This window comes from Typopeltis vanoorti, chromosome 22 (genome assembly GCF_054136105.1).
Source record: "Typopeltis vanoorti isolate ZY-2024b chromosome 22, IOZ_Tvanoo_1.0, whole genome shotgun sequence".
NCBI lineage: Eukaryota > Metazoa > Arthropoda > Arachnida > Uropygi > Thelyphonidae > Typopeltis > Typopeltis vanoorti.
The window spans coordinates 2,181,823-2,470,180 of NC_143570.1; the positions used below are offsets into that span (position 1 = coordinate 2,181,823).

General features: G+C 35.9%; 3 protein-coding genes across 3 annotated transcripts; 1 reads left to right on the forward strand and 2 right to left on the reverse strand.

Moving 5' to 3' along the window:
• Positions 1-13,427: 13,427 nt before the first annotated feature.
• Positions 13,428-177,480, reverse strand: LOC150094105 (switch-associated protein 70-like). Its single transcript, XM_090411885.1, has 8 exons — positions 177,260-177,480; positions 152,011-152,568; positions 113,655-113,801; positions 97,583-97,697; positions 76,886-77,043; positions 46,493-46,638; positions 29,765-29,963; positions 13,428-16,751 (listed from the first exon to the last, which is right to left on the reverse strand). Exons 1-8 carry the CDS (start codon positions 177,356-177,358, stop codon positions 16,539-16,541), a joined length of 1,635 nt encoding a protein of 544 aa, XP_090268011.1. The 5' UTR covers positions 177,359-177,480; the 3' UTR covers positions 13,428-16,538.
• A 17,040-nt stretch (positions 177,481-194,520) lies between these two features.
• Srp19 (signal recognition particle 19) lies at positions 194,521-195,552 on the forward strand. Its single transcript, XM_090412227.1, has one exon. The coding sequence runs from the start codon at positions 194,573-194,575 to the stop codon at positions 195,014-195,016; it is 444 nt and encodes a 147-aa protein (XP_090268353.1). The 5' UTR covers positions 194,521-194,572; the 3' UTR covers positions 195,017-195,552.
• A 46,340-nt stretch (positions 195,553-241,892) lies between these two features.
• On the reverse strand, positions 241,893-266,866 carry Plekhm1 (Pleckstrin homology and RUN domain containing M1). Its single transcript, XM_090412405.1, has 2 exons — positions 265,468-266,866; positions 241,893-242,759 (listed from the first exon to the last, which is right to left on the reverse strand). The coding sequence occupies exons 1-2, from the start codon at positions 266,773-266,775 to the stop codon at positions 241,893-241,895; spliced, it is 2,175 nt and encodes a 724-aa protein (XP_090268531.1). The 5' UTR covers positions 266,776-266,866.
• Positions 266,867-288,358: the final 21,492 nt, after the last annotated feature.

Below are 288,358 nucleotides of genomic sequence, written 5' to 3' on the forward strand. Positions count from 1 at the left end.
GCTTGTTTCAATTAGCAGTTTTTCAAAGTAATTACTCCATACTTCAAGGATATCTTTTTCTCCCATTTTTATGTCACCTTTATCATCTCTAACTCCTTTTACAGCACTTTTTCCTCCATTCCTAAGCTTCTTCACAACAACCTCCAGAATATTTTGCCACCTTCTTGATATTTATTTTCTATATTTTTGCCAAAGTCCTCCCATGACTTTTGTTTAGCTAGTTTTACACAGTGTTTGGCATTCTTGCATTTGTCTCAGTATTCTCTAAGAGCACAAGTTGACTTATTTGACAGGAACTTTTGATATGCTTTCTTCTTGTAGCAAGACTTATACGTTGGTTAGACATAACTGGTAATTAGTTTATGGAATTAACAACGCATATAAAGTATATTAATTAAAGGTAACTTTAATGAATAACTTCTATATTTCGGCAATGTCACATTGCCATCTTCAGGAACATAAAGATATGGTATGTGCACTCAGGACCTAACACAAAGCAAATGAGGAAGAAAGCAAGAAACTAATATTGTTCCTAAAGTCCTAATGGTGCCCTCTTGCGGACTAATTTGGTAGTCATGGCAGTTGGGATGAAGTTCTCATAATGAAAGTCTCCCAAATTTGGGGCAGTTTCATGCACCCAAATTTGTTGAGGTTAGGAACGTTTTTTAGAGCTGCTGAAGATTCTTTCGTATTTAAACTTGCTGCGATGAATTAATTTTGTTTTCTTCCAACGAATTTTATGGTGGGTATCTAAGGCATGGTCTGCCAGCCCAGAGCGGCTGTACTGGTGAAACCGGATGTAGTCTTGGTGTTCTGAAATCCTGATATTTGTTGTTCTGCCTGTTTGGCCAAAGTAGGACAATTTGCAGCTGCAAGGGACCTGGTATATACCAGGCAGGTCTAGGGGAAGTGGTTGGTCTTTGGTGGAGCGGATAAGGGATGCCAACTTTTTATATGGTCTGTAACAGGAAGTAAGGTCATATTTTTTGAGGATATTGGTTATTTTCTCAGAGGTGCCCTGGATGTAGGGGATGGTGATAAACTTGGTGTAATCTTTATTGTGGAGGGGGGGTTGTGGTTTACAAGTTTTAGTATTTTTTGGGGTTATAGCCATTGGCTAAGAAAGTGTTGAGGATGTGGTTTAGTTCAATAGTCAGGGCCTTGTCATCTGAGCAGATTAATTTTGCCCTGTTATATAGTGTTTTTATCACCCCATATTGTTTTGAGGGGGGGGGGGGATAGCTGGTGAATGTATCTGCCAGTGTGGGTGGGTTTTCTGTAAACAGAGAAAACCAAAGATCCATCAAGCTGGCGGGTGATTAAAGTGTCTAGGAAGGGGAGGGTGTTGTTTTCCTCTTTTTCTAAGGTGAACTGGACTCTGGGGTGTTGGTTGTTTAAGTGTGCTAGGAAGGAGTGGAGTGTGTCTGAGCCATGTAGCAAACGCATCATCCACATAACGAAGCCAAATAGTGGGTTTTTGTGGGGCGGAGTTTAAGGCTTTCTCTTCAAATGTCTCCATAAAGAAATTGGCCAAGGGTGAGGAAAGTGGTGAACCCATGGCTGTCCCCTCTGTTTGTAGAACTTTCCTTGCCAAACGAAATAGCCTGAGTTCATTGTGAACTGAAATAGGGCTGAGATATCGGGAGCAAACTTGGCTTGGATGAGCTCCAGGGTTTCTTTGAGTGGGACATTAGTGAATAGGGAGGAGACGTCAAAACTGACCATTATGTCAGTGTGTTGGAGTGTGAGGTTTTCTATACTGGCTTTAAAGTGGGTTGAGTTTTTTATGTGTGATGGTGTGTTGCCAGTGTAGTGTGTGAGCGTTTTGGCTAAATGTTTGGCTAATTTATATGTGGGGGAATCAATGCCATCCACTATGGGACGCAATGGCACATTTTGTTCATGTATTTTTGGGAGTCCATATAATCAGGGGGGGGGTCTAGAGTTATAAGGTTTAAGTTTGTTGGTGACTTCCACAGGCCAAGAAGTGACTTTCTTAAGGAGTCTGTGGATAGTTCTAATCTGAGAGCTGGTAAGTAGTACGGTCTAGTACTAAAGAATTTAGCTTACCTTTATAGTCTTTTTGATTGAGTACCACAGTGGCACTTCCCTTATCATTTTGGTGATTACTATTTTTTTGTTGTTTTTCAATTCTTGTAGGGCTGTATATTCGTTTTTGTATAAGTTGGATTTTGGAGGTTTGGCTTTAGTAAGAACACCGACTACATCCAGTCTTACGTTGTTGGCGATATGGTTAGGCAGGTTGCGAATTCCACGCTCTATTTGGAACATGATTTCTTCAGCAGGTATCCTTTTAGGAGCTAAGGCGAAATTATGACCACGTGAAAGTGCGGTGAGTGCTTCAGGCTTTAAAACTGCCGACGAAAGGTTGACTACAGTGTTGAGTGGTGGCTGGGGTATGGAAGAAGTCTTTGTCAGGTTTTCGTATTTTTTCACGTGCCGATGCGCATGAGATGTCATGAAGTATAGACCATAGATCAAGGCCAAGTGTATTCAAAAGCTCTTCCTCTAGCACCCGTAAGGTTTTGTTTTCATCGGCAAGGAGAACGCACGTTGCGGTAATTTGTTCTCTTAATTGTCCTACTTTGGCCAAACAGGCAGAACAACAAATATCAGGATTTCAGAACACCAAGACTACATCCGGTTTCACCAGTACAGCCGCTCTGGGCTGGCAGACCATGCCTTAGATACCCACCATAAAATTCGTTGGAAGAAAACAAAATTAATTCATCGCAGGAAGTTTAAACACGAAAGATTATTCAAAGAATCTTCAGCAGCTCTAAAAAACGTTCCTAACCTCAACAAATTTGGGTGCATGAAACTGCCCCAAATTTGGGAGACTTTCATTATGAGAACTTCAGCCCAACTGCCAAGACTACCAAATTAGCCCGCAAGAGGGCACCATTAGTTCTTTAGGAACAATATTAGTTTCTTGCTTTGTGTTAGTTCCTGAGTGCACATACCATATCTTTATGTTCCTGAAGATGGCAATGTGACGTTGCCGAAATATAGAAGTTATTCATTAAAGTTACCTTTAAGTAATATAAAGTATATGCGTTGTTAATTCCGTAAACTAATTACCAGCTTTCTTCTTTTCCTTCACTGCCTCTTTAACTTCCTGTGTCCACCACAGAGTTCTGATTTTTTTATCCTTGCACACAACCTCACCACATGCCTCTCTGGCAGAATCAATCAATGTTTTCTTCAGAGTTTGCCACTGAATCTCCAAGGTTTCATTCTTGTTCTCAAACTCTTTCATTTTTTCTTCAATAATCTTTGTGTATTTTAGTCTACAGTTCACATCCGAGAGTTGTTCAACTTTTATTCGCTTTAAAACTTTCATACATGTTATTCTTTTCAATATGAAATTCAACTTTATCCTGTTCAAGACTAAATAGTGATCACTTCCAATTTCAAATCCTCTGCACACTCTGGTGTCCTGCACCAGGGAGAAAACATCACTATCAACAATAACATAGTCAATGAGACTTTTCTTATTCCTTGCCTTTTCTCTCTATGTGAATTTGTGCACATTTTTATGTTGGAACATGATGTTAGTAATAACCAGTCCATGTCCTGAGTAAAAAGCCAACAGATATTTGCCATTATTATTAGCTTTGCTCTTTTCTCCAAATTTTCCCAAAATATTTTTGTATGTCTCACAATCATTTCCTACTCTGCTATTTAGATCCCCAACAAGGACCAACTTTTCCTTTCTCATTGTGTCAGTTGCTTTTTCTAAAGCCTCAAAAAATTCCTCCACTTCTACCTTAGTAGAACCTTCTGTGGGACCATAGGCACAAATAAGTCTCATTGTCCAGTTCCCACATTACTTGAGACTGACTGCCATTCAAGAAGATTAGCCTCATATTTTGTGTTGAATACTATGTCTACTCCTCCTTTTCCTTGATTATGCCTGAATATAACATTTTTTATTTATTGCTCAGAAAGATCTCACCAGTTTTGGTCTTTTTTGTTTCAGTCACCCCTATTATGTCGATCTGGTACTTATCTAATTCCTCAGCTAGCTCCATTTCTTTGCTATTCGGACTTCTTACGTTGATAGTACCGATCTTTAACTCTGGTGATGCTGAGTTGCGGTTTGTTTTCAGATTTGTTCCCATAGCTGACTTTTCGCTGTTCTCCCTGGTTTCCTGGCAAAAACAATGGGGGCCTTGTTTAACTGGGCGACGGCCCAGCCGGCATGAAATTTTGTCATGTTGTACCATCATTTTTTATTTTGGTTTAATCAATAAGAATATAATTTGGTCGGCTAAATCCCAAATTGCCAGCCCATCCTCGTTCGTTCAGTATACAAGTAGATACCCAACAGGGCGCACCACAAGAAGGTGAGGATTGGACAGTAGGTCAGAAGCCCTGGTCGGTTCTCTGCATTCCTTTAAAGGCTGTGTGGAGATTAATTTCAAAATGGGAAATTGAACCTTGACTTATTTTTGCCTGAAGTCCCAACGAAGGAGAAAAAAAATAAAGTAACTTGCAAGTCATACAGAGGGCAGTTCATATAAAGAAAAATTAAGTGCTAGGTCTTGTGGAAACCTCAACAGCAGAGCAATAGATTCTGTCTGAGACACAAACTGATCATTACTGAAAAAGAAAGCAGCAAAAAAGGTATCTCAGATCATGAAGGCAACATAAAAATTAAAGGATATTATGATGTGTCACATGCAAACTTGTTTCCTCATACTTGGGTAAAGCATAAAAGCAAAATTAAAGTATCCCTGTTTAAGGCCTTGTGGAGTTCAATCCTATGTACAATGCAGAAGTGGATATCTCGGAGGAAAGAAAAAATGGTAGTTCCAAAATTCACCACTAGGGGTGCTGTATGATGTACCAAATGTAGATGTAATTTTTCTGTTTATAAGGAGAAAAGCAACATGCATAAATGACCCATTTTTATTCATGGTCTGTGCTGTTTAATGTGCTGCCCTTCCTGGTATGCCACAGACTGCATCCTTTGCACAGTGTATTCAACAGCAGATGTTGCACATACACACACGTTGCATTATGCAGTCTTTCAGTACTGGCAGGTTATCAGGATAATCCCGATAAATCCTGTTGTTGTTATTGAGAAATCCCCTGAACAAGAAGTCACAGGAAGGGTCAAGACCAGATGAACAAGGCCGCTATGCAGTGGATAATGTATGGATCAACAGACATGTGGATAGGCCTCATCTTGTATGAAAATGATTGAATTCATGCAGGGGCACTGCTGTAGCTATGTCACAACAAATCTTTATCATATTGTAATACCTCTCAGCAGCAACCGAGCAGGTCACAGGACCTGACTGGCAAATGTCTTCAAAGAAGAATAGTCCAATGATAAATGAAACTGTAAACCCACACCAGACAGTAACTTTGGGTGAATGCAAATTTTGCATAGCCCATACCTGGCGATTTTGGGTATTCACAGATCCATTCAGGTGAAAGTGAGCCACATCTCCCCACAAAATTATCCATGGCTACTCAGCATCCAATTCCACTCAAACAAGGAATGTTAAAAGCGAATATCAGTTGATTTTCAAAGTCCTGCAGGCACAACTCCTGTGTCAGGGTTATCTTGAATGGGTAGAAATGCAGAATCTTCTGTGGAATTTTCCAGACAGTTGTATAAGGCACATCCATGTCTTGATACAGCATGTGCACTGCCAGAACCAACACTGTTATTCACTGCATGCTTCACAATAGCAGTAGCAACTTTATTCACTTCCGCACTGTTTGTGACCTCTGCTAGGTCTAACTCCCAATGATCCTGTTTCCTCAAAACAACTAATCATTTGTTGCAAAGCACATTGAAATAATAGCTTCAGCAGCAACACTGCAATTGTACAGCCTCATGAGCAAAGCACATTAGAGCAAGGTTAGTGCCATCACTGTAGGTATTAACCAGAATGAAGAGAAAAATCTTGTCCATCTTTTTAAACCCTCCTGGTATCTGCCAAGTTGTATGATATGCAAATTCCATGTATTTAGTGTTTGCTTACTTTTTTTTTTCCTTCAGGTGCAAACTGTTTGCTTATGCTTGGATAAAGGATTAAACCAAGAATATAATTTCTTGGCATCTTTAATTTATAGTAATAACCAAGTGGAAAAACTTCCAACAACTATCTCTGGTCCAGAGTATTTTAATAATAAGGTGTGATTTTTTTGGATACTTGTATGTGGAAATATGACTTTGGCATTACTTCATCCTCTGGTGAAAGGGTTTGGGTCCCACTGATGAGACCTCAATAAAGAATAAAACTGGTCTGGGTAGTGCATAGCATGCCCTTTCATTATGCATAGCATTTTACATCTGAAAGGGGTGTGCTTTACATTATGGGATACTAAGGCAAGTGATGTGAAGTCATATCTTATATATATATATATATACACACACACACGAGTTGTCCTGAAAATACTTCAGGCGCAAACTTTATTTGCTTACACTTGGATAAAGGATTAAGCCAGGAATATAATTTCTCGGCATCTTTAATTTATACCAAACCTGAAGATAAACTTTTTTTTTCCATTTGTTTATAGGATTTTATTTTGGATTTTTCAATTTCTGCATTTAAATCTGTTAATATCAATCACTTTTATGTATCTTATGCTTTGTTAATTTTCATAGAATTCAATGCTATAATTTTCTCTTCCTTCTTCTGCAGCACATATTATTGTTAAATAGCTTGTTTATTTTTAATCTGACTGATTATTCCTAATAGATTTATGAAGCCAAATCAGATAATGCCTGCCTGTGCTGGTTGATCTCTACCAACTCCACTATATATTATATTAAAGTTCTCAGTTTTCACCATTCCTTTGTTTCAATAATTATTGCTAGTTTAACTAGCATGCAAGAGAATAGCACTCTAGTTTACAATATTCATTATATTTTGTCATTTCCATTTTTGGTATGCTGCATCTATGCCAAGGTGATTTCCAAAGGGTCAATCTGAATGTTCTTTACTGGCTTGAAAGTAAGATACATTGCCAGGCTAATAACCATGTTTGGTTATTAGCCATTACCCTGGCAATGGGTAGTTCAGTGGTAAAGTTGATACCTGAAGAAAGGCAAGTATTCCTCAAGGAATTCTTCCAAATTTAACCCTGGGAGAAATAGGGTATATGTGGTTGGCATTTCCTCCACCTCAAGATGTTATGCTTGCATATTGGCAATACTCTGTCACAATAACTCATGCTACAAGACATCAAGGTTGACTGAGAGCGACTATGCTTTGTTCACCTTCGACCCTTATGAAAATCATGTACCACCTAAATGCATTCATAAATATCCATGCCATAGCCTTAGGGTAGAAGGAAAGAGAAGATACTATCCAAATTTTGAAAACATTAATTTAGTATAAGTGATAAAGATTCTGTAGAAACTATCAGGTAACCAAAAAACGTTCATGCGGTCTTTGGTAGAGTTCACTGCAACGACTTATTTTGAAGTGGTTTGCAGAGTGCATTTTATGTACCCAGTGAATTGGTGCATTCTAACTTAGTGTATACTCTTTTTCTGTGATTTTGAACCCTTTTAAAATGCGAGTTGAATCTGGTGTAATTCGAGCTTGTTTGCTTTACAAATTTTAACTTGGTTCGAAGGCTTCAGAAACATCCCATAAGATGTGCGATTCAAAAATTCAAAATGATGCAGTAGTAGAACTTACTGCACAGAAATGGTTTAAAAAATTTGTTTCTGGTGATGATTCACTTGAAGATGCACCACATTCAGGAAGACCCTCCATTATTGAAAATGAAGAATTACATGTCACTGTTGAAAATAATTCCACATTAACATGTTAAGAACTTTCAAAAATGTTTAACATGAGTGGTGAAACAATTTGTTTATTTGTTCTTCACTTCTTTCATGTCATAAGAACGAGCTGTGTTTTGGATTATTTGGTCACTGATGTTGAGAAATGGATCTTGTATTCTAACAGGAAGTGAACTTATCATTGGTTTTCACCAAACAATCCAGTACCATACACTTTAAATGCACTGCTTCATCCCCAGGAAACTATGCTTTGTGTGCAGTGGACTGGAGCCGGTATTGTCCACTACGGATTTCTCGCTGCAAGCCAAACAATTAGATGAGATCTACTCGAGTGTGTGCAGGATGCGTTACTTCAGAAACAGCTATTCTTACAGGACAATACAAAACCTCATACTGCAAAACTTAGCAGTGAGAAGATTTGTGCTTTAGGATGGGAGATACTCCTTCATCCTCCAAACGATTATCACCTTTTTTTTTGGCACTAGACAATCACACGTGAAAGACAATTCTGCAATAAAACAGACATTGAAGCAGAGGTTGCTAGGTTTATTACTTAAAGACAAAACATTTTATAAAAGCCAAATTTACAAATAATATCTTGTTGGGAAAGAGTTGTAGATTGTGAAGGTGCTTATTTTAATGAATAAAACATTTTATGAAAATTTCTGCAGTTTAACTTTTATTATGAAAAACCACACAAACGTTAAGTACCTTATACAGTCAACTCTCACTATAGTGAACTTGCAGGAACCAGAATCTTGTTATGATAAATTTTCTTTATACCAGAGCTGATGTTATGGGACTTCTCAGTATGAGAAACATTCTAAAAATAATTTCCACATAGTGCTTGAAATGTAAGTGGCCTTGAAAAGATATCTAGACTTGTTTTGTTTATTCATCCCTCTACTACAGTTTAGTATATATATATATAGGGGGTGTGCATAATCAAGGTTGTATTTCTCATGTTATTGCACACACAATCGTTGAATTTTTTACGTGTCAAATATAAAACAGTACACAGTAATCAAATTTTTGATGCATAAAAAATTGAATGCTATTGATAATCACCATCACCACCATTTACAAGGTGGTTGTGCTGAAGCCGATGTAAATATGATTACTGTACATCGCTGGGTATAAAGAATATGAAACAGCAATGGAGTTTACATTAATAACAGATTACTACAGCTGATGATTTCCATAGCAAACTCAATAGTTAATAAGTCACAGATCACTAGCAGTGAAACTAAATATCGAAACCAATAAAATCTAATTTGAAGTTTGAACATCTACAATACAGCCCCCAACTTGGCTCTATCAGACTTCGGTTTAAGAAATAGACGACATCTCAAAGTAACCATTTTAAAAATGATGAATAGGTAAAATCAGAGATGAGAAAATGGTTCCAAAAATAACTTGAAGAGTTTTACTATGGTGGCTTTAAAAAATTCATGTGGTTGAAAAAAATGTATTGGAAGAGAGAGAGAGAGATTATATTGAGAAATAGTGTATGGAAATGAGAGATTCAAAGTAACTTTTTTTTTTTCACTGAAAATATCTTTCAGGTGGGGAAGTATCACAGTGAAGCCATGACTTTTTTTTTGGAAGGACTCAGTTTGTTCTAGTGTGATGACTATATAGAGATTTTAGAAAACTTCATTTAAAATAAAAGTATATATATCTCATCCAAGTATATATAAAAACCTGTTGCAGCATGTATCTGGTTTGGTATGATGACAAGTTGTTAAACTGTTAGAATCTACAGAACATGACAAATAAGAGAAACATAAGGGATTTGTATTAAGTATGATTCTCACTGTAGCTAACTCTACCCTACAAACTAATGAAAGTCTTTTGCTGACACTCCATACCTACAATGCTATTCCAAAGGAAATAATTCCTTTCATGTTGGAGGTTTAATGGAATATTTACAGCACTAGGAAAGGATAAAAAAAAAAACTAATTTTAATGCTTCTAATATTTCATCTCAATCACTGAGATGATATACATATTGGAAGCATTAAAATTAGTATTTTATCCTTTCGTAGTGCTATAAATATTCCATTATACCTCCATCAAGATGTTCTCCCAGCACTTAAGCCTTAACACATGGAAATAACTACCTATGCAAGAAATGTTTGATTTTGATTAAAAGGATACGAAATACAATGATTTCCATAAGCAAGTCAACCAATAAAATCTAATTTGAAGTTTGAACATTTACAATATAGCCCCCAACTTGACTCTATCAGACACCTGATTCGAATTTGTCTTCAACTAGACAAAAACAGAAAAGATAATGGCCTGACTCCTATCTGCAAACATTCCAACCAGTGGCACACCCAGAGGGGGGCCAAGGGGGCCCTGGCCTCCCCACAAAGAAAAAGAGAAAAAAACACTAGAAAATTTTTCAAAAATCTTTTCCTAATTAATAAAATTCATTTTTTTTAAATTTATGTTGTGTCTTTTATTTCTACACTACTTATGAATTAGCGATCATTGCAGATGCTCGGTCATAGGTCGTGTGCGATGCGTAGTGTGTAATCTCAAATCGTCTACTACAGTGCTTCCCAAACTTCTGGATGTCAGGGCCCCCTTTGCAAAAATTAAAATATTTCACAGCCCCCCCCCCCCCCTCGAAAAAAAATCGTAATAGAGAGATATAATATTTAATGTATTTATATTCAATACAAAACATGCACAGCGAATATTGCAAAAATCAAATGCAAATATGTATTACGCCTCTTACCGTTTGGTTCTGAAGACAATGCGGGCTGTTCTGGTAAAATATGAAATACTGTCTTTTTTTTTTTTTTTAGTCTGTTTCTGATTGTTCGTGGGATTTTTTTTTTAAATTTTTTTTATCAGCCACTTATCCATCTCAGGGTTAAATTTGTTAATGTAAAATAGATCAAATAATATCACCAATACTGGCACACCACAGATTGATAACATGAAATTAATGAATATTACCTGAATGAGGGAATCCCCGGACCAGGAACATTTTTTTCTTTTGTGACTTTTCTCCCTTTACGGTAATTAAGCTTAACACAAAACAGACAGCAAAGGCAGGTTATTAAAACGTGCATATGATTGGTGCGGTATTAACAAAAGATCGCGCAACCAAAATATAAAAGCATAGCTGACAATTGAGTTGAAATATTAACTCTCTTCAACCGAATTCCATATGTGAAACTGCCATAACATGTACGTACGTATGTGTGTGTATATATATATATATACATTACTTAGTTTTAACACTTTTACGAATTTTAACATGTTCGGTTGAATTTTATTGCTGCCTTGGGAAATCGAACTCGCACACATCTAATTAATAACAATAGTTTTTAGTTAGATGCTGTGTTTGCCCATGCAACATATGGTTTTGTTTCTGTATGAGGGGACATGTGATTCATTAATTAGTGTTTTTATCCCAGTTGTCTCTAATTGCACTATTTGTTGAGAAATATATTACACATACTCCTCATACCTTATTCACTGGCATAATAAAAGTACTTGTTTTGATTGCCTCTGCAGTATAGTGGCTGCTAGGGAGGGGTGTTGTTTACCACTGCAAGCGAGTTACTATCTCCCCACATGAACTTGTTTAAGCTTTTTTTCATGTGTGAAGTACATGCGAAACTTTTATTGGTAACAGAAAACTAGCTCGGATGACAGTGATAATATAAAACTTTTTGATATGTATATAAAATCAATATCAACAGTCCCTGATTTCGAATGCGTGATGAAAGGGACAGGAAGATTTGGAGCTTCCCTGGAGAGCATTCGAAGTAAATACAATTAACCACTTCTTTGAAATGAAACATATGAATAAGCAATATTTACTAATATTCATTAAGCGCCGAAATACGCAGAAAGCAAAGTTTGTGAACCAACACCAACGTGTGAATTTTTCCATTAAAATATAAAAAATAACAAAAAAGAAATAATAAAAGTTAAATATGTTTCTTTTAAAATAAAAAAAAAATCTACTTAGTCTTAAAAAGTTTTAAATTTGTTTTCATTATTTCACGCCCCCCCCCTCAAAAAAACCTACGGCCCACAGTTTGGGAAACGCTGGTCTACTACTCCACTCCCCCCCAAAATTAAACCTTGAGTGCACTACTGATTCCAACGATACAATAAACAAAACTTAGGAGTTTTATACATCATAAGAATAGTGAACAGTGAATAGAGCTCAGCTGCATGTACTGTCAGCTAAACTGATAAGACTCAGCCATGAACAAAATGAAAATCACTGACAACCAATTTACTTCAAAAACACAGCACAGACTTCATTAGTACTGTTGGAATTTAAGACTATGCTGAAATTCCTCTCTGCCTGAGTTGAACAATCTAGAAGAGAAGAATATTTCAATGTATACATACAATAGATGCCACACCAGTGTCTTCAACCATGAAAGATACTAACATTCTTGAATGATTCATGGATGAAATGACAAAGCTCACAAATTACTGTGTGGATCCCATTAAGGGTAAACTGCACTTTTGCTATTTACCTCTCAGGATGCAATTCTTTTTCTAATTCTTTCTTCATGGTTTGCATGTGTAAATGGAATCACAGAAATATTTAAATAAGTGTTTAGCATTTGGTATGATAACCACCACTGATGATAAATTGACAGCTGCAAATACAGTCAATTCACAGAGACCACAAGAAGTTTGATAATGGTGAATTTCCTTTAGAATATTTTACTGAAGTATTATACCTACAGGACAAATATAGAGTCAAAACACTTCAATCTGAACATAAGATATCAAAATAGAGGATATTTGTATCCAACCATACAAATAAATTTAAAGCTTCCAGAGAGCTTATAAAATATAACCTTTGGAATCTGACTTGACTTAGTTTGCACTACTTAAAAGACGAGCTCTTCAAGTTTCTATATTTGGCTATAAAATGATGATTAGATCCATAATATCCTCTATTTAAATATTGTACCTACAGGACTTTGGCTGAGTTTTTTTTTTTTTATTATTATTATTACAGCTTGTTACGATGATGTTTGTTGCAGTGAGAGCTGACTATTTTCGATAGGTTGCAAAATTTTTACTTCTTAGTTTACTTATTACTTCTTATGCAAGTATTCATGCTATTACTTGAAAAACTCTTGCAGCAGAATCTGGTGGTAAGGCTTGTACAATGGCTGTTCATACTGTTATTTTTAATAAGGATATTATAATGTAGAATATATATTTAATTAGAATAATTTAATTAATACTTTTGATATTTTTAACAAAGTCAAATTGGCATTGTCAGGAAGCAGTGGACAAGAACACCAAACCAGCCCCACAAGGCATTATTTAGGATTTCTAGTCTAAGTTTGGTTGCCTTGCTTGGCATCCATTGTAGTGCTGCTTACACATATCAGTCTATCGTATAGCAGAAGAAAAGAGTTTAAAGGTTAATAGTTATCTGATTTAAAAGGTACAGATTTCATTTATATTTCAAGTTTAAAATTCATCTGAGATTACCGACTAAAAGAGAATCATGAATGATGGACTACTTTGTCTGAATGAATGAATGAATAAAATAAATTCTTGCTAGCAACACTGGTAATTCTGAATATTATTCCAAATCCTTCCTATAAAAAAAAATGCTTTAATGAAACTATGCCACTGCACTACAATTATGCTAAATTACATTCTTTGCTAAGTCATCTGAAAATTTCAAAAAACATGAGATTATTACACCATCACATCTACAGAGTATCAAAATACATACAGTTCATATGCTGTGTGGCTACTACATGTCACTGTTTCAGTCATTACCTATTAATTATATAATTATCTGTAACTCATTCTGATGTGGTCAAGAGGAAAGAATACAGATTTTTTTTTTTTTAACGTTCATCTTATGGAATTCAACTGAAGCAAAGAAACTCATTTATGAAAAAAAAAAAAAAGTGCAACTGTCAGTATCAAATTTCACAATTAAGATGCGAGAATACTACTAAGAACAGTGTTGGGGGGATGAGCTAAATACTAAGAAGAAAAAATCAAATTATGGCAAATGATAAAACTGGAAATTTTAAATTTTTCTTCATTTAAATCTCTTATACATTAAAAGAGATACAAGAGAGTGGAAACAACCATCTCCTAAGAAATAAAATTGTTCTCTCATACTTCCACAAATACATTTCAATAGATGCCATACTGAAAATTTTCAGAACATTGTACAAATTCGACACACAGTATATTCTCAAAAGTATTTGGCTGTTCCCTGTGAAAAGAGGAAAGAATGGTGTTATTTCTGTAATTCAGTACACCAACACAACCCAAGGTTGCAAAGCAAGTATTATATCCTGTCTGATAATTGCATGTGCTCTCTGACTGCTCTACCATATGCAAACCAAAGAATGATGACAATTTGTATGTATTTAAAGGACAAGGCACTCAAGTATACAATGTTATCAAAAACCGCAAGACAAAAGAGTTGCAACTTAAGAAATGAGCTATCTCTACAAGATTCCAATCATAAAATTAGAATCTCACAGATGAAAGTTGGAAACTTATAATAAATTAGTATTGTGGGTTGGATAATATGGCATCTCTGCTCTAAAGAGATGCTCTTTTTCACTTCTCCAGTAATGGATAATTCATTTATCAATCACCTAAAGATGTTTATAAATATCCAAGGATGGGATTTGAATCCAAAACCCATTTTTAGCAAAGCAACAGTTCTATCCACTTAGCTCACCCATGTTGGCAAATAATTATTACCTGACACATGAGATGTTAACAGTGTTATCCATAAATGCATTTGTTATACATAAGAGTTGCACAGCCTTGGTTTTCCTGATATAGTTCATAATCCCACACTATTTGGAGCAGCAAGTGGCAATCAATGCTCAACTTAGGCACAATGAAAACAAGTTCAATGGAGTGATAAGCACTTTCAGGTCTGAAAGTTGTTTACAAATGTAGACTGTCTGGAAAATTCATCCTACCAAACAGTAAAATTAATGTTATGAAAGCCGTCACAGTGTCAATCTTCTTTTCAGAGTTCATTAACAATATGATGAAAACCCTTATTACCTTATTGCATACTAATATTTTGAATTCCATATAACCTTACATTCTGACAATGTCATTTCAAAGACCTGTATCAGCCACTTGATCTGAAAGTTCCAGAACAGCCTGGATGTTACAGAATCCTAATATGAATCTGCAGAACACTTAAGAATGCTCATGCTGAACCACACCAAACCAAAGTGAGTATGAACCATTTCAACATTTTGTAATGGTGACTATACTGAAGGAGAGAAGGCATCAAGCTCACCCAAAGTAATCTTACTTTGGGTCAACTTTAATAATCCCTATTAATTTAATAGAGATTATTAAAATTCATATTCTTCAGGCATTAGTGGTATTCAAATACTTCTGAGAATATAATGTAAATACATGAAACTTTTTTATGAAACATAATACCAAAATGATCTATTTAGCTTTTAAAATATTTCTAACACTTTTCTTTACATTTAGAGCCTGTGTAGCTCAGTGGATGTGGCGTTTGCCAACCATGGCGCTTGGCCGCACGAAGGAAGACTTGGTTTCAAGTCTAGTCGGCGACTAGAGGAAATTTTTCTAAGCCTTTTTTCGACCGGTTCCCGAGTTAGTCGATCTCTGGCACGGGCAAGCAGGTTTTTCCTCCCAGAAACTCGGGTTTTTCGTCCTGTAAACTCAAGAAAATTGACCGTAGAACCCACATCATTTCAGACATTAAATATATTGTGTTAGGGTTAGGGACCACGAGATGGCGGCACATTTGAGCCGTCTCTCTTCACTGAGTACCACTTAATTAGTGATAGCCTTGGGCCATCTATCTCTGATTGGTACCAGTGGAGATTGAACTGCCCACTCAGTCTCCAAAAGTTAGATAGGGCTAAATGGCCTCGCCTACTCCCCGTATACGGGAATAAAAAGGCGTTAGCTGATTTTTTTTTTTTTTTTTTTTTTTTTTCCCTTTACATTTTGTTTGTGTTATCCATATTATGTAAATTCATCAGACAAATCTAAATTTTTAGACTTCCCTTGTCTATTTAAATTATGTTTTAAAATAAAACAGGTTATAAAATATTTTCAACCTGCTTTAACATAAAAGTAAAAATGTTCGTTTTCATTTTTATATGTTTTAAAAATCTTCAATGGCACAGTGCATTAATACAAAAAACAAAAGATGTATTTTTCTTTTAATGTGTAAAAATATATAAAAAATAACTTGACATATAAATTCTGTTCATCACATAATATCCTTGTAAAAATTAGATAAAAAGTTCAATCTTGTAGAAAGAAACCATATATGGCATTTCTATATGCAAAGAACTGATACCATGCAAAAGCATGTTTTTTAAATTACAAAAATTTTAAAAATATATATACATATACATAAATACATTCATTATAAAAAATATGGTGCCATACCAAAATACTTTTTAACAATTAAAAATTGCACTTAGCAAATTGTCATAATAAAAATCACTTAGCCATTAAACTAAGTTATGCATCTAATATTGGTTTTAATTTTAAAAAAAAGGTATGGGTGGATTTATGAGCATGTTCTAATTTGAAAAATATATTCACAACAATCGCTTTTATGATAAATCTGTTTGATTTACAGATTCCATTGAGCAGGTTTTTATTGGCTGTCAAAAAAGATCCATCTGTTCATCAATTACTGTATAGCAAAAACTCAAACTACTTCCTGCTGTTGTCCTCAAACTGCTTCCTCCTCTTCTTCTGAATATGAAATATTGACATGATGCATATGACTTTTTTCATCATCTAATGGCAGTGGAACTACCCAGTGTCCTGATTTTATATGAGAACTAAGATCTGCCGATAAAGTTCTTTGTAATGGCCTTCCTTGAAGTTTTGTCTCCAAAGTTTTACTGGCATGTTCTGCCACAGTTAACATTTTTTTAGTTTTCTGTAAGAAAGAGTATACTTAATTTTAAAAAAATATATTCTTTTAAATTTAAAAATATGATATTGACATAAGTCATTTACATTATTATAGCCATGCATAGCAGAAGAAAATAGACTACAATGAATGAATTACAACAAAAAGAGTTCAATACTTTGAGGTTATCCATATTGATTATATTAACAACTACAATTAGTTTATTCATACCAGTGCAGTATGAAAAAAAATCAATGATTTTTTTTAAAGCACCAGGTGCAATGATGACAACTGTTTTGTTCAAAATTTTTATTCCAGTTTCTCAGAAACAATGTAATCCTGGTTAACATATAAATTAACTTTATTACTTCATTAAAAACTAATATTTTGCTCTAAGTATTCTAGAGCATCTTCAGCTTTAAAAGGGTCACATGCATTTAAGCATAAAGAACATGCAAATTATGAATTATGAAGAACATGCAAGATGTCTTGAAATCACATGTAAAAAATTCAGCAATATATTCTGGAGATCTTTCATAAAAAATATTTACAGAAAGACATCCATCTATTATACATTAAACAGTTTTGAAACTACAGCCATTTCATTTTTTTTAAATCCAAATAATCCTTTGATTTTTTTTATGTGAATGTTTTTTTAATACATTTTAGCTGGAAAAACTTTTATTGGGATTATATTGATCAAGTGTATATAATAAACAACTAAGTTATACCAACTAGTTTCACCAACTAAGTCTGTTGGCATCTTCAGGGTACATAACTGATGTAAGGCACTAAAAAGTAAAAAACTGTTACAAACTAAAATCAACCGATTCCAATTATATTAAACAAAGAACAGAGCGCGTACAATACATTCATAGAGCGTGGATGATCGCACTTGTTATTTAGGAACGTTCTATAGTTGGTACTATAATTCAGTTCTGGCGAGTGGAAGGATCTGATAAGGGTCTTCCAGATCACGGCAAGATTAGTCCTTGGTTCCTGTTAAGGTTTTGTGTACAGCGGGCAACTGTTGTGGCCTCCTTAAAAATTCGGGAGCGGAAGTCCTCCTCCATGTAAGGAATTATGCTTCTATCCCACTCTCTGGTATGGTTCGTTCTTGAGAAATGAAACGCTAACCCAGATTTTTCTTTTCTGTTATTATTGACATCACTTATATGTTCTTTTTGCCTAATTTCAAGGCTCCTTGAAGTTTGGCCGATGTAATTCAAGCCGCACGAGCATGGTATGTTATAAACTCCAGCATATTTGGAGAAAGGATGGCTATCTTTTGGAGATCTTAAGAATTGTCTAATTGTTTCTGTGGGTTTAAAGGCCACTCTTGTTTTATGTGGTCTAATTTGCAATGGGTAGCCCCCTCTCTCCATCTTGTGCTGATCTCTTTATGGAGGATTTTGAAAGTAAAATACTGAAGATGCCAGACTTAGTTGGTGAAACTAGTTGGTATAACTTAGTTGTTTATTATATACACTTGATCAATATAATCCCAATAAAAGTTTTTTCAGAGCTTTTTGGTCAAGAAAATTAAACGTTTTTTAACATTTCAATAGCTGACAATCATGAAATATTCTGTTAAACTTAAGAGAAAGTAAACGGCTTCTCACCTATTGGTTACCAACAAACTCTGCTATTCACAGCAAAATACTTTTCAAGTGCTGTCAACTGAAAACATTGTAGAATTGTAGAATATTACTGAAAATTCTCTTCAGTAATAACTTGAAGGAAAAACACAAAGTACATTTTCACTTATCCTATGAAACTGCATGTGCTGTAATTTAGCAGTGTGCATGTATAAATTATTACTGGAAACTTTGTAATATAAGAACTGATCAAACTGTTCAATGTGTAAATTGATACTTGTAAACCAGCTGAAGAATTATTGAAATATTTTGGACTCAAAGAATTAACATTAAGAACAATTTTTAAAAGATGTGCGTGCAATGGATTTTCAGAGTAGGTAAACTTCAATGTTCTGTTAAGTACAAGCGCTATTTAGAAAAAAGATTATTTAGAAGTAAATTTAAATTTGTAGATTAGACAAATCATTGCAGGCAATACCGTTACACTTTCTATTTAACATACAAGAATTCAGAATTAATGACTAGGCTTAAGTTTGTTTTTAATCTGATATTATCATCATCATATCCCCTCTTTTTCTCCTATCAACCAACTTCTGCAATCCACACACCTTCAGTCTATTCTCATAGGGAACATTCCACAGGCCACTCACCTCTGAATCCTCTCCACTACTTCCTCATCCCCAAGAAATCCAGGGGACCAGACTTGAACACAGTAATCCAGATGTGGGCATATCAAGGCTTTATAAAGAGGAATTACAACTTCCTTATCTCTGCTTGTTAATGTGTTCTTCAATAGCCAAATAATTATATTAAAATTATAATTTTTAAAATGCAGAATCAAAGCCAGTATGCATTAAGAGTAAGATAAACATTTACTATAGAACTGATGAATACATGCCTTGTTTCTGGAGAATACCTGATTGTGTGTAGGAGCAGTTTTTATTTTTTTTTAATTGCAACGAATACAGTGTTGTATTGATAACTAATAATAAAGGAATTGACAGCATACACTAGAAATATAAATTAAAAACAAATTTAATAAATACTTTCCGATATTTCGGCAACGTCACATTGCCATCTTCTTGGGAACTTAAAATAAAGAACAGGTGCATGCAAGTGCTACCTAACAGCAAATGAGAAACGAAGCAAGGAAGCTACCGTTTTCCTCAAGTCCTGATGGTGCCCCCTGGCTGGCTATATTGGTAGTGTTGGATCCTACTTCGTCTTAATCTGTACCTTGGATCCGACATGTTATTTATTATGATGTTCTTAACCTAAAAATAGTTGCTAGTTGGTTTCTAATTCAAATATAGAGAAAATTTATATTTAAGACTGCGCCACTCTATATCTGAATTAGTTCAAGAATTGAAGAAAAATCAACCCTCAACTATTTCTCCTTAATATATATACTGGCCGAGTATATTTGACTTACTTAATTTACCCACTTTGGTTCGAATATTTTATGAATGGTGCAGTAAAAGAGATTCAGGCAAAATACATCTTTTGATTAACAAAAACAAACATTTAATATAAACTATATAACACACATAAATTCTACTTCTAATTTAAACAATAAAAACAAGTTAAACATTAAACCAAGTCAATTACATTAGTTCAACCTTCCAAGCCTTCACATACACTTTCTCAGCTTCTGAGTTATAAAGTTCCTACACACATATAAATATAATAGAACTTCCTATCTAATCAGTTTTCACACACTTCTCAGTCATGCTATAAGTTCAAAATATTGCAGGCACTAATAGTTGAAAATATCTCTCTAACAATTCTTAACTTCAACTCTCAATCACGAAGAGTTTCCACAGTTGAGGTTAGGTTAAGCGTAGCGTAATTAACACTCAATTCTTCAAGCATTGAAATAATACACTAAGATAGTCCTTACCGGAAATAGTTCCTAGTACATCAAATACGTTGTGAGCAAACTTTTAAATTATTTTTATTTCACTTAAGAACACATCTACAAGACTTATCCACAGTTATAATTAAAACACTATCAATTGCGCTTCAGAAATCCAGACATCGACTGCAGGGTACTTCAACTATCCTTGTTACCACTCATAAACTAATTAAAACACTGTGCGGTTCTCCTTAGGGCAAATCGGAAATAAGCCACAATTCTAGACCAACTGGGTTTATTCAGAATTCTTACTTGAACGTCCAGCTTTTTATATTATCCAATTACAGCATCAATTTCCCTTTTATTATTACTGCTGGCTTCACTTTCAGCTAACTATAAAATTCACTTTGTCCTTGTTCACTTATAAAAATTATCCTCTTAACTCCTGCCCTTAAGAACCTTTCATTTACTTCTACTTCTCTAGTTTATGCCCTTGGAGTATAACATGTCTGTTCCACTCGCGTTCGTTTATTTCATGCGTTTCCATGACAACAAATAAACGTAAACATTTTCGCTAACGTTACATAAGGTTATACCACTACATTCAGTTATTACATAATGTTAAACTTTCACAAACAAGAATAAATAGAATATTTGCATTTCAATAAATGCGTAGTTAAATTACAAATACAAGTTCTTATAATATTGACATAACAATAAATAAAATAGCTTAATAATACTTAATACAGAATCTTATTACTATTAACACATATCTTTGATTAAACAATTAAATATTAGACATAATTAAGGTAATTACATGATATCAAATTATAATTTAAGTTATTTACATTAAATAATATTTACAAATGTAGCCTTTGTGATGGAAGATCATGTTGGATTCTGAAGCAAATAATAATTACTCTAATATCTACATAATCAGAATCCAACAGTAGTTATTGGCCTTTGGGCTGAAGCTCTTCTGATATATGTTTCCCAATATTGGGAAATAACTACCAATATAGTTATTTCCTAATACTGGGAAATTTCCCAATATTGGGAAATAACTATATTGATAGTTATTTCCCAATATTAGGAAACATATCCAGAACTCCCCTGAGTTCTGGACTGGTAGGCCTGTTCTTGAATTCTGATGACGTGAATTTTTAAGACTCTAAAGGAGGGGGGGGGATCCGCCCCTGGCACATGCGTCTCCCAATCCCCAGAGTTCCGGACTGGTGTGCCGGTTCTCCTTGAATTCTGATGACTCAAATTTTGAAGACACGACACTCAGGGTAGCCCCTGAGTTTCAAAACGTTTCAAAAAACGTGACATAAAAAAGCTTATCATTATATATATATATATATATATATATATATATATATATATATATATATATATATATATATATATATATAGGGTAGATTTGTTTTCAAATTCATCATCTTCACTAAAAGTAGTGAAATGGCAAACTTAATATGGAAATATAGAAAACAGATTAGCAACTAGTGGGGATAGAGTTAAAGAATTGGAATGACAGAGAAATTAGTCAATGTGCCAAATTGGCAGTATATAAGATAGCATTTAAACAAATTTTTAAAAATGCATCTGCAGAAGGTGGGTTAGAAACAAAACATTTCATCAAAGAAATTTGATCAGATGTTTCTCCCCTATTTGGTAAGGGTTCACTTAACCAGAATGGGAGAAAAATGGCTTGCAAAACAAATATTTGACAAATAAGAGTATGTATAGAGTATGACAAATAAGAGGATGTAATTTTTTTCATGTAGTACTGTCATATCCTGTACACCCCTTGAGGGTACATGGCAGGAATTTGATGATGATGATGACAAATAAGAGCAGCTGAAGACCACAATTTGGATGGATCAAAGCAATTAGTAGTGCTTTAAAAGACTGATTTATATAATATAATATAAGACTGAAATGACAATATTAGAGATCTGATAATTAATGGATTCATTTCTTGTTGACAGGATTATGTGTTGAACATAATTCATAACTTATTTTTGTGGTATTACAACACCAAAACAAGCACAAAATTATAAAAGGATATTTATTAACTAGCTTGTATTTCACAGTGGATTTCAAACCAGCGTCTGTAAAGCAAAACAGGTTACAGTTTACAAATACCAAAGAATATATAATGAATAAATTCATTATATATTCTATATATAATGAATGAATATACTAAAGAAACTGGCTCTGCCTACTAAAGACAACCCACAAGAATTCTATCGATATGCTGCAAGTAAAAAAAATAATGAATATGAAAGAATAACTCTTCTAAATCCAGATAAGGCCAAGTTTTAGCAACTTGACCTCTATTGCATTCTATAACAATGTTACCATCAAACTAGAAAGGGGAATGGATACACCATGATACTTTTGGATTTTGCTAAGGCTTTTGACAAGAATACAGCATGGTAGACTGTTGCATAAATCAGAGAAAATGGGTTTGGGTTATACAATATTAGCATGGATAAGAGGATGGCTGACTGACAGATATCAGAAAGTGGTATACGGGGGATATGAGTCTACAAGGTTTAAGGTAACAAGTGGTGTACCACAAGGATCAGTGCTTGGTCCACTGTTATTCAATCTGTACATTAATGATATTGGGAAGGATTTGACAAGTGACATACAGCTATTTGCAAAGATAGGTAGGGTAATCAGGAATGCTGCTAATATGCAGTCTTTGCAGAATGATTTAAATAGGCTGGAATTGTGGGCATGGGAAAACGGGTGTCAGTTCAATGTCAATAAATGTAAAGTCATTCACTTCAGCATGATTAGATATCCAATGTCATATTATATTGGTGCAATTATGCTTGAAGAAACTGATGAGGCTAGGGATCTTGGAATGTTAATAGATAGGAAATTGAATTTCAGGAACCATGTGGCAAAGATTGCAAATACAACTCAAAAGATAATTGCAATGCTGAAACAAACGTTCACATGTAAAAATAAGGATGTTATTTTGCCTCTCTATAGAGCAAGTCCAAGTGAGGTCTTGATAAGACCTCAGTTGGACTATTGTGTGCAAGTCTGGTCTCCTGGTTTCCATTGTGATTCTGATATATTGGAGAGAAAGCACAAAGGAGAGTGTTAAAAATAATATCAGGATTGTAGAATACTGATTATGAAGACGGGTTGAGAATTTGTAGACTGCAGACACTAGCAAACAGGAGAAAGAGGAGTGATATGATTGAGACTTACAAACTTCTAAAAGGGTCATACAGGATTTCAATTGATGGAATTTTTCAATTTATAGAGGGTGGGGAAAGGACGAGATGGCATCCTTGGAAGCTGGGAATGAAGGCTGCCAAGAAGGGTGTGAGGGCTAGATTTTTCTCTCAGAGAATAGTGCTTGATTGGAATGGATTACCTTTGGATGTTGTGAGTGCAAGCAGTGTGTAGTATGTGGCCTCCTTCGATGAGTCTCTGACTCCCTGGAGGTCTCTCTTAATAATAATAATAATAATATGAGAAACAATTCAAAATTTAATGGGAAAAAAGATCAGAAAGTCCTAATCTGGCACCCTCAAATGTATACCAGTTATTACAGTATTACAATTATGTAGCAGTTAATCTTAAGATACCCATCTCCCAAATTTTTTGCATATTAATGCAGCCATACTTTGGTTTTCTTCCATGTCCAAAGTGTAGTTTTCTAGTCCAGACACACCATAATAATGGTAGGAAATGTATTTATGTTCTCCAACGCGGATGTTTGAATTTTTCTGTCTGTTCATAGTAGGCCAATACACAGTAACAGGGAACTTTGTACACTCCAGGATGTGCTAGAGCAAGGTTTCCCAAAGTTTTTTTCCTGCGGTCCGGTTATTTTAATACTTCGTCTCGTGACCCATTAAAAGTTTTATGGCCAATAGGTAAAATAAAACAGATTTGAATGTTCATAGAGTTTTCAATTATTATTATTATAATAAAGAAGCATTTACTCTTACAAAAATATAAAGAAAGTAAACTAAAGCCAAGTAATTTATTAATGAGAAGTGTGATGCTGTTGTTTGTTAAAAACACTGGTTTTTCTAAAAAACCAGTGTTGAAAAGCTTGTTTCACAACCTATGTGAAACAAGCTTTTCAACACTGGTTTTTTAGAAATTTTATCAAAGGCATTAGAAATTTTATCGCTTTTTCTGCTAAAACTGGGTACTCCTGACGGAAAGACAGCCAAAAATCCATCAGTGGTATTGTGTTGAAGATGTCTTTGAGTGCCATATCACACGACAGTTCAATTATAGATTCAATATCTGAATCCGGCAATTCTGTCTCAGATTCTGCATTCACTATAAAAGGGTTCCTTATCCATGCTTTGTTGCTGTTGATTGGGGGGAAATATTCCTTCAGACTTGCTTGCAGTCCTGAAATCTCATCTGGCATGGAACTCATATTATACTCTTTTTGTAATTCTGTTAGCTTTGTAAAAGATTTGTAATTCCCTGCTTCTGCATAAGTTTTTTTGTTGCAGCTTCCACCTTCTCTTGCACTTTAAATACAGTTACATTGCTAACTTGTAACGTCAGATTTAAATTATTCAAAAAATCAAAAATGTCACAAAGGTGACATTTTTGATTTTTTGTCACCTTGATTAGCCAATTGACATCATGAAAACTGTCTTTGAATTAAATATTACATCCCTAGCCATTGGGAAATGTTGGTCTAAGAACATTAAAACTTGATCCATCATTTCAATAAGTCTTCTTAAAACATTCCCTCTTGACAGCCATCGCACCTCGCAGTGTAAAAGAAGATGTTCATGTTCACTCCCCATTTCTTTGCACAATGCAGAGAATATTCTTGAATTCAATGAACGATATTTTATAAAGTTTATAAATTGTACACACTCTTGCATAGCTGCATTTAAAAGCAATGGAAGAGAAACGAAAATGCTGGGAAGACTTCAGACATACTTTAGAACAAAAGTTTAAAGGAAATCAAAAACTCTTCTATAATGTTTTAAGAAGAATGAGGTCAGAGAAAGAATGTCAGATAAAATTTATTAAAAATAAGGATGGAAAGTTACAAATCCTGAAGACATCACAGAAAGGTGGAAACAGTACTACCAGGAATTATTGGAAGATGCAAGACATGGAAAAAGTAGAACTCTAAGAACAAGACATGCAAGCAAAATAGAAGATCAAAGAGAGGAAATTCAGGAAAATGAACTGTTAGCAGCAATAAGTAAAATAAAACTGGGCAAATCACTAGGCCATAACTAAATAACACCAGAAATGGTATAGAATTTAGGAAAGAAAGCCATAAAATTTCTTTTACATCTATTCAACGTCATACTGAAAAAGAAAATTATTCTCATAGCCTAGGAAGTAACAAAATAATCCCTATATTTAAGAAAGGGGGTAACCATAAATGTGACGAGGGATTTCGCTTTTAAGCATTCCAGGAAAACTGTATACCTGTATTTTAGAAGAGAGACTTAGGAACCAAATAGAGGATACACTGGACGAAATGCAATATGGCTTTCGAGAAAATAAAAGCACACAGGATTTAATCTTCACTCTTAGACAAATATCAGAGAAAACATTGGAATATGGAAAAGAACTACATGCATGTTTTAAAGATTTCAAAAAGGTCTTTGATCGAGTTCCCAGACATTTAATATGGCAAACATTAAAGAAAAAACAAGGTACAAGATAACTTAATAGTGGTCATACACAGCCTCTACAAAAGTAATAAAAATTATGTAAGAATCTGTAATAATAAATCAAAAGAATCTGAAACAAATGTACGAGTGAGGCAAGGCTATATCCTCAGTCCTCTTCTTTTCATTATAATAATGGATGAAATTTTAAAGGCATGCCAAACAAAAACAAAAAGTTCCACCTAGGATTCTAGCAAATACAGCTGAAGATTTGCAGTACAAAGTTAACATTTGGTATGAAGAAACAAAGAAAAAGAATATGACCATAGATATAAATAAAACTAAAACAATCATCATATTTAGAAACCAATCAAAACACATAATAGAAATAGAGAACAATCAAATGGAACAAGTTCACTCCTTTAACCCCCCAACCGGCCATGATGTCTATAGACATCCAGCTAAATCTGGTTACGATTCTGTAACACCCATTGAATAATATGGTTAAAAAATGCAATTTGGTCTCACTCTTTCATCCACCTTGGCCAGTAAGGAGGTTAAATACTTGGGATCATACGTATAAGAAGATGGTAGACTAGACACAGAAATTAACTACAGGATAACTGTGTGAACAAAGCTATTCTATGCAATGAAAAGCCCATTTCTAGATAAGAAAGAGGTTACCCAGAATACCAAAATGGCAGCGTTCCATTAACATACAGTTGCAAATCGCAAATAAACTACGAACAATTGAAATGAAATATCTCAGGAAAGTGGTACAAAAAACAAGATTAAACCGAATAAGAAATCAAACTATAAGAGACCATCTTCAAGTTATACCTCTGAACCAATTCATAACACAAGCAAATGAGGTGGTTTGAACATCTTATTTGAATGGAAGAAGGAAGAGTAACAAAAACTGTATATTAAAGCCAGTAAATAGGAAAACGAAACATAGGCAAGCCCAGGAAAGGTTGGTAAAAGGAAATTCAAGAAAAATTGGAAAGGAACAAGCCTTGGATAGAATGCCATGAAAATCTCGACGCTTAAAAGCACAAGAGATCGTAGATGAAGAAGAAACTTTCTTGAATGCAATAGTGAAGTTATGATCTTGACTGAAAGTGTTAGCAGCTTCTTCTGCAGGTGCTTGTGAGATAAATTTATAATCACGCAATCATAACAAAGTTGCAGTTGGAGTGTAGTATGTTGGAGGATTTCAAATTTCTTTAAGTGACTGCTTTTAAACTCTTGTGAATTCTTTTTTGGCTGACAGTCCACAATTTAGGATTTAAAACATTAAACAGTTCTTCGTGTAAACTGCTACAGTGCTGTTTAATTTGGTAAGCTTTATGTGGATACCAGCAATTTGCTCATATATGAGTGCTAAAGTCACCCATCAATAAATATAATGTGCCTTTGCTGAATGAAACTTTTCCTTGAATAAAGCAGGAATTATATTAGCATCCTGGTATCATTTGAGGAAGACAAGCTTGTTTAGTTGGCTAGCCAAATTTAGTTTCAAATTATCAAATTGTTGCACTTTAAGTATACAATATTATCTCTGTGGAAGATCATCAATCTAGTTGATAGGCTTAGGTGTTGGACATTAGTCAACTTATTTTAATGGTATTACAGCATCAAAACAAAACACTAAATTATAAAAGGATGTGTTAACTAGCGTATATTTCTGTACATTATGGGAGATACTGGGATAGAAATGCTGGCAGCTTGCTCCACCTTTGCTACGAGTTACCTGGTATTGTACTACTTACCCAGGTAAGATCGTACAACACTATATTCAGTTCTGAAGATATTTTCAGGCACAAACTTTGTTTGCTCTCACTGGGATAAAGGATTAAACTAAATTTATCATATCATAGTGTATATTTCAGTGGATTTAAAACCATCATCCTCAGATCAAAACAATTTTACAGATTACACACAACAATGAGTAAGGAAAACAATTCAAACAGTAACAGATAAAAAATTCAAAGTCCACATTTGGCACCCTCCAAGATTGTAAAAAAAAAAAAAAGTTATTACAGTTGTGCAGAAATTTATCATAAGACAACTGTCTCCCAAATTTTTGGGAGATTAATGCAGCCATACTTGTTAATGTCAGGAGAATGCCTCATAGCCATTGCTGACTAAAAACAGTCTCTCTGATGTATAACAAATTCTATACAGCACATTGTTGAAAGGTTTTTCACTTGGTTATACTATACATTAAAGATGCTAAGAAATTATATTGTGGTTCCATCCTTCATCCAAGTGTAATCAAACTTGGATAAAGTGTAACCACACTCCAAGACTAGACTACTTGTATATAGAGTCTAATGACCTCACATCAATTGCCTTAGTATCCCATAATTATTATTATTAAGGTCTCCAAGGAGTCAAAAGACTCATCGCAGAAGATCCTTCCTAGGAAACACAAGTTTATCAAGACTCATCGTGGGAGGTCCCTCCTAGGAAACACAAAGTCTATCATACCACTTCTTAAACCCATTGACTGTTCTCGCGCTCGCCACTCTATCAGGCAATGCTCCACAGTTCAACCACCCTCTATGCAAAGAAACCACTCCTCACCCTCTTGCTCACAGTTTCCTTTCGTAACTTCCAGAGATGGCCCCTTGTCATCACTCCTTCCCACTTCAACCAAGCGAAAGAACTCCCCAGTGTCAACCTTGTAACCACCTCTCAACATTTTAAAAGTCTCAATCATATCACTTCTCCTTCTATCTGCCAAACTCTGCAGTCCACACTCCCTCAGCCAATACTCATAACTAACATTGTACAGTCCTGAAACTGTCTTTGTTATCTGCCTCTATACCCTTTCCACAGTTAATTTATCTCCTTCAAATCCTTGGGACCAAATCTGAGAACAATAGTCTGAGTGTAGTCTGATCAGGGTCTTATACAACGGAATGATAATTCTTTTATCTCTGCAGGTCAGCATCCTTCTTATTATTGCAGCAATCCTCTGTGTTACCTTCACCACCTTTGCAATATGTCCCTTGAATTTCAGGTTTCTATCAATCATCAACCCCAGATCTCGTCTCCCTACTTCCTCCAGCATATCTCCTCCAATAGAGTATGCAGCGTCCCATCAATGTGTCCCAAAACTCAAGACCTTACAGTTTGCTGCATTAAACCGATACCCCCATTCATTTGCCCATCTGTCTAGCTTATTCAAATCCTCTTGCATGACTACCACATCTGCACTATTACTAATAACCCTTCCCAGCTTCACATCATCCATAAACAACTGAATATCCATATCCCCCTTCAATCCACTGACAATGTCATTGATCTAAAGATTAAACAATATAAGCAATAAATGAGACAGGAAAGGTTAGCAGAAGTGTTTTTTGCTAAAATGGCAGGAAAAAAGACTAAGATCTAGATGGAATGATACAGTAAGTGCCTTAGATGACCAAAATATAATATCTGACAATATTAAAGTCCTGACAGATAGGTGAATCTGGAGGAAATTGTTGATAAGAAGTAAGGATGTAAACTGTAGGCACCATCACATCCTGTATATATATCAGAAATTTAATAATGATAACATACCTTTTTTTTTAAAGTTTAATCATAACTATGAATTAAACCATTTTCATAAACTTTTCATTGACCATTTTTATTCTTGTTTTATTCTTATCCTAGAATACATTACTGATTTTTTTATTTTTTTTACAAATAATTTTGAAACATCCTATATATAAATTTTAAAATCCCTTTTATTGCCATAGTAGATCATTATGTTGGGCTACGTTTTATTTTCAGTTACAGTGAAATTCTTAGATATAAAATAAAAACAGCAGCAAGTGAAAATGTCCAGAAGTACTTTTATACACATGTACTTTTTATAATATAAAAAAGTATGTCTATAATTTGAAAAATAATAAAGGAAGTCAATTGGCAGAAATCATATAGGATATTTACCTCCAGAGTACCATGCAAGCAATACTTCTCCTTTTCTAATGTTGCTAATCTATCTGTTAAGTCTTCCATTTCCATTTCCCGTTCCTTCTGCCAAAGTTCTAATTGCTCTCTTTGCCTTCTTTCTTGACTTAATTTAGCAGCCTGCTCTTCTTGAAACCTTTCCAGTTCTTCTCGGCGTTCCCATTCTTCTGCAAGCATTCTGTCAGTACAGGAAACATTTTTAAAACCTCCCATGAAAATAAACTTTAAAAAATTTTCGAATTTAATTCTGTAGCAAAACTGGATCATGTTAATTATGCTCAAAGATTTGCAAGTACAGTTGAGTTTGTTATATGAAAGTTATTAACCATCATATAGCAAACTCATAACACCAAAAAAAAAAAATAGTTTGTTATAATGGAAAGCACATTTAGCATGGCATTTGCTAACAGTGCTTTTAGTGTAGCAAAGATGCTATAGAATTTTTGTTCACTATAACAAACTTTCAGCAGTCTGTTATACTGAGTGAATTTACTATATACACTGTCTTCATCATATTTATATATATCTATATTATTAAGTGCTTAAGGGTCAAAGCTGTATAACTGAGAGGAGACCTCCACATAGCCTTTAAAGGAATGCAGAGAACCGACCAGGGCTTCTGACCTAATGTCCAATCCTCACCTTCTCATGGTGCACCCTGTTGGGTATCTACTTTGATAATGAACGAACGAGGATGGGCTGGCAATTTGGGATTTAGCCAACCAAATTGTATTCTTATTGGTTAAACCAAAATAAAAAAAATGATGGTACAACATGACAAAATTTCATGCCGGCTGGGACGTCGCCCGGTTAAACAAGGATCCCATTGTTTTCGCCAGAGAACCAGGGCGAACAGCGAAAAGTCAGCTACTGGAACAAATCTGAAAACAAACCCCAACTCAACATCACTAGAGTTAAAGATCGGTACTATCAACATAAGAAGCCTGAATGGCAAAGAAATGGAGCTAGCTGAGGAATTAGATAAGTACCAGATCGACATAATAAGAGTGACTGAAACAAAAAAGACCAAAACCGGTGAAATCTTTCTGAGCAATAAATACAAAATGTTATATTCAGGCAATGACAATCAAGGAAAAGAAGGAGTATCCATAGTATTCAACACAAAATACGAGGCTAATCTTCTTGAATGGCAGTCAGTCTCTCAAGTAGAGTAATGTGGGCAAATATGAGAATGGGGAACTGGACAATGAGACTTATTTGTGCCTATGGTCCCACGGAAGATTCTACTATGGTAGAAGTGGAGGAATTTTTTGACGCTTTAGAAAAAGCAACTGACACAATGAAAAAGGAAAAGTTGGTCCTTGTTGGGGATCTAAATAGCAGAGTAGGAAATGATTGTGAGACATACAAAAATATTTTAGGAAAATTTGGAGAAAAGAGCAAAGCTAATAATAATGGCAAATACCTGTTGGATTTCTGCTCAGGACATGGACTAGTTATTACTAACACCATGTTCCAACATAAAAATGTGCACAAATTCACATGGAGAGAAGAGGCTAGGAATAAGAAAAGTCTCATTGACTATGTTATTGTTGATAGTGATGTTTACTCCCTGGTGCAAGACACCAGAGTGTACAGAGGATTTGAAATTGGAAGTGATCACTATTTAGTCTTGAGCAGGATAAAATTGAATTTCATATTGAAAAGAATAACATGTAAGAAAGTTTTAAAGAGAATAAAAGTTGAGCAGCTCTCAGATGTGAACTGTAGACCAAAATACAGAAAGATTATTGAAAAGAAAATGAAAGAGTTTGAGAACAGGAATCAAACCTTGGAGATTCAGTGGCAAACTCTGAAGAAAACACTGATTGATTCTGCCAGAGAGGCATGTGGTGAGGTTGTGTGCAAAGATAAAAAAATCAGAACTCCCTGGTGGACACAGGAAGTTAAAGAGGCAGTGAAGGAAAAGAAGAAAGCATATCAAAAATTCCTGGCAAATAAGTAAGCTTTTACTCTTACAGAATACAGAGACAAATGTAAGAAAGCTAAACAGTGGTGTAAAACTAGCTAAACAAAAATCATCGGAGGACTTTGGCAAGAATACAGAAAATAAATATCAAGAAGGTGACAAAATATTCTGGAGGTTGTTGAAGAAGCTTAGGAATGGAGGAAAGATGCTGTATGAAAGGTGAAGTATGGAGTAATTACTTTGAAAAACAGCTAAATGAAACAAGAAGTGATGACAGCACAGTGATAAAAAACACTGACCAGACATGCAGTCAGGAATACATATCCAAAGTTGAAGTAGAAAAAAGCCATCAAAGGCTTGAAATGTGGAAAGGAAGCAGGAGTAGATGATATTCGACCAGAAATGCTGAAGTATGGTGGTATAAAAGTATTACAGCGGCTGCACTTCATAGTTCAGAAAGCCTGGACAGAGGTACGAATTCCCGATGATTGGAGTAGCTCTCATAGTACCCATATATAAAAAGGGAAATAAAACTGAATGTGAGAATTACAGAGGTATTTCCCTTCTGAGTGTTTCTGGCAAGATCTATGCAAGTATACTTGAGAAACGATTGAGAAGAATTGTGGAAGAAAAGCTTGGTGAAGAACAAGCTGGATTCAGGCCAAACAGAGGCTGTCAGGATCAGATCTTCACTTTACGACAATATGGGAATATAACAAAGATCTGTATTTAAGTTTTGTCGATTTGGAAAAGGCATATGACAAGGTGCCAAGAGAGAAGCTATTCAAAACGCTGCAGTTATATGGTGTCAATGGGGAATTATATCAAGCAATACTTAGTCTTTATTTGAGTTGTGAGTCAGCAGTTAGAATTGAAGGAAGTACAGGAAGATGGTTTAATGTTAAATCTGGTGTGAGACAAGGTTGTACATTATCCCCTCTGTTATTCATTATCTATATGTATCACATTATGAAGGAAAGTGGTATTAAACCTGATATCAAAATTGGAGATGTTAATGTCAGTTCTTTGCTTTATGCGGATGATGTTATACTTCTAAATAAATCTGCTACAGGTCTGCAAGATTCTCTGACTAAATTGAATAGCTGTTGTAATAGATATGGTATGAAGGTCAGCAATAAAAAGACAAAGACAATGAAAATAGTCAGAATCATTGTAAATGTCAACTGTGTTGTGAATGGAGAACCTTTGGAACAAGTAAAACATTTCAGCTACTTAGGTACGATTTTTAGTGAAGATGTTAAATTAAATATAGAAATAGACAACAGAATCAGCAAATGTGGTATGGTGGGAAGTCAATTGAATAAATTCATATGGAATAAGAGAGAAATTTGTCAGAACACTAAATTAGTTGTATACAAGACAGTGTTCAAACCAGTTTTAACTTATGGATCTGAGAGCTGGGTCAGAAGTAAAACACTTGACCAAAGACTAGAGACCACAGATATGAGAGTCCTGAGAAAGATTAGAGGCGTGAACAGATGGGTACAATGGCAATATCATATTATAAAAACGAGGATATTAGGAAAGAACTTGATATTGTCAGCATCCAGGAATGCGTTAGCAAATCTAATCTCAGGTGGTATGGTCACCTAAACAGAATGGGCGAGGAAAGATTAGCAAAACAAGTGTTCTCTGCCAGGTTGGCAGGAAAACGACCCAGAGGAAGACCAAGATATAGGTGGATTGATACGGTACAAAGTACCTTAGACAATAGAAATATAAGATCTGATAATGTTGGAGTCTTGACAAGCAACAGACTGATTTGGAGGAAAATTGTAGATAGGAAGTTAGTAATGATGTAAATTTTTCATGTAGTACTGTCATATCCTGTACACCCATTGAGGGTACATTGCAGGAATTTGATGATGATGATGAGGTTCTATATAAGAAACATACAAGAGATTATGATGATACTACATGAAAAGTTTACATTATAAATAACTACTTATCAACAAACTTTACTCCCAATTAATCTGTCAGACTGCCAATATTATCAGATCTTATATTTCAGTCTTCTAAGGCATCCTGACATGAAACATCTATTTTGTTCACCTTTCCTTTCTCCATTCTGCTCAAGTGAGCATACCAACTGAGATTAGCTCTGCTCGTATTCATGAATGTTAACAAGTTTCTTCCTAATATGTTCATTTTTAATATGGTTCTGCTGTTGATGGTATCTATTTATGCTGCCAATTTTTCTCACAACTCGGATCTAATGTCTGTAATCTCTTTAGTCTTTGATCAGTTGTTTTATATCTAACCCAAGTATCAGAACCATAAGTTAAAAGTAGTTTGCATACTGTACAATTTTTTTTTTTTTTTAAATGCAGAACCCACCCATGAGAGTTTGATCAACTTATAGTATTAGTACCATGGATGAGTAATAAGGAACTTATTTACATTTGGTTTGAAAAGCTGTGGGGTTATATTCCTTGGGAAACACAAGTGGTGGAAGACTGTTCCAGAGGGCAGCAGTGGAAGGGTAAATGAAGAGGAAAAATTTGTTCTGTGGGTTTGGAGTTGAACTGTGAGAGGATGCTGGTTAGCTGCTGCATGCATTTGGACAGATTTGCAAGAGGGTGGGAGAATTATTGATGTCGATTCTGATGAACAGCAGCAATAAAAGTATTTATAGAAGATGCAGGCTGCAGAGACTGAACAACTGTGCGAGGAGAGGAGTTGTTAATCTAACTCTGTTTTCTGTATAGAATCCAGTTTTCGTGAAGCTCTTAGGGGCATCACCCCAGATATGAGAGCAGTATTCAATGGTCAGAAGGATTTGTGATTTGTATAGGGTTAAGAGGTTAAGTAATGCCTCAAGCAAAAAAGAAAGCCTAATTCTTTTTGGTTGCAGAGGAGGCAATAGTTGTGATATGTTTGTGCCAAAGGTTAGAGTTATTCCAAGAAGGTGAATCTTATCTTGAATAGAAATTTGAGTATTGTCAAGGGTAAGTTGGAAGAACAGGGTTCTTTTTTTGTGGGAAATAATGCAGAGCCATGTTTAGCTGGCATTGAAATTGATAATGTTATCCAAAACCCATTGATGAATGCTCTGAAGATCAGAACTTAAGGTAGTAAAGATTAGATTTATGGAAGTTGTGGTGATTTGTGCTTTGAAGGTTTTGTCAAACAAAAAGGAGTGTAATGTGCTGTCATCAGCAAAACTGTGTACTGGATTAACAGTCAGCTGGAGTAGATTGTTTATGTACAAAAGGAAGAGAGTGGGTGATTTATCTACACAACTAATGCTGGGGTCCCACAAGGGACCCCAGCATTAGTTGTATAGATAAAAGATAAAGGGCCATCCACCATCACCTCAAAGTGAGCATCCAGCCATCAAAGTGAGGAAAGCCTGAATGATGGGAATTTTCTTAACAAACCTTTGTGTTAAACTTGGTCAAAAGCCCTGTAAATATCAACAGCAATAACTTGAGATTCGCCAAACTTTCCAAGGTATTTGTCCAGAGATGGGTGATGTAGTTTAGTAGATCCCCCTGTTGATCGACAGTGACTGAATCCATATTATCAGTCATTTATTAGATGGGAGTCTTCAAGGTAGTGTAGGAGTTGGCCATTGATGGTTCTTTCCATTACTTCAGAAAGAACTGAGGTGAGAGAAATTGGACAGTAATAAGGTAAGGATTTGTTAAGAATAGATTGTATATGGGCTAGTTTCCAGACTGCAGGATAAATACTGGTGGAATAAGAAAGTGTCAATAGGCAACATAAAGTGGGAGTCAGCTCTAGGACACAGACCTGTAGAACAATTAGAGGGATGCCATCAGAGCTGGGAGATTTTTTGGTATCCAGTTTGAGCAAAATTTTTCTCATCTCTTTCTGGTGAAAGGTCAAACACAGCATTGGGTGCTGGGTGTCCGGAATGGTTCGGGAACATTTACCATGATGAGCTATGCAAGAGTCGGAGGCAAAGTAGGAGGCCAGAAGATTGGCTTTTTCTGTGGGTGATGATGCAATAGTACCATCTGGGTGTAACAGTGGTGGGAGCAGTGTTTGAAAGAAGTTACGGTTGATAGCTTTTGCTAGAGTCCAGAAAGGGTGGGTGGAGCAGGGAATAAATGTTTCTGTGCCAATGAATATTATTTCAGTGATTCTTTCTGCACATAGGTTTTGTTCAGGGGACCAGAAACAGTAATCTGACCAAGGAAATGAGGAACAGAAGTTGTAAAGATCATCCCATTTTTTGGCTTTCTGGTAATGCTTGACAATGCATGAATGCGAGTGTTTGTAGTGTATGTGTTGCTTCATGGGGAAGAAGTCTGCACCACACTGTGGTCTGAGCTGCCTAGAGGGCAGACAACATTCACAGCATACTTAGAAGGGCCACTAGTGAGAGAGAGAGAGATCCAGGAAGTTTGGGAAGTGGTTGGAAATGTCTGGTATTGTTGCTAGTGTTGTGGACATCGAAGTTCCCAAGGAAGATGACTTCACCTTGTTTGGAGAGTTGGACTGGAGAAAAATCAACATATAAGGAAAAGTGATCGAAGAGTCCAGGGTGGTTGTTGGCATTAGGAGAGCAGTAGAGATAGCATGAGAATTTGGTAGAAAGGAGCAGTGGGAGTTTTAGCCAAAGGAGGTCAAAATTGGAAGATTCCAGGTTGGATACTCTCTGGCATGGTATATTGGAGCGAACATATGCACAGACCCCACCTCTAAGGTGAAAGGAGTTAAAGTGTGTGCAGTTGAGAAAGCAGAGATGGGTAGTGTTTGAGAAGGTTGAGATTTGAGTTTCTGTCAGGAAGAGTATGTGAGGTTTTGCAAACTGAAGGTGGAAGTGAACATCGTTAAACTCAGAACTATATTTGTGAAATGGATCAGGAAGGTTCTGTGAAGTTTGTTTTTTACCACATGGGTCCCACACACTTCCGATGTGTGTTTGGGATCAGGTTTTCGCACTGATTGTTTACAGAGTTTTATTTTCTCGTTGGTATCCCTTCTTTGTAATTGACTGTCCATGTTTGTTCTCTACTTAGACACACTTCTCTTCAACTTCTTCGGGCTTTTTTGCACACATAGGTCGGATCTGGCTGGGCTCATACATGTGATGCAGGGCCAGTTCCTTCCAACTTGCTGTTCACAGCTAATATGAATGCCAATTGGCTTGTTGGTGTACTGGAGGTCACTTTCATTAAGCACAGGAAGTTTGTTCCATCTCTCCATGTAATCATGGGCTCAAAACAATGACACCTGACAATTTTCTTGAGGTCAAAATTGCATTGTTCAGTTAGCCTGCAAATGTAGTCATTTGCATCAGTTTCCAACTGGAAGTTTAACATGATGACATTGTACTTCTCATTTTCTGCCTCAGTCGTGTCTTTAACTAATGAAGCAATGAGATTGCAAAGCTTGCTGACATCGTCTGCAGTAAGCACATTAGCTTTGAGACACTGATCGTGGATTACTTCAGGCTTTTTTTCGATTGTGTCAATTTTCTGGGAGAAGGTTTTATCAAGCATGATAAGGTGATGTTCAAGGCTATCCATGTGCTTGCCAAAGTTATGGAGTTGTTTAATGTTGGGAAGGCACAGGGGACAGAAAAATGGCTGGCTGCGGATGCTTAGGAGTTTTAGTGCCAGTTCTTCGATTTTGGTACAACTGGCACGAGTTCACTGGCAACAAAAATTGCAAAGTAAACTCTTTTTCTTTTTCATAACGTCCAGTTTACAGCTTCAGCATTTTAAAGCTTCGAGAGTTCTATCAGTGACAGTGAGACTCATAGCGCTTTGTCATTGCTCTGTTTTGTTGCTACCATCTTTGCTTTGTACTGCAGGCATGGCTCCATGTTGGCTACTAATGCTTGCTATGGCCGATATTGAAGTACAGAACAAAACATTTTTTTTGAAATGCTTGGAGTACTAGTTTAGTGACCTTCAGTCCTTTGATAATTATTGCTGTACTTTCTTTTGGGGAAGAAGAAGATTAAGTGAAATCATTTTTGAAATGTTATATTAAAAAGAGCACAATTTCCAAGTATACTCTAGTGTTTTGGTTAATTTCTCTCTTATTCCATAGAAATCTATTCATTTATTTAAAGTCTCCACCATACCAGCTTTGCTTATTCTATTATTTCCATTATGCTTGCCATCTTCCCTAAAAATTTTTGTCCAAATATCCAAAATATTTCACTTGTTCTACAGGTTCTCCATTGAAAATGCACTTGAAGTTTTCCAGGTCCCTGCCTCTTTTCATATTTTTGGTTTATTTATTGCTAATTTTCATGGCATATTTGTTACAGATGCTATTCTATTCAGTTAACGAATCCTGAAGACTTGCACTGGATTTCTTTGAGCACAACATTATCTACATCACACAAAGGACAAGGATGGATATCTCCAATTCTATTATCTAGTTTAATACCAATTACTGTCGAAATATGATTCAAATAGATGACAAGTAAGAGCAGAGATAGAGTGTACTCCTGTCTTTCTTATGGCATATTTTACATCAAACCACCTTTCCATATGTCCTTGAATTCTAACTGCTGATTTATAACTTAAATAAGATTATGTATTAAAAGTTTTCTGTTAGCAGTTCGTTGTATGCTTTTTTATCTCCCAGTTCTATAAAACTTAAATACAGATACTTATTATCTTATTAAAGTGAAATGGCCTGAACCTAGCTTGTTCTTCTCCAAGTTTCTCTTTCACAATTTTAATTAGCCTTTTATCAAGAATGCGTGCATAAATCTTACCTGGAACATGCAGTATTATTTCCCATTTTATAGATGGAAAATATAATCTCTGCTTCAATCATCCAAAATACAACCTCCTCATCAGGCTTTCTGAATTATGAAGTGCAGCTGCCATAAAACTTTTATATCTCCATATTTAAACATTTCTAGTTGAATATCATCTACTCCAGCTGCCTTTCCACATTTCAGGCTGTTGATAGCTTTTTTACTTCAAGTGTTGAAAAGTACTCTGGATACATTCCTCTTGAATATTTTCTAGCATTGTATCAGTCCTTGATCCATCTGAGAATCTTTTAATCATTCTACATATCCAGAATATCTTCAGATATCTTTAGCTTGTTTTTATGTCACCTTTTATCATCTGATTCCTGTTATAATACTCTTTCCTCTATTTCAAAGCTTTTCAATAGACTTCAGAACATTTTGCCACATTCTTGACAATTATCTTCTATATTCTTGCTAGTCTTCTCATGACCTGTGATTAACTGCTTTTACAAATAGCTTACGTCTCTTACATTTTTCTATGTATTCTCTTAGGACATTTACTGACTTACTTTCTAGCACCTTTCGATGTGCTTCCTTCTTTTTTCATGCCTTCCTCTGTAAATTTTACATCCACTATTTTTACATGATTTTTCGATTCTTGCAAACAATTTTCCCACAATTTTCCTAGCTAAGTCAATGTTTTCTTAAGAGTGCCAGTAAATCTGCAAGATTTGATTCTTGTTGTCCAGATCTCACTTTTTCTTGTGAATAATTTGTTGACTACAGCTTCTCTGTAAATACTGCCCAACTTTAATTCTTTTCAAAACTTTCTTATATATTATTCTTTTCAATATGATATTCATTTTTATCTTGCTTAAAACTTAGTGATACTCATTTCCAATTTCAAATCTCAAACTGTTGTATGCTGATTCAGTAGTAGGATATTATTATTATTATTAATGCACAAGCACCTCCATGGAGTCATAAGATTCAACGTGGGAGACCCAAACTATCAACACAATATCTATCATACCTCTCCTTGAAACCATTAACAGACAAAGCCCTAACAAGTGATCCAGGCAACCCATTCAACTCAAAAGATAATTGCAATGCCGAAATGAACTTTGACATGTAAAGATAAGGATGTCATTTTGCCTCTTTACAAGGCCTGGATAAGACCTCACTTAGACTATTGTGTGCAGGTCTGGTCTCCTGGTTTCATTGTAATTCTGATACAGTGGAAAGAGTGCAAAGGAGAGTGTTAAAAATTATATCAGGATTGTGAAGACAGATTGAGAATTTGTAGACTGCAGACACTAGCAAACAGGAGAAAGAGAGATGATATGATTGATTTAAATTTCTGAAAGGGTCATACATGACTTAGTTGATGGAATTTTTCATTTTATGGAGGATGGGAAAAGGACAAGAGGACATCCTTGGAAGCTGAGAAAGAATGCTGCCAAGAAGGGAGTGAGATCTAGACTTCTCCCTCATAGAGTGGTGTGTGCAATTGGAACAGATTGCCATTGGATGTCATGTGTTAAAGCAGTGTGAATAAATTCAAGAACAAGCATGACAGCTGGTGCTCGTAGTATGTAGCCTCCCTCGATGAGTCCCTGACTCCCTACAAGATCAGGAAAATACGGAGGATGTGGAAGCTTTTCCCAGCCAAGTTCTTCAATCTTGGTATAGGTGATTCTTGCACTATGACAGCATGCATTATCATGGTGGAAAAACAACACCCTTTTGATTGACCAGAGAACGCCTTTTCTTTCAGTTTTCATTCAATTGATCAAGTTGTTCATAGCATACTTCAGCTGTGATTGTTTGGTTTTGTAGCAAGAGTTCAAAGTGTATAATTCCAGCCTTATCCCACCAGGCATTAAACAAAATCTTCTGAAGGTGAAGGTCTTGTTTTGGCTGAAATTTAGCCTGTTCCCCCTGAATGAACCCACTGCTTTGGTGCTTAACATTCTTGTAAAGTATCCACTTTTCATCATCAGTAACTACATGACTCAAAAACGAAGATTGAACGACTTGAGAATGAAGAGCAGCACAGATTTTGATGCGCTCTCTTCGATTGTTGTTCAGTTCATGAGGAACTTGCCCTTGCTGAGTTTAGACACTATTCCAAGTTCTTGCAAATGGCGATGGATGATCGATGACGATGAATTAAGATCTTTTGAATTAAGATCTAAATCTTCAACAGTTGCATTGGCATTTCTTGCAATATCAGCTTCCAGCATATCATTAATCAAGAGAGAAAGACACCCAGAGCAAGGGGAGTCTTTCAAGCTCAAGTCCTCGTCGAAATTTTTGGAACCATCGCTGGCACTTTTGCACATTCAAAACATTATCACCATACACATCTTGCACATTTTTTTTACAGTGTTAGCAGCATTGTTGCCTTTTTTGAACTCAAAGCATGATGTGCTCTTGGTGACCACCATAATAATAAAGGGTTATTTAAACAATAACTTATGCATGATGTTCTTGCAAGGTGGAATTCCTTAAAATGAGGTTGCCTCAGATTAGCAGTAGTTATAACACTTTAAAAATTCATGGTTTGACAAGCTGAGACACATTTGAACTAGTACAGTATAAAAAATGACATTACTTTTGGGATGACCCAATAGACAAGTGTGACCAACCCATCATAAAGCCATGCTGCTCTTCTGAGTATCATATTCTTATCCACTCATTCCTGAATTATCTTTTTTGATCAACTTTTCCAGTATTTTTACCGCCATTCCTGAAATAATGATTTGTCTACAATTTGCTACTACAAACTTAGATACCCTTTATGCAAAAGAATTATTCTGCCCTCCTTCCACTCTCTTGGGACTTGCCAGAGCTGAAACGTAAACAGCCTAGTCAAAGTCATTGCCAGTTTCCCTGCAAATTCTCTTAAAACACGAGCCGTCATCCCATCCAATCCTACAGCGGTATTTGCATTCAGATTCTGCAATATGTTAAGTACCTCCAATTCATCAACCTCTGTTTTCAAATCAGTTGTCACCTCTGCCATAACACAATATCTTCAATACTGGATGACATACTTTTGTAAAATGGTCACCCAATAGATCAACAATTTCGTCTATCTCTGTTACCTCGCTATCAACTGCACTCATCAATGTTGTCCTTCCATAGTCATTCTTCCTCCTAGTTGCCATAAAGCTAAAAAAAACTCTTTGGGATTTCCTTTTGCCTGCTTGACTAATTTCTTCTCATAATCTAATTTTGCCTTCCTTACCATGCTGGTCACCTGATATACCCTCCACAGTTTTTTTTATTATTTTTTTTTTGCAGCTCATACTTAATGATACCACACATCCAACTCCTGCCTGATTTACCCTCCTGACCATGGTATACAGTGCAATAATTCTGCCTACAGATATCCCCCAATGCACTGTGAACATCATGCTCTTGCAGATCTTTATGCTATGATACAGCTTCAAGCTGCCTCCTAAGTGTACCATAATAATCTGCCTTGCAGTTCCATATATATCCTTTCTTAACTGGAATTTCCACATGCTTTGCTACCTCCCAAATCAAGATCACATGTTCACTTTCCCTAATTACAGGCACTGTAGCCACCTCAGTTATGGACAGGTCTTCTGTTCCTATAACAAGATCCAACACTCATACCATGAGTCCTCACAATCATATTCTGCTTCAAGTAATTATCTGTCAGTAAGTGTATAAATTTCATTTCCTTCCATGTGATCTTTCCTCCTCCCAATTCAATGTCACCGAAGTTGAAGTCAGCCATAATAATTACTCAACTTGCACTCATTATACTAATCTACTGATGCACATCTTCTACTGGCCTATAGCAGCAACCTATATTATATAGTACTCTTCACTCAACCAGGATGAGTGAAGAGTACTATCGTAAGCAAAGCTGTGGATAAGATTAGTGGTGTTTGCAAGTAGGTCATTTATGAACATGAGAGTAGGTGATAGAATAGAGCCTTGAGGCATTCCAGCAATGATGTTAAAGTTCGAAGAGAAGGAGCCATCTACCATGGCTTGCAGAGAACGACCAGGGAGAAAGCTAGCTATCCAATTACAGAGGGTGGCAGGGAGACCAAAGGATGGCTATTTGTGAAGCATGCCATGATACCACACACGGTCAAAGGCTTTGGAAATGTCAAGGGCGAGAGCACAAGTTTCTCTGAACCTTTCCATGGTCCGGTAGTGAGTGATGTAACCTATGAGGTCAGCTGTGAATCTTGAATGGTGAAATCCATACTGGTAGTCACTGATTAATTGGTGGACATCTAAATAGTGGAGAAGTTGGCTATTGATGATTTTCTCCATTATTTTGGAGAGGACTGAGGTGATGGCAATTGGTTGGTAGTTTGATGGTAGACTTCTATCATTATTTTTAGGAATAGGATGGATAGGAAATTGCCTCCATGCAATGGGATAAGTACTAGATATGTATAATAGACTGTAGAGATGATGCAGGATGGGTGTTAATTCTGGTGCACAATGTTTAAGAACAAATGAAGAGATGCCATCAGGACCAGAAGATTTAAGTATCCAAGTTTTTTAGTAGTTTCCTGATTTCTTTTTTTTTGTTGAAAAACAAAAGGAGGCATACGGTGCTTGGATTCCAGTATGTTAGAACGTGATTTCCCTTGGACATCGATGTAGGAATTTGAGGAAAAGAGTGAGGTCAGGAGGTCAGCTTTATTTATGGGTAAAGTAACAGTGGTGCCATCAAGATAAGAGAGAGGGGTTGAAGTGCAGGAGAGCACAAGTTGTATACAACAGCCTTAGCGAGGGACCAGAAGGCATGGCTTCCATTTGAACAGGAGCCAAATTTTCAGGAGGCTTAGAAAGCAGATGAGGATTATGCCTTGAATAATTTCTGTAACTCGTTCACAGCGGGTGTTACAGTTAGACGAGCAGAAACAGTAGTCAGACCAAGAAAAGGAGAAGTAGAAATTCGGAGGTCAATCCCAGGCGACTCCTTTGTAGTGCCAGAGAATGCAAGGTTGGGAGTGGTTGGGGAAGGAGCGTTCTATGAGAGGAGAGACATACAAGATTGTGGTCAGAGTTGTCAAGAAGAGAGGTGACCTCTATAGTGTATCTGGAAGGAGAGCTGGTCAAAAAGAGATCCAGAGTATTTGGAGAGTGAAGCTGGTTATCAGGAATTCGAGTAGATAGATGTACGATTTGTGACAGGTTGTTACTTATAGCAAAGACTTCTTAGCGTGTATTGATTCATTAGCTATCATCACTCTCCTTCTCAGTTCACCTCTATCATAACATGGCAACAGACATACAAACTTCATCCTCTCATTTTTGTTTTTCTCTTTTTCCAGTAACTTTTTCACATCCTCCCTTATACAATACTTCTCACCTCTCAGGTCATTGGTTCAAGCTAAAACAATCAATTTTTTCATCTTCCCTTTCTGCATTCTGGCGGCATTACTAATATTAATTTTTGCATTAAAGAAACAAGATTTTGTAGTGCTTTTGTGAACTCATCACAGAATCGCCATAAACAATTTTCTGCTTATGCTCTTTCTCTTGTTTATTCTTACTGTTTTCTTTTTTGGATTCAGACCCCTTGCTTTTTTCTGTTCTCAGTTTAACTAATCTACTGCTGTTTTTGCAGCCTTTCAATCTCACTCTATGTCCCATGAAGGACTACATGCAAGCACGCGCTATTTCTTCATTCAGGTTTTCTATGTTTCCCTTAACTTCCATCATCATCACTGCACTTTCAGTATTATCACCAATATTTACATTTTTCAGTCTATACTCTCTGCTATCACGTAATTTTTTCTCTCCGCATTCACTCTCAAAACATTTATTACACATTCACTCACCAGTTTTGCTCTCCTTCCACAAATCTTTCAACTTTTGCAACTAATACAACTCACAAATTTTACACTGGACAAAATCATGCAAATTTAGCTTGCCCAACAAAGACAAGACTCTTGGCCACCAGCGTTCTGCTACACATAGTTGCTGTACCAACAATATATAGTTTAAGGAAATATACACATTTTACTTATGTCTAAATAACTGAGAGAAATATAAAGAGGAGGGAAGGAAAGCAAAAAAGAAAAAATGGAAGAAAATATATGCAGAGATAGAAAAGGAAAATGGAGAGAAAATAACATATAGAATAGCAAAGTAGAAAAGCAATAGCACAAAGGATTTCGAAAAAAACACCATAATAAAAGATGGAAATGGAGTCATATCAGTAGATGAAAAGAAGGTAAAGGCCAGATGAAAGGAATATTTTGCAGAGTTGTTAAATATAGAAAATGAGAAGCAGATGCTGGAGGAGCAGGAAAGCATAGAGGGGCTAGATATGGAAGTTACAAAGGAAGAGGTAATAGAAGCAATAATAAGAAAAATGAAAAACAACAAAGTACCAGGATCATCAGAAGTAATAATAGAAGTGATAAAAGCAGTAGGGGAAGAAGAAATAGACTTGACCTGTGAACTATTTAATAAAGTGTGGAGACAAGAAAAGATACAGGAGGACTGGAAAAGGAGCTTTGTAGTACCTATTTACAAACAAAAAGGTGACATACTAGGCTGTGGAAACTATAGAGGAATAAAACTTACAGAATACCTACTAAAGACATTTGAAACAATAGTGGATAAGACAATGAGAGAAATAGTGGATATTAACAAGATACAATGTGGTTTCATGAAAGGGAAAGGAACAATAGATGCAATCTGTATGATGAGACAACTACAAGAAATGTACCTCAAGAAAAATAAAAGGCTTATCCTTATATTTGTAGACCTGGAAAAGGCATATGACAGAATACCAAGGGACCTAATCTACTAAGCCCTCAGAAGGAAGGGTGTAACAGAAAAATCAGTAAGGATTATAAAAGCAAATGTCTGAAAAAACTGAGACAGCAGAAAATGCAAGCATTGAAACAGAGTTTTTTGACATCAAAGTGGGCTTGCATCAAGGGTCAGCACTGAGCCTGTTTCTATTTGTGATTATTTTAGACGCACTCAGTGAAGAAGTAGCCAAAAGTACAGCATGGAATATATTATTTGCAGATGACTTGGCTATCACAGGTGAAACTGTAGAAGAGCCCCAAAAGTGCTGTTTATATCTCCAACAAGGATCAGTTTTTTTCATCCTCTTTTGTTTGCTGTTTTCTCTAACAATTCAAAAATTTCATCCAATTGTTCCAACCCCTTCCTTAGGAACCTTCTGTGGGACCAAAAAGGTTCCTAAGGAAGGGGTTCCACAAATAGGTCTCATTGTTTAGTTTCCCATTTTGAAATGTGCTTATATAACGTACTTAACTGTCTGCCAATCAAGAAGTTTTCTTCATGTTTAGTGTTGAATGTCCTCACTATTCCTTTTCATTATTGTCAAATATAACATTCATAGTATTATTTAGCAGGATTTCAGTCTTCCTCTTAGGTCTTTTGCCAATTCAGCTTCTTTTTCTAGTGATGCTTCTTATGCTGATGATGCCTATCTTAAATTCTGCTATGTTGAATATATTCTAGTAGATAACTTTGCACTGTTCATTTTGGTCCCCTGATGAAATCACTGAGACCTTGTTTTATTGACCAATGCTCCAGCTGGCATGAAACTTCATGGGAGATACGAAGATCCTTGATATTGTACTATCATATTTGTTTCTGGTTTAAATCAATACAAAACACAACCTGGTCAGCTAAGTCCCAAATTGTCAGCCACTCATCATTCGTTCAGTATCCAGAGGATACCTACTAATGAAACAGACCATGTGAAGGCAAGGATTGGACATTTAGTCAGAAGCCCTTGTCAGTTCTCCATACTCCTTAAACATTATGGGGAGGTTTCCTCCCAGTTATATCTCATTTCAACCCCTACACAACATCCACTATATTTAATTAAATCACATTAAAATGTAAATTAAGTGCATTTTAAATGTATTCAGTACAATCCATAGCTTATGAATGATTGTAATTAAATTTGATTGTTGATTATAAATTAAAAATCACAAAATGAATTTTTGCTATTTATAACTTGACAGGATTATTCAACAAAATTCTTCATTGATAACAAACATACCTAGAAGTAAGACTGCGAACTATTTCTTCATCCCTCTTTGCTTGCCTTTCTTCCTCCAAGAGGCGAGCCATTTGTTCCTGGTTCTCTTCGAGTTCTTTCCTTAGCTGACTCTCTTTAATAAGCTTCATTTCCGCTTCTGCTCTGGCCTAATATGTTTTGGTTTCATTAAAATTCAAATATAAAAATTAATATTTTTTTTTCTGTTCCAAATAATATTTTACAATGTTTGAAAGCTATTTGATTACTAAAAATTACTTAGCTAGTAAATCTTACCTATTATATTATCATTCATTTGATAATAATATGTATCATAATATTATATTACCAACAGGGCTCGAAAAATGTTGTGCTGGCTCACAGAGAGATAAATATCTCATTTGTCAAATGTATGGGTGTTCTCTACCACAGTTGCCTATTATATCATTCTGGTTAATGATATAGCTAATGTTTACCCGGTATAACTACCAGTTTTGAAATAAATATGTAAACTGCTTATGCATTAACGTGTTTTATCAATCTGTGAAGAAAAAAATTCATGCATTTCATAAGTGATACAAGACCATTTATTGTTATTTTTAGTTAATTTTTCACTACATTTTTACTTCTAACACTGTAATAATATTTCCTGAATCGTTTTTATGGAAAAAAAGCAACAATTTATTCTTTGCCATTATAAGCAAACATTGAAAATGCACAGTATCATAAAAATTTCAATAAAATAAAACCCTTCTTTTTCAACCTGGATCAGTTGGACAAAGATCTGCCCCAATTTTCTCCATTCCATTTGCAACTTTTTCATTCACTGCATTCCATCAATCCTAACAAATTCATCTTGCCATCTCTTTCTTGGTCTTCTCCTTGGCCTATTGCCATCCATAGGTCTCCATTCTTTTAATAATGTAGGGCATTTTGTGTTGTTATATCTTGCAATATGTACAGTCCATCCCATGTTGAATGCATAATGTAACTGACGATGTCCTGTACACCTGTTTTCAACCTTATCAAATGGGAGAGCCTCCTGACTTTGTGTGTCACACTATCATATTCCTTTCTATTCTTCTTTTGATACCTTTCACTTTGTGAACTGCAATATAATTACAGGTAAGAAATATGACTGAGAGTTTTCCTTCTCAAGTTAATGGGAATATCACCTTTGAAGATATCTTTCATCTTCCTAAATGCCATCTAGCTTATCTGTATCATTTTTTTTTTCGTCCATTCAGTCTTATGATTAGTCCGAAAAACACATGATTCTACCCTCTCCACTTCTGTCTTACAGTATAATTCTTTTTGGTGTTAAAGTGTCATTTATCATTACTTTTGTTTATATATATCTTCAATCCGTTTTGACTAAACATTTGAGCTACCTCCCTTAATTTTATTTCTAGGTCTTCTGCAAAGAGAACTACAGATAATCCCCGTATAACATGGCATTCCTACAACACATTCTCGCTCTAACACAGTTCGAGAACTGGGGGAAATCCCCATACAACAGGGGACGTGATGAGAGCTTTTAAGAGCAAGCACCATCTCATTCAATATTTTTCATTTGAGCATGTATCATGTCAGATTTGCATACAGAATTTTAGAATTTGTTAGAATTTTAAATTAATTTTGTTTTTAAGGTTTAAAAAATAAAGAATAAAGAGCCGTGGACCAAAGGATGTAGTAGAGGCATGGCAAGCTGGCTACATTATTATGCCAGTAACTTTCATGAGCAGGAGAAAATCTACAAACCGAGATAGTGCTACTGCATACAGGACAACCGACGCGCCTACTCAAAGACCACATAGAGTAGGTGAGAAATCAGCAATGTGGTCAGCCAAGGATATGAAACATGTAGCCACCCTCAACATAAGATCACTATACCGGCTTGAAAAATTGCAATTAGTCCAGGAAAATTTAAAAAGACTGAAATGGAGTATTTTAGGTTTATCAGAGCCACATTGGTGTGGAGATGGATTCATGGATTTACCAGAAGGAAGACTGTACTTCTCAGGAAGAAAAGATAACATACACAGAGAAGAAGTTGCATTATTAATTGAAAAGAAACTTACACACTCAGTAACTGAAATAAACCCAGTGTCTCCTAGAATAATCACAGTCAAACTTCAAGCAAAAGAAAAGGGTCAAACAATTAAAATATTCCAAATATATGCACCAGACAATAACCATTCAGAGGAAGAAATAGAAAATTTTTATGAAGAACTACAACAGGAAATAGATAATCCCAAAAATAGAGAACTCATGAGTGATGGGAGATTTTAATGCTAAAATAGGACAGTTCACAGCAGACAAAAAAGATGTGATGGGGAAATTTGGATACGGAGAGCTTAACGACAGAGGAGAACAATTACTCCACTTCTGTAAAGCAAATGATCTAATGATTACAAAAACATTGTTCTATCAACGCCCTAATAATAAATATACATGGACGTCCCCAGATGGTAATATAAAGAACTGCATAGACTATATCATTATAAACAAACAATGGAAAAGATCAGTAAATAATGTACGAACGTTAAAAAGTTTTGATTTTGACACTGACCACGAAACATTAACTACCAAAGTGAAGATAAAATTCAACGGGAAAAACAATATCAGAAAAGAGGAAAACATCAACCTATCAAAACTAAAAGATAGCTCAAGAAGAAGTCGATTTTTAGAACAGATGTGCTTGAAATTAAAACCCTCCATCTTCCAGAACAGCGGAAAATACTGGGAAGAAGGAAAAGAAACAGTGTTATCAATTGCAAAAGACACTCTAGGTTCCAAACCCAAAATAAACAAACAGTGGATAACCCAAGAAATCATAGCTACCATAGAAGAGAAAAGAGAGTCCAAGATACTTGCAAACCAACAAAACAATGAAGATAATAGAGAAAAATACAGAGCACTAAAAATAAAGTTGATAACCTATGCAAAAAAGCCAAAGAAAAATGGTTAGAAGAAAAAGCTAAGAAATGCCAAGAAGCATACCAACAAAACAACCTAAAAGTCTTCCATGATACTGTAAGAGAAATTACAAAGGAATTCTCAGCAAAAGCAGTAACAATGATAAACAACAGGATGACTGAAACCGGGAATATTAAATATATAAGAAAAATCTGGTCAAACCATTTTAAGACTGTCTTCCACCAAGGAAACAAAACTACAATGCCAACAATAGAAGAAAATAATGATCACCCAAAAATTTTACAAGAAGAAGTTAGATACGCAATAAAACAGATGAAAAACAATAAAGCACCAGGCATTGATACTGTCCTTACTGAATTGTGGTCATATGGAGGCAGCATATCAATAGAATATTTAACAACCCTATTCAATAAAATATTACAAACAGGAGAGATCTCAGATGACTGGAGAACTGGAAAGATCATCCCAATATACAAGAAAGGAGACAAAAGAGACTGCAGAAATTACAGACCAATCAATTTACTCCTTCACACCTATAAAATATTCATAAGAATTATACAAAATAGATTAAAAAACACCTATGAAGAAATGATAGGCATAAAACAAGCTGGTTTCTGAGGAAACTATTCAACAATAGACCAAATTTTCACACTGCACCAACTAGCAGAGCTCAGCTGGGAAGACTATATTGTTGTTTTGTAGACTTTAAACAAGCTTTCGATAACATCAACAGAGAAATCCTTCTTAAAGTTCTACTAGAAAAAGCAATAGACAAATATATAATACAGTTTCTGATAAAATATTACTCTAAGAAATGCAACAATTAAAAAGGACACACTCACAAACAGAACCCATAGAGATCCAAAAAGGAGTAATGCAAGGATGCCCATTATCCCCATGCCTATTCGACATATATCTAGAAGAAGTTGTAAAGAAGGCAATAGACAATGGGCCTGGAATCAATGTCAATGGTTTAAACATAAATAATATCAAATATGCAGATGATCTCATCCTTCTTGCAAGAACCCCAAATGAACTACAAAAGTTGACTAGCTAAACAAAACCTGTAAAACATAATTATACAAAAGACAAAAGTGATGAAAATAGGGAGGAACGGAACTACCATCTCAGCCACTCTAAACGGAGAACAAACAGAACAAGTAGACAACTTCATATACCTTGGATCAAAACTAACAGAAACAATAGATGAACTCAAAACAATCAAACACAGAATAGCGATAGGATGGACCACCATGGGAAAATTACAGAAAATCTGGAAAACAAACGAGATATCTAAGCAAGCCAAAATCAAATTATATGAAGCAATAATTATACCAACAGTCATCTATGGAGCAGAAGCATGGACAGTTAAATAAAGAGAGGAGAAAAAACTGCTGGCATTTGAAATGAAATGCTTAAGAAAAATAAATAGAACAAGTTGGATAGAAAAGAAAACAAACATCACAGTCAGACAAGAACTATTGTATAAAAAGACAATAGTAGAAAAAATTAGAAAACAACAACTGAGATGGTTTGGACACATGTACGCATGGATGCAGACAGACTTCCTAACGTCCTAATCAATACTTTTCCAACTGAAAAAAGAAGACCCGAAAGACCAAGAATTACCTGGCTGAAATTAATAAAGAACATCTCGGGATGCAGAACATATAAGGAACTTTTTCGAACAGCAAGGAATAGAGAAGACTGGAAGATCCTGCTCAAGAGAAGACTCAACCCGTCTTAGACAGAAGAGAAGGAGAAGAAGAGTATTAAACATATTTTAAGACTTTCACTGTTTTCTTCTTTGTACTATTCGTTGTATGTATTATTTGTATATATTATTGAACCTTTTTTTAAAGAAGTGTTAAATATTTCTTTTTTGTGAATTAATTTGTAGCCTTGAAAATGTCCTTCGAAAGTAAAAAAAGTACCTCTTAAAAGACATTTCATCTCGCTAGAATTAAAAATACAGATTTTGGATCGTCTTAAAAAGGGGGAAAAAGTATCATATGTTGCAAAAACCTTGGATTTAAATGAAGCAACAATCCAGACCATATAGAAAAATTAACAGAAAATTAGAGCTTCTGTTGCTGCAGGTTGTTCTATCTCTGCAAATATGACAGTTCGTCCCAGAGCACCAATACTTGAAAAAATGGAAAAAGCTCTTAGTATTTGGATTGATGACTGCTCACAAAAAATGGATCCCACTGGACACCAATGTTATTAAACATAAAGCTTTAAAAATTTACAATTACTTAAAAGAAAATGGAGAATCTGCTATTAACCCCGACTTTGTTGCTAGCAAAGGTTGGTTCAGAAAGCCATTTTAGAAAAAGCTTTTCATTATAAAACATAAAAATACAAGGGGAAAGCGCATCAGCTGATAATGAAGCTGCCAAAACTTATCCAAAGGAATTGCAAAAAATTATTGAACAGGGTAGATATACAACATATCAGGTTTTAAATGCTGATGAGATGAGCCATTGGTGGAAAAAAATGCCCAAGAGAACATTTAATTCAAAAAATGAAAAAGTTGCACCAGGTTTTTTAAAGCATCAAAAGACCATGTAACATTACTTATGTGCAGTAACGCTTCAGGCGATCACATGGTAAAACCCATGCTAGTTTATAAATCCCTCAATCCTCGTGCAATGAAAAATAAGAGTGCTTTACCGATATACTGGACAGCAAATAAGAAAGCTTGGGTAACTACTAATTTTTTTTAAAAAATGGTTTCTAAACTGTTTTGTATCAAGTGTGGAAAACTACTTAAAGCAGAAAAATCTAGATTTTAAAGTTCTACGGATATTGGATAATGCTCCCAGCCATCCGAAAGATTTAAATCACCCAAATGTCAAAATAATTTTCTTACCACCAAATACAAGTTCATTACTTCAACCGTTAGATCAGGGAATTATAGCTGCATTTAAAACTAATTACATCAGGAAATCATTGCAATGGGTTTTGAATAAAGATGACGACAAATCTATCAAAGTAATGGAGGCATGGAAACTTTTTACAATTTTGGACTGTATTAATCTCATAACTTCATCCATCAAAGAAATAAAACCAACAACGTTAAATACCTGTTGGAAAAATATATGGCCAGAGTCAGTTCAAAGCGAAAATCTAATCAAGCCAGCAGAAAAGTACTATTATTGCATCCACAGAATGGATGCAATAATAGAACTTGCTAAGTCTCTCTAAGAGGGGAAGGTTTTGACGATATGAATAACGAAGATATTCAAGAATTACTAGTGGAAGAAGATACTGATGAAGCAAATTTGGTGGAAACGACATCTGGAATAAACCAAATTAATTTAGAGAATGATAGCATAGATGGAAATGATAAAATTAAACATTTTATCCCACAACCATAAAGAAAGGCCTAGACTTAGCCAAACAATTGGAGTTATATTTTCTAAATGAAGATCCTTCCACTGAAAGAAGTACAAAATTTAAGAGAGAACTTCACAAGTGCTTAGCTCCATACAACGAAATTTATAAAGATCTCTCAGCTAAAAAGCAAACAATCGAAAATAACAGATTTTTTGCAAAAAAGTAGAGCATAGAACTCAAGATGCTGAAGAAAGCTCAGAAGATGAGGATATTTTGCCAGAAAGAAAATGCCCTCGTTTAACGGTGCTTAGTAGTGATGACAAAGAAAACGTGTGATTATGTAAACATTATGTAATACTTTTGATCAATTACTGTTTTAATAAACATACATTTCTCTTGGTTATAAAAAGAAAATGTTTTTTTTTAACTTTTGGAACCTAACCCTCTTTTTTGTACTAGTTCTTTGTTTCGTATAACACAAATTCGCATAACATGGAAATTTTTAGGAATCTAACGACCATGTTATACAGGGGTTACCTGTATTTCATCAGAAAAACAAAGATGAGTCAAAATCTTATGCAGCTGAATAACAGAAGTGGCATAACTATACACACGAACGCGCACACGCACACACTTCAAAGTTTCTAGATATTTCTTCTATTACCATTTTTGAACAATAATTCTAGAAGAGCTGAAGTTATGATGGAATCGAATGCTTTTTCCAAGTCCATAAAGGCTAAACAAAGAGGTTTGGTCTAGCCTTTATGGATTATGTTCATTTGTCTGTTCTGTAGTTTTTCTAAGAGTCTGGATATAATCAATGGTAACTGTAATTATGTCGAAATCCTGCTGCTCCTCGGATTGCACATACTTGAGCCATTGCATTATTCTGTTATTTATTACTTTTGTAAATGTTCTGTATACTGTTGGTCATAAAGTGATGGGCCTATAATTTTTAATATCCTCCTTTTAACATTTTGTTTCTGTAAATAATTATCATCAATGCATTGTTCCATGCCTCTGGGATTTTTCTCAGTTTTAAACAGAGTGTAAAGAGTATTTCCAAGTAATCAGTCACTGTCTTCCCTCCAAATTTCAACAATTCCACTTGACTTCCATCTTCACCTGAAGCTCTTCCCTGCTTCATTGTTTTCACAACTACCTTTTCTTTCATAAACTTTGTCCATGCCCAACTGACAATTTTTCGTGAAGTTGATTGTCTCTAAATTTCTATCACTGTAAAGTGCTTCATAATATTCTTTAACTCTATTTAGAGTGACATAACATTCTTTCCCTTTAGAGTGACAATTTCTTTTTTTCCTATTGCCAAAGCCCTTCTCAGAACTTTCATATTTTTATCATGTTCAATGAAAAACAAAAGCTTTAGGTCTACACATAACTACATTAACACATTTCTGAATTCTGATTGGCTCTGAAACATTGTTGGATGGAAAGGGCTGGTGATGTCATATGACACAGCAGCAACTCAGACAAGGAATCGAGAAACATTTAGGAATCAATATAATGAAATATTTTGAGGAAAGAAGATAAAATAATAGTAAAACACTCTAGATTGGAACCCACAAAATAAAAGAAGATGAGGAAGGCCAAGAGAAACATGGAAAAGAACAATACTGAAAGAAATAGCAAATATTAATAAAAACTGGAACCAAGTAAAAGCAGAAGCAAAAAACAGAGTCTGGTGGAAAATGGTGGTGGAAGACCTATACTCCCAGGTGGAGTGAAGAGGATTAACCCTCCTACCAGCCGAGGTGGATGAAATAGCCAGATCATCCCAGCATTTTTCATAGATCAAAACTTCATCGGTATTCTACCTTTTATCAAGTATTTACCCTCCTCTGCCATTAATCCCTTAAACGGTGATTTTAGCGCCATTAGTGGATTAACTGTGCCTTGGAGCGACTTTTGTGTGTCACTTGTCTTTACATGTACTGTGTTACTTGAAATTTCCTTTACTGCACTAGAATATTTGATCCGTTTTTTTTTTTTTTTTTTAATATAAAGTCTTTTTCTGCACAATTTATTGTGCAGAAAAGACTTTGTATAACTTTATTTATTTTGGTAGATGTGAAACTCATTTTTATTGTCTTTTTCTAAAAATAAAAATGAGTTTCACATCTGCCAAAATAAATAATGAATCCTGAAATGACCACAAATCAGTTTGCAATTAATATATTTTTAAATAACATTTAGTGAAATAAATATGACATTTTGCTTTCTTTCTTTGCAAAATACCTTTATATGGATCGCCACATTTCAATTTTAGGAACAATTTTTTTTTTTATGAATAACAAATGATTATAAACTGCATTACTCGGTTTCTGATTGTGTCTTTTTTAGTATCAAAAATGTATATATTTTATCAGAGACTCTTCGCCTTCTTTTGCTTAAAATTGCAAAATATTTTTTTTTTTTTTTGTAGGATGCACATTACTATAATATCTAGTGCTTAACCACTGTAGATATGTTGAAAATATAACAGGAAGGATATCCTGTATGGAATGATTCAAAATTTATGCTCATTTTTAAGATTTTTTACTGACCCCCCCCCCCCCTTTCCTGCAACTCAAGTTACACAACTACTTTAAATTTCTACTGGTTTGAAAGCTTTCAGACAGTATTCAAAATCTCTTATTTCAAAGACTTAATTCTGTATGTTAGTCAAGTAAATACTAGTTTAATATCCATTTTTATACCATTTAATATACAATGATATAATATGTGTCGCAAGTGCAACATTTTATTTGTTGAGATATTTAACATAATTTTCATAAATAAAACGTTGCGCTTGCAACATACGTTGCAACATATCATTGTATCATGCACAGTGATAACTTTACATAATTTTTAGAATTATCGGTTAGTTTCCTAGTTTTTGTTACTTTCTATTGCTTACCAGTGTATTCATTTGTAAATGCTGACAGATATCAGTCAGTGATATCTGTCACTGACTGATATTACATACAGAATTAAGTCTTTAATTTATTAATACTAGTGGTCAAGAAAAAGGTCGTAATATGAATAGAATCGACGAAATCACAAAACGAAAGGTACACAATCTTAAAAGTTTAAAATGTAGGAAGCTAGGTATTTGAACCATTTGACATTCTTAAAAAGGTGTCGCGACAACAACGTTACACCAAAATTTCTTTGCCGAAAACAACTTTTTAAGTCAAAAAAAAGCTAATATCATTTACCTCAATACAGCATTCGCTCTACTTAGAGAAAGAATTTGTCATTTGAGACTCATACTCAACCAAATAGGCTCCCATTGCTATGACTTATTCGCAGACATTTCTAATATCCTAGATGAAGAAACTTGGCAACTTTTGGACAACATGATTCAAAAAAGTTATACAAAAACTTTCAATCAAAGTAAAAAGATACAAATTAAAAAATTTAACGAACTATATGATAATCACACAAACTCCAAACCTTCCCTACCAGACAACCAAACAGGTCATTGTGAACCAATCTAATCACATCTTAACAAAACCAGAGATTTCTATTCTCAAAAAAGGATTCCATTTTGCCTTGAAACCAACTACTATTCCAAAAATGGACTTTATCTGCAACTTATTTAAAGCCTTCTCATTATTTCCACACACAATAGCCAATGACTTACGATTAAAAAGCAGTGAAATCCTCTCTGCTCCCTCAAGATATTCTCACACCAAATCTAGCACTATGGAAAGAAAAGTACTACTGAAATTAAGGAACAACAAAGAAATTGTTATAATGAGAGCAGACAAAGGCAACAACACTGTCATCTTAAATATTACGGAATATGAAGAAAAGATCAATAATCTATTATCAGACACATCTGTCTATGTTGTTCTTAACACAGATCTTACTCACAAAAACCATCTTGATACCAATGAACTATTACGTGATATGACCAACTGGCCGGTGGACTTAATCAAAAAACTAAAATCTATGCATCCATTAACTCCAAGACTTTATGGTGTTCCAAAAATCCATAAAGAAGGAACACCATTGCGACCAATAGTAGATGGTATCCATTCCCTTACTTACAGACTAACAAAATATCTAGCCAAAATGTTACAAGAACACATTCATAACACGGATTCTTATATCAAGAACTCCCAACATTTCCTGGAGAAATTAAAACACATCAGTTTCTCTGAAGATAATATTATGGCTAGCCTGGATGTCACATCTCTGTTCACAAATATCCCAGTTTCAGAAGTCATCAACATCTTAGAAAACTTGTTCCCACCCAACATCGCCAAGTTGTTCAAGCATTCCTTAACTTCAAATTATTTTACATGGCAAAAAACCTACTACAAACAACTCTCTCTCCTTCTCGTGCCGACCTATTCTTAGAAAATCTAGAAACTCAAATTTTATCCCAAATTACCCCAAAACCAACCGCATGGTTTAGGTATGTTGACGACATCTTCATCATTTGAAATCACAAAAAAGAAGAATTAATAGATTATCTAAACAAAATTAATTGCTTCCACAACACCATCAAGTTCACATTGGAACTAGAAAAAGATAATAAACTTAAACTTCCATTCCTAGATGTCTTTATTAAGAAACAAACTGACAATAGCATAACCTGTCAGTATATAGAAAACCTACTAACACTGGATGCTACCTCCATTTCGCCTCGTCTCACCACATATCGCAGAAACTCAGCATTATCCATATGCTCAAAAAAAGAGCTATACAGTGTACCACAGACCCTAGCGACCTACAAGAAGAATTAATGAAAATATCCAAAGATCTATCCCTAAATGGCTACCCCTACAAGAATCATCAATAAGATTCTCTTTAGTGACATACCGCAAAGACGAGATGAAACCCAATACATCAGCTATATAACAGTTCCATTTGTTAGTGCCATATCCAAAAATTAGCTCTTCTTCTAAAACCATATAATATCAGAGTAACCTTCAAACCTATTGAGACTATTCAAAAGTTTATAAGATCACCGAAAGATAGCCATCCTTTCTACAAATAGCAGTATTAATTACATCGGAAAGACATCTAGAAGTTTTGATACAAGAAAGAAAGAACACATAGCCTATATAAGGAATAACAGACAGGATGTATCTGCGATGTTTTTTGTGTTCAGATAATCCGGAATGGGAATATTGCAATCCCTGAAGTGCAATATTCCCATTCTGGATTATCTGAACACAAAAAAACATCGCAGCATCAAAAAGAAAAATAAAACACAGAGTGCAGGTAAGACAGAAATTGCAGCTCACACCCTTGAACTGAAACATATCCCCTAAATCAACAAGGCCATAATCATAGACAAACAAAACAATGAAACAATGCTTAGAATATCCAAAACTATTGCCATAAAATGCGATGAAAATTCAATCAACGTCCACTGCCCCTACCTAATTTCCAAATGTTGGACGATCCAGAACTTACAAATTAAGCCACGCCTCCGGCCATTTAGCGACACCAAACGTACTTATTTGGCAGATTCAACTTCCAGTCTTGACATAGCCCTACATTCATTCCAAAAATGTTCCGATGGTGGTCAGTCGATTGAAACGGTCCACATCCCCCGTTAACGCTCTCTCCTGTCCCAGTTTCCCCATAAGTAAACCCTTCCCTTTCTCTCCTCCTCCCCCCCAATATGTGCCCCTAAACACAATAGTGTGTGTGTATATATATATATAATCAAAATTGGAGATCTTAATCTCAGCTCTTTACTTGATGCAAATGATGTTATACTTCTAAATAAATCCGCTACGAGTCTGCACGATTCCCTGACTAAAGTGAATAGCTGTTGTAATAGATATGGTATGAAGGTCAGCATTAAAAAAGACAAAGACAATGAAAACAGGCAGAAACATTGAAAATATCAACTGCATTTTGAATGGAGAATCTATAGAACAAATAAAACATTTCACATACTAATGCACGATTTTTAGTGAAGATGGTAAATTAAATATGGAAGTAGACAACAGAATCAACAAAGCTGGTATGGTAGGAAGTCATTTGAATAAATTTATATGGAATATGACAGAAATTAGCCAAAACACTAAATTAGCTATATACAAGACAGTAGTCAAGCCAATTTAACTTATGGATCTGAGAGACCCTTCCCCCCCCCACACACACACACACTACCTTTCAGAGAAGTGATTACTCAAATCTATCACCATTCCATATATCCAGGGTACATGTGAAAAATTAACAAATATCCTAAGGAAATACAACCTTACAACTACTTACAGACCACATGAAAAATTGGCATTCCTTATCTTCTCCACCAAAGACCAGTCACATTTGCTAAACTTACCAGGTCCTTTGCAGTTGCAAACTGTCCTACTATGGCCAAACAGACAGGATAGCCAATATCAGAATTTCTGTACACATGAATATTTAGTCTACATCTGATTCCACCATTACAGCCATTCTAAACTTGCTGACCATGCTTTGGACAGGCTACCCGGTAAGAAGGCCACTTTATTGAGCTGCAGCAAATACAAATACAAGAGATTTCTCAAATCTGCCTCAGCCCTGATAAAGTTTTCTAACCTCAACAAATGTGGGTGCATAAAACTTTTGGGAAAGCATTCAGCCTTCAGCCCAACAGCCAAGACCACCCAATTTAGTCCATTAGGGAACACATCATCATTCAGGACTCTAGGCACGATTTGGGATGCCTTTCTTCAACTTCATTTGCCCAGTGTTAGTGCCTACGTGCACACGCTGTACAGTCATTGATGGAGATGTAACGTTGTGAAATATCAGAATTATTAAAGTTATTATAATTAATATTTAGTACACATTGTGATCTCCTGAAAAATAATAGTTATTTCTTCTTTTCTGTGACAGTCTCTAACTGTTTGAGTCCACAACAGAGTTCTGATTTTTCTATTCTTGCCAGCTTCCCCATATTATCATATAGTTCAGTCTACAGTTTACATCTGAAAAACTATTCAACTTTGATTTTTTTTTTAAATTTTCTTACATGCTTTTCTTTTCAGTATGAAAATTTTTATCCTGTTTAAAATTCAGTGATAATCACTTATATTTCAAATCTCCTATATAATCTTGAGTCCTCAACGAGCATGTTGTATCTCTACTGAAATAACCATTCTCTACTAATATATACTTTTCTGTTTTTTTTTTTAAGCAACATGGGATCTGTGATATACAACCTGCCAGATCAAATGTTTTGATGTTTTGAAATTTGGAATAATTTGGAGGTGCTTAAGGGTCAAAGTTGTATAACTGAGAGGAGACCTCCACATAGTCTTTAAAGGAATGTGGAGAACCGACCAGGGCTTCTGACCTAATGTCCAATCCTCACCTTCTCGTGGTGCACCCTGTTGGGTATCTACCAGGATACTGAATGAACAAGGATGGGCTGGCAATTTGGAATTTAGCCGACAAATTGTATTCTTATTGGTTAAACCAAAACACAAAATGATGGTACAACAATGACAAAATTTCATGCCGACTAGGGCGTCGCAGGTTAAACAAGGCCCCTGTTGTTTACACCAGGGAACCAGGGCGAACACCAAAAAGTCAGCTACTGGAAGAAATCTGAAAACACACCCCAACTCAACATCACCAGAGTTAAAGATTGGTACTATCAACATAAGAAGCCTGAATGGCAAAGAAATGGAGCTAGCTGAGGAATTAGATAAGTAGCAGATCAACATAATAGGGATGACTGAAAAAAAAAAAAAAACTAGTGAAATCTTTCTGAGCAATAAATACAAAATGTTATACTCAGGCAATGACAATCAAGGAAAAGAAGGAATGGCCATAGTATTCAACACAAAATACAAGGCTAATCTTCTTGAATGGCAGGCAGTCTTAATTAGAGTAATGTGGACAAATATGAGAAAGGGGAACTGGACAATGAGACTTATTTGTGCCTATGGTACCACAGAAGGTTCTACTAAGGTAGAAGTAGAGGAATATTTTGAGGCTTTAGAAAAAGCAACTGACACAATGAAAAAGGAAAAGTTGGTCCTTCTTAGGGATCTAAATAGCAGAGTAGGAAATGATTGTCAAGATATATTTTGGGAAAAATTGGAGAAAAGAGCAAAGCTAATAATAATGGCAAATATTTGTTGGATTTCTGCTCAGGATATGGAATGGTTATTACTAACACCATGTTCCAACATAAAAATGTGCACAAATTCACATGGAGAGAAGAAGCAAGGAATAAGAAAAGTCTCATTGACTATGTTATTGTTGATAGAGTAGTTTTCTCCCTGGTGCAGGATACCAGAGCGTACAGAGGATTTGAAATTGGAAGTGATCACTATTTAGTCTTGAGCAGGATAAAATTGAATTTCATATTGAAAAGAATAACGTGTAAGAAAGTTTTAAAGCGAATAAAAGTTGAGCAGCTCTCAGATGTGAACTATAGACACAAAAAAAAATACACAAAGATTATTGAAGAAAAAAAGGAAAGAGCTTGAGAACAGGAACCAAACCTTGGAGATTCAATGGCAAGCCTTGAAGAAAACCCTGACTGATTCAGCTAGAGAGGCATGTGGTGAAGTTGTCTGCAAGGATAGAAAAATTAGAACTCCATGGTGGACACAGGAAGTTAAAGATGCAGTAAAAGAAAAGAAGAAAGCATATCAAAAGTTCCTGGCAAATAAGTCAGCTTGTGCTCTTAGAGAATACAGAGACAAATGTAAGAAGGCTAAACACTGTGTAAAACTAGCTAAACAAAAGTCATGGGAGGACTTTGGCAAGAATATAGAAAATAAATATCAAGAAGGTGACAAAATATTCTGGAGGTTGTTGAAGAAGCTTAGGAATGGAGGAAAGAGTGCTGTAAAAGGAGTTAGAGACGATGAAGGTGACATGAAAATGGGAGAAAAAGATATCCTTGAAGTATGGAGTAATTACTTTGAAAAACTGTTAAATGAAACAAGCAGTGAGGACAGCACAGTGGTAAAAAACACTGACCAGGCATGCATTCAGAAATACATATCCATACTTGAAGTAGAAAAAGCCATCAAAGGCTTGAAATGTGGAAAGGCAGTAGGAGTAGATGATATTCAACCAGAAATGCTGAAGTATGGTGGTATAAAAGTCTTGCAGCGGCTGCACTGCATAGTTCAGAATGCCTGGACAAAGGGACGAATTCCCAATGATCGGAGTAGAGCTCTCATAGCACCCATATACAAAAAGAGAAATAAAATTGAATGTGAGAGTTAGAGAGGTATTTCCCTACTGAGTGTTCCTGGTAAGATATATGCAAGTATACTTGAGAAACGGTTGAGAAGAATTGTGGAAGAAATGCTTGGTGAAGAACAAGCTGGATTCAGGTCAATAGAGGCTGTCAGTATCAAATCTTCATTTTACGACAAATAGTGGAGAAATCATGGGAATATAACAAAGATCTGTATTTAATGTATTTTCTACTTCAAGTTTTGTCGATTTGGAAAAGGCATCTGACAAGGTGCCAAGAGAGAAGCTATTCAATACGCTACAGTTATATGGTGTCAATGGGGCATTATATCAAGCAATACTTAGTCTTTATTTGAGTTGTCAGTCAGCAGTTAGAATTGAAGTACAAGAAGATGCTTTAATGATAAATCTGGTGTGAGATAAGGATGTACATTATCCCCTCTGTTATTCGTTATCTATATAGATCACATTATGAAGGAAAGTAGTATTAAACATGATATCAAAATTGGAAATGTTAATGTCAGCTCTTTGCTTTATGCAGACGATGTTATACTTCTAAATAAATCCGCTACAAGTCTGCAAGATTCACTGACTAAATTGAATAACTGTTGTAATAGATATGGTATGAAGGTCAGTAATAAAAAGACAAAGACAATGAAAATAGGCAGAATCGTTGAAAATGTCAACTGTGTTGTGAATGGAGAACCTGTGTCACAAGTAAAACATTTCAGCTACTTAGGCACGATTTTAGTGAAGATGGTAAATTAAGTATAGAAATAGACAACAGAATCAACAAAGCTGGTATGGTAGGAAGTGAATTGAATAAATTCATATGGAATAAGAGCGAAATTAGTCGGAACACTAAATTAGCTGTATACAAGACAGTGCTCAAACCAGTTTTAACTTATGGGTCAGAAGTAAAACACTTGACCAAAGACTAGAGACCACAGATATGAGAGTCCTGAGAAAGATTAGAGGCGTGAACAGATGGCATCAATGGCAATATCATATTAAAAACGAGAATATTAGGAGAGAACTTGATGTTGTCAGCATCCAGGAATGCATTAGCAGAGCTAATTTCAGGTTGGTATGGTCATTTAAACAGAATGGGCGAGGAAAGATTAGCTAAACAAATGTTCTCTGCCAGGAAGACCAAGATATAGGTGGATTGATATGGTACAAAGTGCCTTAGACGATAGAAATATAAGATCTGATAATGTTTGGAGTCTTGACAAGTAACAGCCTGATTTGGAGGAAAATTGTAGATAGGAAGTTAGTAATGATGTAATTTTTTTCATGTAGTACTATCATATCCTGTACACCCCTTGAGGGTACATGGCAGGAATTTGATGATGATGATGAAATTTGGAATAATTAATTAATCTAAATTTCTGACTTGGTGGTCAGCTGGCCATTCAGTTGTTAATGTTAATAGGAAATCTGAAAGAATAATATCAATTTTAATAGAAACAAAATCAAAACCACTGATTATACAAATTTATGCACCCACCACATCTGAAAATGAAGAATTTTATGAGAAAATAGAAAAAACTATTCAAGATAGAGGAGTAAAAGGACTTATGAGTGATTGGAATGCCAAAATAGGAAAAAGAAAGAATAAGTTCTGTTGTAGGCACCCTTATGGATAAGGCATAAGAAATGACAAAAGTGATAAATGTATTGAATTTTGCTTAAAACACGAATTGATAATTGCAAACACTCTTTATGAACAAAAAGAAAAAGCAAAGTATATACATAGAGATCTCCCAATGGTACAAATACTAATCAAACAGATTTATTATGATCAATCAAAGATATAGAAACAGAATAACAAATGCTGACTGTCAGTCTGCAGACTTGAGAATTACAATAAATATAAAGTTAAAAAAGATAACTAACAGATTTAGAATAATCAAGTGGAATACAGTTAAACTAAATAACAGTTTAGTTTATCTAACACCAAGACTTTATTTCAGAATAATACAGCACACTATACTGAAAAGAAAGAAGACCACAACAAATGGATCAAGGTAAAAGAAGCGATATTTACTGCAACAGAAAAATGTATTGGAAAAGAAAGAGTAAATTTAAAAAACATCCATGACTGAAGAGATACTAGAACTAATGGATAAAAGAAGAACCTGGAAAAATAACCCCAATGGAAGTGAAGAATATAAAAGATTAGACAGACAAATCAAAAATAAATGTAAAGAAGAAAAACATAGATGGATCAATAATAATTTCTTAGAAGTAGAGAAATTAGATAAAGAAAATAAAGTTGTAGAGTTGCATTCAAAAATAAAATTTCTTAATAACTAAAAGAAAATAACAAGCCAACAGTTAAAAGATAGGAATGTTATTATAAATCCAGAAGAAAAGATACAAAAATGGAAAGAATACCTAACAGAACTATATAATTACCACAGACCTGGCAAACCTATCAGTGTTCATTAAAAAAATCCAGGTATACTTGAAGAAATAGTAAGCACGATAAAAGAACTACCTAATTGCAAAATGACTGGATGTGATGGAATATCAGCTGAGTTAATAAAAGAGATAGGGAGGAAAAGGAACAGATTTTTTAATAGAAATATATCTGTTTAAATGTTTATGTGTTTCTGCATTCAAATATAAAAATCAGATATATAAACAAGTATAGGTTTTGCTATTGTCACTTCTTTGTGGTACAGGATTAAAAATAAAAACTGTTGTTAAAGTACTTGACATCATACAAATTAAGTGGATATTGAATCCAACATTATGGCTCTTTATTTATCTCATTACTTGACATCACTTTCATTTGATAGCATGATTTACAAAAATTTGGTGAATTTTTATATTACTTAAATAAAAGCACAGCACCATAAATTTCACATCTGAACCGGGAAGGGAAAAATCACTCCATTACTAAATGGATGTAATAACAAACTGATACTTGATGTTAATTATAAAAAATTTTTTTTTAAAAAAATGAACATAAATTCCTGACCAGAGCGCACACATTTACTTGGCCTCACCTGCAGCTGGCCTCTTCTTATGTAGCTTCTCCAATTTGTAGGTTTAGCAATCATGGTACACTGTATTTATATAACATAAGAATTCACCAATTTTTTGTAAATTATGTTATTAATTAAAGAGAACGATGTCAAGTAATGAAAAAACCCACATTTTTATCATTAATCCTGTACGAAAAAGAAGTGACAATAGCAAACCAATACCCAGTACACTTGTCTGATCTTTATATTTGAATGAAGAAGCACATAAGCATTTAAACAGATATATTTATACCTGGTGGGAAGATGTGGTTTTTAAATATTCCTTCATGGAACACAGCTGTGATTTCCATGCTGGCACCGTGAGTAGAGCCGGCCCAACACGTGCATTTGCATGGGAAAGCAAGTTTTTTTGGGAGGCAGTAAAATTGGCCTATACAAAATATAAATCATAAAAAAGTCATTTATTCCTACTCTACTGAAACCAGACTTCAAGATGTCGTTAGTTAAATTTTTACATAATAAAACTTCACTGTATTGTATATTTGTTAAAAATCATAATCATTTAAAACAACGTAGCATTATGAATAACTAACTCTTATTTAGAAGTATTGGTCAAGTGTACAATATCCAACGACCTACTCTTAAATGGCTACCCTAGAAGACTTGTCAACAAGATTCTCTTCTCTGACATACCACAAAGACAATGTAATGTCACCCAATATATCACCACTATAACTATTCCATACGTTGGTACCATTTCCAAAAAACTGGCTCTCCTCCTAAAACCACACAATATTAGAGTGACCTTCAAGCCAATTGAAGATCAGAAATTTCTAAGATCACCGAAAGACTTCAATCCTTTCTACATATGCAGGAGTTTACAACATCCCTTGTTCCTGTGGTCTTAATTACATTGGTCATACGTCTAGAAGCTTCGAAATGAGACAAAGGGAATACATTAGCTATATAAGAAACAACAGACAGGATATATCTGGCCTTTCTTCCCAACTTCTCTACAACCAACCACATTACTGAATGGAATAAAAGTTATATGCCTTATATAGAAGAAAATTACCATTCCAGAATCTTCAAAGAAGCGGCTACAGTCGCTCGTTCCACAAAAAACCTCAACAGGAGCCAAGGTTTAATCCTACCTGATTTATGGAAGACCTTAATCAGATCACTAAACACACATGAAATGAACTTCAGTGCCAACTACAAAATGTTTCTCAACAAGTAAATCATGTATATGCGACACGTGTATTGTTTCACGCTCAGTACTATTTTGTTATTGAATTAGAATTGTCAGTTAACGTCTAGCTTGTAATTTACTTTGCCTACCTTATTGTACCCTGAAGAAGCTGACAGCAATAGCCGGAGAAATTAGTTGGTGATTAAATAGTTTATTAACACTTGACCAACACTTCTAAATAAGAGTTAGTTATTCATTAATCTCAGTGGTTGCATTTACAAGAATGGTCTGTTCTCGGCCTAACAATGAAAAAACAAATTTATAATTTCAAAATTATTTTTATTTTTCAACACTCTCCCATAAAACTAAAACATTTATTCCAGCAATGCTCCAGCACCATTATCCTATTCCTGTAGTGGTTTTCAGTAAGATCTGCAAAATGCCCCTCTACAGCTGCAATCACCTCTTCAGTCGAAGGAAAAATATAACCAGCAAGGAAGAGTTTTAGTTTTGAGAAAAGATAGAAGTCAGAGGGAGCCAAATCTGGGAAGCAGGGTGAATGTTTCAACAATTCATAGTGCAGATCCCTTAATTTTCCCATTGCTAAAACACCTTCATTGGCAGCTGCATTGTCCTCATAAAAGATGATTTTTTTCTTCTGCAAACTGGTCTTTTTCTCACGAATTTTTTCGTCTAGTCTAGTTAAAAGTTTGGAATAATATTCCCCGGTTATTCGGCATAATTATCATCACATTCAGTTTTTCATTTCCCTTTTTATATATGCTACTATGAGAGCTCTACTCCAATCATCGGGAATTCATCCCTCTGTCCAGGCATTCTGAACTATGCAGTGCAGCCACTCTAATATTTTTATACCACCATACTTCAGCATTTCTGGTTGAATATCATCTACTCCTGCTGCTTTTCCACATTTCAAGCCTTTCATGGCTTTTTCTACTTCAAGTATGGATATGTATTCCTGACTGCATGCCTGGTCAGTGTTTTTTATCACTGTGCTGTCCTCACTGCTTGTTTCATTTAGCAGTTTTTCAAAGTAATTACTCCATACTTCAAGAATATCTTTTTCTCTTGTTTTCATGTCGCCTTTATCATCTCTAACTCCTTTTACAGCACTCTTTCCTCCATTCCTAAGCTTCTTCAACAACCTCCAGAATATTTTGCCACCTTCTTGATATTTATTTTCTATGTTCATGCCAAAGTCCTCCCATGAATTTTACAGTGTTTAGCTTTCTTACATTTGTCTCTGTATTCTCTAAGAGCACAAGTTGACTTATTTGCAAGGAACTTTTGATATGCTTTCTTCTTTTCCTTCACTGCCTCTTTAACTTCCTGTGTCCACCATGGAGTTCTGATTTTTCTATCCTTGCAGACAACTTCACCACATGCCTCTCTAGCTGAATCAATCAGGGTTTTCTTCAAGGCTTGCCACTGAATCTCCAAGGTTTGGTTCCTGTTGTCAAACTCTCATTTTTTCTTCAATAATCTTTGTGTATTTTTTTTGTCTGCAGTTCACATCTGAGAGCTGCTCAACTTTTATTCGCTTTAAAACTTTCTTACATGTTCTTCTTTTCAATATGAAATTCAATTTTATCCTGCTCAAGACTAAATAGTGATCACTTCCAATTTCAAATCCTCTGTACGCTCTGGTATCCTGCACCAGGGAGAAAACTACTCTATCAACAATAACATAGTCAATGAGACTTTTCTTATTCCTTGCTTCTTCTCTCCATGTGAATTTGTGTACATTTTTATGTTGAAACATGGTGTTAGTAATAACCAGTCCATGTCCTAAGCAGAAATCCAACAAATATTTGCCATTATTATTAGCTTTGCTCTTTTCTCCAAATTTTCCCAAAATATATTTTGACAATCATTTCCTACTCTGCTATTTAGATCCCCAAGAAGGACCAACTTTTCCTTTTTCATTGTGTCAGTTGCTTTTTCTAAAGCCTCAAAATATTCCTCCACTTCTACCTTAGTAGAACCTTCTGTGGGACCATAGGCACAAATAAGTCTCATTGTCCAGTTCCCCCATTCTCATATTTGCCCACATTAGTCTACTTGAGACTGCCTGCCATTCAAGAAGATTAGCCTTGTATTTTGTGTTGAATATTATGGCTTCTCCTTCTTTTCCTTGATTGTCATTGCCTGAATATAACATTTTGTATTTATTGCTCAGAAAGATCTCACCAGTTTTTGTTTCATGTCGATCTGGTACTTATCTAATTCCTCAGCTAGCTCCATTTCTTTGCCATTCAGGCTTCTTATGTTGGTAGTACCGATCTTTAACTCTGATGATGTTGAGTTGGGGTGTGTTTTCAGATTTCTTCCAGTAGCTGACTTTTTGCTGTTCGCCCTGGTTCCCTGGCAAAAACAATGGGGACCTTGTTTAACCCGGCGACACCCCAGCCGGCATGAAATTTTGTCATGTTGTACCATCATTTTGTATTTTGGTTTAACCAGTAAGAATACAATTTGGTCGGCTAAATCCCAAATTGCCAGCCCATCCTCGTTCGTTCAGTATCCGGGTAGATACCTAACAGGGTGCACCACGAGAAGGTGAGAATTGGACATTATAGAAACTCCGGTCAGTTCTCCGCATTCCTTTAAAGGCTATGTGGAGGTCTCCTCTCAGTTATACAGCTTTGACCCTTTACTTAGAAAAAAAAATCGTGCCAATAGTTTGACATCAATGGGTCGAGGCCGAGAACCTTTCAGACCACCTTAATAATATTGCACTGTCAGTGTTAACATCAGATGAGGTGACAATAGCAGAACACCTTCTATCTTGCATTTATTTCCGATTCCACTGTTGGCCATGATTTGACCTTGACCTGAAGATCAAGTGATCAATGAAATAATTGGTTAAATGTTAAAAACCAGTTAAAGAAATAGAATCAAAATTCATAAATACAGTTGCATAGTGATTGTTAATAATACTTTTTTGATACAGTTATTAGGATTTGGCGTTTAAAATAATTTTAACATTCCAATATGTCTGATAAAAGAAAAAAAACTATCAGGGGCACAATATTATCGCAAAAGAGAATTGGAAAAAAAACACAATATTCAGAAACAAAGCAGGGCTTTGCATAAATATCTAAAAACTGTAACAGCTAATGTAATACAACAGAAAATAAGCAAAAGGACCAAAACCAAAAATTCTGTGCTGATGGAAAGTACTTCTAATTAAGATCACAGTAATGTTGATATTAGTAACAATTAAAGCGAAAACGAAACTGATTTAACATCATCCTCTTCAATAAAATTAAATGATGAACTTGAAATGAACATTGATCTAGCAAGATGGAATCCCTCTTTAAGAGTTATGCCAAAAGACTGAAAATCGTAATGAACGGTCCGCTGGCGAGACAAAAAGTAATTTAGTTTTTCCACGCAGCTCTAACGGTCGGAAATTTTCATTAAATCATTACACTAGGGAACTAAACAATGGAGTATATATTAGTCGGTCGTGGTTTAGTATAAAGTATAAAGAAAAAGATTCTGTATTTTGTTTCTGTTGTAAGTTGTTTTATAGTAATAAAATTTCATTCACTGCTGGCAGATATAACAACTGGGGGCATTTATATCTGTATCTTAATAAACACAAAACATCTAAATACCACTTGGAGTCCAATAAGAAGTGGATTTAGTTGTCGTCTAGGCTTAAATTAGAAAAGACAATTGATTCAATGCAACAAAAATTGTTAAATGCAGAGGCTCAGCACTGGAGGAGCATAATAGAACGACTAATTGCCATTGTTCAATTTTTAGCTCAACAATGTTTACCCTTTCAGGGAACACCTGATAAATTGTATGTTCATAATAACGGCAATTTTTTGAAGAGCTTGTTGAATTAATTGCCAGATTCAATAATGCTATGTCTGAACATTTACTGAGAGTATCTCGTGGATCGGCCCAACATTATCTTGGGAAAAATATTCAAAATGAATTGATTTCTCTCCTCTCTAGGGCCATAAAAAGGAAAATAATTTCTATGGTGCAGAATGCTAAATATTACAGCATAGTTGCAGACTGTACTCCCAACGTGTCATATTGAACAATTAATACAATTGTAAGATTTGTTAATATGGATCCAGGTGATATCAATATCTGTGAGCACTATGTTGGTTTCATACCTGTAGAAGCCACTACAGGCTCAGTTTTAACTGAATTTTAACTGAGTTTTAACTGAAGTTCTTAAAAAAATGTCAGATATGAATATTCCTATCACAAGTGTTAAATTGTGATTTGATTAAAGAAATATAAACTTCAATCTTTCATAATTTAACAATGCGGATCTAGAGAAGTAGAGTAAATGTGTGTGTGTGTTTGTTTTTGAGTATACTCTGATATAACTTTGTAAATTCATCCAAGATTCCATATTGTGGTTTCTTGCTAAATTTTGTTAATATGTAACTGAATGAATGTATCAAACATTTGTTTAACTCGCAATACATTGTGATCTCAGCAAGCTATCCATAACTGGTAAATGTCTAAAAATAATATGATTCACATTGTGTTTTGTTACAATCAAGTTTGCGGTTGAAATGCCTCTGTCCATGTATACCAGTATCAATCAAGGTCAGGGTTCTATCATCTCTGTTCACAGTGAGTTGCATATGGCAACTCAGTCACACCCTCCTGCTTGGGTGGGATAGGTCAAACTCGCGGACCGTTATAGTGGAATTCGAAAGGGAGTGTCACCCCAAAGTCCTGCAACGGAAATATGAGAAAGACGCTTCACCCCTGCAATCGCATACCGATGGTGCAGGAGATGGGTAAGATGAGAGGATGACCATTGTGACGTTAGAACCACATGAGCGAAGGTTTGAAAGTTACAAGAATACCATGGAGTATGGGAATTCCCGTGAGGAGAAAGCAAATAAAAGGGGTCAGGAGTACCCCGCTCTGGCTCTTGTTCCTGGATCGAGTCATGAGGAGTCTCCTGAGGTCATAGGTCGAAGGAGAGTGGCGGAACCTCCACTACGGAGCTGGCCAGAAGATGCATGAGTGGAGTTGATAGATCTGAAGTCCCGTGGACCTGATTCCGATTCCATTGTTGGCCATGATTTGACCTTGACCTGAAGGTCAAGTGATCAATGAAATAATTGGTTAAATGTTAAAAACCAGTTAAAGAAATAGAATCAAAATTCATAAATACAGTTGCATAGTGATTGTTAATAATACTTTTGGTCAACTGCCAGGAGCCACTCAACACGACTTTCTGCTAGGGAAGAAAAGAAAGACCCCATCGATGAGGCCATTTCTCAGGAACACGACAGTGCAGATAGATAAGAAGAACATTTTCATTTCTTGTTGCTAGTTGTGGATGTATCAACATTTTTTAAGAGGCTAAGTTAAGGAGTACGATTTCAATGATAGCTTAAGATAGGACTATAGTGATTAAGAGATAAGGATCTTGATTGATGATATTGGTGATGATAAAGCTGCTCACAAAAATGTTAATGCATAAAATAGTCAGTTAACGTTAAATACTGAACGGAACATTACCTCGTATGTTTGGCTGTGTAGCAAGAATTTGCTAATCATTGATAGTGATGAGATTGCTGATAAATGTTAATGTGTAAAATAGTCTGTTAACGTTCAGTACTGTACTGAGCATTATCTAGTGTGTTTAGCTGAGTAGCAAGAATTTGTCTATCATTGATATTGATGGTGATGAGATTGCTGATAAGTGTTAATGCGTAAAACCGTCTGTTAACATTCAGTACAGAGCTGAGCATTACCTCCTGTGTTTAGCTGCATAGTAAGAAATTGTTGGGTAATGATATTGGTAATGATAAGACCACTGATAATTGTTGATGCACAAAACAATGTGTAGATATTCAGTATAGAACTGAACATTACCTTGGATGTCTAGCTATGTAGTAAGGAGTAATTAACTAATGACATTGAATTTGTTTGATAAAGAATGAATATGCCTAGTTAGAGTTTGATATTCCTAATTTGTATGCATTGTATATATATATATTGTTCATTAAATTGGTTTTCTTTACCCTAAATGAGTTGTCTATGTTTTTGGAATCTGATGCACCACTTATAAAAAGAAAAAAAAAGGAGAAAAGAACCTCAGCAGGAAGTAAGGGGGTAAGGCCACAGCCACATCTGCAAACTTAGAATCACAAAGGTAAATTTTCCTGAGATCGCTCCGCCTTATGCAATTTACATTATTCATTACTCCTAGGAGGCGCAGTCAAAAGAGGGGTGGAAGAAAATAAATATCTTAGGACCACTTGAGGAGTCAAACTCAGGACCTTGATACATCGGAATTGGCCCTCCCAGAGGCAATTCTCTTGTACCCAAGGAGTGTATGGTGATTCAGGAGGAGGTCTTACATATGTTATCAGAGAAACATAAGTGAGAGCAAGGTGTAACACAAGCATGTGAGGCCAGGGTTACGACAATGGATCAAACATGAAAGGTAAGGATAAAACATTCAGGAGTGTTTTATGCATTAGGGATTTGAACTCGAGAGCTTTTTTTTATACCTTGCTCTCATCATTCTCTGAACTTAGTTGTCAATGATGTTGCTATGTCATCTAGTGAAGGGATTTCATTCTTTGAAACAGTTCGGAAATTGTATGTATGTGTTTTTCTCGGCATCAACATTGCATTGGGGAATCCTATAAAACATATTACAACTCTAACTCCCAAGCCACTAATTACCACCCTTAGTGGATGGGAATTGAAGCCATTCGTCCTTTAAGATATTATATTGATGAATTTTATGATGCTGTGATAGAAATTGCTGACGACTAGTCAGTAAACAAAATGGCGAGACGCAAAGCTGAAACTCTTGCCCTTAAGCTCAGAGATTTTAATTTTTTTATGTTGTTTGGTTATATGGCACTATGTCTTAAATGAGATTAATGTTGCTAGTAAATCATTACAAAGCATAAAAATGGAATTGTCTACTGTCATATCTACTTTAAGAAATGTCTCTCCAAAGCCTTGAGAATATTAGAAAAGATGAATCATTTCAAAATTTTCTTGTAGATGCTACAACATTAGCTGAAAAAGTTGAAGCTGATCCTAATTTGAAACCAACGTTTGTAAGTACTAGAGTGCATCAGCAGAAAGAACAACATAATTATGAAGCAAAAGATGAGCCTATTTCTGATCCCAAAACTAAATTTAAAATTGAGTTTTTCTTTCTTATTATTGATGTAGCAACAAGTTCTATCCACGAAAGATTTGGGAAATTGGAATACCACAGTTCAAATTTTTCTTTTTATATAATATCCCTAAATTGATATCTGAAGCAACAAATGAGCTTTCAAACTAATGTAAAAATCTGGAAAGTATTCTAACACATCAAGAAAATAGAGACAATGATGCCATTGAATTATTTGATGAATTGAGAGTAGTTTCCCACTTAGTATCAGAAAAATGGCACCAATTGAAGTGCTACATTATATAGTTGAAAATAACTTTGCTCCTAATGTTGCAGTAGCCTTAAGAATATTACTGTCATTACCAGTAGAGCATAGTTTTTCAAAACTAGAGCGTATTAAAACTTATTTACATTCTACAATGACTGAAACCCAACTGAAAGGTCTTGCCATGATTTCAATTGAACATGAAATTGGTCACAAATTAAGCAATATTATTTGTGATTTTAATTGTAATTTTGCGAATGTGAAAGCAAGAAAAGTTTCATTTTAAACAGTAGGTTTACATTTTAACAGTGAAAATGTAAATTAACTTATGTTAAGACATGACACATGTTCTAAAATCTAAAAAAATTATATTTAACATAGTTACATGTTTGTGATTTAGCAGTTCTTCATTCTACATGATGTGATGAGCATTACTTACATGTAAGTTAATAGTAATACATTATAAAAACAATATTTTTTAGGTTGCGTTGATAGTATTGTAATATTCATGAATTCTGAGGCAATAAAATTATTGATTTTTCAAATAAACTAACTTTTAATAATTGCCACTTTGTTATAATTGAATTAAAATTTACAGCAGGTGCATTTACTCTGTGTTTGAAGAGTATACTCATCTTTGCTTGATTTTAATTACCCATGCAGATGCACATTTTCAGTACAAAATTCTACTGTCAAAAGGTTAATTCTCTCTCTGTCTGTAAAAAATATAGTTTTATGATAATTTTACATTAACTTATGAATTTTCATTAGCTAATGCTACTATTTAAAATTTATGATCAGACTGAAGCCTAGCTTAACATCATGGCTTTTAAGATCACGGTAAGAGGGTTTTTTTTTTTTTTTTTTTTTTTTTTTTTTTTTTTTTTTTTTTTTAGGGAAAGGGACGGCAAAATATGCTATTGCACAGGGCAGAAAAATTCATAGGGCCGGCCCTGCATATACAGGGTGTTCGGGATAAATTTGACAGTTTCGTAAGGAAAAAGAAAATCTTCTTTGTATCTATTAAATTTAATGAATTGACAAAAAAACATTACAGGCAGAGTTAATTACAATACTATCAACAAGATTTACTCAAAATAACCACCATTAGCATCGATCACAGCTTCAATTCTGCTTCGGAACCTCGAACAAGCTGATGCTACAGTCTCCCTGGGAAGGGCCGCAAAAACTGTTTTAATTTTATCCATTAACTGGGCTTTTGTATTACTGGAAGTGCGATTAGTGTCTTTTTCAACTGCGCCCCATACAAAATAATCCATGGGGTTAAGGTCTGGGGAGTTTGGAGGCCAAACATTTGGACTGGTGAAGTCGTAGAAATTTTCAGACAACCATTTTTGACTTTTCCCAGAGGTGTGGCAAGGGGCCGAATCCTGCTGCCATACATACGGCCTACCATTGGCTACCCTTGTTATCCAGGGCTTGACTACAGTTAGCAACTCCACGAACAAAGCCCGAATTCCAATGCCAGGGTTCTTCAACACCTGTTCCTGCAGATTTGCGAGGAATTCTGCTGTACGAACGCAATCAGATCGTCTGCTAGGGATCTTTCTTCTTGCTACATCCTCGTAGTCACCATTGCAAGTCTCTAGTTCATGCCTGATTGTTTTTACTGTATTCAGGGAACATTGGGCAGCAGTCGTAATATCCTTATTTTGATGGCGGGCACGAATCATCATGATACAAGTTATTCTCTTCCATGATTCAGGTGGGTTCCAGCTATCCATCCTTTCTGACATCTTGTATATGAATAAAGAAGGGTCCAAACTTTTAAATGAAGAGAAGTGTGTGTTAATACATGTAACTTACGGAAAAATATAATTAATTATAAATATGTCAAATTTATCCCGAACACCCTGTATATAAAATTAAAAAACATTAACGTAGTCTAAAACCGGTTTTTTTAATAAACTGAGAGTTAATGCTGTGAACACCCTTGATGGACTTGGTCTCCTAGTGGAAGGCTGAAATAAGTATCTTGACTAAGTGAATAAGCAAATTTTGCAAGATGTTTAAAATGAATGCATGTTAAAATGAAATAATCCTATTTATAACTTGGGTAATGAAATTCCTAGTTTATGAATTGTAGGAGAATTATAATCTTCAGAATTCATGGTCAATTCAATTATAGGATGTTACTAACATGTCATCAATTAGCTAAACATATTAACTAAGCTGATATGTTACTGATAAGCCTATTAGTTTTTCACTGTATCATTCAGGATGTGTCTGTTCTTATGGACTCATTATTTTGTGTCAATCCTCATAACTTGAGACTTTCATTATTTAATACTTCAGATACTTAGTCCCTGATGCTTAGTCCTCAAACTTGGGAACCGTGATCCTGTTCTTCTTATAGCCTAGTATCATAAAACCATATTAGTGGTCCAGAGCAGAACTCTAGACTACTGATATGGCTTGCTTGAGTTCCGTGAAAAGTAAGAAGACAATGGAGATAGTTCAGAAGACAGAAAGCCACTATAATAGCTGGCCTATGGAATGTTGCATGTGTGAAAAGACTGAGAGGGAATACAAGCTTCAAAATATGATAAAGGAGTTTCCAACAGTCTGCGCGGTTAGCCAAGTGGCTATTCGCTTCGCAACCATATGCTTGGAAAAGGAGTGTCCTGGGTTCGATTCCCATCAGTGATGTGAGGAGCTTAGGATCTTTCTCAGACATAGCTAAGTTAGCCAGTCTTGGGTGTGGACCGCAGGGTTTTTCTCCCCAGTTTATCTGGTGTTTATCCTCCTGCAAGCAGGCAAACTGGCCCCGTGACGCACATCTACAGACATAGGACACATTGGGTGGCATAGGGCTAGCCACCTTATCCTAGGGACGGGTACAGCTTGAAAGAGCTTAGGATAGCTCTGTAACAGCCAATAGGCCTAATACGAAAAAAGGAAGAAGAAGAAGAAGAGTTTCCAACAGAAACATAAGTTTGGTAAGAGTTTATGTAGCTGATACAGGAAATGCTTTTTGATTCATGGTAGATTGGAAAAGAATATGGAATAATCCTTGAGAGGTAGCTGAGCAAATGAGTGATTGACAAGTATGCAATGTTGAGATCTTTCTTATGGTGTTTGATGAGGGAGTGGATAAAGCTGCAGAATGGAGTGGTCAATGCTTCTTCAGTGAACATGTTCAAAGAGATATATGACAGGTGTTGTGTGTGTGTAAGTTGGATGGGAAGACTGCTTTGATCAGTTCTCAAAATCCCTAGAGATGTGTGTATAAATAATATATCTCAAATGGCCAATACAAGTAAACCCACAGAAACTGTTTTATGAATATTAAAAATACCCTTAGTACCATGACAATAAATACCTGTTTCTCTGCCTCCAGTTCCATTTTTTCTTGCATTTGTTTTGCTGCATCCTCCTCACGTTTTGCTTTTGCTTTCTGCAATTCTCGTTTTCTTTTGGTTGCCAAATATCGCTGATAAGAATCTTGTGACTGTGAATGCTCTATGGCCACTTCAAAAGCTACAGATTAAAATTTAATGTGCTTTTAAAAAAAATCGCAATTTATTATATAAATAAGTAATACAAATCATTCCTATTCAAAAAGTCAAAACAATGAAAATACTTTTAAAAATCCATTTAATAGGGCTCTTTCAATAACAAATTTGTCATATACATCAATGACAGATCTCACAAAACAGCAGGAAATATGGCAATCAAAAATTCAACTCAGAACAATTCCAAATTGAACCACACATTAACAATTAGAAGAGACTTTTAGAACTAATGCTGACATCATCATGCTGGTTCTCTCCAAATCTGTGTGCAGTAGTCTCCAGATGTGGCTTTATTAAAGCCTTATATAAGAGAATAATAGCCTCTTTATCCCTGCTTGTTAGTGTGTTCAGCAACCACATAATATGTGCTGTTTACTGATTACCTTCACAATACGCCCTCTAAACTTCAACTCCCAGTCCATGATCACACCCAAGTCCCTGACCTTATCAGTTTCCTGCAGTTCAGTTCCATCAATATAGTACACAGCTTGTGATCTCTTCTCACTTGGTCTTACACTTGGCTACATTAAAATGACAGTTGTTTACCTCAACCCATACTGCTAGTCGATTTAAGTTTTCCTGTAAGATCTGCACATTACCTTCATTTACCACCACTTTTCTCAGTTTAGCATCATCAGCAAACAACTAAATATTTCCTGTCAAATCATTTCCTATATCACTGATATACAAAATAAACAAGAGGACCAACTATAGATCCCTGTGGTACACCACTGGTCACTTGCCTTTTCCTGCACTAAATTCCTCCATAAACCACTTTTTGATATCTGTCCATCAGCCACCCTCTGAATCCAAATCACCAAATAGCTACTCAGTGATAATCAATGATTATCACTGAGTAGCTATTTCATTTAACACCACAATCGGCCATGACGTCTATAGACATCCAGCTAAATCTGGATATGATTCTGTAACACCCGTTGAATAACATGGATAAGAAGTGAAATTTGGTCACTATTTCATCCACCTCGGCCAGTAGGGAGGTTAATCCTACTCCATTGTCACTTTATTATGAAAAAAGTAAGCAAATTACTAAGGCAAGATCTACCCTTCATAAAACCATGCTGTCTCTTACAGAGTATCATATTCCTATCCACCCACTACTAAATTCATTCTTTCCCCAATTTCTCCAATATCTTAACCACCACTCCAGAGATAATGATTGGCTTATAATTTGCCTTCTGTCTTGGAGTCTCCTTTACGCAATGGACCATTTTGCCCTCTTTCCACTACATTGATCCCTTTCAAGTACTGAGGCTTAAATTAAACAGCTCAGAGAAGCTGATAATTTCCACTGCACATCCTCTTAATAAATGGGCTGATATACCATGATTCTCTTTTGAAGATTCTGAAATATTTTAATCATCTCCATTTCTTCAATCTCTATTCTCCTAACAGTCAATGTCATATCTGGCATTGCACTGTCACCAACTAGATGTACATCCCCTCCAAAATGCTCACTCAGCAACTGAACTATTTGGCTTGGTTCTATTACCTCCCTACAATCATCACTTTTTAAAATCACACTTCGTTAGTCATTCCTCCTTTTACTTGCCATATAGTAAAAGAACTCTTTTAGGGTTTCTTTTGGCCTCATCAGCTAGCTTTCTCTCATAATTAGCTTTGGCCTTCCTAACCATACCGATCACCCTTCTTGTCTTAATGCTCACGGGCATGCTGATCACCTTTTATGGATGATGACAACACTTAGATGGATGAATAGCTTAATGAAGCTATTCATCCATCTAACTCCAACATGATTAATCCTAATTCTAGGTATACATTCAGACTCTGTTCTTAAAAGAAAATTCTGCATGTCTGGTAATCCCCCAGGTCAAGACTACATGCTCACTTTCTAAGCAGAGGCAGAGTAGACCTGGTCAGTGTTAAGTTCTCTGATGCAATGATCAAAAATCCAGAGCTCTTGAACTTAGTGTTCTCTCCTCCATCGCATGTTGTCTTAGCTGGTGAACAAGAGTTCTAAGCCTTTCTGTCCCAAATATTGGAAAGGAAAGCTTCAAACCACCATATTTATTGATTTGGGGGGGGGGGGGTAAAAATATGCTGCCAATTCCAAACAAAAAAAAAGCAAGTAACAAGAATGAGGAACCTTTTATATGCCTGGAACTGAAAGGGAAGATATATAGTCTTTATGAGAGCAGCCAACATCATATAGAGTTTGAAAGCCATGCACAGATTATATTTTTTTTTAAATTCTAGCTATTTTTTCTGAAGTTCCTCTGCCAAAATAGTAATAGCAATGTTGAGAGGGACATGAGATGGAGAAAGCAAAATGTATTTTTTAGCATCATAGCCATTGGATAAGAAGATTGATTTATGGTTAATTGTGAAAGGACAGCAAAAAATCATACAACAACATATCAAAGATTACAGCTGTACAGAAAATATTAATAAATAGTCATAAAGAGATAAATTAGTAAATAATGTTATGCACAAAAAAATAAATTAAAAAATTAAGCTAAACATTCAGCAAATAATTCATAATCAAATCTGATTATTTTTAAAAAGTTAAAAAAATGCATGCAATTTATCTGAGTTTGATATAATTTGCCTGAGCATATATGGCTCAGCCAGACAAAGCACATTGCATTTTTCGCACATAAGTGGATCATCAGCCCTCAGTAAATAAGAATGTGTAAGATGACTTTGCTATACAGAGTCTAGTAAGAACAACTTCCCCTCTGTTTCTACATTAACTAGATTGCCAATAATTAATTTATTTCACACAATCTCATGCAATTTGTATGTCACAGTGCTTCCTGCCATAATGACTACCACTGGGTAATTAGTTTTGATCTTATAAACTGTCTGTAGTCTGTATATGAAACTGTCAAACAGTATGTCAAAAATGTATGATCTGATCTAGAAGCTACATCTGCCATCTCATTTCCCATAATTTCAATATGGCTGGGAATCCAGCAACCAAACATCAAAATTAAGGATCTTCATTTTGTACAATATTTTTGTCATGTTTATAAAACATGACAAAAGACCGGATACAGATTACATACAGGAGAGGAGATGGCCTGTAAAGAAATCTATGAGTCTGTATAAATTACACACTTTTGATGGTGGTGGTGGTTGTCTTTTATATATAAAAGTGCAAGCTGAATGGCATGCAACTCTGCTGTATAATTATTGCAATCAAGTAGGATCTGGTTGGATAGTAATATTAGGAAACAACAGCAGGACAGCCAGCTGAGGTCTCAGATCTTGAACAACCATCAGTATAGACAGGCAAGAAATCAGTGGGCTGCTCTTGTGTGCATTAAACAATTGCAGGCAGACAGACAATGCAGTATGAGACTTCTGTAGTTGACAAAGCGAGTGGCTAAAGGATAGAGTGCAAGCCTGCCCTGAAAGAATGTTTTTATGTTTGATGTCAACATTCATGCCAACAGCTTGCATAATCTCTAACACACATACCAAACGAACATATGGAAGTCTGAGGTGCATAACATTTGGCCTCCCAAATGTTACTCCCACAGTTAAGAGACAACTGTTTCTGTCTAATGATGGAACCAGTTTATTTGCTTGCTTCAACATAAATACTTTGAATGGGCAATGTGCAAAAGGTACCAGTATACTCTGACACATATCCTGATGGTGGATGTGATCCAATCATTACAGGCTAATCTGCTTTGTAGAACTGTAGACTTGACACCCATAATCCAGCTTGAATGTATAAGCACGTGATACAGATTAAGCAAAGAAGATCGATCTGCATCCCCATTCAGCAGAGGGTAGAGTACAAGAGAAGATTCAATGCTCTTTTACACTTTTCTCTTAGTTAACAAATGTGTGGTCAAAGATGAGTCCCAAGAACTTGCTTCTGTTGTTACTGGAATAAGAATATGTCCCATGCTTAACTCAAGATTTGGGTGAAGAGTGTGTTTTTGGCAGATGTGTACAGAGACACTTTTTTTCTGCTGTAAATCCGAAACCATTACTAAGAGCCCATGGAGATATATGATGAACTGTTTACTGAAGTTGTCTTTCAATTACCCTCACATTACAAAAGTGGCGGTAAATTGTGAAGTCATAAACATGTGGAGCACTGCCTACAGTAGGAGAAAGCTGTTCAGTGATTGAGTTAACTTCAATATCCAAAAGGTCACACTTAAGACAAGCATTTGAGGAGCACCCTGTTCTTGATGATATGGTTGAGATAGTGTACTTCCTACCCTGACTTGGAAGATTTGGCTCGACAGAAATTTTCAATAAATACAGGAAGGCATCCTCTGAAACTTAGGTTGTAGAAGTCTTTTAACATATCTCCAGGCCGTGTCATAAGCTTTTTCCATATCAAAGTACACTAAAACTAGAAACTTGTTTCAGGAATGAGTCTCTCATATACACATTTCTGAAAGGACCAAATTGTCCAAAGTTGAAGGATGGCTACAAAAACCACTGTCTATTGGAAAGAAGCTGTTGCTCTCTAAATACCAGAAAAGTCATCTGGCATTAACCATTTTCTCTAATATCTTACAAAGCTAGCTGGTCGGAGCAATAGGTCAATAATTGTTTGCTTTTGTTGGATCCTTTTTCTGGTTTTGGAATGGCCATGACAAATGACTTATGCTAAGAATCCAGAAACTCTTCTTCTAAGAATTCTGTTGTATATTATGAAAACATCTAAAGAAGACAAAGGAAGAAATTTTTTTAAATCATCTCACAATGGATGTCATCAGGACTTACTGTACTATAGGGTGAGATAATAAAAGAGCTCTTTTTAGTTCCTCCTTAACAAATGGCTTAAGCCCATTGGTAGAAAAATTTAGCTGCTGTTTCTCTTGTTGCTCTTTCAATATTAAAAATTCAAGAGGATATGAAGCTGTTGCTGAGATTCTGGCAGAATTTTTCTCCCCAAGTACCTGCAATGACTTTGGAATCAGCAACAACACCGTTGTCTACCTTATATCATTATGGTACAAAGTAGACAAAGGTTGTTTGATTAATCGATGATGTAAATTGAATCTAAGATTATGTGTGCTCTGGCTTAGGCACACTTAAAAAGCTACTAAGTTGGATGTGGTGGGGATATCTACGAAATATACCCCATGCTGTTTTGATCTTCTTTGGCTGCCCAGCACTTTGGGTTCCACCACAGCTTTGAATACAGTGGAAATTGAAATGATTTTGGAATTGAGGCTGTTACTGCCTGGACAATACAATCTGTTATATACTTCATTGCTTTATTGATAGGTGTCTGACTGACTGCTTCAGCATTAAATTTTGTAAGATGGGAAAAAGTATTCCAGTTAGACTTGTCCATTTTCCACATGGGCATTCGTGTAGAAGAACAAGGTTCCTGTGAAGACAGCACAAATAACAGGAAAATTATTGCTTCCATATATGTTCTCTTTGACATCTCATGTGAGCAGAGGGAAAATGGTAGGGAAGCAGATTGTACGATCTATTGCAGAACATGAGCAGGTAGGCATATGAAACCATGGAGTCTATTTCATACTCCATATGAAACCATGGAGTCTATTATTCAAAAGAGAAAGGTCATTATTGTCAAGCATTCGTTCAATGATATGATCTCATCTATTTGTGTCGGCACTACTCAACAGAGTGTTGTGCTCATTAAAGTTTCCCATAAATAGTATGGGCTCAGGCAGTTGCAAGATAAGATTATCAAGATCAATTTCATTTAACTCAGCACCCAGTGGTAAATAAATGGAACATACTGTAATAGGAAATCCCACAAACGGCAAATTGTCACTGCTTCTGGAGCAGTATCAAGCTGATCTGTTGGAAGAGAATATGACTGCCCACAAAGATCGCTAACCCATCATGAGGAGGACCAGCTACAGCTGTCCTTATAAATAACAGTGAAATTCTTTAAGATTTTGAAAGATTTGAAATTCCTTGCTGGGTTTTAAATGTTTCCTTCAGACAGTTCCACCCTAAAACTTTTTCTATTGTTTTGGCTTTATAGCCTTGTCTGATTTGAGAGGTCAAGAGCTTACCTTTATCAGGTTTACATTTATCAGTTGATTTTGGGAAATATGGACAGCCAGCGAATATTGTTTCCTCTGGAAAAATATTCAGTATATTTCAGAATCATCTGGTAAATTTAATCTTACAGTGGAAACTGAAGTATTCATTTTTCCTGGGAGAATATCTTTCAGTGATATTCTCGCTATTATTTTTTTACAAGTGGGTTCTCATCAAATGGGACCATTTTTGGTGTTGTTTCAGATGTGATACCATAGTTGTTTGACTGATGCACTCCACAGAGAAGCAGTCATGATCATAAAGTTCAGGTATGATGAAATTATCAGATGGTAAAATACACACGAGTTTGAGTTGTTGATATTTTCTTGAATGACATCTCAGCATAAGAGGATTTCATCACAGGTTTTTGATATGACATATTTTGTTCTGTTTTAATCTTTTGTATTTCTTTTTCATCCTACCATTGCTGACATACATGGGAGGTAGGCTGGATGTTCTCTCTGACAGTTGACATGTTTAGCTTTCTTGGCAGAACAAGATTTATGTTCTTTGCTGCCACATCACACACAAGTAGTAGAGTCATGACAAGCAGTTTGGGAATGCTATTTTTTTGACATTTAAAGAATTTCAAGGGGATTAGGGATGTATAGCCTAATAGGGCTGTATATCATTAACAGAACATAACAGGGAAGATGAGATACCCTGCTCTTACAGATGCTAGAGGTTTACGTGTATCGAAAGTGAGCATGATATTCCTGGTTCTGACCACCTTGATCTTTAACCCTGAAGAGGTCGCAGCTGATCTGATAGATACATGCAAATTGTTTATATAAATATTCTTACATATATCCAATGTATAGCTTGGAGGTCATGAGGTAGCTGTGCATTCATATATTATGAGTGACATTCCACACTGTTTATGTAGTCAGTTTTGGTTTAACACGCGTTATGTAAAGATTTGTGATATTTCATAGTAAATTGTATCTGACAGATACCACAACCTCCGATGTCAGTATAGTATATTTTTTTTTTAATTTTATTATTTACCATTGAAAATGGCTGGAAAAATATATCGACAGGATAATCCATCAGATGTTGAAGAGATTCAGCGAATGTTACTCGAGTCCGAAAGTGAAAGTGATATTTGATAGTAAATTGTATCTGAGATATACCGCAACCTCCGATGTCAATATAGTATTGGTTTAGTTTTTTTTTTCTTTGTTTCTTTGTTCAATAATTTCTAGATTATAACTGAAAATAAATAAACCATCATGTATTATATTTGCAGTGTTTTTTCTTTCAAGTTTTATCGCATTTTAGCACATACTAGTAATGAATGCATCTCTCAGATACACGCAACCTATGCTGCAATTTTTTTCGAGTGCGACCTCCGCAAGATTTAAACATATCTCCTCATCAGGAACATAAAGGAGATTCCATTCTGATATCACTCCTCTACAAGAATCGAGTGTTTTCTATAATTGGTATTCCACCAGATGTTGCTCTCAGTAGTTTTTCAGAATGTTGCTGACATGATGTTTCCAGAAGGATATTACCAGAACATAGTTTTTTTTAACTGTTTTGAGAGAACCTGCCAGTCCTAAACCCTTTTTAAAAGAGTCAATAGTGAAAATGTTACCTATCTTTATAGAAAAATGACATTTCCCTATTGGCTTTTCACCTGTTGCATAGATGACGAGAAAAACTGATACATTTATACCAATATCACATCTTTTGCTCCTTACTTCTGTTATCAAATGACATTATCTATAGAATCAATACTTGGCTAGGACCTTTAGAACTCCTGAAGCATTTGAGGATGAAGAATTCATGCTCAAGAGAATTTTTTTTTGTTTGGTGTCTGAACTCCCACCCACCCACCACAAAGCCACACATGAACACTAAAAGATCAACAAGCAATGACTGCACTTGAGAATGGAACACCAGAACTACCCCAGATGCTATATAAGCACCACAGCAAACATTGAGCCCTATCCCCAGACCACAGAGTAGGAGACTTATTGTGACACTGTTGACCCTTGCAGGAAAGTCCACTAGCTGAATGATCCTGTCAGGGCCATCCAGGACAACCCATCTTGTCGAAACAGAGGCCAAAGTAGTGCAAGACAGCCAGGATTCCCCCCCCCCTTTTTTTTTCATGTTCACAGGTTGCACCACATGGCAAACACAGAGGCAGGGCATTGGATCCCACTGATGGTATTATGGAAGAAAGGATGGTAAAAAAAAGACTCAGGAGAAGTAAAATGAAGAATACAGGAAGAATTAAAAGGGCCAGTACTATCACTGGGAGATCCCCTCCATCATGTACAGGTGCCCCAAAAGTGAGGAATGGATAGAAAGGTGTAACAAATAAAGATGTTAGGGAAGCCTGGCTGGAACAGAAGTTGATGGATCTGTTAACAAGAGTTTTATGATACCATATTGTTGGGAGGAAGGATACTAGAAAAGTTTGTAAATGTATCTACCAGTGAAGGAAGAACACCATTAGAAAGACATGATGAAAGTCTCTCCTTCCCCCCCCCCAAAAAAAGGAGACATTTTATTTTTTCTGTAGTGAACTGAATTCTGGGGTGCTGACTGTTGAGATGGAAGAGGAATGAATGTCTGACCCATGTAGCCAAATGGAGAACACATCACTAATGCATTTTAGGCAGATAAAAAGTTTGAGAATGATGGTATCAAAAGCACATTTTAGAAATGTCCCCCCCCCACACACACACCCAACAGCCTATCAGTACCTGTAGTGTGCCCCATTTTAGGACTTAGCTTCTAGTCCAACATCTTCCACTTATTTATTGTTGTGTGTGTGTGCATGTGTATGTGTGTGAGTATTTACAGTTCTTATATCATCTGTATACCAGATGATGTCTGTGACAAAGATGAAACATGGAATAACTTTTAATTCATTCTACTAAACCATAATATGAGTGAGCTCTAGTATTCATAAAGTCGGCCAGGCAAAGAGAAAGAGAGAGAGGGAGAGACAGAAGAGCCCATGGCTACACCTTTTATCTGTTAATATAGTATCCTTCAAAGTGATGTCACTAATATGGGTGCAAAATTTAAGAAATCAATAATATCAAAGGGAGAAGAATATTAAGTAATGCTAAGAAAGTGGATACTGATGAATAAAGGAGTGGTGTCAAAACAAAGCATAATATCCATAATTGCTTAAACCCAAATTTTGGATACAAAATTTGAAGTCGGTAGAATTTTTTATAAAAGATGAAATATGTCTGGTTAAGGGTTAAGACAGCCAAATTACTAATTTAAAGGGGAGAGATCAGTAGTATCTACTGTAGAATAGAAAGGGTTACTGGGTTTATGAATGTTGGGTATTCTATATCAAGGTGTTGACATTTTCTATTTGATATTCTATATCAATTAGAAAATTCAAATTAGTTATCATAATACATTTTACAATTGTATTATAATGACTAGCATCACAGTGGCATTGTATATACAATATATATACAATATACAGCTGTAAAGGAGATTTCTTAGTAAAGCTTGTGTAAGAGTGTTACTTATGTCAAGCCTGAAGTTGGCAATATCTGCAGGAAGTTTTGCAAAACTTTCTAAAACTGGGAAACAGTAATTCTTAGACCTCTCGCCCAACAGCCTAATAGTGACTTAGGAGGCTTCTAGTCTAACATTTTCCGTGCGTGTGTGTGTGTTTGCAATTCTTATACCAGATGATGTCTCTATGACAAAGATGAAATATTGGAACCATTAAACTATTAATTCATTCTTGTGCTGTATTTGTTCCATTAAACCATAATATGAGTGAGCTCTAGTGTTCACAAAGACACTATGACTATGCTAATTTATTATCAGTTATAAATTACACCAAAATCCTGGGGTATAATGCTAGTGAAATTAAACCAGTATTAATATACATGAATATATTATTAGCAGTCATCAAATAATACAGTAATCTCTAATTATCCAACTTTAAAATGAACAAACCTTCAATTAACAGATCCTTAAATGAGTTGGTGTGTTAAATGCCTTCTAGTACAGTACCATGTAATTGTATCTTTAGTTATCCAAACCAGCAAAATCACTCTCCTGCTATGGTTGGACAACTAAGGAATTACTCTACTTAAGCAACAAAACAATAATGTATAGTAAAGTGAAAGGTAATAAGTTAAAAATTACTCAGGCAGCTGGAAGGATATTCTAGTGGCCTGAGTAATTCCTTCAAAAATCAAAGTCCTAAGGTTGGAAAATTGGTTAGTTACATATACAGAGTACTACTTATCCTATTAAAAGGAAGCAATGGCCAGAGTCCTAAATGATCACTTCTGAATGCTGTTAAGTATTAGTGAAGAACATAAGCCTTATAGTCAATAAACTGCTGAGTTCTGTATAAGAATTATTATATACAAAGACACTATTGGCAAGAGTAGCATGACTGCTAATTTTCAGGAAAGATATGTGAATCACTGTAAATTTGAAGGAATGAAGTAGCTTGAAAATAGGAGCATGTTTGGTCTCTAGCAGGAGAAGCAGACTATTTAACCTTAACCCACTTACAATGCTAAACGCGTGCACACGTGTGTGTGTGTGTAGTTCAACATCACAGCTAGAGAGTTTACAAGCAGCAAATGCACAGGATGTTATGTCAGTACTACATGAAAAGTTTGCATCATTATTAACTTACTATCAACAATTTTCCTCTGATTATTTTTCTTATCTATCAGAAAAACATAAATCTTTTCAGCAGTAACTCTGACAAGTGTTTGCATTAGCATTTTGGGTATAAACTTCCTTTTCCAGGGCTTGATCTATGGTTAGAGGTAGTTTAAAAACTCCACCAGGGACCCAGAGGACAGTAACTTCAGATGTCGACCTACCTCTAAAAGGTAAACACATCCTTCAAGAAGAGACAGGTGGTAACTACTTAACTGCATCAAGAGTAGGGCCATGCTGGATATGTTAAACATAGAGCAAATTTATATATAAAATATGAAAGAAGTAATAATAATAACAATGATGATGATTCAATTCCTGTTTTTAAATATATAAACTTAAAATGAAAATAATATATTCACATTTTAAAAAAATTGTTTTTGTTTTTAAATAATAACTTCTCAGTATAAATTTTGACAAGTGGCTATTAATAATATTTATTTTATGTACACCAAATCAGTGTTAAAACACTACTGTTATGTATAGGATGCCACACACAAGGAATCATCATCATCATCATCAAATTCCTGCCATGTACCCTCAAGGGGTGTACAGGATATGACAGTACTACATGAAAAAATTACATCATTACTAACTTCCTATCTACAATTTTCCTCCAAATCAGTCTGTTACTTGTCAAGACTCCAATATTATCAGATCTTATATTTCTATTGTCTAAGGCACTTTGTACCGTATCAATCCACCTATATCTTGGTCTTCCTCTGGGTCGTTTTCCTGCCAACCTGGCAGAGAACACTTGTTTTGCTAATCTTTCCTCTCCCATTCTATTTAAGTGACCATACCATCTGAGATTAGCTCTGCTAACGCATTCCTGGATGCTGACAATGTCAAGTTCTTTCCTAATATCCTCATTTTTAATATGATATTGCCATTGATGCCATCTGTTCACGCCTCTAATCTTTCTCAGGACTCTCATATCTGCAGTCTCTAGTCTTTGGTCAAGTGTTTTACTTCTGACCCAGCTCTCAGATCCATAAGTTAAAATTGGTTTGAACACAGTCTTGTATACAGCTAATTTAGTGTTCCGACTAATTTCTTTCTTATTCCATATGAATTTATTCAATTGGCTTCCCACGATACCAGCTTTGCTGATTCTGTTGTCTATTTCTATATTTAGTTTACCATCGTCAGTAAAAATTGTGCCTAAGTAGCTGAAATGTTTTACTTGTTCCACAGGTTCTCCATTCACAACACAGTTGACATTTTCAATGATTCTGCCTATTTTCATTGTCTTATTGCTGACCTTCATACCATATCTATTACAACAGCTATTCAATTTAGTCAGAGAATCTTGCAGACTTGTAGCGGAAGGAATCAACATAACACCTACAAAAATTTCAACCTTACTAAATATGGTCAGCAATAAAAAGACCAAAACAATGAAAACAAGCAGGAACTTCGGCTGTATTCTGAATGGTGATCCTATAAAACAAGTAATCTATTTCAGCTATTTAGGCACATTTTTTATTGGAGATGGCAGGTTAAATCTGGAAATAGACAACAGAATAAGCAAAGCTGGTATGGTGAGTAGTCAGCTGAATAAATTTATATGGAATAAATTTGGAGAACCTACATCAGAAGACCTTCAGCCCAATCGCCCAAGAATACCAACATAGCCCACAAGGGGACACCATCAGGACTTTAGGAGAAATAATAGCTTCCTGCTCCTTCCTCACTTACTGTTTGTTGTGCCTGCATGCACGTGTCTTGAAAATGGCAACGTGACGTTGCCGAAATACTGAAGTATACTAAAATTTATTTTAATGTATATCCTAGTTGATGTTGTAATTTCCTTAAATTATTTAGTAAAAAATGCATAACCAACGTCTAAGTCTTTCTGCGAGAATTACGATAATTCACGGAGATGATATCCCATGTAAAGCACACCATTACGGTAAAATGAAGTTAAAGCTATCAAGACAACAGAATCGTCTCACCTTCCTAAAACGCTGCCAGGATAACCAGGTAATTCATAACTGTGTCAAATTCAAGCACCATTTCTCTTCGCAAAAGGCTCTTCGTATTTATAACCGTGCCAGCCAAGCCTTCCCAAATTGCCACGACTCGCCGTTTCCTGAATGATGCTAACTTAGCTATCCAGGCACTCGAAGATGACCTTTCAAGCACCTTAAGCCACGAAATTTGGTCTATTTTATACAACATCTCGTGCACTGCAGCAGAGAAAGAATTTAAAAACGTACGAGATCGACACATCAAAAAATTTGAAAATTTAAAAAAGAACTCGATCTCGAAACCACAACTTCCTACCGAAACGGTAGTCAACCTTTCGTCATTTAGTGTGAAACCTGAAACACTCAACGCCCTCGCACGTGGCCACAACTTCGCCATTGTGCCCAGAAAAATACCTGCTGAAGATATGATATGAATTGAACGCAGGATATGACACCTTCCAAACCAATTCGCCAACAATATTAGACTGGATGTGGCTTGTGTTCTGAGCAAAGCTAAAAAGCCAACATGCCCAGCAAGGAAATTAAATCTCTACTAGAATTAAAGAAAAACAAGAAAATAATAATCACCAAAGCTGATAAAGGGAACACCACAGTATTGCTTAAACAAAAGGATTACACAAGTAAGCTGAACGCTCTATTGTTAGAAAACTCCACAAGCTCCTTAAGAAAGTCACTTCTTGGCCTGTGGAAATCATTAACAAAAATACATAAGGAAAATGTGCCATTACGTCCCATAGTGGATGGCATTGATTCCCCCCCCCCACACACACACACACATACAAACTAGCTAAACATTTGACCAAAGCTCTCTAACACTATACTGGCAACACACTTTCACACATAAAAAACTCAGCCCACTTCAAAGCCAGCATAGAAAACCATACACTCAAACACACTGACATAATGGTCAGTTTTGATGTCTCCTCCTTATTCACAAATGTCCCACTCAAAGAATCCTTAGAGCTAATCCAAGCTAAATTTCCTCCCGATATCACAGCCCTATTTCAGTTCACAATGAACTCAGCCTATTTTGTTTGGCAAGGAAAATTCTACAAACAAATAGAGGGGACAGCCATGGGTTCTCCGCTCTCCCCACCCTTGGCCAACTTTTATATGGAGACTTTTGAAGAGAAAGCCTTAAGCTCTGCCCCACAAAAACCAACCATTTGGCTTTGCTATGTTGATGATGATGTGTTCGATATTTGGCCACATGGCTCCAATGCACTCCTCTCCTTCCTAACACACTTAAACAACCAACACCCCAGAATCAAATTCACACTGGAAGAAGAAAAAAACAACTGCCCTCCTTTCTTAGACATGCTAGTCACCCGCCAGCCTGATGGAACCTTGGTTTTCTCAGTCTATAGAAAACCCAACCATACAGGCAGATACATTCACCAACAATCCCACCACCCCCTCCTCGCAACAATACGGAGTCATTAAGACACTACACAACAGGGCTAAACTTATCTGTTCAAATGACAATGCCCTGACCACAGAACTAAACCACATTCTCAACACTTTCTCAGCCAATGGCTACCACCCCCCCCCCAAAAAAAAATCCCAAAATATATATATATATATTGAAACCAGTAAACCACAACCCCCCCCCCCCCCTCACAACAAGGATTTCTCTAAATCCATCACCGTACCCTATATCTGAGGCACCTCGGAAAAAATTACAAAAATCCTAAAAAAACATGACTTAACTTCTTGTTACAGACCATATAAAAAATTGGCATCCCTTATCCACTCTACTAAAGACCAACCTCCCCACCTAGACCTACCTGGTGTATACCAGGTCCCTTGCAGCTGTAAGCTGTCCTACTTCGGCCAAACAGGCAGGACAGCAAATATCAGAATTTCAGAACACAAGGACTACATCCAGTTTCACCAATACAGCCACTCTGGTCTTGCTGACAATGCGCTGGATACCTACCATACAATACGGCGGAAGAAAGCCACAATAATACACCGTAATAAATACAAATATGAAAGGCTTTTCATGGAATCAGCTTCAGCCCTAAGAAACAATCCAAACCTCAACAAATTTGGCTGCATGAGACTGCCTCAAATTTGGAAAACCTACATCAGAAGACCTTCAGCCCAATGGCCCAAGAATACCAACATTGCCCGCTAGGGGGCACCATCAGGACTTCATCATCATCATCAAATTCCTGCCATGTACCCTCAAGGGGTGTACAGGATATGACAGTACTACATGAAAAAATTACATCATTACTAACTTCCTATCTACAATTTTCCTCCAAATCAGTCTGTTACTTGTCAAGACTCCAACATTATCAGATCTTATATTTCTATCGTCTAAGGCACTTTGTACCGTATCAATCCACCTATATCTTGGTCTTCCTCTGGGTCGTTTTCCTGCCAACCTGGCAGAGAACACTTGTTTTGCTAATCTTTCCTCTCCCATTCTATTTAAGTGACCATACCATCTGAGATTAGCTCTGCTAACACATTCCTGGATGCTGACAATGTCAAGTTCTTTCCTAATATCCTCATTTTTAATATGATATTGCCATTGATGCCATCTGTTCACGCCTCTAATCTTTCTCAGGACTCTCATATCTGCAGTCTCTAGTCTTTGGTCAAGTGTTTTACTTCTGACCCAGCTCTCAGATCCATAAGTTAAAATTGGTTTGAACACAGTCTTGTATACAGCTAATTTAGTGTCCCGACTAATTTCTTTCTTATTCCATATGAATTTATTCAATTGACTTCCCACGATACCAGCTTTGCTGATTCTGTTGTCTATTTCTATATTTAGTTTACCATCTTCAGTAAAAATTGTGCCTAAGTAGCTGAAATGTTTTACTTGTTCCACAGGTTCTCCATTCACAACACAGTTGACATTTTCAATGATTCTGCCTATTTTCATTGTCTTTGTCTTTTTATTGCTGACCTTCGTACCATATCTATTACAACAGCTATTCAATTTAGTCAGAGAATCTTGCAGACTTGTAACGGATTTATTTAGAAGTATAACATCGTCTGCATAAAGCAAAGAGCTGACATTAACATTTCCAATTCTGATATCAGGTTTAATACCACATTCCTTCATAATGTGATCCATATAGATAATGAATAACAGAGGGGATAATGTACATCCTTGTCTCACACCAGATTTAACATTAAACCATCTTCCTGTACTTCCTTCAATTCTAACTGCTGACTCACAACTCAAATAAAGACTAAGTATTGCTTGATATAATGCCCCACTGACACCATGTCATATGCCTTTTCCAAATCGACAAAACTTAAATACAGATCTTTGTTATATTCCCATGCTTTCTCGACTATTTGTCGTAAAGTGAAGATCTGATCCTGACAGCCTCTATTTGGCCTGAATCCAGCTTGTTCTTCACCAAGCTTTTCTTCCACAATTCTTCTCAACCGTTTCTCAAGTATACTTGCATAGATCTTGCCAGGAACACTCAGTAGGGAAATACCTCTGTAATTCTCACATTCAGGTTTATTTCCCTTTTTATATATGGGTACTATGAGAGCTCTACTCCAATCATCGGGAATTCGTCCCTCTGTCCAGGCTTTCTGAACTATGCAGTGTAGCCACTCTAAGACTCTTATACCACCATACTTCAGCATTTCTGGTCGAATATCATCTACTCCTGCTGCCTTTCCACATTTCAAGCCTTTGATGGCTTTTTCTACTTCAAGTATGGATATGTATTCCTGACTGCATGCCTGGTCAGTGTTTTTTTATCACTGTGCTGTCATCACTGCTTGTTTCATTTAGCAGTTTTTCAAAGTAATTACTGCATACTTCAAGGATATCTTTTTCTCCTGTTTTCATTTCACCTTTATCATCTCTAATTCCTTTTACAGCACTCTTTCCTCCATTCCTAAGTTTCTTCAACAACCTCCAGAATATTTTGCCACCTTCTTGATATTTATTTTCTATATTCTTGCCAAAGTCCTCCCATGACTTTTGTTTAGCTAGTTTTACACACTGTTTAGCTTTCTTACATTTGTCTCTGTATTCTGTAAGAGTAAAAGCTGACTTATTTGCCAGGAACTTTTGATATGCTTTCTTCTTTTCCTTCACTGCCTCTTTAACTTCCTGTGTCCACCAGGGAGTTCTGATTTTTTTTATCTTTGCACACAACCTCACCACATGCCTCTCTGGCAGAATCAATCAATGTTTCCTTCAGAGTTTGCCACTGAATCTCCAAGGTTTGATTCCTGTTCTCAAACTCTTTCATTTTCTTTTCAATAATATTTCTGTATTTTAGTCTACAGTTTACATCTGAGAGCTGCTCAACTTTTATTCGCTTTAAAACTTTCTTAAATGTTATTCTTTTCAATATGAAATTCAATTTTATCCTGCTCAAGACTAAATAGTGATCACTTCCAATTTCAAATCCTCTGTACACTCTGGTGTCCTGCACCAGGGAGAAAACATCACTATCAACAATAACATAGTCAATGAGACTTTTCTTATTCCTAGCCTCTTCTCTCCATGTGAATTTGTGCACATTTTTATGTTGGAACATGGTGTTAGTAATAACCAGTCCATGTCCTGAGCAGAAATCCAACAGATATTTGCCATTATTATTAGCTTTGCTCTTTTCTCCAAATTTTCCCAAAATATTTTTGTATGTCTCACAATCATTTCCTACTCTACTATTTAGATCCCCAACAAGGACCAACTTTTCCTTTTTCATTGTGTCAGTTGCTTTTTCTAAAGCCTCAAAAAATTCCTCCACTTCTACCTTAGTAGAACCTTCTGTGGGACCATAGGCACAAATAAGTCTCATTGTCCAGTTCCCCATTCTCATATTTGCACACATTACTCTACTTGAGAGACTGACTGCCATTCAAGAAGATTAGCCTCGTATTTTGTGTTGAATACTATGGCTACTCCTTCTTTTCCTTGATTGTTATTGCCTGAATATAACATTTTGTATTTATTGCTCAGAAAGATCTCACCAGTTTTGGTCTTTTTTGTTTCAGTCACCCCTATTATGTCGATCTGGTACTTATCTAATTCCTCAGCTAGCTCCATTTCTTTGCCATTCAGGCTTCTTACGTTGATAGTACCGATCTTTAACTCTGGTGATGTTGAGTTGGGGTTTGTTTTCAGATTTGTTCCAGTAGCTTACTTTTCGCTGTTCGCCCTGGTTCCCTGGCGAAAACAACGGGGGCCTTGTTTAACCGGGCGACGCCCCAGCCGGCATGAAATTTTGTCATGTTGTACCATCATTTTTTATTTTGGTTTAACCAATAAGAATACAATTTGGTCGGCTAAATCCCAAATTGCCAGCCCATCCTCGTTCGTTCAGTATCAAAGTAGATACCCAACAGGGTGCACCACGAGAAGGTGAGGATTGGACATTAGGTCAGAAGCCCTGGTCGGTTCTCCGCATTCCTTTAAAGGCTATGTGGAGGTCTCCTCTCAGTTATACAGCTTTGACCCTTAAGCACCCCCATCAGGACTTTAGGATAAATAATAGCTTCCTGCTTCTTCCTCACTTACTGTTTGTTGTGCCTGCATGCATGTGTCTTGTTCTTAAGTTTCTTGAAAATGGCAACGTGATGTTGCTGAAATATTGAAGTATATTAAAATTTATTTTAATGTATATTCTAGTTGACGTTGTAATTTCCTTAAATTATTTAGTAAAAAATGCATAACCAACGTCTAAGCATTTCCATGAGAAATATATGGAATAAGAGAGAAATTAGCCAAAACATTAAACTAGCAGTATACAAGACCGTGTTCTGGCCAGTTTTAAGTTATGGATCTGAGAATTGAGTTAGAAATAAAGCACTTGATCAAAGACTAGAGACCATAGATATGAGGGTTCTGAGAAAAATTAGGGGAGTGAATGGATGGCATCAATGGCAGAACCATATTAAAAATGAAGATACTAGAAAAGAACTTGACATTATCAGCATTCAAGAATCAGCAAAGCTAATCTAAGGTGGTAGGCCACTTAAATAGAATGGGTGAGGAAAGGTTAGCAAAATAGATATTTAATGCCAGGTTGGCAGGAAAGAGACCCAGAGGAAGAATAAGGTCTAGGTGGACTGATTCAGTTAGAAATGCCTTAGAAGAACAAAATGTTAGATATGACAATATAGGAGTGCTTACAAGTAATAGACTAATTTGGAGGAAAATTGTGGATAGGAGATTAATAATAATGTAAACTTAATCATATAATACTGTCATAGTAACCTGAACACCCCTTGGCGATATATTGAGAATAAACCAAATTTCTGATCTGCTATACTATGAAAAAAAAAAAAAAAAAACTCCATTGGGAGAATTCCTGGATACAAGAATAGTTTGTTATGGCAGATAGTTTGCTATAGTGAATTTCATTTAGAATAACCATGAGCCTATGGAACTTTGGTTGGGATATTTAAGTAGTCTATTGTAGTAAACAAGTTGGTTAAAAAATGGTCTTTGCGGTAGTAAAAGTTTATAGTATCAGAAACCTGCAGAATAATAATGGAGGAGTAGCTAATCATACATTGTAGCTAGTCATACTAAATTTTATCAAAATAAAATTTTTTAGGAGACAAAAATTTTTCACAGGCAAATCTCTCAAACTAATCCGATGAGTAATGAATAACGGATGACAACACTTCCACTTTCAAACCAAGGCCATGGATTCAAATCCAGATGCAGGAATAGATTTTTTTTGTGAATGTCTTCATGTCATAAATGAATTTCATGTTTAATGGAGAATTTAAAAAGTTCTGCGGTTTGGTCTCCATAGCAGGGTTTCCCTATTACCAAACCTTTAAACCCACCACAGTATGTACGTTTCTCTGATCCCTAATGATGCCATAATGTTGATGAAATACTGGATTTAAAACAGTTTATCATAATCCTACCAGTGTTATCTCCCATTAAACTAATATCATGTCTAATAACCAACATTTAACTAAAATTTTGAAAGTTTATTTTTCACTTGGTTAGACTATAATAAATTTAGTTTAATCCTTTATCCAAGTATGAGCAAACAAAGTTTGCACCTGAAAGTAACTTCAGGACTGGGATAAGGTGGTACAACACCGGGCAACTCGTTGCAAAGGTGGAGCAAGCTAACATCACTCCTATCTCAGTATCTCCCATAATGCAAAACACATCTCCTTGCAGATATGTATAATGTTATGCATTAAGGGAAGGGCCACTACCCAGACTAGTTTCGACCTTTATTGAGGTCTCTTCAGTGGGACTTTCAACATCTTTCTCAAAATCCAGAGTAATTTAATAAAAAGGTGGCATGCCGTTTGGCAACTCCTATAGGTAGAGATGACCTTGCTAATGCTTCTGCCTGGTATCCCCATTTGTGCCTGGCTCCCACTGAAGAGACCTCAGTAAAGGTCAAAACTAGTCTGGGTAGTGGCCCTTCCCTTAATGCATAACATTATACATATCTACAAGGAGATGTGTTTTGCATTATGGGAGATACTGAGATAGGAGTGATGTTAGCTTGCTCCACCTTTGCAACGAGTTTCCCGGTGTTGTACCACCTTACCCCAGTTCTGAAAATACTTTCAGGTGCAAACTTGTTTGCTCACACTTGGATAAAGGATTAAACTAAATTTATTATTAACTAAAATTTATAATATTCTGAAAAAAATTCTTCAACTATTCAGATTCATAATCAAAAATATTTAAATTTAAATTTTTAAACACTTAACAGTGATACCTTAATATATCACTAACATAATTTATGATATGGAATACAATTAAAACGAATTCATAATTTTTCCATATTAATTTAAATAACTGAATCTCACCTGCAATCCACTGGAGTTTAGATTTGCAATCCATTCCAGCAAGTTCCAAAGTTTTATTTGGGGTGACTAGAATAAACTGCGTTCCCTTAATTCCTGATGGCTGTTGCACAACTGACTACATGAAATTCAAAAAGTATATTATCATTGTATTGTATATAGAAACCTTATTCCAACAAAGCTGATGTAATAAATATGACAGTTACAAATACACATCTTTTTTTTTTTAAAATAATATATATAATCTACAGGGAATTGACTTTATCCTTAGCAATAAGAAAAACATCTTTCAAGACTACTCTGTTATAAACACCTTCAACATTGGAAGTGATCATATGGTACGCAGTAAAATCCAAATAAACTACCAAAAAGAAAGAAGAAAGATGTTGCCAAGATCAAAGCAAAACATGGATGTACACAAACTCAACATTAAAAAAGATATATTCCAACATAAACTAACAATAGATTTAAACTTCTTATTATAGATGATAATGCTGATCCATCAGAAAGTAATAACATTATTACCCAAAACCCTTTACAATGCTCACTTAAAATAGCTGGTACCACAGAACAGAAACAAGACAAAATATCTGAAGAAACAAAACAGCTTATGAAGAACCAAAGAGAAATGAAACAACCAAATAACCTACAGAATAAAATTGAATACACTGAATTGTGCAAAACAATCAGGAAACGTATCACAGAAGAAACAAGAAAATTCAATTGTAAATTCATACAACAAACAATTGAAAAAAACAAGTCTCAAAAAAGCCAATCAGCAATAAACAGATGGTTGCAGTCAAACTACAAGATGGGACCATAACCAGAGATAGATATGCTATAGCAAATCTATTTGCTATAGCATACCTGATATAATACAGTAAAAAGAATTTTACTCAGTATTATATCAGGATGAATTAAATTAAGAAGGCAACTATGAAACAGCTGAAGTACCACAGATTCTACCAGAAGTTATGTGGAGCATCCAAAGCTTGCAACATGGGAAAGCTGCAGGTGAGGATGGAGTTATAGCTGAACTTCTAAAAACAAGTGGAGAAATAATCTACCAACTCTTAGCAAAACTATTTACTTTATGCCTAAAGAAAAATGATGTACCAAGAACATGGAAGAAGGCTACCCTAATTCTGATACATAAAAAAGGTGAGGTAGAAGACTTGACGAACTACCGACCCATAAGTCTACTATCAGTGGTTTACAAAGTGTTTACAAAAGTCTTAGCTCATAGGCTTTGTATGACTCTAGACCTAGCATGACCAAAAGAACAGGCAGGCTTTCAAAGTGGCTTTAGTACAATGGATCATATTCAAGTTGTACAGCAGATTATTGATTGAATGGTGTAATGAATATCAATTACCATTATGTCTTGGTTCTATTGATTATGAGAAAGTCTTTGATTCACTAAAAACTTGTGCAATACTTAAAGCATTACAAAACCAACAAGTGGAAGAGCCATATGTCAGGACCATCAAATCAGCATACACCAATGCCACAGCAGCAATTCATTTCAATGGAAACATCTCTACTGTGGAAATACAGTAGAGATGTTTCCATTGAAATGAACTCCAAATTGCTAGCAAAACAGCTGGCCTAAAGATAAACCTAAAGAAGATTCATGTTATGTTCAATGGCTATGTCCAACCAGAAATAATAAAATCAATAATGAGGAAATTAAACAAGTATACGTTACATATACTTAGGACAACCGATATCAATGGAACAAAATATCATGGACAAAATAAAATTTCTCTTCAGCCATAACCATTATGCCTGAAGAGACAAGTTTTTAACAAATATATTCTTCTATATTGACATATGGCTGCGAAACATGGACACTAAATGCAAAGGAAATTCAGAAATTAAGAACAAAACAATTTAGTATGGAAAGAAGTATGCTTGGTATCACAAGGCTGGATCACAAAAGGAATACATGGATAAGAAACCAAATCAAAGTCTCTGACATCATAAGAAGTATGAAACATCTTAAGTGGTAATGGGCAGGGCATATTGCTCGAAGACAAGATCAACGATGGACAAAAGAAGTACTAGATTAGATTCCACAAGAGGAAAAACAACCACGACGCCAACCTAAATCATAGTGGATTGATAATATCATCAGATTTGCAGGAGTGACGTGGAAAAGGAGAATCATGGATAGATAGTTTTGAAGTAATCTTGGAAAGGCTTTCATCCAACAGTGGATCGACAGTGCCTGATGATGATGATGATGAATCTACAGGGCGATCAAAATTGAAGTATCTCTGTTTAAGGCCTTGTGGAGTATCATCCATTAATCCAAATGATGCAAAACTCTTCAGGAATGCATTATGCAGAAGTGATATATCAAAAAAAAAAAAAAAAAAAGTAGTTCCAAAATTTACCACCAGACATGCTGTATGATGTACCAAATGTAGATATAGTAATTTTTCTGTGTGTGTATAAGGAGAAAAGCAACAGGCATAAATAACTTGGAGAATAACTGAAAATACTTTGACGAGCAGAAATAAGCAAGCTATTGCTCCTCTTTATCGAGCCTTGATAAGACCCCATCTTGACTACTGGGCCCAGATCTGGGCCCCCTGGGTTTTTTCTTGATGGGGGAGGAGGTAGAGAGGATCCAGAGGCGAGTGATCAAGATAGCTGGTTCATTCTATGGAATGAACCTTATGGGAACATGTTGAAGATCTGTGGGTTACAGAAATTGATTGATAAGCAAAAAAGGGATGATATGATTGAGACATTCAAATTACTGAAGGGTTTTTACAAGATTAATTCAGAGGAAATTTTTCAGAACAGGTCTGGTGATGGGAGAACTAGGGGCCATCTATGGAAACTGAGCAACCACGTAGTTAGTAAGGGTGTTAGAACCAGGTTTTTTACTTGCAGAGTGGTGAATGAGTGGAATAAGCTGCCAGAGTTTGTTGTGAGTGCCATGCTGTAAATGAGTTCAAAGCAAAGTATGATAGATACTGTGCGAATGCCGAATAGTTGTTCTTGATATGATATTTAGGGTCTCCCTTGATGAGTCTAGGAACTCCTTGGAGTTGCCCGTAATAATAATAACTTACCACATAATAATCACAAGTAACTTTGGGTGAATGCAAAGGAATTTGTTCGATTGCATGAGGGTTTTGTGTGGCCCATACCCGATTTTGTGGATATTCACAGCTCCATTCAGGTGAAAATGAACCTCATCTTTCCAAAAAATCATCCATAGCCATGCAGAATCCACTTGAGCAAGGAATGCAAAGACGAATGTCAGTCGGCTTTCAAAGTCCTACGGGCACAACTCCTGTGTAAGGATTATCTTGAATGGGTAGAAATATAGACTCTTCCATAGAATTTTCCAGACAGTTGTATAAGGCACATCCATGTGTCTTGATACAACACATGCACTACAGGAACTAATGCTCTTATTCATGGCCTGCTCCACAATGGCAGCAGCAACTTCATTCATTTGTTGACTGTTTGCAACCTCTGCCAGGTTGCAAACAAATCGATCCCATTTCTTCAAAACGACTAATCATTCATAGCAAAGTATATGGAGATAGGCCTCGTCAACATTTGTTCGGGCGATTAAATTCACAGAGTGTAGCAGTGCAATTGTTCAGGTAGTACCGCTTCACTAGCAAAGCACATTGAGGCAAGGTTAGTGCCATCGCTGTGGACAGTATGAACAACCTGAATGAAGAGAAAAATCTTGTGTCCATCTTTTTAAACCCTCCTAGCACCTGCCGAGTTGTGTGATATGCAACTTCCATGTATTTGATGTTTAGAATGCCCCTGATGGTGAATTTTGTAACTACCCGCCCCTCACAGATATCGCTTCCACATGATGCGCAATGTAAGTATTCGCTGTATTTGAATCACTGGACGGCACTCTACAAATCCCTTAAACAGAGATACTTTAATTTTGTTCACCCTGTACATACCAAACTGTAATTTGATAATAGAATAAAGTGACAACTAAGCTAGATAAACGAAATGTACAGAGCATCAAAATTACTGCAACCAGCAGAAATGAATAATAAGCTAGCGATGTGAATAAGAAGAATAAAAGTGACCAATGTTTCCTCTAAACTGTGCATATGCACACTAGTCAAAAAGGGAGTACACATACCTAGTAATTGAGTGTATAAAATATTTGCTTTCAGAATTTCTAATTTAAAGTCAATAATTTTTGATTGTACTATAAAAAACAAATTATATGATAAATGACACGTGTCACTTATTTTATTTAGTAATTTATCCAATGTCCCCACTCCAATATTACTCTAACCCATTCCAACTTAATACACCCTAATGAGTTACTTTTAGCCTGATCCGTGTGAGTGAAGTGACTGACATCCAAGTTGCAGAGGTGCATATGGCATATATGTTTAGAATGTCTACTGTCTATACTAGTGATTTTCAACTGGTGTGCCAAGAGATTTATGAAAACAAATTAATTGAAAGAAATAATGTCATAATTTGCGCATTTATTTATTAGTGTCTGGTCTTCCATCTTCTTGTGTGTGTAAATCAATCAAAATTATGCCAATTTTTTGCCAGATCATCAAAAAAATTAAAAGAATATATATTTTTAGTGTGCTGCAGAATTTTAATAATTAGTCTAGGTGTACCATGTTATGAAAAAGGTTGAAAATCACTGGTCTAGACCAACAGTGGGCAAGCTGCAGCTCCCAAAGCTACTTTGTGCAGCTCCCGAGACAATACTAGTTTTCAGTGCCATTTTTCCTAAACTTTTATATTAATAATCTATAGTAGTATAGTATGTACCAATATTAGATTATTTTATTCCATAAATGCTTTAAAGATAAGTAAAAAACAGATATTTTGAAACTTCAAATTTTTAGCTTTTAAATGATACCAGTCAAAAAAGGTTGTTAACATGGATTTTATTATCATATTTGGTTGGTAAAAAGTGTTTCGACATTTGATGGCCTGTGTTGCTCCAGCCAAAATTAGTTCCAAAAAGTGACTAGTATGATCACTGCATTACCCACCGCCTCCGTTGCCTGGACTCTGTGTCATCACTCTTCATGCAGTACACACAAGTTATGTACTCGTGATGGTAGCAGAATATAAGTAGTGTAGTGCAGTGTAGATGAGTACTTTTCTGATTAATAAATACTTAAGATTGATTTTAGTGAAAGTTATAAAACCCTTGTTTAAAACAACTGAGCAACAAACGGAAATATGAACAAGAAAATGGAGCATTTAAACAACAATGGGAGGAGATTTTGCTCTTACTGTTAAGGGTGAAAAGGTTCTGTGTCTTATCAAGTCAAAACATTATGCTATCCTCACTAACAGCCACCTCACTGAGCTTCTTAGAACAGCTCTGCATCCCATCATCTAGATTTTAAACTATTAACTGCACAAATGAAGACTCAAAGCCTTCGACAAGTAGAGATTAAACATATTCTTCTTTGGTGAGAGGACTACTATATAGTTGCATTTTTTATTATTTATAAATACAATTTTAAAATAATATTTTCTGTTGTTCATGAACATTCAAAAATGTATGAAAAGTATTATATATATGGCGCTTATTACCAAAGAACTTGCCCACCTAGACAATACAATCACCTGAACTCATGCAAACCGTGATAGATTTTGTAACTATACAGATTTTAAGTGTATTAAATTTATGCATACAATTTTCCAGGTTATAGCTACAGGGGAAAAAAAAGGACAACATTAATATGGTAAATATTACATTAATAGCTTAAGCAAGTCAAACCCTCAAAATTTTACTATCAAAATTAGCAGAAAGGAATCATAAATTTGTTGAAATTTGAGTGGCTGGACAAATGCATGGAAATGGTAATGCGAGCATCAAAGAACAATATGCCCAAGCTACCAACACACACTGAGTCTGAGACTGGGAAACTTGCACACAAAATGTTTATAATTCTCACATGGGCAAGCTAAAATGAGAGAGAATACTGAAAGTGATCTGTTATGCTATAAGGCTTTTTTACTTTAGATCCCTACTATTTAATTATTACATTAATGATTGCGCTAGTATAAAGAGGCAATATCTAGTTATCTGCTAACAATACAAAGTTGTGAAAGGTGATAGAGTGATTGTAATATAGCATTTCTCCAGTGTTCTTCAGGAGCAGATACTTTATCATTAACCACTTTTCTAAACTTTTTATGTGTCTCTTCAAGAAGAGGAGATGACATTCTTCTTTTGCTAATGATAACAATGTGTCAGCCATTATTGACTTCTTGCTTGCTACTTAGTTGAACAAAAGTGCACATGCTGAATTGATGGGTGATTGACAGCTGAGAGAGAGAGAGAGAGAGAGAGCATTCAGTACCAGGGTAATGAAAGAAACAAGAAAAAAGAAAGAAAAAGAACACAGACCTGAGAATTTTGTTTCAGGAAGTTTTAAAAACTTGAAAGTCAGGATGTATAACAGAGGATTCTGAAAGCAACCTTAACAAGGTGAATCCTTTGACTGGAAAATTGATGCCGTCATCAAATGAATAATTATAAAAGGAGATATTAAAAAATATTCTATTTCAATGGTCAAAGACATGCTAAATGGAAAATTTCTTCTGTTTCAAGGATACTTAGTGATATGAATTATTTCCTCAGAATAATTGATGGAATTAAAGAAATCTGAAACTGTCAATTGGCATTAATGAAGATACTCTACTTTGATATATTTTATAAAATAGTAAATGAAACTCTTAGGTGCAGAATTACAGTCGATTCTCACAATAAATTGCTATAATGAACTCTCTCACTATAACACACTATGAAAATGGTCCCAACCAAACCTCCACAGCATCAACATCACGCTAAATGAAATTCACAATAGAAAACTATCCAAAATTAAAATTGGCAAACATTTGGCCAATTTTAATCTTACAAAAAAAGCACCCACTGAAATCAAAACTGAATCCCATGCACATCTTTATGAATGTTTCCTAAGTGCCAAATTTCATAAATTTCATCCAGACAGAGGAGTTGTTACAATACATAATTTGAAACATTTTGTTCATTTGTGTTCTTGCAAATGATCTACCTAAAAAAATAAAATAAAATAAAAATTGGGATGGCCTGAGAATGTTTGTACAAATTCTAAATAAAATCCAACCAGTGTCCCAGAATAACTTGTGTGGAGAGAAAAAGCAAATCTAATAGCAACTTCGGCACATTTTGAGAAATGTACCTACAAATGAAAAACATCAGAACAAGATAAAGAGTAGATAAAAGAAAATAAAAGTAGAGCAGAGAGGAAAAAAAAAGCGAGGTCGGCTAAATTATAAGTGAAGATGCAGTTTCACATACCATTATCAGACATGAAGCATATGAGAAAGCTTTATGGAATAGTGAACATTTGCTAATATTATATAAAAGTCATCTGTGAAGATTGCATCATCAAAGAGTGCTGCAAATGACAAATCCACACAGTGCAATCTGGAAGCTTTATGAAAATAAGGATTAGGAAAATGGGCTCTACTATGTTTCATGCAATATTTTGCGGGCATAATAAGAAGTCTCAATGAAAAATGTAATGACAAACTAAACAAAGGATTAGAGAAGATATAAAAGAGGACTGAGATGGACTAGCAAGGCACAAAAATATCAACTTTACTAATAAATTTTAAAGATTCGTGAGAAGCAAATGTCATGATATAAAAAACATAATACGGTCAAATCCCAATTATTTTTTAAGCAAAAAAAATTAGAATATATATATATATATATATATATATGCATTTAAGAAACTATTAATTCATCCAGAGCAGGCATTATAAACACTCAAACACTCGTGCTTTCATTAGAAAGGCAAATTAGTATCTAAACAGATATTACAAACTTATGGTGAGCGCTTTTAGCATAAAGTTATACAACTAGAGAAACTACGCATTAAACATCTCAACTTCATTAATCGTCTAATTTTTCTCATCCGATGCAGAGATAACGAAGTCATCCCGAAATTCATCCAAATCAAACGCATATTCCACACAAACAAGGCCTCCAGAATTTATCATAAAATGGATTTTATGATAAATTCTGGAGGCCTTGTTTTTCTAAGAGAAAGAATTACAGTCACTCACTAGAGCTGAATTAGCATTAATTAGTAATAACACTTTTTCTCTTCATAACTGGCCACATCTCTTCCGTCCTACCTATGGAACAACATCGATAACGTTATATTTAACAAAGCAATAGCAATCTCAGAACAGAAGAAACATACATTAATTCATAAGTTCAACGTACTCCTTCAGAAGAAGGAAATACATAAAAAACAACTAGACCATTCAAAAGTAGTTATTAATCTTTCTTCGAGAGTCCTAACAAAAGAGGAGAATAGTCTTTTACTTAAGGGTTTTAACTTCGCCTTAACCCCGCGTTTCCTTCCAAAAATTGATATCATAGCACAAATAAAAAAGGAATTAGAAATCTACAACACGGCAGATCTTATCCATATAGAAAGTACAGCTTTACTATTAAAAAGCAGATTACCTCATAGGAATCTACCTTACAATGAATACGTTTGCCTTAAAAAGTTAAAGGATGACAAAAATATTGTCATAATAAAAGCGGATAAAGGCAACACAACTGTCGTTTAAAATGCTACAGAATATGATAACAAAATGAAAAGTCTCCTGGAAGATACCAACACCTACAAACCCATAGACAGAGACCCGACTTGGCCTACACACAAAAAAAAACAAATGATCTAATAAAAAAAGTGCCTCTCTGGATGGAAGAACTTAAAAAATACTTACAATCAAAACATCCTTTGATACCAAGAATATATGGTGTTCCAAAGATCCATAAGACAGATATACCTTTAAGACCAATAGTAGATGGAAGAGATTGACCGACTTCCAACTTGGCAAAATACCTCACCAACATGATCTCACGACATATAGGAAAAACATCTTCCTTCATAAAAAATAGTAAACATTTCATAGAAAAAGTGAAAGATATACATATTGGTCCAACAGACATCTTAGCAAGTCTCGACATTATCAGCTTGTTTACAAACGTCCCGAGACAAGAAATTTTGAATCTCCTAGAAGACCTCTTCCCTCCGGACATCTTGAATCTTTTTAAACATTATATAAACAATACTTTTTTCACCTATAAAGATAGAATCTGGGAACAAAAAGAAAGACTGGCCATGGGTTCATCATTATCACCGGTATTAGCAAATCTATTTATGGAAAAATTTGAAAACAATGCTCTTAAGAATTACCATAAAAAACCAACAATATGGCTACGCTATGTGGACAATATTTTCATCATATTCAGTGGAAACAAAAACCATCAAAAGAATCCTTAAAATGTCTCCAGCTAACAAGATAATAAAACAGGATTACAAAAACACAATCTCGCTTCCTTTTATCAAAAATGTTACAGATAAGGTAGCCAAATTAATGAACAAACACAACATAAAAGTAGCCTTCCTTCCTATGGAAAAAATCTCAAGATTCCTACATCCACCAAAACTACCTCATCATCCTCTTAAAAAACCAGGAGTCTACAAAATCCATTGCTCTTGCGGGATTTGGTACGTAGGACAGACAGGAAGATCTGGAGAAATACGCATGGCTGAACACCAAAAAGATGTACAATATAAGAGAACAAAAAACGGGTCTTGTTTTCAATACCACTTCCACTGGACACAATGTACTCTGGCAAAAAACGACGATGTCATACATAGAAAACAACAGTTATATAAGAAAATTTAAAGAAGCTGCTAATATGCTATAAAACCCAACCCAATACAATAAAAATCAAGGTTTAATTCTCCATCAAATGTGGTCAGCTCTAATAAAAAATCTACCTCAATCTGAGCTCAGACTGTATGAACGAGAACAAGAACACGTGACATCGTCCAGTATTGTTCAACGTCAATAACGTTATATATCTGCATTCTGTTATTTGAGTTTTATGAATAGCCAGACGGTTATGATTTGTATTTATTAATTCTCTTGTTTAAACTTTAAGTTATACTATTTACCCCCTGAAGATGTAAATATCTTACGATTTACGAAACTTGTCGGGAACTATTATTTCAGTGTTTTATATAACTGAATAATAAAAAAATGTCGTGTAATCACCGAAATATATCTTTTGATACTTCTAAATTTCAAATAATCTTTCTTTAATACATACTTTCTTCTTTCTCATTTAGAGCATAAACAAATGAACACAGCATACACAAAAAAGAATGAATTATGTCATTCTTTCACTGACTGACTTTTAAAATATTGTCACCATTTTTTGGTGTATACATACCTAGAATGCAGTGCACCTGATATTCTAGTGTAAAGTCTCTCGTGATTCACTAAATTAATTAACTCATCGAGTTCGATTTTACACGGGTTTCCAAACATATATAAAATAGAATTTTTGTGGTAATTAAAAAAATAATAAATTTTCTGTAAACTGCATAAAATAATTTCCATTAAGTTGTATGTAAAATGGAAAAGAGGGGATTAACAGAGATTAGAACGATGACCAAGCAAAAATAAACATTCGCAAAGTCTTGGGAACATAAAGATATGTACCCACAATTTATTTATTCATATGGAGTTTCCTCCCTTTTCTCCCCCGTCCCTATTGGGGCATGTTGAGCCCCCTCACTGGGGGGGTTAAGTATTTATGGCTGTAGATCCGTGTGTGTTCACGGGGCCGGTTTGCCTGCTTGCAGGATGAAAAATCCCAGATAAAATGGGGGGAAAACCCTGCTGTCCACACCCAAGGCCGGCTAACTTTACTATGGCTGAGAAAGATCCTTAAGCTCCTCACGTCGGTGATGGGAATCGAACCCAGGACACTCCTTCCACAGGCATATGGTTGTGAAGCGCAAAGCTACTAGGCTAACCACACGGACTGTACCCACAATAGAGACATGCAAGTGAAGGGAGCTGAAGTGAAGTCATCATGTTGGCAGGTAATCCTGAAAACTATAACGTAGTAACAAAGGATTTTATTTATTTATTTATTTATTTATTTATTCATATGATGATATAACAGCCGTGAGGCTCCTTTTACGGGGAAGTACAGCACCATCTCAATTCCTCCAAATTTTATCCTGGCTTGGGACCAGCATAGCTGACAAATCAGGCCTATGGTTGGGTCTTAAGTATTCCTGACTGTAATCCATGTGTGTTCAAAGGCCAGTTTGCTTGCTTGCAAGAGGAAAAACCCCAGATAAACTGGGGGGGAAAACCCTGCTGTCCACGCTCAAGACCAGCTAACTTGGCTATGTCTGAGGAAGATCCTTAAGCTCCTCAATGTCGGAGATGCGAATTGAACCCAGGAACACTCCTTTCCCAGGCATATGGTTGTGAAGCACATAGCCACTCGGCTAACTGCACGGACGTAACAAAGGATTAGAGAAATTATAAAAGAGTATTGAGACGGACCAGAAAGGGTTCTCGATTTTTAGGCTCTCAGTGTTTTCCCTTTCTCAGAGGAACGGAGTTCAGGTGTGTGGAGGCGAGGCTGTTATCAATGGAGCTCCTGCTTCAACGAGAATTGAACCCAGGAACACTTCTTTCCCAGGCATATGGTTGCAAAGCACATAGCCACTCGGCTAACTGCACGGACATAACAAAGGATTAGAGAAATTATAAAAGAGTACTGAGATGGCCCACCAAGGGTTCTCGATTTTTAGGCTCTCAGTTTTTTTCCCCTTTCTCAGCGGACAGAGTTCCAGGTGTGTGGAGGCGAGGCCGTTATCGATGGAGCTCCTGCTTGAATGTATGAATGGGCTAGGAGAGTGCAACTACCCATGGTCATAACAGAGACTTCGGCAGTTCCTTTCCAGTATTAACTAGGTCTACCTACTCACTGATGAGACCTCAATAAAGGTTGAAACCGGTCTGGGTAGTGACCTTCTCTCTTAATGTTGAACAGTAAAACAGCTCCTAGGAGCTAAGTTCACATTATGGGTAAATATCAAGACTAGTGATTGGAGCTTGCACTACCTTAAGGGTCAGTTGCTGCAGTACCCAGGTATTTGCTTACGCTTGGAATCGCCAAACTTTATATAGTTTCTACTATATTTGGCATGAAACTCTTTGAGTTTCTTATTCGGCTAAGAAACGATATGGGATGTCATATCCCTTAACTTAAACATTCCCATTACTAATTCTCATCTTGTTTAGTTCTAGCTTCTATCTCTTTATTTTTTCTCTCTTCTGTCTTTGGCATTCACCCACTCTTTATACACACTATTTAAATTAATTGAATTTCCATATAATTGGTAACTTTTCACTCTCATTAGCATATCCAAATGACATTCTCCTAAACGGTTTCTAAGTTGGTTTTTTATTTGATTCATTAGACTAAAACCTTGCTCACAGTCTGTACTAGATGCAAGGAAGGTTCCTCCAATATCCATCAACTTTGCCAAATCACAAAACTGCTCATTTTGAAGAGCAAATACAACCATTTGTGTAAAATTTGATATCAATTTGCATTTAATTTTTTCTTGTACAGAAAATTTGAAATCATTAAACTGACTAATTATTTCTGTAGTATCAGAAATAATTAGTACCAGAAAATCATGATATTTAAGACAAAGGGCATTAACATGTTCACTACCAAATGAGAAATCACAATGTGAAATAGAGGAGATATCAAACACTGACCATTCTTGTATCCCATTCTCAGGGAATCTGTCCTCTAAATGTGCACATAAACAATTTATAAAATTTAACAGGGGCCTAGTATCTACTGGTTCAGTCTCTTCTTGCTTAAGTAAAGCATTTACTCTGTCATTCCAGCAAGCATCACCTTCTAAATACTGATTTCTGATTTTGTTAATCTTCCCTCTGGCGAAATGATGACTGTCTAGTGGTGTAAGGTTACTCCTTTGTAAGATTTTGCACAGGAAGCCATTTCTTCAAAAACATCACTTAAAACATTAACAGCTACTTTAACATATTAGTTAGTTTATTGTGACAATAATTAACCACGGGATCATTTGATTTGTATTTTTCAAAATATGTGATCAGTCCCTCATAGTTTCTTATTATTGCCTGTAATGCAAAATGTCTGTAAAGCCACCGCACTTCATTGAGTGGTCTGAAGGCAATAGCTTCATTTTCAGACGCCTCGACAATTTCTTTAAAATCATGTCTTTTTACTGTGGAACAAGAAAAGAGTGTGTACATTAATGTACACGTCTCATTAATGTATCAATATCTCTGATTAGTTTAATTTCCTTCCACGTATCATAGATCCTCATGGTGAGATACGCAGTGTTGCTGGACAAGATGTGGAACTTCTAATTTAAGTTTTGCAGCGACACCATTAACTTTGCCCAGCATCACTGCAACTCCATCAGAGGTAAACATCACCATTTTTGGAGATCAAGTTTCTTTTCTTGATAAAACTGTTTAATAGCTAACACAATGGAGAAGGCATCACATGCCTGCAACTGAATCATTCTGCCAAAATATGTTTTATATTCATTACAATCTTTAGGTCTAAACTTAAAATAGAGAATGAGACATTTGTTAACAGTTATATCAGTGCTTTCATCAATGGTTAAGGTATGGAAATTTGCAGATGCAATTTGCTCAAACATGTTATTTTCAACAATTAAATTGATTGTTTCCAGAAATTCAAACGTATAATTTTTGCTTCGCCAGCTGTCTGGGAGTTGAACATACTTTTCCATATGTTCATTAATATGTTGAACTGAAAGTAAAGAGTTATTCATCTTAACAACTAATAAGACACTGTCAATAAGAACTTTAATCTGCTCTGGGTTTGATCGTTTTCTCTCTAGGTCATCTGAACTCTTTCACGTAGCATACGCAGTACTCCTGTAGCTGGCAATGAACAATTTTGTTTCCTAAGTTTGTGTACACTATCCAGATGTATTTTACTTGTCAAATGGCATTTCAAAAAGTTAAACTTCCAAGTGATATCAAACTTCTTCCCATTAGCAAAATCCCCAGCAACCTTTGCATCACAACAATAAATACAAACAACACCAATTGCAGCATCATACATTAATATTTCACGCAACCGAAATCAACTCATGAGCTTTTCGCATAACAGTTTTCACTATTTCATCCATCCATTCACTTTTAAAGCAGCTAGCAGTTTGTTTTCACTTCACACCTTTTGCTTCCTTTGAATTTGTCATGGTGCATCAGTTTTTTGCAATTTTGTTATTTGAAGAATGTTTTTTATTGTTTTTATAAATTTACAAATGTACACTATTCACTGAATAACTTGGCAAGGCAAAAGCTGAACCAACACTAAACATTGCCGAGGGCAACACAAGAGCTAAAAGATACGCCTAAAGGCTAGATTTAATTAACTTGGTTGTATCTCAATGCGTGTACACGAATGTTATTATTTAGTCTACTATTTTAAAATTCCTTTTAAAAATTTGAGAATTTTGAAATGCTACAATATTTTTAATTGTACTCTAATACTCTAATTTGATCAGCCAATCACGTTTGGGAATTTTCCATGAGTCCAGCCTGAGATGTTAACAAACTGCACGCCATTCTATATGCTACTTAAAAATTACACATTTAAGCCACACCCCTTTCATTTTGGCATCAAATCGCTAGCCTCAAATAGGGTTACTGTTAATAATTTATAAGTTTTGTGCAACTTCGAGAATGTAATAAAAAATGCGAGGTTATAGGCTTGGACGTTGCCGAGTTACCGTATTTTTTAAAGAATTTATAGGTTAATGTTTAGGTGGAACTTCTTTAATTAATAAATTTTAATTTCATGTTGAAAATCTAGTGTGCGCATATTTTTTGCTTTGTGCGCTAGTTGTAAGAGGGAACATTGCCACGGCACAGCTTAGAGGGAACACTGACTGTCAGTATAGGCAAAAGTTAATGGGTGTCAGTTTAATGTTGAGAAATGTAAAGTTTTGCACTTTGGGATAAATAGTTACAAACCGTTTATCACATTGATGACACTGTACTCCAGGAAATAGATGAAACTAAAGATTTAGGGGTAGTGGTAGACAGAGTTAAAATTTAGAGGACATATTGCTAAGGTAGTGAAGAACACATTAACAAGTAGAGATAAGGAAGTTGCAATTCCTCTTTATAAGCCCTTGATACACCACATCTGGATTACTGTGCTCAAGTCTGGTCTCCTGGATTTCTTGGGGGATGTGGAAGCAGTGGAAAGGATTCAGAGGCAAGTGACCAAGATTGAGTGGCCTGTGGAATGTGCCATATGAGGATAGATTGAAGGTGTATGGATTGCAGAAGTTGGTTGATAGAAGAAAAAGAGGGAGATATGATAGAAACATTTAAGTTGCTTAAAAGATTTTATAGGATAGATGCAGGGGAAATGTTTCATCATTTGGCTAGAGGGACCAAAACAAGGGTTCATCCCTGGAAGTTGAATAAAGGTATGGTCAGTAGGGGTGTGAGGATTAGATTTTTTGATTGGAGAGTGGTGAATGAATGGAATGGGTTGCCAGAGTCAGTTGTAAGTGCTTTTTCTGTTAATAGGTTCAAGGAGAGATATGATAGATTGTGTATATAGACTGAGTCTCCCACGATGAGTCTTCGGACTCCATGGGGGTGCCTGTATAATAATAATAATTAAGTACTGATACACCACCTGAATGCATTCCTAACAGGCACTTTTGAACAGTGTTCTAACATTTGTCACTTCATTTAATAATTTTTTAATTCACTCCAACTATCCAAGAATATCCCTATCTTCACTTTTTATATTCGCTTCCATGACAGTGATTCCCTTTGAGATGCAATCCTGCCTCCATTTCTAAGTTTTCTTGGCACCTTCAAAACACTGTCACTTATATTTCTTGTATATTCTTTCCAAATTTTCCCATGACTTGTGTTTGGCTACTTTTATGCATAATTTAGCTCTCCTACACTTTAAAGTCATATGCTAACTTACCAGGAATTTCAATTATGTTAAAATAGGACATAGCAACAATTGCTTCACAAGAATGAGATGGGATGAGAAAAGACATATCTTATGTTAATACAAATAGCCAAACTATCAACTTCAAAGATAACAATAGTAACATTTTACTGTGCTTACCTGTATTTTACAGGCTGAACAAAGAGGGACTTCTCCACGTTTCTCTATTTGATCACTATTGCTATACCATGTCAGGGTGTGAGGCTGAAGTACAAACCACATTTCCCACCACAGACCAAGCGGTGTAGTACGTTTCTTCAACAAACCCTAGCTCAAAAAAATTATAACAGATAGCAATAGAATTAACAATTTGCACATCTAACAGTTATTTCACTAACTTAATAAAAAAGGTTATAATGCACATTTCAGCAGTTTTTTTTCTTGTGAACTGTAAAAAATAAATACTTCTGCAGAGCTGAGTTTAGATTATCTAAAAACTAAGCTCATATACTAATTTTTCTAATTGAAATACTCCACTGTTCAATAAATACATAATGCCAAAATTTTCTGGTTATTACAAATGTAGCATAATCAAGATTCATGAAGGTTTGTATTAATGCTTTTTTAAACAACCAATAAACAACCAAGGTACAAAACTTTGTACCTTGTAAATAAACAAATTCAATAATACACTAAAACATTAGTAAAAGCAAAAAATTAACTTCCAATAAATTACAATTATATTTTTGCCAAATTTTCAGAACTATTATTAATGCCTTATGATAAGGTATATTAATATTCATGATTTTTCTAGCATGCTAACAAAGAATAGCTTAAACAGTCAGCGATAAGTATAATGAGAGATTTTGTGCAAGGCTGAGAGGGGGGGGGGGGGTAGGACATAACACAGAGAATATACATGAATGAACTGAACGAAAGAGTATGAAGAGTGTTAATTGCATCTAGCCCCATGCATATTAATAAGCATGGCAGCTAGATGCTATATTGTCCCGTCTACAGAAGCTTGGTTATGTAATCAGAGCACTGCAACTCAAAGGATCCTGAAAGAATGGAGGAAAAAAATAATGCCACTGCAAAAAAAGTGATGCAAGGACAGAAGTTTTCAAAATACAGATTAGTCTGTAATTTTCTGCAGTCAAAGTTAAGGTACCAGAGAAGTGCAATTATTTCACAGTAAAATTAAGATAGGCCAGGATGGCTGCTGTAATTATGTTTGTTAATTTGTTTGTTCATAATAATACTTTATGATATAAACACTACAAGAACAAAAACGGTCTGAGTTACTGATATTTCGTTGTATTTCAAACCAGCATATTCAGAGCACAAATTACAACTGTGGTAAGACACAGCATTCAATTACTGTTGCAGAAACAATTCACATTATAACTGAACAGACACTAATATCCTATCAAGTCATAAAAATAGTTCTCTCAGATCTGTAGCAACTTCTATGCAGCACAATTTTCTTTTAAGTCATCCTGTGTGAAGGAGTATCCAGAGAATAGTCTCCCAGTCCTGACTTGCTATACAGATGATTGCAAATGTAGTCAAGTTTTTCAAGGCAGATATTAACAGATCTATCACTCTGTCCAAATGTCTAATTTGAGGTAGATCTGAAAAGACAGCTCAAGTGCTTCATAAATATAATCTTCGTGCCACTTTCAAACCAAACATCCAGATAGCAACGTTCATCCATTCTCTGAAGGATCAGCCTCATTCTCTTGCACATTCTGGAGTGTATAAAATTCCTTATACACTCCAGAATGTATTTGAAAGTGGCATGAAGATTATATTTATGAATTATTTGAGAAATTAGAGGATTGGAATAGTTTTGTTGTGATCCTGTGTTAGATGGAGGATGGAGGGGGGGGGGAGGTTTTGAAGATAATCAAGTTCTGTAGTGAGGGCTGTCATTAGAACAAAGAGCCCCAGCTCTGTATGCAAGTGTTTTTGGGGATGTCATATTGTTGGGATAAATGTTGAATGCTTATTAAGTATACCTTCAAGTATGTGTAAGTTTCCTATAAACAGAAAAGGATAACGAACAATTTGGTAGTCACATAACTAGCATGTCTTGGAAAGGAAGATAGCTGTTTCTTCCACTTCCATATATAATCCATATATAAGTAGCGAAAAAGATGCGTCACCTTATTATTAAAATACTTCATGCCAAACTTTATTTGCTTACACTTAGATAGAAGATTAAACAATATAATTTTGTAGTATATTTACTTTGTAACAAAGTGAAAAAACTTTCTACAACTTTCTCAGAACAAGACTCTTAATAATATGGGGATACATCTTTTTGCTACTTGTTAATTCAACTCTGGTGTCTTCTGGCTCTGACTTCCACTGATGTGACCTCAACAAAGGTTGAAACAGGTCTGGGTAATGGCCCTTTCCATAATGCAAATAAGCATGTCCGAAAGGAAGCATGCTTTGCATTATGAGATACTAAGGCAACTGATATGAAGTCTACAGCCCTATATATAAGTAGCCTGGTCACAAAGATACTTCACATGCTAAGTATCTTCACACTTGGGTAAAGGATTAAACAAGAATACAGTTTCTTGGCAAGTATAATTTACTTTCTAAAACATGGTTTCTGAATTACATAAAAAAAATTAAAAAATAATAAAAATAAATAAATCCAAGCCCACTCACAATACTAAAGTTTGCAACCTTTTGTACATGGGATTAATGTTTAAAATTCATATTCATATTTTATCATAGCAAACAGTGAAACTCAACTACTAGAATCCTCAAGCTCAACAGAACTAAAGATAGACCAGCAATAACATAAGAAATATTAATGAAAAAGAGATGGAGCTGGCAGAGTAATTACAAAAATATGTTGATATAACTGGTGTTATTGAGACAAATGAAGACAAAAACAGGTAAGATACTTTTAAATAATAAGTAGTTGTTATATTCAGTCAATAGTGATTAGAGAAAGGAGAGAGTACTTACAGTAACTAGAACAATAAACATTAAAGAATGAACACAAAGTAACTTCAAGAATGACAGACATCAGGCAGAGTGATGCTGACAAATTTCAAAATGGGAAATTGAACTATGAGACTTATTGTGTGCCTATGGCCCACAACAAAGATCCTAGTAGAGAAGAAGCAGAGGAAAAGGAAAAGCTAGTTCTTGCTGTAGACCTAAACAGGAAGGCAGAATAAAAATATCAGATATATAGAAATATTTATGCAAAATATGAAGAAAAGTGCAAACTAACATGGTAAATACTTGCTGGATTTCCGTGCAGGACATTGACAAGTCAGTACACCATGTTCCGACAAAGATGTGCATGAATTAAAATGGAGAAAAGACATCATCAAATTCCTGATATCTATTCTCAAAAAAAGGTGTACAAGATACTATGACAGTATCACATGAAGTTTATATTACTACTAACTTCCCAATGACAATTTTTCTCCAAATTAGTCAGTTACCTGTAAGGACTCTAAGGAGACTGAAACATAAGATCTGACAATATTAATGTACTTCTAACTGCATCGATCCACTTAGATCTTGGTCTTCTTCCTTAAGGTCATTTTCCTAAGGAAGAAAAATATGCATAAAAGTAGCTAAAAAAAGTTAAAGAAAGACTTGAAATAAACAGACAAATATCATGGTGTTAAAATGTTCTGGAAGCTATAGAAGAAGTTTAGAAATGGAGGGAATGTGATAAAAAAATCAAAAACGATAAAGTTGAAATAAAAACTGAAGATCAGGATGTTCTTGATTTGTGGAGTAATTACAGTCACCTCTCTCTTTAGCAAACACAATTATGACAAACTTGTTATAACGAACTACTAAAAATCCCAATAAGCATAATGCTCTTCCAAAGGAAATCAGAAATAGTATATACTATCCACTATAATAAACTATTCCTGTGAAAAATCTGTTAAATAAGATAAATAATATAAAATAGTAGAAATATTCATAAGAGATGCAGTCAGGAGTGTGTACATACCAGTACTTGAGGTAGAAAAAGTCATCAGAAACCTAAAATGGAAAGGCAGCTAATAAATGCCCAGAAATGCTCAAATATTGTTATAAGAGTTTTACATGCTATACTGCATAATTCGAAAGGCCTGGTTAGAAGGTTAAATTCTAGCTGATTCAAGCAGAGCTCACATAGTACCCATTTATATATAAAGAGAGAAAAAAATAAAACAGAACGTGAGTATCTTAGGAATCTCCCTACTTAGTGTTCAATTTTAGTAACTTTTAACAACAAACAATTGAGAAATCATGGAAAAATAACAAGGATCTCATTTGAGCGAAATGGGTTGTCAGTCAGTTGAGAGTGCTCTTGTTGGTGAAATGAGCTAAAAGCAAAGTATGACTGGTATCATGAAAATGCTTAGTGAAATGTTTAGGGTGCTTTGACGAATTTAGACTCCATGGAATTTTTTTTTTTTTTTTTTTGACATTTTATTATTTCTCAGATAAATTACATACATTATATGAACACAATTATGCATAACAAATACTTTCTCGTACATAAAGTTTTTTTTAAATAATAATAATAACAATAACTGTTTACAGCGTATATTATTATAATATTCATAATGATTATTATTACAGAATTTTTTAATTATTAATTAACATTTTTTTAACATTTTTTTTATTTTTTTTTATTTTATTTATTTATTTTTTATTTTTAAGTTTGAGAAAGAATGATTATACATACTAATTTCTGCATTTGCTTATAAGGATTACTTGTAGATGAGTGAGGCAAGTTAATCCCACTTACTTCGAAGCTTAGGTTAGCTTTTATGAAGAGAGTGGGATTTAGCCTTCACTGTTTGTGTTGTTGCTACTGTTTATGTATGGGATGTAGGCATTGGATGCTAGTGATTTGTGATGTGTATTAGTGCTAATGGTTTCTTAACTTTGTTGGTATATTTTCCAGAGTTCGTTTTTTAATGTTCTGTAGTTATCTACGTGTTTTAACTTTCTTGGTAGGTTGTTGAGTTGCGTGGGTATCTGATGTGATCTCACAAAAGAACCGTATGAGTTATTGAAGGGTGTGAGGATGTAGAGAGTTGTAGTAGGTCGTGTTATATGATATGTGTGTCTGTTGTTTCAATAGGTGATGTTGAAGTAATTCCTTGTTAATGTCATGTAGTGTTTCAGGTTTTTAATGCTCAGAATTCTGTGTATCGCCATGTGCTTGTCGGATATTGGTTGTTGCGTGTAAGGTATCCAGATCACTGTTGACACGATTTTCCTGTGTAGTGTTTCTAATTTTGTTAGGTGGCTGTTTGATGTATTTGTATAGACTGTTATTCCGTATCTGAGTAGGGATTTGCAGATACCGTGATATAGAAGTTTTTTTATGTTGGGTGGAATAATGTCTTTAACTTGGAAGAGTTTTGCTGCGATGATCCGGAGTTTGGTGTGTAGTTATCCTATATGTTTTGTCCATAAGTTTTTTTTAAAAGAGGGGGTGCTTAAGGGTCAAAGCTGTATAACTGAGAGGAGACCTCCACATAGCCTTTAAAGGAATGCGGAGAACCGACCAGGGCTTCTGACCTAATGTCCAATCCTCACCTTCTCGTGGTGCACCCTGTTGGGTATCTACTTTGATACTGAACGAACGAGGATGGGCTGGCAATTTGGGATTTAGCCGACCAAATTGTATTCTTATTGGTTAAACCAAAATAAAAAATGATGGTACAACATGACAAAATTTCATGCCGGCTGGGGCGTCGCCCGGTTAAACAAGGCCCCCGTTGTTTTCGCCAGGGAACCAGGGCGAACAGCGAAAAGTCAGCTACTGGAACAAATCTGAAAACAAACCCCAACTCAACATCACCAGAGTTAAAGATCGGTACTATCAACGTAAGAAGCCTGAATGGCAAAGAAATGGAGCTAGCTGAGGAATTAGATAAGTACCAGATCGACATAATAGGGGTGACTGAAACAAAAAAGACCAAAACTGGTGAGATCTTTCTGAGCAATAAATACAAAATGTTATATTCAGGCAATAACAATCAAGGAAAAGAAGGAGTAGCCATAGTATTCAACACAAAATACGAGGCTAATCTTCTTGAATGGCAGTCAGTCTCAAGTAGAGTAATGTGGGCAAATATGAGAATGGGGAACTGGACAATGAGACTTATTTGTGCCTATGGTCCCACAGAAGGTTCTACTAAGGTAGAAGTGGAGGAATTTTTTGAGGCTTTAGAAAAAGCAACTGACACAATGAAAAAGGAAAAGTTGGTCCTTGTTGGGGATCTAAATAGTAGAGTAGGAAATGATTGTGAGACATACAAAAATATTTTGGGAAAATTTGGAGAAAAGAGCAAAGCTAATAATAATGGCAAATATCTGTTGGATTTCTGCTCAGGACATGGACTGGTTATTACTAACACCATGTTTCAACATAAAAATGTGCACAAATTCACATGGAGAGAAGAGGCTAGGAATAAGAAAAGTCTCATTGACTATGTTATTGTTGATAGTGATGTTTTCTCCCTGGTGCAGGACACCAGAGTGTACAGAGGATTTGAAATTGGAAGTGATCACTATTTAGTCTTGAGCAGGATAAAATTGAATTTCATATTGAAAAGAATAACATGTAAGAAAGTTTTAAAGCGAATAAAAGTTGAGCAGCTCTCAGATGTAAACTGTAGACTAAAATACAGAAATATTATTGAAAAGAAAATGAAAGAGTTTGAGAACAGGAATCAAACCTTGGAGATTCAGTGGCAAACTCTGAAGGAAACATTGATTGATTCTGCCAGAGAGGCATGTGGTGAGGTTGTGTGCAAAGATAAAAAAATCAGAACTCCCTGGTGGACACAGGAAGTTAAAGAGGCAGTGAAGGAAAAGAAGAAAGCATATCAAAAGTTCCTGGCAAATAAGTCAGCTTTTACTCTTACAGAATACAGAGACAAATGTAAGAAAGCTAAACAGTGTGTAAAACTAGCTAAACAAAAGTCATGGGAGGACTTTGGCAAGAATATAGAAAATAAATATCAAGAAGGTGGCAAAATATTCTGGAGGTTGTTGAAGAAGCTTAGGAATGGAGGAAAGAGTGCTGTAAAAGGAATTAGAGATGATAAAGGTGAAATGAAAACAGGAGAAAAAGATATCCTTGAAGTATGGAGTAATTACTTTGAAAAACTGCTAAATGAAACAAGCAGTGATGACAGCACAGTGATAAAAAACACTGACCAGGCATGCAGTCAGGAATACATATCCATACTTGAAGTAGAAAAAGCCATCAAAGGCTTGAAATGTGGAAAGGCAGCAGGAGTAGATGATATTCGACCAGAAATGCTGAAGTATGGTGGTATAAGAGTCTTACAGTGGCTGCACTGCATAGTTCAGAAAGCCTGGACAGAGGGACGAATTCCCGATGATTGGATTAGAGCTCTCATAGTACCCATATATAAAAAGGGAAATAAAACTGAATGTGAGAATTACAGAGGTATTTCCCTACTGAGTGTTCCTGGCAAGATCTATGCAAGTATACTTGAGAAACGGTTGAGAAGAATTGTGGAAGAAAAGCTTGGTGAAGAACAAGCTGGATTCAGGCCAAATAGAGGCTGTCAGGATCAGATCTTCACTTTACGACAAATAGTCGAGAAAGCATGGGAATATAACAAAGATCTGTATTTAAGTTTTGTCGATTTGGAAAAGGCATATGACATGGTGTCAGTGGGGCATTATATCAAGCAATACTTAGTCTTTATTTGAGTTGTGAGTCAGCAGTTAGAATTGAAGTACAGGAAGATGGTTTAATGTTAAATCTGGTGTGAGACAAGGATGTACATTATCCCCTCTGTTATTCATTATCTATATGGATCACATTATGAAGGAATGTGGTATTAAACCTGATATCAAAATTGGAGATGTTAATGTTAGCTCTTTGCTTTATGCGGATGATGTTATACTTCTAAATAAATCCGCTACAAGTCTGCAAGATTCTCTGACTAAATTGAATAGCTGTTGTAATAGATATGGTATGAAGGTCAGCAATAAAAAGACAAAGACAATGAAAATAGGCAGAATCATTGAAAATGTCAACTGTGTTGTGAATGGAGAACCTGTGGAACAAGTAAAACATTTCAGCTACTTAGGCACAATTTTTAGTGAAGATGGTAAACTAAATATAGAAATAGACAACAGAATCAGCAAAGCTGGTATCGTGGGAAGTCAATTGAATAAATTCATATGGAATAAGAAAGAAATTAGTCGGAACACTAAATTAGCTGTATACAAGACTGTGTTCAAACCAATTTTAACTTATGGATCTGAGAGCTGGGTCAGAAGTAAAACACTTGACCAAAGACTAGAGACTGCAGATATGAGAGTCCTGAGAAAGATTAGAGGCGTGAACAGATGGAATCAATGGCAATATCATATTAAAAATGAGGATATTAGGAAAGAACTTGACATTGTCAGCATCCAGGAATGCGTTAGCAGAGCTAATCTCAGATGGTATGGTCACTTAAATAGAATGGAAGAGGAAAGATTAGCAAAACAAGTGTTCTCTGCCAGGTTGGCAGGAAAACGACCCATAGGAAGACCAAGATATAGGTGGATTGATACGGTACAAAGTGCCTTAGACGATAGAAATATAAGATCTGATAATGTTGGAGTCTTGACAAGTAACAGACTGATTTGGAGGAAAATTGTAGATAGGAAGTTAGTAATGATGTAATTTTTTCATGTAGTACTGTCATATCCTGTACACCCCTTGAGGGTACATGGCAGGAATTTGATGATGATGATGATGTTTTAAAAGAGGTAGACATATCGGTACACAATAAATAACGCAAAAAACTCATGTAGAAAGATTATTTATTAGTATAATTTTTGCCTGTGTGTCACAGGCATCTTCAGTACATTAAGCTCAAAATTAAACACTAACTTTTTTTTTTTTTTTTTTTTTTTTTTTATGAAAGTTATTGACCTTTTTAGTTATCTTATACCAGCTACTTAGGTGGTGCTTTTTGGAATTGTCAGTTAGTGTTTAATTTTGAGCTTAATGTACTGAAGATGCCTGTGACACACAGGCAAAAATTATACTAATAAATAATCTTTCTACGCGAGTTTTTTCTGTTATTTATTGTGTACCGATGTTTTGTCCATTTTAGGTGGGAATCTATATACAGACCGAGGTATTTTGCGTGTGTTACAGCTTTGATTTCGGAACATTGGCAGGTATTTTTGTTGTTAATGCAGCGGTATGTGTGACAATGTATCGATAGTGATGCGGGGCGTATGATTCTTGGGTTGTGTATTATCAGCATCTGTGTTTTGGTGCCGTTGATTAGAATTGCGTTTTGGTGGAAGTATGTTGTGATTTTGTTTAGGTCTTGTTGCACTTCGCAGAGAGCTGTGTTAATGTTCTGTGTGGATTGCTAGCAGTGCAGTGTCATCTGCATACTGAAATATTTGACTTCTTATGGATATGTTATGAACATCGTTAATGTATATGTTCAATAGAGTGGGTGATAATATGGCGCCTTGAGGTACACCGTGTTTTACTTGTATACCCTGACTGTGACATCTACCTATTTTTGTTACTTGTGTTCTGTTTGAGAATTAGTTCTTGAACCATGTATGCAGTGTTCCTCTTATACCTATTGAGTATAGTTTGGTGAGTAGTATGTCGTGTTCAAGTGTGTCAAATGCTTTGGTTAGGTCCAACAGTATAAGGACGGAGTACTTGTTTTTGTCGAGAGCTTTGTTTATTGTGTCGGCGATGTCTTCTAATAAAGTAATGGTGCTTTTTGTTTTCTGAAAGCCGTATTGGTTTTGTAAGATGATGTACTTCTGTAAATAGTTCTGTAGTCTGGTGTGTGTGTTATTTTTTCTAGGATTTTTGAGATGACTGGTAGTGTAGCTATTGGTCTGTAGTTCTGTGTATCGTTTCTTTTGCCGTGTTTGTATATTGGCGTAATTACTACAGTTTTTAGTTGTGGAATAATGCCTGTGTCGAATATTATGTTCACGAGTTTCAAGAGTATTGGATTTATTTGTTCAAAGTGTGTGATAAGGTCTGTGAGTCTTATTTTGTCTATTCCTGGAGTGGTCTTTGGTTTTAGTTTTAGGAGTGCTTCTTTCAGTTCCTGTTTTGTTATGGGTGGAAAATACATTATTTGTTGTTGACTTTGTGTTGGTAGTTTTTTGTTGATCATTGGTAGTTTGTCTTTTTTGAGCTGTGTGATGTTTTTTGTGAAAGCATGGTTGAATGAGTCTGCTAGTTCCTCTTGGTTTGTGTCCTGACCGAAGCTTTTTGCAATAAAAATTTTGTGCTGAAGTTTTCTTTTTTCAGGTTACTAATTCGTTGAGTGTAGCCCGTGTTTGCTTAATGTTGTCGTTATATTCCATGAATTTTTGGAAGTAGTAGCGTCTTTTTGTCCTACGGATTTTTGTTGTTAGTTTATTTCTTGTGTTTTTTGTATAAGGTTTGTAAATGTGTGTTACTGGGTGACTTTTTAAGTTTTTTCCATAGATTTTCTTTTTCAGTAATAGTATTTAGTATGTCATCATTTATCCATGGATTGTTGTCTGTTTGTCGCCTCGTTTGTGTAAGTTTTGTTGCTTTTTTGTATATTTCTGTGAACTTCAGTTGAAAATTCTCGTATAATGTTACAGGATCGTTTATTTTAAGCAGGGAATTCCAGTCTGTATTTTTTATTTGGTTATCGACAATGCTCTTTAGTATGATCGAGTTTTGTCGACTTTTGTGGTGGTGGGAGGGGGGATAGGAAACGTAATAAAACGAAGTTGAGACAAAGTAATGATCGGCAATTTTTATGTTAATTACTGATGATGTATATGTATGGATGTATGGATGGGAGCCCATATATTGATATGATCAATGCATGATTGTGTTAGTGAGTTATTAAATATTTCTTCTCTTGTTGGGGAATTAATGGTAGGGTTTATGTTGTACTGACTTAGTATATCAAGATATGTGTTAGTGGTTGAAGAAGCGTGGTTATCCTAACTCCTATTAGGACGAGCCTGTGTGTTGTACGCTGGAATATATAATAATAAATGTCCATCTATACATAATGTACGTATATCTGGAAAAAGCATATGACAAGGTACAAGAAAGTCACATACCACCTAAAGACATTCATAAATCATACATGCCAATAGCAGAAGAATTCAAACCAGTAGCCTATTGGTTAGAGACAGGATACACTACATGTCATGGTGGACTTCCTCTCTTTGACCCTCACCAATGCAGAAGTGCCCTCAGGGCTCTGTAAGATCACCTTCCATTTCTCCTATACATAAACGATCTATTCTCATCACCACTAATTCTATTCACAGCTTTGCTAATGACAGTACTTTCAAATTCATCATACTCTTGACAAAACATGCAGTGCTAACACATTCTGAGCTTCAAGATTATCTTCAACTGTCCTTAAACAATCCTTTCATTCATAGTTACACAATAATCAGCATTCATTAAATGAGCATAGGGAAAAAAAGAAAATTAAACAGCAAATTAAGAAACAACAAAGCACGGAAATCAGGTAAGTGACGTTGTTTGTAAAAAGAAAGAAGGTATTTGGTATGGTGGCTCTATAATAAAATATGCTATTGATAAGTGAGTAATAACTTCAAGTTTTCCTGGAGTGAAAATTAAGAATATAAAGAAAGCAATTCAAAAACAGAAAAGAAAAAGTATAATAAGTTTAGTTTAGTCCTTTATCCAAGTGCGAGCAAACAAAGTTTGTGCCTGGAAGTATCTTCAGGACTGGGGTAAGGTAGTGCAACACCAGGAGATAGGAGTAATGTGAGCTTTCTCCACCTTTGCAACGAGTTGCCTGGTGTTGCACTACCTTACCCTAGTCCTGAAGATACTTTCAGGCGCAAACTTTGTTTGCTCACACTTGGATAAAGGATTAAACTAAACTTATTATAGTCTAACCAAGTGAAAAATAAACTCTCGAAAAGAAAAGTAAATGAGATCGTAATTGTAGTAGGTACTAACGACTTAACTAGTGATATGAGAGAGGACATGAAAGGGTTGTTGAAAGAGGCGAAAGTGAAGAGTGAGAAAGTGAAAATCATCAGGATTTTACTTCAATATGATAAAAATGAATTAAGAAAAGCTATGATGGCAAACAATTCGATGTGTAGGCTTTGTAGAAGGAATGGATGCGAGGTTTTGGATGTGTGGAGTGAGATTGAGGGAAGATTGGATTTGTATAAGAAGGATGGTCTACACCTGAATGCATTTGGTATCAGGAGCCTAGAAAAACTTATAACTGGTATGAGACCTAACACAGAGAGAGTCAGAGAAACTAAATTATAAAGAGGATGAATGGTGAGAATGTGAGTGTAAGAGCAACAATGTTATATAACTGTGTTAATGATGGGAATGGGCTTTGTCACAGAAATGTTGATGAGGAGAGAACGATTTTGACTTTGTATTCGTATGGTTCAGATCCATCAAATGTGCAAAAACATCTACATGTATAAGGCACTAGAGAAGAATAGAGATCTGCAAGTTGTCCAACTGTGTCATGCAGACAAGAGTATACAAAAGAATATGCAGGTAGATTAATTAAGTCTGTACACAAATGCTAGGAGTATCAGACACAAAGGGATAGAGTTTGTTGCCTTAGTCAATATGTTGGGACCTCAGATTGTAGGCATTAGTAATACCTGACTATCAGAATCAGATATACTAACTGGTATCGAGTGTAAAGGGTACACTATTTTTAGGATGGATAGAGAAGATAGGAGAGGAGGGGTGTGCTGCTAATGATATCAGATTACTTGAATCCAGTTAGAGTTGAGACCTATGATTGTAGTACTACTAACAGTATTTCATGTGGCAGTGAGTTTGAAGCCATCTAGTGAGAGGTGGAATCTAACAAGATCAATTACATAGTGGGGTGTTGTTACAGACCTGGTGAATGGGTTACTAGTGATGAAGAAATGCATCATTAAATAGACAAGATGAGTGCGAAAACAGTAATCATAATGGGAGACTTGAATTATCCAAATATTGATTGGGTAGTAGTAGTATCTCATGAGAAGAATGAAAATGCATTTATTGAGCTGTTGTGGGACAACTTCCTCAAGCAGCATGTGACAGAAAGAACTCAAGGTCAGAAAGTGTTAGATTTGATTATAGTATCAGAGGGCATTTCAGTTAAAGATATAACTATACTGCCTCCAGTTGGTAATTCCAATGCACAAGGGTGGTGCAAAGACTGATCAACCAATTAGTATTTCAGTAGTGGTGGTGAAGATTTTGAAAAAATTGATTACGGCCCGCATTCAGAAATGAGTTGACAGTGAATCTCTACTTTGCAACGAGCAACATGGGTTTACTAAGGAAAGGTCATGTTTTAGCAACTTGCTCACACTCTATAACAATGTTACCATTGAACTAGACATGGGGAAATGGATACACCATGATATTGTATGTCCACCGTTTGTAGGTCTCTCCTTGGCATTTTGCCTTCTGGTTCCCATCTGTCATACGGCCGCAGGAGGGTAGCTATATGCTACCATTCTAGGGAGAGATGATTATGAGCAAGGTGGTTTCCCGTTGCCTTCCTTGCCGTAAGTATTTATGACTGTAACCTGTGTGTTCACGGGGCCGGTTTACCTGCTTGCGGGATGAAAAACCTTGGCATTTTGCCAAGAATAGTATATTCATGCTGAAGGAGAGAAAGAAATAAAGGATGTACGAATTGATCACCAACATGCGAAATCGCGTGCTTTCTTGTCTGTCGCTGTACTAGCTTGATTTTTGTTGAAGCTTTTTTGCATTTTTTTTATTATTAATTTGTATGATGGATCCAGTACAGTCAACAAGTTCTGTTGTTAAACATTTCAGTAGCTCTTGCAAAAGAATATTGAATAATGTGCTGACATTCTGCGAAAAAGAATCGTCAGAAGGCCATCTCCTTGTTCCCCTTTCTCAAGTCATAAAACATGCAAGTGCAATTGTGGGCTTATTGGGGTCGACTGTTAAAAGAATTCATAGAAAATCAAAAGGTGAAGATGAGCCAAAATTTAAATCTCCTAAAAAAAAGCGCCAGAGAAAGAAAACCATCGAAACCATAGCTCTGAATGATTTTGATGTAGACGTTATAAGAACTATTCACGAATTTTACGTGGTCGAGAAAAGAGTGCCAACTGTTCCGAAATTGATTCCTGTGCTTAAAGAAAAAATTAATTTTCCTTGGAAAAGAGAAACTCTAAGGAAAACACTTCATGAAATCAGATTTTGTTTTAAAAAGTCCCAGAATAAAAGGAAACTTATCATGGAGCAAAGTGACATTGTTTTATCTAGAATGCAGTATTTGAGAGCAATAAGATGTTTCAGGGAGGAGAAAAGACCGATTGTGTATCTAGGATGAAACTTGGATTGATAGTAATTTAACTTATGGAAAATGTTGGCAGCCTAAAGAAGAATGTGGAGTGCTACAAACCGGAAATGCCTCACGGCACATAATAATTTTGTGTGCCAGTGAAGAAATGGGTTTTTTACCGAATTCAAACTTACTATACAAAGCCAATTCAACTACTGGAGATTACCATGAGCAAATGAATTCTATGATCTTCGAAAAGTGGGCAGAAGAAAAACCGATTCCAAACCTTCCTAAAAATGCTGTTGTTATAATTGATGACGCTTCATATCACTCTATTCAATTAAACAAAGTTCCAAATTGATCTAATAAGAAGCAAGTTCTTATGGATTGGCTCTCTACAAATAACATTTCTCATTCCCCAGATATGCAAAAAATTGAATTGCTTAATTTGGTCAAAAGAAACTCGCCCACAACTAAACTATTTAAATTTGACACGATGCTCAAAGAGCATGGATTTCTAGCTTTGAGGCTACCACAATATCATTGCGATATTAATGCTATTAAGTATGTTTGGGCAAAAGTGAAAAGTTTCATTCGCCATCGCAACGTAACTGGGGATATTGACAAGTCGAAACTTTTTAAGCTTTCAGAACAGGCGATTGAAAGTATTACAGTTCAAAACTGGGGAAAATATTGCTCTCGTGTCACCTCATTAAAAAATATGTATTGAGACAGACGGAATTATCGAAGAATTATGTGAACCTTTGGTGATCGGTTTAAGTGAAAGCGATTCGGACACCGATCCAGATGACTCTGAAGATTAAAAGGATTTGATAATGGCATTTTTTTCCGACATTTTTTTCATGGGTTTGTTAAAAGAGCCACAACAAATCATAAATAATTAAGCAGTTTATTATTATTATTCCAGGCAACTCCAAGGAGTCGACAGACTCATCGAGGGAGGCCCTAACATCATGTCAAGAACAACTATTCGACATTCAAACAGTATCTATCATACCTTGCCTTGAACTCATTCATGGTCGTAGCACCCACAACAGACTCTGGCAGCTTATTCCACTCATTCACCACTCTCCAAGTAAAAAAAACCTAGCTCTAACACCCTTGTCAACCACATTCTTGCCCAGCTTTCATGCATAGCCCCCTAGTGCTCCCACTACCAGTTCTATTTTCAAAAATATCTTCTGGATTAATCTTATAGAAACCCTTCAGTAATTTGAATGTCTCAATCATATCAACCCCTCTTCTGCCTATCGACCAATTTCTGTAACCCACAAATCTTTAACCTATTCTCATAAGGTTCATTCCACAGACCAGCTATCATCTTGGTCACTCATCTCTAGATCCTCTCCACTTCCACCCCTATCATGAAGAAACCCTGGTGCCCATAATTGGGCACCAGGGTTTCTTCATGATGGGGAGGAAGTGTTTCTTCATAATGGGGTCTTATCAAGGGTCGATACAGATGAACAACAACTTGTTTGTCTCTGCATGTTAAAGTATTTTTGAGAGGCCAAGTGATTTGATGAGCTGATTTAGCCACTTTTGCAATGTGCCCCCTAAACTTCAATTCCCTATCCACCAACACTCCCAAATCCCTGGCCTCATCAATCTCCTGGAGTATGGTTCCACCAATGTGATATACTGCTGCTATTCTTTTCACTCCAAAGTGCATAACCTTACACTTTGCCACATTAAATTGACATCCATTTTTCCTAGCCCAGTCCTCCAAACTATCCAAATCATCCTGTAAAATTTTGACATCCCGTGCACTTACAATTGCTCTACCCAACTTTGCATCGTCAGCAAACAAGTGAATACTTCCTCTCAGATCCCTACCTATATCACTGATGAGCAAATTGAAAAGCAGTGGTCCAAGAACAGAGCCCTGCAGCACACCACTAGACACAAGCATTCTTTTAGACTCCACTCCTGAATTTTGAGTTCTGAATTTTGAAAAGTCATTGATGGAGAGATACCAGAGAGTTACAACTCTCTGGTATCTCTCTATCAACCACCCTCCTATCCATCTCACCAACCCTATATCTATACCCATCTGCTCCAGTTTACTGATTAGGGTTCCATGTGGTATCCTATCAAAGGCCTTGGCAAGGTCCAGTAGTATCACTGTAAACCCATTACCCCTATCCAGTTCAGCCGTCACTGTGTTATAAAACGTGAGCAAGTTACTGAGGCATGATCTACCCTTCACAAAACCATGTTGTCCCCCATACAATATCCCATTTTCATCTATCCAATCCTGTATTCTTTTCTTGACTAATTTCTCTAAGACCTTGACAATGATTCCTGATATGCTAATCGGTCGGTAATTTACAACAGCAGTCTTGGAACCACCTTTATGCAGTGGAACTATTTTCCCCTCTTTCCACCCGCTCGGGACTAACCCAGACTCAAATTAAACAAAATGGTCAAGGGTATTGTCAATTCTTTAGCCGCTTCTTGTACGACACGAGCTGGTATACCATCGAATCCCACAGATGTATTGACATTGAGGTTATGCAATAGACTACTCACCTCCACTTCATTAACCACAATTCTCTTATAATCTACTGGTTTATTCGTTTCTGCAATGTCACCACCTGGATGATATACTTTTGCAAAGTGCTCACTCAGTAACTCAACTATCTCAACTGATTCAGTTACCTCCCTACCATCGGCTTTTTTAAAATCAATCTGCAATGTACATTTTTCCTTTTACTTACAACATATCGAAAAAACTGTTTAGGATTCTCTTTAGCCTGCATGGCCAATGTTCTTTCATAATCCTTTTTTTGCTTTTCTTACCACACTCGTTACCCTTCTGGCCTGCGCTTTATACCGTTCATGTGCCTGCCAGTCACCTTTCTCCTTAAATTCCCTCCATAGTTGTTTCTTTTTTTGCAGCTCAAGCCGAATGGTGTTATTCATCCATTTAACCCCTGCTTGATTTATTATTCGGACTCTAGGTATACAGTCAGCCATTGCTTCATGCAAACACTTAACCGCCTCTCATGCACTATCAACTTCTAGTCCTTGCAGTTGTATATGCCATGGCACTGAACCAATCAAACTCCTAAGCTTATCATGCTTTCCAGCCCGATAATTCCACATGTACCCTGTCTTAATTGTAAATTCCACACCTTTAGCCACCTCCCAAGTCAAGACCCTTTGATCACTCTCACCAATTGGTGACAATGTGGTCATATTTGTTACAGCCAAATCCTCAGATGTAATTACTAGGTAAAGCACTCTCTGACCCCTAGTATTTTCCATTACATGCTATCGCAGATAGTTATCCCTTAATAACCGCATAAAATCCAATTCCTTCCTCCCATGTGCTCTCTCCGCACTCCAATCAATGCGACCATAGTTGAAATCTCCCATAATAATTACCCTCCTTCCACTCATTTCTTCTATTTGCTTTGTGTATACTGTCACCACCATCTTTTCCATCACCTGGTCTATAGCAGCACCCAATTGTATATTTTCTTCTGCTAGCCACAATCTCACACCAAATGGCCTCAAATGTGCTCTTTTCTCTATCCTTCTATTCTCCTTGGCTGTAGCTCATCAGCTATCACAACAATACTCCTCCCCTCATTTTATTCTCCCTGTCATTCCTGAACACACTATACCCATCACATTCAATCCCACTAGCTATATCACCTACAGTCAGCCATGATTCACTAATACCAATAACCTGTGGTCTGGAAGTGCCAACCATGGCCAAAAACTCTTCCTTCTTGTTCCTAATACACCTAGCATTAGTGTACATGAATTTAAGACCCCCATTAGCCCCAACCCTACCTTGATGCCTTATATTAACTATCCCATTCTGATTTGTTGTCCTTATTCACTCGGGCATATTATACTCATTCATACATTCAACTGCCTCCCTAAGGTCTGTATATCTAACCCCCCCCCCCTAATAAATCTAGCTTCCCTGATTTTGCACATCCACTACATTCAGCAACACTTTTTCAAGTCTCCTTACACCGTATCCATTCAAATGCAAGCCATCCATCTTATATAGATCCTTTCGCCCATCGAACTCACGCCACATGTCCACAAATTCCACACCACTCGTCATATATAACCAATGCATAAAGTCATTTGCAATTATGGCCTTCCTTTTAAACATTTCACTGTCATACCGTGGCAAAAGACTAATCATTCTAACTCTCTCTCACTCTTTTCTTTTGCTACCTCAAACAATCCATTCAGGTCCTCTATCATTTCTATTTTATCTCCCTTTCAAATCATTTGTACCTGTCACAACAATCATTTCTTTCACCCTTTCCTTTTGCTCTCTAATAGACTCAGTTACATCCTTTATGTCGCACCAGGTTGGTACGATTTTGTCAAATCCTCTACTAACACACCTCGTACTAACGAGTCTCCATACAGCACTCTATCTTTCATTTTGTTCATGTTCACACTCATATGCTTATTTTTCCTATCATGCTTTTTATTATTGGCTGGTTCATTCAGTCGACTTTTGCTCATACGCTCTAGCTGCTGTCTTGCCCTTTGTATCGCACCACTCAGCAACGCGATCTCACTCATTGCATCTATCTTATCTTTATTCTCTGTAAAACCATTAATATGCTCTGAATTAATACTATCATTCACACCCTCACAGTTATCTGGTACAACCTCGCCATTTCTTGTCATATCACTATTTTCTTCATTCTGAAGTTTGACAAAAATATCACACTCACGACCCGAAATACACTTTAATTCCTCATTCTCCCTACATTTTCTACACACATTCACTCCTTTATTATCATCTAACCACACTCCGCAAAGCGTACATCTCGCAGATAGTACATTGAATCATCTCCTTTATATTACGGAAATTTTAGAATATTAAAGTGTCTCGATTCTCTCAATTGTAAGTTTAGAATATTAAAGTGTCTCGGTTCTCTCAACTGTAAGTTTAGAATATCTAAGTTCATTTGAAAAAATTTGTTTTTCTGTATAATTACTTTTATTTTATAGAAAACTTTCTTAAAAATAAACTTAGTTAAATTTTTGTTTTATGCTATACCTTTTTTAATTTTGTTAATACTCTATGTACATTTTTCCAACTGTTATACAAGCAAAATAGTTACACTTTAAAAACAGCAATGTTCATAAAAGAAAAGCTAAATTTTCCGACCTGTAATAATAAACAAACTCATCCCAGAAGATAGCTTGATTACCCTATTATCAGAATGATTCTCCTTTTTCTGACATGCGCAGAAGTGTCGAGGGATCTCTAATCGGTGGGCGAACAATACTTTTGGATTTTGCTAACACTTCTGACAGAATACAGCATGGTAGACTGTTGCATAAATTGGAGAATATGGGTTTGGATTATAGAATATTAGCATAGATAAGAGGATGACTGACTGACATATCAAAAAGTGGTATATGGGGGATGCGAGTCTGCAAGATTTAAAGTAACCAGCAGTATACCACAAGGATCACTGCTTGGTCCACTATTATTCAATCTGTACATTAATGATATTGGGAAAGATTTGACAAGCAACATACAGCTATTTACTCATGATGCAAAAATAGGTAAGATAATCAGGAATGCTGTGATTTGAATAGGTTGGAATTGTGGGCATGGGGAAATGGATGTCAGTTCAATGTCAGTAAATGTAAAGTCATTCACTTTGGCATGATTAGATATATAATGTCATATTATATTGGTGGGATTATTCTTGAAGAAACTGATGAGGATCTTGGAGTGTTAGTAGATAGGAAGTTGAAGTTCAGAGGCCATGCAGCAAAGATTGCAAATACAACTCAAAAGATAATTCAATGCCAAACAAGCATTCACCTGTAAAGATAAGGATGTCATTTTGCCTTTTTACAGGGCCTTGAACTATCGTGTGCAGGTCTGGTCTCCTGGTTTCTGTTGTGATTCTGATATATTGGGGGGAGAGAGATAAAGTGCAAAGGAGAGTGTTAAAATGATATCAGGGTTATGGAATACTGATTATGAAGACGTTAAGAATTTGTAGACTGCAGACACTAGCAAAAAGGAGAAAGAGAGGCGATAGGATTGAGACTTACAAACTTCTGAAAATGTCATACAGGATTTCAGTTCATAGAATTTTTCATCTTATAGAGGGGTGGGGAAAGGACAAGAAGGCATCCTTGGAAGCAGAGATTGAATGCTGCTAAGGAGGAGGTGAGGAATAGATTTTTTTCTCACAGGGTGGTGAGTGATTGGAATGGATTGCCATTGGATGTTGCGAGTGCAAGCAGTGTTAACGAATTCAAGAATAAGTATGACAGCTGATGCATGTAATATGTGGCCTCCCTCGATGAGTCCCCGACTCCCTGGACGTCTCTCTTAATAATAATAATAATTATTATTAAAAAATTATGGAAACAATTACCATGTTATAGTAAAACTTCAGGTTAATATAAACCAAAATATCGTCATTTTGACATTCATATCATCAAGGTCATCATCTGGAGTATACACATATATATAAAGAAACAAGATATGTTATTGTACGCTAAAGTCACAGTAATTTGGTCAACCATTAAAACTACTGGCCTGACTCCTGGTTGGTTAAAAAAACATTTTACTACATCACAGCTCAAGTCCTGTTATTATCATCTATTTGGTCACAAATCATTAAGAGATATATTAAACTAGAGAGCAACATGATCTCACATAAATTAGAACAAAACAGTATAGATGGTGGCCAATAAGAGCAGAAATATTGAAAGGTAACCATGTTTAAAACTAATTTTAAAATTTAAAACTTTTCTTACCATTTAATTATTAATTTAATATTATTATTTATTAATAATAATTTTTAGCACGCGACAACAGATTTTAATTGGTAAACCACCGATTGCTGTATGTACTTTGTAATCGGATTCCTTTGATTACTTGTTTCTACACACTGATGATGTACTGTAATTTTCAGTCTGAACGGACGTGCTATCGGAGAGCTCCTGAGAGATTTGTGTTTTTTGTTGATTTATTGGTGTTTTGGATTCAATTTAATGGACTTAAGTGTGTAATTTTGGTATATTATTGGAGCTTTATTAGCGTGGTTAGTGTACTAAAGTGTTTTATAACATAATCTATGTCGGGAAGTCGCCGCTAGATGAATTCGTAATGTGTAGTGTTCGTGCAAGCTCCAGATAAGATAAGTATCATTTTCAGTTATCGATACAAATTACTTAATATTGTGTAGTTTTGTTTGGTTTGCCTTGCGTATTTTAGTGCGTCTATTTTTGGTGTGTTATAACGTATAATTTGACAAAACACATTGAAAAAAAGTATGGCACCTGTGCGAAGGAAAATGGCGGCCAGTAATGAAGGTTCGCCATCGTTATCAAAGAACGGTAGCATAAAAGAAATGAGTCAGTGTACTAGCTGCGAAATGTACGCTTTGCGGAGTGCGGTCGGAGTGTGGTTAGATGATAATAAAGGATTGAATGTGTGTAGAAAATGTAGGGAGAATGAGGAATTGAAGTGTATTTCAGATCGTGAGTGTGATATTTTTGTCAACCTTCAGAATGAAGGAAATAGGGATATTACAAGAAACGGCAAGGTTGTACATGAAAATTGTGAGAGTGTGAATGATAGTATAAATGGTTTCTCAGAGAACAAAAAAGATGAGAGAGATGCATTGAGTGAGATCGCGTTGTTGAATAGTGCGATAGAAAGAGCAAAACAGCAGCTAGAGTGCATGAACAAAAGTAGACTGAATGAACCAACCAATAATAAAAGGTATGACAGGAAAAATAGACGTATGAATGTGAACATGAACAAAATGAAGGATAGAGTGCTGTATGGAGACTCGTTAGTACGAGGTGTGTTAGTAGAGGATTTGACAAAATCGTACCAACCTGGTGCGACCATAAAGGACGTAACTGCGTCTATTAGAGAGCAAAAGGTAAGGGTGAAAGAAATGATTGTTGTGGCAGGTACAAATGATTTGAAAGGAGATAAAATGGAAATGATAGAAGACCTGAATGAATTGTTTGAGGTAGCAAAAGAAAAGAGTGAGAGAGTTAGAATGATTAGCTTTTGCCACGGTATGACAGTGAAATGTTTAAAAGGAGGGCTATAATTGCAAATGACTTTATGCGTGGGTTATGTATGACGAGTGGTGTGGAATTTGTGGATGTGTGGAGTGAGTTTGATGGGCGAAAGGATCTATATAAGATGGATGGCTTGCATTTGAATGGTTACGGTGTAAGAAGACTTGAGAAAGTGTTGCTGAATGTAGTGGATGTGCAAATTCAGGGAAACTAGATTTGTTGGGGGGGGGGAGTAGAGATACAGTCCTTATGGAGGCAGTTGAATGTAAGAATCAATATAATATACCAGAGCAAATAAGGACAACAAATCTGAGTGGGATAGTTAATATAAGGCATCAAGGTAGAGTTGGGGCTAATGGGGGTCTTAAATTCATGTACACTAATACTAGTAGTATTATGAACAAGAAGGAAGAGTTTTTGGCCATGGTAGGCACTTCCAGACCACAGGTGATAGGTATTAGTGAAACATGGCTGACTGTAGATGATATAACTAGTGGGATTGAATGTGATGAGTATAGTGTGTTCAGGAATGACAGAGAGAATAAAATGGGGGGAGGAGTATTGTTGATGATAGCTGATGAGCTCCAGCCAAGGAGAATAGAAGTTGAATTGCAGGATAGAGAAAAGAGCACATTTGAGGCCATTTGGTGTGAGATTGTGGCTAGCAGAACTAAATATACAATTGGGTGCTGCTATAGACCAGGTGATGGAAAAGATGGTGGTGACAGTATGCACAAGCAAATAGAAGAAATGGGTGGAAGGAGGGTGATTATTATGTGAGATTTCAACTATGGTCGCATTGATTGGAGTGAGGAGAGGACACACGGGAGGAAGGAATTGGATTTTATGCGGTTATTAAGAGATAACTATCAGCGACAGCATGTAATGGAAAATACTACGGATCAGAGAGTGCTTGACCTAGTAATAACATCTGAGGATTTGGCTGTAACAAATATGACCACATTGCCACCAATCGGTGAGAGTGATCATAGGATCTTAACTTGGGAGGTTGCTAAAGGTGTAGAATTTTCAATTAAGACAGGATACATGTGGAATTATCGGGCTGGAAAGTATGACAAGCTTAGGAGTTTGATTGGTTCAGTGCCATGGCATGTACAACTGCAAGGACTAGAAGTTGATAGTGCATGGGAGGTAGTTAAGAAGTGCTTGCATGAAGCAATGGCCGACTGTATACCTAGAGTCCGAATAATAAATCAAGTAGGGGTTAAATGGATGAATAACACCATTAAGCTTGAGTTGCAAAAAAAGAAACAACTATGGAGGGAATTTAAGGAGAAAGGTGACCGGCAGGCACATGAACGGTATAAAGCGCAGGCCAGAAGGGTGACGAGTGTGGTAAGAAAAGCAAAAAAGGATTATGAAAGAACATTGGCCATGCAGGCTAAAGAGAATCCTAAACAGTTTTTTCGATATGTTGTAAGTAAAAGGAAAAATGTACATTGCAGATTGATTTTAAAGAATGCCGATGGTAGGGAGGTAACTGAATCAGTTGAGATAGTTGAGTTACTGAGTGAGCACTTTGCAAAAGTATATCATCCAGGTGGTGACATTGCAGAAACGAATAAACCAGTAGATTATAAGGGAATTGTGGTTAATGAAGTGGAGGTGAGTAGTCTATTGCATAACCTCAATGTCAATACATCTGTGGGATTCGATGGTATACCAGCTTGTGTCGTACAAGAAGCGGCTAAAGAATTGACAATACCCTTGACCATTTTGTTTAATTTGAGTCTGGGTTAGTCCCGAGCGGGTGGAAAGAGGGGAAAATAGTTCCAAGACTGCTGTTGTAAATTACCGACCGATTAGCATATCAGGAATCATTGTCAAGGTCTTAGAGAAATTAGTCAAGAAAAGAATACAGGATTGGATAGATGAAAATGGGATATTGTATGGGGGACAACATGGTTTTGTGAAGGGTAGATCATGCCTCAGTAACTTGCTCACGTTTTATAACACAGTGACGGCTGAACTGGATAGGGGTAATGGGTTTACAGTGATACTACTGGACCTTGCCAAGGCCTTTGATAGGATACCACATGGAACCCTAATCAGTAAACTGGAGCAGATGGGTATAGATATAGGGTTGGTGAGATGGATAAGAGGGTGGTTGAAGGAGAGATATCAAAGAGTGGTTTATTCAGGAGTGGAGTCTAAAAGACGTCTTGTGACTAGTGGAGTGCCACAGGGCTCTGTTCTTGGACCACTGCTTTTCAATTTGTTCATCAATGATATTGGAAAGGATCTGAGAAGAAGTGTTCACTTGTTTGCTGATGATGCAAAGTTGGGTAGAGTAATTGTGAGTGCACAAGATGTCAAAATTTTACAGGATGATTTGGATAGTTTGGAGAACTGGGCTAGGAAAAATGGATGTCAATTTAATGTGGCAAAGTGTAGGGTTATGCACTTTGGGGTGAAAAGAATAGCAGCAGTATATCGCATTGGTGGAATCATACTCCAGGAGATTGATGAGGCCAGGGATTTGGGAGTGTTGGTGGATAGAGAGTTGAAGTTTAGGGGACACATTGCAAAAGTAACTAAAACAGCTCACCAAATCACTTGGCTTCTGAAAAATACTTTAACATGCAGAGACGAACAAGTTGTTGTTCCTCTGTATCGAGCTTTGATAAGACCCCATCTGGACTTCTGTGCCCAGCTATGGGCACCAGGGTTTCTTCGTGATGGGGAGGAAGTGGAGAGGGTCCAGAGACGAGTGACCAAGATGATAGCAGGTCTGTGGAATGAACCTTATGAGAATAGGTTGAAGATTTGTGGGTTGCAGAAATTGGACGATAGGCGAAGGAGGGGTGATATGATTGAGACATTCAAATTACTGAAGGGTTTTTATAAGATTGATCCAGAAGATATTTTTGAAAATATGACTGGTGGTGGGAGGACTAGGGGCCATGCATGGAAGCTGGGCAAGAGCGTGGTTGACAAGGGTGTTAGAGCTAGGGTCTTTACTTGGAGAGTGGTAAATGAGTGGAATAAGCTTCCAGAGTCTGTTGTGGGTGCTACGACCGTGAATGAGTTCAAGGCAAGGTATGATGGATACTGTGTGAATGTTGAATAGTTGTTCTTGACATGATGTTAGGGCCTCCCTCGATGAGTCTGTCGACTCCTTGGAGTTTCCCGGAACAAATAATAATAATAATAAATATCTTCTCTCAATCCTACCCACACCTCATCGTGGTGGAGAGGTGAATGGGAGACGTAGGTGAAGTATGTCGGAAGCTTGATCTTCCAGCAGGGCCACCCTAGGCATGAAGGCTACATCAATATTCCCGGGTAACATGGGAGGCATCTGGTGACAGCATCGTGCAGTCCTGAAACCATCTTGGTTATCTGCCTCTGTACCTTTTCCACAGTTAATTTATCACCTTCAAAACCTGGGGGACCAAATCTGAGAACAATAGTCTAAGTGTGGTCTGATCAGGGTCTTATACAATGGAATGATAAATTATCTCTGCAGGTCACTGTCCTTCTCAGTATTGCAGCAATCCTCTGTGTTACCTTCACCACCTTTGCAATATGTCCCCTGAATTTCAGGTTTCTATCAATCATTAACCCCAGATCTCTCATCTCCCCTATTTCCTCCAGTACAACTCCTCTAATAGAGTATGAAGTATCCCATTGATGTGTCCCAAACCTCAAGATCTTACATTTTGCTGCAATAAACCGATACCCCCATTCATCATTTGCCCATCTGTCTAGCTTATTCAAAGCCTCTTGCAGGGCTACCACATCTGCACTATTACTAATAATCCTTCGCAGCTTCACATCATCTACAAACAAATGAATATCTCCCCTGCAATCCATTGGCAATGTCATTGATATAAAGGTTAAACAATATAGGTCCCAGTACTGAGCCCTGTGGGACCCCACTTGTAACCTTCTGCTTCCTTGAAACTGTCCCACCATACACAACTCTCTGATACCTATCGGACAGTCAATCCTGAATCCAGTTGACCAACCTGACATCCAAACCCATGTGCTGCAACTTAAATATCAACTTATTATGTGACACCCTGCCAAATGCCTTCGCTAAATCCAAGAAAATGGCAGTATATGCCTTTCCTTCATTGACTGCTCTTTTAACTTTATTATAAAAGGCTAGCATATTACTAAAACAAGAGTGCCCCTTAACAAATCCATGTTGACTCACAGATAACATTACCCTCATCTGCCCAATGCTGTATACGGTACCTGACTAATTTCTCCAAAATCTTAACACCTACTGATGACACACAAACTGGCCTATAATTAGACGCTTCCAGTCTGTTACCACCCTTATGCAATGGGCAGCAGAAGACTGGAATCTTACCTTCCTTCCATTCTCTGGGGCACCTTTCCCATAGCCAGACTTTCATTAAAAAGCCAAGTCAAAGACGCTGTCAGTTCTTTAGCACTATAGGTCCCTCTCAATTCTCTCAAAACTCATGGTGAAATACCATCCAGTCCCACAGCTTTACTGACATCCAGAGTACTCAGTATTTGGAACACACTCTCTCCTCTCTAAACCTCGAACCTGCCCTATCCCTCTAGTATTAAAATTTACTCCTCCAGGATGAAATACTCCAATAAAGTGTTCATTGAACAATTCCACTATGAAATTGCATCAGTCACTCTATTCCCATTTTTATCCCACAATGTCATTCTTCCACAAACATTTCTCCTCCTACTGGCCACATAGCTAAAAAATTGCCTAGGATTGTCTTTGGATCTTAGGGCCAATCTCTTCTCATATTCCAATTTTGCCTTCCTTACCATACTAGTCACTCTCCTGACCTGTGTCTTATATTCTTCATGCAGCTGCTCTTCACCTGTCTCCTTATATCTCTTCCATGGCCTCTTTTTCACATGCAGTTCCTGTTTAATATTGTTTGTCATCCACTTTACACCAAATTGTGTCCTCTTCTTCACTTGTGGAATATAGCTTACTATTGCTGCTAACAAATATTCCTTCACAATTTCCCAAGCACTAATGATATCCCGGCCTTCCAATTCCTTCCTCCATGAAACTTCCCCAAGTTGATATCTAAGACTATCATAATCACCTACCTTATAATTCCATATATGTTCCCATCTCTTTGATACTTCTGCATGTCTATTCAAAGGAAATTAATCTGAACAACAAGGTTTCAGAGAAGATAGATCATGTACAGATGCAATATTCATAATCAGACAATTGATAGAGAAAACAATAGAATACAATAAGAAACTATTTATATGCTTTATAGACCTGAAAAAAGTATTTGACAGAATATTAATTCAAGATGTAATAGAAATATTGCAGAGAAGAAAAGTAGCAGAAAACATCTCATCTCATCTTCCTTTCCCCTTCTTTTACCTTGCAGTGTCGAGGGTTTGTTAATCATCAGACCTAAACCGTTCACACTATAAGGTGGTGAGCCCTACTCCCCGGTGTATCCTATGTCCACAGAGGTGTCGAGTTCTAAAGGCCAGTTTGCCTGCTTTGAGGGATGAAAAACCCCAGATAAACTGGGAAGAAAAACCCTACTGTCCATGCCCAAGACCGGCTAACTTGGCTATGGCTGAGGAAGATCCTTCAGCTCCTCATGTCTCTGACAGGAATCAAACCTAGGACACTCCTTCCCCAGGCATATGGTGTAGCAGAACACATAACACAAATAATTAAAGAAATATATTATAATAATAGCTGTATAATAAAAACACAAGGAGAAATAAGTAAAGAGATACAAATTAGTAATGGCAACAATATTCAATATAATAATGGATGAAATAATACAAAAAGTTAAAAAAATACGCAGGAGTGAAAATAAACAACAGAATAATAAGAATTATATGTTATGCAGATGATGTAATATTAATTGCAGAAAATGAAACTCGGCTACAAATAATACTACATACATTTAATAAAGCAGCAAAATTGTATAATATGAAGATATCAAAAACTGAAACAAAATGTATGACAATATCACAAGAACCACAAAGATGCAATTTAGAATTGGAAGATACTATTCTTGAACAAATAATGAATTACAACTATTTAGATATACAACTGAACTGGGAAGGAAGGCTACAAGAAGTCAGAAGTCAGAGAACAAGTTGCAAAGCTGCAAGAATATAGAATGCTTGAACGAAATAATATGGAAAAATAAACATCTTAGAGTAGAGACGAAAACCGGAATTAAAGCAGTAATCAGGCCTATCACGACATATAATGCAGAAACAAGACCAGACACTAGGAAAACAAGACAAATGTTAAACACGGGTGAAATGAATATATTAAGAAAAATAGTAAATAAAACTAGATTAGATAAAATAAAAAATACAGATATAAGAAAACAGTGTGAAATACAAGCAATACAAGCAAACAATTGGGTAGCAACCTGAAGAATAAAAGAATGAACACGTGGAAAGAAGAAGTGAAGATAGAATAATAAAACAAGTCTATAGTTGGAAACCAAAGAATAAAAGAACAAGAAGACCTAGAAAAAAAGATTAAAAGATACTATTACAGAAGATGAAGTCTTGGTCGCAACAGATACTACATCAAATGCATGAAGAAGACTGTGGTTATCATGTAATTTATTATTTATAATTATTCATTTAATTATTATTATTAATAGACCTCCATGGAGACAAGAAACTCATCGCGGAAGATCCCACTCTCACATGCACAGCTAATCATACCTCGACTTAAATGTGTTCACTGTCCTTGCATTCACCACACTTTCAGGCAGTACTGTCGACAGGGTGTAGCATAGAGGCAGCCTGCCTCACAGCACAGCTTAATAAGGGCGCTCGTTCAGCCATATTGCAGTAGGTGCAGTTGCTACACTAACAATTCCCATTAGCTAGCAAGTGCGGAAAGAAGTTTTTCCAAGCTTAAACTGATTAAAAATTATTTGTAAACAGCAATGACCCAAGAAAGATTGGTTGGTCTAGCAACAATATCGATATAGGCGGACATAGCTTACAATTTAAATTTAGAAGAGCTTATAAACAGTTTTATTGTGCGATATCCCCCATAGAGCAAACATTTAATTAATATTATTATGCAATCCTTTTGCATTAATGTTTCTCTTGTAATAAAAACAAAATAGCAATTGGAGATTTTCTTATATTTTTGTCTTTATAATCCATCAGGGGCGATATTTAATTGTTTGCCTCAGGGAGCGATCTAATCTGGCGACAGCAGGCAATTTATTCCAATCACCCACCACTCTCCATGCAAAAAATTTACTCCTTACCCCTTTGTTCACACCTACTTTATACAGCTTCCAGAGATGGCCTCTCCTTCTCCCCATCTTCAGATATTCTATAAAAAATCTCATCCACGTTAATCTGGTAATTACTCCTTACCAACTTATGTCTCAATCATGTCACCCCCTCTTCCTTCTATTCACTAGGCTCTGTAATTTTCACTCTCTCAAATCTGTTCTCATGTTCAACATTCCAGAGATCAAAAACTAACTTAGTGAACCGTTTCTAAATCCTCTCCAACATCTCATTATCCTTCTTGAAAACTTTGCAACCAGATCTGTGCAAAGTAATCCATATGCAGCCTGATCAAAGCCCTGTACAATGGAATCAAAACATCCTTACTTCTACACATCAGTATTCTCCTCATCATTTCCATAATTTTCTATGTTATCCTCACAATTTTAGCACAAAATTTCAAGTCCCTATCCACCACACCCCCAGATCTTTCATTCCCTCTGATATATCCTCACCAATCCTATGCTTAAGCAAAATCTAACTTTAAAATCTCAAGATTTAATGTTCACTCATCTGAATATATTTCCAAATAATATCATCTAGTAAAATATCTCTAAATAAAATTTGGAGATATGTTTCTGAAAAGGAGTTTCATTCCTTTTCAGAAATAGTATTCAAAATTCACATAACAATAAATCTACAATAAACTAGGAAGCTTGGAGTCTTCTCAACATTCTTACATAATATAATTTTTTATAACTAGATTTGAGGTTATTGATTATGTAGTCACTCCATATAACTATAGCTGATAAACTATCAATAATTACACTGCTTCATTCTAAAAAATCAAATGAGCATTTTAAACATCAAATCTTTTGTCAGTATCCATGGAATCTAATGATTCGCTGTTGGAGGCCCACTCGAACCATCATAACTTCTGTCATCCCTCACATTAAATTCATTTAATGTTAGTTCATTCACTACCTCTGCTGACAAATGTATCTTAATCTCTCATCACTCTTACTAAAAAAAAAAATAAATCCTCTATATCCCTACACTGGTAATTTCTCAAGCAAGGAAGTATTTCCTATAAGGAACAGGATCTCTTCAGCCACTGTCTCATGTCATTTTCTGCATCACTATCCCTTCCATGGGTCCTGTTCAGCGGAATTAGTGTCTATTATTCCTCCCCTGCCACCATTTCTGCTAAATCTACAGCAAGTAACAGCTGCCTATCCTTTAATAGTTGAACTGATTGCTGATTCACTAAACCTGCTACTTCACCTTTTATTCCAGAGTTCTATGGAACAGCCTTCCCCCATGAAGTATCGCCCAAGGACTACAACCGCCAACTCTTTAAGATCATCAACAAATTACTTTGCTCTTGACCCAAGTCCACACAGAGCATTTATTTGCTATAGGCTTTGTGGTCTCCTATCTGTAAGTTATATATCAATTAAGAAAATGGAAAAATCTGGGATGATATAATCAAAGAAATAATCAAAAAGAAAAAAGAAGCCTATCGCAAATGGTTAAGCAGTAAAAGATTAGAAGATGAAATAGAATAAGAGTCATAGCTAAAAGAGAAGTCAGAAAAAGACAGAGAATCATGGAACAAATTTGTTTCTAATTTAGAACATGATTTATATAAAATAAGAAGACCCAATGTATATAAGATTTTGAAACACTTAAATGCAGATACCACAGAAAACATAAAATTAAACACCTAATTGAAATTAGAAGAATTTCTAAATTGCTACACAGAATTGTGGACAGATAAATATTTTAAAAAAGACAACTGGCAAACAATTAAAGAAAATGAAAAGGAAATAACTACAGAAGAATTAGAAATCAGCTTGAAAGAAACAAGAAACGGAAAATCACCTGGAGAAGATAAGCTAGGTTCAGAACTATATAAATATGCAGATACAAGATTCAAAGAAAGACTCTTATTATGGTTTTAAATGGGATTCAACTGGTATCCCATTTATTCAACTGGTATCCCCCCCAATAGAATGGAAAAAAAGCCTTCCTATCTTTAAAAAAGTAATAGAGATGACCCTAAAAACTATAGAGGTATCAGTATACTAAATTCCTGTTACAAAATATATAGCAGAATCTTAAATAACAAACTAATGAAATATTCCAAAAACTTTATTCTAGAGGTACAAAATGGATTTAGAAAAGGACGATCATGTATAGACCCAGCCTTTTGCCTAAAATTAATAACAGAGAAAAGAAGAGAATATAATTTAGAAACACATATTGCATTTATTGACTTTGAAAAAGTATTTGACAAAGTTAAAAGAAACATTATTTAACATATTAAAAGAAAGACAAATACCAAATGATATCCTAAAAGCTATCACAATTATATATGAAAATAATCAAATACAAATAAGATTAAATCACGAGCTATCATATACAAGAGAGATAAACCAAGAGGTCTGACAGGGATGTCCCCTCTCACCAACTCTTTTTAATATCTACTTAAATGAAATAATAACAAAATGGAATAAAAATTTACATCGAGGAATTAAACTTTCTTCTACAGTGAACTTAAACACTCTCCTTTTTGCCAATGACCAAATAATAATTACAAATTCTGAAGATAACTTACAGAAAGCTATTTCAGATCTAAATGAGATAGCTGAAGATTATGGTATGATAATATCAACAGAAAAATCAAAAACTATGGCCTTTAATAAAATAGTAATAGATAACAAGATCTTAGAACAGGTGAATTCATTTAACTACCTAGGATGTATGATCACATATGAAAATGAAAAAGATATAAACCTAAAAATTGCAAAATATTTAAAAATAATAGGTGTAATTAACTCTATATTTAAACCAAACCTAGTTCAAAAACAAACCAGACTAGAAGTATACAATACATTAGCCCTACCAGTCTTAATGTGTGGAAGCAAAATCTGGACAATAAAACAAAAAGACAAACAAAGATTAATAACAGCAGAAATAAAGTTTATGAGAAAAACTGCAAAGTATACCCTATTTGATCACAAAAGAAATGAAGAAATTATGAAAGAATTAAACCAAGAACCAGTAATAGAAAAAATTAAAAAATATAAACATAAATGGATGGAACACATTCAAAGAATGAAAACAAAGATTAACAAAACAAGCCTTAAAGTACAAGCCATTAGGAAAAAAAAACCAAGACGTCCTCTTAAACGATGAATTCTAAGGCCAGAACAGGCCATGCTAGGCCTAAATCTTTGATATGCATGATGATGATAAATGAAGATCAATTATTGGGGAAAACAGGTTTGAAGGGGATCAGAAATTTTTATGTTTATTCAAGTAGCAAGTGAGAGAGAGGAACATGAAAGCAGGTATTTTTTTTAAAAAAAGAAAAAAAAAGTGATAATTATTGCTCTGCCTCTTGCCACCCCCATGAAAAATAACATTGCCACCACTGCAACTTATATACCAATTTATCTTCACGACCAACATTCCAAGGTGCTGATGCTACCTGTCACTTACCTTTGAATCTCCTCCTCCTCACCTCCCCTCCAATGTTCCTTTATATTGTAAAAGCCTAGATGATAAAATCTATGTACGTCTATGCTGATGCTACTTAACACTCCTCTCTGAACTCCCTATCCCACAGTATTTCTTTATATCCCAAAAATCTAGATATCAAATCTATGTACAGAAGATCAAATGACTTGAGCTTTATAACTCCACAAACTACTTTCTTATCACAACTCCAAACACCGTTTTCATAAAGTGTCAATCCTTTATGTTGTCTTCACAATTGTGTAATGTGTCCACTGAACTTCAGTCCTTTATTCCCTAGGTAGAGAATTTAATTTGTTTCAATTTTGGAATACCATGAGTTGGCATAATAATAACTATAAAAACAGAAGAAAACTCATGTTAAAACTAATTTATTACATTTAGAATCTGATCATATTATTATGAATGCTCCTCCAGAGAGTCAACTCATCAAGGAAGGGATTATTTAGTTAATCATGCTTAAATACTTGTCATATATTTATTTGAGCAAATTCACTGAAGACTTCATAACAACTAATGGCAGCCATTCCACACGCTTACCACATGACATAAGAACCCCAGGACCTCATATGCCATCCAGCCACACCCTTAACCAGCTTCCAGGAATGACTCATTCTACTTCCAGGAGCTGTAAGATAAGATGCATACCCTCAATGTATCTATACTAAGATTCCCTTCCTAACCTGTATGTTTCTATTGTATCTCCTCTACTCCATTTATTTCTCAAAGTCTGAAAATCACATTTACTCAATGTCTTCATATGAGCAATTCCATAGGTCAATTATCATCTTGCTTACCACCTGCTAATGGATCTTTTCAATGTCTTTTCATCTCCTCAGAACTCAAATGATGATTATCTCTACGAAATATTCAAGATCAAGTGTTAAAGCCTTGTAACGTGAAAAATTACTTCCTTTACTTACAAGTTAGTATCTCCTTCATTGCAGTTATCCAATGTGTTGACTTAACCACCTTAACACTGTGTCCCTAAATAATACGCTGTACATCATAATCCTTAAACCTCTAGCATCATCGACTACTGGAAGCAAATCCCCATTAAAATAACACTGTCTGCATTGTGCTCAAACCAAAATGCATAGCTTTACATCTGGTAACATTGCTATTTGTCAATATAACCAGTATAAGTCAAAGGTTCTGTATTAATTAGCCTCTTATCATTTAGAAGGTGATATCCAGTAAATAACTGGATATCACCTTCTAAACTATATCCAGTATCATTAATCATTATTGCTATCATCAGAGATCACAAAAACAATGTGCATGCAGGCACTAACACTAGACAAATGAGGCTGAAAAAAGGCAACCAAAGTTGACCTAGAGGCCTAAATGGCTTCCTAGTGCTAGACTGGGTGGTCTTGGCTACTGGAATGAAGATCCGAGGATGAGTGCTTCCCAATTTTGGAGCAATCTCATGCACCCAAATTTGATGAGGTTTATAAAGTTTCTCAGGGCTGAGGCAGATTTGAGGAATAGCCTCTTATATTTTAATTTGCTGCAATGTAATAGTGGCCTTCTTCCAGTGTATCCTGTGATAGTGTCCAAAGCATGGTTAGCAAGTCCTGCGGTGGCTGTAATGATAGAACTGGATGTAGTCCTTGTGTTCAGAAATTCTGATATTGGCTATCCTGCCTGTTTGGCCTCAGCAGGACAGTTTGCAACTGCAAGGATTTAGTTTGGTTTATTTAGACTTATGGTCAAAACAACTCAAGGGCTATAAGGCCAGTATATTATGTATGTTAATTGCATGTATTCTAATAGCCAGTTTGCCTGTCTGAGGAATGAAAAACCCGAGTTTCAGGAGAAACAACCCTCTATCTCCATATGGGACTGGCTAGCTCACCTTCAGTTGAAAAACCCTGATAAAAGTTCTTCACGTCCTAGACAGGATTCGAAACCAGGTCTTTCCAACCAAAGTGCATCGTTGAAACTGCAAGAGACCTAGTAGACACCTGGCAGGTCTAGGGAATGTGGCTGGCGTTTGGTGGAGTGGATAAGATGTGCCAATTTTTTATGTGGTCTGTAAATGGTCGTAAGGTTGTATTTCCTTAGGTTGTTCATTTTTTGGATGTTTCCCATACATATATGAATGGTGACAGATTTTGAGTAATCAAAGTGTTGAGAATATGGTCAAGTTCAGTAGTTAGGGCTGCTATTAATTTTCTGTAAACAGAGAAAGCCAGGGTTTCATCAGGCTGGCATGTCTAGGAATGGGGGAGATGGTTGTCTTCCTTTTCTAAGGTAAACTGGATCCCAAGGTGTTGATTGTTAAGATGTGTTAAGAAAATGTTGAGCATATCCAGGCATGTAGCCAAATGGAGAACACATCTACGTAGCCAGACAGTTGGTTTATGTTGGTTTAAGGTTTTTTTCTTCAAAGGTTATTTCATTTGGCAAGGAAAATTCCATAAACAGATAGAGGGGATAGCCAGGACCATCCCTGGCCAACTTCTTCATGGAAACGTTTTGAAGAAAAAGCCTTAAACTCTGTCCCACATAAACCCACTGTGTAAAGATCCAGTTTACCTCACAAAATTAAAACAACAGCCTCCCATTCCTAGACGCACTGATTACACACCAGCCTGATGGATCCCTGACATACTCCATTTACAGAAAATTCACACATGCAAGTACAGGTAACCCTTGTTCAACACGGTACTTATACAACACAGTTTTGATAAAAAACACGGTCTACAAATTATAGAAACCCTTTATCTTTTCATACATTTTTCACCCTGCAAATTAAAAATCAAATTTTATCTTTGTTAAATTTTCATCCTGCCCGTATTGCGCATGTAGTTATAAGTAGCGAATTTATATTAGGGGAAATACCCTTTTGCATGCATGTACATCAATTGTTTACTGTATAAAATGTTTATTTTTTAAAGTTGTCTTCATTTTCTGCCAGGAAAGCACATTAAAAATCATAAGTGTGTTAATCTCAAGTTTAGCACTTTATTTGCTGGTGAGTTGCATACAATAATGTAATACTTTTTTATGTAAAAATTTTATTTTTATAGTAATGGCCACTTAGAGGGCGTTTACGATTTGGTAAAACGAAATTAGTGAACTAATTGATGGGGAAATAGAGTTAAATGTGGAGAAACTGGTACAATTAATAGATGACACCGAAGTACAATTAATAGATGACCACAGAAGCCTACACCTGCAATAATACATGATGGTTTACTTATTTTCAGTTACAATCTAGAAATTATTGAACAAAGGAATATAAAAGAATAAAAATTTTTGTTACAAAATAACGCAAACATGAATAATGAAAGAAAATGAAACTAAACAAATGCATTTAACATTAATTAATCAGAATCTTCAATAGTTGGATTTACAAACAGTCGTAACAGTCATCGCAAACAATATTGCTATGCTATACTCGAGGCATAAATACTTTTTACAACACTTGCAAAAATATTTTGATAAGCAACTCGTTTTGGATGCATAGCATGTAAAGCATCTTTTTCTTTTGTGTCGAGGGAGCTGTATCTATGTTGTTAGAATTTCCTTCGAATTGTGTCTGAAATTGATGAAGTTTGATGCACACCTGTAGAGATTTCTGAACACCTTTTTATTTGTTCTGACACTAACTGCATTACAAGATTTCTAATAAATATTCTGCACCGTATTTTCAAATTGTTGTTCATCATTGATTGTTGTGATGTAAACCAGCTAGATATAAGAGGACTAAAAATGTTTTCAATTTTGTTTTGTCTATTCGTTCAGCATCTCTTTCTCTTGAATATCAGTTCGAAATAGAATTGATGTACTTATTTGTATATAATAAGATTAGATCTAAAATATCATCTGTGATAAAGCAATTCCAAGTTTCAAGTTCTGTCTTGACATTTTTTGCATTTGGCTGAACTAACAGAAATTGACACAAAATATTCTGCAGCTGTCTTCAAATTCGTCTTCTTATTGGATTTTTCTTCCATTTTGATTCTTTATCCTTTCCAAGAAAATACTCTTCATTCATGTCTAATTCATCTTCACTTTCTTGACTAGAAATATCTGGTTCGGTATCTGAATCTTCTGAATGAACTTTCACATAATCATCATCTTCTAAATCACTTTCATCTTTGCATTTGACTCTATCATTCTCATCATCGGACTCAAGTAACATTTGCTGAATCTCTTCAATATCTGATGGATTATCCAATCGATATATTTTTCCAACCATTTTCAACAGTAAATAAATAAATTAAAAAAAAAACAATACTATACTGACATTGGAGTTCACGGTATCTCTCAGATACAATTTACTATCAAATATTGCACACCTTTACATAACACGTGTTAAACCAAACTGATGGCATAAACAGTGCGGAATATCACTCGTAATATACGCATGCACAGCTAGTCATGACCTCCAAGCTATATACCATATATGGTAAGAATATTTATATTAAAACAATTTGTTTGTATCTGTCAGATCAGCTGCAACCTCTGCAGGGTTAAAATCACTCATAGTAACTAAATATTTTTAACTACTATGAATGATATATTTTAAAAAAAACTTTTCAATTTAAATATTTTAAATTTTAAAAAACTTATCCATCTTCTCAACAGCAGCTATAAAACATGAGTTCTTGAGAACACCAAGAGTGCCCTCAATTATATATTTATAAAAATATTTATATTTTTATATATGTTCCATTTTTATACAAAATGGAACATTAATCATGCGGAGGTTTCTGTGGTTAAGAAGTTCAATCGAATCATTCCGGTTTTTCAAAAAAATCAAAAAAAGAGAGAAAATAAGTCTGGCATGGCATTTCACACAGCTTCTAGTGGTCATGATGTACTCTGGGACAGAACAAACATGTCCTACATTGATAAAAACAGTTTCACAAGAAAATTCAAAGAGGCAGCAAATATGATTAAAATTCCAACACAATGCAACAAAAATCAAGGCGTGATTTTAAATCAAGTTTGGTCAGCGTTTACTAAAAATTTACCCAGCTCAGACCTCGGACAGAGTGAAAGTGAACCACAGAACGCGACATCAAATAGCATTGTTTCCAGCTAACACGTATTATTAACGGTTGTATAGATCTGTTATTCGGTTTTTTTAATGAACTTTTTTGATGTTCATAATACCAATAAATGAATTTGTTTTTTTGTAATTTCTTATAGTTTGTGCTATAAGAAATGAAACCAGAATGATTCGATTGAAAATGGAACATTTTTAAAAACTATTTTGTGAATATTGGACTGTCAAAGAAGAGATGATTAATATTTGGATTATCAAAAAAGTGACAGAATTTCAAACTATACCAATAATATTCAATTTTAATTATCCTCACCTTTCTAATAACATCTTTAATCAGTGTATCGTAAATTTCATTTATTGCTTCAATTATCGCTTGTGATTCCACCTTCTTTGTATAACGAGTTTCCATTAGAGTTAAAAATAACTTGAAAGTAAATGTTGGAAATACACTACTAATTTGTTCAAATTCTGATTGATCCCATTCAAGACCAAGAGCATGAATAAAGGAATTTAAAACACGTTCTACCTCTTCCGCAACCATTATAACTTCTGGAGATACCCCTTTTGGTATCTGTAATTCTCCCAGAAGACAAAAGATTCTAAATAACTGATAAGTACATACTTCAGGAAAAGTAATGAAGTCTCTATTCTGGAATTGATGTTTGCATACAAGCCAGCATATATCTTCAATTTCATCTGAGTACTGCCTGATATCCTTAGCATTCAGAGATCCTGGAGATAAAGTAAACAACTCTTTCTGTAAATAAAACATATAATCTTCAAAATTTAGATAAGGTGTGCTCCTATGTTCTGGAAGACCTTTTTCTACTCCATAACATCCCATGAGAGTTCCCAAACTAGCTGTTAAAACCTAATGTAAAAAAAATGAAAAACTATTAGTTTACAAAATACTACATTATAACTACTATCTATATTATAGTAGCAAAGGTTATAGAAAATGTTATCAAGAGAGTGGTTTAACATTAGCTATGAAAATAATCCTATTACATTAAAAATCAAACTTTAACTATGATAATTTGTTAAAAATTATCATAGGACAAGAATCATTATAATTTCAACCTATTCACCTGCTCTGACACTTCCCTCATTCTTTTATATTTCATCATATACAGCCATATTCTTATTATTCTTAAAATATATTTTGTAATTATCTTTTTTTATATAATTGAGAGCATTCCTAGCATTGTTCTCAAGAAGGCACGGTTTATGGCTGCTGTTGAGAAGATTTTTTTTTTATTTAAAATATTTAAATTGAAAAGTGGGGTGTTTAAGGGTCAAAGCTATATAACTGTGAGGAGACCTCCACATAGCCTTCAAATGAATGCAGAGACCCGACCAGGGCTTCTGACCTGATATCCAATCCTCACCTTCTTGTGGTGCACTCTGTTAGGTGTCTACCTGGATACTGAATGGAGGAGGATGGGTTGGCAATTTGGGATTTAGCCAACCAAATTGTATCCTTATTGGCTTAAACCAAAATAAAAAATGATGGTACAACATGACAGAATTTCATGCCAGCTGGGGCGTCGCTCGATTAAACAAGGCCCCCATTGTTTTCACCAGGGAACCGTGGCAACAAAAAGTCAGCTACTGGAACAAATCGTAAAACTTACCCCAACTCAACATTTCAAGATCGGTACTATTGTTAGATTTTGAATGAAGGGTTTGTTTTTTTTTTGTTTAGAAATACTTCATTCAGGATTTAACAAGTTTAACAAATCAACAAAGATATACTTGTACATAGGTAAAGATGCAGATTGTTCAAGGATTTATAAAGGAATACCTGTAATGTAGAATTACTCCATAGAAAAATAATAAATGTAATCTGTTTTGTAAAGTTTAACAATGAAAGAAATATTCTATGAAAATTGTTTATTACGATGTAAGAATAAGAGTTCAAAGTTCACTAGCGAAACTTTCAGATAAATATTTGACCTGCGGCAATCGAGTATGCACGGGGAGCAGCTTGTAATTCCCGGAAGACACTGCAAAGGAGATCATCTCACGTGCAAAAAGATCGGTATTGGGGAGAAAACGTCACGCAGTGAGAAGGGGGGAAAAGAGGTAACATAAAAGGAGTCTGCTCCCCTTTCTCAGGGCTTTTTTCTTCTTGCCTCTTCTTGGGTTCCGGATAGTCCTCTGCTGCTCGGCATCAACACCCATGGTTCCAGGATCCTGGCTCGAAACATCTTCAGAGATGAGTAGCTGAATACGACCATCGGAAACGGCATGTCAGTCGAAGACAAGCAGCGAAGGAGCGGGCTAAGCATGGACACATGGTCGGCCTTCCATAGAGATCTGTACCCAATGATCGCCATGAACGACCATGTGTATCAAAATTAAGCTGAGCTGTTTCTAGTCCACCTCGGAGGAAGAGACCTAATAATGAGTTCCAAGTCTAGCCATGTGAGACAATAGTCCAGACAAAGAACAAGCATTTAGTATGAAGTTGAAGAATAAGTGATGGACCTGATGAATTTCATGAGCGTTGGTAATGTACAACCTTTAGTGTTTCTTTTGTTGAGAAGAAATGTTGTGAATTAGTAAACAGGAACATTCTAATATAGAACTCTTAATGATTATTTAATAGCAGTGTCATAACTCCATGAACATATGAATGAGTGTTTGTATAGATAAGTTATGTTATGCATGTTATGTGAAATAGTTAACGAAGTTAATAGAATAACTGTTTTGGAAGAAATTATAGATCAGTGTATTGATGAGAACTAAGAATTATTCTAGTAGTAATAATTAATGATAAGATTCAATTGTATCCATTTTAGTTGCTATAATTAGCTTTATAACCTAGAATGCCATTAATTTAGCTGAGTGTATAATTTTGGAAATGTATTCTAAGAATTCAATAAATGTATTTTTGTATTTTAACCTGACTTGTGGCCTGAGAATGAATCCAATGCACCATTCATTTTAATCAGAACCTGAGCGGAACAGATTTGCTTAATTGAGACCACGACTGCAAGCGAATATTAACATAAGTGATTTAGGTAATTTGATATTAAGTGTATTTAATAGATTGATCAGTCTTGTATATTTTCTGGGAGTTGTTGCTTGGTTAAGAGTTCTAACCTAAAGGTATTGGCTGGCACAGCTAAAACAAATACATTTGTCAGTACCTAATTGAGCAATAACTCCAGATAGTCATTACAAAGGATTTGGCTCTAACCTGAGACAAACCCTTTGTTTAATTAATTAATACATGTGATCAAAAACAGGGTCAAATGTGTAGATACTCCTCTACCACAAGTAGCGAAGAACGATCTTAAATTAGTCTCGCATTTTAGCGTGAACAAGATATATAGGTAAAAGCAACACCTTACATATTAAGAACAATAAAATAAAATAAGGCCAGATACCAAAAATAACATAAAAAAGAACAAGATATAACACTATCAACATAAGAAGCCTGAATGGCAAAGAAATGGAGCTAGCTGAGGAATTGGATAAGTACCAGATCGACATAATAGGGGTGACTGTTGGATCGTCCTTCCTGTCTTTTGATCTGCCATCTTGCTTTAACGTTGTTCTTATTAAGGTTAATTAATTGTGTGTTAATTACTAATCCAAATATAGGGAAATTTCTATTATACTGCACCACCCTATATTCAGATTAGTCTATGCAAAATAGTGTAATCAAATATTAATTAACTTTAGCAGTCTAATGTTTATATATAGGCCGAATTTTACATTAACATTTGAGGTTCCCGCTAGGTCCGATAATTTTATGAACGGTGCAGTGGAAAAGAATCAGGCTAACAACAAATCGAAATCAATAAAACAAAACATTTAATTCGAGGTTATATAATATATACATAAGCATACTTTGGATACAAGATAATGCAAAATTAACTCAGTTCAACTACACATAACATTCACTTAACTTTTGGTATTAAACACTGAGCTTCAAAATTTAATTTCTCCTTAATAAGCAAAGATAGTTCTAAAGTTCATTACCACTGAAATTCACAGCAAATATTTTAACAATTGTATTCTTTATCTATCCCTTAGTCAGAAATCACATAGTTCAGTCAAGAGGTAGTTATCACTTTAAGGGGGGGGGGAACTATTAATCTTCTAGCTTCAGCAAAATTCAGCATAAACATCACAGTTAATGTTAGGATTAAACAGGAGGAGATAATTCTTATAACTTCACTCTAAAATGTTATAAAGTACAACTGTTCTTACCAGAATAAATCTTTGCACATATTATTCACTGAGGCACACTTAAAACTTTAGTTAATTATCACACATTTCAAAAGTAATCTTCTTTAAACTAACTTAATCTTTAATTTCAGCACATCACATATGCAGACACACTTGCACTAGAAAATTCACTTATTCCTCACATACTACTTTGCAATAGAATCAGCTTTCCACTAATCTTCCTTGAAAGCACTGGAATTCAACAATAACTTCAGATTTCCATATCAATATTCTGAGTTGTCAATTTACATTTTGATTATGCCATATTCATAATCAGAATACGGCACTTAATTCTTTGTACTACAGCCTCTTACTTAGCCCTGTGCTGCTAATAAATTATTTCCTCATCTCTATTGTGCTGTTCTCAGTGCCATTACTGTGCTGAGTGCTCCAATTGTACTCAGTCCCTAGTTCTCTAGTTCTAGTGCTGACTGACTGCCGACCAACTGCTTTGACCAACTCCTAACCCACTGCTATTGTTTATTCTCGCTTTCCGTTTATATATTTTCACTCCGTTTTCCTGCCAAAACTTGTTCTCACCATCTAGCTCATATCAATTCCATCTCATATCCATAACTCACGCACTACTATGCTCGCGCTTTCTATTTTTAACTCCATCTCCATGACAACAATTAGAGCAGTACATAAGCATAAGCATTACATAACATTATACCTTTACATATAGAAATTAAATAAAAGGATATTTTTCAATTCATAATATATAATTAAATATGATGAACACAAATTCTTCTACTATTAATATAGGAATAAATAAAATAATCTGAACGTTATTTTTATATAGAGTCCTTTCCATTATTAATACATATCCTAGATTAAATAATTAAATAAAAAAAACTCAAAGGTAATTACATGAATAATAGTTTATAATAAGAGATTTACATTAAATAATATCTACAGATGTAGCCTTTGATATGGTGGATTATGTTGGATTCTGAAGGGAGTATTAATAAATTTAATTTCTCATTATTCTGAATCCAACAAAGAAATGGCAAAGAAATGGAACTAGCTGAGGAATTGGATAAGTACCAGATCGACATAATAGGGGTGACTTAAACAAAAATGACAAAAAACTGGTGAAATCTTTCTGAGAAATAAATGCAAAATGTTATATTCAGGCAATGACAATCAAGGAAATTATTATTTATTATTATTACGGGTATCTCCATGGAGTCAGTAGACTCATCGCGGGAGACCCAAACTAGCAAAACAATATCTGTCATATCTCTTCTTGAATTCATTTACAGATGAAGAGCTCACAACAAAGTCAGGCAATGAATTCCACTCATTCACCACCCTCCAGGCAAAAAACCTTGTTCTGACACCTTTGTTAACCACACTCTTCTTTAATTTCCAGAGATGACCTCTTGTTCTTCCATCACTATCACACAGCTGAAACATTTCCCCTGCATCAATCCTATAAAAACCTTTTAGTAATTTGAATGTTTCTATCATATCCCCTCTTCTTCGCCTATCAGCCAATCTCTGCAATCCACAAGCTCTCAATCTATCAATGTAGGGAGCATTTTTTATATCACTCACCAACTTGGTCACTCTTCTCTGAACCCTCTCCACAGCCTCCTCATCTCCAAGGAATCCAGGTGACCAGACCTGAGCACAGTAATCCAAATGTGGAAGTATCAATGCTTTATAAAGGGGAATAATAACCTCTTTATCTCTGGATGTCAGTGTGTTCCTCAACAACCAAGTAATCCTATGTGCAATCTTGGACACCTTAGCAATGTGTCCTCTGAACTTCATCTCCTTATCTACCAATACCCCTAAGTCCCTAGCCTCATCAATCTCTTGGAGTACCTTTCCATCTATGTAGTACACAGCTGGTAATCTTTTAATCCCAAAATGCAAGACTTTACACTTTTCCACATTGAACTGACATCCATTTTCTTTTGCCCATTTTACCAGCTTATTTAAATCCTCCTGCAAACTTTCAACATCAGCTTGATTTTTTATTGCACTACACAACTTTGCATCATCAGCAAACAACTGAATATCTCCCTTTAAGCCGTTTCCTATATCATTTATATACAAATTAAACAACATTGGCCCAAGCACAGAGCCCTGAGGCACACCACTGGTCACCTGCCTCATTCTGGACTCGGCTCCTCCATACACCACCTTATGGTATCTCTCCCTGAGCCATTCTCCTATCCATATCACCAATTTAATATCCATTCCCATCTGCTCCAATTTGCGTAACAGTGTTCTATGGGGTATCCTGTCAAAAGCCTTAGCAAAATCCAGAAGTACCACTGTGTAGCCAGTTCCTTTGTCCAACTCTGATGTTATTCTATTATGGATAGTTAATAGATTGCTAAGGCAGGATCTACCTTTAACAAAACCATGTTGGCCTCTATAGAGTATCATATCCTGATCCACCCATTCTTGAATTTTGTCTTTAACCAACTTTTCCAATACTTTTACCACTACTCCTGAGATGGTGATTGGTCTGTAATTCAATACTGCAGTTTTATAGCCACAGTATTCAACACTAAATAAGAGGCTAATCTTCTTAAATGGCAGGCAGTCTCAAGTAGAGTGATGTGGGCAAATATGAGAATGGGGAACTGGACAATGAGACTTATTTGTGCCTATGGTCCCACAAAAGGTTCTAGTAAGGTAGAAGTGGAGGAATTTTTTGAGGCTTTAGAGAAAGCAGCTGACACAATGAAAAAGAAAAGTTGGTCCTTGTTGGGGATCTAAATAGCAGAGTAGGAAATGATTGTCAGACATACAAATATATTTTGGGAAAATTTGGAGAAAAGAGCAAAGCTAATAATAATGGCAAATACCTGTTGGATTTCTGCTCAGGACATGGACTGGTTATTACTAACACAATGTTCCAACATAAAAATGTGCACAAATTCACATGGAGAGTAGAGGCAAGGAATAAGAAAAGTCTCATTGACTTATTGTTGATAGTGATGTTTTTCCACTGGTGCAGGGCACCAGAGTGTGTACAGAGGATATGAAATTGGAAGTGATCACCATTTAGTCTTGAGCAGGATAAAATTGAATTTCATTTTGAAAAGAAGAACATGTAAGAAAGTTTTAAAGCGAATAAAAGTTCAGCAGCTCTCAGATGTGAACTGTAGACTAAAATACACAAATATATTATTCATGAAAAAATGAGAGTTTGAGAACAGGAACCAAACCTTGGAAATTCAGACAAGCCCTGAAGAAAACATTGATTCAGCCAGAGGGGCACGTGGTGAGGTTGTGTGCAAGGATAGAAAAATCAGAACTCCATGATGGACACAGGAAGTTAAAGAGGTAGTGAAAGAAAATAGGCAGAAACATTGAAAATATCAAGTGCATTATGAATGGAGAACTTATAGAACAAGTAAAACATTTCAGCTTAGGCACGATTTTTAGTGAAGATGGTAAGTTAAATATGGAAATAGACAACAGAATCAACAAAGCTGGTATGGTAGGAAGTCAACTGAATACATTTATATGGAATAAGAGAGAAATTAGCCAAAATACTAAATTAGCTGTATACAAGACAGTGTTTAAACCAATTTTAACTTATGGATCTGAGCGCTGGGTTAGAAGTGAAACACTTGACCAAAGACAGTCCTGAGAAAGATTAGAGGCATGAACAGATGACATCAATGGCAATATCATATTAAAAATGAGGATATTAGGAAAGAACTTGATATTGTCAGCATCCAGGAATGCATTAGCAGAGCTAATCTCACGTGTTATGGTCACTTAAGCAGAATGGGAGAGGAAAGATTAGCAAAACAAGTGTTCTCTGCCAGGTTGGCAGGAAAAAGACCCAGAGGAAGGCCAAGATATAAAATTCATCTCCCCATTCACTTCAGATGAAATAAAACAAGCATTAAAACAAAAGAAAAATGGAAAATATCCTGGTGAAGACCTAATTCACACAGAATTAATTAAATGGGGAGTAAATAATATCATTAGCCATGTCACAAACTTACTAAATCTATGCCTAGATTTAGAAAACTGGAAAAATGCTACTCTGATACTGTTATTTAAAAAAGGGGACAAAGAAGAAGTAAAGAACTGTAGACCAATTAGTATTCTTTCCAATCTGTACAAAATTCTCACAGGTTACCCCCCCCTCTTCTAGACTCAAATCTACCAGCAGAACAAACAGGATTCTGTAAAAGCTTTAACACAGCTGATCATATTCATGCAGTAAAACAATAAAAAAAAAGCAGAAGAAAACCAATTGCCTCTTTGTTTAAAGTCTTTATTGATTATGAAAAAGCATTCGATTCTATCAAAACTAATACAATAATCAAAGAGCTCCAGAATCAGGGAGTTCCTGGAGAATATATGGACCTCCTCCAGAAAATATACCACATTGCAACAGCAAAAATTCAACTTCACATAAGTAGCAATAAAATATCAATTGAAAAAGGTGTCCGACAAGGAGACTCTCTATACCCAAAATCTTTACAGCAGTCCTTCAAGAAATATTTAATAATATAAACTGGACAAACCTTGGTATAAAAATTAATACCAGAAACTTAACACACCTAAGATATGCAGATGATATAATTTTTGCAAACACTCCAGAAGACCTTAATATACTGATAGAAGACCTATATCATGAAAGCAGAAAAGTCAGTCTAAAAATAAACAGAGAAAAAACTAAAAGAATGTTTAATCATTTTGTAACACCAAAAAACATAATAATAGAAAACAATTTTTTGGAAAGACTCTCTTCATATACATACTTAGGTCATCTCATTGATCTAAACTGTGGACTCCAAAAGGAAATAAATAGGAGAGTTCAACTTGCCTGGAGTGCATTCAGAAAATTGAAAAGCATTTTCCAAAACAATGATGTCCCACTCTGTTTAAAAATGAAGATGTTTAACCAGTGTATAATTCCAGTCAATCTCATATGGTTGTGAAACTTGGTCACTAACAATAGCACTGGCAAATAAACTAAAAACAACTCAAAGAAAAATGGAGAGGTTGATGTTAGGCATCACATTAAAAGATAAGAAGCAAAACACCTGGATAATAAGCCAGACTCACATCACTGACATCATTCTTCACCATAAGCAACTAAAATGGAAATGGGCTGAACATCTTTCCAGAAGAGGAGATGAGCGATGGACCACTATACTAACGAACTGATTTCCAAAAGAAGGGAAACGAGGCTGAGGACGTCCTAAAAGAAGGTGGAGTGATGTCAAAATTCATTAGGAAAAATTGGTCAACCATTGCCAAGAACAGAGGAAGGTGGAAAGCACTGGAGGAGGCCTTCTTCCTTCTTCTTTTCAGCCATTTTCTTGGACAGAAAATGGCTGAAAAGAAGAAGAGTTAAAAACATTTAGTTACTATGAGAGATTTTATTTATTTGGGTGCATAGTTGAATATTTATTTTATAATTATTTATTAAATACATTAATAAACTGGAGCTTGTGTAGCTCAGTATTCTTTTATATTTCATCACACATCTATACTCTTTCACTCAAGACATTACTTCACCTCCAAACAGCTGTTAACCTTATACAAATCACAAATCTACCAACCTATTGAATACTGCTCTCACATTTGGGGTTGGGTCCTAAGAGCTCCCTCAAAATGCTTGACTCAATACAGAGGAAGGCAATTAGATTGATTAATAACCCATCTCTTATCAACTCACTCCACCCACTTTTGCATAGGCATTTGGTTTCTATAATATATTTATTCAATAAATATTTTCATGGCAAATGTTCATATGAAATAACATCGACAACTCTCCTACTCAGTACCGTCTGTTGGAACACATGCGGCTACCACCCAACATCCCTTCACAATACATCTTGGAAACAGAACAAGTTTCTTTTCCTCCTCCATCCTGCCATTGCTGTATTGTGGAACAGTCTTTCCCCATGTTTCCCATGAAATACAATATATAGGCTTTAAATCAAATGTAAACAAGTTTCTCCTTTCCCAACCCACTACCCATGCATGATACTAAATACTATAGGTTGATTAACCAACATCTCATGTATGAGCTCAACCTAAAAAAAAAAATCGGAAATCAATATGAAGCTTAATTTTTCCAGTAATTTAAACACGGTTTAAAAGTAAAAGTTTATTCTTTTGTATTAGTATATCAGGAGTGACATGATAGGAAGTGTTCAACTGTTTGCTTGCTGATAATGCAAGGATAGGCACAACATTTAGGGATGCTATTAATTATATATATATATATATATATATATATATATATATATATATATATATATATATATATTCATTTTTCTAAATTAACTGACTTAAAACCCGAGAATTATAACACAATGACATTTATTTGAAAAAACGCAACATGTTTCGTCAAGAATGACTTCATCAGGCGATAAGAACATAGAAAGATATAAAAAGACACTGAAATTAACATTGACACACTCTAAAGCTATACAATTATAAAGCCATAATATTCGACTGTAAATTACAGTTATTATGAGCTTGAACTACAGTCCAAGTTAAAGTTCTATTGTTGTACACCTGTGCGTATGTGGAATCACGCGATCTCCAGTATCTAATAGTAGAGTTGAAAGAGTCAGGCAAATTATAGCTAAGATTGTTATTCATGTGAAAAGGGTCCAAGGTGATTTCCTTTGATTCGACAATGCGACGCTCTACCTCATCATGGCAGATGTGTAGGTTTGAAGTTGATGTCCAATTTATTTCATGTTGGTGGCTTTCGTTGTTCGTGTCTATTGAAAGCAGGGCATGGCTTGACAGAGCAGTTGCTCTGGTTCTTTTATAAGCAATGTCGCGCTGGTGCTCTTCGAGACGTAGTAAGATAGATTTCTCTGTCTGCCCATAGTAAGGCTTTCTGCATTCACAAGTGACCTTGTATACACCTGGGAATTGTAGAAGGTTGTGAGGTTGTTTATAGTTGTTGAAACGTGATCTTATTTTTGGCATAGTCGAGAAGCACGTTTTTATGTTAAACTTCTTTAGAATTCTACTCAGCTTTTTGGATAGTGTGCTGATATATGGCAAGACGATATAACCTTTGGAGTCGTCCTGTGTCTCTACGTTGCTATGTTGACGGTGGGATAATTGGTTGTTAATATTTTTTAGAGAGTAGCCATTGTTTTTAAAGGTCCATTTAAGATGTTGTAGTTGCTTTTTCAGTTCTTCTTCATCTGACAGTAGAGATCTTGCACGATTCGCTAGAGTTGATATAATACCCAACTTTTGTGCTGGATGGTGATGGGATGACGCATGCAAATATCTGTCTGTATGAGTTGGCTTTCTAAATATAGAGACTTTAATTGATTCAGGCATCTTGGTGAGTTTAACATCTAGGAAACAGATGTTAGCTTCTGTTTAAGTTTTGATATTGTAATGCATGGTGTGTACTTAAATCTCTAATGTGATTCCAAGAATCCAGATCTAAGCAGGCTGTTAATTGGTTTTCTAAAGATGTTTTTTCTGTGAAAAGCAAAGATAAATTGCGTTTTGTATCGCAAATCCTCTCTGTTAAATGTTAAAAGCGTGGCGGAATCAAGAGCCTTTTGCTCAAAGGTTTCCATGTAGAAGTTAGCGATTGGGGGGGGGGATAGTGGTGAGCCCATGGCTGTACCTTCTTTTTTGTAGGTAGAATTTGTTTTGCCACCCGAAGTAAATGGACTTTAGTATGTGGGCAAAGAAGGCCGTAATGTCGAGCAGAAATTTGTTCTGTAGTAGGAGAATTGTGTCATTGATGGGGACATTAGTGAAAAGGGCAGACCGGTCGAAACTGACTAAGAAGTCATCTTTGTTGAGTGTTATGCTTTTGATTTTGTTTATAAAGTGTTGTGTGTTTTTTATGTAGAATGGGGGAATGACCTACCAACTCCTGGAGTGTTGCCGTTAATTTCTTGGCTAGGTGGTAATTGAGACTGTCTATTCCTTCCACGAAAGGATTAAACACTCTCCTCTTTGCCGACAACCAAATAATAATTACAAATTCTGAAGATAACTTACAGAAAGCTATTTTAGATCTAAATGAGATATCCAAAGATTATGGTATGATAATATCAACAGAAAAATCAAAAACTATAACCTTTAAAGGACAAGATCCAGCAAGAACTAAAATAGTAATAGATAACAAGATCTTAGAACAGGTGAATTCATTTAACTACCTAGGATGTATGATCACATATGAAAATGAAAAAGATATAAACCTAAAAATTGCAAAATATTTAAAAATAACAGGTGTAATTAACTCTATATTTAAACCAAACCTAGTTCAAAAACAAACCAGGCTAAAAGTATACAATACATTAGCCCTACCAGTCTTAATGTATGGAAGCGAAATCTGGACAATAAAACAAAAGAACAAACAAAGATTAACAACAGCAGAAATAAAGTTTATGAGAAAAACTGCAAAGTATACCCTATTTGATCACAAAAGAAACGAAGATATTATGAAAGAATTAAACCAAGAACCAGTAATAGAAAAAATTAAAAAATATAAATATAAATGTATGGAACACGTTCAAAGAATGAAAACAGAAAGATTACCAAAACAAGCCTTAAAGTACAAGCCATTAAGAAAAAGAAAACCAGGACGTCCTCTTAAACGATTCATCGCTGACTTCTAAGGCCGAAACAGGCCATGCTAGGCCTAAATCCTTAATACGCATGATGATGATGACATATACATACATACATACATACAAAATAATTTGAATAAGCCGGAACTGTAGGCAAATGATAATAGCTGTCAATTCAGTGTTAGTAAGTGTAAAGTTACATTTTAGCATAATGAAATTTCCAATGTCATATCATAGTAGTGAGATTATGATACAAGAAAATAGGGATCTTGAGGCTAGGAATCTTGGAGTAATGGTGGATAAGAATTTCAAGTTCAAAGGGGGACATAGTAAAAACTGTAAATACAACTAATAATTGCTATGTTGAAATGAATTTACATATAAGGATAAGGAAGTTGTTTTTCCTTTTTACAAGGCCTTGATATGACGGCATCTTAATTACTGTGCAGACTGGATCTCCTGAGATTAGAGGCAATAAAGAAGTTGTCGAAATGGTGGAAAGAAGAGTAACAAAGATGACATTGGGATTATGAATTATTGATTACGAGGATAGATTGAAAGTATGTGAACTACAGACCCTGGTTAACAGGAGAAAGATAGGTGATATGACAGAGCTCTATAAACTTCTGAATGGATGTTATAGGATATCATCTGATGAAATTTTTTTGTTACATGAAGCTAGGGAGAGAACATGTGGGGGGGGGGGGTCATCCATGGTAGTTATGTACAGTTAAGGCAGTGTTTCTCAACGTGGGGGCGTACAACCCACAGAGGGCAATTTGAATATTTTGGAGGGCAATTAGGAAATGCATGTACATATTTATACATATTATACTTTTTCAGAACTTGGCTGATTATTATGCTGGGGGGGGGCATCAAAATCTTTGAGACGTTGAGGTATGGCATGATCCAAAAAAGTTGAGAAATACTGAGTTAAGGGGTGAGAATTAGTTTTTCTGTCAGAGCAGCGAGTGAATGGAACAGTTTGGCTCTTGAAATGGTGAGCACATTAGTGTGAATGAGTTTAAAAAAATTAGGACAGCTGATGTGAGTGATGTGCAACCTCCCTCAATGTGCCCTTAACTTCCCAAAGATTGCATAATAATTATAATATAATAAACTGTAATTTGCACACTTTAGAAATGTACACTTTAATGGAAAAAATTTAACTTCCATTAATTAAAGCAGCACCTTCCTATTATTGGAAATATCCTTCATCGCAGCTTCCATCAATCATCAGATTTCCTCTGGTTTTATTTCCTAAATATTTTAAAACCATTAGAGATATTTTAAGTTTACTGAACTTGAAGAATCAATCCACCAAGACACCATCACTACCAAACTATTTCCAGTTATTTCCATTTCCTATAAATTAATAAAGCCACCATCATAGTCCACTTAGAATTCGTTAGCCTACTTATCTCTGGACTAGTTCTAAAATTAGATCAAGATGTGCAAATAGTCGAGTGGTCTGATCCAAGAACTTGTCATATGGACCATAGCCTGCATCACTCTCATCCCATTTATGTGCCATCTCCTATCCAGGAGGTTGACTACTATGATTACTACTATGATACCAGGAATAATGGCCACATCATTTTTCACATCCAAAAGTTGTTTTACTATTTCAGGTCCTAAGTGCCTGTGGACACTATCCCACACAAGGAGAGTCAGGCATCGAAATAAGGATCCTGGCTGTTTGTCCCAAACTGTTATAATTCCGATCTTGAATCATCATAGTGTCCATCCATCCTTTTTCTTGAACTCTTACATGAATTCCAGGGGAAAATTTCCCCTTCAGCATTGCTTTCCTTTTGAACATTATGTAAGAAGGCAACTTTCTTCCATCTACAGTAATTGTGAGCATGACTGTGCATCACTGTTTAAACTTTTTTTTGTATGTGAGGTAAACTTTTTAATTTCTTTTTTAAAGTAAATATACGCGAGGGAGTGTTATATTCGAGATAATACAGTATGTGGTGTGATCAAACCCCTATACAACAGAATCATAACATCTTTACTGCTCCATGTCAGTGTTCTCAATATTTCCCATAATGCACTGTACTGTACTCAAATTTTAGGCATTGCATGCAGTACCTTCAGCAGTCTTTCTGGTAGAAAGGCTTATATGTCGCCTATTCATAACTATCATTTTTCAGAAAATTTTGACATATACTGAATATTAATTATGATAATTTTAATTAATACTTCCAATATTTTGGCAATGTTGCATTGTCATCATAAGGGATCGCAGAACAACAATACATGCACACAGGCACTAACACTGGGTAAACGAGGCTAAAGAAAGGCAACAAAGTCAAGCCATTCCTAAATGGCACCACCTGGTGGGCTAAAGTGAGTGATCTTGACTGCTGGGCTGAAGATCTGAGAATGACTGCTTCCCAAATTTGGGGCACTTTCATGCACCCAAATTTGTTAAAGTTTGGAAACTTTCTCAGGGCTGAGGCAGATTTGAGGAATAGCCTCTCATATTTGTACTTGCTGTGGCACACCAGAGTGGCCTTCTTCCAGTGTATTATGTGATGGATATCCAAAGCATGGTCAGCAAGTTTAGAGTGGATGTAATGGTTAGAACCAGATGTAGTCCATATGTTCGGAAATTCTGATATTGGAAGTCCTGCTTGTTGGCCATTGTAGGACAGCTTGCAACTGCAAGGGACCTGGTAGACACCTGCTAGGTATAGGGAATGTGGCTGGGCTTTGGTAAAGCAGATAAAGAATGCTGATTTTATATACTTTCTGTAAAAAATAGTTTTCTGTAAGTAGTCTTGCATAGCCTAATAAGCTAAAAAAAGTTTAATAACAAGGCTGCTCTAATCAAAACAGAATTCAAGTAGGATGCACAAGACTAAATAAAAAATAACGGCTGGAATGGTATAATCTAGGTGTAAACCTCAAAGATTTCATTGAAGAAGTGGATGTATAGTACTAATAATAACTTTCAAAATACTGAATATATAAAGTGTTTCATTAAAAATAATTTTCCCTCTTTTTTTTTTTTGTGCATTACAAATGTGGAAAATATCTTAGTCAATTATTAACTTCTTTTTCTTTAGTATTCTGCATATGAGCAGCTGCTTTTTTAGTAGCAGAAACTTTCCTTCAACTCTCTTCTGTTCTGAGCCTTCTCTTTCAAGGTTGTGTACCTGTCTCCATTGAGCATGTCATCTAGCATTGTTTTCCTTACTCTTCCTCTGGGTATTTTTCCTTCGATGGCATCTCTGATGATTTCATTCCATCTCAGAATATGTCCGATCCAGTTTCCCTTGCTTCTTTTTATCCTCCTTAACAGACTTCTTTCTTCTTCTACTCTTTTTAAGACCTCTTCATTAGTTAATTTATCTGTTCATTTGATTTTTCCATCCTTCTCCAAATCCACATCTCAAGTGGATGTATAGTACTAATAATAACTTTCAAAATACTGAATATATAAAGTGTTTCATTAAAAATAATTTTCCCTCTTTTTTTTTATGCATTGCAAATGTGGAAAATATCTTAGTCAATTATTTACTACTACTTCTTTAGTATTCTGCAATTGAGCAGGTGCTTCTTTTAGTAGCAGACACTTTCCTTCCAGTCTCTCCTGTTCTGAGCCTTCTCTTTCAAGGTTGTATACCTGTCTCCAATTATTAACTATCTTTATTCAATAGAACAGATAAGTTAAATAAGACAAGTGTAAAATAGATGAATAAGATTAAGCAGACCATCTAGAAGTAGGTGTTATGAAGATGAGTAAAAGCTGTAAAAAGTACAATAAATTTAGTTTAAACCTTTATCCAAGTGTAAGCAAAGTTTGGGCCTGAAGTATCTTCAGGACTGAGGCAACTCGTGGTAAAGGTGGACTAAGCTCTCATCACTTGTCTTAGTATCTCCCATAATGCAAAGCACATCTCCTTGCGGACATGTATAATGCTATGAATTAAGAGAGGGGACACTTTATTGAGGTCTCATCAGCAGCAACCAGACCCAGAGGTGGTCTGGCTGTAAAAAGGTAATTTATCAGTTATATGAGCAGGCTAGCTAGGAAGACATATTTAGTTGAGAATGAGCAGCATATAGCCCCTTCAGGAGTTAATATGTGATCAGCAAAAGAAAAATATTAGTTGATAAATCTAGCATACAGGTACCACTGCATAGCTGCGGAAGCTATGGCTGTATACCATAGCTTCTGCAGCTACCAAAAAACTGTTTGTGCCAGGAAAGACTGGAGGTACAAATAAATTCAAGAAGTAAATCTGATCGTATTTTCATATAAGGGAAATTGACATAACATCTTTCTTGCAGGAAATTATACAGGACTGGAAAGTTTTTCTGCTTGATTACAATGTATATTATTACTATTATTACGGGCAACTCCAGGGAGTCATTAGACTCATCGAGGGAGGCCCCAAATCATATTCATCACAACTATTTGACATTCATACAGTATCTATCATACCTCGCCTTAAACTCATTCACTGTCACAGCATCCACCACAGACTCAGGGAGCGCATTCCACTCATTCACTACTCTAAAAGTAAAGAACCCAGCTCTAACACCTTTACTAACCACACTTTTGCCCAGTTTCCATGGATGTCCCCTAGTCCTCCCACAACCAGCCCTGTTCTCAAAAATATCTTCTGAATTAATTTTATAGAAACCCTTCAGTAATTTGAATGTCTCAATCATATCTCCCCTCCTCCGCCTATCAACCAATTTTTGCAACCCACAAATCCTCAACCTGTTCTCATACGGTTCATTCCACAGACCTGCTATCATCTTGGTCACTCGCCTCTGGATCCTCTCCAGAGGCGAGTGACCAAGATTTCATTATACTGTCATGTCATTATACATGACAAAACATTATATTCTTCTTTTAATCCATCACAACTGGTCTACTTGTATACAGAGGCTGTTGGCTTCACATCAGTTGTAGATGTAACCTTTATCGAAGTCTCATCAGTGGAAGCCATACCCAAGAAGCATCTATACAAGAGTAGTAGTTACAAAGTTACTTTACAGCTATGCTTATGTTGAAAGTTTATTTCTCACTTGGGCAGACTATAATAAATTTAGTTTAATCCTTTATCCAAGTGTGTGCAAACAAAGTTTGCGCCTGAAAGTATCTTCAGGACTGGGGTAAGGTGGTACACCACCGAGCGACTCCTTGCAAAGGTGGAGCAAGATACCAACACTCCTATCTCAGTATCTCCCATAATGCAAAACACATCTCCTTGCAGATATGTATAATGTTATGCATTAAGGGAAGGGCCACTACCCAGACTAGTTTCGACCTTTATTGAGGTCTCTTCAGTGGGAGCCAGGCCCAAGTGGAGATAACAAAGCAGAAGCATTAGCAAGGTCATCTCCTCCTATAGGAGCTGCTAAACAGTGTGCCACCTTTTTATTAAATTACTCTGGATTTAGAGAAAGATGTTGAAAGTTTATTTTTTACTTGGTCAGACTCCACTTGGGCCTGGCTCCTACTGAAGTGACCTCAATAAAGGTCGAAACTAGTCTGGGTAGTGGCCCTTCCCATAATGCATAACATTATACATATCCACAAGGAGATGTGTTTTGCATTATGGGAGATACTGAGAGAGGAGAGTTGGTAGCTTGCTCCACCTTTGCAAGGAGTCGCCCGGTGGTGTACCACCTTACCCCAGTCCTGAAGATACTTTCAGGCGCAAACTTTGTTTGCACACACTTGGATAAAGGATTAAACTAAATTTATTATAGCTATGCTTAAATATAGGATATTAAAACAAGAAAATAATTTCTTGTCAAGTGTAATACATACAGAATTGCAAATTAAAGATGTCAAGAAACTATATTCTTGGTTAAATCCTTTTTTCAAAGGCAAACAAAGTTTACATGTCAAGTATCTTCACAACTGAACTACTTATATATATATATATAAACTAATGAATTCACATCAACTGCCTTAGTATCCAATAATGCAAAGCATACATATCCAGTTTTGACCTTTATTGAGTGGGAGTCAGACCCAGAAGGAACACCAAGGTTGAAGTAATGCAGAAGTCATATTCTCTATATATAATACAAGTTGTGAAAAAGTGTATAACCTTATTAAATTATTCTGGATCAGTCCAGTTGTGAAGTAGTACTGGAGTAAACCAGTCATGAAGATACTTCATGTGTAAACTTTGTTTGCTTACACTTGGACTCAGAATTTAAGGCATGACAAAGGATCAACCAAGACTATAATTTCATGGCATCTTTAATTTATAGTTTAACAAATTAAAAACTTTCAACATCTATCTAAGATTTAGAATAAGTTAATATGGTGATACACCTTTTTACTACTTGTATATAGGAAATACATGACTTCTTCATTATTTCAACCTTGGTATCCTTTCTGGCTCTGACAGCTTAGACCTCAACAAAGATTGAAATCAGTCTGGGAAATGGCCCTTCCCATAATGCATAGCATTTTACACATCCTAAAGGATGTGTGTGCTTTGCATTGTGGTATAAATGCAATCGATGTGCAGCCATTTGCCTCTATATATAAATAGCTCAATCCAGAAGATACTTCACGTACAAACTTTGATTGCTTATACTTCGACAAGGGATTAAACCAAGAATATACAGGTATCCCTTGATTAACAGGATTAATTAATCCCTCGATGTTACCACGTATATCAAAATTGCGTTAATCAAATATAATAATCAGTGGTTACAATTACAATTCGTCAATGATCGATTACTGTATTAATAATTTTATACGGTAATTCATTTTATACGGTACTCTTTTAAGAAAGATAAAAAATGAAAAGTAAATGTTTAACAAATGCTTGTATCTACATTAGTTACTGAATTTTTTTTATCAAAAAAAGTTATCAAGAGTCGTTTGAACAGTTTTAGTTTTTTCTATCAGCATTAATAACAAGCAAAATGACTCTAGACCTCAGCAAACAAGCATTCTTCGATTAACATCTGGATCCATATCCATTACTTGCTTCTTAAACGATTCTAAAAAACGAAATATTCCATCCAATTCTTTGATTGTTTTTTTATTATTATTATTTCGGGCAACTCCAGGAGTCCTTAGACTCATCGAGGGAGGCCCTAAACATCATGTCCACACAACTATGCGATTACATTCTCACAGTATCTATCATACCTTGCCTTGAACTCATTCACCGTCATAGCACCCACAACAGACTCTGGCAGCTTATTCCACTCATTTACCACTCTAAAAGTAAAGAACCCAGCTCTAACACCCCTGCTAACCACACTCTTGCCCAGCTTCCATAGGTGTCCCCTAGTTCTCCCACCACCAGTCCTGATCTCAAAAATATCCTCTGAATTAATCCTATAGAATCCCTTTAGCAATTTGAATGTCTCAATCATATCTCCCCTTTTCCGCCTATCAACTAGTTTCTGCAACCCACAAATCTTCAACCTGTTCTCATATGGTTCATTCCATAGACCTGTTATCATCTTAGTCACTCGCCTCTGGATCCACTTCACCTCCTCCCCATCAAGAAGGAACCAAGGTGACCAAATCTGGGCACAGTAGTCGAGATGAGGTCTTATCAAGGCTCGGTACAGAGGTACAATAACTTGCTTGTCTCTGCTCGTCAAGGTATTTTTCAACAACCAAGTGAGTTGATGAGCTGATTTAGCTACTTTTGCAATGTGCCCCCTAAACTTCATCTCCCTATCCACCAACACTCCCAAGTCCCTGGCCTCATCAATCTCTTGGAGTACAGTTCCACCAATGTGGTATACTGCTGCTAATCTTTTCACCCCAAAATGCATAACCTTACATTTTGTCACATCACAATTGTTATCTCCTTTGGAACCTCATCTTCACATTCCATTTGTTCATTGTCTTCATATGTGCATTGTTGTTCAATTTCAAGAAGATCGTTGTCACTGAAATCTTTTGAATTTGAATCCAATAATTCTTTAACATCTTCTGCATCATCCATGCAGTTAGCCTAGTGGCTTTGCACTTCGCAACCATATTCCTGGGGAAGGAGTGTCCTAGGTTCAATTCCCATCAAAGACATGAGGAGCTTAAGGATCTTCCTCAGCCATAGCCAAGTCAGTCAGTCTTGGGTGTGGACAGCAGGGTTTTTTCCACCAGTTTATCTGGGGTTTTTCATCCTGCAAACCGGCCCTGTGAACACACACACACACTTTGACAGACATGGGATACCACTGGGAATAAGTAGCAAACAACCTATTCCGTGGGATTATCGGTTACAGAAGCTTACGCGGTAAAATGTGTAGGCCTGTGCGAAAGAGTAACATATGATGACTTCTGCATCAACACCATCAAAACCAAGGTCTTCACAAATTGAAACGATTTCTTCAACCATGTTGGTCACAGGATTTTGAAAACCACCTAAGTCATTAGCGCATTCTGGCAAAAGGTTTTTCCAAACAGCTCTCATGCCGCTAGAAGACACTTGTTCCCACGAGTCATGAATGTTTTCAACTGAGTGTTTAATGTTAAAATTTTTCCAAAATTCATGGAGCCTAATCACATTTTCTCTAGTTGTTTCAACTGCCTTTGGGATGTCTTTTTAAGAAAATAGGCTTCGAAAATTACAATGATGCCCATAGTCATGGGTTGTAGCAATGATGTCGTATTTGGTGGAAAAAATAAAACTTTCACATTCTCACGCAGATCATTAAGGGAGTTTGGGTGACCAAGTGCGTTAATGATTTTCTTTCTCTTGGCCAGGAAACACTCCTCGAGGCTTGCATGTTTCTGCGTGGTAAATTTAAAGGCACGTTAATTAAAACTCTTGCCGAATATATCAAGGGATTGTCGCAATTAATTTTGCTGCATTAATCAAATCCCGCGTTAAGCAAAACCATGTTAAGCAAGTGATGCCTGTAATTTCTTGGCATCTTTAATTTATAGTTTAACCATGTGAAAAAACTTTCAACATACAGAATTGTGTTTTAGTGGTGAAGCTCAAGTTGTTATCGTCACTTCAGTGAAGAACAGTGAGGAGATCAGAATTTAAGCATTTGGTATGTATGATCTTGAGGCTTTAATGAATGAGAGGGAAGAATGGGATACTATCATCAGCATAGCTGTAGACAGAATTTGAAGTCAGTGAGTGGAAATCATTTATGTTATTATTATTATGTGATCCCTCCAAGGAGTCCAAAGACTCATCGAGGGAGGGCACCTACTCTACAGCTCTTCCACCACTTAATCCACCAACTACAGGAAACTGCAACTACCATCATCATCATCTACACCAATGGCATCTACTGCCCACCATCACTAGTATTTTTTTTTGTCTGTAAATTGCATGTTTTCTCAAAGCCAATTTGTATGTGGGATGAATAATCTTAGTTTCAAAGAGAAAAAAACCCTGCTACTCCATATGAGATTAGCTAACTCACCTTCAATTGAAAAAATACACAAAGATTCCTCTCATCACAATGAGAGGAATCTTTATCAAACTTATGCCTTTTCCAATCGAAAGGCACAACACACCATCGTTTTTCCAATTACACTATGGATGCACTTGAAAAGGATGGAAGGAAGTCTTCTCAGAACAGTAATAGAAGGCAAAGTTCCTGGAAAAAAGAGGAAAGGGTAGACTGTCAGAGATGGATGGTATCTGGAGTGACTGATCTTCAGAGTTGAAGCCTCCAGAAAAGCATATAACAGAACTATATGGCAAAGACTGGTGTGGCACATCACAAAGCATATGAGTGACCATACAGCATCTGTTGATGTCCAATGAACAGATGGATAATTTGATAATTGTAAAAGGCTTTTTTTTTTTCATCTGATTCTGTAATCAGAAGGCAGATTTGTTTTGGATAAATGGGGAGATTTCACAAGTTGGAAAAGGTGGCCCTATACATAGAGAGGAAGGATACGGAGTTGATTCTGAGCTGATAAGAGCAGTTAGCTTTATGGGGGTCAAAAACACTGCAGATTTCTCTCAAGAGCTATTTTTGAGGTACACCAGATGCAGGGAACAGTTACTATAATCCTGGTGATCAGGTAGGTTGAGAAGGATGTAAAGTGATGATTATTTTGTTAATTTGGTATTGCGGTTACTGATAAAAGTATAGCAAATACAGCTATTAATGATGGATGCAAGGTACATTCCAGGTACAAGGCAAAAACAGTAGACTAAGTAAATCAGTGAGGCTTCTAGATACCCTTGCAGAGCAGTAAGAATCTTTAATGCACTGCCCATAATACAAATAGCATTTAAGATTGGTGGATTTGTTGTTTTCTTAGCTATATACAGAAACTTGAACTTCTGAACACTGAAAAAAAGATAAGCAATGGAATGCTGCTTATTATTATGCAAACACCTGGAGTCAAGACTCAAGGGAGGCAATAGTAAGATGCATTTCTAACAGAGATAATGTTTACCATGCTTCATCTTAAACTGGTTCAATATTTGCACACTCGCCAACTCATTTGGCAATAAATTCCAAATTTAAACACAAACTTTTAACACAAACTTACGCTTCTGGAGAAGGGGATATAATGTATTATTAGATAGGTGTCAGGAATATTAAACCCATTCACAGAAAGCTCGACCTTGTTATAAAAGTAAATTATACACTTGCCAAGAAATTATATTCCTGTTAAATCCTTTATCTACAAAAAGTCTGCACAAGTATCTTCACATTCATGCACAAATGGAAAGCTGTCACTGGTGGGTACTTCTACATAATGGTGCACTCAGGATTTAATCAGGGGGGGGCACTCAAGATTTAATCTTGGGAGGAGTTGAGTAGACAATTTGAGAATACACACTACACATTCCATGCAACCTATGACTGAGCATCTGCAGTGATCCGCCAATACATGATAACCCTGATCTCCTCTGGCCCGGCTTGGGCAAGCAAAGTAGTGCTTGGTCTGCCCGAGCACTGCTTTTTGCCTTGCATTCACAACCGCCATGATTCCCTAGATCTATAGGGTATTCCCACCTTATGTGACCACTAATTCATTAGTAGTATAAAAATAGAAGACACAATACAACATAAATAAATAAATGAATAAATAAAAAAAATGAATTTTAATTAGGAAAAGATTTTTGGAAATTTTTCTAGCGTTTTTTTTTCTTTTTCCTTTTTTTTTTGAGGGGGGGAAGGGCCCCTTGGCCCACCCCCTGGGTGCAGCACTGCTTCTACATACCAGTTCTATGGAGTTCCAAAATTGAGTCAGATAATGCAAATTCATGAGAGGATTAGATTTACAAAATGAAGTAAAATAAAAATTAAAATTATCAGAATTAGCTAGATAGTTTCAGACAAATACCTCTGGTCATCACAAGGCATCTTAAGGCAAGTGTGTTCTACACTTGCCTTAATCTTCCTTAAGATTAAGGCAAGTGTAGAACACACCAAAAACAGAACTCCCAGAAAGTCGGGAAATATTAAGACTCATCAATGTCATCATTAAATAAAGCAATTTATGTACAGGCAGAAAAGAGTGGATGAGAGTACAGAGCCTGGGGGTATTTTAGCATTGGTGGACATATATTGAGTGACCAGAGAAGAAACAGGTAACTCAGTTGCAAAACGTTAAAGTACACCATAAGATGGTAGTTTTTTCACTTGGTTAAACATTTAACTTCCTAGAAATTATATTTACCAAGTGTAAACACACAAAGTTTGTATGTGAAGTATCTCCATGGCTAGGCTACTTAGATACCCTGCAACATAGCAAGTCCCAAAGGAATGGAGGTCAGGAAAAATTGTCCCACTTGAGAAAGGGGTGGAGGGTTAAGATTAAGGCTACAAATTATAGGTCAATCTGTGTGTCTGAGGTTGTTGTTAAGTTGTTAGTTGGGGAAGTCCAGGATTCAGAAGTGGGTTGATAATAGCAGTATTCTTTATGATGGTCGGTATGGGTTTGTTAGGATGGAGGTCACATATCAGCAATCTACATAAATATTACAATAAAGTGACAAATTCACTTGATAAAGGAGATGCATGTATGGCGGTGTACTTGGATTTTTCAAAGGCTTTTAGCAGCCAAATTGAAACAGATAGGATTGGATAAGGCTAGTGAGCTGGATAGCTGATTAGCTGTCAAAATCAGTAGGTTGTATGTGGAAGAATGATATCCCAAAAGAGGAAGGTCAGTGGAGTGCCATAAGAGTATGTTCTGATAAGTTTTCTATAGGACAGTAGCAAATTATAATATTTAGCACCTGACAGAAATGATGACAGCTTGTTTTTTTGGAATCAGCACACTGGTTAATTTTCTGCATATATTTCGTGTGGAGTTTCCTCACATCCCTTAAAATGGGTTTAAACATATATAATGCAAGTGTTTAATCCGGGAGTGATGACTTCCAAAATTGTTTTCGCATTGCTTCACCTGAGGTCAGCAGATAATTAACCAATGCACTGATTCCGCCTGACAAAACAAGCTGTCATTTCTATCAGGTGCTAAATATTGTACTTCATCAATATCCCATGTACAACTTATTGGTTTAGTTAAAACATCATTCCAGTGACAACTGTTATATATTTAGAACTTTCCCATTATAATTCGTGTGTGCGTGTGTGAGTTTCTGACTCCCTGGAGGTCTCTCTTAATAATAACAACGTAATTGAAATATTCTATCAAATTAGAAATGACACTATGATCTACTAATATATTTAAATAGGCTGAAAGCTGCAAACGCCTTCCTTTTACGGAAATAACTGAATAACGCGCTTACTTTTCTTATTTTATACATTTAATTCTAAATATTATACTTCATCAAAACTCACTTTCAACCGTGACTTCTGGACTTTATCCGTCTTATTGTCATCAAGAGCATCAAAAGCATGCCAAATAGCATTTGTTACATTTTTCACTAATGCAGCCATCAGTTGATTTTTCAGAACATCCGTGAGTAAACGTACCAATGTATACACACCACAAGCATGAATTATTCACACATGCGTACCAAAAAAAAAAAAAAAAAATACTACAGGATCTTGTCGTAAAGCATTCAAAGGATTAAATAAAATTCCCTCGCTTAATGAAATGATATATAAATTTTAACAGCAAATAAAATTAGAATTTTTCTTGAAAAGATAATATGCGATACGAGAAACAATTGCATGGGTCATATCACGTGTGCTGACAAACCGGATTACTCAGAAGTAATAAATAAGTTGAGCAATATATTACTTTAAACCACCTCCGTAAGTTAAACAACGCTGATGAAATGCCTAATTAAAAAGGGATCGTATGACATCAACATGGGAAAGTTACAGACAAAATTATTTAAAAAATAAGCAAAGACCAATTTTCTGGAAAAGGAAAGGAGTGAAGTAGAATAGGGTGGGAAGTGGCGAATTTGATGCCATTACAGTCATCATCATCGTGCGTTTCAAGGATTTAGATCTATTATTGTCTGTTCTGGCCTCGGAAACCATCGACGAGTCATTTCAATAAACGACCAGGTCTCGCAAGACGTTGCTGACTATAAGGGTGAAGCAAAATGCTTTTATAATCCTTGCTATTTGATAAGGTTGCTGTGTGAGGAAAAGTTTATGAGCTAAGTGCTCTGCCTGAGTGGGTGCGATTTAAAGATCTTCATTTGGAAGTAGGATGGCCTTGAGTCTCCTAAGCGCCTCCGTAGCGCAATTGGAAGAACGACGGTACATTGCGCCCTTCGATTGGAATAGGCCTAAGTTCGATTCTCGTCGCGACGGGAGGAATCTTTATCTGGTCGATTTCAATCGAAGGTGAGTTAGCCGATCTCATATGGAGGTAGCAGGGTTTTTTCTCCCGGAAACTCGGGTTTTTCATCCCGCATACATACAAATCGGCCCATCAGAACACACGCAATTTACAGACAAAAATTACTAGTTGTGGTGGTGTTGGAAGTGGGCGGTAGATGGCGTTGATGGAGATGATTCGTAGTAGAGGTTAGGTGTAGAGAGAATTGTAGATGTCCTCCCACGATGAGTCTTCGGACTCCTTGGAGGTATCAGGAATAATAATAATAATAATAATAATAATATATTTGGAGAAGTCTGTTTCATCATAATTTGCTGCTTGTTGCACTAATTCATTTGGATGTGAAAAGGATGTTGAGAAGCACTTTACTACTGAAGACTGCAAGAAAGAGTAGATGTAGGGGATATATTTATCCCGGTGGAGTTCGACATTTCTGATATAGCATGGTGCGTTTAAGATCATGCGGAGACATTTGTTTTGCACTCTCTGTAGTTTGAGGATATTTGTACTTGAGGTGTGGCTCCAGGCTGGGGACGCATATGTGATAATGGGTCGAATCATCAACTGATAAAGGAGCAGTTTTATTTTGGTATCCAGCTTGCTATTCCTATTGATAAGAGGGTAGAGCTGTGCAATGACTCTTGATGCTTTTGTACATGAGGCTTTTATATGTAGACTGAAGATTAGTTGTCTGTCCAGCAGTACACCCAGATATTTGGCTTCTGCTTTCCAGGGAATCTTGATATTAAATAGGAAGATGTCATCTTTGGGAGATATTGAGTTTTTAGTGAAGAGCATGGCGATACTCTTCTGAAAGTTTACTTGCAATCTCCATTCCGAGAACCAGTGCTCTAATCTCTGCAGGTTTTCTTGCAGTTTCTTGGTAACAAGGTGCGGTTTAATAGATCTGGTTAGTATAGCTGTGTCGTCTGCGTATAGGGAAATGATGGATGACATTGGATTGTGTGGAATGTCCGCCATGTAAATCGTGAAAAGTATCGGTCCCAGTAGGGATCCTTAAGGCACTCCTGCCAAGATGCGTCACTGGGTAGATAATATATCATTTAGTTTGACTTGCATTCGTTTGTCACTAAGAAATGACTATAATATGGACTATATCTAATGGAATGCCAGCTAAAATCAACTTGTATAGCAGTCCAAAGTGCCATAATTTGTCGAACGCCTTTTCTAAGTCAAGAAAAACTGCTCCAGTGTATGGTGTCAATTGTAACTTGTGGTAATGAATTCGATTAGTCTACGAATTTGTTGAGTGGTACTATGAAACTGGCGAAAATCAAACTGTTCTGAAGGAAGGATGTTTAATTTTTTTACTGAAAGTTGAATTCTTGAAAGAAGAGCTTTTTCTGCTATTTTGCCCAAATTAGAAATCAGACTTATGGGACTATAACTTTGAGGATACTTGCCAGACTTGTATATAGGAACTATGTCTGCCAACTTCCATGCAGAGGGGAAGTACTTAAACCTGAACATGGCATTTATTATTGTTGTAAGATGTACGATGGCCTTTCGAGGTAGCAGTTTAATAACTTTGTTGGATATGCCGTCAGACCCTGGAGTTTTTTTATTCTTTAAGTTCTTTATAATGTCATAAATTACAACTGGGAAAGTAGGTGCAAGTTGGCTGGTACAGGTATCAGGCCGTTTTAACACGTGTCTGACGTGGCGGTGGACTTTGTAAATATTTTTGAAATTTAGATTATTGTATGAATGGCTACACTGTTTTTCTAAATTTTTAGATATAGTTTCGGCTTTTTCTGCATCTGTGTAAACAATGTTCAGGTCAGATTTGAGAGGAGGAGGAGATTTGTTTTTGTTTTTGATGTTTCTCAGGAACTTCCAGACGGTTTGATCACCAGGTGATATGGAGGCTAATTTTTCTTCCCATAGTTTGTTTCTGTGGACGACCAGGTCTCCTCTTTTTTCCAAACGATTTATACTTAAGTAGAATGAGCATTTAAAAAAAAATTGCAATCTATTAACATACTCCTATTTTTCCTATTATTAGTCTTGGTTTCATTTATTTTATGAACAAACGGGATATATAGTTAATATAAGTGACGGCTATTTTAGCCTGTTTTATATATAGTATTATATAGTATTTGCTATTTTCTCACAAATTCCATTTCAGCTGGTATTAATGTTTGTTTTATATATATATATATATATATATATATATAAAGTTATGTCACATTTGCTGATCAGCTACACCCATTCAAGTGCACTAGCTGATGTGAACTCCAATAAAGAAAATTCACTACCATATGTCTGTCATAATTGCTAGCTGACAATTACCTGTGACATAACTCTATCTCAGTGAAAGTAGCAGCGAATTTTTTTTAGCTGGCCTCGCCTCAACTACCAGATCAAAACACCAGTAACTACTCTGACTCACATAATGACTGATCCATGTCACAAGATATTTCTGACAGTGACCAATCACAAGCGAATATTATGGAATTGATTAAATTCATCATGTCTGTCTGGGATAGAGTTCCTGTGAAATGTCTCTGGTACCTCATGCACTCGACGTCCTAATGTAGCAAGACAGCAGTCAAACACATATAGATGAATTATAATTACACAGGTATCTCCATGGAGTCAGAAGACTCATCGCAGGATGCCCATTATTCTCACAGTAATAATCATACCTCTCCTTAAATTCATTCACTGACGAATCACTCAAAACCGCCTCTGTCAACCCGTTCCCTACCCTCTCAGCAAAAAAAAACCCTAGTCCGAATACTCTTGCTAAACGCACTCTTCCACAATTTCCATAGTTGTTTAAAGTTTCTTTTTTCACTTGGTTATACTATAAATTAAAGATGCCAAAAATTATATTCTTAGTTTCATTCTTTATCCAAGTAAGCACACAAAGTTTGCTTGAAGCAACTTCACGACTGGGTTACTTGTATGGAGGGGATAATGACTTCAAATCAGTTGCTTTAGTATCCCATAATGCAACATACATATCCTTACGGACATGTATAATGCTATGAATTAGGGGGAGCTCCACTATCCAGACCTTTATTGAGGTATCATCAGTGGAAGCCAGACCCAGAAGTGGTACCAAAGTTGAAGTAATGCAGAAGCCAGTGAAGAGATGGAGAAAGCTAGTCAGAAATCTTGATATTTTTTATGTGGTACACTGCCTATAGAATCAACAGTAGACCTGAGTGGACAGTTATTTTTATGTAATTTTGGTGAACAATACATTCTGGGTGGTCTGGCATGATATGTTTTGAGTCTGTTGATGGTTTCTTTATCTATGATGTTCTTTCATCCAGTAATTTGTAGAGTATTTTGCGCTGACTATTGGTAGGGACATTATTAAGTTGGGAGTAAGTATTGCGATGAATAACAACAACGATCATGGGTTAAACGCCTGTAGGTTTCTGATGCCATCTTGATAAGATTCTTCCACTACATTCTATTTTGTGCAATACGATTCGGTTTGTGTATAGAGTTTCCGCACCATTTGAAGATGTCATCGCCCCATTCTCAGTTAGGTCTTCCATTTTTGTTCTTTACTTCAATCATTCCAAACAGCAACGTTTTTAATTTTCTCTCATCGTTCATTCTACATATATGGCCAAATAGACGTAGTTTCCTTATGATTATTTCTGTATCAGTTTTTTTTTTGTTGTTGTTGTATTCGTCTATAGATTTCCTCATTGTTCACTTTCTGGATTCAGCTTATCCTCAAGATCTTTCTATAGTACTTCCTCTCGAATGCCAATATCCTTCTTTTAGATTCTCTCAGGAGTACCTATGCATCACGTCCATAGAGCATGCTGCTGAAGATATAGGTTTCCACAATGCGAAGCTTAGTGTGCATCTTAATAGCTCGGCTCTTCATATTTTGTCCATGGCTTTTAAAACAGCTGTTGTTCTGGTTATTCTAATTTTTATCTCTTTTTTGGGGACCAAGTCATGCGTCATGTGGCAAGATATGTGAAGTGTTCCACATTTTCCAGTTGAAATCGTTCAATGGTAACTTTGTTCAGTAACTCCTGCTGTCCGAATATCATGATTTTAGTTTTTTTTTTCAAAACTGAATTTAGTCCATATCTTTTTCCTTCTGTGTATAGTGTTTGCAGTGTTCTTTCCAACCTTATTGGGTCTTCTTCAATAAAGACAATGTCATCTGCAAAGCAGAGGTAGTTTATTCTCAAGCCATTTATTGAAATTCCCAAACCTTCTTTTTAATCTTATCTAGTGTCCTTCCCAGACTGATGATATTGGGTCCCCTTGTCTTATGACTTTACTAGTAGCAAACCAATCTTCTGTACCACTTGCTATCCTGACTGTTGCTTGTGCGTGGCTGTTTATATTTTTCAACAGGCAGATCAATTTAGTGTCCACACCATAGGATTCCAAGACAGCCCATGTTATACTTTGGTCAATATTATCAAATGCTTTTTGGAAGTCCACGAAACAGCTGTATATCTTTTTGTTCTTTCTTTGAGCTTTCTCTGCTATTAGTCTTGGTGCGAGTATTTGTTGCACTGTACTTCGATCTTTTCCAAATCCGACTTGCTCATCAGGAAGATGTACCTCTATATGACCCTTCAGGCAGGACCGACCTTCTCTATAAAGGGACTGGGTGCAAGAAACCTTTTGGGACCCTAAAATATTTTTCAAAGGTAAAATTTAAAGGATTCGAAATAAACGTATTGTAAAACCTCTTACCTGCAAATGATTTTGGCACAGGAAAACAAAAAAAAACACATTAGAAATATAATACGTTTCCGATAATGTGTACCGACTGTGCCCACTCGATCGTGGTACCCAGGTGCATTGCATTCACATCACCCCCGAGATGGTCGGCCCTGCCTCCAGGCGTTCTGTAAGTATTTTCATCAGCACTTGGCCAAGATGACTCATTAGTGCAGTAGTTCTGTATTTGGTGCATGTTAACCACTACCTTTCTTATGAAGAACAACTAAGACCGATTTTTTCCACTCTTCGGGGGCATACCATGATCTCCATATTTCATTGCATTTACAACCAATTCCCCCCCCCCCTCATATTTTGGCATTTCGACTATTATGTTATCATTTCCAGGACTCTTTTTGTTCTTGATATGTTTTATACCCTTATTGACCTCCTCTTCCACGATGTCATTTTCAAAGATCTCTGTTGGTGGAGAGATTGCTTTTAGTTCTTTAATTATTTCTGTTGCAGTATTATTTAGTTGATTTTATATAGTTCACTGCAATATTTTGTCCATCTGTGTACAAGATATTGCAGTGAACTATATAAAAATCAACTAAACATACTGCAACAGAAGTAATCAAAGAACTAAAAGTAATCACTCCACCAGCCATTTCAGTCTTGTCCATCAATACTTTACCATCTTTATATTTTACTGCTACTGATCTTGTTTGCCACTTCCTATTGACATTTCTTATAAGTTTATAAGACCTGTCTAGTTTTGTGTTCTTCATAGCACTATTCAATGTCTTTGCATTGGTCCTCCAGCCATTTCGCTTTATCAGAACTTGCTGCTTTCCGTACTTCATTGCATTTTTGATGGCATAGCTGGTCTGCTGCCTCTGAATTCTCTCTTTTAAGTTTCAGTTCACTTTTCTTTTGTACCAATTTCAGGGTTTCCTGAATTATCCATTTCTTATTAATCTTCTCTTTTTCAGGAATTACGTCCTCTACTGCTTTTTTTAGTACTGTAGTCAGTCGATCTGCCCTTGTGTTTATATTTTGTTTTTCACTTGTGGTCTTGAGCTTAGTTTCCAGTATGTTTTGATATACCGTTCTTAGACTGTCTTCATTTAGTCTTGAGATGTCTCTAGCATTTTGGAACTTTCCTTTGTGTTTCTGTTTCAGTTTTAGTCTTATATTCGCAATCACTAAGCTGTGGTCTGAATCAATATCAGCTCCTTGGAATGATCTGCACTGTTGAACTGAGGTTTTCCATTTCTGGTGTTAATATCAGGTCGTTCATATTCCTGTTTTGCCATCGAAGAAGCGCCATGGTTAGGCACTGAATCTTGCAACTATTATTTACGACAATCTTTTTGTTGAAATTTGGTATTACAAATCATCAAGTTGTTATTAGTGACAAATCCCAGAAACATCTCTCCACGTTCATTTCTTTTTCCATATCCAAAATTTCCCGTAACATTTATCCATCCTGTTTCATTTCCGCCAATCTTTGCATTCCAGTCTCCTCCAATGATGAGTATATCCTGCTCGGTACCTCATCAATTTCCAGTTGTTGATCTCTGTAAAATCTATCAATATCTTCTGCACTCTCCGCAATGGGCGCATATACTTGAATGGTCGTGATATTAAATGGTTAGGCACTGAATCTTGCAAATATTATCCTTTCACTAACTGGTTTGTATCCTATCACTGCTTCATATGTATTTTCATTTCCTGACCAGAGAACTCTTGACAGTGTCCATATCATTTCTGAAATACCCAAAATGTCGTATCTGTATTTCTTCATTTCTTTTTGAAGCAACTTCAATTTTCCAGTTGCCCATAGTGTACAGACATTTCATGTACCTATTCATATTCCATCTTGACAGGCTTGAGTTTCATTTTTTTGTGTTTGTTTTCAGTAGCTGAATTTTCGATCCAACCCTGATTGCTCGATTGGGGACGAGGACCTTGTTTGACCGGACGACGTCCGAGCGGGCATAAGTCTTTTCTCTTGTTCTTTGGCATCAGATTTCAATGGTATTTTCTTTATACTTTCAGCACATCTACACTTATCTGACAAACCCTCAGTCTTCCTTGAAGAGCTCAGGAGAGATTCACGAAGGAGCATACAGGTCATCTTTGGGCTAAGGGAAGCCGAGGCTCGCCTTGACGCAGTACCGTCATTGAACTTCTGGCATTTTATAGAGTTATTAGAGTTGTCCACTAATCCACTACGTTCTGATAGCATTGCTGCTTCTTGTCCGGGACTGCTTATTGACTATTCGCAGCGGGCCGCCATCTCTGGTGGCCATTCCCCATTTGGAACCTGGGGACCCGTCCGGTGGCATGTAGCATTGCCTCTGGAGGAAATCTCCCCCCCCCCCAGACCGGAGAATCGTGATCACGAAGCAGTAAATTCATTTTCGATCATAATCTAGCATTTAAGACTACAGTGGCATTGCCTTTCTCAGCTTTGGTAATACTATATTATTATTTTAGTGAATTCAGGGTTTTTAATTCTGCTGGTAGAATATTCAATTCTGATTGTTGGGAATCATAGATCACCTTGGCTATTTCAAAACATAGTCTATTCTCTTCAATGCTAGACAACTGAATGGTGCTTTTTCCAATGTTGTGTAAGAAACAACTTTTGTGTAAGTTGTCTCACAAAATTTGTGTAAGAAACAAATGATGTGTAAGAAACAACCTCCATCAGGATATAAAATTGACGATGGAGATTGAAGAAAATAGTTCTATTTGTTTCCTAGATGTTAAACTCACCAAGACGCCTGAATCAATAAAAGTCTCTATATTTAGAAAGCCAACACACACTGACAGATATTTGCATGCGTCCTCACATCACCATCGAGCGCAAAAGTTGGGTATTATATCAACTCTTGCGAATCGTGCAAGATCTGTACTGTCAGATGAAGAAGAACTAAAAAAAGAACTACAACATCTTAAATGGACCTTTAAAAACAATGGCTACTCTTTAAAAAGTATTAACAACCAATTATTCGACCGTCAACATAGCAACGTAGCGACACAGGACGACTCCAAAGGTTATATCGTCTTGCCATATATCAGCACACTATCCAAAAAGCTGAGTAGAATCCTAAAGAAGTTTAACATACAAACGTGCTTCTCGACTCTGCCAAAAATAAGATCACGTTTCAACAACTATAAACAATCTCAAAACCTTCTACAATTCCTAGGTGTATACAAGGTCGCATGTGAGTGCGGAAAGCCTTACTATGGGCTAACGGAGAAATCTATCCTACTGCTACTCGAGGAGCACCAGAGAGACATTGCTTATAAGAGAACCAGAGCAACTGCTCTGTCGGGCCATGTCCTGTTTACAATAAACACGAACTACGAAAGCCGCCAACATGAGATAAATTGAACATCAACTTCAAACCTACACATTTGCCATGATGAGGTGGAACGCCGCATATATATATTAGTAACCCTAATATATATATATATATATATATATATAAATTAGTTTGTTTTTTTTACCTTGGGTAATGTATATTAGGGTTACTAAGTAATTTTATAAACTTAGTTATTTTACTCCTAATCCCAAGTAAGCAAACAGTTTGCGCCTGAACGTAGTTCAATACATCTCTTAGTGAGATGTGCTTTATATTATGGAAAATACTAAGAACAGTGATCAGAGCTTTTCCCACCTTTACTATGAGTTGCACCACCTGTGAAAATTTTTTACCTTTGGAATAAAATATATATTATGGATGCCAAGTAATTTTAAAAGCTTGTTTTTTTTACTCCTCCCAAGTAAGCAAGACAGTTAAGGTTGCACCTGAACGTAGTTCAAGTCTAACACTACTGACTGAGGAGACCGCAAAAAAGGTTGAAACCGGTCTGGGTAATTACCCCCCCACACCCATAATGTATAACAGTATACATCTTCTAGTGAGATGTGTTTTACATTATGGGAAATACTAAGAATAGTGATCAGATCTTTACCCACCTTTACAACGAGTTGCACTACCTTTTTAGACTTGAACTGCATTCAGGCGCAAACTTAACTGTTTTGCTTACTTGGGAGAAGGAGTAAAAAAAAAACATGTTTATAAAATTACTTGGTATCCTTAATATATATTATCCCCAAGGTAAAAAATTTTCACATGTTTATCTCATCCAGAATTTCTTATTCAAAGTAAAAGCACCTTGTAGCAACTTGAATAGGTAAAGTTGATAAGGCTCTGTATTACTGAAAACCTTGGTATTTCAGGGTCTGGCTACTCACTGAGGAGACCTCAAAAAAGGTTGAAACCGGTCTGGGTAGTAAACCCCCACCCACCCATAATGTATAGCAGTATACATCTTCTAGTGAGATGTGTTTTACATTATGAGAAATACTAAGAATAATGATCAGAGCTTTTCCCACCTTTACAGCGACTTGCCCTGGTGTTGCACTACCTTTTAGACTTGAACTACGTTCAGGCGCAAACTTAACTGTTTTGCTATATATATACATATATACATGTAGTATATATATAAATATACCATATATATATATATGTAGTATGTATATATATATATATATATATATATATATATATATATATATATATACACACACACACACACATATACTATATGTAGAAAGTTTTTTACCTTGGGTATAACATATGTTAAAGATACCAAGTTATTTTAAATATAAACCTCGTTTTTTTACTCCATTTCTCAAGTAAGCAAGCAGACAAGTCAGTCAAGTTTGCGCCTGCAAGTGTTACAAACTTGACTGACTTGCATGTTTGCTTACTTGGGAAATGGAGTAAAAAACCAGGTTTATATTTAAAATAACCTAGTATCTTTAACATATATTATACTCAAGATAAAAAAACTTTCTACATCCATCTCTCATCCTGAGATTTTTATTTAATAAGGTCAAAGCACCTTATGGTAACTTGTGTTAGTAAAATATTTATAAGCTCTGTATTACTTAAAGCTTAGTATTTCTTAGCCTGGCTCCAACTGATGAGACCTCAATAAAGATCGAAACCGGTCTGGGTAGTGGCCCCTTGCCTTTAATACACAGCATCATACATCTCCTCCAGGAGATGTGCTTTGCATTAAGGGTAAATATACATACAAATCGGCCCTTCAGACCACACGCAATTTACAGACAAAAATTACTAGTTGTGGTGGTGTTGGAGGTGGGCGGTAGATGGCGTTGATGGAGATGATTCGTAGTAGCGGTTAGGTGTAGAGACAGTTCTAGATGTCCTCCCGCGATGAGTCTTCGGACTCCTTGGAGGTATCAGGAATAATAATAATAATAATAATAATAATAATAATATTAAGAAGAGTGATCAGAGCTTATTCTACCTTTACCATGAGTTGCCTTGGACTTGCTCTAGGTGCAGGGTCCGCTAGTCTTGCAACACTTGCGGGTTTTGACTCCCGGAAACTCGGGTTTTTCGTCCCGTAAACTCAAGAAAATCGACCACAGAACCCAAACTATTTTCATACATTAAAAATATTGTGTAAGGGTTAGAGACCACGAGATGGCGGCACTAGCTTGCTGCCTTCTTCACTGCGTACCGATGAATCAGTGATAGCCTTGGGCCAGCTATCTCTCTGATTGGCTACCAGTGGAGATTGAACTGCCCACTCAGTCTCCAAAAGTTAAATAGGGTAAACGGCCCCGCCTACGTTCCCTATACGGGAACAACATAGGCGTTAGCTGATTTATATATATATATATATATATATATATATATATATATATATATATATACTATAAAAACAAAAAATCGGTGGTCGTCTTATACACGGGGGGGGTGTAATCGGTTGGAAATCCCGCAGTTGCCGTGTCGAAACTGCCGGTACCGTGTCTCCGCGAATAGGCTTCCACCAATCACTAGCCTTTGTTAACTCTGTCAATCGACGTCATTAATGGCTGATTCTGAATAAACCAATCAGAACTCTGGAAGCATTCATACATCTGCAACTCGTTCGCAATATTTTGAGCACAAGCCCATAAAAATGCAAGAAAATAAAAATCGATTGCCATATTCTTCAAAATTCAAGTTAAAAGTCATCAATTACTGACTTCTCGTCAAACTTACCAATTCTCTTACCAACTCACTCAACCACTTTCACACAAACGATCGGTCTCTGCACTATGTGTCTTCTAAAAATTTTTCCATGGAAAATTTTCATCCGAAATAGCATCAAAAATTCCCAAACTTAGTACTAAGCTTATTGAAACACGTACAGCTGCTGCTCAACATCCCTACACGGTGCACCTCGAAACCCTCAGAACAAGTTTCTTCTCCTTCTCCTTCGTCCCTGCAACCGCTATACTATGGAACAGTCTTCCCCTTGATGTGTTCCTTAGAAAATACAATCTATAGTTATTGGAATCTAACGTGAACAGTTACCTTCTTTCCTAACCCATACACGGTGCTAAAGTACTATAGGTTGATCTACCAACCTCTCGTATATGGGCTCAACATAAAAAATAAAAAAAATTACCCAAAGGAACGTGGAAATAAAGCTTCAGAGAGACAGTTTGATCCTCCTCGCAATGAGTGTATGATTAAATAGTGGAGGAAACAGGAAGAACAACTACTCAAGATGCCAAAAGGAAGAGGGCCTGAAGAGGAAACCAGCAAAATGGACAAACTTGGAGCTGAGGCTTAAGACTTCGATTATGGAGCAGCGCCAGAGTTCGATATGTGTGTCAACCAAGCTTATTTAATATGAGGCAAAAAGGTTTGCAAGAGAAATGAACATTGTTGATTTCACAGGAAAGGCAAAGTGGTGCTTCAACTTCACAAGAAGAGAAGGGTTGGCCAAAAGAAGACGAACCAAGTTAGCCCAGAAAATGCATCTTAGTATGTATCATAAAAATGTGACCTAATTACCAAATATACATTGAATTGAATATTTAAAAAAATATCAAATGTGTTTTGTTTTACGTTTAAAATATTGATTTCTTAAATTGGTTTAAGAAAAAATTTAACGTCAAAAGAAATTCATAAAAGTTTATGGGCACTCTTCTCCTTAGTTTTCGACTAACAATTAAGTAATGGGCTACCGAGTTTCAACGTGGCCGTAGCCTTGAAGGTGATCCACGTGAAGGACGTCCAAAAAGTGTAACAATACCAGAAATCATTCATCAAGTGCACGATATGGTATTGGATGACCGGTGAGTCAAAGTGCGTGAAATTGCTGAGATTATATGCATTTCAAAAGAACGTGTAGGATATATATTTTGCATGAAGAATTACAAATGAAAAAGCTTTGAGCAAGATGGGTTCTGCGCTTGCTCATAGCATATCAAAAACGCACTCGCATGAAAATCTCTGAACAGTGCTTGGAGCGTTTTATCAAGAATAAAACTGATTTTGTGCATGATGTATTACTATGGATGATACTTGGATTAACCATTACACACCCGAATCCAAACAGCAGACAAAACAGTAGGCGAAAGATGGTTGTTCAGCGCCAAAGAAGACAAAGTCGGTTTCATCAGCAGGAAGGGTCATGGCATCGGTGTTTTGGGATGCTAAAGGCATTTTGCTTATTAATTATCTTGAAAAGGGTAAAACAATAACCGGGGAATATTATTCCGATTTTTTAACCAGCCTAGACGAAAAAATGCGTGAGAAAGACCCAGTTTGCAGAAGAAAAAAAAATCATCTTTCATCAGAACAAGGCACATGCCCACAAAGGTGTTTTGGCAATGGGAAAATTAAGAGATCTGCACTATGAATTGTTGGAACATCCACCCTATTCCCCAGATTTGGCTCCCTCTGACTTCTATCTCTTCCCAAAACAAAAACTCTAAAACGTTGACCTCGCTGGCCAACGTTTTTCTTCGAATCAAGAGGTGATTGCAGCTGTAGAGGAGTATTTTGCAGATCTTACTGAGAACCATTACCGGGACGGGATAATGGTGCATTGCTGGATTAAATGTATCAGTCTTAAGGAAGATTATGTTGAAAAATAAAAATAAATTAATTATAAATTCGTTTTTTCATTATTGGGCCGAGAACGTTTCTAACCACCCTCGCCTCGTACAACAAACTTAGATAGAAAAACACATCAGAAAGCTAAACTATGCTAAAGGAAGCTGGCATATATGCAATTCTTTAATAAAAGGGCAAATATAGTCGCGTGAAAGTTTTACAGAGAGCTCGCATATCGAAGTTGGTTTTGACATAATTCTTTGGTTGAAAACACCCAACTTCGGATCCCATCTAGGATGCAAAGAAACTGTATCACGGCATTTCCGTTGAGGGTTGTGGGATTCTTCACCCCAGAACAGCAATCTGACTAGCAGACCAGATGCTATTTACGTACCAATATATATATTTAGGAATAGGACCATGTGATGTAAATTATGGTTATGAAATGTAATCTGGGCATGCTCTCAATCTCAAGAGCCTGTAAGCAATTCAGACACGTTTGCCATAAACGTTCCACTGCTATACATCGAAGAAAAAATATAAAAATATAAAGAGAAACAGACCAAATATATCTGAATTAGAAGAATTGTACAGCAATCCAAGTAATTCCTACATGTTTTAACATTAAAGGTCCTTTTTGGTTTTCCAGAGTCCAACGGTTTTATTATATGCTAAAACTCCTTACTTTTATATCAACTTACTAAGGGGAAAAAACTAGCTTTTACAAACCGAAATATCGGATTAACTCATCATATACCAGTCATATTATTTCGGAGATGTTTGATGTTTATTAATTTATATCAAGGGCAATGTTCTAAGAAAGTTTTCACAGATGTATGAGATAAACTTCAATGTTTTATCTTCTAGTTAATAGTCTTTCTTCGTACTCTTCTCGAAGCGTTACCTTTAAAAGATTGAATTAAGAACTGTGTTCTCAAAGGATGTTATGGGAAAATCAATTATGATTCAGGAGAGGAAAGAATACTACCAAAATCTTACTTTAGTGCTATCTGGCTACATAAAATATCGTCCGCTTTATGATAATGAGTACTCTGGTGATCTAAACAGACTAAACAAACTCAATAACATGGTGTTTCTGGAATGGATATTGAAACCCAAAAGAAATAAAATCTACTTTTGTAAGGTTATGACAGGTTGTAAAAGAACATTTGTTTTATGTAATTTGGAGAGACTAAACGCTCCTCCTAGAGACTGTATGCCTCCCAAAACAAACAACAGAAATATTCCATTGTAATCTGTTGTCGATTACCTAGATGAAGGCTGGCAACTTTAGTGCTATGTAACCACACACCTTTAGTCAGCTAAATAGGAAACACAAATTCACCAATAACATCTCCACCGGAGATGATGAAACGCAAAAGAAGCTTTATATTTCTTATGACCAACGTCCTAGATTGTATTTCTTCCAAAAATACACAAAATAGATGTTCCGTCATGACCTATCACAGAGTGCACCGGTTCAACACGTGGCATCTTTGTGTACAATTTACTCTAGAAATTAAAAATAAACATATTTTCTTCCTAGGCCATCTATTCTTCTTAATCAGACACATGCTTTCAGTTCTAATCATAGGAAGAAAATAAAACGGTACACCAAACATTATATCCTTGCTTTATCACACGATGGTTATTGTTAAAAAAAATAGGGGACATTAAATTAAATATCATCAATCATATCCAATATTCATCCCAGAATTTTGGACTTTTTCCCATATGCTCTACTGAGGCATTAAAATCGCAAGAAATTTATCAACCCAAATTCTTCTCTAAAGGTTTCACTGTCTTTTGGCAGCAAGGTTATTAACAGTTACGGAGTTTCTGCATTGCCAGTCTTCAAAGAAGTTGTCAAACTTATTGTTATCTCATATGTCAAAAGTTTATCAGACACGTTTCCCCAAATCATTTAAGCTCATTGCTCTCTATATGGTCTTTTCCCTTTCTAGACTTATTTTCTTTTTTGCTTTCTAGGCTCTGTAAAGAACAAACTCCCCCTTTGGTATATATCAAATTTCCTATTCCTTCTGCCTATTATACTTCAGCCAAATCCGCATATTTTCGGTTGTTCTTCTTGAGGACCATCTAGATTATATTAATTTCCACAAGCTAGAGCAATCTGGACTTGCTGAACATGCTAACCCCCCTCCAAACATAGGATGCTTTGGGAACAGAGGCGTTTAAATCACAAGAAAAGTTTATCAACCCAAAGTCTTTGGTTCATTAACCTAAACAAATAGACTACTACACAAAAGCCGTTTTCTTTTGTAGCATTGTACAAAGAAAGCTGTAAAAACTTGTTAAAAATTAAAACGTTAATTTTAACGTTTTAACATATATATTTTTTAAATTTTATATATGAATTTTAAGACACACGAAGTATTATCATCAGCAGCCGTTTTCAATCCATTGCTGGATTGAAGGCTTTTTCTAAAATTACTCCAAAACTGTCTGTTAGTGGCTTTGCTTCTGTATGTCACTCTTGTAAATCTGATGATATCATCAATCCATCGCGATATTAATAAATATATTTTAAAAAATCTTTATATTTTAAAGAATTTCCTCACTCACGGGATTTTCTTCAATCAACTGCATTGTTGATTCTTTAACTATGGCCCTTGTGCCTTATTTTTAAAATTTGAATGCATAGCGAAGATGACCTTGATAGTTAGGATGCGTCTTCGGACTCCTTGAGGTGTCACGAATAATAATAATAATAATAATAATAATAATAATAATAATGAATCAGCTAACGCCTTTTTATTCCTGTATACGGGGAGTAGGCGAGGCCATTTAGCCCTATCTAACTTTTGGAGACTGAGTGGGCAGTTCAATCTCCACTGGTACCCAATCAGAGATAGATGGCCCAAGGCTATCACTAATTAATCGGTAATCGGTACACAGTGAAGAGTGACGGCTCAAATGTGCCGCCATCTCGTGGTCCCTAACCCTAACACAATATATTTAATGTCTGAAATAATGTGGGTTCTACGGTCGATTTTCTTGAGTTTACGGGACGAAAAACCCGAGTTTCCGGGAGGGAAAACCCGCTAATAATAATAATAATAATAATAATAACAGGAAAAACCTGCTGGCACGGGCAAGCTGGTTTTTCCTCCCGGAAACTCGGGTTTTTCGTCCTGTAAACTCAAGAAAATCGACCGTAGAACCCACATTATTTCAGACATTAAATATATTGTGTTAGGGTTAGGGACCACGAGATGGCAGCACATTTGAGCCGTCTCTCTTCACTGAGTACCGCTTAATTAGTGATAGCCTTGGGCCATCTATCTCTGATTGGTGCCAGTGGAGATTGAACTGCCCGCTCAGTCTCCAAAAGTTAGATAGGGTAAATGGCCTCGCCTACTCCCCGTATACGGGAATAAAAAGGCGTTAGCTGATTTTTTTTTTTTTTTATAATAATAATAATAATTCCGTTGTATTATGAATTTTTTTCCTTAAATTGTCTGTTTACATTACATTTCAATTCGTTTATTTATTTCTAAAACTGCAAGTTTAACAGTATTTCGTCTTATATTGTATTATAGGAATTTCGTATTGAAACACTTGGTAAGAAATTATTAATATTTGCGTGTCTTTATGTTATCCCTATGGGGAAAGATTATATCTACACAGAATACAGCACCACCAGTGTAAACTACGAACATCATACGCTAATTGTCGGTAGCGAAAGCAAACGTGGCAGCGATGGCTGTTTCGTGGAGTGCTGATAAAAAGTATAGTGATAGAGAACGATGGATCTGCATTTATCCTGCTTACATAAATTCTAAGAAAACAGTAGCCGGAGGTAGAAGGTTACCAAAAGATAAATGTGTAGAGAATCCGACTTTTCAGGAAATTAGGGATGTTCTGGACGCTTCAAATTTCAAAGTCGGTGTTGAGAACAAACTACATCCACGAGAAACTAACAAAGATAATATTGCATACAGAGGACGAATTAGAGTTCAACTTAAAAACGATGATGGAACTCCAGTGAATGCAAAATTTCCAAATCGAACATCTGTGTTCCTGTATCTTGCAGAAATGATCCCGAAACTAAAAACAAGGACTCAAAAACAAGGAGGTAACGATTCATCCCAGAATACTCAAAATGCTGCTAAGAAAGGGAAAGGGAAAAAAGGAAAGCGGTGAGTCCGCAAATAAAAATAAATAAAAAACGAAAAGACCATAAGTAATAATAACTTCATTTCTCAGTAGATCCACTGGCTGTATTTGTTTTATACCAGTAATCTTACTTTTGAGAAACGTACCTCTTTCCCATTTTTCTAATGGTGATTTAAATATGCTTCAATTTCATTAATGGTACAGAATAAATGAGTGTAATTTGAATTGCCTGAAAGCTTAACGTTTTGAAAACTGTATGATTATTCATTCAAATTGTATTAAATTTTAATCTTTTCACTTTTGCTGTGTGATGGATGCAATTTTTTTTTCCTGTAATATCAAAATAAATGAAAATTTCCTTTGTCATAATTTTCAGCATTATGTGAATGTACGAGTATTGGCAAATTTGATATGCAAAATATTTATTAATTTAAATTTTAATCTAGCTCTTCAGCATGCAGATGTCACACTGACTTATTAACCTGTATTCAAATTAAAACAGCTGTTTCTCGATTACAAATTAATTTCTTTCATTAGTTTCAAATAAAATACACAACAATTTATGGTTTGGTTTGAAGGTAACTTATTCTACTTAATAGACAAATATGCACACACACACACATATATATATATATATGTGTGTGTGTGTGTGTGTGCAGAACAAATTTAGAAATTTTTGGGCCCCAAATATACTTATGTAAATTGTTCCTGTGGAAAAATATGATGTGAAAGAAGTGTATCAATATTTCTTTAAGCATCCACTTCAGAGGTAGATTAAAATTTTGATAAAAAAATATGTAACTGTTGCATTTTGTTTCCAATAGGCATTAATTTTCTGCCAAAGTTGAGTCCCAACCTTTTCCCCTATAATGCAGGGAACCCTTAGAATATCAAAGGTCGGTTGAAATTTTTTTCAGTGGAGACCCTCTTTTGTACACTCAAAATCTGACATCAAAGGTGGACTACTACATATAGAACCTGGTTTTTCCTGATACAAGACAAACTGGCTGATTAATACATATGATTAAGAGATGCTAGTTCATCTGATTCTAAAACACATCCCATAAGTTTAAGACAGAATGTATGCTGAATGTAGATAGCAGTTTAATTTTTTTTTTCTAGAATTATGAATCAGATTACAATAAAATTATGATAGTCTGGCAACATTGAGACCTCAGTGGCACTGGATTATTGGATGATACTTCTAGAAGTAGTTCAAGACAATATTTCATTTACATGTTAAAAAAACAGTATTTACATAAATGAACAATAACTTAAGTATCCATCTATCTGAGAACAGTATTTTATTGTGCTCACCATGCTTTATGGATATTTTTGGGAAATGACCCAGAGCAGCAGATTAGTGTGCATACATGGTTAACAATTTAGGGAGACAAAACACACATGTTAAAATAATTTCTTTACTTAATATTAGGAAAGTAACAATTGATGTTTTGACCTGTGTATTGAGTCATCATCAGAAAAATGCATATGTATAAGAACACAAGCTACATGCTATTGCACTTAACAAATGATGACGGACTAATCATTCCAAGAATGTGGAGAAACCTATCTGCAACCTTTATAGCGGAAGAAGTCCAGAAGGAAATCTCAATACAAGAGGACTTTAGAAGTGGTTATTGTAGTTCTATTTTTAATTAGTTTTATATTTACTTTTTTTAAAAAACTTTATTTTTTTTTAACTTTATTTTATTATATTTTATTTAGTTTTTTTTTTACCACTAGAGGTCAGGCTAGATAAAGATTAATAAGCAGCTTAAATTCATTTTACCTTTGTTAAGTGCAATAGCATGTAGCTTGTGTTCTTATACATATGTATTTTTCTGATGATGATGATGACCTCAATACAGAGGTCGAAACGTCAATTGTTACTTGCCTAATATTAAGTAAAGTAATTATTTTAATATGTGTGTCTTGTCTCCCTAAATTCTTAACCATGAATGCTGACTACATGTAACCTTAAAAGAATAGTGTGCATACAGGTTATGCTGTCTGTTTTGACCTATTATCAAAGCAACATACTTCTTTTTTTCTTCTGTTTGCATTAGAAACGATTATGTAAATAGGTTTTTAATGCTACTCACATTCACAAAAGGTTGTAGCCAAGATCCCCTCCAAGCTGTGCATATGCACACTAGTCAAAAAGGGAGCACATAATTGAGTGCACAAAATTTTTGCTTTCAGAATTTCTAATTTACAGTCAATAATTTTTGATCGTACTATAAAATGAGTTATGTGATACATGTCACTTATTTTATTTAGTAATTTATCCAGTGTCCTCACTCAATTATTACTCATTTCAGCTTAAAACACTCAAATTAGTCACTTTTGGTCTGCATCATGTGAGTGAACTGGTGCTGATCTCAACACGTCACAGAGGCATACTTGTGTAGTCTGTCTAGACAGTACATCACTAGTACTCATGCAAATTGTGATGGAGCTTTGTAGCTATGCAGATTTAAGCAAATTAATTTAGTGCTTGCAATTTTACAAGTTATAACTAAACAAAAAAAGTGCAATATTAATATGATAAATATTACATTAAAATAAGAAAGAATTGCTATTTAAATTTGAGTGGCTGGACAAATGAGATGATTTATTTATAAACTGCTTGTATATACATATAGTATTTAAGTAACTAAAGAATTAAGTATTTAGGGTACTTTTATAGACATATTTGACATGCACCGTACAAGATCTGTTAACAAAGATGTAGCCAATTTTAAATTTGTGGCTTATAATTTTCACTATTGTGAGACAGGTTACGAAACACATTGAGAAAAACTTGCATACAAAATGTTTTTTACGTGCACGTTGGCTGGCAAAAATTAGAGAATATTGGTTGTAACCATATAGTAGATTAGTGCCATGGATGGATTAATGAGTAGGTAATTTGGAATCCTACTCTAGAGATTAAACACAATGTTTTCAAGCCACTTCAGGCCTCCAGTTATCTGGATGGTGGTCTCACACAAGGCAATGAAATTTACTTACCACCTAAAATGTAATAAAAAATTAGAACACATTGCAGAACTAATGATATTCAAGCAAGCCTTCCATATGCCAAATTATGAGGAGTTAACTATGACTGAACTGGGACTATGAGATGCTAGACTGTTGGAATTTTACTACACAAGTCATATTTCAATTCATGAGTACCGAGCCATTCAACCTTTTATTGAATTTTTTTTTCTTTTAATTGCAGTTCTTGAATTTCACTAAGGAACTGTAACAAATGAAATTCTCTTAAGAGTTCTGCATACAAGAATGGAAGTTGTACATACAACTCTGTTAGAGTAAGGTGCAGTAATATAAGGAAATTACAACATAAACCAGGATATACATTAAAATAAATTTTAATATACTTCAATATTTTGGCAACGTCACGTTGCCATTTTCAAGGAACTTAAGAACAAGACACGTGCACGCAGGTACAACAAACAGTAAGTGAGGAAGAAGCAGGAAGCTATTATTTCTCCTAAAGCCACGATAATACACCATAGTAAATACAAATATGAAAGGCTTTTCATGGAATCAGCTTCAGCCCTAAGAAACAATCCAAACCTCAACAAATTTGGCTGCATGAGACTGCCTTTTGGGAAACCTACATCAGAAGAAGACCTTCAGCCCAATTGCCCAAGAATACCAACATTGCCTGCTAGGGGGCACCATCAGGACTTTAGGAGAAATAATAGCTTCCTGCTTCTTCCTCACTTACTGTTTGTTGTGCCTGCGTGCACGTGTCTTGTTCTTAAGTTCCTTGAAAATGGCAATGTGACGTTGCCGAAATATTGAAGTATATTAAAATTTATTTTAATGTATATCCTAGTTTACGTTGTAATTTCCTTAAATTATTTAGTAAAAATGCATAACCAACGTCTAAGCCTTTCCACAAGAATTAAGATGCAGTAAGTTTTTTTTTTTTGCTGGAGAATGTCAAAGGAATGCAGTAAGGGAGTGGATTGCATTTCCAGAGCTGATAGATGCATAAGAGGAATGAATTTCGAGCAAGTTTAGAACAAGGTATAATTGTGATCATTATGGACAGACTTTGTGTTTCCTAGAAGGGCCCTCCCTCGATGAGTCTTGATAGACTTGTGTTTCTTAGAAAAGGACCTCCCACAATGAGTCTTTTGACTCCATGGAGGCCTGAATAATAATAATTATTATTAACAAGACTGAATATCTCCCATATTCAGTCTTGTAAGTTTCCAAAAATAATACACCAGCATATTTATTTTAATAAATGTTATAATAGTTTATTTTACAGAAGAAAACAAGCAAAAATGTACAATGATTTTTATTTTCATCATATATGGCTCCTGCCCACAATTTTTTTTTTTTTTTTTTTTTTTTTTGAAAACCTATAATACGTTAATGCTGTGGGTTGGTGGGCTAAGTAGTTCCACAGAAATGCCACAAAGTAGGAAGCATTGTGTTGTTCAGATACCTCTTGGAGTTCAATGTTTATGGCCAAACCAGGAGAAACAGACCATACCATCACACTGCCACCACCGAATTTCATAGTTGGGGTTATGTACTTTGGTAAGAGATGTTCATCACTGCTTTAAATAACTTCCAGGTATCATCATGTGAAACTGTTGAGAGGTGGATACAGGGTTGACACCGGGGAGTTCTTTTGCTTGGTTGAACAGCGGGAAGGAGTCATGACAAGGGGCTATCCCTGGAAGTCACGAAAGGAAAGAGGGTGAGGAGTGGTTTCTTTGCATGGAAGGTGGTTGAACCATGGAATGCATTCCCTGATAGAGTGGTGAGAGTGAGAACGGTCAATGCATTTAAGCAGTGGTATGATAGACTTTGTGTTTCCTAGAAGGGCCCTCCCTCGATGAGTCTTGATAGACTTGTGTTTCTTAGAAAGGACCTCCCACAATGAGTCTTTTGACTCCATGGAGGCCTGAATAATAATAATTATTATTAACAAATCTCCATGTGTCAACAGCCCCATATCAGGGAGGGCTCAGCTAGCAATGCATTCTATACACCTGCTTTCAAAGGAGCCTATGACATAGACATCATGTGAATTTTACCATAGTTGTGCAAACCAATAACTTATTTAACGATATATAAAATATCACAAATTTTCTACTCACCAGAGGGGGGGGAGATTAAACAGAATAAAACAAATTGCAGTTGCTTACAATAAAAAATCTTCCAAACTTTTGACATTGGTAAGCCATCATTACAATGTTAATTAAAATTAGAAATGATGCAACAAGGCCTTACAGCTTGTCCTTGAATAACTTCATGCTTAAAAGAACTGTGGACAGTCCATTTGTCCTTTTATTGAATTTTTTTCTTTTAATTGCAGTTCTTGAATTTCACTAAGGAACCATAACAAATGAAATTCACTTAAGAGTTCTGCATGCAAGAATTGAAGTTGTACAACACTGTACAACAAAGAACAAATGGATTAGAGGTATGCTATCTCAACCCCATGTGCAAGACCATAGTGGACCTTATGAAACTTCTCATACTGGATGTAAGTTTGGTGCTTGATAATTCTTTTCTCCACAGCTCCCTAGCCAGTTTGTCCAAAATGAGAAAGCTGACAATTGCTGTGCAACTGTCAGCTAAACACCAGGTAGAGCTTATGCTTGGTGGTTGGCAGAAAACTAGAACGTGTTAATAGGTATAAACATAGGAACAAAATGCAAAGGATGAGAACTTTTATCTGGGGGGAGTTAGGTTATCAGAGTTAGTGATCTGCTAGATGTTCTGAGAGTTATTACCATTTAGTTGCATCAAGGATTTGTGTTCGTTAAAATGTTCTTGTTGTGTGAAGCTGAGCCACAGGGGCAAATAGTGTGAGCTTTTCCAAGTAATGTTTTAATGATGCCATTCTTATTAATGTATTGAGTTATATGTAGGGCTCCAGAAATAAAACTTAAATGTACTAGACACAAAAAAAAATTTACTCACTCAAGATATCAGTCTAATTTATATAAATATTGTTGTTATTATTAAGAAGATATTATTATTGTTAAGTCATGTTTTAAAAAAGCTAAATGTTATGATGACAAAATAAATTTATGTAATACATTATTTAATTCTTACTACTATGCCACTGATGCTTACTGTTCATTCACATTAAGGGTTTCCTATGTCCTTTCTTTAATAAAGTCCTGCAGAGAGGGACCACTCATATGTATCATAAATCGGTCAGGATGGAGAGGTTCATTGATGACCTCAAGTTCCCTTTTATTAGATTCATGTGATGATGTATTTGCTAGTATATTTGCTACAATTTCAAGCAGTTTGAGAGAAATGAGAACTTGTTTTTATTATTCATTGTTCTTCCAAAGAGATCTTTTATGTTTAAATGCTTCCCCACAACTCTGAACTCATTACCACTCATCTCCCAAATTTACTAAAACTGTTTTGTCATTATCATCAAAATATTTGCTGAAATATTTACTGAAAATCTTAATTTTTTTTTTTTTCTCATAATCTTCCAGATCTTCAGTCCAGGTAAATATGAGGCAGCTTTAGCATTTTCTGATTCATTTTCATTAAATCTTTTTATCAAGTAGATTATTCCTTCATCTATTAGATTTTTTCATTTAACATTTGCACAGCTCTCTGCATGCATTACCTGAGTACCATTGTATGTCTTCATTTTCTTAAACAAGACTTGATATTGCATTATCATCCCGTTCCATTGCCTATTTCCTCGAAATGTATTGCCATTGCAGAGTAGCTGTTCACAAGTACATTCACTGCCCCATTCTGTTATAGACACCAACCTTAATGAATGCAGGTACTTGAAGTTCAGGATTTTTGTTTGTAACATGGCTGCTACTTTTCTCAATTCTTTTTCATTTTGGTGAATTCTGGTAAAAAGGTATATAATTTTTTACTACTGTTTCAATTTCAGCAACAAAAAAGAACTTCTTTAATAGAGTTTAAAACAGCCAGATTCAAATTATGTGCAATATAATGTTTTGATATAAGATCTGGCATGTTTCTCTTTTAATTGCCACTAGCCCATTATTTTTTCTCAGCATGTTACCTGTTCCATTTGTTTCAATGCCTACTAACCAATTACATGTTCTTCCATGACAAGAATAACTTGTTCATTTTACTTTCTAATGTATGAAAATACCCTGCAGCTGAGTTTCGTAGAATTACAGTAATAAATGCTTTCAGTTTCAATCTATCTCATATAATGAACAAGTTCCTCCTCATCTGAAATATCTGTGAGGCTTCTTCTAGATGAGGAAGAACTTGTTCATTATATGAGATAGATTGGATCTTCGATTTCCTTAACTAATTCTTGTTTAATAACATTAGCAATAACTGACATATCATTTTGGTACTGCCTAAATTAATTTCATAAGTTAAGTCTTTTGTAATCACAAAAGATGCTGTCGTCTGGTTGAAAATAAAACTTCCTTAATAAATTGGTTGACAACTGTCCCCTGATCAAATAACTTGACAGTGAATGAGATGATGTTTTATAATGAAAAAAATGTCTAAATTAATTGAAGAAAATATTTTGAATGCACTTAGAACTAGGCTAAAAATTCACTCTCTCCACTTGTTTCTGATAACTTGCATGTGGTGAGTAGATTTTTGAAGTCCTGGTTATATGCACTAAGAGGGCTTACTAGAAAGTGGTGTCCAGTCAAGTACAGCTGGAAATAGTGCCGTAGGAGTTTGGTAAGCATAATGTCTAAGAAAGACAAACTACCATCAGTCTCCTTTTCAGTAGTGAACTTATCCATGGATAGGTTGCACATTTTTAAGTTAAATCTCCAGAACAATTATCCATATTTAATTTTTTTGGTTTCCTCTGGTGTACAACAATTACCTTAAATGGCTATCTAATTTGATAAATATTCTCCCTGCTCTTTGTTTTTATACTGAAGATGGAATATTATGGTCAATCAGTTCTCAACTTGCATCTGCGACTTTCGTACTTACGATGGCCATCCCATTAACACATTCACCAAATATCACCTCACTCTTGCAACCCACAGACCATGGTGTTATTGCTGCCTTCAAGATATTATTTATGAAATACTTTTGATCAGACTATTGCTGTTCCTGAAAGTGAGAAAACTCAGACTTTTGGAAGGAATATATCTTGCACCATACAAGGAATATAGATGCATCGAAGTGAGGTAACAGCAGAACGAATGGTTTTTTGAAGAAACTGTAGAAAATATACGTTCATACAAACACAGGATTTGACAAATGTTGGTGACAAGATAGTGCTGCCAGCAGAAGATTTGGAGTTGGAAGTTGACAGTGAAGAGCAGTTGGTGGGAGTTGGAAGAAAAAACTCACAAATGAAGACCTTATACAGCTAGTAGCACAGAAAGTTGTAGAAAATAAATAAGAAAGGGGGGGGGGAGAGCAGAAGCTGAGTTTCAAAAAATTTAGTGAAAAAATTGACAGAGGAATTTGCCTCTGTTAATAAGGCAATTCAGTCATCTGAGAAAACGGATCCTCAACGTAGAGAGATTTAACAAATTAGACAAGCTAATGCAAACTATGCTTGCTACAGAGAAATTTATGCAGAAAAGAAAATGACACTTGCATAGACTAGATTTGATGTAATGTACAAATTTTAAAGAAGCCTACTCCTGCTGTCATGTAATCTAATGATGAGCTTAGATATTCCACAAATTATGAATCTTGCAAACCATCCTGAGAACACTTTGTTGCAATTCCTGAATTGGAAAATTTGTTGAAACCTAGCCTCCTCTGATGAATCATCCATTTTGTAAAGCAGCAGCTTTGAAGAATTATTCTTGTTTTTGTTATGATTTGTACATTATATTTTTTTTGCTGTAAACAAAGAGTAAAATCAATTAAAATTAGAACAGACCTATACATTTTAGCATTCAGGCATGTTAATGGTTAACATATCCTTATGTTTCATATAGCAATTTCCAACTTACAACAGGATCATCAGAACAGAATCCTGTCATAAGTTGAGGACTAATTGCATATTTGTCTGAAATATTTATCTTCTATGTATCATTAAATAATTTGTTCTGCTTGGTTTCATGTGTTCACTTGATTCTATTCACCTAAAATTCTCCATGCAAAAACAAAAAAAATACTGGTCATTTCCATCTTCACTGCATCCTTATACAATTTTTAAGGATGTTCTCTTATCCCCCCCCCTACCTTCACTCTGTATCATTCTCTTCCATGTTAATCATGTAAAATCCCATTAACAATTTAAACATCTCCATCATATCACCTATTTTCCATCTGTCCACTAAACTACTCTGTGATTTGCATTTCAGAATCCCAATATTAACTTAGTCATTCATCCCAGAATCTCCTGAGTTTTCTCATTACATTATTTCTGTTTCTTTGTTCTGTATCTCTTTCCTTCTTTCAGACTATTTCCTTCAGATCAAAAAAGTTTTACAGTATTCCTTTTAATGTTCATATTTCTTTCTCTTATGTTTCATATAGCAATTTCATATAGCAATAATATATTGCTACTTTTAATACACAGCTCCTGGTTCTGATCTTTCTTCAATTCCTCCTTATTTTATTGATTGATTGATTGTCTTTTAATTTTACATTTTAGCTTTTGATTATATTTCAAATTTTATGGTCTTATAACCTTAGTTGCTTCAGCCATAATTCCAACTAACCCAACCCATTTTATTTTTATTGATGTTTTGTGCTAAAAATATAAGCATCCAGCACAAATGAAACCAACTAAAAACTAAGTAATCTCGTTCAGGATATTCAAAAAAACTGCAAACATAGCAAAATAGTTATTTTCCAAAGAACAAGCAACATAAATGCAATATACAGAAAATTTTATTATTCACAAGTACAAACAAAGTTCAGTTGTGTGTGAACATGTGCTTTGTAAAGACAGTCAACATGACATGGTATATTAAGTGGAGAGAATGACAGAAAAAAAAAAAATTAGGTGATATAATAATTACTGTAGATAGGTAGCAGAAAGACATACCATTACACATCTCCTCCACCCTGCTCCCCAAGACAGATCAGTGCCAACTTCATTTTACACATTAAAGAATGGAAATTTTTTTTTCATTAAAAACCAAAGAAGCATGTTTCTTGATAATCATTCTACACAACCATGTGTTTGGAAATGATTGATGATTATGACTTTACAATTTTTCAGTATTTTTTTTTGGATTGTAGAGCAAAATCATTGGTGGGGGGATCCACATAATCTATTTGCCTTTCTACCAAGTGTCAGTCATAATAGCTCTCAATTACTGCTGTGTTGTACTGCCTTACCCCAGTAAGGCAGTACAACACAGACCCTGTAAGGTAGTACAACACCATATTCAGTCCTGAAGATATTTTCAGGTGCAAACTTTGTTTGCTCACACTTGGATAAAGGATTAAACTAAATTTATTATAGTCTAACCAAGTGAAAAATAAACTTTTAACATTACACCATAAAGCCTGTTTCATGTGTATAGTGGCTGGCCAGCTGCTGCATAAAGGTTCATAATATTTCATATTTGTAAATACTGGGTATTGTTCCTTTACTGGATTCTAAGTGTAACACAAATTTCCATACAGCAAGAAAAAGTTTGCTTTTATCTTCTTCTGTAATTAGCTTCAATTTGTTGAAAAACCAACTTGTTTTAATAAATTTCTAAAACACTTATTGCATGACTTACTTTTGGTAACCTCATGTGATTGGTGTTTCAGTGTGTTTACTTTTCACAATAAAATTGATAAGGTACTGTTAATGTATATGATTTCTAAAAATGATTTCAGATTAATTCAAAACTCAGATTTCAAAAATTTATATTTTTAAATCTGAAGAATTCTTAAGAACATTATATTATAATCTCTTTTAAGAGATTGGAAAACCATTTACACACATTTTAAAACTTCTAAATACTGAAATTTTCTTTTCTTTATCAAAATGGATTATCTTTCAAGATAAAATGAACATAAAATATGTAAGGATTATTTCAACGATTAATAAACAAGGTCACTTATGGAAAAGAATGCTGTATAAATTAGGTCAGCCAGAAACAGGTTTCTCTGTGTCTGATCAATAACATCAAGGCTAGTGTACTTTGCCTTTACTGGTACTTCTCTCTGGCAACCTACAGTTGCATAAGAGCTCAAAGTACTATTCTTTTTTAATAATGGACGATGCAACTAGATTAGTATTTCAGGAGTCATAATGCATCACCTAATTAGAATATTCTATTTTTTGAAATATTAGCATTTAAAAACATTCAACTGTCTTAAAAAGTCATAAAAATATAATTCATATTACTAGGCAAATTCAACACTCAGTATTTTTCAACTCTCACAGCTTGATTCTTGTTCAGTTATATGACAGTTAATGAAATATGCAAACCCCTTGGAAAAAATTGAGGCTGGCCTAGGAGGATGACTACATTTTTTCCCTGGAGAGTTGGTGTATTTCAGAGTTACATTTTAAGGGATTCACAGTCAAATTCAGTTTTGTACTTCTGGTGCTTCATTTATGATAATTGTGTATGTATTATCACTCACAAGAAATTGCAGAATCCATTGCACAGTGGTGCAGTCAATGTATAGGCAAGAGTTAAGGGATGAGGAACCTATTGATATTTTTCTTGAAGAGCTGAAGGTTGTAGTTAGAGAAAGCTTCTTGAGGAAGCTGATTCCAGAGAATTAGAGGTAGATGAAATGAAAGAGGAAGGAGAAGCAGGTTGGATTATCAAAGGATGAACAACTACTGCACATGTGTAGGAATGATGTGAAAAGTGTAGGAATGATGGATGCTAGTTCATTAAGCATTTCCATGGTTGGAGTATGTTAGAGAAGACTTAAGGTTGCAATGTTCTGTATGAGATAGTTGGTCATTGAGAAAGGGATTGCTGATCTGCTGGACTATTTGGCATCAAATATTAGAGTTTTTAGTATCGTTTCGTTGGACTTAGCCAAATATTATAGGCATTAGCAAGACTTGGTTGATCAGAGGAAGTCACAGTTATTACAGGAATAGATACTATATAGATACTAAGGATACTGTAGTGTTCTTGTATTTTCAGGGAGGATAGGGCAATGCTTTCAAACTGTGAGAGTGCAAAGCAATGGTCATTAATATACGAAGTTAGAAATTTACGATTTGTAATATTTTAAATAAATATCTCTGTGCTATTTTAGTTTTGGTTTGTAGTATAACTGTATACTATCAAAAAACTAAGAACATCTTAGTTTTACTAGAATAAAATACATGCTAAGAAAACTACAGATCAATATTGTCATCCTCTTGAGGTTTTTTTTTTTTTTTGACAAAACAGGAGGATGTCTCTTTAAAAAGTTTGAAAACCACTGAGATAGGGAGTGATAGTTTTGATGATAATAGAATAGTAACTAAGAAAGTAGTGATTCGGCAAGAGGGCAGTAGCAGGGTCATGGGAAAATAGATGCATTTAGAGGCTATCCTGAGATTGGCCAGCTGCTGTTATAGGCCTGGGAATAAAAATGTAGATGGCATGCATTGGCACATTAATGAACATAGGGCAAGTAATTACTAAAAGCCCTTCAAGTTATGGAAGGGATTTTACCAGATTAATACAGAAAGGATTAATCTGGTAAAATTATTATTATTATTATAAAATGTGTTCATGAAATAAAAGCTTTTCTTACTAATGTAGTCATTTATATTTTACTATAATCACAATTAGAATATTGCAGATTTCATTTAAAAAAATTGTTTGTATATTGATAAAATTCATTTCAAAGCATTTGCTTTTCTGGTGCCTCAAACCTGCCCTGCTAGCCACATAATTGTAGATTCTGTAGGATTTTGTTTCCCAGCTTCAGTCAGTTTCTTTTTATATGTAAATTTCTTCTTTCTTATGCTGCTGAGATGCCTGTTCTTTATATCTCATCATAATATCTTTCTTTGCAGCTTCTGCATAATTCCATGATTTATCTATTTCACTCCCATTCTATCCTCCATTGTCATCACTAACTGATTTTGAGCAAAGTTCCATGCATTATAGGTTGCTCTCCCCTTCAATTGATCATGCCATAGCAAGTCACCAACCAATCCCCTTATATTTTTCCATAGTCTCCTACTCTGTAATTCCACACATCTTTTGTTCATTAAACTTGCACCTATCTAGCTTCCTCCTATACCAAAATTACATAATCACTCTCACCAGCTGGTGGCATCATCTATTTTCAGTGTGTCAAAAATATTACTAAATCCAGCAGGTGTGTCCCATTTTTCCACCACATTATATAAGATAATTATCTCTAAAGCATCTACAGGAACTGATTCTCCTTATTTACATGTCTTAGTCAATGCTTCTATAATATAAAGTCATTCTGTTATCACCTGTTTGTTGCTTATTAGTCTTATTTGCCTAACTATTTCAGAATCATCTTCCTTCATATACAGATGCAGAAGAAATCAATGAAGGAATTATTCCTGAAAGTTGAAAAAATGTTAGTTAGCAAATGTGAAAACTAGATTATTCTTTTTATTTTTACTTGGAAAGTGGTGAACAAGTGGAATGGATAGCCAGACGTAGTTGAGTGCATTTATGATAAGCATTGCACCAATCTGTTGGTGCAATGTTTATCATAATTGCAAGCCTTTAAAATTAAATACAAGCCTTTAAAACAGTTGGTGAAAAAATGCCATCAGGAACAGAATAGTAGCCATTTCTGCTAAAATCTTGTGGACATCTTATAATATTGCATTCCTGTGTTATCAGAAAAATATATAATCAAGCCAAAAGTTAAGCAAATAAATAAAGTAGGAGTGAAGCAAAATTAGTCAAGCTGTGTTTGAAAAGAAGTTCACAATCAGATGCATGAGGAGTATAAAGTGCAGACTAGAAAGATAACAAGTATGGTTATAATATGGTGATAACAGGGGGGGAAAATTCTTCCTCTTACTTGCTATCCGAGTATAGCAAGCAAGAGGAAAAATAGTTATGAAAGGATGACACTGGTGAATAGTTATGGTAGCAGACTGACCACTTCAAGGGATGTGGAGAAGTTATTTAATGAAAACGTTATCCATTTATTTATATATGTGGATATTGGCATAAATGATGCTATATAACACGTAGAAAGGAGGCAGATATTAGGAGAATTAAATTATACTTGCCAAGAAATTATATTCTTGGTGAATTCTTTTATCTAAGTATAAGCAAACAAAGGTTGTGCATGAAGTATCTTCATGACTAGGATATTTGTACATAGAGGTTGATGACTCACATCAGTTGCTTTAGTATCCCATAATGCAGAAGACACTTCCTTTCAAACATGCGTAATACTAAGCATTAAGGAAGGCTCACTATCCAGACTGGTTTCAACCTTTATTGAGGTCTCATCAGTGGGAGCTATACTCAGGAAGATACAGGGTTGAATTAATGCAGAAGTCAAATACATGATTTAGCATTATGCATGTCTAAAAGGAAGTGTGCTTTGCATTATGGGATAATAAGGCAATCGATGTGAAGTCATTAGCCTCTATATATATACGAGTAGCCCAGTCATGAAGATGCTTCTCATTCAACACATTCTTTGTTAGATAAAACAACACATTTCACATTCTTTCTCTTGCTTTAGAGCCAAGGAAAATTTTTTTCATTCGGAGAATTAAAGGTGAAAAAACCCATGTATGTCAGGTGTTGATTGAGTTAGATATAAATAAGGCTGGAAATAGATGACATATCACCACTTATTTTTCAATCTTCCTCCATTCCCACACCATTATTATTATGATTAAGGTCTCAAGACTCATCGTGAGAAGCCTATGATAGAAAACACAGTCTATCGTACCACTCATTGACTGTTCCTATTCTCTCACCACTCTATCAGGCAATGCATTTCATGGTTCAACCACCCTCCATGCAAAGAAACCACTTCTTACCCTCTTGCTCAAATCTTCATTTCGTAACTTCCAGGGATGGCCCCCTGTTCCACCAAATGAAAGAACTCTGCAGTGCCAATCCTGTAACTACTTCCCAACAATTTAAAAGTCTCAATCATACCACCTTTCCTTCTATCTATGTTCAGATACTCCTGGCATTAGTATAAAGAATCAAACTCTTCAGTCCACATTCCCTCAGCCTATCCTTATTATCCACCTCTACACTCTTTCCACAGTTAATTTATCCCCTTGAAATCCTGGGGAACAAATTTGAGCACAATAATCCAGGTGTGCTCTGATCAGGGCTTTATACAATGAAATGACAACTCTTTATCTCTGCAGGTTGGCATCTTTCTCAGTATTGTGGCAATCACCTAGGTTGCCTTCACCATAAATCCTTTGCAGTATGCTCCCTGAATTTCAGGTTTCTATCAATCAACCCCACCCCCAGATCCCTTGCTTCTCCCACATCCTCCAAAAGAATATGCAGCCTCCCATCAATGTATCTCAAACTTCAAGACTTTATATTTAGATAAATTAAACTGACCCCATTCATTTGCCCATCTCTCTCTCCAGTTTATTCAAATCCTCTTGCAGGGCTACCACATCTGCACTATTACTAATAACTCTTTTCAAACAACTGAATATCCCTGCAATCCATTGACATTGTTAATGGATTGTGGTGGGGTGGGGGGATCCTGCTTACCTCTAGATCACACACCATATGCTTTCAAAACCATTAGTGCCATTGCCCTCCAAATCCTCCACTCTGAGAGGACATAAGTCATCACTTATAAGTAGTACTTCACCACAGCGTTTTCCCTTCCTATCTGTTAAAAAATGCTACACCCTGCTACTTCTATTCCTGTCAATATATCATCTTCTGTCAACCATGTCTCAGAGATCCCAATAATCTTTGGACAGGCTGATGCTATGAACATCACCAATTCGTCTCCTTTGGTTCAGATACTCCTGGCATTAGTATAAAGAATCAAGGCATTGTCACTGTTTCTATACTTATCCCCTCCAGACTTCACTGGATTCAGAATTACCTGATGCATTCACCCCCTCTCCCTAACACCTATTCCCACAAGAGACCACCTCTGCTACCATCCACTCTGATAATTCTAGTTTCCCTTCATTGACACACTGACTTGTTCAGTGAACAGAAGTTTTCAATTATAGAGTGATCTGTATATTTGCAGTTGTCAAGATATTGGTTATCAATATCAAGAGGTTAGTTATAATTGTCAAGATATTAGCTAAGAATAGAATACAGGATTGGATTCATGAGTTATTGGATTTTTTATGATGGGTAACATGGGTTTGTAAATGGTAGGTCATAAAATGCAATCTACTTGCATTTGATGATAAGGAAGATTCATATACAGTGATATTCTTGGACTTTGCAAAAGCATTTGATAGATTACCTCATGATAGGTTTTGTGTACAAGCTGCAGAGAATGAGAATGGATAACAGATTAGTTAGATGGATTAGAGATTGTGCTCGGAACAGCATCAACAAGTTGTGTGTGATAGAGCTGTATCTCAAAAAAAAGAAGGTAACCAGTGGTGTGTCCCAGGTGCTTAACTTATTTGTTAATATTTCATATGGATTTGAGGGGTCTTCAGTTTTGCTGATGATGCAAGGTTCAGGAGAATTATAAAGGAGCATTGCCAATGTTATTATTACATATGGGCACCTCCATGGAATCTGTAGACTCATTGCAGAAGGTTTATTCAATAGTGTTTATTCTCTCAGGAATAACCAACATCATTCAGTTCCATCTTCTTCATTCTTCAATACAGTTCTCTTCATTTCACTCCACATTTGCTTCATCTCTTGCCTCATCTTCACCAACTCAGTTTTCAAATCTTGCATCATTTTTTTCACTATCATTCACTCTCACTATTTTATTGTCAGTTACACAAACTTGTTTGCTGTCAATCCTGCTCACCATTCTTACCATTAATTGCACTCTATTTTACAATGTCATTATTGCCCACTTCATTGTCAACTAAACTCGTTTCCTCGCTATCACTTCCACACACTTTCCAAACATTTGCAAAATCTTCCTCAATTACCGTTTTAGTCACAACTCCATGTTCTCTACTCATTAAACAAGCCTCATGGGCAATCAGAATATCGCACTTCCTACACACTCACACTTGCTCCTTTCTCTTATTCAGTCTCTCCTCATAAACATCTGCAATATCTTCCCATGCATGCATACTACACTCACAGCCCTGTACCATTTTTGAAAAAATCACGCCATTTACTTTACTTGTCTTTTGCACTAACCTGTGCAATACTCTACCTTTTGCTGCCATTTTGTATCAGAGCAGTAACAAGAGCAATGAATTTAAAGTAATACAAAATTTAATCAAACAATGCATTCTGCATTCAAATATCTTACAGTAATCAATCTACAAATTAGACAATATTGCCACACATTGAATATAAAATTTACTTATCTTGTTGCAGCTCACACAACAACTAATGTTTAACACCTGCCAACTAGTGCAGATGTGAAGATGGTAGGAAAATCTTTTGGTAAGTCCTCCTACCATTTGCAAATATGCAACATTCAATGCTCCCTTTGATATTTTTATCAGAAAGCAATCAAAAGAATCTTATCCGAACTGGATATCAAAACATTTCCTGGTCGTGATGGCATTTCTCCAACTTTGCACTCAGAGTTCACTCCTGTTTTATATTACCATTATATTCTCCCCTATTCCAGAATCTATCCTGCAACTTAAAAATCAGACTATATTCAACCCACTCCTAAGAAGATTAACAAATCTTTAACAACAAATTCCTGTCCAAATTCAGTTATTTTTTAAAGTAATGGAGAAAATCATTAACACTCAAATTGAAGCCACTCTCAGCTAATAAACAATTGCTAAGGGATTCTGCCACTGTTCATCAGCATGGAATCTTCTTACTTGGGACAAATTGTGTTATTATCAGATGCCACTGAAAAATTTCAAGTGCTTACTCGTAATATCTATCTAAGTCATTTGATCAGGTCTGGCATAAAGGAGCTTCCATTATATGGTCTGCCCTCCAACTTGTGTAACTGTTATCAGCTTTCTGTCTGAATGCACATTGTGTGTGGTGGTGAATAGATCTTTATCCTCAAACTTTGAAACTAATGATAGTATTCCATAAGGCTCTGTTCTTCTTTCACTTACCTCTCGTTTCCTTGTGTGTGTATAGATATACTGATTGCTGATCTAGAAACCATTCTTCAATGGGCTGCTGATAAAGTTGTTCATTTCGGCATTAGTAAAAATCATTCCAGTTTTATTTCTCAGGGTGAGGAAAAATCCATTTTTCTTCCTATCTTACTTCTGACAGGAAGACAGTACCCGAATCTCCAGATGTGATGAGATCTCTCTTCTTGGGGTCATTTTAACTTTCTATCTCTTGACAGAAACATATTACAATATTGCCTCAATATCTGTGTTTGTTTACAAATGCCAAAGTATCAGAAATAAGGTGAATGAAATGGTTTTTTGTGAAGTTTATTTGCCCCCAAATCATTGGAATAAGTGAAACATAGTTGAATGAAGATGATATTGTAACGAGAATAGAAATGGAAGGATATACATCATTTTTCACAAGGATAGAAAGGGCAAGATGGGAGAGGGAGTGCTGATGATGATAGCAGGGAATTAAGTCCACATAAGATAGACATGAAAGAGGGAAATAGTTGCACTGGTTATGAGGCAGTGTGGTGTAAAGTGGAGGCCGACAGGAAGACATGTTGCTATAGGCCAGGGAATGTAGAGGGTGGCAATTAAGAAATGTATAAACAGCAGTGAACAAAGGAAGGGTAACTATTATATAGGCGATTTCAATTATAGCAGTACATAGATTGGAATGAAGAAATAACATTTGAGAATAAGGAAAATGAATTTTTTGAGTTCTTGAGAGAGAATTATCTCAAGTAGCATGTAAAGAAGGACATGCGAGGATTGAGAGTTTTAGATCTGATCATATCGTCAGAGAATGTAATTGTGAGTGGAGTTTCACACTTTCCTCCAGTTGTTGAGAGTGATCATGAAGTGATCACCTGGGTTGTGGCTAGCCATATGCAGACTTCTGTGAGGAAAGGATATATGTGGAAGTATAAAGCTAGTGATTATGACAAGTTTAGGAGACAGCTTGGGGTTATAGTATGGAATGAGGAGTTGAACAGTAATGAAATGTTGCTTGGGAACTGACAAAGAAATGCATAACAGCATCAATGTGTGAATGTATTCTGAAGGGCCAAAAGGCTGAATAAGGCAGGTGTAAAATAGATGAATGAGGGGCTTAAGCATAAAATCTGAAAGAAGAAGGTACTTTGGAGGCAGTACAAAATGAATAATGATAATAATCGATTTCATGAAGAGTATAAAGAACAAGCCAGGAAAGTGACTCAGATAGTAAGGAAAACAAAAGTGCAGTATGAGAAAAAATTGGCAAAATAGGTGAAGTAGAAGGAAGAATAATTATGGTTAAATGATTAATATCATCTTACCATGATCAAATGGTAGAATGGTAACTGCTGCTGAAGACATTGTTGAGGTATTCAGTGATCAATTTATAAGTGTGTTTCATCCTGATCAAGGTGGAATCATGAGGAACTTAAATATAGAGGACAGAGTATATAGGATGGCTTAATTGTAGTGAGCAAGAGGTATTGAGAAAATAAATAACCTTGATGGCAATAAGGCAGTAGGATTTGATAACATATCACCATGCATCTTAAGGGAATGTTCCAGGGAATTGGCATGACTGTTTATTAAGTCTTACAATAGCACAGGTTCCAAGGGAATTGAAAGAAGGTAAAATTGTTCCACTGCATAAAGGTGGTGATATGATAAGGCTGTGGCTTCAATTATAGGCCAATCTGTATATCTGGAGTTGTGGTGACAGTACTAGATAGATTGGTGAGAAGTAGTATACAGACTTGACTTGAAAACAGCATGGGTTTGTTAAGGGAAGATCATGTTTTACTAACTAACTTATGTACTACAACAAGGTGACAAATATCTTGGACAAGGAAAATGCATATACAATGGCATACTTGGATTTTGCAAAAGCTTTTAATAAGTTCCCACATGACAAACTATTAAATAAATTGAAACAGATGGATAACAGACTTCTGAGTTGGATTAGTGACTGGCTATCAGACAGGTATCAGAAAGTGTATATGGGAATGCAGTATCCCATAAGAGAATCACTAGTGTTGTACTGCATGGGTCAGTTTTGGGACCATTGTTGTTCAATTTGTATATTAATGATAGTGGGATGGGTTTAACTAGTGATACGCAGCTGTTTGCAGACGATGCAAAATTGGGGAGAGAAATGCAAAATCAAGCAGATGTTATAGCCTTGCAGTTGGACTTGAATAGATTGCATGAATGGTCATGTAAGTGGAACTATCAGTTCAATGTTGCAAAGTGTAAGGTTTTTTAAATTTGGTAAGCAACTATGAGATGCAGAGTATACATTTATTGGGAAAACTTGAAAGGAGGTAGAGAAAACGAGAGATCTGAGAGTGGTGGTGTGCAAGGACCTGAAATTCCGGGACCACATTGCACAAATTGTGAAGACATCACATCGGATAATGGCAATGATGCAGAAGACCCTGACATGTAGAAATAAAGAGGTTATGATGCCATTGTATAAGGCCTTGATCAGGCCTCGTATGAATTATTGTGCATAGATCCGGTCGCCAGGTTTTTGTGGTGACGAGGATATGTTGGAAAAGGTCCAGAGAAGATTCAAAGGTTGTCAGTGGTCTTTGGAATGTGGAGTACGAGGACAGATTAAGAGAATGCAAATCGCAAAGCCTAGTGAATAGGAGGAAGAGGGGGGGGATATGATTAAGACATAGAAGCTAGTCAGGGATTGTTATCAGGTTAACATTATTATTATTATTCAGGCCTCCATGGAGTCAAAAGACTCATCATGGGAGGTCCTTTCTAAGAAACACAAGTCTTAGTTTAATCCTATTATCCAAGTGTGAGCAAACAAAGTTTGTGCCTGAAAGTATCTTCAGGATTGGGGTAAGAAAATACAACACCAGGCAACTCGTTGCAAAGGTGAACCAAGGTACTACCTTACCCCAGTCCTGAAGATACTTTCAGGTGCAAACTTTGTTTGCTCACACTTGGATAATAGGATTAAACTAAATTTATTATAATCTAACCAAGAGAAAAATAAACTTTAAACACAAGTCTATCAAGACTCATCATGGGAGGTCCCTCCTAGGAAACACGTCTATCATACCTCCTTAAATGCATTGACTGTTCTCGATCTCACCACTCCATCAGGCAATGCATTCCATGGTTCAACCACCCTCCATGTAAAGAAACTACTCTTCACCCTCTTTCTTACAGTTTCCTTTCGTAACTTCCAGGGATGGCCCCTTGTCATGACTCCTTCCCGCTGTTCAACCAAGTGAAAGAACTCCCCAACGTCAACCCTGTAACCACCTCTCAACAGTTTAAAAGTCTCAATAATATCACCCCTCCTTCTTCTATCCACCAAACCCTGCAGTCCACACTCCTTCAGCCGAATACTCATAACTAACATTGTAGTCCCGACACCATTTTTGTTATCTGCCTTTGTACCCTTTTCATAGTTAATTTATTCCCTTCAAATCCTAAGGACCAGATCTGAGAACAATAGTCTAAGTGTGGTCTGATCAGAGTCTTATACAACGGAATGATAACTGTTTTATCTCTGCAGGTCAGTGTCCTTCTCATTATTGCAGCAATCCTCTGCATTACCTTCACTACCTTTGCAATATGTCCCCTAAATTTCAGGTTTCAATCATCAAACCCACATCTCTTGTCTCTCCTACTTCCTCCAGTTTAACTCCTCCCATAGAGTATGCTGCATCCCATCGATGTGTCCCAAACTTCAAGACCTTACATTTTGCTTACATTAAACCGACAACCCCATTCATTTGCCCATCTATCTAGCTTATTCAAATCCTGTTGCAGGGCTACCACATCTGCACTATTACTAATAACCCTGCCCAGCTTCGCATCATCCGCAAACAACCAAATATCCCCTTGCAATCCATTGACAATGTCATTGATATAAAGGTTAAACAATATAGGTCCCAGTACTGAGCCCTGTGGAACCCTGCTTGTAACCTTCTGCCTCTTTGATATTGCTCCACCATACACAACTCTCCAATACCTATCGGACAGCCAATCCTGAATCCAGTTGACTAATCTGACATCCACACCCATGTGCTGCAACTTGAATATCAGCTTATCATGTGCCACCCTGTCAAATGCCTTTGCTAAGTCTAGGAAAATGGCAGTATATGCCTTTCCCTCATCTAATGCTCTTGTAACTTTATCATAAAAGGCTAGCATATTGCTAAAACAAGAGTGCCCTTTCACAAATCCATGTTGACTCTCACTGATAATATAATATTACCCTCATCTGCCCAATGCTGTATATGGTCCCTCACTACTTTCTCCAAGATCTTACTAACTACTGATGACACACAAACTGGCCTATAAATAGATACTTCCAGTCTGCTACCACCCTTATGCAATGGCACTATCTTACCTTCCTTCCATTCCATGGACATCTTTCCCACAGCCAGACTTTCATTGAAAAGCCAGGTCAAGGGCACTGTCAGTTCCTTAGCACATTCTCTCAAAACTTGTAGTGAAATACCATACAGTCCCACAGCTTTACTAACATCCAGAGTACTCAGAATGTGGAACACACTCTCCTCCTGCACCTCTAGTATTCAAATTGACTCCTCCAGGATGAAATACTCCAATAAAGTGTTCATTGAACAATTCCACTATGTCCTCTGCATCAGTCACTCTATTCCCATTTTTATCCCACAATGGCATTTCTCCTCCTACTGGCCAAATAGCTATAAAATTCCCTAGGATTTTCCTTGGATCTAAGGACCAATCTTTTCTCATATTCCAGTTCTGCCTTCCTCACCATACTAGTCACTCTCCTGACATGTCTTGTATTCTTCATGCATCTGCTCTTCACCTGTCTCCTTATATCTCTTCCATAGCCTCTTTTTCACATGCAGCTCCCGTTTACACCAAATTGTGTCCTCTTCTTCACTTATGGAATACAGCTTACTATTGCTGCTAAGAAATATTCCTTCACAATTTCCCAAGCACTAATGATATCCAGGCCTTCCAATTCCTCCCTCCACGAAACTTCCCCAAGTTGACATCTAAGACTATTATAATCACCTGCTTTATAATTCCACACACGTTCCCGTCTCTTTGATACTCCTGCATGTCTATTCATTTTTCAAGTCAAAACCATATGGTCATTCTCTCCAACTGGTGGGAGAGATGTCATCTCAGTTATTATCAGCTCTTCTGATGCTATAACCAAATTCAAAACTCTTGGATTTGGTTATACCTCTTGTTCCCTCTGTTACATGTTGCCTAAGACATTTGTCCCTCAAGAATTCTAGAAATTCCATTCCCAGGGGAGAGGAAGAACAAGAGGCCATCGCTGGAAACTGTATAAAGAGGATGTGAGACAAAGGTTCTTTACATGGAGAGTGGAATGCATTGCCTGAGTATGTTGTGAATGTAGACACATTGAATCAGTTTAAGGCACGGTTGGATGAGCATTGTGTGCAATAGTGCGTGTACCTCCCATGATGAGTCTCTGGCTCTGTGGAGGTTGGATGTTAATAATAATAATCTAAAAAAAAAAAGATTTTCTTTCAATCAAAATGTTACTTAAACTCTGAACAGTTAACTCTATACAAATCACTAATCTGTTCTACTAATGAATACTCTTCTGACATCTAGGGTACTGCCCCTGTATGCTAAATTACTTGACTCAGTAATAAAAAGAGCAGGCAAGTTGATTAATGAACAAATGCCAATTACACAGATATTTAGTTTTTACTGCTTGCATTTTTTACAAATATTTCTATGGTCACTGTTCATCAGAACTGGCATGAATAATTTCCTCCAATCTCTCTCATCTCAGACTTCACACGAAGCAGCTATTCCTTCTGTCTTTTGGAAGTCTCTCCTCTCATTTATTTCCATGAATACAATCTACAACAGGTCTTGAAATTCAAGTTTCTTCTTTCTCAACTTTCTATACATCCACATACGTATGCACTATAGGTTGAAAACCCTCCCATGTATAGGATTACAAAGTAATAAACATTTAATGCTCCTTTGTTTTTCAACAAAGAGATCAGAAGAATTTTGTACAATCAATTTGTATTCCAAAGTCAACTCTTATTTTGTGTCCCCGTTTCATGGTCATATTCCTCTGGGTATTTATGCTTAATCTTATTCAATTTATCCCTAAGGGAAACAAATCTTTACCATTAAATCACTATATGACTGCTCTCACTTCAATCTTTTCTAAAGTAACGAAAAAAACCCATTAATACTTCTACACACTATACACTATGTGGAAACTTCTCAACAAATAAATTACTTATATGGACTCTACCATAAGAAATAATCTTATTTGTCTCAACCACTTCTGAACTGATGCCATCAAAAAAAAAAACTGAGAAACTTACGTGGTTGCTCATATTTCTAAGGTATTTGATTAATTTTGCACAGAGTCCTTTTAAGATCTCTTCATTGTAGAAAGTTCTTTTCTCTTGGTTACAAAGTACATGGGTGTCCAAAACCTAAGGATGAACACTATCTGAAGATTACAACTGCAAATTCACACAAATCATCTTGTGGCAATTTGTATAACTAATGATTTTGAGTAGAAAGTGAGTACACACTGAAATTTTTGAATTGCATGCAAAGGAATCACATGTAGCACTAAACAGGATAAAAGGCAAAAGACTGTGTTAAGCAAATTGTGTTTGAAGAAAGCTCTTTTTGTGAAAGAATAAAGTTGTAAATTTGGATGTCTTGTAATGTCTCAAAGACATCATCTAGATGATTTCAATAATTTCCAATAATTCTTTCCAGAATTATTGGAAAGCTTGAAGAAGGCTGCAGAATTGCCATCACATAGAATTGCACCCAGACTCTGGGTGTGTATGTTCCAGACATTTGCTAAGAGTTCCCCTTGCTCTATCATGCAACATGAAGACAGATTTTTTATTATAACAGCAAAATGTAATCAACGCACCACAGCAGGTCGGCTTGCAAGTTGGCTCCATTCAAGCACAGGTATGTGGATATCTCGACAAACTGTGGCAAAATGTCTGCAATAAATAGGCCTATACACCCAAAGGCATGGAGTCTGTGTGCCTTTATCCACAGCTCATCATAGAGCATATTTTCAGTGTATCCATAAAAATTGGACAAGCACCAATGAGCTAATGTACTCTTTACAGATGAATCGTTTTAGTCTTTCCCCCAATTCTAGACGACACTTTAGATCTAGTGTGATCTAAAGTTCTTACTGCTTACCATTGCGAGAATGTTCTTGAAAGGAATAGATATAGCGGTGCTGGGGTCATAGTGTGAGGAGGCATTATGCTTAATGGATGCACTGAGTACAAGTGCTGGAAAAAGGGACTATGACCGGTGAATGATATTGCAACAAAGTTCTTCAACGTCATACTCAATTGTTCTGTGATGCTGTAGATGAAGAATTCATTTTTATAGATGACAATGCCACATCGCATCATACATGAGCAGTGTGGATACTTCTGGAGATCAATAATATTAATCAAATCAAGTGGCCGGATCTCAACCCCACAGAACATGTTTGGAAGCAATAGGGAGATGCAATGCTACTCAAAATTCCCCTCCAGAAAAACAAACAAGGCCCTTATCATTGCTCTATGGAAGGAGTGGGCCAGTCTGTCTCAAGAACTCCTGAATCACTTGTTGCTAAGCATGGTATGATGGTTGTGAGAGCTGCATCACAGTTCAGGGTGGTCATATTCCATATTGAAATGTCTCTCCACATAGTTTTCTGTAAGCACTGTGCATTAATTCCTTAACTACATTCTTAGGAAATCTATAACTTTTGCCAAAAACATATTGCAATTTAATTTGTATCAATTTACAACACATTTTGTAATCTAATTTATTAGTATGATGGCAATAAATTTATGTCCACATTTGGCTGTGGTCATGAAAATTTTTTCATATGCAAGTAAAAATATAGTTCGTTCTTAGCTTTTTAGACACCACTGTATATTATACATGACAAGAAATTATATTCTTGTTTTAATCCTTTACCTAAGCTTTATCAAACAAAGTTTGCACGTGAAGTATCTTCACAACTAGGCTACTTGTATACAGAGGCTGTTGACTTCATATCAACTGCCTTGGAATCCGATCAATGACTTCTCCATTGATTTAATCTAGCATCTTCCTCAGTATAGCTCCTACTGATGAAATCTTAATAAAGGTCAAACTATCTGGGATACCCTTCTCATAATGTTTTTGCATTATAGGATACTGAGGCAAATGATGCAAAGTCAATTCCTCTGTATACAAGTAGACTAGTCATGAAGATACTTCATGCAAAAACTTTGTTTCCTTAAGATTGGATAAAGGATTAAAGCAAGAATATAATTTCTTGTTTATTATAATATCCTAAATCTCAGTATATAGGAGTAAACTCCCCTTCTCAGTATGTAGGAAGCCGACAAACACTGAAAGATTTCTAAATGCAACCTCACGCCACCATCCTTCACAAAAAATAAGCTTAATTAAAACTCTTTGAGACAGAGCATACAATATCTCTAGCACACAAGAAAGATGTAATGAAGAACTAAAATACTTAACACAAATCCTCCAACAGAATGGATATGAAACAAAAACCATCAAGAGAATCCTTAAAATGCCTCCAACTAACAACACAATAAAACAGGATTACAAAAACGCAATCTCGCTTCCTTATATCAAAAATGATACAGATAAGCTAGCCAAATTAATGAATAAACACAACATAAAAGTAGCCTTCCTTCGAAGCTATGGAAAAAATCTCAAAGTTTTGGTGGATGTAGGAATCTTGAGATTTTTTCCATAGGAAGGCACCTCATCATCCTCTTAAAAAACCAGGAGTCTACAAAATCCATTGCTCTTGCAGGATTTGCTACGTAGGAAAGACAGGAAGATCTGGAGAAATACACATAGCTGAACACCAAAAAGATATACAAGACAAAAGAGAACAAAAAACGGGTCTTGCTTTCCATACTACTTCCACTGGACAAGATGTACTCTGGCAAAAAATGACGATGTCATACATAGAAAAACAACAGTTATATAAGAAAATTTAAAGAAGCTGCTAATATGCTAAAAAACTCAACCCAATGCAATAAAAATCAAGGTTTAATTCTCCATCAAGTGTGGTCAGCTCTAATAAAAAATCTATCTCAATCTGAGCTCGGACTGTATGAACGAGAACAAGAACACGTGACATCGTCCAGTATTGTTCAACGTCAATAACATTTTATATCTGCATTCTGTTATTTGAGTTTATGAATAGCCAGATGGATATGATTTGTATTTATTAATTCTCTTGTTTAAACTTTAAGTTATACTATTTACCCCTGAAGATGTAAATCCTACGATTTACGAAACTTGTCGGGAACTATTATTTCAGTATTTTGTATAACTGAATAATAAAAAAATGTGGTGTAATCTCTGAAATATATCTTTTGAACCAATTAGCCACAGAAGTCTACGCCTGCAATCCTAAATCTCATTTTATGACAAGTCTTTTGTAACTTCTGCAGTAGACAGATGGCAAACCAGTAGATGAGATATTTTATTCTTAAGCTTTACAAATAATACTTTTCATTTTCAATGACTTTTCTTTTTTTTTTTATATTACTCCTATCCACAAAAAGTTGTATATTTAGTAGTACCTTAATACTAAGAGTGGGCTAAAGATTTTTTTTTTTTTTTGTTATTTTTATTATTATTATTTTTTTTTTTTTAAGTAATTCATCTCTTACTTAAAGCATCCATGCCCACAGCGAATTCAAACCCATGGTCTGTTGGCTGAGTGGATAACATAGTTATCCACTCAGCCAACCAAACCAGCAGTTTACTCCACTCTCTTTTACAGACATTCAATTTAGTTTCTGCTATATTTATTTTAAATAGATATTTTCATGGTCAATGTTGACAGAATTGGCATCATATAAGACCTCACTCACCCCTCTAAATCTGTTATAACAGTTAATCTCCATTCATTCACAGCTGAATTACAAACTTTTCTCTACTACTGCTGTTCTTTAGAATAATCTTCCTTTGTATTTCCTTAAATAAAATAAAATAAAAAAATCTGCTGAGTTGGACTGTTTGAAATTGGATTACATATTATGTCTGTTAAATGTCTGTGTTCTAACCAGTTTGTTTTGCAGGATGAAAAAACTCAAGTTTCAAGGAGGAAGTGTAATCAAATAAAAAAATCTGCTGAGTTGGACTGTTTGAAATTGGATTACATATTATGTCTGTTAAATGTCTGTGTTCTAACCAGTTTGTTTTGCAGGATGAAAAAACTCAAGTTTCAAGGAGGAAGTGTAATCTGCAGGTTTTCAAAATTAAATGCTAAGACATTTTTTTCTTCCCAGCTATGTCCATCATCCGCAGTACTTTTAATCATGTACACATCCACAGTGTCTAAAAGTCTTCTTATAGTGTACTACCTGGAAAACTCATGTGCAGGACTACCATTAAAAAATAAATAATAAATAAATAAAACAATTTCATTATTGAATAAAACTTTACTATGTATTAAAGTTAATGAAGAGAGAGAAAAAAAACTAAATTTTAAAGTGAAAAAATAATTAAAACTAGAAACATCCACATGATAAGAAATGAAGGCTTGCAATGATTCCAATGTAAACCTTTGACTAAACAAACCAAAAATATTGTAAAAGGAAACAGCTCAGTCAAAATCTTATAAATAGCTATGGATGTTTATAAGAAAAATTACAAATGGATGTAGTTTATGAAGATAAATTTACACAGATACAGTGCTTCAGAATAATTTTATACTAAAAGCATGTATTTCTTGAATATTTCTCTAATACTAGTAAAAATATGTATGACAATTTTTATTATGCTTTATTTTCTAAAAATCCATTTGTCTTCTTCTTCTCCTCCTACAGTAATGCTATTTCTTTATATTATGTTTTCTCTAAATCTGAGATATAGATACAATGCTGAGTTTCACATTTTAAGAAGTAAACTATGTGTTCTTCTAGAGAATGAACTGCTAAAAATATTCAAAAGACGTCTCCAGTCAAATGACACTTGTTTAGTTGTAATATAGTACTTTTTTTTTTCACATGGCAAAATGGTAAAGAAATTTTTAAAACCACAGAAGATAATAAATATTTCAGTTTATTAGAGTACATTCAGCTGTACAGCTATACACATATGTACTTCATATACAACAGATTTATAATCATTTACTGATAAGACTAACTATAATGTTTATCTGCATGTAGACACCTTTTTATAACATCATGTTACAAGCAAATTCTCAAATCCAAAAAAGGCATTTTGGCATTTTTATAATAATAAATGATAAATTATTGTGCCCAAATATTAACTGGTGCATTGTTATCACAACTATAGTAGAGATTCTTAAATATCTTGATAATATTCTACACTTTATGCATACTACATCAGTAAGCTGAACATAAAGTGGTTAGATAAATCACATAAAACTGATTATGAGAAGCACATTCTCTCTCCCCTTTTATATATTATAAAACAATGTACAATATTAAAAATATATCTGCTCCAGTTTCTGGCATCTAAGCATACATATTTACAGCATTTTTTTTTTTTTTTTTTTTTTTTTTACAGCACAGGTACTCAAAGAATGAGTATCTGCACCCATAAAACAATAAGTACAGATACTCATTCTTTGCTAGCTGGAAAACTTGAAAATTAAAACCATACTGCATCTGTATGTCACGTGTCACCATTAATAAAGGTGCTGGTATGCCATACCATCCCAAAAAAAACAAGAAAACACTGCATATGTATATATATTAAATGTACATATGAAAAAAGGGTGACTAAAGGTCACAGAGCATATGCTGTAGTTTAAATTATCTACATAAATGTCTCATAGTAATAAATAAAAATTCATTTAAATGATATTCATAAATATATAGTTGGAATAATTTTTTTTTTTTGAAATGCATATCGATTTACATATATATCTTTTCTTTTCCTGTTATATAGCTGGTTTTCATTCATTTGTATGTTAATATTAAAAAAAAAAAAAGTAATCAACTTATAATAATTACCATTTATTGATGTTAATTTATTAAGATAGAAATAAACATGGAGCTAATTACAGCATTCTTTCAATTATCCAATCACACTGGGAAGAAAATATGGTCAGATAATGGAGGGTTTGATTAACAGTCACATCATGCTGTAAATTAGTTGACATGCTAATCCATTCAAAGATTGGTTAACTGAGGGCTTAGTTATTTGAAGGTCAGATATTTAAAGAATCACTATATATTAAAACTGAATATTCAACTGCAATACATCTAAGCAAAATTAAGGAAAATCTCACATTTTGTTAATGTGACATTAGCACCTTCAGAGAATATAAAATAGTGCTCGCATAAAGAAAATATAAAACTAACAAAAATGAAAATTGAGACACTGCTGAATCATACATGTACAGGCATCTTACATGAATCAAACCTTGGCTGCTCCTTCAAATTCCATGCAGGAATATTTTAAACCTACTTAACCCTCCACAAACTTAGACAGCAGAGATAATTTCTGCTACAATGCATAAACAATTCTTAGTCTTATGCTCTCTATATGGTTGGATTTTAACAAAACCTGATATGTGGGGTGTTATTAAAGTTTGTCAAGCTATTTTAAATTTTGGTTTTTAAATTTGGCAACTTTTAGTACCAGAATATACAAAATTATGTATGCATAATATTATCATTACTACCAAAGCTATTTGACAGTTGATTCCATTATGGCCATAGTTGTCTAGAATGTCTAGGCCCTTTCCTACAAAAAGTTTTATTGATTTCTCAGAGCCTTTGTTAGACTCAAAATCCTACTCCCCCTTCTGGAGAGTAGAACCAGAATTGGTTCTCTTCTGGTTGTATGATGAGATGGTCTCACAGAGTGGGATCAGTCATATCTGAAATATGGAAGTACAGTAATAGTAATATATTCACAAGGATTGTCATGTTTGTATACTTATACAAGGAGTTTATCTGGAATAAGGAAGCTGAGTTTGTGACACTAAGTCAGTGTACCTGACAATAATGCCACATGAACAGGAAGGACTAAAGAGGAGTTGGATTACTAAGAAGGAATGTTATTAAGGGTGAATTGAAAAACTACTGTACATGTGATGATGTTCAAGCTATTTGATGTGACACTGAAATATACAGAACAGTGTATCTAATAAAATAACATGAAATGCATAAGCACATGACTATATTTTTGAATAATAATGACTAAGCAGAAAAACTTTCTGCAAAAGTCAAGTGAATAAATGAAGAATGAGTGAAATGGTTGAACATAAAGCAAGCAGTGTGGAAAAAGGTACAGAGGAGATACAGATACTTGATAATGATCAGATGCATGTGGAGTATAAAATACAGGCTGGAAAAGTGATGAGAATGGTCATGTCAAAGGAAATTCAAGGGAATTCTGCTGTGTGAAAGTAAGAATAATTCAGAAAACGTAACTAATGTATGATGACAGCAAAGTGAGTGGCCATGGTAAAAGATGTAGTGATATTATTTCATGAGCATTCTGTCATATCATATATAGAAGAAAGGCAAATACAAGAGGATCTAGAAATGAAAATACCAGAGATGTATGTAGTGGTGGGTCAAGTGAACCAGATGTTAATAAGGATGTGGGAATGAATGGCATCACAAATATTTTTGGGAAATATACAAAAGTTGGCTATGATCCTTGATCCGATACAATAAGAAGGTAAATTAATACAGTATCATACAAGTGGCATTAGAACAGATGTTTCCAATTACAGACCAGTCTGTACATTTGCAGCTGTTAGGATGTTGGAGGTATGTAGTGGAGTGAGTGGGGAATGAAGGCCCTCCTTCCAGTTAGGATTATTTCAGAGCAAGTTTTCTATGGTTAGGAGAAAGAAAATAGTAATCTAACCATAGAAAACAGGCACAGAAATCCCATCCAGTTGGCTATGAAGCATATAGAGAGAGAGAGAGAGAGAGAGTGTGTGTGTGTGGCTGGGAGGAGACTAATCTGTGAAAAAAGGAGACAGAGATAAGATTATGGCAGAGTTACCATGAGGAGAGAGCAGATGTCTACAATGTATTTGGAGGGAGAGGTGGTAAAAAAAGGTCCAGGATGTTGGAAGAATGATGAAGATTGTCTGGTATTTTGGTTGGTAAGTTAACTATTTGTTAGATCATGAATGACAGCAAATGACTTGGCTTCCCTTCAAGCCTTGATCTGTAAAGTCAGAGAAGAAGAGCCACTGTGTATTATGAATGTTAAAAATCTCCTAGGAAGATAATCTCACAATTTGGGCAATTAGACTGCACAAAATCAACTATTAGAGATAAAAGGTTAAAAAGAGAAGCATGGTTTTCTGAATTAGGAGAGCAGTAATGTAGCAAATGAAAGAAAGCTACCATTATTGTGTGTGCATGTGTGTGTGTGTGTATTATTATTGTGTGAAGTAAGAAAATCTTGAACCAGGACAGATTTGGTAAACTATCCTCTCATAGTAACCAATGTTTGGGGAAGTATGCGAATGCATTACTTACACCTCCATTTTATGGAATGGAACTGCATCAAGATATAAGTACTCCAAAATAGTGTTATTTGCCTCCTTATAGAAGTAGGAAATTTTGGATAGTCACCATGTGTATGGAGTTTTATAGAAAACAATCAGTGTGTGTGTGTCATCTCTTTTCGTCTCTCTTTATGATCATCTATCCACCCATCACACAATAATAAATGAGAACTACTATATTTAAGTTCCACCACCTGATGCCAGTCTGGTTGGCCAAGTGGGCAGCATATCTGTACTCCAATCAACACTCTGTGGGTTTGAATTCCACTGTGAACATGGATGTTTAGAAGTGGTAATGAGTTTCACTGCACGGAATGAGGTCACCCTGCTTACCAGAAACCTGAAATGGCATGGGAAAAATACTATATATTTTACCTCTAGAGCAGGGGTATTCAATTATCTAATCCTTAGCCCGCCCGCAGTAATATGTACTATAGGTTTACATCCTTTCGTGGGTAGAATTAAAAGAAAATATATATACTGGCATCCAATACTGTTTAACCATATGCTTTGAATTACAAACTATCCTGCAACATAACATGATCAATGGAAAGTCAAGGTTTAAAGTTAAAGTTAAAAACTTTTAATTTAAACTTAGAAATAGCAAGGATGAGCAAATAACTGCTGGACTGCAAATGCAAATTTTTAAAATCAAATAGTAATAAATTAAGCATTTCTTCATACATCTACATTATTTTCTTTGACTCCGGAGTTTAATAAATCCATATTCACTTTAACAATAAATTCTCATTTTTTAATTATCTACTTAACAGGCATTTACTTTTCATGACATCAAAGAGACTATTGAAAATTAATAAAACTATCTTGCAGTAGAAAGAATAAAGTAAATGGTTTAACAAGCATGTTACTTTGACTTTTTCTGATATTATAAGATATCAATCAATATCTAAAGTTTTTGGTATTCATTACTTTGTTCATATTAATAATCTAAAGGCTGAAATTAAACTAAACTACTGTAATTAGATTTTTAAATATCGAAGGTCTGTTTTGTTTTAAACTGTTTAACATTATACTAGATTTATTTAATCAGATTTAGCCACTAAATTGCAGAAGACATTGTTGGGGTATTCAGTGATCAATTTATAAGTGTGTTTCATCCTGATCAGGGCGGAATCATGAAGAACTTAAGTGTAGAGGACATAGGAGAGGATAGCTTAATTGTGAGTGAGCAGGTGGTATTTGAGGAAATAAATAACCTTGATGTTAATAAGGATTTGATGCATGGTGATATGCATCTTAAGGGAATGTCCCAGGTAACTGGCAGTAGCATTGGCATGCCTGTTTAATAAGAGTTTTGCAACAGCACAGCTTCCAAGGGAGTGGAAGGAGGGTAAAATTGTTCCACTGCATAAAGGTAGTGATAAGGCTGTAGCTTCAAATTATAGGCCGGTCTATATATCTGGAGTTGTGAAGGTCCTGGAGAGATTAGTGAGAAGTAGGATATAGAAATGGGTTGATAATAGCAGTATTCTCTGTGGTTATCAGCATGGGTTTTTTTAAGGGGAGATCATGTTTCACTAACTTATTTATGTACTATAACAAGGTGACAAATACCTTGGACAGAGGAGATGCATATACAGTGGTGTACTTAGATTTCAGAAAGGCTTTTATTAGACTGCCACATGACAAGCTCTTAAATAAATTGAAACAGATGGGATTGGATAACAGACTTCTGTGTTGGATCAGTGACTGGCTGTCAGATAGGTATCAGAAAGTTGTATATGGGGTTTTGGAGCCATTGTTGTTCAATTTGTGTGTTAATGATATTGGGTCAGGGTTAACTAGTGATATCCAGCTGTTTGCAGATGATGCAAAACTGGGGAGAGCAATGCACAGTCAGGCTGATGTTAATGCCTTACAAGAGGACTTGAATAGATTGCACGAATGGGCAGGTATGTGGAATTATCAGTTTAATGTTGCCAAGTGTAAGATTTCGAGATTTGGTAAGCAACGATGGGATGCAAAGTATACACTTGGTGGGGAAACTTTAACAGAAGTAGAGGAGATAAGAGATTTAGGAGTGATGGTGGACAAGGACCTGAAATTCAGGGGCTACATTGCACAAGTTGTGAAGACATCACATCGAATAATGGCAATGATGTGGACCTTGACATGCAGAAATAGAGAGGTTATGATTCCACTGTATAAGGCCTTGATCAGGCCTCATATGGATTATTGTGCACAGATTTGGTCGCCTGGTTTTCATGGTGATGAGGATATGTTGGAAAGAGTAGAGAGAAGATTCACAAAGGTAGTCAGTGGTCTTTGGAATGTGGAGTATGAGGAGAGATTGAGAGAATGCAAGTTGCAGAGCCTTGTGAATAGGAGGAAGGGGGGGGGGGAATATGATTGAGATATATAAGCTGGTCAGGGGTTGTTATTAGGTAAACATGGAAGAGATTTTTCATCGAACGAGAGAATGGAGTAGAACAAGAGGCCACTGCTGGAAACTGTATAAGGAGGGTATGAGCAAAGGAGTGAGAAGCAGATTCTTCGCATGGAGGGTGGAATGCATTGCCTGAGTGTGTTGTGGATGTGAACACATTGAATCAGTTTAAGACGGGGTTGGATGAGCATTGTATGCAATAGTGAGTACCTCCCACGATGAGTCTCTGACTCCATGGAGGTCAAATGTTGATGATGATAATAATAATAACTTTAAAAATAAATACTTTTATTCAAAATACATGTATCATCCAAACAAACTGCTACTAGGATGACATGAGAATCTGTATATGAATGCCTAGTAATATAACTGCTGTTAATGGAGCAGTAATATTGAATGACATAATAGCTAGAATGTGTGACAAGAGAGGACTGGAATATGTGGATGCTTGGAGTGCATTTGAGGAAAGAAGGGAATTGTATGCAAGAGACCACTTACATTTGAATGAGGAAGGACGTAGGCATCTGGAGAGATTGCTGTTCTGAAAAAGTCAGTGTGTCCCAGGGAGGATGGTAGCAGGGGGTGGCCTCTTGTGGGAATGGGTACTTGGGAGAAGGGGGACAACATCAGGTAACATTGAGCCCAGTGAAGTCTAGAGGGAATAATGCTGGGTATAGAAACAACAGAATTTATATGCTATATACTAATGCCAGGAGTATCCGGAATAAGGGAGAGGAATTGGTGGTGCAGATAGCATTAGCCTGGCCAAAAATTATTGAGATCACTGAGACGTGGTTGACAGAAGAGGATATAATAACAGGAATAGAAGTCGCTGGGTACAGCATTTTTCGGCAGGATAGGAAAGGAAAGCGTGGTGGTGGAGTACTGCTTATGATAAGTGACGACCTATGTCCTCTAAGAGTGGAGACTTTGGAAGGCAGTGACACTAATGATTTTGAAAGCATATGGTGTGAGGGAAAGGTGGGCAAGACAGGATATTTAGTGGGGTGTTGCTACAGACCCAGGAGTACAGAGGATGGGGACCAGGAAATGTTTAGACAGTTGAGTTTGGCAGGTGCAAGAAGAATGATTGTTATGGGAGATTTTAACTACAGTAGTATAAACTGGGGAGAGGAAGATGCATGTAGCAATAAGGGAATGGACAAATGTCTTAGGCACATGTAATAGAGGGAACAAGAGGTTCAAGAATTTTGGATTTGGTTACAACATCAGAAGAGGTGATAATAACTAAGATGGTATCTCTCCCACCAGTTGGAGAGAGTCACCATATGGTTTTGACTTGGAAAATGAATAGACATGCAGGAGTATCAAAGAGACAGGAATGTATGTGGAATTATAAGGCAGGTGATTATAATAGTCTAAGACATCAACTTGGAGAAGTTTCATGGAGGGAGGAATTGGAAAGCTGGGATATCATTAGTGCATGGGAAATTATGAAAGAATATTTGTTAGCAGCAATGGTAAGTTGTATACCACGAGTGAACAAGAGGGCATAATTTGGAGTAAAGTGGATGAGAAACAATATTAAATAGGAACTGCATGCGAAAAAGAGGCTGTGGAAGAGATATAAGGAGACAGGAGAAGAGAAGATGCATGAAAAGTATAAGACGCAGGCCAGAAGAGTGACTAGTATGGTAAGGAAGACGAAACTGGAATATGAGAGGAGATTAGCCCTAAGATCCAAAGACAATCCTAGGGAATTTTTTAGATATGTGGCCAGTAGGAGGAGAAATGACTGTGGAAGAATGATATTGTGGGATAAAAATGGGAATAGAGTGACTGATGCAGCAGACAGTAGAATTGTTCAATGAACACTTTATTGGAGTATTTCATCCTGGAAGGGTCAGTTTTAAAGCTAGAGGGGTAGGGCATGTTCAAGGTTTAGAGGTACAGGAGGAGAGTGTGTTTCAAATACTGAGTACTCTGGATGTCAGTAAGGCTATGGGAATGGATGGTATTTCACCACGAGTTTTGAGAGAATGTGCTAGGGAACTGACAGTGCCTTTGACCTGGCTTTTCAATGAAAGTCTGGCTGCTGGAAAGGTGCCCATGGAATGGAAGGAAGGTAAGATAGTGCCATTGCATAAGGGCGGTAGCAGATCGGAAGTGTCTAATTATAGACCAGTTTGTGTGTCATCAGTAGTAAGATCTTGGAGAAAGTAGTGAAGGACCATATACAGCATTGGGCAGATGAGGGTAATGTTATCTGTGAGAATCAACATGGATTTATGAAGGGGCACTCTTGTTTTAGCAATATGCTAGCCTTTTATGATAAAGTTACAAGAGCATTAGATGAGAGAACGGCATATACTGCCATTTTCTTAGACTTAGCGAAGGCATTTGACAGGGTGCCACATGATAAGCTGATATTTAAGTTGCAGCACATGGGTCTGGATGTCAGATTGGTCAACTGGATTCAGGATTGGCTGTCTGATAGGTATCAGAGAGTTGTGTATGGTGGAGCAGTTTCAAGGAAGCAGAGGGTTACAAGTGGGGTCCCACAGGGCTAAGTACCGGGACCTATATTGTTTAACCTTTATATCAATGACATTGTCAGTGGATTGCAAGGGGATATTCGGTTATTTGCAGATGATGTGAAGCTGGGAAGGATTATTAATAATAGTGCAGATGTGGTAGCCCTGCAAGAGGATTTGAATAAGCTAGATATATGGGCAAAGGAATGGGGTTGTCAGTTTAATGCATCAAAATTTAAGGTCTTGAGGTTTGGGAAACATTGATGGGACATTGCATACTCTATGGGAGGAGTTATACTGAAGGAAGTAGGGGAGACAAGAGATCTGGGATGGATGATTGATAGAAACCTGAAATTTAGGGGACATATTGCAAAGGTAACACAGAGAATTGCTGCAATAATGAGAAAGACACTGACCTGTAGAGATAAAACAGTTATCATTCCATTGTATAAGACCCTGATCACCAAACTCTGCAGCCCACAGGAATGTGGGCTGCAGAGTTTGGTGAATAGAAGAGGGAGAGGTGATATGATTGAAACTTTTAAACTATTGAGAGATGGTTACAGGGTTGACACTGGGTTTCCTTTCATAACCTGGAAGTTACGAAAGGAAACTGTGAGCAAGAGGGTGAGGAGTAGTTTCTTTGCATGGAGGGTGGTTGAACCATGGAATGCATTGCCTGATGGAGTGGTGAGAGTGAGAACGGTCAATGAGTTCAAGGAGTGTTATGATAGACTTTGTGTTTCTTAGGAAGGACCTCCCACGATGAGTCTTTTGACTCCATGGAGGCCTGAATAATAATAATAATAATATCACTAGGTTTTTGTTAATAAGGCTTTGTAAGTTGCATTGAAAGAAATTTTGTTTTAATCTAGTTGAATATTCAACATAACAGTGGCTCAACCTTACAAAAGTTAACCAGTCTTTTATATATAAGACAATTATTTGAGGTAATAAATTTTAGGTAAATAAATTAAGAAACCTTCATTGTTTTGGCCTTCCTGTTTGCTTGTAGAAAACCTTTTCACTTGGTTACAATGTAATATTATACTTGTCAAGAAATTATGCTTTTTAATCCTACAACCCCAAATGTAAGCATAAATGTGAAGTAACTTCATGACTAGTCTACTTATATATAGGGCTATTGACACTTCACATCAAATATCTTAGTATCCAAGAATGCAAAAACATCATGGGAAGGGTCACCACCCAGACCAGTTTTAACCTTTACTTTTTCTACCTGTATATGGAAAATATATGACTTCTGCATCGACTTCGTATTTTCTTGGGTATAGCTCCCATTGATGAGACCTCAATAAAGATCAAAACGGCATTTTCTGCTATAACTGTAGTTCTTTTTTCATGGCAATTTTGAACTATTTCCACTAGAATCTTGACTGATTATCATATGTTTTGAAAAAAAGTGATTTTATGCTCTGAGGTTACTGCTCAAATCCAGTGGCATAAGTATTATTATTGTACAGGCATCACTCTCCCTGAAGTGTGAAGACTCATTGCAGATTTACATAAAGCCTCAAATTTAAACTGATTCACTGACAAACCACTCAAATCTGCCTCTGGTAATCCATCTGACTCATTTACCACTCTCCTTTGTGAAAAAATCTAGCCCTCGTGCCCTTGCTAAATACACTTAAATAACCTGTAGGGGTAAACATTTTTTTTTTTTTTTCTGCATCCATCCTATAAAGCCCTCTTATTAACTTACTTTTTTTTTTTTTTTTTATCATAACCCTTTATTTTCTACCTATGAACTAAACATGGTAACCCACAGACCTTCAATCTATCCTCATAGGAAGCACTTCACATACCAGTCACCATTTTAGTTGCTCTCTCTCTCTCTCTCTACCACTTCCACATCCCCAAGAAACCCAACCAACTAAATCTGTGCATGCATCATAATCTATGTGGTCATATCAAAGCCTTAAAAAGAAAGATAATAATATTTTTTTATCCCTGCTTTTCAGTGTATTTCTTAATATCCAACTAATGCTTTGACTGTTTTGCCCACTTCTGTAATGTTCCTATAAACCTCAACTCTCTGTCCATCATAGCCATACCAATTTCTTCCAGTCCAGTTTCATTGATATCATACACATCTTAAAATATTTCCATCCCAATGTGTATAGCCTTACACTATGCCAATGGGAACATGGTAAAGGATAATGGTTGCAAGTTCAAACCGCCAGTCTATTTAAATCATCCTGCAGGATCTCCACATCATCTTTATTAACTATTGCTCTCTTCAGTTTAACATCATTGGAAAACAGCTATCTATTCCTCCTCAGATCATACCCAGTATCATTAATGTGCAAATTAAATAGCAATAGCTCAAGTACAGAGCTCTGTAGTACACCACTGTTTACCTACTTCTCTTTCATTTGGCTCCATTATACTTTGTCTGTCCATCAGCCACTTCTTATCCATGTCACTTTCATGTCTATCCCCATCTGCTCCAATTTATAGTATAGGTTCTGTGTATTCTGTCTAATTATTATTATTATTACAGGCTATTCCAAGGAGTCCTTAGACTCATCATGGGAGGCCCCTAAACATCATGTCAAGAACATCCAGCATTTGCACATTATCTATCGATCGTACTTTGTTTTGAACTCATTCACAGTCATGGCACACACAACAGACTCTGGCAACCTATTCCACTCATTCCCTACTCTCCAAGCAAAAAACCTGGTTCTAACACCCTTGCTCTACACTCTTACTCAGTTTCCATGGATGGCCCCTAGTTCTCCCACCACCACCAGACCTGTTTAGAAAAATTTCCTCTGAATTAATCTTGTAAAAATCCCTCAGTAATTTGTATGTCTCAGTCATCACTCCTTTTCTGCCTATCAACCAGTTTCTGTAACCCACAAATCTTCAACCTGTTAACGTAAGGTTCATTACATAGACCTGCTACCATCTTGGTCACTTGCCTCTGGATCCTCTCCACCGCCTCCTCATCACAAAGAAACCCTAACATCCAGATCTGCATGCAGTAGTCAAGATGGGGTCTTATCAAGGCTCCATAAAGAAGAACAATAACCTGCTTGTCTCTGCTCATCAAAATACTTGCTAGTAACCAAGTAATCTGATGAGCTGCTTTAGCCACTTTTGCTATGTGCCCCCTAAACTTTAACTCCCTATTCACTAACACTCCCAAGTCTCTGGCTTCATCAATTTCTTGGAGTACAGTTCCACCAATGTGATATACAAAGTATAACATTACACTTTGCCACATTAAACTGACATCCATTCTCCTCTGCCCAGTCTGTCAATCTGTCCAAATTATCCTTTTAAAAAATTTTGACATCATCTGTATTAACTATTGCTCTACCCAACTTTGCATAATCGACAAATAACTAGAAATAACAATAATAGACAAAATCCAAAAAAGACTGTGATAGTTTGGCCATGTGACCAGAATGGGAACAGAAAGATTACCAACTAAAGCCCTATATACAATGATGGAAGGCAAAAGATCCAAAGGGCGGCCCAGAATTAGATGGATAGACAAAATAAAAGAGGACATGAAAACCAAATCACAACAAGCGACACTAAACTGGACAGAATTGTTCAGACTTCTCACAGACAGACAGAAGTGGAAAGAGTTCATTTGGCCTCATCATCATCCATATAGATGATGGAAGAGAGAAGAAGAAGAACTAAGCAAATCATTAATAATATTTTCAATAACATTTTTAATCTTAATGATTGCTTTTCTAAATAAAAGAATTTATATTTATTTTAAAAATTGCTGACAAAATATGCAATTTCATTTTTAGCTGCACCACTGGCATTTTATTATAAAAATTAATTATATGTATTATTTAATTATTGATCAATCCAATGTGAATAAGGTGACATTTTTTTAGCCTAGGGCGCTCAAACTTGTTAAGTTTGAGCGCCCTTGGCTTACCTTCTTTGACTACAATACTATTTCCCATTGTAAATATGGGCAAAAAAAAGTTATAAATTTATTATCGAAAATTATATATTAAAAACTTGTCTATATCATATATAAAAATTTGCCTACCACGTCAGTTCACACTTCACGCATGCAAAACAGATGAAACTCAGAAAACAAAAACGGCAACTCATGACAAATGACAATGTTCAATTGGATTGGTTGACACAATAACCAATCACAGCCTCTAGGTCCTATTGTCTCTGAGCTCACCCTGATTTGCCTTCTGAGCAGTTTAAAACTACTAGAACACTAAGAATTTGACCTGCAAATGCCATCTGTACATCTTTTCAAAGAGCTCAAAGGTGTATGTATTTTGAACGCACACCCAGGCTATTAACACAAATGTGATGCAATGTTTATGCATCGAAAAGTGCTCTCTTCATGAAGCATTATATTGTGTTTAATTTTAGGAATAATGTGAAGCCAGGAAACAGTTACTGGAATTTTTAACAGGAATAAATGCAAAAATATAATATCAGTGGATGAGCAGCGCACACCTAGCATGCCAGGAACATTTGTCCCTGCTAGGTATGCAGTCTGCCATTACCTCCCTCAAACACTCCTTTACCACTTCCTATGCACTATTATTAACATCCAGCCCTTGCAGTTTTACATGTCATGGCACTGATCCAAGCAATCTCCTAAGCCCTGCAATTTCACATATACCCCGCCCTAACTAAAATGCCTTTACAAAGTCTAGCAATATGATATAGCTATTTCCCAAATCCAACTCATCTGTTACTCTAAGGTAGAAAGTGAATAAATTACTAAGACAAGACCTTATCAAAGCCATACTGCTATACTACCCCATAAAGTACATATTCCTATCCATTCATTCCTGACTCTGTCCTTAACCAATCTTCCAAACCTTAATCACTACTCTGGATATTAATCTATAATTTGTCCTTTCCAGGAGTGTCCTCCTTTATATAAACAAATTATCTTGCTCTCCACTCCCCTACACCCATCAGTGCTGAGACAAACAGCTTGGTAAGAGGCACTTCCAATTTCTTTGCATATTCTTGTAATACACATAATGGTATTGCATCCAATTCCATGGCTGTATTCACACTAACATTACTTAACCTAAACACCTTCAGTTCATCTATATCTAGTCTCATCATCTCCATCTAAATGATATACCATGCAAAGTGATCGCTCAATAATTCAGCTATTTCTTCTGCTTCTGTCACCTTTCTACTATCTGTATTCATTATTCCTTTTATTCACTATATAGTATAACTCTCTTTGGGATTTCCTTTCATAATATATGATTTTACCTTTGCTATTATGTAGATTCCCCCCCCCCCATCTTGCATGTGCTTTGTGCTACCCTTGAGCTTCCTTCCTAATCTCATTTGCTTTCCATTTCCTTTGTTTTATTTTTTAAGTAATCCAGAAAGATTTGTCAAGCACATATAATGGCATATATAAAAATATTATAATTGATAAATACTACATTTCAAATGCTAATGCCTATTCATAATAATTCCAGAAGAATAATCCCTCTTCCCCCATCTAAAAATGAAAAAAAAAATTAACATGATTTTCTGACAGTCCCATTATAAAGAGTAAGCCATTTTGGTTACTTTATAACAAAACAACTAGAATGATATTAAATATTAAGGAATATAATTATATATTAACTATTACAATATTCTATATTTGTCCGTGTTGCATGGCAACATCTTGTAAGATGAATTGTTATTCGGAATTTCAAATCAAATGAGCTGGTCTCATATGGAGGTAGAAGGATTTTTTTTTCTCTAGGAAACTTGGGGTTTTTTTGCTCCTCAGAACAAGCAAACTGGCTACTTGAGCACATAGTTCTACAGATATAAAATCTTACCCATAGAGGGATGCAGCAGAGGAATGGCAAGCCAGCTGCATTTAACTGCCTAAAGCCCCTAATCAGGAGGACTCAATCTATTTCCTATCCATTTCACTTCCGTCTGAGACAGGAAGAGAAACAATAGTGTATATACACATATATATAGAATGATAGGTAGGTAGACACATAACTAGTATATAAAAAGGATATCGGGAGGATCAAGATTCCTAACATTCAAAAAAAAAAAAAAGGTTGACAATCTTATAAAATTTAATTGGATGAAGAATTTTTTAAACCATCTGGAAGAAAAATTATAAGTAACTGGTAGTACAGATGGATTTCAGCTTTTTATTACTCATAACATCTACTGGGATTGTTTTTTTATCATTAAGCAACTATACTGGCACTGTAAAATACCAATTTGCTAGTACTGCTGATTTTTCAACGATTCAAGAACAGAAAAACAAAACATGCATAGCAAATTTAAATGTTTACTTGTTATTTCCTCATATTTTTGAATTATAAACAAGAAAAAACTATGAAACATGCTACAAAAATAATGAAAATTAAATATTATTTAAGGTATGCATACTGAGTTGAAATATTATTTAGAGGCCTGTGTAGCCCTGTGGAAGTTGTGTTTGCATCCACGGTGCTAAGTAACCCAAAGAAAGTCATTCTCAGTTTGGATCTAGTTGTCAACTAGAGGAGCTTCTTCTAATCCTTTCTTCAACTGTTTCTCAAGTGATCTCTGGCACAGGCAAGCGATTCTTTCTCACAGCAACTTTGGTTTTTCATTCCGTAAACCCAAGAAAATCAACCATTGAACCCCACACTATTTCAGACAATAAATATATTGTTTTAGTGACCATGGGATGGTAACACTTGCTTTTTTTCACTGGATGTCATTTATAATTATTTATAGTCTTGCCATCTATCTCTGACTGGCTACTGGTGGAGACTGAATTGCTCCCCCCCCCCCACTCACCAGTCTCAAAAGTTAGACAGGGCTAAACGTCTTGCCTGCTCCCTATAGGGAATAAAGGGCATTGGCAGATTTCTTTTTTCTTATTATTATTGTTATTTAAAGTTAGTTAATTATTCACATGTGATGTCATTTTAATGCCATAAGGTCACTCCCATACCTCATTCAATTTTGGGAATGAAGCTTTCTGCCAGAGGAAGAAGTGGCAGGGGTGCAGATGCTCTTTCCACAAAGATTTAGTAGGACAATCACAAACATCCATGCCCCTGGCAAAATCCAAACCTACAGTCTCTTGCAGATACACTAACCACTTGGCCAACTAGGTCGGCATATTTAAAGTGAGTATACTATTATTAAGCTATGATTAACGAATGCATTGCAGACAAATCTACATTGATGACTATTTGTATTCCAGTCTATCTACTGAAATGACTATTTTTGTTTGTTTTGAAGACAGAATATAAGTTCCACAAAACAGAAATTAAACTTATATTCCTTAATTATTTTCTGAAATTACAGAGATACTCTTCTAAGCCATACAATGAAATCAACCTTCTGTAATATAATATATCTTCAAAAGCTAGAAATGCTGCATACAGAGTACCTTCATTTGGCATTGTGCTGTAATTAATAAATAACTTCATGGTGGTAACTTTTCTTGATATATAACTAATCATAAAAAAATTCACAGTCCACACAACTACTGTCTGTCTACCAGCCAAACGTTAGTACATTAATTTCATATCAAAGTACACACTGATCTGTCATTCAAAATTTAATGTTTCTTAATGCTTATAGGATTTAGCAGTTTTTCAGACTCCACAAAAATCATAAGAAAAATTCAACATGTGCAAGCAACTAATAAGTGCTATTGGTACTTATTTTTATTGCATGTTGTCTTAAACTAATTATAATAAATAAGATGTTAGAATTAGTAATACATTAAAATAAGCATGAAAACAAAGCTCACACTCTCAAATAACGAGGATAATACTCATATCAAGATGATACTGAATTTCTCTTTTTGTGATTCTAAAAAGACTTAATACTCTATTATTTTGCAGCTGAAAATGCAACTATTAAGTATTAATGAATTACAATGAGGATAAAGGTTCCAACACTGTCAAGCTGGAGACCTCAGATTCAGAAGAGATTCATATTTATTATCCAGTACATGTAATCCACACTGGATATAAAACTTAACACTCACTTTTCTTAATCACTCACTGTTATTAATTTTTAGAAAAGGTGTGTTCAGTGCTTTAGCATAGAAAAAAATTATATGCAGGATGTACATGAAGTCATGCACCACAGACATTTATCCTTATAAATAAATGATTTCATTATTCTTTTTTCTAATTATATAATATATGGCATGAAGAAATAAATAGCTTCCTATGATGCATGACTTTAGGAACACCATATATATATATATATATATATATATATATATATATATAAAGGAAAATATGGTAAATGAGCAACAATTCATATAATGAATTACATATTTAAAAAAAAAAAGTCACTATATTTAGGAATATGGCTGTCAAAAGCAAGTCAACTGCATCTGTAATTACCTTTATAATAGAATTAATTTTATATGGTATTATATCCACTACAACAGATTAATTAGAATATTATTCAATTAATTTATATCATCTCTCTCTCTCTCCATGTTTATATATATATATATATATAAACATGGAGAAAGAGAGGATATAAATTAATTGAATAATATTTTCATAATTTTCTGCCTGCATTTAAGTATGACAAATGTAAAATATCTTAAATAAATCTTTAAATATATTTTATAAACTTCTTATCAGTCTTCTTAATAAACATAATCTTTAATTTTTAGTTACTCAGATTTAAAAAACAAATGTATTCATGACTGTGTGTATGTCTCTCTCTCTATATATATACACACACACACACACACAAATGCCCACTCTGTTATTCATTAGTCAATTCCAATTTAAGAAGTTCAGTGTGGAAAATAGCTTATCTATAGAATATTTACAAAGATGAATTACTATCAAAGGCAAAATGCTAAGCAATTCCATAGCATTAATGAGTTTAAGAAGAATTCATCAATTAAGAAAACAATTACAAGGGAAATTCACCTTTAAAAACTGCCTATATAAATACTACTGTTTCTTATTAAGTCATTATGACAAAAAAAAATTAAAAGCATGATCAAGCACAAATCAGAAGTAGTGAAATTAACAGGTATCTAAATTAATGAAATATATAAAGAAAAGCATTTGGACATACATAAGAAGCTAAAATACACAGTACCCCATCTTTTTCACTTCTGTAAAATATATACTGGGGGAAAAATAGCTATGATACTATATTTCCAGACCACACAGGTAGAATGACTTCACAGTTTTAAAATAATAAAAAATTTAGTTTAAAAATGCTGCTCTCCATATCTTATCTTACATTAAATCTAAAATTAAAATATTAATTAGGAACTAATTAATTTTCATATACACAAATAAAAAAAAAACATGAGCAAAAAACAGCTAGTCAGTTTCTTCAAAGGACCACAGAAGGTCAGCTGTTGCATCTCTCTTACGACGACGTTCACACTTAGGGCAAGGCTTAGTAGCATTCATACAAGTATCATGATATACTGCAAGACACTGTTCACATCGATATGTACTATCCATATCAAATGGATATATCACCTGTGGATTATTACAAATCTCACATACAAAGCCTTTCAAAACACACAGCTGACAACCAAGAACATGTCTTTTGGCAAAGCTAATAACTCTTGCCAGGGTCTGAGCCAAAGCACCTGTTGGAACCTGTAACAGGTCTGAAAGAGAATATAAGTGAATATGTTCATATAAATATTCTCGAGGCCACAGTTTTTTGCGTAATTCTTCAGCAACAGATTCTCTGCAAGTAAAGATATAAGAACGTAATAAGCTAAGCTGTGTTCTAAGTGTCTGCAATTGTGCCATTTCATCAATAACAAAATAAATTTGAGGATTCATAACCTTCATGTCAATAAGAGGTTCGTCTTCCACTTTCTGCAAAAATATTTTTGTATGTTTTGAAACAGGATACTTTCTAAAATCCCAATTATGTATAATCCTAGCTGGAATAAAATGTTCCTCATCACTATGGCACTCATAACAATAGCTGTAGCCATCATAGTTACATATATGTGCTTTACCATAGATCATACCAATATGAGCACCACAACTATTGCACTGATATTTTTGAGTATCCAGTCCTTTCTCTGGACAAATTTTACCTAATATAGATAATAACTGACGAGTACATTCATCTGCATTTTCTGAGGTGAAGGCACATGTCTTTGGAACCACTTCGTAATCTAAAACCTCTGGTGTGGTGGACTCAAAACTTCCTTCAGGTGACTAAAAAAAAAATGGAGAGAAAGAAAGAAGATTACTATGTTTTATCAAATATATTTACAAAATAAATAAAATAATAAATAAATATATATATTAAAGAATTAATAAAACATATATATATGTGTGTGTGTGTGTGTGTGCATGTGCATTATACACACAACATATATTCAGGACCAAGATAAACATACAATTCAAGGACTATTCATCCCAGTCAATGTCAGGTGACTATCCCGTCACATGAATAAATCTCAGTAAAAGGTGACAGTCTTTAGTATATTTCAGTACCTTTCATAGACATATACGAACGTTCACATGTAAAGATAAGGATGTTATTTTGCCTCTTTACAAGGCCTTGATAAGACCTTACTTGGACTATTGTGCGCAGGTCTGGTCTCCTGGTTTCCAATGTGATTCTGATATATTGGAGAGAGTACAAAGGCGAGTGTTAAAAATGATATCAGGATTGTGGAATACTGATTATGAAGACAGGTTGAGAATTTGTAGATTGCAGACACTAGCAAACAGGAGAAAGAGGGGGTGATATGAATGAGACTTACAAACTGCTGAAAGGGTATACAGGATTTCAACTGATGGGATTTTTCAATTTATGGAGGGTGGGGAAAGGATGAGAGGGCATCCTTGGAAGCTGACAATGAAGGCTGCCAAGAAGGGTGTAAGGGCTAGATTTTTCTCTCAGAGGGTTGTGCGTGATTGGAATGGATTGCCATTGGATGTTGTGAGTGCAAGCAGTGTGAATGAATTCAAGAAAAAGTATGATAGCTGGTGTGTGTAGTATGTGGCCTCCCTCGATGAGTCTCTGACTCCCTTGAGGTCTCTCTTAATAATAATAATATACATGACTATTGCATGCACTCACAAAATTTTTACTCAAATGTTTTTCTTTACTATAGAAAAAAGGAGGAAATGAGATACCAAATACAAACTTAAAATATTATTATTATATAGCAATTAAATGACTTTCCAGTAAATTATAATTAATAGTATTTGAATTATATGAAGAATTTGTCCATTTTAAGTTCTGATTTCAGTTCATTGGCCCATTCATTATATTTACTGCATTTTTCTTCCATCTTCCCTGAAAGGGTACTCACAAGACTAATTATCTTTTGTGGATAAATCATACAAGCTTTGAAATAATGTTTCATAATGATTTGACAGAGAGATGAATTCTATCTATCTGAAGTTGACCTGACAGCTTTTAACAAGCATATTGAAGTTCAGAGGGCATACAGCAAAAAAAGTGAGTAAAACAGCTCATAGTATTTTCTGGTTGTTAAAGAAAACGCTAATAAGTAGAGATAAGGAAGTTAGTATTCCTATTTGTAAGAAATAGACCACATCTAGACTACTAAGCACAGATTTGTGGAATACCCATGAGGATAGATTGAATATCTGTGGATTACAAATTTTGGTAGTTAGGTGGATAACTGGTGATACGATAGAACTGTATAAGTCACTATAGGATTTATAAGATAGATGCCAAGGAAAATTTTTCAATACATGAACAAGGATTTACCCATGGAAGTTGTGTTAAGAGTGGGTTAGCAAACTTGAGAATTAATATTGTTGTTTTGTTGTTGTTTTTTCCTTCGGTGAATGAAAGGAATACAGTGCTAAAAGCAGTTATGAGTGTTTTTTTTCAGTGAATAGGTTCGAGAAATATAAGCACTGTGTTAATAATAAAGAGTGTGGGCCTCCCATTATGACTCTTCAGACTCTATATAATAATTTCAGTGCAGTATCCAAATAGCCAAGAACCAATGAAGTTTCCCACTTACCAATCTTTGTAATATTTCCATCATTGTTTTTAAGCTACCACCCTATTTAAATCTTCTCGAAATAACTTGTTGCATTACTTTTTCCAACTTAACATCATCAGAAAACAAATAATGGTTGTAACACATATACCACTTATTGCCTTTCTTTACTGAGACACCATTCCTCCATTAGACAAACTACTAATCCATTTTGCTCATCTATAATCCATCCTCTCTCTCTCTCCCCCCCCCCTCCCTCCAAACAATCTGCTTTTGCTGTGTCCAAAAATATGATTTTCATATCAATTTCCCTTGTACAATACATCTCCTACTATCAAAAAATGTAATATGAAAGAAGAAGAAAAAAACACTCACTTTTCCAGAGAACCCACATCTGGTATTCCCGTCTTAGCAAATCTCTAATATTTTAAATGAAACTGTAGATATATAAGTTGATCCATAACCAACTTATGTATCTACAGATATATAACCAATACAACCAACATAAGAGATACATAACCAACTTATGTATCTCTTAACCACAACCAAGAAAGATCTAATTTGTCATAGCACTTCTGAAAGATTATTATTAACAAATTTCCATAGGATCAATAGACCTAACACGCCTTGTTCAATATGTTATCACACTGAACTTTACGCACATATTCACAAACCATTCTGGCAATGCATTCCAACTTCTAGAGATGGCCTTTCTTTCTTCCCCAACTCATTATGTATAAATTCTTCTATATTCATCTGGTAAAACCTCGTCACCAATTTAAATGTCTCTATGATATCACTTCTTTTCTGTATATTAACTAAACTCTGCAATTTACATTTCCTTCAACTTCTTCTCATATGTAAGAGTCCAGAGTCCTGATATTACCTTATTCATCACTTGTCTCTGGATCCTCTCCAGAGTTTTCACATCACAATGAAAACTAGGTGACCAAATCTGAGCACAACAGTTCATGTGTGGTCAAATCAATGCCTTACACAGTAGCAAAGTGTGCTCCCTATCATAGTAGAAATGCACTGTTTAGTTTTTACAATATTTGCAAGTCGTCTCTCAACTCCAGTCCACTATCAATCACTATCTCAGATTCCCAAAGTATAACTCCACCAGTACTAGCCCCATATACTCCAGCACTCAAAAGCACAATATTCTGCACTTATAACACCAAACTACAACTCCACTCATTCATCCAAGTTAAAAGGGTATTTAAATCTTCCTTCAGGAATGTCAGTAGCCACTGTCACATAGACGGTGCCAGTTTGTGCATTGTGATATTTCTATGGATACTGTTCAGCAGAAGTAGCATCAATTACGTCTCCCATTTCTCCCAGTAGTCTTTCATTCCATTTCCCTTGGTTCTATGGAGCAGTCTTCCCCATGAAGTATTTCCATGGGCTACAACCCCCAACTATTCCAGAGAAATATTGAGAGATCACTTGGCTCTTGATCCCTGCCAACACATGGCATTTATGTGCTATGGGCTTTGCAGCCTCTTGTGTGTGAAAGCAATAATAAAAAAATCAGTAATACTCCTTATAGCTCTCTTCTACTAGCAGCAAATAAATCAATAACTCCTATCAGTCCTTTGAAATAAAATTAACAAATAAATTAAACAGGGAATCCAAGACAGGACAGAACAGACAATGTTTTCATTCCTTCTGCTTCTTTGAGACTCTCCCTATTTGGAAATCTCTCAGAGCAAGTTTAACATCGAAAACAACTAAAGATACATGGTAATATATCATCCAGCTTTACCCTACACAATACCTACATTCAGTTCTCAACATGAAATGAGAAATCTTATAAAGAACTTTTATCAAATGAAGGTGAATTAACCAGTCTCACAGCCAGTCAGTTTTCACATCCGTAACTAGCCCATAAGAAATGGGCTAATTTCATTTCTCCTGGAACACTTTTTTTCCTTCCACAAACAGGAACACAGGCTGGAGAACTCATGAAGGTGCCAGGTGGATGGCAAGCTCTTGCTTCAAGCTTTGTCACCAATGCAGGAGTACATCGGGGGCAATTCTATCACCTATCCTCTTTCTCCTATATATAAATGACCTATTTTCAATCATCACCAATCCTATTCACAACTTCGTCAATGACAGCATGCATGCACACACACTATTCATCCTACTCTTTCAAAAAACCCATGCAGTTCTCAGACAACCCAAGCATCAAGATCATCTGCAACTAGTGGTTTAAACACTAAATTGAAATACTAAACCATCCTTCAGTGGAGGCAAGGACATTCTGGTCATCTTCGATGCCACCAAAATGCAGGCTTCCTTTTCTCTCACAATAGAAATCTCAGGACCTTACCTTATCCTCAGCGATACACAAATAACCAGGCAGGATCAGATCTCTCTCTCTCTCCTTGGAATGACATTTACCTCCAGCCTCTCCTGGCATAAACACATCAAATCAATAGCTTCCTCAGCCTCTAAAACATTGGCTATTCTTTTCTGCTGAATATGCTATTTTACACCCATCCAACTGCTAAGTCTAGACAAATCCCAAAGTTGGCAATCCTCAGAATGTTGTTCATTTGGGGTGGTGAACATGAAACCTCTTTAAAAATTATTGATGCTCTCCAGACAAGAGCAATTTGGCTCACAGATGATCCTTCACTCACAGAATCACTTTCACCTCTATCTTGCAGGTACACATGTACATGTGTACCTGCAAGTACTTCCATGGTCCAGTGAACTAGCAAACATCATTCCTTTCCTTTGTGTTGACTTGTTAAAACAAAAGCAGCTACTGCCCAGCATCTGTTTTTCAGTAAAACTGAAAACACATTGAACCTGCTTCTCCTCTTCCTCGTTTATTCCATCTACCTCTGTCCTCCTCTGGAACAGCCTTTCTCATAATGTTTCCCAACAACTACTAGCTCTTCAAGAAAATGTCAACACATTTTTTCCTAATCCTTACCTGTATCCTACATCAGTACTCTGTGTGAGATGCAGATTCTTATCCCCCTCATGTGTGGGTTAAATATAAAGATGTGAATGACTTTTTACTCTTAATATTGACCTTGGCACTAGACATCTACTCATAATTCGGAGTGTTGAATAATGAACACTTTTAGGGTATTTCTCATCAGTGTGAAATACTTTAAAAGGGTTTCTTCTACTGCAGACCCACCCACATCACAATAGGTTAAACAACTTTTCATTTATTAAATTACTAAAAAAGGGGAAAAAAGTATTTCTTCTCTTTCTCACTTGATATGAAATATGCTCTATCCTTCAGATTTCTAATGATATCACATTTCTTCTACTTGGTGGTGATGATGTAACACTGTTTCCTGTGTTGCTTTTTTTATATATAGTATGCTAGTTGCTTCTGGCTAAAAGGTGGAGATTAACATTCACAATTACATCCTCTGAGCCTGTCACCAAGTTCAACACTAAAACCTCTACATTGCTTCCAACCTCACATATTTAGTGTCTTTTTGTTTCCGCATATTTTTTTTTATTTATTTATTTTTAGAACCTATAAATACACTAGTGGCCAAAATTGTGGAAATCTTTTGGAAAAAGTGTATTTCTAAAGTTTGATGGCTCATAACACCACTTTTTTTTTGAGTAATACCATAAAATTATATATCAATGAAGGATTTTTTATCAGAACAGCAGTTATAAAGAAGAAAAGTGAAACATAGAAAAAATGAGATATACAAAAATTCTCACAATGTGAGTTAATACTTAGTTGGGTAACCTTTAGCATTAATTATGGCCTTACAACTCCTTCCCATGGAGTAAACCAAATTTTTTAGTTCTGCAGCTGTTATAATGTGAAACCAAGATTGAATTATTGCTTCTATTAATTGGATTTTATTGGTGGGTTGCTTCTGACTAACAAGTTTCTTTAGTCAGCTCCACAGATTTTTGATTGGGTTAAGGTCTGAGCTATTCCCAGGCCATTCCAGCAGTGGAATGTGATTATCTTGAAACCACTTTTTTGCACACAGCAGCAACATGACATGGAGCTGAATCCTGTTGAAATATAAATGCTTCATTATCTCGGAAAAGATCACGTGCAGAAGGCTTCAGTTTGGGCTCAAGTATTTCATTTATGTATTTTTGGGCATTTATATTCCCATTAATCACGCAAATTCTGCCCACACCTTTTGATGTCATACAATCCCAGATAATAACACTGAGTGGGTGTTTCATGGTAGGTGTAATGCAATCAGGATGCAAATATTCTCCGATTCTTCTCCTTATGTATTTTATGCCATCACTACCAAACAGGGAGATTTTTGTCTCATCACTCCAAATAACACTGTCCCATTGTTCCGCTGTCGAGTTAACATGGGTTTTAGCCCAGTTTAATCTTTTCAACCTTTGTTTGAGAGATAAAAATGGCTTTTTTCGTGGAATTCTAGCATTTAGACCAAATTCTTGCACCCTGCGCTGAACAATCCTTGCACTCAACTTCACATTGTATTGCGCCATTTCATATTGTATACACCCAGATGATTTTCTTCTGTCACGTTGGCACAGTCTCTCAATTCTTCTATCATCATTTGCTGTTGTGCACCTTTTCCTGCCTTTACCAGTCTGGTTTTGTAGTGACTGAGTCTCCTTATACCTCTTCAAAAATTTAGAAATGCCACCTTTGGTTAAGTTTCCACCAATTTTTCTGGGTGCCCAGTCAACTCTTTGCACCATTTCTTTAATTTTATTATGTTTTACAAGCTCACTAAATGAAAGAACATAAAAAAAAAAAACCAACCAACTTGATAGCAATCACATAACACACTGACAAATGTCCTCCTCTCAGCTCCAATACATGACATGAATAGCTGAATCCTACTGTGACCTCATTGGCTCATTGCCAAAACAAGATGACACCTGATTGGCTCTCTAAACACTCATGCTCACTGGCTACATTCAAATGAAGGAAAGCTACTTCATATCAACCTAAGCAAGTTGTGCTTCTTTTTTCTAGTTATTTGGCTATAACCTTTCATAGAATACAGATAATTGAACAAACTTTGTTGTGTTACATTCTTGATTAAATTATCTTTCCATTGATATATAATTTTATGGTATTACACCAAAAAAAAAAAAAAGTGGTGTTATCAGCCATCAAACCTCAAAAATACACTTTTTCCAAAAGGTTTCCACAATTTTGGCCACTAGTATACATCACAATGTCAATGTTGTGTGTGAGATAAGTATAGGGAAGAGTTGGAAAGAAAAGTTTGACATTTTTCTTGAACAGCTGAAGTTTGTAGTTGTTTGGGAATACTTCATGAAGAAGGCTGTTCTAGAAGATAGAGACAGACAGAATAAAAGAGGAAGAGGAGAAGCAAATCTGATGTGTTTGAACAGGCTAAACAGCAAGTGGAGGAATGATGGCTGCCAGTTCAATGGAGCAGTGACCATAGAAGTACTGGTAGAACTCAGAGCCGAAACATTGCATCCGTGAGATAGAGAAGTGGATCTAAGCAAGAGGGAGGGATCATCTATGATTCAAATGGCTCTTCTCGGGACAGCATTCAGAATTTTTTGGAGGTTTTAGTTGAATGACCACAAACGGTATTCTAAGGATGGCAGATTTGTATAGAGTTATAAGGGCGGTCTGAAAAGTTCTCGGCCTAACAATGAAAAAAAGGATTCATAATTTCAAAATTATTTTTATTTTTCAACATAATCTCCTTAAGACTAATACATTTATTCCAGTGATGCCGATAGTGTTGCCATTGTCCAATCCCTGTAGTGGTTCTCAGTAAGATCTGCAAAATACCCCTCTACAACTGCAATTACCTCTTGATTCAAAGAAAAACGCTGACCAGTTTTGGAAAGTCAGAGGGAGCTAAATCTGGGGGAATAGGGTGGATGTTCCAACAATTCATAGTGCAGATCCCTTAATTTTCCCATTGCCAAAACACCTTAGTGGGTAGGTGCCTTGTCCTGATGAAAGATGATTTTTTCTTCTGCAAACTAGGCCTTTTCTCACAAATTTTTTCATCTAGTCTGGTTAAAAGATCGGAATAATATTCCCCGGTTATTGTTTTACCCTTTTCAAGATAATTAATAAAAAAATGACTTTAGCATTCCAAAACACCGATACTGATGGAACCAAGTTTGTCTACTTTGGTGCTGAACAATCGGCTTCTGTCCACTGTTTTGACTGCTGTTTGGATTCGGGTGTGTAATGGTGAATCCAAGTCTCATCCATGGTAATAAATCGACACACAAAATCAGTTTTATTCTTGTTAAAATGCTCCAAGCACTCTTCAGAGATTTTCATGCGAGTGAGATTTTGATCTATAGGCAAATGAGGCACCCATCTTGTGCAAAGCTTTTTTATTTGCAATTCTTTATGCAAAATATATCCTACACTTTCTTTTGAAATGCCTATAGTCTCAGCAATTTCACGCACTTTGACTCACCAGTCATCCAATACCATATCGTGCACTTAATGATTTCTGGTGTTGTTACACTTTTTGGATGTCCTTCACGTGGATCACCTTCAAGGCTGGTACGGCCACATTTAAACTTAGCAGTCCATTTCTTAATTGTCGAAAAAGAAGGAGAAGAGTGCCCATAAACTTTTATGAACTTCAAATGAATTTCTTTTGGCGTTAAACCTTCTTTTACAAAGAATTTTATAACTGCACAATACTCAATTTTATCCATTTCAAGGGATACAGACAACACTTTTGCTCCAGACAGCTGTATAAAACAAATTGATTTGCAATTTCACATGGATGCTTATGACAGATGTACCAACTTAGAAAAAAAAAAATCTTGCCAATAGTGTTGCCATCTATGGTCAAGGCCAAGAACTTTTCTGACCACCCTCATAATAGCTGGGTGAATGAAAAATAGCATCTTGAGAGGAAGAGAATACCTAATTTTTTAGAGGCTAAGGAATCTAATGAGGTGATGTGTTTATGCCACGAGAGAGTGGTAATTGTTATTCAAAGCAGAGAGATCTGATCCTGTCTGGTGATTTGTGCATTACTCAGGGTAAGGGTAGGTGAGCTGAGATTGCTTTTGCAAGAGGAAGGAAATAATTCATTTTTGTGGAAAAATGCACTAAAGGTGACCGACCAGGCTGTTCTTGCTCCATTGAAGGATGATGTGAAGATCAGTGTAAGGTACTGGTTGCAAAGTACTGGTCTTGAAGCTTGGGATATCTGAGCACTACATGATTTGTCAAAAGATTAGATGAATGGAGTACACTATCAGCAAAGCTGTAGACAGAAGTAGGTTGTTTATGTATATGAGAAACAGGGAAGCAAATCAAACAGAGTCCTATGGCACTCCTGGAATGGCAGAGCTCAAAGAGAAAGAGAGCCATCCACCATGACATGCAATAAATGACCATAAAGAAAGCTGGCTACCCAATTAAGAGAGCAGCAGGTAGACAAAAGGATGGCAATTTGTTTAGCAGACCCTGATGCCAAACAGGATCAGCAGCTCAGGAATTATCAAGAGTGACAGCATGTTTCTCTGAACCTTTGCACAGTACATGTCCAGTAGTGGGTGATTTAGACTAAAAGTTCAGCCATAGATCTTGGATGGTAGAATCCATAATGGATTCTGTAGTGGAGAAGGTTCTCCACTCTGTAGTGGTAGTGGAGAAGTTGAGTGACACTATTTTGGAGAGGACTGAGGTGGTGATGATTGGCCATTAATCTGATGACTGGCTTTTATATCACTTTTTTTAGAATAGGCTGGATACATGCTTGCTTCCACATACTGGAATAAGTGATTATTGAATAATATAGTGAATAAGTGAATAAGTGAGTTGCATCAGATGACACAGCTTCCATTTGAACAGGAGGTGCGTTTTCTGCTATTGGCCTTTATTATTACCAGAGACCTCCAGGAGTCAGAGACTCACTGAGGGAAACCATATATCACCCACATTAGCTGTCATACATATATGCTTGCTTCCACATACTGGAATAAGTGATTATTGAAATAATATAGTGAATAAGTGAATAAGTGAGTTGCATCAGATGACACAGCTTCCATTTGAACAGGAGGTGCGTTTTCTGCTATTGGCCTTTATTATTACCAGAGACCTCCAGGAGTCAGAGACTCACTGAGGGAAACCATATATCACCCACATTAGCTGTCATACTCATCTTGAATTCGTTCACACACCATTTGCACTCCCACCACCTCCAAAGGCAAGCCATTTCAACCACAAAATACCCTATGAGAGCAAAATTTATCTTTCACCCCCATTCTGGACTGCATTCATTCTCATTTCATGGATATTCTCTCCCCACTCTACATAAAATGAAAAATTCCATCTACTGGTATCTTGTATAATCCTAAGATTAGGTCTCTCTCTCTCCTCCCCCCCCCCTTTGCTAGTGTCTGCAGTCTATAGATTCTCAATCTGTTCTTTCATCTTTAACATTCTCCTTTGCACCCTCTCCGCTGTATCTGCATCAGCACAAAAACCAGACCAGATATGCACACAACCATACTGCCTTGTAAAGAGGCAAAATGACTTCCTTATCCTTAGATGTCAATGTTTGTTTTAGCATCATATTTATCCTCTGAGATGTATTTTGCAATCTTTGCTATATGGTCCTGAACTTGAACTTTCAATCAACTAAACTCCAAGATACCAAACTCGATCAATTTCTTCTCCAATGTAATATGTCAGTGGATGTCTCAACACACCAAAGTACATAATATTACATTTACTAACACTGAAATAACAACCCCTTTTGACATGCCTCAATTTCAGCTTCAAATCATTCTGCAAGAATAATACATGTCAGTCGCATTCCTAATTACCCTGCGATCTTTGCAACATCAGCAAATAGCTATATGTCTCCTGTCATCCTTCCCAGTGTCGTTAATGTAGAAAATGAACAACAATGGACAAAAGATTGATTCCTGATGTAAATTAATGGTCATCTTAAATTTTGCAGATTCAAATCCTCTATACACCACCTTTTGATATCTGTCACTCAGCCATCCTCTTATTCAAGCTAACAGTTTATAATCCAATCCTGTAACCCTCCAACTTATGTAAAACTTTCCATGATGTATCCTGTGAAAAGTCTTAGCAAAGTCAAAAGTATTATAGTATATCCATTCCCCTTGTCTAACTCAATTGTTACATTATAAAATGTGAACAAGTTACTCAAACATGACCATCCCTTAGCAAAAAACCCATACAATTAATTGCAAAGTTTAGATTCTCTGTCAACCCATTTCTATATATAAGATCTTACCAACTTTTCCAAAATCTTTACACCACTGCAGAGATACTGATAGGTGAATAGTTAGACACAACTGTCTTTGCACTACCTTCAATGGAATTACCATGCATTCTTTTCATCCCTGTACTGAGATTCAAATTATATAAGGTCAAAGGCACGGCCAAGTCAGCTGAACACTGTTTTAGCAACCATGCGCTGATATTCCATCTGTCTTTACTGCCAAATTCTAATTCAGTTTATGCAACACCTCTGTTACTTCCTTATACACTTGAGTTTCTTCATCTAGTATAGTCGAAGCACTGAACTCAATGTTGCATACATCTGATTGATAGCTCTTAGCAAAATGGGTACTCATTAGATGATCAATCACTTCTGCATGCCACCTTCTTTCAGTTATTCTTTAACATTCATTCTTTTCTGTCTTCTACTTGCAATACAACAATAGAATTCTTTTGGATTATCTTTGGCTTGCAGAACCAGTTTCTTTTCATACTCACACATAGTTTTCTGTACAATACTTGTAACCCTTCTGGCATGCATCCTATAATTCTCATAACTGACATCATCCTTATGTACATAGTATTCCTTCCGCATCTTTTTCTTCAGAATTTCTTGCTTAATAAGACTGCACATCCATTTCACTTCTATCCTATTTATTTTTCGAATTCAAGGGCCAGTTTCCAATATTGCATTGCTGATGTATTTTTTTTTAATGCTTCCCATGCACTGCCAATATCCTTCCTATATAGCAACAGATACCATGAGATTGAACCTAGTATTCTCTTTCACTGACTGTAATATCCTACTTTGTAGTTCAGCATGCAGTTTCTTCTGAATGAAACATCCAAATACTTAGTCACTCACAGGTCATTATAGTATGATCACTGTAACCAACTAAAGGTAGAATAGTCCTGTTTTAACTGAATCTCCCCCCCCCCACCTTTGAAGTTATAATACTAACTTCAAATTCCTTCTTTCCTTCTTTGTCACATGCTGCCAAGGAGACTTATCTCACAACAGCTCAATAAATTCAGCCTCAGTGCTATTACCCAATCAATGTTTGGATAATTAAAGTCATCCATAATGATTACTTGTTTAGGTAGATTTGGCAATGCATTTCATCATCATTAGCAACTGATCAGTTGAGATCATTAGTATCACGTGCCTTTACTGTCTGTCCTTCCTAAAAATACTGTACCTTTTACACTCAATACCAGTTAGTATGTCTGCCTCTGAGAGCCATGCCTCATTGATGCCAACAATCAGAGTCACAACATATTCACCAAGGCAAACAACTCAATCGCTTTTTTCCTAATACTTCTACATCTAAGCACAGACAGTTACTTCCATGATTTTTTGTATACTTATTTCTATAGTCTGCATGATCCAGATGGACTACTTTCATCTCTATTCATATCTACTGCTTCACTTATACAGACAATCCTTGTGAATAATTAATAAAGCTGAACCAGATGAACACACAGTTATCCTTTCATCATAATCACTTCCATGATTAAGCATATATATATATAACATTAACAGTTATGTAACTTAGTCATTCTTATGGATAGATCTCATCATGATCTAGTATCCCTAACTCCTGTATTAGGTCTCACAATGAATAATTTCTCCAAACTAATGATACCCAGCACATTCATTGGTGCAGGTCATCTCCATTATATAAATCCATACTTCCCTTAAACTAGCTCCTCACATCAAAACATTGCAGTCATTCCTTCCATAAAATCTCTGCATCCAATCATCTACCTTCATAGCTAATGCAAATTCAGTACTATTATCTTGGTAATCGACTAACAATTTTTGCCTTTTCACTCTCACTTCTACCAGCAATCATTTCATATCCTCTCTCTCACTATATTTATTACTAGTTAAATTTTGCTTCTATGAGAACTAGAATCTCTTTTATTTTTCTGTTTTTGAATTGCATATGTTAATTTTTTTTTTTTATTATTTTCACCTGGTTTTATGATTTTATGAAGTCAGATTTGGATTTGCCGATGGCTGTTTTGCATTTACTACATGTGTCAGCACATTTTGAGTATGAAGTTCGAGATCTTATTGCAAACTGCCTGTGGTAGGCTGAGATTTTTTTTCTTCCCCCAACTACTTTCTGCTGAACCAGGGCTTGGAAAATGGATGAGAATTTTGAGTAGAATCATTCTAACAAGAATAATTTCTGTTTGTCACTCAGGGCAGAAGCGATAGTCAAGCCATGAAAAGAAAGAATAAAAGTTCCAGGGGTCATCCCACTTCATAACCTTGCAGTGCCAAAAGGCACAAGGTTGGGAGTAGTTGGAAAAAAGGCATTCCTTGTGAGAGAAGCTGAACAAAATTGTGATCTGAGTTACTGAGAGTAGACTTGACTCTATAGTGAGTCTAGAAAATTCATTACAGAGGTCACATCTCTATTCACGTTTCTAGAAAAAAGGAGATCAAAAAGTGGAGAGGATCATCAGGAATCCAAGTAGGTAATTGTACAATTTGCATTAGGTCATTGCTTATAACCACAAACTTGGAAAAAGGGAACTAGCTGGAGTTGTGAATGTTAAGATCACCTAGGAAGATGACTTCTCTACCTAGATAGCAACTGCAGGAGGTTGAGCTTCATGGAAAGGAAGGTGAAGGAGTCAGATTGATTTTAGGAGTCTAGAGACCGGTAAATACAGTAAACAAATGTTACTAAATGAGAAAAGGAAACCTTAAGCCAGAAGAGGTCAAAAGTAAGGGGGGGTTGTAAATTAGCTATTCTCTGGCGAGCAATATCAGCTCTCACAAAGGCATAGGTGCCACCCTTGTGGCAAAATGAATCATGAAGTTTGTACATTTAAGATGGACAGTGGTTGATGTAGATGCAATCTAGGTTTCTTTTAAAAGTAGAAGGGCTGGTCTAGATGACTGTAAGCAATTACATATATCATTTACGTTGGTGTTTATTCCATGGATGTTGGTAAACTGGATATGAATGCAAGTTTTTTATAGTGATTCTGGTATGTTTTGTATATTGTACTTGGTGTGGCATTTTTGTTGGAATTTTGAGGGAGATTTATATCAACCATAGTGTCACTGTTTGTAAGTAAATGCTATATTATCTTTCCAATCTATATTCCCATAACTAAAATCTTCCATTAGAATCACCTTTCTTTTACCGGTCCAACCAATTTGCATAAACATTTCACACTCACTGTCCTCTCTATTCATGGGCAAATTTATCTTAATCCCACAGCCTCAAAGCTATTATTATTACCTGCTCAATAATCACTGGGAATACACTTAATCAATGATACAAACTAATCCCCTTCATTTCTAATACTTTTTGCATTAGCAAACAAACATAATAGATCATTTGAAGACCCATAAGCAACTATGCTGATCATTTTTCTCATATGCTTCTTCATGAGTCCACAAGTTTATCAAACTTCCCTTCCCATCACTATGATTCCTTTACCATATCAGATACAACCCCAGTGCAATCTACACCATAACTCTTGTTTCATTTTGCTTTTTCTCTACTTCTTTTTCTCATGTCTTTCACTGATTTCACAAAAAAAATAAAAAGTCTTGCACACTAAATTCATCTTCTTTCAATTTCATATCTTTTAGGTTCTTTTTTTATTTTTGTTACCTCCACAGTTATTTAATCCATTTTTTTTTATTCATTCTTTCATCAAACAGCAGCTACTCAAAATGCTGGCCATCAAATGCAACCCATCTCTATTAAACCACTGCAGCTTCACCTATCAAATTTACTCCATACATTCACAACCTGCATACTTTTTTTGTAATACATAATATACATGGTTGGAGACAGAATGTAGTGAATTGAGAAGAGCTTTCTGCTCTTCTCAACTCATTATGTTCACCAGTGCAAAACACTTAACCACCCTTCCCAACTACACTGTGATCCTTCACCTGTTACAACGATTTTCTCAGGCCCTTGTCGATATTTTCTTGATCACTATTTACAACCACCAACTGCAATACCCATACACGGCTTTCATTTCATAGTACTCATCTATAAAAAAGAAAAAACACACTGTGGGAATTAAAGAAGAATTTCTCCACTGAGTGTTTCAGATAAGAATTATGCAGCACACTTAAAAAAAAAGAAAGAAAAATTATGGAAGGGAAACTTGGAGAACAACATATGCAGGATCAGATTTTTACTTTAAGACAAATAGATGAGAATTCATGGGAATATAACAAGTATTTGTACTTATGTTTTGTATGGAAAATGCATATGACAAGGTGCCAAGAGAACAGGTGTTCCAAATGCTATAAGTTATATGGTGTAAGTGGGTCATTATGTCAAGGAATACATAGTGTATATTTGAGCTCTAATTCAGCAGTTAGAATTGAAGGAGGTACACTTAGACGATTTGATATTAAATCAAGTGCAAGAAAAGGGTGCAGATTATCTCCACTGTTATTCATCATCCATATGGTTCATATTATATTTAGTTAGGTGTTGCTATAGGCCTGGTAATATGGAGGGTAATGAGAAGAAAATGTATAGGCAAATGGTTGGAAGAAATGAGCGATCATTATGAGTGACTTTAATTATGGTAATATAGACTGGAATTAAGAGACTGCATCTGGGGGGGGGGGGGCAAAGAAAATGAATTTCTGGAGTTTTTTAAAAGACTTGGGTCTTAAGCCTAAGCATTTTAAAGAATTAACTTAGGCCATATGTAACAGATGGCACATGAGGATCAAAAAAGTATTGGATTTGATCATCTCATCAGATCATGTTATAAATGGGGGGTGTCAAATCTTCCACCAGTTGGTGAGAGGTGACCATGAGGTGATCACTTGCAGGGCAACTAGTCATTTGAGGACATCTGTTAGAAAGGGATATATGTGGAATTATAAGGCTGATAATTATGAAAAGCTCAGGAAACAGCTCGCAGCTGCTTGAGCCCTACTTAAGAACTATTTAGTGGAGAAAGTTTATTTTTCACTTGGTTAGAGTATAATAAAATTGGTTTAATCCTTTATCCAAGTGTGAGCAAACAAAGTTTGCGCCTGAAAGTATCTTCAGGACTGGGGTAAGGTGGTACAACACCAGGGCAACTCATTGCAAAGGTGGAGCAAGCTACCAACACTCCTATCTCAGTATCTCCTATAATGCAAAACACATCTCCTTGCGGATATGTCTAATGTTATGCATTAAGGGAAGGGCCATTACCCAGACTAGTTTCAACCTTTATTGAGGTCTCTTCAGTGGGAGCCAGGCCCAAGTGGAGATATGTCTAATGTTATGCATTAAGGGAAGGGCCACTACCGAGACTAGTTTCAACCTTTATTGAGGTCTCTTCAGTGGGAGCCAGGCCCAAGTGGAGATAGCAGGTAGAAGCATTAGCAGGTCATCTCTACCTATAGGAGTTGCCAAATGGTGTGCCACCCTTTTTTTATAAATTAATTTGGATTTAGAGAAAGATGTTGAAAGTTTATATTTCACTTGGTTAGAGTATAATAAAATTGGTTTAATCCTTTATCCAAGTGTGAGCAAACAAAGTTTGCACCTGAAAGTATCTTCAGCACTGGGGTAAGGTGGTACAACACCAGGGCAACTCGTTACAAAGGTGGAGCAAGCTACCAACACTCCTATCTCAGTATCTCTTATAATGCAAAACACATCTCCTTGCGGATATGTCTAATGTTATGCATTAAGGGAAGGGCCGCTACCCAGATTAGTTTCAACCTTTATTGAGGTCTCTTCAGTGGGAGCCAGGCCCAAGTGGAGATACCAGGTAGAAGCATTAGCAGGTCATCTCTACCTATAGGAGTTGCCAAATGGTGTGCCACCCTTTTTTTATAAATTACTCTGGATTTAGAGAAAGATGTTGAAAGTTTATTTTTTTTTTTCACTTGGTTAGAGTATAATAAAATTGGTTCAATCCTTTATCCAAGTGTGAGCAAACAAAGTTTGCGCCTGAAAGTATCTTCAGGACTGGGGTAAGGTGGTACAACACCTTACCCCAGTTTGTACCACCTTACCCCAGTCCTGAAGATACTTTCAGGTGCAAACTTTGTTTGCTCACACTTGGATAAAGGATTAAACCAATTTTATTATATTTAGTGGAGACAATATCAGAATGTATTCCAAAGGTCAAGAAGGTAAATAGAGCAGATGTGAAATGGATGAATCAAAAGATAAGGTATGCATGATCTGGAAGAAACACAAGATGAGTGATTATAACAACCAGTTGCATGAGAAGTGCAATGAGCAGGAGAGGAAGGTGGCTCGCTTGATAAGAGCAGCAAAAGGGCAGTATGAGCAGCAGTGAGCTAATGTGGCTAAAAAAAATCCTAAGAGAATATTTTCGATATGTCGCCAATAGAAGAAAGAATAATTATGAAAGGATGGCATTGATTTGTGAAAATGGAGGGATGATAACTGTTGCAAAGGATATAGCTGAGTTATTTAATGAGTAATTTATAAAGGTATTTCATTCTTGTGAATGTGACATCATGCAAAACTTGAATGCAGTGGGAAAGGAGGAGGGGGAACTGTTAGTGAGTGAGTAGGAGGTACATGAGAAATTGAATAAATTTGATGTAAATAGGACTTGATGCTATATCACTATGTATTTTGAGGAAATGTTCTGAGGAATTAAGCTTTTACATATCTTTTTTAACATGAGTCTTATGCTGGGCCAAGTTCCAAAGGAGTGTAAAGAAGGTAAAATTGTTCCAATTCATAAGGGAGGTGATAAGACTAGGGCTTTGAATTATAGGCCAGTCTGTGTGTCTGGAATTGTGGTTAAAGTGTTAGAGAGATTAATTAAGACCAGGATTCAGAATTGGGTTGAAAACAGAAAAATACTCTTTGGTGGCCAGCATTGGTTTGTTAAAGGAAGATAGTGTTTTAGCAGTCTCTCTACTTATAATAAAGTAACAAATGCATCGGATAAGAGTGATGCATACACAGTGGTATATTTAGATTTTGCAAAGGTCTTTAATAAACTGCCACATGACAAGCTGGTAGTTAAATTGGAATGGATGGGGGCTAAACAGTAGATTAGTTCACTGAATTGGCGATTGGTTGTCTGATAGCTATCAGAAAGTTGTCGATGGAAGCATAACGTCCCAGAAGAGGAAAGTTACTAGTGGTGTACCAAAAGGATCTGTTTTGGGTTCATTGCTGTTTAATTTGTATGTAAATGATATTGGAAGAGGTCTGAATGGTGATGTGCAGTTGTTTACAGATTATGCAAAGTTGGGGAGATATCAGGAGTAGAGCAGATACTGTGGCTTTGCAAGAGGACTTGAATACACTGGCTGAATGGGTAAATGAGTGGGGATGTCAATTCAATGTTGCAAAGTGTAAGGTTTTAAAATTTGGAAAGGAGAGATGGGATGTAGAATACACAGACAGTGGAAATATCTCGGAAAGGGTAGAACAGATGAGAGATCTAGGATTGATTGTGGATATTGACTAAACTTTTGGGGACATAATGCTAAAATTGTGAGGACAGCACAGCGGATAATGGGAATGATGTGGAAGGCAGTGACCTGTAGAAGTAAGGATGTTATGGTTCCCTTGTATAAGACTTTGATCAGGCCATATATGGATTACTGTGCACGGATTTGGTCATCTGGTTTTCAAAAAAGATGAAGGTGTATTGGAAAAGGTCCAGAGACAACTGAAATATTGGGTGTTGGAAGTTTCTGGTCTCTGGAATGTTGAGTATGAAGAGAGATGGAGAAAATGCAATTTGCAGAAATTGGTGGATAGGAAGAGGAGAGGGGATATGATCGAGACATAAGCTGTTATTAGACATAACAGGTTATTACCAGATTAATGTCGGGAGGTTTTGCATAGAATGGGTGATGATAGGGAGAAAACAAAAGGTCATCTCTGGAAGCTGTATAAGGAGAGTGTGAGCAAAGGGGGTGAAGAGCAGGTTTCTTGCATGGAAAAATGGAGAGTAATTGGAATGCATTGCCCAAGAGTGTGGTGAGCATGAAGACAGTGAACATATTTAAGGTGTGGTATGATAAACTGTATGTGTAACAGCGGAACCTCCTGCGATGAGTCTTTTGACTCCATGGAAGTTTTAATAATAATTATTATTACGTAACACCTCCAGGGAGTTCAAAGGCTCATCAAGGGAGGATATCTACTCTACAAGTTTCTGTCTCCACCAACCACAACTACCTTCATCATCTACACAAGTGTTTCTCAAACTTCAGATATCCACGTACCCCTTCTTAAATTTTAATTATTACCAAGTACCCCTTTATCAAATAATAAATAAAGTATATTTCATTATAAATGTCTATTTTATTTGAATTTATATGTTCATGTAAACAAAAAATATGATTTATTTTTAATAGAACAAAATTTAGAATAGGTTCCTCTTCATTTCCTGTTCATGAAAATCCACATTTAAAGTAATTAATATCATACTTACGAAGATTTTTCATCTTCTTCCTAGTTGGTTCTCTAGAGATGTCAGACGACACACCCTTATCGATTTCATTTGATCCAGATGCAATATCAACGTTTTCTTGTTGGTTACAGCTACTTATATTTGCTATATTGCTCTCTTTTGTGAGTTTTTATAAATCCAATCTTTAACCAATGATCCATACTTAAGAATTTGAAAGCTAAAAAAATTACTGTATTTACTCAAATATAACTCGCACTTTTTTCCCAAAATTAAAGCTAAAAAATTGTGGTGCAAGATATGTGCAGAAATTTTTGGAAACTAAAGTTTTCAGAAAAAAACTGCAAATGGTTTGACTTACCAAGAAGCTCCTACTCGCTATCGCTACTTTAGGCATCAAGAACTGTTTCCTTGTCCTTGTGTGCATTGTCAAAGTCATCAACCCAAATAGCTTCATCTTCTTTCCCATTATTTCAAGCAAAAATTACCAGTAATTTTCAAGACTTGAGATACATAGAGCAGCTAAGAAGTGCATATAATTGGTGCGGTATTAACAAAAGATCGCACGAACCAAAGACAAATTAGAATTTCAACAGTTGAGTTGAAATGCTAATTCTTTTCAACTGAATTCCATAATATCTGAAGCACATTCACTACATATTTCTTAGTGTTAACATGTTCATGACGGGGTGGTGTCAAGCAAAAACCATATGTTGCACCGCCAACATATGGTTTTGCTTAAGTCTGTACAGCAGTTTCTGTTGGAGGGGAGATGTGATTCATTACTTACAGCCGTTTTTATCCCAGTTGTCTCTAATTGCACTATTTGTAGAGAAATATAATGATTCCATGCGCTAATGATGCATAACCAAAAATTGCTACGTACCCCCTGAAGACCTTTATGTTTATGGATTTCACACACAGATACTCTCTAAAATCTTCCTCGCATTATCTAACAAATACATTTCACAGTAACCACAACAGATGAAACAAAAAAAAAAGTTTGAGTTCAAAAAAATAACAATAACAATTACCATCTTGTATTTATCAGTAGGCAGGTATTTATTTATTTCCTGTTATGAAATAAGTTTTCTTTTGGAGAAAGAGAGAGAGAGAACGGACAAAAAAGGGAATGATTACCATTACTCCAAAATTATTTTTCAGAATTCACTATTGTCAATAATATAGCAATTTGTAAGGTATGGAAAGAAGGAGTGTGGAGAATTCCACTAATGGAATATATTGCAGAGCCAGATGAAATATGTGGAGCATGGAAGTAAGGGTGTACAAGAGAGAGCTGTGAGATCAATGAAAGAGGGAATTTACTTGTAGAGATAATGAGGTCACTATACTACTGCACAAGGCTTTAATATAGATCAGATGGATTACCGTGCATATCTCTGGTCTCCTGATTTTCAAAATGATGAGGCAATTCTGATAAGTAAGTCTAAGAACATTAGGTCTCTGGTGGCTTTTCATCAATCAATGTTGACTGATAGATGAAAAGCCATCTGTAGAGCATGATATCCAGGAGAAGGAGGGAAAAAAAAAGTAAGTGATATAAACATATCAGTTATCAGAAAGTGGTGGACCATTCTAACAAATGCTAAAGCTAGTTAACTCACCTGCAACTGAAGTTGAGTTAACTAGTTTCATATGAAAATAGCAGTGTGTTTCACGTTGCATGTCTTCATCTTACAAAACAGGCAAACCAGTCTGAAGCATACAAAGAATTAGCAAACATAAAACAATGGTCTTGTATCAGTCCATATTTCAAATATCAGAGTCATGCAACACCACAGATTTCTGATAATGATATGAGATAATGAATTTTGCATTCTCATATATTTACTATTATCTTTAAGTACATTAAAATGCTTTCAGCAAGAAAGGGTTGTAAAAAAATATATTTACAAATTTTGCACTAATGTTTCTCTCATTAACTTAAATATATTTCAGAGCTGATACGAGAGTGTCCGCTGAATTTAGAAGTATAACAGTCAAGACAAAAGCGTACATGATTTTGCAGAAAATGGATATAAAATAAAGTTAAGCTCTTCATATTTTGGCTAATCAAAATATAGTTTATTTTAAAAAAACGTAGCTTTGAAATGTTAGCTTTCAAAAAAAAAAATTATATAATAACCTAATGTATTATAAATCTTATAGTTTAGACATCATTATTTCTTTAGAGAATTATGCACCTGGTCAACATGAAAAAGTTCACAGCTATATAGTATTGTGACTGAGTACTACTCAACCAATATAGTATCCCACTGATGAGACATCTGAAGAAACTCTCACCACAGTATATGGTAACATACACCTCCACACTATTATGAAATGTATTTAGTATCTTATAATACTTGAACAACTTATACTGAAGTTAACTACTATTACTAAAAAATAGCTAGGCAAAGCAATGAATGTGTAAACTATTGTTTACTTATGCTAGAATATGGATGAAGACTAGAACATTTTGCATTTTGGGATAAATAGATTACAAATTGTATACCACACTGATGGAACAATACTCCAGGAAATACATGAAGCTAGAGATTTAGGGATGGTGATAGACAAGGAGTTAAAGTTTAGAGCACATATCTAAGGTTGCTAAAGTAGCTCATAAGATTACTTGGCTATCTGGATTACTGTGCTCAGGTCTGGTCTCCTGGGGATGAGAAAGTGATGGAGAAGATTCAGAGGTGAAAGACCAAAATGGTGAGTGGTCTGTAGACTGTCCCCTATGAGGACAGATTGAGGGTTGTGGAATACAAAAGTCTGTTGATAGGAGAAAAAAGAGATGATATAATAGAAACATTTTAAGTTACTTAAACAGTTTTATAGGATTGATACAGGGGAAATGTTTCAGAACTTGGTTAGAGGGGGGCCAGAACAAGAGGTCATCCCTAGAAGTTGAATAAAGGTGTGGTTTTTTTCTTGGAGAGTTGTGAGTGAGTGGAATGGGTTACCAGAGTCAGTTGTGAGTGCTTTGTCTGTTAATGGGTTCAAGGAAAGGTATGATAAATTGTGTGGATAGTTTGGGTCTCCCACAATCAGTCTTCAGACTCCATGGAGGTGCCTGTACAATAATAATTTCTTCATAGGTATACCATAATTTGCAATAGTGTTATGCACTGAGACTGGTCAAGGATTACTATAGATACAACCAAACTTTGCTACATAATCTTAAAAAATATGTGACAATACAGTTTTAATAACAAAAGAAAAATTTTAAATAAAAAATAAACTCTAATCCTCACCAGAAACATACAAAAAGAATTACCTCATTTTCTGCTTGCCTAACTACTTCCTGATCTGATACTTTAACAACTGATGTCATAAAGTCTGCAATTTCTGGTGTTCCCACCAGTGATCTATTAACATTACGACTGTAATTCTGCAAAAGAGAGTCAAAACTTTGTGCATCAAGGTCATCATCATCATCTTTTATAAAAGGTATATCTTCCTCTGGTTCAAGTGATGATGACCAACCATGATAATGAGAGATTCGGTTACCTCTTGTAACATCTGGTGATGGTGAAGCTGAAGGAATTTCTTCAAACCCTTGCTGAAAATCAGGAATAGAACTTGGAGATGCCATTTGATCTGGAATGTCTGTTTTGAAATCTATTTCACTAGATCCTAAAGATATACGCTCTATTTCAGTTCCTTGATTTGGAATGGAGCTATGACTTTGTTTAGGCTTTTCTATATCTATACATGGTTGATTTTCCAATGGTTTGCACTTTTCATTTTCAGAAGTGCTTATGGGATTGCTAGCACTGGCTACAGTTTCTTCTGTGTTTTCCATACTAACATCACTCTGGGATTTAATTTTTGGTTGTCGTTTTGTGTATGGAGATTCTAAACCTCTAGATTTACTGCGTCCTTTATGCTCTTTGTTTCCTTCTTCATTAAGGAGAACCTCAACTACATCAACTGCTGGCATAACAGGTTCTGGTACAACTGGAGGAGTCCATAGTCCTGCAAGTATTAGTGGTCCAGCAGGCCAAAGATTTAAAGCACTGCAATTGCAAGCTAACTGAAGGTGAAATATACAGAGACCTTCAAGAAACTGTTTCATAATATCAGGCTGTTCGCTGTCCATAAAGTAGGCAGTGGATCGGTAATAATTCTGTAACGTATTTTTATCCTTAAGCATGGTATCAATATAACTTGTCATTAGTCCTTCATTCAGTGCCAACCGTAACCAAGCCCTACATCTCCCAACATCAGTTGTAATCTGACTTAATCGACAAATCTGCGACAGTACATCTTTATGAGAATATATCATCACAACAGGCCAAAAATCTGGTTCTGGCATTTTATCATTATTGCTACCTAGTACTAGTACAGCTGTCACTTTGTTTACTAATTTTTCTTTCAGACCATGCGTAAATATTGCTTCAAGACAGGTACAAATATTACTTACAGTTTCTCCTCCATAAACAGGATCCTCTCTACCAACGTTTTCTTGTTGAAGCGCTCGAACTGAACGTCCCAACTCAGCAGTCAACTGTTTTTTTATAACAATTTCACGAGTGATGTCTTCAATAGTTGGGGAAGTTGCTTTTTTCCACAGGGAAGACATGGCTATCGTATTAATATTGCACGTTTGCACATTTTTGATTCAAAATATGTATGTTCAATCCTTTTCGAAAAATCAAATGCTGATCACAGCACAAAGCTAACCAAGTCAGTATCCCCACATAAACTTGTATACAAAATCAGCTAACAAATTCACTTGACCAAAGCAACGCATTTCTGTTTGTTATTGTGGCCACCTACCGGATTCTGAATTATCACATAGTAGTGACAGTTTTTCCTCCAAAATTTACTTTGCCAAAGATCATTTCTAAATACCTTTGGACTTTGTTCATTAAATAAGTTCGTTCGTCAGATTGTATGTGTTTGTTACTAATGCCAAAAGTAAACAACAACAACAAAATACACAGCTATGTATTTATATAAACATGACTACTTGCATCCTTTCGACCTCTTAGAATGCAAAAATTACATTACAACTATAGATAAAAGAAAAATAAATAAATAAATAAATAAATAGGCTGAACAGAGAAAACGGCGCATAAATAAGAGGGTTTATTATTATTATTCCTGATACCTCCAAGGAGTCCGAAGACTCATCGCGGGAGGACATCTTCAACTATCTCTACACGTTACCTCTACTACGAATCAACGCCATCTACCGCCCACCTCCAACACCACCACAACTAGTAATTTTTGTCTGTAAATTGCGTGTGTTCTGAAGGGCCGATTTGTATGTATGCGGGATGAAAAACCCGAGTTTCCGGGAGAAAAAACGCTGCTACCTCCGTATGAGATCGGCTAACTCACCATGGATTGAAATCGATGGGTTAACAACTATGGTATTAATTTAATTTAAATTAATACCATAGTTGTATTAATACCGACTAATTTAAATTATCAGAAGAAAACTTCTGATAATTTAAATTAGTCGTATAGTATCTCTTTATTATATCTTGTCTTTACTATATACTTGTCACTCAGGGGAACATTGCGCCCTTCAAGTGGAAAAGACCTGCGTTTATTTCTCGTCGAGAGAGAAAGGAATATTTGTATGGCTTTTTCAGTTTAATGAAAGTTAACCGATCTTATAACGGGGGTAGGAGGGTTTTCTTACGAAAACTCACGTTTTTCATTCCACGTGCAGGCAAATCGGCCATGAGAACACACGCAATTTACAGAAGAAAAGATACTGTTGTTGTTGGTGGTGATGGGCGGTAGATGGCGTTGATGGTAATAGTAGTAATGGTGTCGTTGTGCGTATTTGAAGAAATGAGTAGGGGAGACAATGAGATCTGTGTGTGTAGTGGAGTAGAATAAAGTCTTTGGACTCCTTGGAGGTGTGACGTAATAGCAATAATAATATATGCCTCAATAACACATTTGGAAGAATGCAGCGACATTCGCCCTTCATGCGGAAAAGACTGGGGTTCACGTCATGACGGGAGAAATGTTTTTAAGGATTTGTGGAACTGAAGCTAAGTTAGATGAATTCGTACCACAGGGGAAGTCTTTTCCTTCCCCAGAAGGAAAAGACTTAAGGATTTAAGGCTACAAGCTGACGGCAGATGTTGTCGTACGCAATTCCGTAACCTTGGTACATTGATATTTTGAACTATCAGTAAAAGCTGAAGAATGGAGACGGTTACTGGCAATTTACTTTTCTTCAAAAGTTAGAGCTAAATCCTACTCCTTTTGTGAATGAAAAGCAATAGAGAATTCATTTTGATGTGTGATATGTAATAAGCAGCCTGCAGAGATGTCTTGAAATGCACGCGCAGGTACTATGATCAGAAAGAACAGGAATTTATTGAACTGTTCCGAGATAACTTTCTCAAGCAGCATGCGAAAGAAAGAACTCGAGATGAAAGAGTGTTGGATTTGCTCATAGCATCAGAATGCAATGAGAGTGGAATAATTTGCCCTTATGGGTAGTGAGTGCATCTAGTGTGAATGAATTCAAGAGTAGGCATGATAGCTGGGTTGGGTAATTTACAGCCTCCCTCGATGAGTCTTTGACTCAGATAATAATAATAATAATAATAATAATAATAATAATAATAATAATAATAATAATATGTTAAATGAATCAGAAAAATCAAAACTTTGTTTACATGATTGAGATTTATCATGAATTTTGTATATATTCTCTTTCTCTCTCTCTCTCTCTCTCTCTGTGTGTGTGTGTGTGTGTGTGTGTGTGTGTGTGTGTGTGTGTGTGTGTGTGTGTGTGTGTGTGTGTGTGTGTGTGTGTGTGTGTGTGTGTGTGTGTGTGTGTGTGTGTGTGTGTGTGTGTGTCAAGGGGAAAGGATTTCTAAAAATACTTAGTATGTCTCAAATTCTCATTTCTTGGTTGCTGGACAACAGTAATTATCTTCAAAGAATTGCAATCTCCACTATCTCATACGATTTCCTCTATGCTGTTCATTTTTTCAATAGTTTTTTTTTCGTCTGGGGTATTACAGTCGCATTATAAATGATAATGCATGATAATAGCCAGCCTGATTGGCAGAGCGGTCAGCATCTCCGTTCTCCAGCCAGAAGGCTGCGGGTTCGAATTTCGCGTGGGCATGGATGTTTGTGATTGTCTGTGAAAATGCTAGTGGTGGTAATGGTGGTAGTGGTGGGAAATAGATAGCGTTGGTGTAAATGATGAGGTTAGATGTAGTTGGTGGATTGAGTGGTGGAGATTGAGAGCTGGCACACTCCCTCCCTCCCTCGATGAGTCTTTGGACTTACGCAAGTAGCATAGCTACTGTTGCAAACAAGTAGCTATGCTACTTGCAAGCAAGTCATATTCAGTTTCCCCTCCTTTTCTAATGCAATTACTGAAGAATATGAATTTTTTGGGGTAATTCACCTCATTGTTAATAAGAAGGTAAACACCAGTTCCAAGTTTCTGAGCTTTGTACCAGCCACTGGATTTGAAACCATTATTTAATACCGTGTTGGACCTCCATTAACACGAATTACAGCACATATGCGGCTTGGCATAGATTCCATAAGGTGTTAAATTGCATCTACAACATATCAGGTGCTCACCAGACAGTCCTTTAATTGGCTGATTTGACGGAAATGGACTTTGCTCCTGAATCTGTTTTCTAACATGTCCCATACATTCTCAATGAGGTTCAGGTCCAGGATTTGTTGTAGCCAGGAAAGATGGTGGAAGTTGAGTTCTTGATGAGTCCTTGTACTCCCTGGAGGTGTCAAATAATAATAATAAAATAATAATAATCAGTTGCTATCATGCTCACTGAATCACTGCTGAACAAGTCTTGCCCAGTGGATACTAACATACCCGTCCATGAAACAATCATCATCCCTGGATAAAAAGTCAACATTGCAGGATGCACTTGTTTGCAACAATGTTCAGATATTCCTTGGAGGACACTTGACCTTCCAGCAATATGAGGGAATCCGTTCCATACCAACAGACATCTCCCACACCATGACACTACCCCCCAGAACCATGTTTACAATGCAAGCTGGGTTCATTGCTTCATAGGGCTCCTATCCAACACTTTGCCTACCATCGGTACAGAACAAAGTGCACCGTGACTCATCGGATCACATGTTTTTCTTCCAGTGTCCACTCATGGTGTTCCTGACACCACTGTAGACAAAGTTTCTGGATCTTCGCAGAAATTAGTGGTTTCCGTATGGGTATGATATTGATCCTATCCAATTCGCTGCACATAGTTTGTAAAATATGAATCGGGAACAGTCTTCATGAAAAGTTTTAGGAAGTTATGTTTGTCCATACAAGTCTTATCACTATTATTATTATATTATTATATTATATTATTATATTAACAAAGTGCACCGTGACTCATCGGATCACATGTTTTTCTTCCAGTGTCCACTCATGGTGTTCCTGACACCACTGTAGACAAAGTTTCTGGATCTTCGCAGAAATTAGTGGTTTCCGTATGGGTATGATATTGATCCTATCCAATTCGCTGCACATAGTTTGTAAAATATGAATCGGGAACAGTCTTCATGAAAAGTTTTAGGAAGTTATGTTTGTCCATACAAGTCTTATCACTATTATTATTATTATATTATGAAGGTACAGAATAAGAGTATGGAGGGAATTAAGTACTAAACTGATATATTTATGAACTGGTTGTTTTTAGTTGCGTCGGGATCGCTATTCAGTCAATGTGAAAACGATGCTAGATCTTATCATGAAAGTTCTGCCAGTCGAAAATTACAGCATCATTCTTTTTTATGGAGAGGGAGGGATAGGTGAATAACTATTTAGGAATTCTTCCATAAATTCAAAAAAAAAAAAAATCAGCTAACGCCTTTTTATTCCCGTATACGGGGAGTAGGCGAGGCCATTTAGCCTTATCTAACTTTTGGAGACTGAGCGAGCAGTTCAATCTCCACTGGTACCAATCAGAGATAGATGGCCCAAGGCTATCACTAATTAAGCGGTACACAATGAAGAGAGAGCTCAAATGTGCCGCCATCTCGTGGTCCCTAACCCTAACACAATATATTTAATGTCTGAAATAATGTGGGTTCTACGGTCGATTTTCATAGGTGATGTCTTTGGGACAGAATAATGCGGCCGCACATTTTACCGAAGAGGTTTATTGAACTTTTATACCATGACTGTTTCTCTGGGCCTGGAAGCCTGGCATTTCTCAGATACATCCTTTTATAGTTGCAACATGAACATCGAAATATGCAAAGTATATCGACACAATTCGATGAATCATGATTATAAACAACCAAAATCGCATGCAAAATATACCTAAAATATAAAACGCTGCTTCTGAAAATTGCAGTCAATGTAATGAGGTCGTCCTGAGCTCTTTGCTTTAGCGTTTCTGTCATATTCGTGCTTTTCAAGAGAGGGTTAGTTCACGATAATTAAATTGTCTGATAAAAAAATCAGCTAACGCCTTTTTATTCCCGTATATAGGGAGTAGGCGAGACCGTTTAGCCCAATCTAACTTTTGGAGACTGAGTGGGCAGTTCAATCTCGGCTGGTACTCAATCAGATATAGCTAACCCAAGGCTATCACTAATTAATCGGTACGCACTGGAGAGAGAGACGGCTTAACAAGTGCCGCCATCTCGTGGTCCCTTACCCTAACACAATATATTTATTGTCTGAAATAATGTGGGTTCTACACTCGATTTTCTTGAGTTTACGGGACGAAAAACCCGAGTTTCCGGGAGAAAAAAACCCGCTTGCCCGTGCCAGAGATCGACTAACTCGTGATACGGTCGAAAAAAGGCTTAGAAAAATTTCTTCCAGTCGCCGACTAGATTCAAAACCAAGAAATCTTCCTTCGTGCGGCCAAGCACCATAGTGTGCAAACGCCACATCCACTGAGCTACCCTATATACTATTATTTTAGCCGCATTTCATGCCTATAGAATAAGACACGTCCGCTTTCTCAAGGGGCTTGCCCTAGCAATCGAATTCCATGTTCTCGAATGTTCACTCACATCGCTTGCCACCTTTATGAACGCGATAGTTCCTGCAATACGAAATAAAGCAGCTGACGGAGAACCATCAGAATATTGGAAACTGTCGCATTTAGTGGCACGGAATTAAACCGCGCTCTGGTATAGTATACCAAGAATTATCCTTGAAGAATGTCTGCCAAACACCTGTATGAGGATTCTTCATAAGATTGCCTTGATCACTATCATTTCCAGCGAATTCAAGCACTTTCGAAAAGACGATCATCATAGTCGACTGCTATTTTATCAATAGTTTCTACTGCAATGTGTAGAGGACCAATGATTTCTATTTCGTGTGCTTTTTACAGACGAGGTGATGTTCACTGGAGATATTATTTAATTATCATATGCGAGCCATTCAAAATCCGCATGCAGTTAGTCAAGGAAAGAGCAGCAATTCTTCATCAATGTATAGGAGGTATCTTTGGGACAAATACCTCATATATAACGCCTAATTATATAAATAAATTAGGCGTTATATTTTTTCCATGGATGTTTACAGAAATGTTGTACCATGACTTCTTACACAACATAGAAAAACATATCTTTCATGGTGTGCTTGACGATGTACTCTTGGAGTAGAGAAGAAACTATGTGGTTCATGCATGGTGGAGCTATGCTTCATTTCAGTGAAGACCGAAGTTATCGTAATCAAAGATTTCTTGAAAGATAGATTGATCGAGGTACAATAATTACATGACCTCTTTAGTCATCTGACCAAAATCCAGTTAATTTTATTTGTTTAGCCATCTGAAATCAGTTCACTCTAACCCTGTAGGGACTTTTGATGAGCTTCAGAGAGTATTGAATCTGCCCTGTCATCGCATACCATCCAGGAACATCGAGCGCATGAGTCTATCAATGGTAAGACTTCTAAACTGTTGGGTGGCTGGCAATAGAAGTTCTTTTTTACACCTGGTGGGATATCCATCCTATAGCATTTCTTTTGCAAATTACCGAGGGATTAATGCTTATTTTTTGGCATGCTACGATTATTCTTCTTTATAGATTGTTGGCATTGATGTCGACAATCATGCCGACTACTATATACTGTGTTAGCTTTGCAATTGCATTGCACCACTCTTGACGCTCTACACTCACCTCTAGGATCAACCACATGGGTTGATCAATGTGTGCCTTTCTGCTGGATGTCTCTCAATAGTTAATCCGGTCCTGGTACACCTTTGATACAGGATCAACAAATAAGTCCAGCTGTTTCTGAAATACTGGCACCTGTCCTCGTGGCCCCAACTATCTGCCAGCGTTGAAATTAGCTAACGTCGCCATATTTTCCCAGTACTGGCAAACGTTTACTCCTTACGTACATTTTTAACCATTAACGCTACTGTCAGGATGTGTGAAGCACAAGTGCTTTTCATCTTCCCCTTCAGTGGCGCACCTAGGGAGGGGCCCAAGGGGCCCTCCCCCCCCAAAAAAAAGAAAAAGGAAATAAACACTAGGAATTTTTCAAAAAATCTTTTCCTAATTAAAATTTTTTTTTTTTTAATTTATGTTGTGTCTTCTATTTCTATACTACTTGTCATGTATTGGCGATCACTGCAGATGCTCATTCATAGGTCGTATGTAATGCGTAGTGTGTATTACTAAATCGTCTACGCAACTCGCTCGCTCCCCCAAGATTAAATCTTGAGTGCTCGGGCCCCCTCCAAGATTAAATCCTGAGTGCGCCACTGTTCCCCTTTGTCTGTAATGGAAGTTATTTGGGAAAGGGAGTTTTGTGAGCAATTAAGCTCGCGCTCTGGGGGCAGTTGTGTTAGCTATGATCAGTTGGGAGTAGAATAGCCTTCAGTCTTTTGTAATTATAGTACTCTGTTTCTAATTGGCAGCTCGTACGATCAGCGGGTGTGAAATTTTGAGAAGAATTTTTCTGCGAGATTATGAAGGGAGGAGATATGGAATGCCAGTTTCTCGATGAATCTGTGAATTTCTGATAAACCATGGGGAGTCTAGGATCATCCTTAGGCACTTATTTGGAATTCTTTGTAGTTTTGAAATGTTTGATCGTGAAGTGTTACTCCATGCTGGTGAAGCGTAGATAATAACTGGACGTATGACCATCCAGTAAAGTAGTAATTTAATTTTTAAGTTCAGTTTGCTCTTGCGGTTGATCATTGGGTAAAGCTGAGCTATTACTTTGGAAGTCTTGGAGCCAATCAGGTTGATGTGCTTCTTAAAAAGGAGTTTCTTATCCAGTAGTACCCCAAGATATTTGGTCTATGATTGCCATGGGATCTTTTGACCAGAAAGCAAGATATCGTCTTTAATGCAGACCTTTTTTCTAGAGAACAGCATGGCTGAGCTTTTGAAGGGGGTTTACTTGAATCCTCCAGTTGGTTAACCAGTTTTCTAGCGCGTTGATACTTCCTTGGAGTCTAGTGATTGCCAGGCGAGGGGTGAGAGACCTTGCTAAAATAGCGGTGTCGTCGCCATAAAGGGCTGTAATGGTTGTTCTTGAATTAAGAGGGATGTCTGATACGTAAGTTGTGAACAGTATTGTCGTCAGAAGAGAACCTTGAGGTACTCCAGCTGGAATTTTGCGCCTTGATGAAACAATTCCGTTAAGCTTTACTTGCATGTATCTTTCTCTAAGGTATGCGTAAATAAGTTTCACTATTACTGAAATGAGAGCCAACAGGCTTCTTATTCGGCTAATAAATAATGTGGTATTCAATATCCACTTATTCAAAATTAAGTTTCACTAGCTTAATTGGGATGTTGTTTTCAATAAGTTTGAAGATAAGGCCTTGATGTCAGGCCTTATCAAAGGCCTTGGCAACATCCAAGAACACAACAGCAGCGTGAAGGTGCCAATTAGTTAATCGGTGAATTTGTGGCCCTGTCTTGTGAGCTTTGCGAAAACCAAATTGCTCATTTGTAATTATTTTATGTTTGTCCACTGCTAATTGTAGCCTTGTTAGAATGACTTTTTCTGTTACTTTTCAGAGGCAGGAAAGAAAATTGATGGGGGTGTAGCTTTGGGGGAGTTGTGGGTTATTACCAGGCTTTTTCAGAGGGATGATGTCAGCAGTTTTCCAAGCTGTGGGAAAGTACTGGAATCGTGATATGAAATTAGTTATATTAACTAGATGAATTATGGCCTTCCTTGGGAGTAATTTTATTATTCTATTGGTGATGCCGTCGGGACCAGGAGCCTTTTTATTCTTCAATTGGGATATCAAAAAAAAACAATCAGCTAACGCCTTTTATTTCCTTATAGGGAGTAAGCGAGGCCTTTATATCCTATCTAGCTTTTGGAGACGTAGTGGGCAGTTCAATCTCCACCGGTAGTCAATCAGAGATAGCTGGCCCATGTCTATCACTAATTATAACAGCCACCGATGAAGAGGCTGGCAAACAAATGCTGCCATCTCTCGGTACCTAACCCTAACAAGATATGTTGCTGTCTGAAATAATGTGGGTACTACGGTCAATTTTCTTCAGTTTACGGGATAAAAAGCCCGATATCCCCGAAGGAAAAACCCGCTTGCTTGTGCCATAGATCGACTAACTCGGGAATCTGTCGAAGAAAGGCTTAGAAAAAGTTCCTCCAGTCGGCAACTAGATTTGAACTTAAGTCTGACTTCGAGCGACGAAATGCAGAGGACGCAAGAGCCACTTCCACTGAACTACACAGGCCTCACATTTGGGATATAATATGGATTATTTTTGCTGGAGTAGTAGGGGTGATGATTTCTGAATCATCCTTAGGCTGTCGTAAGGCTTTTCTGACTTGACGATGAACTTTATAAATGAAATTAACATTTAAGTTTTCGTAAGATGTGCTGCATTGATTTTCCAGATTGTCTAATTGCCATGTCTTCTTTTTTGTGGTCTGGGAGAACCTTAGAGAGTTTATCCCATGCTATAAAAGAATGTTGAGGAGAGAGAGAGAGAGAGCTGATCCTGGGTAACCAGCTTGAGCTGGATGGATTATGATCTGAATTAAGCCCTTCTAATGTTGCCAGCTGATATTGATATGTGATGTTCCTGTGGATAACTATGTCTAGTACATCAGAACTTCCTGATGGACTGTAGTGGGTGAGCTCAGTAGATCCAGCTACTATTGATGAGTTGAGTGACGTATAGTTAAATAAAGTACGGCCTTTGGAGTTGATTAACGAACTGAACTAAGCTGTATGTTTGGAGTTGAGGTCTCCTACTATAATTATGGAATCCACGGAGCTGAGGATGGAGTCTAAATCTGATGTCAATAGTGACATCAATAGTGAATGCCGGGAGGATTGTATGCTGCATAAATTTTAAGTTTACCTACGTTGTTTGTGTGCAACTCCACACCTGTCACTTCAAGGTTTAAAGTTTGAGGGTTGATTAATACATTGTAGCTTAAATAATTTTTAATAAAAATGGCTGTACCACCACCATTACAGTTAAGTCTGTCTGTCCTATGTAGAATATAACCTCTTAGTCTTGGATTGTTTGATGGTATGTGGTGGGATTCGTTGATCAAGATTATGTCCAGATTGTATCTGTTTGGAAATTCTTGCAGCTCAAGAATTTTATTTGTCAAGCTATTAGCATCCCATGCTATAGTAATGAGGGAGTTTGGTTTGAATTTTTTAAACCCAATCCATATTGATAGAGATCTATCAATATGGATTGGGTTTCTAGATGAAATCTCTTTCTGGAAGATGGTGAGGTTCTTGCTTTGCTGAATTCATGCAGCACTGTGGCAAGTGAAGCGGTTAGATCTGATGTTAGTTTGGAGCTTGTTTGCTCTTGAGATGAAGGAATCTGAGTTCGTGCCGCCTCTGCGTATGATTTGGACATGAATGGAGGTCGAGTGCCTTCCTGGGCTGCTGAATGTGAGGTAATTCGATCAGGAGGGCGACCTGCTTGGTTGCTTATGATATCATTGTATGGGGGGAGCATAGTTCACTCTTGCTCACCCACGATTTTTTGGGTGGAAAAGCTAATCACCTTGTAATTAGCGGGATGTGGTCATCTACAGTTAGCACAACAGGCAGGTGTGGATCTTGGCTTGGTGCAGGCGTTGGTCTGGTGTCCCTCTCCACATTTCAGACATCTGTAAGCATCTCTGCACAGCTTTTGGGTGTGCTCGAATTTTTGATATCTGCGACATTGCCCTGTCAATGCCTTCTTCCTTAGAGGCTCGGGTTGTAATTTTGAGCCTGCAAATATTTGTCACTTCATATATCCTTTTCTGTGTGTTGCTGATTTCGACCGACACCAGGCATTGGCCTTTTATCAGATCTCAGCATCCTGCTGACTTTGATTGGGGGTCAGTCCTTGTCTGATGTGATCAGCAGTGATCTCATCAGTTGTGATGATTAAGATTTATCTCACTTGAAAGCATGAAGGTATGGAATGGCAATTTGGAGTTGTCCAGCATTTTTGTCATCTTACGATAATCTGAAACAATAGTAGGATGAATTTTTACACCCTCATCAGTATTTCTTGCTCTGGAGAAATTGATGTTTTGTTCTCCTAGGGACCTTGAGACTGAGGTCCACTTCTCTTTATCTCAAAGGATAACTGGAGGGACCTTTTCTTTTCTATCTTGGGTAACTTGGGTATCATGTGTTGCTACATCCTCTTCCATATCATCTTCAAATGTTCTAAGTCTTTTATTTGATTGTTCATCCTGCGAAATGTCGTACTGTCGGGGAGTCTTTGGAGGTGAAACAGGTGTGAAGTACCCTTCAGTGTCCACATCATCTTCTTCCGTGTCATTTACTTGAGTGAAGAGATTCAGACAGCCAGGATATTCTGTCTCGAATTTCTTTAAGGTGAATTTAAGAACGTCAAGTGTCAGATCTTTGTTTAAATTTTGAATGGCGCTTAATATCTTTTACGTTCTCCATCATTTCACACCATATACTGCCAAAGATTATTCCAGTGACTTTAGATAATCCTGTAGACTTTGAAGGGTCCACTGACAAATCCCGTAGATACACACGTGTATCTATCAGCAAAACAATATATGTTAGAGTTTATGATGCCCTAATAACAGGGAAAAGGAGTGTCAAGAACTCACTTGGTCACAGAGCGAAAACTTACCTCCCTAAAGTACCATTAATCCACCACTGGTCCTCTTTGTGGGTGTGGCCTACACGGCCATCAGGCCCCGTGCATATTTCATGCAGAGGGGGAGACAGTAGGTTTTCAGCTGTGTTAGCGCCAGTGCAATGTGAGATTCCCGAAAAACCTATATAAAATTCAATCAGGCACAGTCTAATAATACGTCCGATCACGTCAAAAGTCATGAAAACCGCCCTCAATCTGATTACGTACAGAGGATAAGTGTGTCCATTTATAGCAGTTGCACGTGACGTTAATATCACGTGGTACTTCGCTATCACGCCGAATATGGAAATCGCGAGGGCTGTTCCTAATGCAAAACTAACTCAGTGTCTCAGTAATAACGCGAAGTTTCCAGCCCATGTTTACTGGGATCAGTTCATTAGTTTTAAGGTAGAATACGCCATTAAAATTAATGATAGAGATGTGGAATCATCCTGCATAAGAGAAAGGACAATTTCCTAATGAACAATATTTAGAACCACCGAAACAACCCTACAGTTTAAAGATTGAAATATTAATACGAAACATTCTATGCAGTGTTCCGTAAGTGGGGCATTAACGATCTACTTTTAGCACAGCTTAATTATCATAAATAACAACGAAACAGAGATTTATAAATTCGTTATTATCATTATCATTATTATTATTATAAAGAACTCAAGAATCAAGAATCCTACACCACTTATCACACACTCATACATACATTAAAACAGCTATCGCTGATCCGAAATCACAAACTGACACCCGATGCATGCTAATTATCTTGGCCAAGACAAACTGCCACCTTAAATGGACTGAACATACAGAATACTTACATACCAAACTTTTCCAAGCAAAAGAATTAATTAAACTTCAAAGAAAAAAAAAATCTAATATATCATCGACAGTCAACACAAACACTACAAACAGCCATCTATCTAAATTAGAAAAAAATACACAAAAAAATGTTTTAAACAGTGTTTTGAAGGCGTAATATACAGTCGGTAATAAATAATGATACACAAAATCTTCCATATTAAAATATTGAAACATTACATAGCATTACTAAGAAATTATTTCAGTACCACTTATCAAAACAACAGGGAGTGTTTTTGAGTCGTTCGTTTCTCTACCAGCAGCTACAATAACAACTCGTACGCTGCAATTTGTGTGTGTGTGTGTGTGTGTGTGTGTGTGTGTGTGTGTGTGTGTGTGTGTGTGTGTGTGTGTGTGTGTGTGTGTGTGTGTGTGTGTGTGTGTGTGTGTGTGTGTGTGTGTGTGTGTGTGTGTGTGTGTGTGTGTGTGTGTGTGTGTGTGTGTGTGTGTGTGTGTGTGAGAGAGAGAGAGAGAGAGAGAGAGAGAGAGAGAGAGAGTGATAGCTGCATTACTCATTCCCGCATTACTCAACAAACTATTGCAATATTTAAAACTCATGAATAATTGCAGCACACCAAAACATGATCTCTGAGCTTGTGCAATTGGTGAAGAAGATATCATCAACACACACAGATACACACACACACACACACACACACACACCACATAAATCATATAATCCAAAATGAAGACACTCCATGCATAAAAGCACCAAACGATATATAACAATAGGGAGTGTTAAAATAAAGAACTTTTATTATTATTAAAATACCAGAAGATAAATGATAAAATATACAAAGAGCCAACAAGTTTCAACTCACTACACAATAAGATCAAATTCACTATAGAACTAGAGAAGAACAAAGAGCTTCCTTTTCTTGACATCCTAGTGAAGAGAGAAGATAACAATATCCAACTGTCCATTTACAAGAAACCCACAGATACAGGTAGATATCTACATTATTCGTCCAACCATCATAGATCACAAAAACACAGCATCATTAACATGCTCAGTGTGTTTGCTCCGTTTGAAATAGAGCCTTAAGGTCTATTTCAAAAGAAACAGATGTGCAGAGAGAACTGTCACTAATAGCTAACACTCTTTCTCTTAATGGATACCCTTCTAACATTTTAAACAAATGGCTATTTAAAGACAACCACCAACAACGTGTTACGGTGCCCCAATATGTGTCCACAGCTGTCGTTCCATATATTAATTCAGTTTCCACAAAATTGGCGAGAATGTTAAAAGCTCATAACATCAGAGTGGTTTTTAAACCAACTACCATGATCAGACAAATCTTAAGATCACCCAAAGATGAGGTACCTTTCTTCAAATGTCCTGGAGTATATGAAATTCCATGCACGTGTGGCCTTTCTTACATCGGTCAGACTTCTAGAAGTTTTGAAATAAGACAGAAGGAACATGTGGGGGATGTCAGTCATAATAGAATCATCACATCTGGTTTAACTCAGCATTTCTCAACATCAAATCACGTTATAGATTGGAAAAACAGTTACATCGAGAATGACTACAGACACAGAACTTTAAAAGAAGCAACTGTGGTACTACGCACAGGCAATAATTTAAATAGAAATCAAGGTATTATTCTTAAAGACATATGAAAAAATCTCATCATCTCTCTCAGTTCAACAGAACTACAATATGCAAAAAACTACACAACACGTGGTCATGTACCGGATTCTGACTGAAGCATTCGAACACATGCACGCCATCAAACACGAAGGATCAAATGTAACGGCCTAACAATTACTAAAGTGTATGTTTTAAATGTAACTTAATGCATTTGTTTTCACACCAGTTCAGCCTTGAAAATGCTAGACAGTGGCTAGTGAAACTTGTTGGCTCTTCGTATATTTTATCATTTATCTTCTGGTCTTTTAATAATAATAAAAGTTCTTTATTTAATACATCAGACCAAATATGTGCAATTTAAATAGGGAGTGTTTTTAAGTCATTCGTTTCTCTACCAGCAGCTACAATAACAACTCGTACGGTGCAACTGTGTGTGTGTGTGTGTGTGTGTGTGTGTGTGAGAGAGAGAGAGAGAGAGAGAGAGAGAGAGAGCTGCATTACTCATATCCGCATTACTCAACAAACTATTGCAATATTTAAAACTCCTGAATAATTACAGCACACCAAAACATGATCTGTGAGCTTGTGCAATTGGTGAAGAAGATATCATCAACACACACAGACACACACACACACCACATAAATCATATCATCCAAAGTGAAGACACTCCATGCACCAAACGATAGAAACAGAAAATAATAATCACACTCCCTTCATAAAAGCTTACTGTAGATTCCAGATCAGTGGGATTACATTGCTTTAACATCAACATAACGCCGTCTATCGTTATTATTACCCGCCCTCCTCCTTATACAAATATTAGACCCAGTGACCTTTTACGTTCGTATTAGGCATGGCCTATTACGATTTGAAACCGCGACCGCCTCGAGGATAAGGTGGTTACCCATATGCCTCCTGGTGTGTCCTATGTTTGTAGATGGGTCTGTTCAGGGAGTCGGTCTGCCTATTCTTGGGGGGGGGGGAGAACTCGAGTTTTCGGGTGAATGAGACTGGCTAACTCACCTTTAGTCCAAAGAGACCAGATAAAGGTTCCTCACATCTTGGACGGGAATCGAGCCCAGGTCTTTCCGACCAAAGGGCTTCGTTTATACCGACTGAGCTACGGAGGCTCCCGTTATTATTACTATTTTATAATTACTTTAATATTATTATTACTTTATTATTTTAATCGAGCCTGTGTAGCTCAGTGGATGTGGCGTTTGCATACTGCCGCACGAAGGAAGTCTTGGTTTCGAGTCTAGTCGGCGACTAGAGGAAATTTTCTAAGCCTTTTTTCGACCGGTTCCGGAGTTAGTCGATCTCTGGCACGGGCAAGCAGGTTTTTCCTCCCGGAAACTCAGGTTTTTCGTCCTGTAAACTCAAGAAAATCGACCGTAGAACCCACATTATTTCAGACATTAAATATATTGTGGTAGGATTAGAGACCACGAGATGGCGGCACATTTGAGCCGTCTCTCTTCACTGCGTACCGCTTAATTAGTGATAGCCTTGGGCCATCTGTCTCTGATTGGGTACCAGTGGAGACTGAACTGCCCACTCAGTCTCCAATAAAGTTAGATAGGGCTAAATGGCCTCGCCTACTCCCGTATACGGGAATAAAAAGGCGTTAGCTGATTTTTTTTATTATTATTATTTTAATTCAATTATTATCTCATTTTCCTCGCTTTTACCTTGCGGTGTCGAGGGTTTATTAATCATCGGACCTCAAACCGTCACAGGATAAGGTTGTCAGCCTTACGCATCCTCCGTCCTGTGTTCTCAAGGCCGGTTTGCCTGCTTTGCGGAATGAAAAATCCCAGGATAAACTGGAGAAAAAACCTACTGTGCACGTTTGGCTAACTTGTATTCTTCAGCTACTCACGTCACCGACAAGAATCGAACCTAGGATACTCTATCCCCAGGCATATGGTTACGAAGCAAAAGCCACTAGGCTAACCGTGCGGACAATTCAACTGTTATATTATTTATTTATTTATTTATTTATTTTGATTTCATGTAATTTCTATTTACTAAAGTCTATTATTATTTCATTCATAATTACGATAAATAAGAATGGGCAAGATATCATTCTGATACGTGTACTGAAACATCAATAATAATAATGATTTAGTATGTGTACATTTTTTGCATAATATGTGCTTAATATTTTCAATAATGTGCAGGAATCTATTTCTTGATGTACCCCTCCCACGCCACGAAAGGTTATAAATCTATCGCAATTGACATCGTGGGTGAGCTAAGGAGGATTTTAATTAGTACTTTAAAATCTTATAATTTGATTCTATCAACGCCTCTTCTGCATCCATAAATCACATAAATACCGGTTTATTATATTCCATTGATTTTTCTATTTATTTTACATCAAATATAATATGGCAACATGAATTCTATTCAGAAACAAAAGTTGTTCGTTGTTATAAATCAGTTGTAATTTTAATTCTTCTTTGATTTTTAAAGTACCGTACAAAGATTCAGTGTTATACAACATGAATTTTACACGTATGCAAATATGTATTAATTTCTGTTTTAATTCGAAAACAATTACTGACTACGTAATTTGTTTCATGTAACCTCCCCCCCCCACACACACACACACGAAAGGTTGTAAATCTATCGCAATTAGTACCGTGGATGAGTTAAGGGAATATTAATTATTATTTTTATTTCTTTATTATTTATGTTTGCATGACTAAGAAAAAACCCCGCTCTATAGATCAAGCATGGAACTTTTTTCATGTCACTGCAGGCCTCAAGTAAGTGGGACAGTCTCACAACAGACAATGCAATTCATCTCCCATCTAAAGATTATGAGTGTTACTGGAAAAAGTATATAATACCGAATGCCATTGTTTCTTTAAGTTTTCTAGCAACTTTCATAAAGCTTGGGCACACGAGATGGCGCCAGTTGTCTGAAGTACCCTCGTTAACCGTGTAGTTGCATACATAACATAATAGGTTTCCACTCCAATGTTGATTCCTTCCAGAATGAGATACAGTATTTGATTACGATATCAAGGTGTAGTCTTCAATATTTTGCTTATTTTATTACTTATTTAATATATTTTATATTATTTTGTGTTTCGTTACATTCCACAGGCGTGCTATACAATTCATACCACAATATTAAACATCTGGCAGAGTTTCAATTTGACGCATTCAGTGTAACTTTTTTTTTTTTTTTTTGGTTGGTTTGCCTTTCATTATATAACTGCATCATTATATCGTCTTAACTCAGTAATCATTGGCATAAAGCAGGAAGTAGGCTTTACTGACGTACTTGTCATCAAATCCTTGAACATAAAGCTGCTCAGCGAGATCACTCTTAGCGAGCAGAAAGAATTAAAAAGAAACGGTTTGGAACCATTAGTATTGTCACAGAAGTGATCAAATATGCTCATAATATTTCCTTATGGTAATGAAGTACACACTTTGAAGTACAAATGCTAAACCAATATTTTATTTTATACAATTCTTTGCAGGTTGTCCTTTATTTAAATACAAACTTGCATTGCTATAAAGAGTTAATATGAAAATTGACCTTATTATAATTTATAGGGTAAAAATATTCAAGTGAAAAATATTATTTGGCCTAATATTTTTATACTTGAAAGAAAGAAAGAAGATTAATATTACATGACAAAGCTGAAAAATTAGAGGGCCTCCGCAAGTAGGGGCGTTCCATATATACATAAGTCGATAAGAAAGATGGGCCGTTTATGTTGCTAAATTAATTTGCTAGAGAATTTTTTTATTGATATTTGAAACATATCAACGACATTATACTCATAAATACATATTCCCATTATATACAAGCAGGGCCGGGGGAAGCGGGCATTCAGAGTATGCGGTGCATGCGACGCCGCTACGAAGGGGGGCGCCGCCGCAGGCCCGGATCGTTACAGGGGCGCTTAGATAGAAATTGCATGTTATGTTATTAAATATATCAATATATATATATGTTTATAAGAAACTTTTGACTAATGAAGTACAATGTTGAAAAATATAACTGGGTATTTATTGTTGTAATATTACAGAAAATAAATTCACTTACTAGTTTTGCCGCTTAAAAAAAAAAAAAAATAGTGTGACTTTGTCAGAGTAAACACTATATATATATATATATATATGTGTGTGTGTGTGTGTGTGTGTGTGTAATAAATTTTTTAACTTGGGGATATTGTATATTAGGATAACTAAGTTATTTTATAAACTTAGTTATTTTAACTCCTAATCCCAAGTATGCAAACAATTAAGTTTGCGCCTGAAACAAATTTCAAGTCTAAAGATGGTATAACACCAGGGCATCTCATTGTAAAGGTGGTAAAGCTCTGATCACTATTCTTAGTATTTTCCCATAATGTAAAGCACATCTCACTAGAAGATGTATACTGCAATGCATTATGGGTGGGGTCACTACCCAGACCGGTTTCAACCTTTTTTGAGGTCTCCTCAGGCGCAAACTTAATTGTTTGCATACTTGGGATTAGGAGTTGGAATAACCAAGTTTATAAAATAACTTGGTTATCCTAATATATATATATATATATATACACAAGTGATTCTTGAACAACTCGGGGGTTAGAGGCGCCAATTCCCCCGCGTTGTTCGAAAATGGGTTTATAAGCCATCGTGAACCAATGAGCTCTAGAACTTAGCGAGTTTGTTTGAAAGTGCGAGGGATGGAAACGAGTCTCTGCATTTGCTGCGTGGTGGGATTAGAGGAAAACAATTTTTGGAGCTTTTTAAAAAAAAAAAAAAAATACCTGCTGAAGGTTAGTTGGTGGAGTAGAAATCGTAGTTCTTCATTAAGCTTCTCCTCATTTCTTAAGATAGAAGCAGCACATTTGATAAGCGCATAAACGAAGTCCATTTTTTTTTTTTATGCAGCGAAGGCGAACAGCAAGTGAAATTTCCTTTTTTAGTGATTAAATCATCCGGGAGATTTTATTTTATTTTTCTGGTGGAATTAGTGATTGAGGAAAGAAAGTTGTTTAATTCAGCGACACTGTGTTTCCAGATGATGAACATAACATCGACGTATCTCCACAAATCAGGTTTTCAGTTGGGTGACGTTAAAAACGTTTTTTGAAAATTTTCCATGAGTAAGTGGAGACAAAGGATGAGCTCTAGAACTTCGTCTAGAGCAGTGGTCGCCAAAGGGGTCGACATGACATTGTTAGGGGTCGACAGAAAAATATAAGACATCATTGTATGGGTAATATTTAATTCGGTTAACTTGGATTACCTCCAGGACAAAAGACATGGAGGTAATGACAACGCAATTAAGAGTGAATCGTGGGATCAGTACCTCCTAGGACCTGTAAGATGGAGAGGTCATGAAAATGGTTACTGAGGCCAATCAAGTAGGCCAAAATGACGTTGTTGGTGGTTCAAGTAGGCCAATAAACGGATGTTGGTGGTTCCTGCCGGCCGGTGCAGTGGGAGCGAGATTGCAACACGTGCGTGGTTCTTATTTACTGATACAAATATTCGATCCCAGTCTCATTTTTGCGCATCGACATACAAGTGAGCGTTAATGTTCTAAAATTCATCAACATACATATTATAATTCAATCGTTATTCATTCACGAACTAAACTTCTCTATGTTGAAGAGTTGAGCAGCGCTGGTAGTAATACCAGTGATATTAATACCAGTAGTTTATTAATATCACTAGTAATACCAGTGATATTACTAGTGATAGTAATAGTAGTAGTAATAGTAGTAGTAATAGTAATATAATAATATATACTAAATTATACATACAATAAACACTGTAACTATAAAATAAACAATCTAAATCTCACATAAGCGTCTTTCTTTGGTTGTCCTATTATAATTACGTAATAGTAAAATATAGGGGGTCGATAAAAAGTCAAGAAACGCTTGAAGGGATCGACGGGCAAATGACTTTGGCGTTTTTTTTTAGGCGATAATTAGTTTTTGATGTCAAAAAATGTTAGGAATCACGTCAGTCAGCAATGTAATGCTGCCATATAACAGATAATGGACATCTATCACAAATGAGGAAAGATGCACTCGATTTTTGAAACAGTGAAAAAATAATAGAATATCCCTTTGCGGCATGATTCATAGGCAATACATTCATTGCTTAAAGATAGACTGCTTCTTTATCACCAGTTTCATATATATCATCCTACGAACGAGAAAATCGCTGACTTCGATTTCACCTTTTTTTTTTCCCCCGCCATGTTTCACAATTGAAGCTTGGTGGAAAAAAAGCGAATGACCCTTATGAAAATAATATATTGGTATAAGAAATTATAAGAGATGATTATAAAAAAATAAAATTAAAAAAAAAACGAAAAAAGTCCTTCGGTACAATTAAAAAACAACAACTAAATACTGGTCTAGAGGGACGTTAGTAAACAACGAAACGATGTCCAGACCAAACTGGCAAGGATGTCTGATAATGATGATGGAAATGTCAGACAGTGTCTGGACAAAATGTAGGGTTCTTGATGAGGAATCCGAATGTGGAATATGGTTCTTTAACAAAGTTGAAAGGTGCCCAACTTATTCCATCCACTATCGGTCGTAAGGATTATGAATTTTCGGATTCCCTATAGTAGGAATGCACAGACCGCGGGCCACATGCGTCCCTCTGTTGATTTGCTAGCGGCCCGCCTCACCGTGTATTATTTTAAGTTTAATAAGTTACACGATAGGTAATTTTTAAAAATGGCACATGCGCAAAGCAAAGTAGCTGTGACGTCACGATTGCCTGTCTACTTACGATAATCGGTTAGTAATAATGTTAACAAATTTTATAATTCGTCTATTTGTCATGTGAGCATTTTGTTTTCGTAGGTGCGGTTGCTACAATTAATTATCACCCCTAGGAAACGGTAAAAAATAAATTCTACAATGGATAAAGCAGGGCCAAGTAGGAAACGCAAACTACAGGATGAAAAACGGCAGTTTCAGGATAGCTGGACCGAAAAATATGGTTTTGTGTGCAGTCGTTTAATAATATCGTGTGCTTGATTTTGGCAAAAGTGCTGTAGCCATACCAAAAGAATACAACATAAGGAGACACTATGAAAGTCTGCATTCTACATTTTCAAATCTCCCCGAAGAACTACGTAAACAAAAGATTTCATTTTTGAAACGAGAATTGACAGGTCAGCAAGTGATATTTACAAAACCTATTCAAGATTCGGAAATCGCAACAGAAATAAGTTTTGAAATATCTCGCCTTATAGCAAAAAGGCGCCGACCATTTACAGACGGAGATTTCGTTAAAGATTGCCTTGAGATAGCTGCTGAAAAAATTTGTCCTGAATCAGCCAAAAATGTTGAGAAAATTCAGTTGAACAGGATGACTGTGTGCAAAGAAGAATTACTGCAATGTCAGAAAATGTAAATGCCCAATTAACAACTTATTCAAAGAAATTTGGCTATGTTTCATTAGCTATTGATGAATCAACTGACATTACTTCCACAGCCCACTTGTTAATATTTGCACGTGGAATAACGCAAGAGTTTGAGGTAAGTGAGGAGCTCATTGGAAGGAGTTCATTGTCAGATCAAACGAAAGGTAATGACATGTTCACTGGGCTTT

Coding starts and splice junctions, on each gene's coding strand:
- Plekhm1 (XM_090412405.1), bottom strand. CDS start 266,775: ATGTCTTCCCTGTGGAAAAAAGCAACTTCCCCAACTATTGAAGACATC. Junction 242,760..265,467: donor TTAGGCAAGCAGAAAATGAG/GTAATTCTTTTT, acceptor TTTTTTTTTTAG/TCACCTGAAGGAAGTTTTGA.
- LOC150094105 (XM_090411885.1), bottom strand. CDS start 177,358: ATGGCTGCATTAGTGAAAAATGTAACAAATGCTATTTGGCATGCTTTT. Junction 46,639..76,885: donor AACTGGAGGCAGAGAAACAG/GTATTTATTGTC, acceptor AAAACATATTAG/GCCAGAGCAGAAGCGGAAAT. Junction 16,752..29,764: donor GCTTGCATGGTACTCTGGAG/GTAAATATCCTA, acceptor TCTTTCTTACAG/AAAACTAAAAAAATGTTAAC.
- Srp19 (XM_090412227.1), top strand. CDS start 194,573: ATGGCTGTTTCGTGGAGTGCTGATAAAAAGTATAGTGATAGAGAACGA.